The 242,500-nt window shown below is 48.8% G+C and overlaps 2 protein-coding genes across 5 annotated transcripts; one reads left to right on the plus strand and one right to left on the minus strand.

Moving 5' to 3' along the window:
- Window positions 1–10,172: 10,172 nt before the first annotated feature.
- pudp (pseudouridine 5'-phosphatase) lies at window positions 10,173–114,385 on the minus strand. Of its 3 annotated transcripts, none has more exons than XM_055664816.1 (4): window positions 114,231–114,385; window positions 100,122–100,340; window positions 94,121–94,350; window positions 10,173–10,549 (listed from the first exon to the last, which is right to left on the minus strand). In XM_055664816.1, the coding sequence occupies exons 1-4, from the start codon at window positions 114,304–114,306 to the stop codon at window positions 10,466–10,468; spliced, it is 609 nt and encodes a 202-aa protein (XP_055520791.1). In that variant the 5' UTR covers window positions 114,307–114,385; the 3' UTR covers window positions 10,173–10,465. The 3 variants fall into 3 exon arrangements, with proteins under 3 accessions (XP_055520791.1, XP_055520790.1, XP_055520792.1); XM_055664815.1 differs by lacking the exon at window positions 10,173–10,549 and adding an exon at window positions 55,552–56,081; XM_055664817.1 differs by lacking the exon at window positions 10,173–10,549 and adding an exon at window positions 64,568–64,816.
- Window positions 114,386–120,119: 5,734 nt separating this feature from the next.
- On the plus strand, window positions 120,120–166,788 carry sts (steroid sulfatase (microsomal), isozyme S). 2 transcript variants are annotated; one of them, XM_055664800.1, is made up of 10 exons: window positions 120,120–121,025; window positions 123,925–124,074; window positions 132,120–132,241; window positions 134,595–134,717; window positions 137,672–138,095; window positions 144,831–144,967; window positions 153,388–153,525; window positions 157,887–158,046; window positions 160,309–160,430; window positions 165,920–166,788. In XM_055664800.1, exons 2-10 carry the CDS (start codon window positions 123,929–123,931, stop codon window positions 166,321–166,323), a joined length of 1,776 nt encoding a protein of 591 aa, XP_055520775.1. In that variant the 5' UTR covers window positions 120,120–121,025; window positions 123,925–123,928; the 3' UTR covers window positions 166,324–166,788. The 2 variants fall into 2 exon arrangements, with proteins under 2 accessions (XP_055520775.1, XP_055520776.1); XM_055664801.1 differs by lacking the exon at window positions 120,120–121,025 and adding an exon at window positions 121,794–122,076.
- The last annotated feature ends 75,712 nt before the right edge of the window (window positions 166,789–242,500 follow it).

Consider the following 242,500-nt stretch of genomic DNA (forward strand, 5'->3'; position numbering starts at 1 on the left):
AGCCCGCCAGGACTCGCCCTGAGCTCGCTGACGTGAGGACGGTCCGGCTCGGGGCTGGAACGGGGCTTCCGTGAGGGCGGCCAGCACGAGGGAGGAACGGTGCTCCCGTCGGAGTGGCCGAGCTCGGGGAGGTACGGCGCTCCCAGCCCGAGGGAGGAGCGGCGCCCATGTCGGGGCGGCCTGGCGCGAGGCTGAGACGGTAACGGTACTTACGTGAGGGCGATCCGGCTCGGGGCTGGAACGGTGGTCGGGACGTTCTGGCGGCGGTGACCTGAGTCTGGGGTTCAGCCGAGGGCCAGCGGCTGCGTCTGCAGGACTGGTGGGCGGCAGCTTCGACCACCCCGGGCCGCGGTGATTGAGCCGCGGGACTGTTTTGACATCGCCCGGTGGGGTATCGCCTCAGCGCAGAGGGAGAAGAGGAGGGAAGAGACTGCAGACCTAAGACTTTTGCCTCCATCACAGTGAGGAGGTGCTGGGTGGACTCACTGTGGTGGATGTTAATATGTGTTTATTGTTGTTTTTTATTGTATTGTATGTATGACTGCAGGCACGAAATTTGGTTCAGACTTAGGTCTGAATGACAATAAAGGAAATCTGTAAAATTATCGGTTCATGAGTTGGACGGGGCGCCGGACTTTGAGCGCGATATCGCGCGGCCCGGGCCAAAACTCTCAGCTGGCCCGCCGGCTGGGCTTTGTGTACAGTCCAGCACCCGGGGCCAACTCATCATTCACCCAGACACGGCCCAGTCCTCTGGAGCTATTAGTCCTTTGTTTTAGTTCTATAGACACTGTGGTACGGTGGTGTAGCGGTAGAGTTGCTGCCTTACACCAAATGCAGCACCAGAGACCATGGTTTAATCCCGACCACGGGCGCTGTCTGTACGGAGTTTGCACGTTCTCCCCGTGACCCGCGTGGGTTTTCTCCGAGATCTTCAGTGTCCTCCCACACTCCAAACACATACAGGTTTGTAGGTTAATTGGCTGGGTCTAAATGTAAATTGTCCCTAGTGTGGGCTGGATAGTGAAATGCCCCTGTTCCACTTAGGAAACCTGAACGGAAACCTCTGGAGACTTTGTGCCCCACCCAAGTTTTCCGTGCGGTTCCCGGAGGTTTTTGTCAGTCTCCCTACCTGCTTCCACCACCTGCAACCTCCGGCAACCACCTGCAACCTCCGGGAACCGCACGGAAACCTTGGGTGGGGCACAAAATCTCCAGAGGTTGCCATTCATGTTTCCTAAGTGGGACAGGGGCATTAGTGTGTGAGGATCGCTGGTCGGCGTGGACTCTGTGGGCTGAAGGGCCTGTTTCCGCGCTGTATCTCTAAACTAAACTATACAGACAGTACTGTTTAGTGAGGCTGGCACGACAACTTGCTGTAGGGAACAGGAAAGGACAGTTACAATACGTTACAGTAAACCGCTTCTACCTTAAGTCTGTTTCAACCGAAAATCCAAGAGTCCACCAACTATTCTGCTTATTTCATAGAGCAAAGAACTGGACAGCACGGTGGTGCAGCGGTAGAGTGGCTGCCTCACAGTGAAGAGAACAAGGTTCGATCCTGACCACGGGTGCTGTCTGTACAGTGTTTGCACTGTGTCCACGCCGACCAGCGATCCCCGCGCACTAACAATATCCTACATGCACTAGGGGCAATTTACAATTTCACCAAGCCAATTAACTTATAATCAAGCTGATCTACATCGGTGAGACCAAGCGCAGGCTTGGCGATCGCTTCGCCCAACACCTCCGCTCGGTCCACAATAACCAACCTGATCTCCCGGTGGCTCAGCACTTCAACTCCCCCTCCCATTCCGTATCTGACCTCTCTGTCCTGGGCCTCCTCCATGGCCAGAGTGAGCACCACTGGAAACTAGAGGAGCAGCACCTCATATTCCGTTTGGGCAGCCTGCACCCCAGCGGTATGAACATTGACTTCTCCAATTTCAGGCAGTCCTTACTGTCTCCTCCCCTTCTCAGCTCTCCCTCAGCCCTCAGGCCCCACCTCTTCCTTTCTTCTTCCCGCCCCACCCTACATCAGTCCAGAGAAGGGTTTCGACCCGAAACGTTGCCCATTTCCTTCGCTCCATAGATGCTGCTGCACCCGCTGAGTTTCTCCAGCACTTTTGTCAACCTTCGATTTCCCAACATCTGCAGTTCCTTCTTAAATAATCTACAAACCTGTAAGTTTAGAGTGTGGGGGGGAACCAGAGCTCGCAGAGAAATTCTATCTTATAGAAACTTACAAAATTCTTAAGGGGTTGGACAAGCTAGATGCAGGAAGATTGCTCCCGATGTTGGGGAAGTCCAGGACAAGGGGTCACAGTTTAAGGATAAGGGGGAAATCCTTTAAAACTGAGGTGAGAAGAACTTTTTTCACACAAAGAGTGGTAATTCTCTGGAACTCTCTGCCGCAGAGGGTAGTTGAGGCCAGTTCATTGGCTATATTTAAGAGGGAGTTAGATGTGGCCCTTGTGGCTAAAGGGATCAGGGGGTATGGAGAGAAGGCAGGTACGGGATACTGAGTTGGATGATCAGCCATGATCATATTGAATGGCGGTGCAGGCTCGAAGGGCCAAATGGCCTACTCCTGCACCTAATTTCTATGTTTCTATGTTTCTAAAACCCACGCAGTCACAAGGAGAATGTACAAACTGTGTATGGACAAGCTCCCGTAGTCAGGATCGAACCCGGGTCTCTGGCACTGTGAGGCAGCAACTCTACCACTGCGCCACCGTGCTGCCCGATTAATAGGATAGACGCTACTACCTACATGCCATTGAAGTTCAGGCTGGGTATACTGAATACTTCACATTCTTGGTGGTTATTGTGGCGTTTGTAAGTAGTACTGTTTACATATCAGTTGTGCTGCTGCAAGGAAGAATTTCATTCTTCAGTTTTGGGACCTTTGACAATAAAACACTCTTTACAAGTTGACTCCTGTCAAAGAAGGAACTGCAGATGCTGGTTTAAACCGAAGACAGACGCAAAAAGCTGGAGTAATTCAGCGGGTCAGACAGCATCTCTGGAGAGAAGGGATGGGTGACGTTTGTGCAGAAGGGTCTCGACCCGAAACGTCACCCGTTCCTTCTCTCCAGAGATGCCGCCTGTCCCGCTGAGTTACTCCAGCGTTTTGCATCTGTCCTCCACGATCTAGCTCCGTCACCACCGTACCCGATCGATGGAGAGTTGACAGTGGATCGGACAGGAGGGTGAAGAACAGAATCAATAAAAGGGCCAAACCACTCGAGGCAAAAATTAACTTAATTAAATCAATTAAAGGGCGGCACAGAGGTAGAGTTGCTGCCTTACAGCGCCAGAGACCTGGGTTCAATCCTGACGACGGGCGCTGTCTGTACGGAGTTTGCACGTTCTCCCCGTGGGTTTTCTCCGAGATCTTCAGTTTCCTCCCGCACTCCAAAGACGAGCAGATTTGTAGGTTAATCGGCTTGGTCAATGTAAGAATCGTCCCTGGTGGATGTCGTTTAGTGTTGATGTGCAGCGATCGCTGGTCAGCACGGACTCGGTGGGCCGAAGGGCCTGTTTCCGCACTGTATCTCTAAACTAAACTGAAGAAGGATCCCAAACTGAAACATCGCCCATCCTTTTCCTCCGGAGATGCTGCCTGACCCGCTGAGTTACTCTAGCACTTTGTGTGTCTAACTTTTATATCAGCCAGCATCTCAAGTTCCTCGTTTCAACTAATAAAATCCTGGCCTGTCCAACCTTGGCCTACAGCTCAGAAGCCTCCCTATAGTTCTTTTTACTGTATGAATGAACAGGTTTATTGGCCAAGTATTCACATACAAGGAATTTGCCTTGGTGCTCCGCCCGCAAGTGACAACATGACATACAGTGACAGTTACGAATGACACATAAAACATTAAACATTAATAATAAAACATTATCGATTAAACATGCGAATTAAATAAAATACCACAACAAAAGGAGGCTACAGATTTTTGGTTATTGAGTAGAGCAACTACTCGTGGATAAAAGCTGTTTTTATGTCTGGCTGTGGCAGCTTTGACAGTCCGGAGTCGCCTTCCAGAGGGAAGTGATTCAAAGAGTTTGTGGCCAGGGTGAGAGGGGTCAGAGATGATCTTGCCCGCTCGCTTCCTGGCCCTTTGTATGGCTGTATGGTAATTCAAATCTCACTGTACCAAGGGTACATGTGACAATAAACGCAACTTGAACTTGAAATTCCGATAGATTGTTATTTTGCTCCAGATTCCAGCTTCTGCTGTGACTTGAGGCCCTACTGGATGAAGACGGTGTCTTGCCACAGTTTCCCACAGTATTCTCTGATGTACCAGTGAGGTGAATGGACACTGGTAATCAAGCTGGAACCCTCCTTCCCAAAGACAATGCTGGAGCAGAGAGTGGTGAAGCTGTGGAATTCTCTGCCACAGAAGGTAGTTGAGGCCAGTTCATTGGCTATATTTAAGATGGAGTTAGATGTGGCCCTAGTGGCTAAAGGGATTAGGGGGTATGGAGAGAAGGCAGGTACGGGATACTGAGTTGGATGATCAGCCATGATCATATTGAATGGCGGTGCAGGCTCGAAGGGCCGAATGGCCTCTACTCGTCCACCCATTTTCTATGTTTCTATGGATCGGACAGGTTGAGATGGATATAGGCCAAACACAGGCAGGTGGGACTAGTGTTTGGGCTGGAGGGCCTGTTTCCACGCTGTATCACTCTATAACTCTACAAACTTGGAGAACACAACAAATCTGGGAGATTACTCTTGGTCAGTGGAAGCCAGTCCAAGGGAACCAGTGCTATGTAACTCAGCGGTTCAGGCAGCATCTCTGGAGAGAAAGAACAGGTGACGTTTCAGGTCAAGACCCTTCTTCAGAGTGAGAGCCAGGTGAGAGGGATCCCAGAGACACGCACATAGAACAAATTACTGAAAGGTACGCAAAGAAATAGATCATAGAAACATAGAAAATGGAGTGTTAATTCCAAGGGTCGACATAAAATGCTGGAGTAACTCAGTGGGACAGGCAGCATCTCTGGAGAGAAAGAATGGGTGACGTTTCAGGGCGAGACCCTTCTTCAGACTGAGAGGGAAACGAGAGGTATGGAAGGGTCAGGTGTGAAAAGGAGAGATCAAAGGGGACTGAAGTTGAAGGAAAATGCAGATTAGATCGTTGTTAGCTTGGGGAAGGTGACAACGAGGTATGCAATGTAAAATTTAATCAGGAAGACAGTCGGACTGGTTGGAGAACTAGGAAGGGGGAGGGATGGAGAGCATGTACTCCAGCATTTGCGTCTATCCTCGATGTAAATCAGCATCTGCAGTTCATTCCCCTAGGAAACAAAAATGGAGAACTAAAGAACTAATAGACAACAGACAACAGGTGCAGGAGTAGAGGCCATTCGGCCCTTCGAGCCAGCACCGCCATTCAATGTGATCATGGCTGATCATCCCCAATCAGTACCCCGTTCCTGCCTTCTCCCCATATCCCCTGACTCTGCTATTTTTAAGAGCCCCATCTAACTCTCTCTTGAAAGGATCCAGTGAACCAGCCTCCACCGCCCTCTGAGGCAGAGAATTCCACAGACCATATAATAATTACAGCACGGAAACAGGCCATCTCGGCCCTTCTAGTCCGTGCCGAACACTTATTCTCCCCTAGTCCCATCTACCTGCACTCAGACCATAACCCTCCATTCCTTTCCCGTCCATATACCTATCCAATTTATTTTTAAATGATAAAATCGAACCTGCCTCCACCACTTCCACTGGAAGCCCATTCCACACCGCTACCACTCTCTGACTAAAGAAGTTCCCCCTCATGTTGCCCCTAAACTTCTGTCCCTTAATTCTCAAGTCATGTCCTCTTGTTTGAATCTTCCCTACTCTCAATGGGAAAAGCTTATCCACAGACTCACCACTCTCTGCGGGAAAAAGTGTTTCCTCATCTCCGTTTGAAATGGCTTACTCCTTATTTTTAAACTGTGGCCCCTGGGTCTGGACTCTCCCAACATCAGGAACATGTCTCCTGCCTCTAGTATCCAAACCCTTAATAATCTTATACGTTTCAATAAGATATCCTCTCATCCTTGTAAATTAAAGAACTAAACATGTATCAAGAAGGGTCTGGACCAGAAGCGTTTTCTCCACAGATGCTGCCTGACCCGCTGGGTTTCTCCAGCATTTTGGTGTGAACCAGCCTCTGCATTCCCTGCGTACACATGTTACAAATGCTAAGCCTGTCGCACAGCCAGGACCATCGCTTCGCCTGGTGCTGACGTCTTTCGCATTGTTGAGCACAAGAATTCAATTTTGCCAGGATTCTCCCAGAAGGATCAAGCCCTCTTGATTCCACTCTGCACTGCAAAATAAATACTGCATCATTCTCTCTGCCTGTGCTGATCAGCCTGGGAGAATGAGCGAGACCCAGGCTGTGTTCACTTAGCAAGAGATGAAAGATTTATACCACTCTCAGGAGCGCGGTCAGAGGCCTATAGAAGGGACGATTCTGCTGGATTTAGGTACGGAGAAGTCGTGGGAAGTTTCAGTCTGACATATAACCCTGACATCGGAAATACTACACAACAAGAGGAGCCCATACATCATGAATGAATGGATTAGTTTATTGGCCACGTATGTACACATACAAGGAATTTGCCTTGGTGCTCCGCTCCATTTTGTTGGTTCACATGTTTGATCAATGGAGTTTTATCATTAATGTTTTATTATTATTAGTGTTTTCTGAGTCATTCGTAACTGTCATTGTGTGCCATGTTGTTACTTGTGGGCGGAGCACCAAGGCAAATTCCTTGTATGTGAATACTTGGCCAATAAACTTACTTACAATGACCTACAGTAAACAATTAAGAATAAAACATAAAACACTAAACATTAATAATAAAACATTATTGATAAAATACCAGATCAAAGGGAGGCTACAGATTTTTGGCTGTTGAGTAGAGCAACTACTCGTGGATAAAAACTGTTTTTATGTCTGGCTGTGGCAGCTTTGACAGTCCGGAGTCGCCTTCCAGAGGGAAGTGATTCAAAGAGTTTGTGGCCAGGGTGAGAGGGGTCAGAGATGATCTTGCCCGCTCGCTTCCTGGCCCTTGCAGTGTACAGTTCGTCAATGGAGGGAAGGTTGCAGCCAATAGCCTTCTCTGCTGATCGGACGATTCACTGCAACCTTTTCTCCATTGGAAGGAAGTTGCAATGAAGCCGGCCATCCACAGCAGTCATCGGATCAATTATTTTGTGCGGCCACTCTGGAAATAAAGCAGCCAGCGGCTTAAAGAAGGGCGGGTTTTAATAATGGTATCAGGACAGGAATCAGGAGAGCTCCATAGACAAAGTCCAGTGTCCTCGAGTCGGGCAGAAGAGCCTGGCTCCATGCTGTAGAACTGTATGTGCAGGAAGGAGCTACAGATGCCGGTTTACACCGAAGACACTCAAAATGCTGGAGTCAAGGGCCTGTCCCACAAGCATGCGATTACATACGTCTAGCGCGACCCAACGTGGTCGCTTGAGCCGTACGGCCTCGCGGGGCCGGTCCCACTTCGATCGCCGGAGCCGTATGGAGTTGTGCGGAGCTGGTCCCGACATCGCGCGGGGCTCCGAAAAACTGACCGTGTTCAAAAATTCTGCGCGGCAACAGCCTGCCGGCCCGCAGCGGCATTGAGGCCGTACACAGCGTCTCGACGGGCGTGCGTCGCGTCTCGATACCGTACGCAGCGTCTTGACGGAGTAAGCCTAGCGCGAACATCCCGCGGACTTCGCTCGAACTTCACGTCAACTTATACAGGATCATTCAACCTCCGCGCGGCCCCCGCTTCCAGTTTGGTCACGCTCACCACGTGCAGTCGCACGCTGGTGGGACAGGCCCTTAACTCAGCGGGACAGGCAGCATCCCTGGAGAGAAGGAATGGGTAACGTTTTGGATCGAGACCCTTCTTCAGACTCTGAAACATAGAAACATCGAAAATAGGTGCAAGAGTAGACCATTCAGCCCTTCGAGCCTGCACCGCCATTCAATATGATCACGGCTGATCATTCAAAATCAGTACCCCGTTCCTGCTTTCTCCCCATATCTCCCGATTACATTTGCCCTAAGAGCTCTATCTAAAGGACCTGTCCCACTGTACAAGGTAACTCAAAAAGTCTCCAGAGTTTAAAAAAAAAAATCAAACTCGTGGTAAGTACGTAGAATGTACGCAGCAGCTACGTCGGAGCTCGTGGATATCTCGTAGCGGCTCGTAATGCTAACGGCAGGTACTCGGGAAATGCGGTAACTTGGGAAGTTTTTCAATGCGAAAAATGTCCACGAGAGCCGCGAGTACTTACGAACGGCCATTACCGTAAATCTCCGAGTTCGAATCAGGCGAAACATCGGGACAACTCTTGAATTACCTCGTAGAGTGGGACAGGCCATTAACTCTCTCTTAAAAACATCCAGTGAATTGGCCTCCACAGCCTTCTGCGGCAGAGAATTCCACAGATTCACCACCCTCTGACTAATTAAATTTCTCCTCATCTCCTTCCTAAAAGAGCGTCCTTTAATTCTGAGGTTGTGACCTCTCGTCTTACACTCTCCCACTAGTGGAAACATCCTCTCCACATCCACTCTATCCAGGCCTTTCACTACCCTGTATGTTTCAAAGAGGTCCCCCCTCATTCTTCTAAACTCCAGCGAGCACAGGCCCAGTGCCAGGACCTACTCATTCCAGGGTTCATTCTTGTAAACCTCCTCTGGGCCCTCTCCAGAGCCAGCACATCCTTCCTCAGATATTCATTACCTCTGCTCAAATCACAATGGATCCTTCCCTAGTTTAACCTTCACCCGATCTCTATAGAACAAAGTCAGTATCAAGCACTGAAGACATGGCGTGACACTGTGTGGGTTTTTGCCGGGAGCTCCAGTTTCCTCCCCTCACTCTAAAGACGTGCAGGTTTGTAGGTTAAGTCGTTTCCCTTTCCCATGGACTCTCAGTCTGAAGAAGGGTCTCGACCCGAAACATCATCTATTCCTCTTCTCCAGAGATGCTGCCTGACCCGCTGAGTTACCCCAGCATTTAATGTGTCTATCTCAGGGTTGTAGGTTATTTGACTTCGGTAAAATTGTAAATTGTCCCTACGGTGTGCAGGGTAGGGCTAATGCATGGGGTGATCACTGGTCAGCGTGGACTGTTTCCGCGCTGTATCGCTCAAGTCTAGACTCTAGTCTAAAGTCTAGACTCTAGTCTAGACTCTAAAATGAGCAACGTTTTTTTGTTTCCTCTGGGTATGTGAATACTCAGGAAATGACAATAAAGATATACAATACAATACATTAAAATGTAACTGAAAGACACTACATTTGGAAAATATTAGGCTAGTCTTGGAGGGAAAAACAGATCAATTTCTTTAGACATGGACACCCTTTACCGAATTCTGACAACAATAGCACGGTGCAACACTAATTTAAATTTAAATCCGATGGTGGGTGGGGTGAGGCGGGCGGGGAAGGTGGGGGGGATTCTCTTTTGTTCTTCAATCTAGAAACATAGACAATAGGTGCAGGAAGAGGCCACAGAAACCCATAATCTCTCTTCAGTTGACCTGTAGTGTGACATTGAAACAAAGACTGGCAGAGCTGGTAGAGCCCATGCCTCACAGCGCCAGAGACCAGGTTTCTGTCCTGACCTCGGTTGCTGCCCGTGAGGAGTTTGCACGTTCTCCTTGTGACCGGATGGGTTTCATAGAAACATAGAAATATAGGTGCAGGAGGAGGCCATTCGGCCCTTTGAGCCAGCACCGCCATTCATTGTGATCATGGCTGATCGGCCCCAATCAATAACCCGTGCCTGCCTTCTCCCCGTAACCCTTGACTCCACTAGCCCCTAGAGCTCTATCTAACTCTCTCTTAAATCCATCCAGTGACTTGGCCTCCACTGCCCTCTGTGGCAGGGAATTCCATAAATTCACAACTCTCTGGGTGAATTTATTTTTCCTCACCTCAGTCTTAAATGACCTCCCCTTTATTCTAAGACATATCTTTTCACTTTCTACTTTTTGTCTTTCGTGTTTTCTTTTTTCTTTTCTTTTTTCATTTTCATAATTGAGGTTACAAGGTTTAAAAATCAAGGGTATCATTTCCGATGCCGAATGTTTTATCTCCGTACAATTGCTTCCAATGAAAATAAAATAAATAAAGAACATGTAACTGAACAGTGCATTAGCGTTGTGTAATAAAGGATAGATGATCTGTCAGCCACAGATTACGTAGCACAAGAATAGAGTTACACGTTTGAAAGGCGAGATTGTTATTTTAGCTAATACAATCAGGCATTGTTATTCAACTCAGCCAGAGTGTTGGTGCATGGAACACGTGTCAGGGCATCGCACAGAAATTATATTTCGTATCAGCACAGAATTGAATTACTTACATGCAACATCCGACCTATTTTCTATCCCAATCCTAATGCCTGATCCTGATGGCACTGTACGTCAGGCAGTTGTGAAGCAATACTTGAATATATTTTTCAGCTCATTTGGATGACAAAAGGAACAACTCAGCGGGTCAGGCAGCATCTGTGGAGAACATGGATAGGTGACGTTTCACAGAGTGCTGGAGTAACTCAGCGGGTCAGGCAGCATCTGTGGAGAACATGGATAGGTGACGTTTCACAGAGTGCTGGAGTAACTCAGCGGGTCAGGCAGCATCTATGGAGATAAGGAAATAGGCAACGTTTCGGGCCGAAACCCGGAAGGGTTTCGGCCTGAAACGTTGCCTATTTCCATAAGGATTTCGGCCCCCGAAACGTTGCCTATTTCCTTCGCTCCATAGATGCTGCTGCACCATAACTCAGCGGGTCAGGCAGCATCTGTGGAGAACATGGATAGGTGACGTTTCACAGAGTGCTGGAGTAACTCAGAGGGTCAGGCAGCATCTATGGAGCTAAGGAAATAGGCAACGTTTCGGGCCGAAACCCAGAAGGGTTTCGGCCCGAAACGTTGCCTATTTCCATAAGGATTTCGACCCCGAAACGTTGCCCATTTCCTTCGCTCCATAGATGCTGCTGCACCATAATTCAGTGGGTCAGGCAGCATCTGCGGAGAACATGGATAGGTGACGTTTCACAGAGTGCTGGAGTAACTCAGCGGGTCAGGCAGCATCTGTGGAGAACATGGATAGGTGACGTTTGAGTTGGGACCCTTCCTGAAGGATCTCGACCCAAAACATCACCTATTCGTTTTCTCCAGAGATGCTGCCAGACCCGCTGAGTTACTCCAGCACTCTGTGTCCTTTTGTTCATTGACCAGCATTTGCAGTTACTCATGGAGCATTCCAGCTTGTATGTGTGGTTTAAACAGGACCATTTTGATTCCTGTGTTTGTACACACAGCACATTCAGAAAGTATTCAGACCCCTTCACTTTTTCCACATCTTGTTACGTTACAGCCTTATTCTAAAATGGATTAAATCCATTTTTTTAATCATCAATCTACACACAATACCCCATAATAAAAAAGCCAAAACAGGTTTAGAAATGTTTGCATAGTAATTAAAAATAAATAACAAATATCAGATTTACATAAGTATTCAGACCCTTTACTTAGTACCTTGTTGAGGCACCTTTGGCAGCAATTACAGCCTCAAGTCTTCTTGGGTATGACGCTACAAGCTTGGCACACCTGTATTTGGGTCATTTCTCCCATTCTTCTCTGCAGATCCTCTCAAGCTCTGTCGGGTTGGATGGGGAGCGTCGATCCACAGCTATTTTCAGGTTCCTCCAGAGATGTTCGATCGGGTTCAAGTCTGGGCTCCGGTTGGGCCACTCAAGGACATTTACAGACTTGTCACAAAGCCACTCCTGCGTTGTCTTGGCTGTGTGCTTAGGGTCGTTGTCCTGTTGGAAGGTGAACCTCCGCCCCAGTCTGAGATCCAGAACGTTCTGGAGCAGGTTTTCATCAAGGATCTCTCTGTACTTTGCTCCGTTCATCTTTCCCTCGATCCTGACTAGTCTCCCAGTTCCTGCCGCTGAAAAACATCCCCACAGCATGATGCTGCCACCACCATGCTTCACCGTAGGTATGGTATTGGCCAGGTGATGAGCGGTGCCTGGTTTCCTCCAGACGTGATGCTTGGCATTCAGGCCAAAGAGTTCAATCTTGGTTTCATCAGACCAGAGAATCTTGTTTCTCATGGTCTGAGAGTCCTTTAGGTGCCTTTTGGCAAACTCCAGGTGGGCTGTCATGTGCCTTTTACTGAGGAGTGGCTTCCATCTGGCCATTCTACCATAAAGGCCTGATTGGTGGAGTGTTGCAGATATAGTTGCCCTCCTGCAAAGTTCCCCCATCTCCACAGAGGAACTCTGGAGCTCTGTCAGAGTGACCATCAGGTTCTTGGTCACCTCACTGACCAAGGCCCTTCTCCCCCGAATGCTCAGTTTGTCCGGGCAGCCAGCTCAATGAAGAGTCCTGGTGGTTCCAAAGTTCTTCCATTTAGGAATGACGGAGGCCACTGTGCTCTTCGGGACCTGCAATGCTGCAGAAAATGTTTTATACCATGCCCCAGATCTGTCTCAACACAATCCTGTCTCAGAGGTCTACGGACAATTCCTTCATCTTCATGGCTTGGTTTTTGCTCTGACATGCACTGTCAACTGTGGGACCTTATAAAGACAGGTATGTGCCTTTCCAAATCATGTCCAATCAATTTAATTTACCACTGGTGGACTCCAATCAAGTTGTAGAAACATCTCAAGGATAATCAATAGAAACAGGATGCACCTAAACTCAACTTTGAGCATCATAGCAAAGGGTCTGAATAATTATGTAAATGTGATATTTCCGGTATTTCTTTTTAATTACTTTGCAAACATTCTAAAGACCTGTTTTTGCTTTTTTTATTCTGGGGTATTGTGTGTAGATTGATGATTAAAAAAATGAATTTAATCAATTTTAGAGAAAGGCTGTAACGTAACAAATTGGGGAAAAAGTGAATGGGTCTGGATATTTTCTGAATGCACTGTATGTGTGTGTACATATATATATACACACACACACACACCCACCCCGACACATATGTGTGTATATGGATAGGTGACGTTTCACAGAGTGCTGGAGTAACTCAGCGGGTCAGGCAGCATCTTTGGAGCTAAGGAAATAGGCAACGTTTCGGGCCGAAACCCGGAAGGGTTTCGGCCTGAAACGTTGCCTATTTCCATAAGGATTTCGGCCCCGAAACGTTGCCTATTTCCATAAGGAAACGTTGCCTATTTCGGCCCCGAAACGTTGCCTATTTCCTTCGCTCCATAGATGCTGCTGCACCATAACTCAGTGGGTCAGGCAGCATCTGCGGAGAACATGGATAGGTGACGTGTCACAGAGTGCAGGAGTAACTCACACCCACCCCGACACATATGTGTGTATATGTGTGTATGTATATATCGACCTATACAAAGACAGGAATCAACACAATCACATTTACATCAAATCACTCTGGTATTTTGTACTAAATATTTAATGCATTATTTCTCATTCTTATGCACCGGCATGATTCGCTGTCAATCATTTCGTAGTTGCAAACTGAACAGAAATCTAATCAAAATAGCTTAGAAGGTCAGCCGGATCCATTAAACATTAACTTCACCTGCTCTGCAATAATACAAACCTACAAATGAAAAAATACAAACTTTAACAAAAAAAAACATTCGACTTAATCGGATGGAAATAGAAGGCAGGATAGAGACTTAATGTTTCCACAAATGTCAAGGCAAATCAGCTATTGTTTAATTCATACCTTTTGCTAATAAAATTCAGTTTGTAACAACCGGTAAATTGGCTCCAAAGTTGCAATGAGCTTAAAGTCTGCCTCTATAATGTAACACTGTCTAAATGCCAATTCTTAACCCTGCTGTTTAAGAAAGAACTGCAGATGCTGGAAAACATAGAAACATAGAAATTAGGTGCAGGAGTAGGCCATTCGGCCCTTCGAGCATGCACCGCCATTCAATATGATCATGGCTGATCATCCAACTCAGTATCCCGTACCTGCCTTCTCTCCATACCCCCTAATCCCCTTAGCCACAAGGGCCACATCTAACTCCCTCTTAAATATAGCCAATGAACTGGCCTCAACTACCCTCTGTGGCAGAGAGTTCCAGAGATTCACCACTCTCTGTGTGAAAAAAGTTCTTCTCAAAGTTCGGTTTTAAAGGATTTCCCCCTTATCCTTAAGCTGTGACCCCTTGTCCTGGACTTCCCTAACATCGGGAACAATCTTCCTGCATCTAGCCTGTCCAACCCCTTAAGAATTTTGTAAGTTTCACGGTAAAATCGAAGGTAGACAAAATTGCTGGAGAAACTCAGCGGGTGAGGCAGCATCTATGGAGCGAAGGAATAGGTGACGTTTCGGGACGAGACCGAGACTGTCGGGTCTTGCACTAAACGCATTCACGTCATTCCCTATATTCTGTATCTGTACACCGTGGTTGACTCGATTGTAATCATGTATTGTCTTTCCGCTGACTGGTTAGCACACAACGAAGGCTTTTCACTGTACCTCGATACACGGGACATAAACTAAACTAGATCCTCTACTTTTCTAGAAGTCTGAAGAGATTCAACTTGTCACCGAATTCTCTCACCGGCTTCCATTGTAGAAAATATCAACAGACTATTAATAGACAATAGACAATAGGTGCAGGAGTAGGCCATTCGACCCTTCGAGCCAGCACCGCCATTCACGGTGATCATGGCTGATCATCCCCAATCAGTACCCCGTTCCTGCCTTCTCCCCATATCCTCTGACCCTCTTTAACTGCCACAGAAGGTAGTTGAGGCCAGTTCATTGGCTATATTTAAGAGGGAGTTAGATGTGGCCCTTGTGGCTAAAGGGATCAGGGGGTATGGAGAGAAGGCAGGAACGGGATACTGAGTTGGATGATCAGCCATGATCATATTGAATGGCGGTGCAGGCTCGAAGGGCCGAATGGCCTACTCCTGCACCTAATTTCTATGTTTCTATGTTTCTAAGAGTTCCATCCAACTCTCTCTTGAGAGCATCCAGAGAATCATCATCCACTGCCTGCTGAGGCAGAGAATTCCACAGATTTCACAACTCTCTGGGTGAAAACGTTTTTCCTCACCTCCGTTCTAAATGGCTTACCCCTTATTCTTAAACTGTGGCTGAGACTCTACAAACAGTTTGGATATACAGCTAGGAAACAGGCCCTTCGGCCCACTAATTACAAGGAGGATGTGCTAACTCCACATGGGTAGTGGCCCAAGGACATCATTGGTCCCAAGTTCATACGTGATGGGAGCAGAATTAGGCCATTCGGCCCATCAAATCTACTACACCATTCAATCACAGCTGATCTATCTTTCCCTCTCAACCCAATTTTTCTGGCTTCTCCCCATAACCACCGATACCTGTACTAATCAGGAATCTATCAATCTTCAGAAATCATTGCAAAAGGATTTGAGTATAGGAGCAGGGAGGTTCTACTGCAGTTGTACAGGGTCTTGGTGAGACCACACCTGGAGTATTGCGTACAGTTTTGGTCTCCAAATCTGAGGAAGGACATTATTGCCATAGAGGGAGTGCAGAGACGGTTCACCAGACTGATTCCTGGGATGTCAGGACTGTCTTATGAAGAAAGGCTGGATAGACTTGGTTTATATTCTCTAGAATTTAGAAGATTGAGAGGGGATCTTATAGAAACTTACAAAATTCTTAAGGGGTTGGACAGGCTAGATGCAGGAAGATTGTTCCCGATGTTAGGGAAGTTCAGGACAAGGGGTCACAGCTTAAGGATAAGGGGGAAATCCTTTAAAACCGAGATGAGAAGAACTTTTTTCACACAGAGAGTGGTGAATCTCTGGAACTCTCTGCCACAGAGGGTAGTTGAGGCCAGTTCATTGGCTATATTTAAGAGGGAGTTAGATGTGGCCCTTGTGGCTAAGGGGATCAGGGGGTATGGAGAGAAGGCAGGTACGGGATACTGAGTTGGATGATCAGCCATGATCATATTGAATGGCGGTGCAGGCTCGAAGGGCCGAATGGCCTACTCCTGCACCTAATTTTTATATTTCTACTTTCACCTTAAAAATATCCATCAATAGGCCTCCACAGCTTTCTGTGGCAATGAATCCCAGATTCACCACCCGCTGATTAAAGAAATTCATCCTCATCTCCTTTTTAAAGGTACATCCTTTTACTCTGAGGCTTGGCCTCTGGTCTTAGACTCTTGCACTAGTGGAAACAACCTCTCCACATCTACTGACTGATTCCTGGGATGTCAGGACTTTCATATGAAGAAAGACTGGATAGACTCGGCTTGTACTCACTAGAATTTAGAAGATTGAGGGGGGATCTTATAGAAACGTACAAAATTCTTAAGGGGTTGGACAGGCTAGATGCAGGAAGATTGTTTCCGATGTTGGGGAAGTCCAGAACAAGGGGTCACAGTTTAAGGATGAAGGGGAAAATCTTTTAGGACCGAGATGAGGAAAACATTTTTCACGCAGAGAGTGGTGAATCTCTGGAATTCTCTGCCACAGAAGGTAGTTGAGGCCAGTTCATTGGCTATATTTAAGAGGGAGTTAGATGTGGCCCTTGTGGCTAAGGGGATCAGGGGGGTATGGAGAGAAGGCAGGTACGGGATACTGAGTTGGATGATCAGCCATGATCATATTGAATGGCGGTGCAGGCTCGAAGGGCCGAATGGCCTACTCCTGCACCTATTGTCTATGTTTCTATGTTTTTACTCTATCCAGGCCTTTTACTATTCAGTAAGTTTCTATGAGATCTCCCCCTCATCCTTCTAAACTCCAGCGAGTGCAGGCCAAGTGTTGTCAAATGCTCATCACGCTAACCCAGTCATCCCTGGGGTATGATGAGTGTTTGACAGCACTGGGCCTCTACTCGCTGGAGTTTAGAAGGTTGAAGGTTGAAGGTTAGAAGGTAGGAGGTTGTAGATTTTCAAAGTCTACAGAGAGATTTAGGCCATTTGGAAGAGTGGGCTGAAAGATGGTAGATGGAGTTTAATGCTGATAAGTGTGAGGTGCTACATCTGGGCAGGACAAATCAAAATAGTAAATGGTAGCGAATTGAGGAATGCAGGTGAACAGAGGGATCTGGGAATAACTGTGCATAGTTCCCTGAAAGTGTAATCTCATGTAGATAGGGTGGTAAAGAAAGCTTTTGGTGTGCTGGCCTTTATAAATCAGAGCATTGAGTATAGAAGCTGGGATGTAATGTTAAAATTGTAGAAGGCATTGGTGAGGCCAAATCTGGAGTATGGTGTACAATTTTGGTCGCCCAATTATAGGAAGGATGTCAACAAAATAGAGAGAGTACAGAGGAGATTTACTAGAATGTTGCCTGGGTTTCAACAACTAAGTTACAGAGAAAGGTTAAACAAGTTAGGTCTTTATTCTTTGGAGCGCAGAAGGTTAAGGGGAGACTTGATAGAGGTCTTTAAAATGATGAGAGGGATAGACAGAGTTGACGTGGATAAGCTTTTCCCATTGAGAGTAGGGAAGATTTAAACAAGAGGACATGATTTAAGAATTAAGGGACAGAAGTTTAGGGGTAACATGAGGAGGAACTTCGTTACTCAGAGAGTGGTGGCTGTGTGGAATGAGCTTCCAGTGAAGGTGGTGGAGGCAGGTTCGTTTTTATCATTTAAAAATAAATTGGATAGGCATATGGACGGGAAAGGAATGGAGGGGATATGGTATGAGTGCAGGTAGATGGGACTAGGTGAGAGTAAGTGTTCGGCACGGACTTGAAGGGCAGAGATGGCCTGTTTTCATGCTGTAATTGTTATATGGTTATATGGAAAGGGGTCTTCATTGAAACTTACAGAATAATGAAGAGCATAGATAGAGTGGATGTAGAAAGGAGGTTTCCACTAGTGGGAGAGTCTAGGACCAGAGGTCACAGCCTCAGAATTAAAGGGCGCTCTTTTAGAAAGGTGGTGAGGAGGAACTTCTTTAGTCAGAGGGTGGTGAATCTGTGGAACTTATTGCCACAGAGGGCTGTGGAGGCCAAGTCAGTGGATATATTTAAGGCAGAGATAGACAAATTCTTGATTAGAACGGGTTTCGAGGGTTATGGGGAGAAGGCAGGAAAATTGGATTAGGAGGCAGAGATCAGCCATGATTGAATGATGGAATGGACTCGACGGGCCGAATGGCCTAATTCTCCTATAACTTGTGGATTTGTGAACTTGGGATCATTCTCATAAACCTCCTCAGGAACCTGTCGAAAGCCAACAAGTTCTACCTGTTGAGTCATTGCATCATCCGGAATGTTCCTGGCATTTGCTAATTTTAGTTCTATTCATAATCCATTTGGGTTTTTACTAGAACTCAGTAGCTTTAGGATCAGCAAGAGCAAGATTAGCTCCTTAATCCAGGATTTATTTAATTACCTGAATTTAAATTCTTCAACTGAGAATCGAACTCTGGATCGATAGCATACGTCGCTAAATACTGAACCAATTATTTAGTTTAGTTTAGAGATACAGCGCGGAAACAGGCCCTTCGGCCCACCGAGTCTGCACCGACCAGCGATCCCCACACACTAAAGGGCCTGTCCCACTTAGGCTATATTTAGGTGACTGCCGGCCAGTGTCATAGTTGTAGCAGGTCGCTGAAAAACCAGCAACTGGATCCCCCTTCGACATAAAATTTGAAATAGAATCGTTACTTTAACAACAACAAAAACTGAAGTCGTCACCAGCAACAACCTACGTTAACCTGGCGACAACTACGACAGCGCCTACATCAGGAGAAGTCACGCTACGCTCATTGGCGTCAAACTCACTGTCGCCGACTGTCTCCGAAAATGTTTCAACATGTTGAAAATCCAGCGGGGACCAGAAAGTTGCTACGATTCTTTGGGCGACTGAGGGGACGACTCACGGCCGTACAGGCAACACCCTGGTGACCATGTGGTGATAGCCTCATCATCTGTGGTCGCCTAAAAAGTCGCCTAAGTGGGACAGGCCCCTTAACCCTATCCTACACAACAGGCACATGCCGCGAATAATTACTCAGGGTAGGCAGTCAGTCGGCTCTTAAAAAATCTTAAACTGCACATGCGCGGATTGTTCTCCTCTCCGTAAGCTCTCTGTAAGTTATAAAGTCTTCAAAAGCCTTATCTCCTAATAAAGTACCGTATTTCCCGGCAATGTATTGTATTGTATTGTATTCAAATTTATTGTCATTGTCTCAATTTGAGATAGCGAAATGAATTTCCCTTACAGGCAGTATCATAAAAAAAATCACAAAAAAAATAATAAAAATAAATAATAAATAAATAATAAAACATATTAAAAATAAAATTGAAATTGAATTAAAAAATTTAAAAATTAAAAAAAAAAAAGCACAAACACAGAAAGTCCACGACACAACATAACATAAATGGCACCCAGGTGAGGATGGCACCATAGTCCAGCCAGCCTCCCCTCCGTGTTCATCCGTGGTCTGTGCCTTCCGAGCACCCGCAGTCGCCGCCCCGGGTGGCCCGATGTTCAGGCCCTCACGCCGGGCTGGTGGAACGCCGACGCCGAACCCCGACGGTGAACATCCTCCTCCTCAGCGGCCCGGACCTCCCGATCAGCCGCCTCCCGCTCCCGGAGTCTGCAGCTCCTGAGTCCACAGGTCGAGCTGGGCAGAGTCACAGGACCCCGCGCTGTCCATCAGCGCCGCCCGCGTTGGGAGCTCCGCAAACCGCAGCTCCATGATGTTGGTGCAGCAGGTCCAGCACCCCGGGCTCCAGACGGCGACCCCCGGTAAGGCATCGCCAGCCCCGCGATGTTCCAGCGCTGTCCCGCCAATGAAGACGCACCCCCATTTTGAGTTGCTACATTTTGAAAGAAGGCTGGCGGGACATAGAATTTCTGATGCTCAAAAAAATAAAAAAATTAAAATAAAGAAAGTAACAATTCAATCTGCCCACGGATTCCAAATCTCCTCCATTCTGAATGGCTGAATGGGTGGGGGGTGGAGGGTGATGGCAGGTGGGGAGACGGTGGGGAAAACGGGAGCACACCGGGACAAGTTAAATCAGTTGTCATCTTATTGAATGACATTATTTGTTCAAGGGACCAATTGGGGGGAGAGTTCCTTTCACAGCGTGTGGGGAGTCTGGCCAGGGGTAAAGTTACGGGGAGGGCAGGAGCGTTGAGAAGGAGGGGGTCGGGGATCATGCCAGCAACTCACTCACTCACCGCTGCCGCGGCGCTCCGGGCGCGGAGCCACAGCATTGTGACCAGGTAGGGACGTAGCTCGGGTGGTTGTGAGCGGCCGCCGGAACCTCAGCACCTTCTGCCGGCCAGCTCACCTCTGGCAGTGCTCTCCATCTGAACAGTGAGGGGACCGGCTCAAGGGCAAAGATCATAGAGCTGAGCGGGTCAGTGGGCGATGGATAATACCACAGCGGGCGGTGGAGCTTACTCCTGTGTCAGCGTGAACACGGGACCAATTGAGGTTACTCGCGCTGACACATGGAGTAAGCTCCACCGCCCGCTGTCCTGTTATCCATCGCCTGCTGACCCGCTCTTCTTGAGCTGGTTGCTGGCATGATCCCCGACCCCCTCCTTCTCAACGCTCCTGCCCTCCCCGCAACTTTACCCCTGTCCAGACTCCCCATACGCTGTGAAAGGAACTCTCCCCCCCCCAGCAGCACTGTATGTTACAGCCTCTTCCCATCAGCTGCTAGTTCTTGATGTTGCTGTACTGAGGGATAACCAAGTCTATCTTTCTTGGCATATAACCTAACCTTCGGCCTCCAAGACTCATGTACATTTTTGCGCCTTATTTCTGGCTTAAAAATAGCGTCTTCATTGCCGGGAAGTTGGGTATTTTAAAACATATAGCTCAAAGAAATGTACTCACCACATCATTTGCCCACAAACTCCATTCTTCTCTCTTTGTTTCTCAAGATACTCTTAAAATAATGAGAACCCATGTTTGAAAAACCCACCAAGAAACTTGCGCAGTACTGTGCAGTCCACGGTGCAAAGGCTGAGTTTCAGCTGCCATCAGCTCCCCTTGTCATTGCCGGCTTGAAGCAGCATCGACGGTGTGGGCTGCACAGACCTTCGCATATTACATGTACTGCGGATGAAAGGCCCGGAGAATTATGCCTACCTAACAATTCAATTTGTTAGGTAGGCATAATTCTCCGTGCCTTCAGGGCAACAACTCTACTGTTCTGCCAGCTGAGCCATTGCCACATCCCGAATGCTCCTGGCATTTTCTGATTTTGTTACATTGACGATACAGTTGAGTTTTTACAGCAACCCAGTAGCTTTAGGATAAGAAGAAGGAAGATTAGCTCCCTTAATCCCAGATTTATTTAACGACTCCCGTTTAAATTCCTCAACTGGGAATCAATCTCATATCCCTGGATCGATAGTCCAGGTCGCTAACGACTTATCCAACACTGGGTGACCACCTCACCAATCCCACTAGTCCCGTACTTCACAGGAGGCGTTCGAGTTCTGTCGCGGCCAAGAATTCTCCAGGCAAGGGAAGGTTTACGTTTATTATTGTCATGTGTACCATGGAACAACAGAGAAGCTTAGTTTTGCATGCTCGCCAATCAAATCAGATAACACTGTACATAGATGCAATAAACCAAACTCAAGTACAGTCGGTGGAGCAAAGGGGAAGATACAGAGTGCAGAATATAGTTCTCAGCATTGTACAATTTGATACCATACGATAGAACGTTATGTATCCCAGGACGGACATTGCTCTGCAAACCGTCATAAAACACAAGATGCATCAAACATGGAATCAAAGTGACGAGTGGAAAGGATTGGGGACGTGCAAAGATTGGGGGGAGGGTGAGAGGGGTGGGGGGGAGTGAGTCTAACCCACGGCAGAACAAGGAGGAGGAGCTTGATAGCCACAGGGAAGAAGGATCTCGGTGGCTCAGCGGTAGAGTTGCTGCGTTACAGCAAAACGCAGCGCCAGAGACCCAGGTTCGATCCTGACTACGGGTGCTGTCTGTACGGAGTTTGCACGTTCTCCCCATGACCTGCGTGGGTTTTCTCCGAGATCTTCGGTTTCCTCCCACACTCCAAAGCCGCGCAGGTTTGTAGGTTGATTGGCTTGGTAAATGTAAAATTGTCCAAGTTGGCGATATGCAGAGTACTGCCCTGCTGACTACAACATTCTGCAGGTTCAGAAGGTTGTGGCGTTTGGTGCTGCATCTTTGTGTAACCAGTGTGTTGCTGAAGGTGCTCCTCTGGTTGACCAGTGTGTCACGGAGGGGGGTGGAGCTGTATTGTCCAGGATGCTCTGCAGTTTGAGGAGCATCTCCCCCTCCGAGACCAACCTCTCATGAATCCAACTCCGACCCCAGGATGGAGCCAGCCTTCCTGATGAGTGAATCAGTGACTGCGTTTGATTGTAGCGTATCAGTGGGAACTTCACTCACCCCCTGCGGGAACTATACATCAGAAGATGCAAATCCAGGACCAACAAGATCATGAGAGACCCCTTCCACCCCAGCAACGGACTGTTCCAGCTGCTACGGTCAGGCAAACGCCTCCGTTGCCATGCTGTGAAAACGGAGAGGATGAGAAGGAGTTTCTTCCTAGAGGCAATTCGGACTGTAAACTCCTATCTCACCAGGGATTAACTTTACTGAACCAGGTATGTTTCTATGATTCTATGTTTCTATTGTGTGGTATCTTTTTTAAATTGCTGTTTTTTTTTTCTTTTTTCGTTTTTTTCCTCCCACAAATATGTAATATGTGAACATGTGATTCTGTTCCATTCTGATTTGTAGTTTGTTTTTTGCACAATCCGCGAGCATTGCCACTTTTCATTTCACTGCACATTCAATATGATCATGGCTGATCATCTAACTCAGTATCCTGTACCTGCCTTCTCTCATGGTGAATTAGGGGAGGGCACCTTTAAATGGTGAATTAGAGGAGGGCACCTTTAAATGGTGAATTAAGGGAGGGCACCTTTAAATGGTGAATTAGAGTAGGGCACCTTTAAATGGTGCAGTAGGGAAGGCATCTGTAAAGGTTGATTTAGGGGAGAGCACCTGTAAAGGAGCAATACGTAACAACTGTGTTGTTACAATCTACATAGCTATCTCATATCATTCTTTCCCCCCATTGATTTATTCTCACGAGCTACAGTGAAAAACTTTAGTAGCGTGCTAACCAGTTAGCAGAAAGACAAAACATGATCACAATTGAGCCAGCTACTGTAGATGGCTACATCCTGTATAACTAGGGCTAGATGGCTACAGACTGGATAGCTAGCTACATACACGGAAGGACATCCTTGTGATTGAGGCAGTGCAGCGTAGGTTCACCAGATTGATCCCTGGGATGGCGGGACTGTCATATGAGGAAAGATTGAAAAGACTAGGCTTGTATTCACTGGAGTTTAGAAGGATGAGGGGGGTTTATCTTATAGAAACATATAAAATTATAAAAGGACTGGACAAGCTAGATGCAGGAAAAATGTTCCCAATGTTGGGTGAGTCCAGAACCAGGGGCCACAGTCTTAGAATAAAGGGGAGGTCATTTAATACTGAGGTGAGGAAAAACTTTTTCACCCAGAGAGTTGTGAATTTGTGGAATTCCCTGCCACGGAGGGCAGTGGAGGCCAAGTCACTGGATGGATTTAAGAGAGAGTTAGATAGAGCTCTAGGGGCTAGTGGAGTCAAGGGATATGGGGAGAAGGCAGGCACGGGTTATTGATAGGGGACAATCAGCCATGATCACAATGAATGGCGGTGCTGGCTCGAAGGGCCGAATGGAGTCAAGATCGTTCCGTCAGCGGAGGCTCGAGGCGCACGACTGAGGAAGAAGGGAAGAGATTGAACTTTATTTTGCCTTCCATCACAGTGAGGAATGTGGAGGAGTCACTGTGGTGGATGATCATGTTAAAATGTGTTTTTGAGTGATCTGTTGCTTTTAATTGTATGACTGACCTGGCCAGTGAAATTCCTCGTATGTTGCAAAACATACTCTGTGAATAAAGAGTGATTCTGATTCTGATTAGTTTAGTTTAGTTTAGAGATACAGCGCGGAAACAGGCCCTTCGACCCACCGAGTCCACACCGACCAGCGATCCCCGCACACTAACACTAACTATCCCACACACACTAGGGACAATTTTTACATTTACGTAGCCAATTTATCTACAAACCTGCACGTCTTTAGAGTGTGGGAGGAAACCGGATGGTCCCAACCCCAGAAACGTCACCTATCCTTTTTCTGCAGAGATGCTGCCTGGCCCGCAGAGTTACTCCAGCACTTTGTGACTTTTTCCTCCCACTGTTAAAAGTATCAGACGGGTGTGTGAAATGTTAATTTGAATGAACTCAGCGTGGAAAGTAAAAAGTCCCACTGAGTAAGTGACAATGAAGGTGTTTCAGGAACAGTCTGAGTGCGAGTTCCTGTAGTTACTAAGTCGTTGGCAAGAACGGAGTCAGCAGCTCTTCCAGGTAGCAAGACAATCTGTGCTCGTGAGTGTGAAGGCCAACTCAAAGGTTAAGCATCTCCTGAATATGTATGTGTGACACATATAACCGGTGTCATCTTAGTCGACGTCGAAGCAAAACCCATAGAAAGGAACGCTGACGTCAATGCTTTTAGACGCACAGAGTCATTTACACAGAGTTAGGGGAGGACCAGAGGACACAGGTTCAAGGAGAAGGGGAAAAGATTTAATAGGAATCCGAGGGGTAACTTTTTCACACAGGGTGTATGGAACAAGCTGCCAGAGGAGGTAGTTGAGGCCAGTAAGATAACAATCCCATCATTTAATAAACAGTTGGACAGGTACATGGACAGGACGGGTTTGGAATGATATGGACCAAGCGTGGGGGCAGGTGGGACTAGGGTAGCTGGGTCATTCAATTCAATTCAAAGCACTTTATTCGTCCCCGAGGGGCAATTTAAAAGGGCGCATTACAGTAGCTTTTTAAAAGGGACACAATCAACAACATAAGCAGCACGCATACTGCACAATCAACCAGCACACTCATTTCACAGACACACTGCACAATCACACAACATACACCGCATATCAACATTCAACACATAGCAATAGTTTTTAAAGTGCTTCCTAAATGCTTCAATTAAAAAGTGCATATAGAAGGTTATTTCATTTCATATGTTCATGAGTCAGTGATCAGCATTAAAAAGCTGGACAGCCCTGGGGATGAAGGTTGCCTTCCTCCTCTGTGTCCGGCAACCCGGACAGCGGAGTCTGCGTCCTGAGGGGGGCCACTCAAACTCAGGAAACAGGATGTGAGAGGGGTCCTGAAGAATCCTGCGTGTTAACTTTACAGACTGTTGGTCGCATAGGGCAGTGAGAGTTCGGACGGGCTGCTCAATGATTTTTGAGCAGACCTTGACCACATTCAATAGGCGGTTTCTGTTTTGCAGGGTGATGGAGTGGAACCAGCTAGTGAAAGAGAAGGTTATTACATTTTCAATGAATGCGTAGTAGAATGTAGTGAGAATGTCTTTGTTAATCCCAAATGACTTCAGCTTCCTGAGTAGGTACTGTCTCTGATGGAACTTTTTAAGGATTTCCTCTATGTTAGAGGAAAACCTTAGCAGGTTGTCAAGGGTGTTCCCAGGTATTTGTATACCTCCACTATCTCCACTGGCTCCTGCTGGATGATAGTGGTGGCTGCCTCAGCCATCTGTCTCTGTTGGGGGGGAAAAGTCACAATCATGTCCTTGGTTTTGCTTATATTTAGCTCAAGACAAGACTTTTCACACCATACTATAAAGTCCTGCAGGGCTGAGCTGTGATGTTGTGTGACACTTCACCCACCTTTGCCTGTGTGTAAATGTAATGTAATTATGTGAAGCACTTTGGGATCAATGCAAGTTGACTAAAAATGTGCTATATAAATAAGATTATTATTATTATTATTATTATTATTATTGAAGCCTGTCAATACTGTCCGGTGTCCACTGTTTGATGTCCTTGATGACTTCCTCTGTTCTCTTTACCACATGTGTGTAGGCAGGAACGAGCAGGATGCTGCTGTGGTCAGCAGAGCCTATGGGAGGGAGGGAGACGGCTCTGTAGGCGTCTGGGACTGACCCATAGCATTTGTCCAGTGTTTCCCCTAGACGGGTGGTACAGTTGACATACTGGTAGAATCCTTCAAGTGACTTGTCAATTGAACAGTGATTGAAGTCACCCATGATGAATTTGGGGGCGTCCGGAGATATCAGTTCGAGTCTGTCGAGCATATTTCTTATATGTTCCGTAGCAGTGGATGCATTTGCTCTGGGGTGGATATAAACCAGAATGAAAAACAGTTGTGGGAATTCCCTGGGAATGTAGAAGGGACGCAGGGAGACAGCCAAGAGTTCAATGTCAGGGTTGCACAGTTCTTCTCTGACAACAACTGTTTTGCACCAGCGTGGATTGATGTAGAGGCAGACACCACCGCCATGGTGCTTGCCAGTCAGTTCAGTATCACGGTCTAACCTTACAGGAGACCCGAAGCCATCTATGTGCATGCTGTCACTGTTGTCACTCCCAGTCAGCCATGTTTCAGTGAAAGCAAGAATGGAAGCAGTCCGGTATTCATGCATGTGAAAAACATTAGCTTGCAGTTCATCAGTCTTGTTACACAATGAGCGCACATTAGCAAGGATCACTGAGGGAAGTGCACGGTGCTTACTTTCTCCTCGCCTAAGTCTTGCTTTAACTCCACCCTTCTTCTTCCTCCCCCGTCTCGTTACCTTCTTTCTATTGTTGTGCAGGGTGCCTGTCCGGTCGGTTGGGAGTTTACATTGTAGCTCCTCCGGCAACTTGTCTATGGCAGGGGCTTGGTGAGAGTGTAATTGCAGCTGAAGTAAAAAGTCCCTGCAGTAAGTAATCCGTTGGTTGTCCGGAAGAGTATATCCATATGATGCAGTGGGCAGATAATCCAAGACGAACAGTAGAAGCATAAGAGTCCATAGTGTCCATGTGAAGTCCATACTTTGGAGCAGTGAACGCAAGAAGCTAGCTGGCTAATTAACGTTAGCTGGTTGGTCCGGTGTGTGTGTGTGTGTGAGGTAGTGGCAGCGCCCGCACAAACACATCACGAAAGTACTAAACTATACGGCAGCAATTTACCGTCAATCGATACCCGGTGTACTTAAAACGAAACAAAACACTCACGCAACTCACGTAACGTAACGTAACGAAGAGACAAACATTCAAAGCTACCCCCTGCACCGACCGGTCGACCGCACGAGCAGTGACCCGGTGTGGCCGGTATGGGCGAGTTGGGCCGAAGGGCCCATTTCCACACTGTATCACTGTGATTCTGTCTCCATGTCAACATCAAGGTCAACGCAGCCACAGAAAAATACACAAAATACCCGATTAACGGAGTATTAGACCATTCACATCTCTCCCATTCTTATCTCACGCCTTATGTCTTTTCATCTCTGTCCAACCAAGTACCCCTCCTTCCTCCCCCCTTTCCCCAACCCCCCCCCCCCCCATTCCCCATCCCCCCTCCTCCTTTACCCAGGGTAGGGGAATCGAGAACCAGAGGCCATGGGGGTTAAGGTGAGGGGGGTTGGGGGGGGTGAATATAATAAGTAAGTAAGTAAGTTTATTGGCCAAGTATTCACATACAAGGAATTTGCCTTGGTGCTCCGCCCACAAGTAACAACATGACATACAGTGACAGTTACCAATGACTCAGAAAACACTAAAAATTAAGAACCTGAAGGATAACTTTTTTTACACAAAGGGGGGTGGGTAAATGGTAAATGGAATGAGCTGCTGGAGGAGGTAGTTGAGGTTGGTAAGATAACAATGTTTAAGAAACATTTGGACAGCTACACACATCGGCCAAACGCAGGCAGGTGGGATTAGTGTAGATAGGGCATGTTGGTTGGCATGGGCGATGTTGGGCCGAAGGGCCTGTTTCCCTGCTGAGTGACTATCACTTTATAACTCAGTGGGTCAAGCAGCATCTCTGGAGAACTCGGATAGATGACGTTTAGGGTCGGGACCCTTCTTCAGACCAATTGTAGTGGGGGAGGGGGGGGGGGGGGCGGGACAAATCCTGGCGAGTGTTAGATGGATTAAATTGTAAAGCCAGAGGAGGGAATGTGGGGATTTAGGGGGGAGGGAGGAGAGGAGACATGGGTGCAAAATCCAGGTGGGACACAGGGGCGAGGAGAACTTTGCAGAAGGGTCCCGACCCAAAACGTCAACTATTCCTTTTCTCCAGAGATGCTGCCTGACCCGTTGAGTTACTCCAGCTTTTGGTGTCTATTGTAGCCCCACCTACTGGTGCTCGTCAGCATCGAACCCTGCGGTCAGAAGCCGCGCGCACGTGACTCTGGGAGGGGTCGGGTTTTCGTGCAGTTTCTGGGCCCTGCCCTTCAGTCGTTGTGAGACCACCGGTGTGTTCTGAGACCAGAATTGGTGTCGTTCATCCGCTAAACTATCTTCATTGCAAACACAGCCAGGCAATAGACAATAGACAACAGACTATAGCCAATAGGTGCAGGCCTAGAGGCCATTCGGCCCTTCGAGCCAGCACCGCCATTCAATGCGATTATGGCTGATCATCCCCAATCAGTACCCCGTTCCTGCCTTCTCCCCATATCCCCTGACTGCTATCTTTAAGAGCCTATCTAGCTCTCTCTTGAAAGTATCCAGAGAACCGGCCTCCACCGCCCTCTGAGACAGAGAATTCCACAGACTCACCACTCTCTGTGAGAAAAAGGGTTACCTCGTCTCCGTTCTAAATGGCTTACTAGATGGAGATTTACTTTAGACTTTAGAGATACAGCATGGAAACAGGCCCTTCGGCCCACCGAGTCTGCACCGACCAGCGATCCCCGCACACCAACACTATCCTACACAGGAGAGATAGTTTCTCATTTTTGCTGAAGCCAATTAACCTACAAACCTGGACGTCTTTGGATCGTGGGAGGAAACCGGAGCACCCGGAGAAAACCCACGCAGGTCACGGGTAGGAGCACCCACAGTCGGGATCGAACCCGGGTCTCCGGCGTGGTGAGGCAGCAACTCTACCACTGTGCCTCCGTGCTGGCCTTTTGGAACAGCAGACAGCACTGTGTCTGACCCAGTATGCAGGATAATAGAGAATTAGAATACCCCATTCATCGGTGTTAAAATCCCAACCTTGCTGTCTGAGCGCTCAAAGAACTATAATGTAGATTTTATTTTCTGAAGGGTTTATAAAACGAGTCCAGGAATATGAATATAGAAAGGGGGTATTGCATCCAGTTTCATTATTCAAACACTCTTGGCAATGCTTGCCATAAATATTTGATGTGTAACTTATGATATGTTATACCTTATTAAGTTCTTCTGAATCTAAAAAACCCTCCTTGTGTAATATGAGTGAAAATTTCCATCAGAATGTCAGATTCATATTTAATTCCGGGCTCCCAGAGAAAGTGGAAGAAAAATGATTGGGACTCAGAGGATGAAATACGAATGATTGATAACAAACAAATTACAATCGGCAGAAGACTCTGAGCTCAATGCTATCCGTAGGATTTGAGGCAGTGCTCAAGGCTAGTGTTTCAGCTGCTCGGGTGGCTTGCAGTTGAGGCGTTAGATGAAGCAAAACATTTCCACAGCACCTCTTAGAAGAGAAATAAAAATTGAGAGTCACAGTGTGGAAACAGGTCCATCAGTCCAACTTGCCCACACCGACCAACATGTCCCATCTACACCAGTCCCACCTGCGTGCGTTTGGCCCATAATCCCTCTAAATATTTCTTAAACGTTACATTGGTACCTGCCTCAAATACCTCCTTCGACAGTGTGTTCAATACACGATACACAGCGGTAGAGTCGCTGCCTTACAGCAAATGCAGCGCCGGAGACCCGGGTACGATCCCGTCTAAGGGTACTGTCTGTACGGAGTTTGCACGTTCTCCCCGTGACCTGCGTGGGTTTTCTCCGAGATCTTCGGTTTCCTCCCACACTCCAAAGACGTACTGGTTAGTAGGTCAATTGACTTGGTATAAATGTGTCAAATGTGAACAGAAATTGTCCCTAATGTGTGTTGGATAGTGTTAACGTACGGGGTAATCGCAGGTCAGCGCGGACTCGGTGGGCCGAAGGGCCTGTTTCTCTAAACAAAACCTCCATGTACCTGTCTACGGTAAATGTTTCTTATACATTGTGATAGTCCCAGCCTCAACTACCTCCTTGGTCGACTCGTTCCACACACCCACCACCCTCCGTGTAAAAAAAGTTACCCCTCAGATTCCAATTATATCTTTCCCCCTTCACCTTAAACCCATGTCCTCTGGTTCCCTACCTCTGGGCAAAAGACTTGAGGCTACTTGAATTCCCCCTCTCTCCATCCTGCCCTCACCTAAGTTACACCAGCTTCTTGTTCTCACCTAGCGCACAGCTAACAACAACCTGTTTCTTTTATCATCGTTACTTTTTCCATATCTTTCATTCATTTGTTCTACATCACCGTCGATATCTCTCGTTTCCCTTTCAGTCTGAAGAAGGGACTTGAGTCAAGTCAAGAGTCAAGAGTCAACTTGACCCTGAACGTCGCCGATTGCTTCTCTCCGGAGATGCCGCCTGTCCCGCTGAGTTACTCCAGCCGGCATTTTGTGTCTACCTTTAGTTCTGGTCACTTTGACGTGTGTGGGAACTTGCTGTTTTAGAACTGGTTTTACTCCTTGCGATGTGAGAACGACTATGTGACTCACTTTAATTGGCAGCTAAATTATTCCGCGATATCTTGAGAGGTGACGTGAGAAGCAACATTAGGAATGAAACTCACTACTTGGAGCATAGTTGTGCAAGTATGCCAACGCCTAATGTGAGGTTATCCACTTTGGTAGCAAAAACAGGAAGGCAGATTACTATCTAAATGGCATCAAGTTCGGAGGTTTGTAGGTTAATAGGCTTGGTATAAATGTAAAATGTAAAATTATCCCAAGTGTGTGTAGTGTAGTGTTAGCGTGCGGGGATCGCTGGTCGATGTGGGCTCACGTCCAAAGCCTGAAGTCACCCGGAGAAAACCCATGTAGGTCACAGGAAGAACATACAAACTCCACACAGTCAATACCCATGGTCAGGATTGAGCCCGGGTCTCTGGCACTGTAGAGTCTCTGACACTGTACCACCATGCCGCCCTACTTGAATGAATGAATGAATTGGCCAAGTATTCACATACAAGGAATTTACCTTGGTGCTCCGCTCGCAAGTAACAACACGACAGACAGTAAACAATTAAGAATGACACATAAAACATTAAACATTAATAATAAAACATTATAGTTTAAACGTGTGAATGAAATAAAATACTACAGCAAAGGGAGGCTACAGATTTCTGGCTGTTGAGTAGAGCAACTACTCGTGGATAAAAACTGTTTTTATGTCTGGCTGTGGCAACTTTGACAGTCCGGAGTCGCCTTCCAGAGGGAAGTGATTCAAAGAGTTTGTGACCCGGGTGAGAGGGGTCAGAGATGATCTTGCCCACTCGCTTCCTGGCCCTTGCAGTATACAGTTCATCAATGGAGGGAAGGTTGCAGCCAATAACCTTCTCAGCTGATCGGACGATTCGCTGCAGCCTCCAGGTGTCGTGCTTGGTGGCTGAGCCAAACCAGACCATGATGGAGAAGGTGAGGACAGACTCTACGATGGCCGTGTAGAATTGGACCATCATCGCCTGTGGCTGATGGGTCCACTTCTATAGGACCATCATTTGGCACATGTGCCGAACATCTCTGCAAAGTTGTCTGGCACTTAACGAGATCGTAAAATAAATGTCACACCAACACAAGCCTTTGAAGTTAATAGTTTAAGAAACTATGCAGTGGCTTAAAATACCAGGACTTCAATTTGGAATGAGAGGTCATCGTTTGTTTACCCCATTATTAAGGGTCAGCAAACTCAATCAGATCCATTTTGCCGGCTTGATGGATCATCACGGGACTTGTCGGTAATTCCGTTAACCTCTGCTGTTCACCCCTGTGGAGCGTGCAGTTTGGTGTGTGGCTCCGATCATCCATCACTCCTTGTAGCGGGTGTGCTGTGGCACACTTGGTGTCGCACACTCATAGCTCATTGAGTCACTCGGTGTGATCATCAACCACCCCCCCTCATCCATCACTGTCGCCCGCTGACAACGTTCTTGCTGACACCGACGGCTGAGACAAAAAAGCTTATTAGCTGCACTTAAGTCGGGGCGTGTGAAAGCTCTCCCCTGGCACGGCTTAGCACCTCGCCCGCGATGGGGCTTGGCTTGGCTGGCTCACGAGGGCTCGGTTTTAATATCCCGACTGGTGTAACACGCTGTAGAAACGGGCAAAGCAAAGAGTGGTGGGTGTACGGAGCGAGCTGCCAGAGGAGGTAGTTGAGGCTGGGACTGTCCCAACGTTAGATGGGTACATGGATAGGACAGGTTTGGAGGGATACGCACCAAATGTGGGCAGGTGGGACTAGTGTAGCTGGGATATGTTGGCCGGTGTGGGAAAGTTGGGCCGAAGGGCCTGGTTCCACACTGTATCACTCTATGATTACAACTGCAGATGATTCAGATTCAGATTCAGATTCAATTTTAATTGTCATTGTCAGTGTACAGTACAGAGAGAACAAAATGCATTTAGCATCTCCCTTGAAGAGCGACATAGCAAACGATTTGAATAAATAATAATAAGTGTCCGGGGGGGGGGGGGGGGGGGGGGGGGTTGGTGATTGGCAGTCACCGAGGTACGTTGTTGAGTAGAGTGACAGCCGCCGGAAAGAAGCTGTTCCTCGACCTGCTGGTTCGGCAACGGAGAGACCTGTAGCGCCTCCCGGATGGTAGGAGGGTAAACAGTCCATGGTTGGGGTGAGAGTAGTCCTTGGCGATGCTGAGCGCCCTCCGCAGACAGCGCTTGCTTTGGACAGACTCAATGGAGGGGAGCGAGGAACCGGTGATGCGTTGGGCAATTTTCACCACCCTCTGCAATGCCTTCCAGATGCTGGTTTATACCAAAGATAGACACAAACTCCAGCACTTTGTACCTGAGGAAGTGTTTGTAGGGGCCCGAGGGGGGGGGGGGGGGGGGCAGCCGAAGACAATAGGGGATAGATAGACTAGATGTTTCCACTGGTGGGAGAGTCTAGGACCAGAGGTCACAGCCTCAGAATTAAAGGGTGCTCTTTTAGAAAGGAGGTGAGGAGGAACTTCTTTAGTCAGAGGGTGGTGAATCTGTGGAACTCATTGCCACAGACGGCTGTGGAGGCCAAGTCAGTGGATATATTTAATGCAGAGATAGACAAATTCTTGATTAGAACTGGCGTCAAGGGTTATGGGGAGATGGCGGGAAAATGGGATGAGGAGGCAGAGATCAGATGATTGAATGCTGGAGTGGACTTGATGGGCCGAATGGCCTAATTCTATTCCGATGACTTGTGAACCTGTGAGCCGGCTGGGGGCCGCTGAGAACAAAGAGGAGACCCAGCGGGGCTTGGTTCACCCCCGTGAGCAGAAGGTAAGTCTGGCTGATGAACTTTATGTCACTTTGTCGGAGCCAGTAACGTGACAACTCTTGTGTGCAGCCTCAGTGAGGTGTAATGCATGATTTTACTGGGTTGTACACAAAACAAAGCATTTCACTGTACCTAGCTACATGAGACAGTAACGTTGGGTTAGGTAAGGGGGAGGTACAGCGAGACCTGGGTGTCCTTGTACACCGGTCACTGAAAGTTGGCGTGCAGGTACAGCAGGCAGTGAAGAAAGCTAATGGCATGTTGGCCTTCATAACAAGACGATTTCAGTATAGGAGTAAAGAGGTTCTTCTGCAGTTGTATATGGCTCTGGTGAGACCACATCTGGAGTATTGTGTACAGTTTTGGTCTCCTCATTTGAGGAAGGACATTCTTGTGATTGAGGCAGTGCAGCGTAGGTTCACCAGATTGATCCCTGGGATGGCGGGACAGTCATATGAGGAAAGATTGAAAAGACTAGGCTTGTATTCACTGGAGTTTAGAGGGATGAGGGGTTATCTTATAGAAACATATAACATTACAAAAGGACTGGACCAGCTAGATGCAGGAAGAATGTTCCCAATGTTGGGCGAGTCCAGAACCAGGGGCCACAGTCTTAGAATAGAGGGGAGGTCATTTGAGGTGAGAAAAAACTTCACCCAGAGAGTTGTGAATTTGTGGAATTCCCTGCCACAGAGGGCAGTGGAGGCCAAGTCACTGGATGGATATAAGAGAGAGTTAGACAGAGCTCTAGGGGCTAGTGAAGTCGAGGGATATGGGGAGAAGGCAGGCACGGGTTATTGATTGGGGACGATCAGCCACAATCACAATGAATGGTGGTGCTGGCTCTAAGGGCCGAATGGCCTCCTCCTGCTCCTATTTTCTATGTTTCTACGTATCACCATCATCACGCTTTAGGGCGGCTTGGTGGCGCAGTGGTAGAGTTGTGCCCTACAGCGCCAGAGACCCGGGTTTGATCCCAACTACGGGTGCTGTCTGTACGGAGTTTGTACGTTCCCTCCCTGATCTGTGCGGGACCTCGGCTTTCTCCCACACTCCAAAGACATTCAGGTTTGTCCCTCATGTGTGTAGGGTTATGAGTCAAGAGGCAAGAGAGTTTTATTGCCATGTGTCCCAGATAGGGCAATGACATTCTTGCTTGCTGCAGCACAACACAATAATGCAGAGCAGGAGATAAAGGTTCAGTGTGTCTATACACCATAGACCATATATATACACAATAAATAAACAGATAAAATGCAATAATAATAATAGGCTGTTACTGTTCAGAGCTTATTTGATGTTGTGTTTAATAGCCTGATGGCTGTGGGGAAGAAGCTGTTCCTGAACCTGGATGTTACAGATTTCAGGCTCCTGTACCTTCTTCCCGATGGCAACGGAGAGATGAGTGTGTGGCCAGGATGGTGTGGGTCTCTGATGATGTTGGCAGCCTTTTTGAGGCAGCGACTGTGATAGATCCCTTCGATGGTGGGGAGGTCAAAGCCGGTGATGGACTGGGCAGTGGTCACAACTTTCTGCAATCCTTTCGGCTCCTGGACGTTCAAGTTGCCGAACCAAGCCACGATGCAGCCAGTCAGTATGCTCTCTACTGTGCACCTGTAGAAGTTAGAGGGAGGCCTCCTTGACATACTGTTAATACTTGACATAGTGTTTAGGTGCAGGGATCGCTGGTCGGTGTGGGCTCGGTGGGCCAAAGGGCCTGTTTCCATGCAATATCTCTAAACCAAATCGAAACTCAAAAACAAACTGCTGGAGTAACTCAGCGGGTCAGGCAGCATCTCTGGATTAAATATAGAAACATATAAAATAGGTGCAGGAGTAGGCCATTCGGCCCTTCGAGCCAGCACCGCCATTCAATATGATCACCCTATATCAATACCCCGTTCCTGCTTTCTCCCCATCTCCCTTGATTCCGTTAGCCAGGTGAGCTATATCTAACTCTCTCTTGAATACATCAGGAATAAAGGAATAGGTGGTGTTTTGGGTCGAGGGCCTTCTTCAGACTGAGAGTGAGGGGAGAGGGAGACTGGAGATATGGAAAGGTACAAAGAGGAATTGTATGAAAGGTATTCAAAGAACAAACCTGTACGTCTTTGGAGCCTGCAATTCTTTGTTCCTGCATTTTGTCGGCATCCTCTGTAACAACTCCTCAAGGTCTGGCTACTTTGAAGAAGTTTTTCTCCTCTCTCCGACAGTTCTACAACACTCTCTCTCACTGCTCCCCCTGTGATTCGTCCACCTCTCACCTCCAGCTCCTCACACCCCACTTCACCCCCTACTTTCAGTCTAAAGGGCCCCATATAGGGTTGCCAACGGTCCCGTATTAGCCGGGACATCCCGTATATTGGGCTAAATTGGTTTGTCCCGTACGGGACCGCCCTTGTCCCGTATTTGACCGCTACTACTCGGGTCGAGGGGACTGTCGGGTCGGAGCGCCGCGTCCGGCCCCCGCCTCACCCGTCCCGACGTAGTGCAGCCCATGGAGTGCAGCAGCAGCAGCAGCAGCAGCAGCAGCTCGCCCGTGGCCCCGTCGGTCGGTCGGCAGCCCGGCCAGCTGTCCGACCTTCGGACCTTCGCTTACCGCCGACACCACCACCACCCCTCCTTCTCACGGCCGATCATCGGTTCACGAGTTGGACGGGGCGCCGGACTTTGCGAGTGGCCCGGGCCAAAACTCCTCAGCTGGCCCGCCGGCTGGGCTTTGTGTACAGTCCAGCACCCGGGGCCAACTCATCATTCACCCAGACACGGCCCAGTCGGTCAACGAATTGCCGTCGGGAATTTGTCCCGTATTTTGAACTCTTGTCCCTTATTTGGGAGTGAGAACGTTGGCGACCCGATCCTGACCCAAAACGTTTTCTATCCTTTTTCTCCAGAGATGCTGCCTGACCTGCTGAGTTACTGGAGCGCTTTGTGTCCATCTATAATGTGTTTACAAGATAGGACAGGACAGCACAGGAATTGGCCCTTTGGCCCACATCGACGGTCACTCAAAACGAGTATGACTGTCCTCTCCTCACCATAGGGTCATCTATGCAACACGGCGTAGTTCTGTTTCGTGACGTGCAGCTCATTCCTACACGGATTTCCTCCAGGAGCGCCTGCCTGCCCAGTGCAATGTGCTCCCAGTTGCTCGATGTGATGTGGAATGTCTACAGGCTGTTCTTGATGTTGTCCTTGAAGCGTTTCTTTGTCCCGCCGGGGGCTCGCCGACCTTCCTTCAGTTGACAGTACAGGATCTGTTTAGGGAGACGTGTGTTGGACATTCAGGTGACATGGCCATCGTCACTGTGTAGAACATGATGCCAAGATCAACTCTTATCTGCCTTCACATGGTCCAGGCCCATGTGCTTAGCCAAAGAATTATTCCAGTTTCTTCTCAAAGACGTGCAGGTTTGTAGGTTAATGGAGGAGGTAGTTGAGGCAGGGACTATCATAACATCTGTGGACAGGTACAAGAATAGGAGTAGGCCATTCGGCCCTTCGAGCCAGCACCGCCATTCAATGTGTTATATGGGCCAAATGCAGGCAGGTGGGACTAGCGTAGAGGGGCAATGTTAGTCCGTGTGGGCAAGTTAGCACGGAGTTTCCTTGCTGTATGACTCTATAACAATGGTGGCGCCGCGGTAGAATTGCTGCCCGATAGCGCTTACGGCATCAGAGACCCGATTTTGATCCTGGCTCCGGGTGCTGTCTGTACGGAGTTTGCACGTTCTCCCCGTGATCTGCGTGGGTTTTCTCTGAGAACGTTGGTTTCCTCCCACACTCCAAAGACGTACAGGTTTGTAGGTTAATTGACGGTATAAATATAAATATCAGGTCAGGTGGGGTGGGGGGGGGGGGGGGGGGGGGTTGCCCCCCATTGCCACGGGTACCATGTAACCCCGTGCTACCCACTCCATGGTCGGATAGTCGGCGACTAAACCCGGTTTGCCAGGTGAGGAGGGGGCTGTGGACCCCCAGCAGGACCAAAAACAAGACCTGTCAAAGGGCGGATGAGCTTCTAGCGAGCCAACGGCCACCCACACTTCAGTAGAAGTTGCGATCACTGTCGTACACGGCATTGTAAGGAACGATGATAAAACACACACACACCAACATTCTGTACTTCCAGTGGCGGACGCCCGCAGGAACTGGAGGACAGAGACGTGTGGTGCGTCCGTCACCGTTCCCGTCGGAAACCAGCGCCACTGCGTCGCTAACGTTTTTAACGATGATGAATAAAAATAATTCCCTGTCTGTGAATCGCTGGTCGGCCTGTTTACGCCAAAGATCCTATATCAAGCAAGATAGACCACTCCTGCTAAATGCAATGGTGTAGTACGCAACGGAGCGGAACGTGGGCCTTTTTTTTAATCCATTTCAGGAACCCGACCCGCCCGACCCGCAGTGTAATCAACGTTGCGGGGGAACAGTTTGTGTTAATAAATTATAATTCTGAAAATGAGGAGAAGATTTTTACCAAATAACTTTTATTTTTAGGAGGATGTTTCCGTAATCGGCTTCCGTCTCCGCGCCAGTAACTTTGCTCCGCTACGGGATCTTTGGTGCGGAGACGGAAGCCGGTTACGGAAATGTGGCCGAAAATGACCCATGAATCTGCCCATGACCGTACTAGGTCTTGTTCGTCGAGTGGGCTGTCTTGCTCGCTGTAGGATCTTTGGTTTCCGCGCTGTATCTGCGAACTAAACTAGATGCTGCAGGAAGACGTACAATAGGCTGCAAGCAGAACACATGAGTGAAAAGCTTTACTAATCGGGTAGTGATCGTGTGAATGAGATGTTCAGATCATTCAGATCATGCCAATTAGCACTTTGGAAAAGCAAACTCGATTGATAAATGTTGAGATTGATGATTACGTTAGGAGCTCAGTCGGGGTCTGCTAATTGTAGCTGGGGGAAACAATGTAATGTTTCCTCAAACAAGGGCGCAGCGGTTGAGATGCTGCCTTACAGCGCTGGAGATCTGTGTTCCATCCCGACTATGGGTGCTGTGTCTGTATGTACGGAGTTTGTACGTTCTCCCCATGACCTGTGTGGGCTCTCTCCGAGATCTTCGCTCTCCTCCCCACACTCCAGAGATGTGGGTTAATTGGCTTGGTATAAAAATGTAAATTGTCCCTAGTGTGTGTAAGCTCTGTGACCATGTGAGGGGATCGCTGGTCGGTACAGACTGGGTGGGCCGAAGTCCACGCTGTATCTCTAAACTAAACTAAACCACTCAGCAATTGGTGACTGCGGTTGAAATCCATTAAATTCCAGGCGCAAAGATCCTCAGGAATAGAAGTGTTTAAGAGGGAACTGCAGATGCTGGAAAGTCGAAGGTAGACAAAAATGCTGGAGAAACTCAGCGGGTGCAGCAGCATTTATGGAGCTCCATGCAAAGAGTTGAACAATCTCCACTATAGGAAATAGGCAACGTTTCGGGCCGAAACCCTTCCGGGTTTCGGCCCGAAACGTTGCCTATTTCCTTCGCTCCATAGATGCTGCTGCACCCGCTAAGTTTCTCCAGCATTTTTGTGTACCTCAGGGAATAGAACATGGAGCTCAGAACGTTGAACAGTAAGGCCAAAAGGTCATAAAGAATAGGAATAGAATTAGGCCATTCGGCCCATCAAGTCTACTCCACCAGGGGTGCCAGGGCGATGGCTGCCCTGCGTTTTTTCATTCTTTTTGTTATTTTTTAGTGTGTTAAAAGTTTGTTTTAATGTTCTTCAGTTTGTTTTATGTGGGGGGGGAGGGGGGAGGGGGGAGGGGGAATCCTTTATTCAACCTCCTACATTGCCGGAGGTGTGATTAATTTTTCGGATCACATTCTCCGGGCTCTGCGGCATTCCTTCGATGGAGCTGGAAGCCGCCTCGGACTGTCGTGAGCCCCACCGCGGGGCGCGGACTTTAACATCAAGAGCTCGCACTCATCTTGCAGTATAATGTGGATAAATGTGAGGTTATCCATTTTGGTGGCAAAAACAGGAAAGCAGACTATTATCTAAATGGTGGCCGATTGGGAAAGGGGGAGATGCAGCGAGACCTGGGTGTCATGGTACACCAGTCATTGAAGGTAGGCATGCAGGTGCAGCAGGCAGTAAAAAAAGCGAATGGTATGTTAGCTTTCATTGCAAAAGGATTTGAGTATAGGAGCAGAGAGGTTCTACTGCAGTTGTACAGGGTCTTGGTGAGACCACACCTGGAGTATTGCGTACAGTTTTGGTCTCCAAATCTGAGGAAGGACATTATTGCCATAGAGGGAGTGCAGAGACGGTTCACCAGACTGATTCCTGGGATGTCAGGACTGTCTTATGAAGAAAGACTGGATAGACTTGGTTTATACTCTCTAGAATTTAGAAGATTGAGAGGGGATCTTATAGAAACTTACAAAATTCTTAAGGGGTTGGACAGGCTAGATGCAGGAAGATTGTTCCCGATGTTGGGGAAGTCCAGGACCAGGGGTCACAGCTTAAGGATAAAGGGGAAATCCTTTAAAACCGAGATGAGAAGAACTTTTTTCACACAGAGAGTGGTGAATCTCTGGAACTCTCTGCCACAGAGGGTAGTTGAGGCCAGTTCATTGGCTATATTTAAGAGGGAGTTAGATGTGGTCCTTGTGGCTAAGGGGATCAGGGGGTATGGAGAGAAGGCAGGGATGGGATACCGAGTTGGATGATCAGCCATGATCATATTGAATGGCGGTGCAGGCTCGAAGGGCCGAATGCCCTCTACTCCTGCACCTATTGTCTATGTTTCTATGTTTAAGAAGGAACTGCAGATGCTGGAAAATCAAAGGTACACAAAAATGCTGGAGAACTCAGCGGGTACAGCAGCATCTATGGAGCGAAGGAAATAGGCAACGTTTCGGGCCGAAACCCTTCCGGGTTTCGGCCCGAAACGTTGCCTATTTCCTATAGTGGAGATGGTTCAACTCTTTGGGATACTGAGTTGGATGATCAGCCATGATCATATTGAATGGCGGTGCAGGCTCGAAGGGCCGAATGGCCTACTCCTGCACCTAATTTCTATGTTTCTATGTCTATGTTTCATCGGGAGAGGTTAGTCGGGAAGCTCCAACGCCGCAGAAGGTTCGACCAGCCCCGACGCCAGGTTTGATCGCCCGGCGCGGGGGTGCTGACATCCCCTCGATGTGGGAGCTCATCGCCTGAACGCGGAGGGCACGAACGCCACCGGCTACGGGAGTCAAGATCGTCCCGTCAACAGAGGCTCGAGGCCCACGACTGAGGAAGAACTAAGGGAAGGACTTGAACTTTATTTTGCCTTCCATCACAAATTCCTCGGGGTACACATCTCAGAGGATCTGTCCTGGTCCCTCAACACCTCCAAGCTGATCAAAAAGGCACAGCAGCGCCTTTACTTCCTGAGGAGGCTCAAGAAAGCCCACCCGTCCCCCCAGATCTTGACCAACTTTTACCGCTGTACCATAGAGAGCATCCTGACCACCTGCTTCACGGTATGGTACAGCAGTTGCACCGTAGCGGACAGGAAGGCACTACAACGGGTGGTGAAAACCGCGCAGCACATCATCGGTGCCCCGCTCCCTGCCATGGATGCCCTCCACCGAAAACGGTGTCTGAGACGGGCTGGGAAGATCATCAAAGACCCCTCCCACCCCAACCATGGACAGTTTGCCCTCCTCCCATCAGGGAGGCGGTACAGGAGCCTCAGGTCACGTACTAGTAGGATGAGGAACAGCTTCTACAACTATACAATCACATTGCTGAACTCGGAGTCCCGCCGATAGATTTCTCTGGTCCCTCCGTCCCCATTGTTTAATTATTCTGTATTTCTATATTGCACTATACTACGGACTGACGCTAAACTGGATTTCGTTGTACCTATACTTGCATTTGTGCAATGACAATAAAGTTGAATTGAATTAAATTGAAAAGTGAAGAATGTGTGAATTGAAAAGTGAGGAATGTGGAGGAGTCACTGTGGTGGATGTTCACATTAAAATGTGTTTTGACTGATCTGTTACTTTTAATTGTATGACTGACCTGGCCAGTGAAATTCCTCGTATGTTGCAAAACATACTTGGTGAATAAAATCTGATTCTGATTCCATTCAACCATGGCTGATCTATTTCTCCCTCCTAACCACATTCTCCTGCCTTCTCCCTTTCACCTCTGACACCTGTTATAAGGACATCAGTAGAATTAGGCCATTCAGCCCATCAAGAACGGTACAGTGGTGCAGCTGGAAGGGCTGCTGCCTCCGAATGCCAAAGTCCCGGGTTCAATTCTGACTTCGGGTGCTGTCCGCGTCTGCGTTGAGTTTGCACGTTCTCCTTGTGACTGCGTGGGTTTCCTCCGGGTCCTCCGCATTCCTCCCACATCCCAAAGACGTGCGGGTTTGTAGGTTAATTGACTCTTTGGTAAAATGCGTAGAGTGATGGGGGAAAGGATTTAATAGGAACTCGAGGGGCACCATGTTTTTTACACAAAGGGCGGTGGGTGTATGGAACGAGCTGCCGGAGGAGGTAGTTGAGGCTGGGACTATCGCAACGTTTATGAAGCATTTACACGGGGAGGATGGAATCGGCGATGATGGTGGACACGACAGGTAAGGAGCGCGTCTGGTGGGAGAGGAGAGGAGAGGGAATTAGGGTCAGACCCACCGCTAGGGTCGCCAACGTTCCCGCTCCCAAATAAGGGACAAAAGGTCAAAATACGGGACAAATTCCCCACGGCAATTCGTTGACCGACTGGGCCGTGTCTGGGTGAATGATGAGTTGGCCCCGGGTGCTGGACTGTACACAAAGCCCAGCCGGCGGGCCAGCTGAGGAGTTTTGGCCCGGGCCGCGCAAAGTCCGGCGCCCCGTCCAACTCATGAACCGATAATCGGCCGTGAGAAGGAGGGGTGGTGGTGGTGTCGGCGGTAAGCGAAGGTCCGAAGGTCGGACAGCTGGCCGGGCTGCCGACCGACCGACGGGGCCACGGGCGAGGCGCTGCTGCTGCTGCTGCTGCTGCTGCTGCACTCCATGGGCTGCACTACGTCGGGACGGGTGAGGCGGGGGCCGGACGCGGCGCTCCGACCCGGACAGTCCCCTCGACCCGAGTAGTAGCGGTCAAATACGGGACAAGGGCGGTCCCGTACGGTACAAACCAATTTGGCCCAATATACGGGACCGTTGGCAACACTACCCACCACGCTCTCGAGGTATCGGCTGCGGGAGGCTCCCATCCCCCGGGGCACAAAGGTGGACGGGCGAGGAGAGGGACGTATGTTCACTGCTCGATCCATACGTCCAAGGAAGGCAACGGTTGGAGGCCCAACAGCAGCCTGGGGCTCGCCCGGAACGGGCACCGCTCATAAGGCACAGAGCTCGGACTGGAGTTCGTAAACGATGCCAAAACATACCGCCCATTGCATGCAGGCTCAGTGGATTATTTCTGTATGCTTTGCTAAGCGGGATTGTGTTTAGGTTTGGCAATACTCCACTGGACTGTAAGAAAATAATTTCCCTGGTGCATTTGCACATGTAACGGTAATGAACCACTGAACCATTGAAATGCTGTAGCGATCGTTGCACAAGGCAGATGCTTGGTAGACACAAGGAACTGCAGATGATGGAATCTTGAACAAAACACAAAGTGCTGGAGGAACTCACCGGATCAGGCAGAATCTGTGGAGGGAATGGACAGCCAACGTTTTGGTCAAAACCCTTCATCATTCCAAAGACCCAAAATATTGCCTATCCGCTCCTTTCACAGGTGCTGCCTGACCCACTGAGTTTCTCCAGCACTTTGTGTAATGTTCACAAGCATCAGTTTGCTGATTCTGGAATTGGATGGTATGGGGGTGCAGTTGGTAGAGTTACTGGCTCACAGTGCCACAGACCCCGTTTTGATCCTGATCCCAGATAATTTTTTTTCTGGTTTAGTTTAGAGCTAATAATAATAATATTAATAATAACAATAATAATAATAATAATATATTTTATTGACATTGCACATAGGTGCAACGAGATTTGAGTATGCAGCTTCCATCCGAGTCATAACTTAAACAACTAATAACATTTAGATACCCCAAGAAACATGATTTATAAAAATGAAGAACAGTAAAGCTAAAGTGTAAATATGTCTGTGCCGGGTCGATGTGCGTGAATACAGTTCATGGTGGGGGGCACTCAGCAGGGCCGGTTCAGAGCAGCGATAGCTCTGGGGATGAAGCTGTTCCTGAGTCTGGAGGTGCGGGCGTAGAAGGCCTTGTAACGCCTGCCGGAGGGTAGGAGTTCGAACAGACTATTACAAGGGTGTGTGGATGCTGACGGCCTTCCTGAGCCACCGTGTGTAGTAGATGCCCTCCAAGGCTGGTAGCTGTGTCAGGCTGGTAGCTGTGTCTAGGGGTAGCTGAGTCTAGGGCTCGTAGCTAAGTTTAGGGGTGAGGCATTTAGAACGGACACGAGGAAATACATTTTCTCACAGAGAGTGGTGAGTCTGTGGAATTCTCTGCCTCAGAGGGCGGTGGAGGCCGGTTTTCTGGATGCTTTCAAGAGAGAGCTAGATAGGGCTCTTAAAGATAGCGGAGTCAGGGAATATGGGGGAGAAGGCAGGAACGGGATACTGATTGGGGACGATCAGCCATGATCACATTGAATGGCAGTGCTACCTCGAAGGGCCGAATGGCCTACTCCTGCACCTATTGTCTATTGAGATACAGTGTGGAAACAGGCTCTTCGGCCCACCGAGTCCGTACCGACCAGCGATCCCCGCACACTTACACAGTCCTTCACACACTAGGGACAATATACAATTTTACCATAGCCAATGAACCCACAAACCTGTACGTCTTTGGAATACGGGAGGAAACCGGACCACCTGGAGAAAACCCACGCAGGTCACGGGGAGAAGGTACAAACTCCGTGTAGACTGGCACCCGTAGTCGGCATCGAAGCCGGGTCTCTGGCGCTGCCAAGCAGCAAGTCTACCGCTGCTCCACCGTGCCACCAATACTGTCGGATACTGTCAATGTTGGAGTTTGCACGATCTTCCTGTGACTGTGTGGGTTTCCTCTGCGTAATCCAGTTTCCTCCCACATCCCAAATACTGGCAGGTCTGTAGGTTGATTGGCCCAGGGAGTGGATGATGTGTCGGGACTTTGTGTCGAAAGTAGAATAACATGGAACCAGGGTAAACGGGTGAATGGTGCAAACTTGGCGGGCCAAAGGGCCTAATTTTCATACCACCAGCTATGCATTTGATTTCACAGTCAGAAACAAAGTAACGCACAACTCATACAAATTCAAAGTACTCAGCCAATTTCATGCTTGATATTCAAGTCCACCTGACCAGAATGCGCAGTTTGTGACGACTGCCATTGATTCATTGGAATGCAAAATCCACATCCGTCTGCATTAGATTACAAATGTTTTTACAGTCATATACACACAGTGGCGATAGAGGTGCTTTAGCCCAACCCATCCATGCCAACCAAGATGCCCCAGCTAAACTCATCTCAGTTGTCTGCAAGTGATCCTCAGTCTAAACTACCTATGTTTAAGAAGGAACTGCAGATGCTGGAAAAATTGAAGGTCGATATAAATGCTGGTGAAACTCAGCGAGAAACTCACTTTGAAGAAGGAAGGGTCTCAACCCGAAACATCACCTATTCCTTCGCTCCATAGATGCTGCCTCACCCGCTGAGTTTCTCCAGCATTTTTGTCTACCTGTAAACTACCTAAACCACCTTACAGGCTGTAGAGGCCAAGTGAATGGATATTTTTAAAGTAGCGATAGATAGATTCTTGATTAGTACGAGTGACAGGGGTTATGGGGAGAAGGCAGGAGAATGGGGTTTGGAGGGAGAGGTAGATCAGCCATGATTGAATGGCAGATTACTTCCCTGCTGTTGTATTCTAGCCCTCATGATATAAATGGCAGCATTGCGTTTGCCGACTTTATTACCGATTCGACTTCCAGGTTAACTTTTTGGGAATCCTGCACCTTTATTCCCGAGTCCCAAGAAAGAAAAAAAAGGCTTTCTGTTCAGCTACAGGAGGCAACCTGTGCAACTTCAGAAATGCAACATCCTCAGACACCAAATTGTTATTTCTGATCTGTGGGGATGGAGAATCAATGGCTTATACAGAACAGGCAACCCTGTCGTGTAGGAAGGAACTGCAGATGCTGGTTTAAACCGAAGACAGACACAAAATGCTGGAGTAACTCAGCGGGACAGGCAGCGTCTCTGGAGAGAAGGAAGAGGTGACGTTTCGGGTCGAGACCTTTCTTCGGACTGATCATCCGGAGATGCTGCCCGTCCCGCTGAGTTGCTCAAGCATTTTTGTGTCTGATTTAAGGGCCTGTCCCACTTACGCGACTTCCGGTAGGCGGCGCGACTCTGGTCAGCAGCGGCCTCTGCAGTCTGTCCGCGTTTTTATTATTTTCTGTCTGTGTTTTAATGTAGTTTTTGTTATTTTTTGTTGGGGTGTGTGTGTGGGGGGTGGGGGAGGGGGGTGGGAGGGGGGGGGAAACTTTTTAAATCTCTCCCTGCACTGGAGACCCGACCTTTTCTCGTCGGGTTTCCGTTGTCGTTGAGGCCGCAACGAGGAGCGGCCTCCAACAGGAAGAAGCCGGGGACTCTGGTGCTACTCACCGTCGCCGTCGCGGGGCTGGCCGAGTCCGGAACGGTTGGAGCGGAGGAGGAGCGCTGCTGCTGCTGCTGCTGCTGCTGCTGCTGCTGCTGCCGATGCCGCTGCTGAGTCGGAGGCTGCTACTGCGGGTCTGCGGACGGCGGCACCGGGAGCCCGCGGATCCCTGGAGGGAGACCGCTTTTCGGGGCTCCTGCAACGGCGAATTCTCCCGCCCGTGTTGCGGGGTTGAAGAGCTCCTGGAGCGGGGCCTCACTACACCGCCCCGCGCGGCTGGAATGGCCGCGGGACTTTGCGAGCGCACGCCGGGGGCTCCAACGCCAAGACCCGGTGTGCGACCTCGCACCACCCGGCGTGGCTTTAATGGCCGCAGGACAATCGCCATCGCCAGCCGGGGGCTTTGACTTTGACTGACATCGGGGGGGGGAGAGTGCAGTGGAGAGATAAGTTTTTTTTGGCCTTCCATCACAGCTATGTGATGGATGTTTATGTAAAATGTAATTATGTTGTGTCTGGGGTCTATTTGTGTGTAATGTATGGCTGCAGAAACGGCATTTCGTTTGGACCTCCAGGGTTCCAAATGACAATTAAATTGACTCTTGACTCTTGACTCTCTTGACTCTTGACTCTTGACTCTTTTCTGTGACTACCGGCACCTGTCATTGGTCTCCGAAAATTCAGCGGCGATCAGAAAGATGCTAAGACTGTTCGGGTAACTAGGAGATCTCTCACGCCCATACAGGCGACCCCTGGTGACGTGTCGCGGGGTGTCACTAGGGGACATGTCGCCAGGGGTCGCCTGTATGGTCGTGAGTAGTCACTTAAAGAGTCGTAGCGTCTCTTTCTGGTCGCCACTGAATTTTCGGCAACTTATGACGGGTGCCAACAATCGCCGAAAAGGTTGTGTAAGTGGGACAGGCCCTTGAGCTTTGGTTTTTCCTCATGTTTTGTCAGCTGACAATCACTTCGAATTGTTCATCACAGAAGGTGCAGAGGCCTGCCGAAAAGATAAGGAAATTGGAAGGCACACTGACGCCAGCCAACGTCCCAGGTTCAATCCCGATCTCGGGTGATGTCCGTGTGTGGTTGTTAGACGTTCTCCCTGGAACCTCCTGGACTTTCTCCAGGTGCTCGGGTCTCCTCCCACATCCCAAAGACGTGCGTGTTTGTAGGTTGACAAAAGTGCTGGAGAAACTCAGCGGGTGAGGCAGCATCTATGGAGCGAAGGAAATAGGCAATGTTTCGGGCCGAAACCCGGAAGGGTTTCGGCCCGAAACTTTGCCTATTTCCTATAGTGGAGATTGTTCAACTCTTTGCATGGAGCGAATGAAATAGGCAACGTTGCCTATTTCTTTCGTTCCATAGATGCTTCACTCCATAGATGCTGCCTCACCCACTGAGTTTCTCCAGCATTTTTGTCGACCTTCGATTTTCCAGCATCTGCAATTCCTTCTTAAACATGTTTGTAGGTTAATTGCCCCTAGTGTGTTGGGAGTGGATGAGAAAGTGGAATGATATAGAATTAGTGTGAACTGATGATCGATGGTCGGCGTGGATGCAGTGGGTCGAAGGGCCTGTTTTTTCGTGCTGTATCTTTCAATTAATCTTTTAAAAAACTGGGTAAAGGGTTTGAAAGTGGTGAACTGACTTTGATTCTTGTACCCCATGAGGCTTCTCGGATCTTGCTAAAACCTACAATCACCTAGCTTCTGAATTCACAATGTGGACTTAAGTGCTGGTATTACAATGAAGTAAAGTGCAGACTGATGTAAAATGGCCAGAGGATCCACAACCGAGTGTAATTTACTTCCTTCTGAGTGTAATTCATCAATGCCTGTTCTGATGAATAAATGTAAAAGGTGTTCACACATTGAGAGCCTGACTCTTTCCATCTTCAATATGTTAATGTGTACAGCATTTGTGAACGTGCCCGTAAATGAAATGTATGCCAGAGCTCTTCAGACACTAAACAATTTAAGCTTCAGGCGAAGTAAATCTTACTCCCAGCGTTTATTCAAGAATACATGGGACTCGCACACTACTTAGAACGCATTTAATAATTAGTGAAACAGTATCAAGAATTGATACACAATAGATATGACCACCACCGCCACAAATTGAGAGAAAATAATTAAAATATATTCTGAAGACATCTTATAACCTTCTTATGAATAAAATGATATTCATTTGTCACTGCCATTTGGCTGATACAAAGTCAATCATAACTCTAACAGTATCTAATTCGAACAAAGTCCGACATTTGCAAACCTTAAAAACATCCAAATGGTATTTTTCAAACCAGAACTAGATGTAATAGATGGAGATATTTTTGTGTGACTACCTGTGCTCCTCGAATTGAGGGTCTTTGGATTAGTGCGTTTCCAGCTCCAGGAAACTCCAGCGTGGGCTGAAGGGCCTGTTCCTGTGCTGGAGTTTTCTAATTGGAAACTAATTGGTGAAATTGGAAGCAGAGTTAAGCTCCTTCTACTCTAGCCCAGTGTATATCACACCCCTCATTCAGTAGTTTTACATTTCAATAACTAGTAAATATAAATGTTTCCATCAGTTATCATGATGAGCGTTTGATGACGCTGGGCCTGTACTCACTGCAGTTTAGAAGGACGAGGGGGGGGACCTCATTGAAACTTACCGAATGGTGAAAGGCCCAGACGGAATGGATGTGGAGAGGATGTTTCCACCAGTGGGAGAGTCTAGGACCAGAGGCCACAGCCTCGGAATAAAAGGAGGTACCTTTAAAAAAGAGACGAGGAGGAATTTCGTTAGCCCGAGGGCGGTGAATCTGTGGAATTCATTGCCACAGGCAGCTGTGGAGGCCAAGTTAGTGGATATTTTTATGGTGGAGATTCACAGATTCTTGATTAGTAAGAATGTCAAGGGATGTGGGGAGAAGGCAGGAGAATGGGGTTAGACATAGATCAGCCATGATTGAATGACGGAGTAGACTCGATGGCCCAAATGGCCTAAATCCACTCCGATGACCTACAAACGTATTCATAATAATGTGAGCGATGGAAATTGAATGATTTTATAGTTTAGCAGCATTGGGCAAATAAACAATAAAAGGTCCATATCTATTAGGAATTGGAATATAGAGCCCTGAGTGATGTGTGCTTGAGTGACCCATCTACATTGGAGAGTCTACGGGTAATCCCATATAGTGCATATATCCTCACAATCACTTGAATTATATACTTTGAGGTAATTTTTCACCCCTCCATCCGACATCACAGAACAACGACAGAACATCTGATGAAAGATAACACACTTGAAACATGAACAGTACTTCGGTGAGACAAGGAACTGCAGTTAGACACGAGGTGCTGGAGCAACTCAACGGGTCAGGCAGCATCCGTGGAGAAAAGGAGTTTTGAGTCCGTTTCCTTCTTCAGACTGACGGGGTGGAGGGACTGAATGTAGGAAGAGGACTGGCAACAGATGACCTCAGGAAGGGTGGAGCTCATAATGGTCCATTGCTGGCTGGTAACGAAGGGTTAACAGGGATGCGAACAGTGATCTAGAACTGATGGGACGACTAGGGTGGGGGGTAAATGAGGGAACGCAAGGGTTACTTGAAAATAAAGAAATCAATGTTCATACCGCCTGGTTGAACGCTGCTCAAGCGGAATGAGGTGCTGTTCCCTCCAATTTGCGCTGGGCCTCACTCTGACAGTGGAGGAGGCCCAGGACAGAAAGGAAGGGGAGTTGAAATGTTCGGCAACCGTGATATCGTGCAGGCCAAGTAGGGTCTCGACCCGAAATATCGCCTATTCCCTTTCTCCAAAGATGTTGCCTGAGGCACTGAGTTCCTCCAGCATTTTATGTATGGCTTCAGAATAAGCTAGAAAAAACCCCAAAAGACACAAAGTGCTGGAGTAACTGAGCGAGTCAGGCAGGCAGCGTCTCTGGTCATGGCTAGGTGACGTTTCGGGTCAGGACCCCTTCGTCAGAATTATTGTGGTGGCGGGGAAGGGGGGGGGGGGTTGTGGGGGAGAGAGACCAGGAAGAGAACTCAGTGGGTGGAATATGGAATGAGCTGCCAGAGGAGGTAGCTGAGGCAGAAACATTGAAAAGGCAACTGGACAGGTACTGAATGGGAAAGGTTTAGAGGGATATGGGCTAAATGCGGGCAGGTGGGGCTAGTGTAGATGGGGCACCTTGGTCGGCATGGGCAAGTTGGGCCGAAGGGCCTGTTTCCCCGCTCAATGACTCTGTGAAGTGGGGGGGGGGGGGGGGGGGGGGGGGGAAAGCCTGGCAAGTGATAGGTACTTCTCTTACCACAGAGGCTGCCTGACCAACTGAGAGTTTCCAGTGCTTTCAGTTTTTATTTCAGATTTTCAGCATCTGCAGTTTTTAATTAAATTTTACATTGGGTTGGGGATGAGCATCGAAGTCAAAGAGGGAATTATCATTAATATATCCATAGAAAACAGGCCACATAGCCATAATTATAGATTTAGACACAGAATGCTGGAGGGTAGGAAGGAACCGCAGATGCTGGTTTAAACCAAAGATAGACCCAAAATGCTGGAGGAACTCAGCGGGACATGCTGCCTCTATGGAGAGAAGGAATGGGTGATGTTTCGGGTCGAGACCCTTCTTCAGACTAGAGTCAGGGGAAAGGGAAAGGAAAGATATAGATGGTGAGGTAGAGAGATATAGAACAAATGAATGAAAGATATGCAAAGAGTAACGATGTTATAGGAAACAGGCCCCAGTCACTGTACATCCTCCCCACCATGAGGAAGATGCTTCACAGCTACTTGCAGAGTGCCCTCGGCTGACACACCGCATCAAAGTAGTCACGAACGCTAAAACACAAGTGCCTGAAACCTAAAATAAAAGCAGAAAGTGATGTAGACATTCAGCAAGTCAGGGCTACCGATGAAAGGTTATCGACCTGAATTATCTCTCTGCAGGGTTGCTGCCTAACCCGCTGAGTTCTCCAGCATTTGCTGTTTCTATAACATGTCACGAGGGAGCAGGAGGCTGGGGAGAGATGCCTGTGAGAAGAAAAACACACAGCCACTGATCGCAACCATTTAAAAAAAAAAAAATTCTGATCTCGGAATTCAGATCACAGGCTGAAACAATGCATTGGTGATTTGTACTGCCGCCTTGATAATTGCGAGCTGGTTGATGAGAACGCTGCACTATTTTACAATGTATCTGGCCTCCGCTGAGCATCGATTATTATTTGCTAACGAACGCCAACTGGGAGGTAATCAGCTGGAAAGTGACTCTTTCAATCCGATTTAAAAGGTATGAAGGATTGCGTGAGTTCTCACAGAAACGTAGCGAAATCAAACGGGGAATAAAGATGGAGGAGCAAGGGGGCAGCTTACGGCCCAGCGGTATGAACGTTGAGTTCACCAATTGCATTCCCTCCACCCCCCCCCTCCCCCAAACCATAGTCGTCCTAGTTCCATTGTTTAAGAAAGAACTGCAGATGCTGGAAAAATCGGTTGACGAAAATGCTGGAGAAACTCAGCGGGTGAGGCAGCATCTATGGAGCGAAGGAATAGGTGACGTTTCGTCCCGAAACGTCACCTATTCCTTCGCTCCACAGATGCTGCCTCATCCGCTGAGTTTCTCCGTCATTTTCTGTCTACCAGTTTCATTTTTCGCATCCATGCATCCCTTCATTATCATCCATCCCGTGTCAACAATGGACCATTGTGGGCTCCACCTTTCCTTGGTCATCTGTTGTTGCCGGCCCCGATTTGTTCTGGCCTTCTCCTACCCCCCCCCCTACAGTTCCACCACCTCTACTTTCAAGGGGCCTGTCCCACGGTAAGAGTTCATTCAAGAGCTCGCCCGAGTTTTTAAAAAAATCAAACTCGTGGTAAGCACGTAGAATGTACGTCAGAGCTCGGCGACGTCTCTCAGTAGCTCGTAACGCTAACGGCAGGTACTCGGGAAACGCGGTAAGCTCGTGAAGACCCGTGAAGATTTTTCAACGTTGAAACTCAGCGGGTGAGGCAGCATCTATGGAAGGAAGGAAATAGGCAACGTTGCCTATTTCCTTCGCTCCATGCAAAGAGTTGAACAATCTCCACTATAGGAAATAGGCAACGTTTCGGGCCGAAACCCTTCCGGGTTTCGGCCCAAAACGTTGCCTATTTCCTTCGCTCCACAGATGCTGCCTCATCCACTGAGTTTCTCCACCAATTTTTGTCTACATGTTGAAAAATGTCCACGAGAGCCCCGAGTGCCTACGAGCGGCTATTAACGTAATTCTCCGAGTTCGAATCAGGGGAAACTCGGGAGAGCTCTTGAATTAGCTCGTACAGTGGGACAGCCCCTTTAGTCTGAAGAAGGGTTCCGAACCAAAACGTCACCCGTTCCTTCTCTCCAGAGATGCTGCCTGACCCGCTGAGTTGCTTCAGGGGACAGTCGGCGTTTCGGCTCGAGACCCTCCGGACTACTAGCTCTCCACAGCTTAGGGTTTGACTGAGAACAGTACTTGACGCAGCGGAAAATTGTTGGATATCAATGGTGAAAGACACCGTTCTCATTCCACAAACAGAAGTAACTTAACAAAACACATGAATTTACACTGGTCAATGCACTGGATCTGAACTCTGAAATGGCGCATGGCAACCTAGTCTTGGTTATTCGTGAGTTCAAAGTTGGAGGAGACCGTGAATGGCAATCCGTAAAAAATAAACAACAGGGACCCTTGTACCAGAAAAAAACAAAAGTGACCCCTGTATCTGGGAAAAAACCAATAGGAATCCTTGTATCAGAAAAACCATTAAGGGCCTGTCCCACTTACACAACTTTTTTGGCGACTGCCGGCACCCGTCATAGGTCGTTGCAGGTCACCGAAAATGTTCCAACATGTTGAAAATCCAGCGGCGACCAGAACAAGGTACGACTCTTTGGGCGACTACTCACAACCATACAGGCTTCATCCTGCGACATGTCGCCAGGGTGTCGCTTGTATGGTCGTGAGAGGTCTCCTAGTCACTCAAAGAGTCGTAGTGTCTTGCTGATCGCCGCTGGATTTTCAACATGTTGAAAATTTTCAGTGACCTATGACGGGTGCCGGCAGTCGCCGAAAAAGTTGCGTAAGTGGGACAGGCCCTTTAGGAACCCTTGTGCCGAAAACCAATGGGACTCTTGTACCAACATAAAGTCCACTAGGGATCCTGGTATCAGCAAAGGAATAGTGGCCCCTCGTACCAGAGCAATACGGACCCTTGCATCAGCAAGTTCGATAGGGCCCTAGTACCAGAAAGCCAACAGGGATCTTTGTATCAGAAAACCAATAGATATCCATGTGCCACAGACACCAATACACAGAGAGAGGGTGGTAGGTTTTACATGTTAGGGTGGCAGGGAATCAGAACACAGGGGTCATAAGCTTAAGGTGAGAGGGGAAAGATTTAATAGGAACGGAGGAGCAACGTTTTTTACTCAGAGCATGGTGGGTGTATGGGACGAGCTGCCAGAAGAGGTAGTTGAGTCAGGTACAATCACAACGTTTAATACACATTTATGACAGGTACATTGGTAGGATAGGTGTAGAGGAAAATGGGCAGGTGGGACTAGTGTAGATGGGGCATGTAGGTCAGTGTGGGCAAGTTGGGCCAGACTCCATGGCTCTAATATATTGCGTCAATCCTTATATTTTGTGACTTAAACACAAAGCAGCTGATCGAATGGCCACAAGATCTCCCATTGATTCATCACCAATGTAAATTAAATCTGAAATTACGCATTCTTTTAGTTTACAGTCACAGCACCAGAGCTTCCTCTCCGTTTTGCAAGTTGAATTAAATGCTGAGATGTAAACCCAGACTGGGGTAAAGGTTTGGATGCCACTACGGAGAGGGTCCAGAGGAGACTTGATCCCAGGAACGATTGAATTAAAGTATGATGAGCATTGGACAGCGCTGTACTCGTTAATGAGATTAGAAGGATGAGGGGGGACCTCATTGAAAGTGTTACCGAATAGTGAAAGGCCTGAAAGGAGTGGATGTGGAGAGGGTGTTTCTACTCGTGGGAGAAACTAGGACCAGAGGCCGTTGCCTCAGGATAAAAAGACATTCCTTTCGAAAGATGAGAAGGAATTTCTTTGGTAAGAGGGTGGTGAATCGGTGCAATTCATTGCCACAGAAGGCTGCAGAGGCCGTCAATGAATATTATTTAAGGCGGAGTCCGATAGATTCGTGATTAGAATGGGTGTCTGTGGGGAGAAGGCAAGAGACTGGGGTTGAGAGGGAAAGATAGGTCAGCCATGATTGAATGGCGGAGCAGGCTTGATGGCCTAATTCTGCAACTAGAACTTAAGAACTTTTGGTGCAGAGGTCAGCTTGACTTTACCATGTTCAAGAAGGAACTGCAGATGCTGGAAAATCGAAGGTAGACAAAAATGCTGGAGAAACTCAGCGGGTGTAGCAGCATCAATGGAGCGAAGGAAATAGGCAACGTTGCCTATTTCCTTCGCTCCATGCAAAGAGTTGAACAATCTCCACTATAGGGTGATTTCACCAAATGTCAAATGAGCGTAGATCCCCCCTCACGTGACCGAAAATTTTAACTGGAGGACATATGTCACTTCGGTACATGTTAGTGAATGGGGAAACACGCACTTTCCCACCCGTTAAAAACATGGAAAACGGCCGATTTTTGAGCTGAATTTACTGTGCTAGTCGGGGTGACCGTGAAGCACAGCGACCTAAATTTTCAGGCAAAAAAAAAGATAGAAAGTAAGGTAATTACAAGAGGGAACTGAAGGTGAAAAACAGCGGAAGTGAACAGCGGACATTTGCCGTGGAGATTTAAAGATCCAAAATATTGGGAATTATCGCATTTACTCGCTGAATTTCATCAAAAGTAATGCATTATTAACTTACTTTTGATGAAATTCAGCGAGCAAACGCGATAATTCCCGATATGTTGGATCTTTAAATCTCCACGGCAAATGTCGGCTGTTCACTTCCGCTGTTTTCCACCTTCAGTTCCCTCTTGCAATTACCTTACTTTCTATCCTTTTTTTTGCCTGAAAATTTAGGTCGCTGTGCTTCACGGTCACCCCGACTAGCACAGTAAATTCAGCTAAAAAATCGGCCGTTTTCCATGTTTTTAACGGGTGGGAAAGTGCATGTTTCCCCATTCACTAACATGTACCGAAGTTACATATGTCCTCCAGTTAAAATTTTCGGTCACGTGAGGGGGGATCTACGCTCATTTGACATTTGGTGAAATCACCCTATAGGAAATAGGCAACGTTTCGGGCCGAAACCCTTCCGGGTTTCGGCCCGAAACGTTGCCTATTTCCTTCGCTCCATAGATGCTGCTGCACCCGCTGAGTTTCTCCAGCATTTCTATCTACCTTCGATTTTCCAGCATCTGCAGTTCCTTCTTAAACACGGTAAAGTCAAGCTGACCTCTGCACCAAAAGTTCTTAAGTTCTAGTTGCAGAATTAGGCCATCAAGCGTATTGCCCGAAACGTTGCCTATTTCCTATAGTGGAGATTGTTCAACTCTTTGCATGGAGCGAAGGAAATAGGCAACGTTGCCTATTTCCTTCGCTCCATAGATGCTGCTGCACCCGCTGAGTTTCTCCAGCATTTTTGTCTACCAGCTTGACTTTTACTGTCGGGGATCAGAATACTACACTGGTCGTCGGGTGTTGCAATTGTAAAAACGATTGGGAAGGATTGGATGAGAGGGGCACCAGCAGCACGGACGAATGGTCTTCCTCCCACGACCAAGGCCAGAGAACGAAGGACCAACCCACACACTCTGCGCCTGGAGACTGGCTGAGAGACTAATCATACGCAGGTAAACCAAACAATTCCGGCTTGAAGTCCTCCAGCGACTTGAGTACCAGGGTTGCCGACTTTGTGAGCTCCGGGTCCAGCTGGGGGTCTGGAACGTGGACCACCTGCATCCCCGCTGTCAACGCTGCAGTCACTCCATTCGGGGAATCTTCAAACACAAGGCACTGGGCGTGGAGAGAACAAAGCATTTTGTTGAGTAAACAACACACAGATTCACCTTCAATCCCCCAGCACACACACACGTATCACGGCTTTCCCCACACACAATCTTACAGACACTCATTCTTCTTGGGTTTTACCAACCTTCCATTGACTCCATTTACACCTCGCGCTGCCTCGGCAAGGCCAGCAGCATCATCCAGGACCAGTCGCACCCCGGCCACTCCCTCTTCACCCCATTAGGCAAAAAGTACAGAAATGTGAAAACACACACCTCCAGATTCAGGGACTGTTTCTTCCCAGCTGTTATCAGGCAACTGAACCATCCCGCCACAACCAGAGAGCAGTGCTGAACTACTATCTACCTTATGGGTGACCCTCGGACGATCCTTGATCGGACTTTGCTAGTTTTACCTTGCACTAAACGTTATTCCCTTATTCATGCATCTATACCCTGTCAATGGCTCAATTGTAATAATGTATATACAAAATGCTGTAGTAACTCAGCGTGACGGGCAGCATCTCTGGAGCGAAGGAATAGGCGACGTTTCAGGTCGAAACTGAAGGTCACTTTGTGGTGTTTAAGAGGCCTTTAGATGGGCACATGAGTGGAGGGATACAGAGTTTGACCAGCTTATCAAAAACTTGAGAGCATAGCTTTAAGGTGAAGGGGGCAAAGTTTAAAGGAAGTGCAGCGTAGGTTTACAAGGTTTATTCCCGGGATGGCGGGACTATCATATGCTAAGAGAATGGAGCGGCTGGACTTGTATACTCTGAAGTTTAGAAGGATAAGGGGAGATCTTATTGAAACATAAGGTTATTAAGCATTTGGACATTCTAGAGACAGGAAACATGTTCCCGATGTTGGGGGAGCCCAGAACCAGGGGTACACAGTTTAAGAATAAGGGGGTGAGCCATTTAGAACGGAGACGAAGAAACACTTTTTCTCACAGAGAGTTGTGAGTCTCACAGGGTGATGGAGGCCGGTTCTCTGGATACTTTCAGGAGAGAGCTGGATGGGGCTCCTAAAGATAGCGGAGTCAGGGGATATGGGGAGAAGGCAGGAACGGGGTACTGTTTGGGGATGATCAGCCATGATCACATTGATTGGCGGTGCTGGCTCGAAGGGCCGAATGGCCTCCTCATGCACCTATTGTCTATTGTCATTCTGATATTTTGTCTAATTCTCCTCCATGCCTGTTAATGGGGAGAATGAATGACAGTGGACGCCTGAATGACAGTGAATATCATAGCTAATTAACTAGCCTGATATAATACCTGATGGCAGTAGGAGACAGCAATCCTACAGTTTCCCACCCTCTCTTCATTTCCCTCTCTCTTTCCTGGAGTGGGGGGTGGGGGGGGGGGGTGTTTGGGCTAATTAAGCCCCCCTGATCTCCAACCCGGGCCCCAATAATCAGTTTCCAACCAAGCACATTTCTTTCCCACAGTGCACAATTACCGCACGATCAAATAAGTGACACTTGGCTTGCTTCGATGAAAGGATGAAATACAAATTGCTAGATGTAACACGGAGAAGAGAAAAAATACAAGATGAAGCAGATTTCTTTATGTTTTTTTCCTCCCGACTTTAAATGAAGAATGTCACCCCATCATCTTCCAGAAGTGAAGGGAGCTGATTAGTGTATTTTGATCTAAAAACAGGCACAATCCCATTCCTCTTTTATCAACATGTTTTGCACTGGCTCAGTAGAAATCCTGCTAGCGGCATTTCTATTAAGACTTCCCTCCTCTTCCTTGAAGCACGGCTGTATCGTCCCCCCCCCCCCCCCCCAGCCTTGACCTTGACCTTGAAGGCCTTGCGATTTTTGTTTTCTGTTACAAAATGCGTCTCAATTATAGGGTTTTTGCAGAGGCTAATATTTCTGTGACAGCAAGCAACCCCTTAGAAGGAGCCTTTTACCACGCACAAGACTGTCAGACTCCTTTAATGTTTTCAGAGCTTTGAACAATATCCACGTCAAAGAGAAGGAAAAGAAAAGCAGCCCTTGCCAACTGGCTTTGACGCTCAGTGCCTGCCTATCCACTCTGCAGAATTAAGTCGGACTCCCTTGAAATCCCTGTGTCCAGTGATGAAAGCTCTCTCTAAACGCTCGACTGTGATACGGCCCGACTTTTGCGGGTAAGCTTAAAAGCTGCACAAAATAGCATTAGCAGGCCCTTCAGAAACACTTTGTATCCAGACAGTGCACAGAAATGCACTTGACAAGCCTTGCAAAGACGAACCTAATTGACTTCCGTGATGTCACGGATCTTGTTTGCAACCAACCAATTATTACCCGAGCAAGATGCATAATGGAGGGACTTAGCTAATTCCCTGAAACTAGAGGCAATTAAAACTCTTCATTACCGAGGAAGCCAAGCTAATGACCCATAATCATTACATTTATTTGTTACAGCAAATATATATAGGCATCAAGGATGGTCTTTGTGCTTTGATTTTGACAATACTGTAAGATGTTAATACCTCTTCAGAATCGAGGGAAGGATGCGTGCCAACTTTGACGTGGAAGGGGAGGATCCCCTGTATCACACACACACACACACACAAACTGTCAATGTCATAGAGAGATCTGGCAGCTGCATATCAGATAATGCATCAAAGTTTTCCCTCAGCTTCAGCCTGTAAAGATAGGGACAAAATCAAGCTTGCATTCATCCGGGAGCCTCCTATTATGGATTTCAATCAAAGGGCATCCGTGTGACAAAGCTAAAATCTTCTTCCCAGTCACGTCCACCCCATTAATTATTCCAAGATGAAGAATTATGAATTCTGCCGCACAGAATATTGATCCTGGATTGTAGGATCCCCGTGCAAGGACAAACCCCACACTCGCTCTGTAATTCTCAGCTGTGAGAGCAACTCCGATTTAATGTTTAAGGAAGGAACTGCAGATGCTGGAAAAATCAAAGGCAGACAAAAGTGCTGGAGAAACTCAGCGGGTGCGGCAGCATCTATGGAGCGAAGGAAATAGGCAACGTTTCGGGCCGAAACCCGGAAGGGTTTCGGCCCGAAACGTTGCCTATTTCCTATAGTGGAGATGGTTCAACTCTTTGCATGGAGTGAAGGAAATAGGCAACGTTTCGGGCCGAAACCCTTCTTCAGACTGATTGACATTGTTTTGTCTGGAATGTTGGGGACCTGGTAGAAGTGCATAAAACTGTGTGAGGCGTAGATAGGGTAGACAGTCAGAACCTTTTCCCAGGAAGGGAAAAAGCAAATGCCGAGGGCAGAGTTACATTTAGTTTAGTTACATTTTAACATGAGTTACATTTACATTGCAGAAGAAAAGCTCTTCGGCCCATCGAGCCCCTGCTAACCAGCAATTACCATACACTAGCGCTATCCTACACTAAGGACAATTTATATATTTTTCCCCGAACCAATTAACCCTCAAACCCGTACATCTTTGGAGCATGGGTGGAAACAGATGCACCCGGGGAAAACCCACACGGTCAAACCTGTAGTTTGTCAGCAACAACAGTCAGGAACAAACCCGGGTCTCTGGCGCTGCAAGGCAGCAGCGGTCTTAAGCTGCCACTGTACCGCACCTAACATGATTCCATCTTTGCTCCTTACATGGTTCCACAGATAAGATGCAGCAGGGTTCTATTTCCAGTTGAAGTGACTCAGTGAAGGTGAGACGCCGCAGACACTGGATGTCATGAAGCAAAAACGTAAAATGTTGTAAACACCCAGGCCAGCCAGGTTGGGCAACACATTGGTGCAGCTGGTAGAGCTGCCACCTCACATTGCCCCTAACTCAGCTGTCGGTGTGTGGAGTTTCCACATTCTCCCTGTGACCTCGTGGGATTCCTCCGCCTGCTCTGGTTTCCTCCCGCGTCCCAAAGACATGCGGGATGTGGGTTTGTCAGTTAATTGCCCTCAAGGCGTGGGAAGTGGATGAGAAAGTTGGATATCATGTAATTAGTGTGAATGGGTGATCAATGAAGAAGGGTCTCGACCCAAAACGTCACCTATTCCTTCGCTCCATAGCAGGTGAGGCAGCATCTATGGAACGAAGGAAATAGGCAACGTTGCCTATTTCCTTCGCTCCATGCAAAGAGTTGAACAATCTCCACTATAGGAAATAGGCAACGTTTCGGGCCGAAACCCTTCCGGGTTTCGGCCCGAAACGTTGCCTATTTCCTTCGCTCCACAGATGCTGCCTCACCCGCTGAGTTTCTCCAATGATCAGTGTGCACTCAGTGGGCCGAAGGGCCTGATTCCATGCTGTATCTTTCAATCAATCATTCAAACATAGAACCAGTGTGAAGGGGTGATCAATGGTCGGCATGGACTCGGTGGGCCGAAGGGCCTGTTTCCATGCTGTTTCTCCAAACTAAACATCCACGGAAAGTGAAATAGCTGCCATGTCTGGGATCCTTCATCAGAACAAGAGGGGTAGTTAGGTTGTTGTGGAGGAGAACAGCCACGGTGGATTTTATGTATTGGTATCTTAAGGTCTCTTAATCTGGATCTATTTGAAGTGAAAAATCACAATACTATAGCTTAACGTCAAAATCCAATCACTGAGCAGCTGAGAAAAAAAGTTACTTTCATAGCTTTGGCAAGTTGAAAACCAGAGCAAATTGCTTGTGTGCTCGTAACATCCCTTTTAATACGGCGTAACTTTGATCATTCATCTTAATAGAAGACAACCGGTCCTAAACAGCTACTAAAACTGATTGCCGTCAGTTTCCACTCCTAATTCCCTACTTTCTCATAAGTCGGAAGCTAAATCTCAACTGCACTGAGAGGAAATTATACCTGACACAGGATACTGACATAACGAATATTTATGTTGGAGACGCGTGACACATGCAACTAAATTGCATTTCTGCCGGGTTATGCGGTGGTAAAACCACCACTCTAACTAAACTCCACGCCCTGTCCAGCCACAATTCACCGCATTTATTCCCCATCTCACTTCAGTGAGCTTACCCTGCCATTTAGTTAGTTACGTAGGATATTTATCCCTTAGTTGCCGCGCACTCTCTTTCCAATAAGCCACATCTTTCATTGCCACAGCTAGACGTCTGCTCACTCGTAATGTGTTTATCCCTCCATCGGGTGATTCACGGAGAGGAGCAAAGAGCATTTTTCTATGCCTGCCCAAAGTTGTTAGCAAGAGAGGCAGGGGGGCCATTTTGATGGTCGACCCTTAAATTGTCATGAAGGCGGTGGGTGAGCTGTCAGCTTCATCCGAACACTGGCATCGCTTCTTGCTGTTTGGGGAGAGGGTAACAGCCAGATGGATTGTAATGAATGGGGGGGGGGGATGGGAAATGACTGCGAACCAGGCTCATGTGGATGGGAGAGCTTTCAACCAAAGTGCACAGTGGCACAGCTTCGAAGCAAGACTGACCAGAGTTCTTGCTATTGAGAGAGTGCAGCGCAGGTTCACAAGGTTAATTCCTGAGATAGCGGGCCTGTCATATGCTGAGAGAATGGAGCGGCTGGGCTTGTACACTCTGGAGTTTAGAAGGATGAGAGGGCATCTTATTGAAACATATAAAACTATTAAGGGTTTGGACACGTTAGAAGCAGGAAACATTTTTCCAATATTGGGGGAGTCCAGAATTTAGGGGGCCACAGTTTAAGAATAAGGGGTAGGCCATTTAGAACGGAGATGAGGAAATACTTTTTTCACACAGAGAGTTGTGAGTCTGTGGAATTCTCTGCCTCAGAGGGCGGTGGAGGCCGGTTCTCTGGATACTTTCAAGAGAGGGTAGATAGGGCTCTTAAAGATAGTGGTCAGGGGATATGAAGAGAAGGCAGGAACGGGGTACTGATTGGGGATGATCAGCCATGATCACATTGAATGACAGTGCTGGCTCGAAGGGCCGAATGGCCTCTACTCCTGCATCTATTGTCTATTGTCTATTGTCAGTCCCGACCTCCAGTGCTGTCTGTGTGGGTGGAGTTTACACGTTCTCTCTGGGTGCTCTAATTTTAAAGAGATTCCACATGCAAACAGACCCTTCGGCCCATCAAGTCCACACCAACCATCAATCACCCTTTAGACATCAGAGGCACATCGCGTATACGGGCCCTTTGGCCCACCAAATCCGCGCCAACTAGCAATCACCCCGTACCATGTCACTGTCCAACACACTAGGGACAATTTACAATGTTGCCGAACCCAATTAACCTACAAACTAGTACGTCTATGGAGTGTGGGAGGAAACCGAGAGAAAACGCACGCGGTCACAGGGAGAACATACAAACTCCGTACAGACAGCACAGCACCCCGTAGTCAGGATTGAACCCGGGTCTCTGGCTCTATAAGGCAGCAACTCCACCCGCTGCACCACTCAGCCGTCGTGTTCAAACTAGCCCATCGCACCTTTGGATCCACTCCCTACACTCAGGGCCTGTTTTTCAGAGGCCAATTAACCTGCAAATCCGCACGTCTTTGAGATGTGGGAGGTGGAACTTAATTGTTCCTTTTCGGTACATATGGATAATAAAACACTCTTGACTCGTGGCTGCCTCGAAACCGGAGAAAACCCATGCAGTCACGGACAGAAGGTGCAAACTCCACACAGACAGCACCTGAGGTCAGGATCGAACCAGGGGTCTCTGGCACTTGTGGTGCATCGGCTCAAAACGGGACCCGACACAAAGCGTCACCCATCTTTTTTGTCCAGGGATGCTGCCTGACTCGCTGAGTTACTCCAGCACCTTGTGGCCATCTTCGGTATGAACCAGCGTCTGCAGTTCCTTGTTTCTATATTTTGTCACCTCTTTCCATGTCCTCCAGAGATGCTGCCTGACCCTCTGAGTTACTCCAGCTCTCTGTGAAACGTCACCTATCCATGTTCTCCACAGATGCTGCCTGACCCGCTGAGTTACTCCAGCACTCTGTGAAACGTCACCTATCCATGTTCTCCACAGATGCTGCCTGACCCGCTGAGTTACTCCAGCACTCTGTGAAACGTCACCTATCCATGTTCTCCACAGATGCTGCCTGACCCGCTGAGTTACTCCAGCACTCTGTGAAAAACGTCACCTATCCATGTTCTCCACAGATGCTGCCTGACCCACTGAGTTACTCCAGCACTCTGTGAAACGTCACCTATCCATGTTCTCCACAGATGCTGCCTGACCCACTGAGTTATGGTGCAGCAGCATCTATGGAGCTAAGGAAATAGGCAACATTTTTGGCCAAAACCCTTCTGGAAATAGGCAAAGTTTCGGGCCGAAACCCGGAAGGGTTTCGGCCCAAAACGTTACCTATTTCCTTAGCTCCATAGATGTTGCTGCACCCGCTGAGTTACTCCAGCACTCTGTGAAACGTCACATATCCATGTTCTCCACAGATGCTGCCTGACCCGCTGAGTTACTCCAGCACTTTGTGTCTTTTTGTGCATTAACCACCATCTGCAGTTCTTTGTTTCTACTGTTGATGAACACACTTGGTAGACACGGTACTGACCTCCCCACCGTCGAAGGGATCTATAAGAGGCACGGCCTCAAAATGGCAGCCAAAATCATCAACGTCCCACACCATCCTGGCCATGCTCTCATTCACTCCAGGTATCATCTCCTCTTCGGTATCAGTTCCCTGCGGCCCTTCAATTCTTTGATCTTTCAAAGATCTATCCAACTCCTCTTCAAAAGCTTTCTATGATCGAGCTCAGCGGTTCTTAACCTGGGGGTCGGGAGCCCCATGGGGGGGTCATTTGGGGGACACGAAGGGATCATAAATGTTCCCAATGTGGGGCGAGTCCAGAACCAGGGGCCACAGTCTTAGAATAAAGTGGAGGCCATTTAAAACTGAGGTGAGAAAAAATGTTTTCACCCAGAGAGTTGTGAATTTGTGGAATTCCGTGCCACAGAGGGTAGTGGAGGCCAAGTCACTGGATGGATTTAAGAGAGAGTTAGATATAGCTCTAGGGGCTAGTGGAATCAAGGGACATGGGGAGAAGGCAGGCATGGGTTATTGATTGGGGACGATCAGCCATGATCACAATGAATGGCGGCGCTGGCTAGAAGGGCCGAATGGCCTCCTCCTGTACCTATTTTCTATGTTTCTAAATAACATATCCATTTGTTGAGCCAATTTTTAGGAACCATACCACATACAGCATTTTGTTCACGTATGCCCGTACGTATGCCAAAAAGGTTAAGAACCACTTGTCTAGCTAATAATAATAATAATAATAATATATTTTATTGTCATTGTACATAAGTGCAACGAGATTTGGTATGCAGCTTCCATCCGATGTAAACTAATAAAATTTAGATACCCCGAGAAACATGATTTATAAAAAAACAACAGTAAAACAGTCTAAAGTGCTAATATGTCTGTGCCGGGTCGATGTGCGTGAATACAGTTCGTGGGGGTGGGGGTGGGGGGCACTCCGCAGGGCCGGTTCAGAGCAGCGATAGCTCTGGGGATGAAGCTGTTCCTGAGTCTGGAGGTGCGGGCGTAGAAAGCCTTGTAACGTCTTCCAGAAGGTAGGAGTTCGAACCGACCATTACAAGGGTGTGAGGAGTCTTTGTGGATGCTGACGGCCTTCCTGAGGCACCGTGTGTAGTAGATGCCCTCCAAGGCTGGCAGCTGTGTCCCAATTATCTTCTGCACCTTGTGGACGACAAGCTTCCAGGTACAGAATTCAAGAGATTCACCATCCAAGATCAGCTATGGTTGAAGGGCCAGACTAGACTTGACGGGCCGAGTGGCCTAATTCCGCTCCTGTCACCTATGAACTAATGCAGAAGAGGATGGCGAATGATGAAGGAGTCAAGCAGAGGGAGTCAGGGAGGAGATTCCAGAGCAGAGAGAAAAATGATGTCTTAAAAATGTATTAATGGAGAGGACAGAACCCCACAAATCGTCTCAAGAGTCAATAAAGATGTATGCTCCTAATGCCATTCACATGTATGAAAACGACATTCACTTTTGACAACAAAATGAATGCATTTCTTCCTGGTCAAAGATAGATACTTTGTGAGAGTGAATAGATATGTTACAAAGCTTTTTCATAAGTAAGATTACCGGCAATGTACCTGTCACCTTGTGAATTATAAGAACGTGACACCACAAAAGCTTCAGCAAGATAATAATCCTATGAATTATTTAAATATAGTTGCGCTCTCAGGAAATTTAATCCAAAATAAATGTAACACCGTTTCTTTACATGTGAGAGTTAAGAAGTAACCTCATGAGGCACCAATGTAAAAATAAAATCCACTTTATCCAATCTTTTCAACTTTAAATGAAAGAAAATGCATAGAAGTAATAAAACTGTATGTAAAAATGAAGCATTTTATTTCGCTCCCAGATGGAAAATGGCAGATGAATGGGTTTCTATGAATACTGATCTGACACAGACACCGAGATACAGTGAAATATTGAGAATGGAACGTCTCAAATAAAATAAGGGACAGACAGGCAGACCAGGGATTACAGACATCAACTTTGTTTTGAAGGAAAGATTAAGAATCGTGTGTCATGGTAAACACACAAATACACACAAATACACACACACACACACGCACACACGCACACACACACACGCACACGCACGCACACACACACGCACGCACACACTCACACACGCACGCACACACTCACACACGCATGCGCACACACACACGCACACACACACACACACACCCACACACACACACACACACCCACACGCACACACACACACACACATACACACACACACACACGCACACACACATACACACACACACACACACACGCACACACACACACACACACACACACACACACACGCGCACACACACACACACATGCACACACACACACACACACACACACACACACACACACACACACACACACACACACACACATACACGCACACACACCCACACACACACACACAAAGTTGTGGAGGAACTCAGCGCGTCAATAGACAATAGACAATAAACAATCGGTGCAGGAGTAGGCCATTCGGCCCTTCGAGCCAGCACCGCCATTCAATGTGATCATGGCTGATCATACACAATCAGTACCCCGTTCCTGCCTTCTCCCCATATCCCCTGACTCCGCTATCTTTAAGAGCCCTATCTAGCCCTCTCTTGAAAGCATCCAGAGAACCTGCCTCCACCGCCCTCTGAGGCAGAGAATTCCACAGACTCACCACTCTCTGTGGGAAAAAGTGTTTCCACGTCTCTGTTCTAAATGGCTTACCCCTTATTCTTAAACTGTGGCCCCTGGTTCTGGACTCCCCCAACATCGGGAACATCGGGTCAGGCAGCATCTGTACAAAACGTAACTCTCGACATACCTTGTCCATGTCTATTCCCTCCACAGATTTGGTTTATAAGTTTTCAAGATACGGCATGGAAACAGGCCCTTCAGCCCATCGAGGCTACGCTGGCCATAGATCACCAGTTCAAGTTAGATTCAAACAAAAAGCTGGAGTAAAGGGCCTGTCCCACTTTCACAACCTAATTCACAGTCTCTCATCGAGTTTGCCCTTGACACATATTCGCAGCATGGTCGTCACGAGGTCGCAGGAGGTCGTAGGTAGGTCGTGATGCTAGTCGTAGGTACTCGTGGCATCAAGTAGGTCGGGGCGTTTTTCTAGCCTGATGAAAAATGTCCACGAGTAAAAAAGGTCGTGAATTAGGTCGTGAAAGTGTCACAGGCCCTTAACTCAGCGGGACAGGCAGCATCTCTGGAGAGAAGGAATGGGTGACGTTTCGGGTCGAGACTCTTCTTCGCAGTCTGAAGAAGAGTCTTGACCCTGAAATGTCACCCGTTCCTTCTCTCCAGAGATGCTGCCTGTCCCGCTGAGTTACTCCAGCTTTTTGTGTCTATCTTCGGTTTAAACCAGCATCTGCAGTTCTTTCTTACACATTAGATTTATATTATCCCATTCCCTACAAGCTAAGGGGTAATTTTACAGAGGAACAATTAACCTATAAACCGGCATGTCTTTTCAGACAGTCGTGGAGTCAGAGTTTGGGCAGTGGGCAGGTGCTATAGACCTGCACTGGAAGGTAGATGCTCATGAAAGTCATGGAAAAGGCTCCAGGAGTAAACCTCAAGATAATCCTGTGTTGGAGCCCCTAAGGCAGTTTGTCGTTGTCTACAACCTCACTCTGGCAGCTCCTGCGATGGCGCTGGTGCCAAACTGTAACGGCCCGGCTGTTCCTTTGGATCGATCAGCGACGTGGAGAGGGGGGGACGTGCTGCATGGGCAACAGCCTGTCTGTCCTCCATATGATATCGATCGCCCAGGCTGGCATCCACCCGACCAGGATGCATCACCCACGGTCAGTCATGGCCTAGTACTATCATACAGTCATACAGTGTGGAAACAGCCCCTTCGGCCCAACCTGCCGATACTGGCCAACATGTCCCAGGTGCACTAGTCCCATCTGCCTGCATTTGGTCCATATCCCTCCAAACCTGTCCTATCTGTGTACCTGTCTAACTGCTTCTTAAACGTTGCGATAGTCACTCTACGCCAGGAGTCAGCATCCTACGGCCCCCGGGCCGAATGCGGCCCGTAACACAAAATCACCCGGCCTTTTCCCCCGTAATCAGCCGGCCTGCCGAGCGCCGAGCTCTGGCTGTACCACCTCACTGTGATGGAAGGCGGGAAAGAAAAGTTCAATCTCTTCCCGTCTTTGCTCCCCCACCGGTTTCCTCCCACACTCCAAAGACCTACAGGTTTGAAGGTTAATTGGCTTGGTAAATGTTAAAAAAAAAAATTGTCCCTCGTGGGTGTGTAGGATAGTGTTAATGTGCGGGGATTGCTGGTCGGCACAGACCCGGTGGGCCGAAGGGCCTGTTTGCGCGCTGTATCTCTAAACTAAACTAAACTAAACATTGTAGCGCACCAGTTCCATACAGAAAATTGGATAGTATCCTCGCTTACGGAAACACATCTCTTCCATAAGCTAGGGTACTGGCTGATTCACCTCCACTCTGTTGCGGACATTGGACTTTTATCTACAGAACTGCTCCTTATATTCCATTTGCTCTACCTATGGTACTTGAGTTTGACGGCTGTGTTGATGTTTAATATTTTCCTATCTGACTGCACGGCATGCAAGGCAAAGGCTCTCTTGTTGGAGGTGGTACCTCTGGCATTTTTTGTGACTTGAATACTTCTGGCCATGCAGATTTGGACTGCTTCAATTGTTTAAGAGTTGCAATTGGAATTGAACGTTTGTGCAATCAGAGAATATCGCCATTTCTGATTTTATTTTGAAAAAAAGGACATTGACAAAGTCAAATAATGGAATTCCCAGGCAGTGAAGGGAAGATAAGTGGGCAATTTTCCACGCTGTTGGGTAGATGCCAGTGTTGTAACTGGACTGGAACAGCTTGGGAGCACAGGTCTTCAATACAACAGGTAGGACGTTGTCTGGGCCCACAGCCGTTGCCATATTCAGTGCTCTCAACCATTTTGTGACACCACGCAGAGTGAATCAAATTGCCTGAGGGCTGTCTACTGTGACGGCGCGGATCTCAGATGGAAGCCAAGCTGGCAAATTGATTTGGCACTTCCAGCGGAGGTTCAGCCAAAGTGGTGGAGACTTGTTTCTGCATCAAGCTTCATTATTCTGCACGCTGGGGCCTTGGTTCGTGACACCGGTTTTATCCTCTCAATAATTATATTAATGCAAAAGATAATGCACCTTTTAAAAACATTTTAGGGAACGTAAACACCTGGAACATGTCACACAAATGGAAACCATTCGCCCACGCTGACCAAGATGCCCCATCTACCCTAGTCCCACCTGGCCCCATATGGCCCATATGCCTCTCAACCTTTATCCACATACCTGTCCAAAATCCAGTTTAAATGTTGTTCGAAGCATATTTGAAGCAGGATAATGGATATTTAAGAAACAGGTAAGTGTGATATGTGTTGATCTTCAGTTTTAGTTTTAGTTTTATAGATACGGCACGGAAACATGCCCATCGGCCCACCGGGTTCGAGCCGACCATTGATCGCCACACATTAACACTGTCCTACACCCACCAGGGACAATTTTTACATTTACAAAGCCAATTAACCTACAAACCTGTACGTCTTCGGAGCGTGGGAGGAAACCAAAGACCTAGTGAAGGTCATGGAGGAGAACGTACAAGCTCCGTACAGGCAGCACCCGTAGTCAGGATCGAACCCTGGTCTCCGGCGCTGCATTCGCTATAAGGCAGCAACTCTACCCGCTGCGCCACCGCAACCGTGGTCTTCTGGAAGAATGGGATCAAATAGGAACAGGTCTTACAAGGTTGTGAATACTTCAGCCTCTTGTCTGGCATTCGCATGCTGGTCCCGCTATAAATGAGGGTGGGGATATACTTGAAGCCTCCTCAAATTCTTGGGATGCAGTTGGACTGCAGGACTTCAATGTGATTGTGAGCTCTGTCCATTGTATGTAGTTGTTGCTCTTTCGCATGCATGTCGTAGAGTGATACAGTTTGGAAACAGGCCCTTCGACCCATCATACCCATACTGGCCAACAATGTCCCATATCCCATATCCCTTCAAACCTGTCTTATCCATGTACCTGTCCAACTGTTTCTTAAACGATGGGATAGTCCCAGCCTCAACTACCTCCTCTGGCAGCTCGTTCCATACACCCACCCTCTGTGTGAAAACGTTACTCCACAGATTCCTATTAAATCTTTTCCCTTTCACCTTGAACCTATGCCCTCTGGTCCTTGATTTCCCTACTCTGGGTAAAAGACTCTGTGCATCTACCCGATCTATTCCTCTCATGATTTTGTACACCTCTATTAGATCTCCCCTCATCCTCCTACGCTCCATGGAATAGAGACCCAGCCTACTCAACCTCTCCCTATAGCTCAAACCCTCTAGTCCTGGCAACATCCAAGTGGTCCTGTGTTGCAGCTTCTCGACACTGACACCTCATTGCCCAGTCTACCATGTGTTGGTCTCGGCCTGCCATCTGCATTCCTCACCATGGGCCCACCATCAGATGGATCTTGTTGCCTCAAAATACATCCAGCATTGTCAAAGAACCACACCACCCTGTGTAAGGAAGAACTGCAGATGCTGGTTTAAATCAAAGGTAGGCACAACGTGCTGGAGCAACTCAGCGGATGAGGCAGCATCTCTGGAGAGAAGGAATGGGCGACGTTTTGGGTCGAGACCCTTCTTCAGACTCACGTTTCGTGTCGAGACCCTTCTTCAGACATGTGAAGAAAGGTTTTGATCCGAAAAGTCGCCCATTCCTTTCCTCCAGTAATGCTGCCTCACCCGCTGAGTTACTCCAGCATTTTGTGTCTAACCTCACCACCCTGCCACATTCTCACTTCAATCTTGCCATTGGGACAAAGGTCCTAAGAGCCTGAAAACTCTGACGTCCAGGTTCAGAAACAGCTCCTCCTCAATAACAGCTTGGTTTATTATGGTCACGTGTACTGAGGTACAGTGAAAAGCTTTTTTCTGCCTGCTCTCCAGTCAAAACGACTGGATAACATGCAAACAAAAAGTCGTCATATAAAGGATAAAGAGTGTAGCATTTAGTGCAACCGTCAGGCTATTGAACACTACAAACACCAGGTTTACTCCAAACTGTTTAAGAAGGAACTGCAGATGCTGGAAAATCGTAGGTAGACAAAAGTGCTGGAGAAACTCAGCGGGTGCAGCAGCATCTATGGAGCGAAGGAAATAGGCAACGTTTCAGGCCGAAACCCTTCTTCAGACTGGAGGAATTTTGTAAGTTTCTATAAGATCCCCCCTCAATCTTCTAAATTCTAGCGAGTACAAACCGAGTCTATCCAGTCTTTCTTCATATGAAAGTCCTGACATCCCAGGAATCAGTCTGGTGAACCTTCTCTGTTCTATGGTAAGAATGTCTTTCCTCAGATTAAGGCAGCATCCTTGCCAAGGTGACTACCCCTTCATCGCATATTCCTGCTTAAGTTTCTTATGAGCCCTGAAAGGTACAGGATGCTGAGTGGGATGATCAGCCATGATCATATTGAATGGCGGTGCAGGCTCGAAGGGCCGAATGGCCTACTCCTGCACCTATTTTCTATGTTTCTATGAATCCACAACCTTCTGACTCAGAGAGCAGAGTGCTACTGACCGTCGAAAAACAACCATCTTGCTACAAATCAGGGAAGCCTCTTGCCAATAGTTTCTCCCCTCAGTGCCCATTCGCATCCTTGGTTAAGTACTGCCCTGTTGTCGAGCGGAGCTTTATCTCTCCTCCAGCATTAGCACTAAAATATTTATATTTTTACACAGAAAGTAAACTGATTTGTAGAATGATCCCAAAACAATAATAAAAATCATGGAATCTGAAGTGGTAAAAAATAAATTAACTTGTGTAGTAGCCGTCTTGTAGCAGCTGCCTTGTACACTGGCTTTTATTAAAAGTCGCCTCCAGTTGAACATTATTTCTTGAATTGTCAAGAATTTTCTTGGGGCTGTGCTAGTCTCTTCAAGTTGACCGTCTGGTTTTAGCGAGTTTTGCAGCTGGCCATGCATGCTTTTTTTTATGAGTTTAGAAGGAATGTAATAGTGGCATTTAAGATGATGAAAGGATTCAATAAGGGAGTTATCAGAGGAGCCATTTTCTGTGCCGAGGCATCATTAGGCGAGGACACTTTACAGGTAAGTCTGATATTAAGAAGCGCATTTTCACAGAGGGGTTGCTTGAATCTGTAAATCTCCGCACGTGAAAGTCGTTGGAGACAAATGAAATTCTCCGACTTGAAAAACTCGGAATGGCATAAAAGGTTCAGTTCAGTTTAGTTTATTGTCACGTGTAACAAGGTAGAGTGAAAAGCTTTTGTTGAGTGCTATTCAGCCAGCGGAACGACAATACATGATTACTGGAGCTAGGATGCTTAGGCACTAAAAAACTGAAACAGGCAGGCAAAAAGCATAATAAAATTACAAAAAAGGCACGAAAAAAGCATTTATTGACAAAAAAAGGCATGTTTTTCCATTACCAAAATATGCTTAAAAATGAGAATATAAAGGGTATACTTTATACTATATTAATATACACTATATAAAATAATATATACTATACTATATAATATATACCATATATACTAATATTAAATGACCAAAGTTGCCTGGTTGCACATAATTACTAGCATTTTTTTCAAATTATCTAGTGTTAAATTATGCCGCCTGTCAGAGAATATGATTCAGTTGTGAAAAACTTATTTCTACCTCAGCTGAGGTCACTGGTGCATATCCGTAACAAGCTACAGACTCTATATTCATGTCGATATCTTGTGCATTACAACTACCTTTGAGAACTTTAGCTATATTTTGTATTTCTTCAAGATCTTTGTTAGCTAAAATCACCCTCTCACATTTTCCTTGTATGGCTTTACCTACATCGCCAGGAACTTTACGAATATCGTCAGCTACTTTGTTGAAAACCTGCAAGTTATTCACTAATGTTTCGCTAGGTTTCTCAAGGGAAGTGGTAGCTTGTGGGAAGTTTGCAAAATTGGAAGCAATACATAGAGATACATTGGAAAATGGCGGCGCCCTGGTTGGCTGCGGCTGCATTGACTCTCGTTAGGGATTGCGATAAGTTTTCTAAGGTCCGGCTCCATAACTTGCAGTGGGCAGGCTGCAAGTTAACGTACGATCATGGGGCATTAACCATGCACATGAGGCATTTTTATGGACGCACCTAGCACTTTTTACTATTACCTGATTTTGGAGAGTCAAATGCAACGAAATTTCGTTCAAGGTGCACTGTGTCTAGGTGTATATCTGAATGACAATAAAGTTTTCATTCATTCATTCATCCATTCATTCATTTTGGTGAACACTGAACCAGCGGTCTGCGGCACGAACGAATGAAAGACCGATGGTGGCGTCCCCGGTTTCGCCCCGGTAGTGGAGATTTTCTTGTCATTTATACTATGTTAACACGTTAATAATCACAATAACATTAATGTGTTAACATAGAAAATGTCACTGTAATCACGGTACATCTAGAGACAATAGCACGACCTTTTAGCAAAACGGTAAAAAAAAAGGCTGATTTAGGCACTTGATCGTGAAAAAGGCATTATCTTGGTGAAATCCTCAAAAAAATCTGTGGCCTCCCTTTGTATTTTGTTGGTTCACATGCTTGATCAATGGTGTTTTATTATTAATGTTTTATTATTATTAATGTTTAGTGTTTTCTGAGTCATTTGTAACTGTCACTGTGTGTCATGTTGTTACTTGTGGGCGGAGCACCAAGGCAAATTTCTTGTATGTGAATACTTAGCTAATAAGTGGGCAGAAGGCAGGAGAATGGAGTTAGGAGGGAGAGATAAGTCAAGTCAAGTCAAGTCAAGTGTAAAATAATATGTGTGTTATGATTGTGTTTATAATTTGTTTGGATGTTTTGTTGTTCCGCGAGCATTGCCACTTTCATTTCACTGCACATCTCGTATGTGTATGTGACAAATAAACTTGACTTGACTTGACTTACTTACTTAAAAGGCGTGAAAAGGCACATGGCAAAAACCTGGCTCTAATTATTACAATCGAGCCATATACAGTGTCTAGATATCATATTTAAAAGTAAAACATTTTGCTGCAGGAGTAGAGATTGAAGAGTGTGGAGTGATTGTAATATGTGGTTGTAGATCTGCCTCTGTGGCCGGCACACAAAATGGTCGCCTGGGTAGGCCGCCATCTTGGAGGTGGAGTAGAATGGTTAGCACACAACAAATGCTTTTCACTGTACCTCGGCACAGGTGACAATAAACTAAACTCATAAACTAAACGCTGTCAGGAGGTGGAAACTGGAATCTTGAGCAAAACACCAAGTGCTGGAGGAAAACAGCAGGTCAGGCAGCATCTGTGGAGAGAAATGGGCAGGTGATGTTTCAGGTCAGGATGCATCTTCAGGTGTGGGGGGAGGGGGTGATGGGGAGAGGAGACAAAGATGGAAAAGAGAGGTGGGGACGGTATAAAGCTTGGCAACTGATTGACGGATGCAGGTGGAGGGAGGACTGATTGGCAGATTGATGGAATAAGTGGCAAAAGCTAGAAATTAAAAGGACACAAAAGGGTGTCAAATAAGGAGAGATTTAGGTTTATTATTATTGTCATGTGTACCGAGGTACTGTGAAAAGCTTCGCTTTGCATGCTTTCCAAATAGATCATCGTTGAGAACATTAGCGACGCAGTGGCGTTGGTTTCCTACAGGAACGGTGATGGACGCACCACACATCTCTGTCCTCCAGTTCCTGCCGACTTCCGCCGCTGGACGTACAGGATGTTGGTGCGTGTGCTTTATCTTCATTCCTTACAATGCCGTGTACGACAGTGATCGCAACTTCTACTGAAGTGTGGGTGGGCATTGACTCGCTAGTAGCTTCTTCTTGCGTATGGTGTGCACAGCCTAAAGTTGTAGGACAACTTGTTCTATTTGATCTTATTTGATTGTGCACGCCGGGTTGATTGCATTTGTCGAAACTGGGCAGACCATGTGAAGGTTGCAATCTCCCCCCCCCCCCCCCCCCCAGCTAGGAGCTCATCCACCCTTTGACAGGTCTTGTTTTTGGTCCTGCTGGGGGTCCACAGCCCCCTCCTCACCTGGCAAACCAGATGGGCAAGGCGGTTTAGTCACCGACTATCCAACCATGGAGCAGGTAGCACGAGGTTACATGGTACCCGTGGCGGGGGGGAACTCCCCCCGACCTGACCAAATAGATCAAATAATACTACACAAGAATCAAGTCAAACTCAAGTACAATTGGTAGAGCCAAGGACAGATACAGAGTACAAAATATAGTTCTCAGCATTGCAGTGCATCAGTTCCATAGAGGGGTGGAACATTGCAACCTCCACCTCCCTGTTCCATGTTTCGACAAATGCAATCAACCAGGGTGCACAATCAAATAGAACAAGTTGTCCCACAACTTTAGGCTGTGCACGCCATACGCAAGAAGAAGTTCCACAGACAAAGTCCAATGTCCTCAATGGGACTGAGGTGGATTAGACAGTACCCTAGCTCATCAAACTGTTCAGAAGCCTGATAACAGAGGGGAAGAAGCTGTTCCTGAGTCTGGCGGTGAATGCTTTAAGCTCCTGTCCCTTCTGCTGGATGGGAGCATGGAGGAGGAGGAATTACCAGTGTGGGCCAAATCTTTGATTATATTGGCTGCTTTCCCGAGGCAGTCAATGGGGGGGGAGCCTGGTTGTATGTGACGGACTGTGCTCCATCTATAACTCTCTGCAATTGAAGTCAACAGTGGCTTGGCGTGCGTTATTTTCAACTCCTATTTTTTTTCTCCCCAATGTCTATTCTCTTACTCAAATGAATGCTCAGCGATCCCTGCGGGAAAGGAGCATAGGCAAATTCCTCTGGTTTAACAGCCTTGGCCAACAAAGGAATTGCAGTGTCAACATTGCACCACTTGTTGTCATTATTGCACTGTATAATGCTGTGCTGCAGATTAGTGAACACAAACCACTCTGCACCAGACTGCCAGGACGTGCGCTTATGTTCACCGTGCATCAATCAAACCATGATTAGTAAGTTTAAGAAAGAACTGCAGATGCTGGTAAAATCGAAGGAAGCCACAAAATGCTGGAGCAACCCAGCGGGTGAGGCAGCATCCGTGGAGAGAAGGAATTGGCGACGTTTCGGGTCAAGACCTTTCTTTTGTAAGTTTCCGGCTTATACCAAAGTGGGTGGCATCGCAGATAGCAAAGATGGTTATCACAAACTACAGCAGGATCTTGATCAGCTGGGCCAGTGCGCTGAGGAATGGTTAATGGAGTTTAATGCAAATAAGTGTGAGATGTTGCGTTTTTGGACGTCAAGCAGGGCTGGGTCTTCACAGTGAATGATGGCAAGTGTAGAACAGAAGGATCTTGGAGTGTAGGTACATAGTTTCGGGGAGGTTGGGCATAGAAACATAGAAAATAGGTGCAGGAGGAGGCCATTCGGCCCTTCGGGCCAGCACCGCCATTCATTGTGATCATGGCTGATTGTCAATAACCCGTGCCTGCCTTCTCCCCATATAGATTTCCCCAGGCATATAGAAGTCCCCAGGCGAGGACTTTATTCCTTGGAGCCACAGGAGGATTAGGGGTGATCTTATAGAGGTGTATAAGATTAACAATAGACAATAGGTGCAGGAGTAGGCCTTTCGGCCCTTCGAGCCAGCATCACCATTCACTGTGATCGGACTGACTTTGAGCCCTGTCGCGGGGCGCGGACTTAACATCGGAGCTAATCCCTTACCTGCGATCGCTCCCACCACGGACTTTACCATCAAGCTCGCAGTCGGGAGAGGCTAGTCGGGAAGCTCCAACATTGCTGAAGGTTCGACCAGCCCAACGCGAAGTTTGATTGCCTGGCGCGGGGGTGCTGACATCCCCCCCTGATGTGGGAGCTCATCGCCTCGACGCAGAGGGCCCGAATGCCACCGGCTACGGGAGTCAAGATCATCCCGTCAACGGGGGCTCGAGGCCCACGACCGAGGAAGAACTAAGGGCTTGAACTTTATTTTGCCTTCCATCACAGAGAGGAATGTGGAGGAGTAACTGTGGTGGATGTTCATGTCAAAATGTGTTTTTGAGTGATCTGTTACTTTAATTGTATGACTGACCTGGCCAGTGAAATTCCTCGTATGTTGCAAAACATACTTGGCGAATAAAATGTGATTCTGATTCTGATTCTGATAACGACCAAATAAATTTTCCGCCAACACATTTTAATGCAAATATCAAGGCATCTCGTGTGATGTTCATTATTAATTATTCAGCAACACTGACAGGCTAGAACTACGAGAAATCACATCAGTTCTGGGAAGGGATGCAATGTGTGGAAAGGAAACTATTCTCATTGTTCCTCCCCAGCTGTTTTCTAAATGAACGCAACTTTTGAAGGAAAAATATTCAAGCAGACATGGAATTAAAATTTCATGTCCAGCCCATTATTTGTTACTTGAATCGTGGTACTAACACACTCCGTGATATTTGTTGCTCACGCTTTGATACACAATTTGTTCAATATTTTAGGAGAACTCGTAGTGGAACATCACACTTTGCTAATCACACTGACAGGCTACCCAATTTGCAGATCCGTTTCTTCTATGAAGTGCAAAAGAAATGTCAACAGTCCATCAGACACCTTGGCCAAATTGGCAATTCAAAAACAAAACGGAGGAATAGATTACACACTGGATCTTATCCGGTTCAAAGGTTCAAAGGTCTTTTACTGTCACGTGAGGTACAGTGATATGCGAATTACCATACAGCCATGCTAAAAAAAGCATTAAGATGCATAACTACATAAAAGTTAACGTAAACATCCACCACAGTGGATTCCCCACATTCCTCGCTCGGGATGGAAGGAAAAAAAGTCCTATCTTCTTCCTCTTTGTTTTCCCGCGGTCGGGGCAGGCAAACCATCTGTTGGGGCGATCGAAGCTCCCGTGTCGGGGCGATCGAAGCTCGCGCATTCCCGAAAGTCCTTCTAATCAGAGACTGCGGGCTCCACGATGCTCCTCGCAGTTTGAGGATAAGGGGGAAGTCTTTTGGGAGCGAGATGAGAAAAAAAAATTCACACAGAGAATGGTGAATCTGTGGAATTCTCCGCCACAGAGGGCGTTTGAGGCCACAGTTCATTGGCTATATTTAAGAGGGAGTTAGATGTGGCCCTTGTGGCTAAAGGGATCAGGGGGTATGGAGAGAAGGCAGGTACAGGATACTGAGTTGGATGATCAGCCACGATCATATTGAATGGCGGTGCAGGCTCGAAGGGCCGAATGGCCTACTCCTGCACCCATTTTCTATGTTTCTATGTTACAGTGTGCAGGCACCCACGGTTGGAGTTCCGAGGTCATTCCCTGGCAAAGGGATCGCTAGCTCCGCGATGGTAAGTCTGCAGGCAACCGCGATGAAGCTTTCGAACTCGGCCTCCAGCAAAGGCCGCCAACTCCTCGATGTTAGGCCGCAGTGAGGACGGATATACGGAAAATAATCGCTTCGCCGCGGAGGTAAGAGATTTTTTTAAAGTTTCCCTCAACTACCCACCCCCACCCCCACATAAAACAAACTAAAGAATACTAGAAACACATACTATTTAAACAACAACAAGCAAGGGACAGACAGACTGTTGGCGAGGCAGCCATTGCTGGTGCAACCGGGTTGGATGGTAAAACAAGTCATTTATTTCCCTGCTCCATTTGATGGCACAACATATTTCTGGGTATGGTTTCACAGTTTGCATCATCTTTGTATCCCCCAATGCTTGTTTATTTCCGAGTTCAAAACCAACCAGAACACCAGCCACGTTGGCGTAGATGGGTGGCACGGTGGCGCAGCGGTAGAGCTGCTGCCTCACAGTGCCGGTGACCCGGGTTCGATCCAGACTGCGGGCGCTTGTCCGCACAGAGTTTGTACGTTCTCCCCGTGACCTGCGTGGCTTTTCTCCGAAATCTTCAGTTTGCTCCCACGTACAGGTTTGCAGGTTAATTGACTTGGGATAAATGTAAAATTGTCCCTAGTGTGTGTAGGGTATTGTTAATGTGCAGGGATCGCTGGTCGGTGCGGACTTGGTGAAGTGAAGGGCCTTATTCTGTATGTATCTCTTAACTAAACTAACACAGCCCTTTTTCCAATACTTTGATAACTAAGTGATGACTCTTTCCATCACTCTGTATCATAAAGTTCCATCAATCGCCCTTCCAATTTCCTTATTTCTGGGCCAGCAGAGCCAAAGAGGTGTACAACTTACAAAAAGGCCATTTGGCCTCCAGTGTCATGCCTACCTGTTCTACTCCCATTCATAAGTGTGGTGCTGGCTTGAAGGGCCGAATGGCCTACTCCTGCACCTATTGACAGTAAGTGATAGGAGCAGAATTAGGCCATTCGGCCCATCAAGTTAACTCCACTATTCAAGCATGGCTGATCTATCTCTCCCTCCTAACTCCATTCTCCTGCCTTCTGCCCACAACCCCTGACACCCGTACTAATCAAGAATCTATCTATCTCTGCCTTAAATATATCTATGACTTGACCTCCACAGCCATCTGTGGTAAAGAATTCCACAGATTCACCACCCTCTGACTAAAGAAATTCCTCCTCATCACCTTGATTTCTGAGGTGTGCCCTCTGGTCCTAGACTCTCCCTCCAGTGGAAACATCCTCTCCACATCCACTCCATCCAGGCCTTTCACTGTTTGGTAAGTTTCAATGAGGTCTCCCCCTCATCTTTCTAAACTCCAGTGAGTACAGGCCCAGTGCTGTCAACCATAGTTCCAGATCCCTTTGTGCTCTGCTCATTCAACAACTTGCCCAGGTGTATCTACCATGTTGTTTCTGTTCCTAACTCCACCACCTCATCAGCGAGTCTGAAGATGAAGGGTCCTAACCCGTATCGTCACCTTGCCATGTTCTCCAGTGCTGTTGCCCGACCCGCTGAGTTACTTCTGCACTTTGTGTCGTTTTTAAATGGACAACCAGCCACTTGGGCAGGCAGGCAGAGCACAGCCCTGCACAGACGCACTTCAAAAAATCTCAAATGCTGACACGATGTTTGCGTTCGCCTCCCTTCAATTTAATCCTACGACTGGAGAATAATTAGGAACTTGAACGCCGAATAATTTCCCTGTGCCTGAGACAAGAATGCTGAGGCAACGAATAAAGCTGAAATGAATGCAGATTATTTGAATGTGTTAAGTTCCTGATTCAGTCTTGCACTCGTGGTGCATAACATTCAGCAACGGAATTATTGGGCAGCTACCTCTATAGATTGTTCAAGAAGGAACTGCAGATGCTGGAAAATCGAAGGTAGGCAAAAGTGCCATGGAGGAGGCCCAGGACAGAATTGGAGGAGCAGCACCTCATATTCCCACGGCTAGTGTCAGTACCACCGGAAATTGGAGGAGTAGAACCTCATATTTGGGCAGTCTGCACCCCAGCGGTATGAACATTGACTTCTCCAATTTCCGGTAGCCCTTCCGACCTCTCTGTCCCGGGCCTCCTCCATGGCCAGAGCGAACACCACCGGAAATTGGAGGAGCAACACCTCATATTCCGCTTGGGCAGTCTGCACCCTAGTGGCTTGAACATTGACTTCTCCAATTTCTGGTAGCCCTTGCTGTCTCCTCCCCTTCTTAGCTCTCCCTCAGCCCTCTATCTCCTCCTCTTCCTTTCTTCTTCCCGCCTCCCCCACCCAGCATCAGTCTGAAGAAGAGTTTTGGCCCGAAACGTTGCCTATTTCCTTCGCTCCATAGATGCTGCCGCACCCGCTGAGTTTCTCCAGCACTTTTGTCTACCTCTATAGATTTTATGGCCATGAGTAACTCTCACAGGCTGGAGAATAGCAGATTAAATGAGAATAAATAAGTTTGGTACGCCAATAGCTCCGATGAAGAACAATCAACCTTCTGTTTAAAAATCAAGGCCACTGCATCAAAATCTCTTTTCCCAAGGTTGTTCACTGCACTCTTTACAGTATACTAACTAATTTGCATCTTCTAAGAGCTTGCAGTATTGCACCCATCAATTTGCTAAACGTTTGGAACATTTTTGTATTCCTGAGCTTGAGGTGCCCATTCTATACAGCTCTCAGGGTCCCAACCAGAAAAGTTACTTATCCAAGTTCTCCAATGATGCTGCCTGGCACCTGCCTGCCTGTTGGCTGATGTGGGCAAGTTGGGCTCTGTGGCTTGTTTCCATGCTGTAAGATGCTAAGCTGAGTTATTCCAGCACTATACGGAATTTGCACATTCTCCCCGTGACCGTATGAAACATAGAAACTTAGAAAAAAGGTGCAGGAGGAGGCCATTCGGCCCTTCGAGCCAGCACTGCCATTCATTCATCCCCAATCAATAACCCGTGCCTGCCTTCTCCCCATACCCCTTGGCTCCACTAGCCTCAAGAGCTCTATCTAACTCTCTCTTAAATCCATCCAGTGACTTGGCCTCCACTGCCCTCTGTGGCAGGGAATCCCACAAATCTGCAACTCTCTGGGTGAAAAAGTTTTTTCTCACCTCAATCTTAAATGGCCTCCCCTTTATTCTAAGAGGGTTTTGTCTGGGTGGTTCAGTTTCCTCTCACATGCCCTCTGGTCCTAAACTCTCCATCTAGTGGAAACATCCTCTCCACATCCACTCCATGGCCTTGTAGGTTATTTGGCTTAGCTAAAATTGTAAAATTGACCCTAGTGCGAACGATATTGTTATCGACTTAGTGGGTCCAAGGGTCTGCTTCTGCACCGTATCTCTAAAGACTAAGATGTATCTTACCATCTACAAAGGGACCATCTTGTTAACGGTGAGCTTTGTGAATCCTGTATTATTCAGCTGGAATCTAACTGCTCACCAAACTGGTTTATACACCCAGAGAAGATAGACACAAAACACTGGAGTAAAGGGCCTGTCCCACTTTCACCACCTTTTTTGACTCGTGGACATTTGTCATCAGGCTAGAAAAACGCCCCGACCTACTTGATGCCACGAGTACCTACGACTAGCATCACAACCTACCTATGACCTCGTGACGACCATGCTGCGAGTACGAGTCAAGGGCAAACTCGGCAGAGGTCGTGAAAGTGGGACAGGCCATCAACTCAGCTGGTCAGGCAGCATCTCCGGAGAAAAGGGAAAGGTGACGTTTCGGGTTGGAACCCTTCTTCAGCTTTCTAAACTGGTGGAAAACCACAAATGACTAAGGCACAATTGCATTTATCGGCCACAATGACTGGTCGGTGTCACAGCTTGACGGATAGGACATGCTGAGACAGCATTGATCGATTGCCTGTCTCTACTGCAAATGATTGGAATCAGACAAAAGTTCTTCCTACATGTCAGTGAACCTGTCTTTCCCATTGAAGAGGTTGTGTACCATGGTTATAATATCATCTGTGGAATCAAAAAGAAAACAGCTACTGTGGTTTCCAAGACCAAAGCTCTTAGCTGTTTTCTACAGTTGATTGTTTTATAAATTCCATGTTATTTTCTGTTAATAATATGGATCTGAAGGAAAGCTACACCTGATAAAGAAAGCGTGCTAGTGGACACTACAGTGGAACCGCCGATGATTCCACATTGAACTCTTCAATTTCAGGTCACTGAGTTACTAACAACCCCCCTTCCTCTTCTCTTTGACTTGTCTTTGGGTTTGCACCCTTCCCTCTCCCTGTCCCTATCCTCCCAACTATATTCCTTCCTCAGGCTTCACAATTCGCACCCCTTATATCCTTATCTCCCACATTTTGTCCCATCAGCTCCGGCTAGGGTCGCCAACTTTCTCACTCCCAAATAAAGGACAAAAGGTCAAACTAAGGGACAAATTCCCCACGGCAATTCGTTGACCGACTGGGCCGTGTCTGGATGAATGATGAGTTGGCCCCGGGTGCTGGACTGTACGTACACAAAGCCCAGCCGGCGGGCCAGCTGAGGAGTTTTGGCCCGGGCCGCGCGCAAAGTCCGGCGCCCCGTCCAACTCGTGAACCGATGATCGGCCGTGAGAAGGAGGGGTGGTGGTGGTGTCGGCGGTAAGCGAAGGTCCGAAGGTCCGACAGCTGGCCGGGCTGCCGACCGACCGACGGGGCCACGGGCGAGGCGCTGCTGCTGCACTTTGTGTCAGATTAGTGTGACGTTTTTAGATTTAAAAAAAGATAATTATTAAATATAAATAGCAAGAATTTCCAATTAATTTACTAAATTCAGTATTTATTATTAAATTGTTATTATTTTAAGAATCGATGTTAGGTCGGCATAATTCTCTCGTGCCGTTCATCCACAGTACATGTAATACGCGTGATTATGTTCAATTCACGTGCCGTGGATGCTGCTTCAAGCCTTCACCTACAACGGGCAATAAAGGCAGCTGAAATGCTGCCCTTGCATCGTGGACTGCACGCAAGGTGCTGCGCATGCCCACAGGAGAGGAGACCAATCTGCCCATGCGTGTTTTTTTAAAGATTTTTTTTAAAAAGTCGACTGTCCACATCTGCGCATTTTACCATTTTCTGCACATGCGCAGTTTTACGGTTTTTAAAGGTCGACTGCCTGCCCAGTGCCTACCCGTAGTAATTACTCACGCCACGTGCCTGGTACGCATACAAGGAATTTGCCTTGGTGCTTTGCTCGCAAGTAACAAGATGGGGTTTACTGGGTTGTATGTAAAACAAAGCATAAACTCACTGTGCCTCGGTACAAAGTTTCATGCACATTAGGGACATTCCAAACAGGAACAGGTTCTACTCAATGTGTGGACAGATCCTACTTCGAACTGTCACCAACTGTGATTCGGTGCATCACTGGAGGTCTATATTATGCAAAACTGACCGCGTGCTGTTTGATTATGAGGGATAAGATCACAAGGCATTAATTTTACCGAACTATGCTCTCTGTCTCTCTCTCATCTCTGTGGCTCATAAACACAGCAGCCTACGATCGATACTTTTCCCCCAACATCAAGCACCCGGTCCCCGTCGAGGGAAGCTTTGGCTGGCTGATGACCTTTTGCCTTCTGGATATTCCTGCCAGCACATTGTTCTTTCCAGGCCACAGGAGCATGACTTTCCCACTTCTTGCCTCACATATGGAAATGCATTGGAAGGTAGGAGTGAAGAATTTAACAGGAGATATTGTAACACATGGCTGCTGAAAAGGGGCGGGGGGGGGGGGGGGGTGGGTGGTGTGTGTGTGTGTGTGTGTGTGTGTGTGTGTGTGTGTGTGTGTGTGTGTGTGTGTGTGTGTGTGTGTGTGTGTGTGTGTGTGTGTGTGTGTGTGTGTGTGTGTGTGTGTGTGTGTGTGCTTTTATGACTTTACAAGTGAGTCATCCACAGTGTACAGATAAAGGATAAAGGGTTATCGTTTAGTGCAAGATAAAGTCCAGTAAATCCGACTGAAGATAGTGTCTGAAGAAGGGTCTCGACCAGAATCCATACCCATACCTCAAGTCAAGTCGAGTCAAGTTTATTTGTCACATACACATACGAGATGTGCAGTGAAATGAAAGTGGCAATGCTCGCGGACTTTTGTGCAAAAGATAAACAACCAAACAACCAAACAAACTATAAACACAATCATAACACACATATTCTTTTACATAATAAATAATGGAAGGAAAAACGTTCAGTAGAGTTAGTCCCTGGTGAGATAGGCGTTTACAGTCCGAATGGCCTCTGGGAAGAAACTCCTTCTCAACCTCTCCGTTCTCACCGCATGGCAACGGAGGCGTTTGCCTGACCGTAGCAGCTGGAACAGTCCGTTGCAGGGGTGGAAGGGGTCTCCCATGATATTGTTGGCTCTGGAGTTACACCTCCTATTGTATAGTTCCTACAGGGGGGGGTGAGTGAAGTTCCCATAGTGCGTTCGGCCGAACGCACTACTCTCTGCAGAGCCTTCTTGTCCTTGGCAGAGCAATTCCCAAACCAGATGGTAATGTTCCCGGACAAGATGCTTTCCACCACCGCTGCGTAGAAGCACTGGAGGATCCTCGGAGACACTCTGAATTTCCTCAATTGCCTGAGGTGGTAAAGGCGCTGCCTTGCCTTACTCACGAGTGCTGAGGCGTGTGATGCCCATGTCATATCCTCGGAGATGTGGACTCCCAGATATTTAAAACAGTTCACCCTATCCACAGGATCCCCATTTATCCTCAATGGAGTGTACGTCCTCGGATGATGTGCCCTCCTAAAGTCCATGATCAGCTCCTTTGTTTTTTTGATGTTCAAGAGGAGGCTGTTATCCTGGCACCAGAGTGCTAGATCAGCCACCTCCTCCCGGTAGGCCTTCTCGTCGTTGTCTGAGATCAGGCCCACCACCACAGTGTCATCAGCAAACTTAATTATTGAATTGGAGCTGAACCTAGCCACACAGTCATGTGTGTACAGGGAGTACAATAGGGGGCTGAGGACACAACCCTGGGGCGATCCTGTGCTCAGGGTGAGGGACTTCGATGTATTCCCTCCCATCTTGACTACCTGGGGCCTGGCGGTGAGAAAGTCCAGGACCCAGGCACACAGGCACACAGCATCTCTACCTTTCAGCAGAGATGCTGCCTGCCCTGCTGAGTAACTATCTATCTTTGCACTAGACAACTCTGGCTTTGGCAGACCCAATGCAAATTGTCACGCGTTTATTCTGCTGAGACACGTTTTATTCTGCTGGGTCAGGTGTATAGTCACAGTTTTTTCTCCCAGGAGAGGTGAATGTAACACTAGAGGACAGAGATTTTTGTTTAGTTTATTGTCACGTGTACCGAGGTACAGTGAAAAGCCAGTGTTGCGTGCTAACCAGCCAGCAGAAACACAACACATGATTACAATCGACCCATCCACAGTGACTTCTTAGGCTGACCATGGGTGGCCCCAGGGTTGGAGGACGCCTGTGCGTGACTTTGTTTAACGTGGGGAGACTGGTGCACAGACAGACACCCCACGTGGGGTCCTTGACAGACCTGGGTCAGGATCCAGTGGCATGGAGTCCAAGACGACCGGAGACCCTTTTCTGCTGCAGCCTTCATCCGCCTTCCCAGCCGTTGTGACGTTAGCTCCACTAAGGTCAGCCATCGTCCTCTGCCTGTTCCACCGTTGAGGTCTTGGTTGGATTGCTCTTTGTCAGAGACCCTCCCCCTCGACCCCATGGGAAATCCAGGTTAGTCGGGAAGTGGTGGGGTAAATTGAATGGATGGCCGATAAATCCCCAGGGCCAGCTAGGCTGCATCCCAGAGTACTGACCTTACCGCCATGGTGGTGGCTACCAGGATGCATGGACCAGAATTCAAACTACTTTTGGTTACAAAGTTGAGTGCCGTGGTGAAACAGGTAACATGATCTGGGGAATCCGAGCAGGAGCGTAGCTCCAGACGGCATCGCTCACAGGGTCTCAGGTCACGCACAGGCATCCTCCATATAGGGAATAGAACCCTGGAGACACCTATGGTCAGCCATGATCGAAGGGGACCTAAGATCTCATCTAAACATAAATCTGTCTGTACATGGGAGGAATAGGCCACCTGACCCTTCGAGCCTGCTCTGTCATTCAATATGAATGTGACCGATCATGCAAATTTTGTCACTAGAGTAGACGGGACATGCTGGTCAGTGTCGGTGAGATGGGCTGAAGGGCCTGTTTCCACGCGGTAAGACTCTGGCGATGCACAATTTCAAGCTTTTTGCACCATCAACTCGTACACACATTGGTGCCACGTTTCCACCATCGGCCTTCAAAAGTAATTCAATGGCTGTGAAATACTTTGGGACAAAGTGATGCTGTGAAAGGTGCCGTGCAACTTCAAGCCCTCCTTTCATTCTCAGGTCATCCTGCCACCTTCAAAGCACTGTGTACATAACACTCTCAGAGCTCTCTGTTCCTGTACTTCATTCAAATGCGATCCATACAGTTTACATTGCCTTTCCTCGGCTCTCTCCACCAATATTAAATTGAGCACTTAACTACATTAAAATCCATCTGTCATAAGCACTTAAACCACTCCTGTGTTTATCCTCATTGTGTTTTATGTCATTGGCAAAACTTTGAAATTACGCCAAGGTCATTTAGGCACAATGACATGATTAGGTGCGCCTGGTGTCTCAACATAGCAATGCCGCACTAAATCCATCTTTCCTGCTACCTTGAGGAGATCTTGCAGTCGAGCAGTAAAATGTGGTATATAGGAATTGCAGATACTGATTTACAAAAGCACACAAAGTCGCCAAACACTTACTGCCTAATGGAACAGCTGGTTGCTAACTATTTTAGAGACACAAAATGCTGGAGTAAAGGGCCTGTTCCACTTGCACGACCTAATTCACAACCTTTTTTACTCGTGGGCAATTTTCATCAGGCTACATAAACGCCCCGACATACTTGATGCCACGAGTACCTACGACTAGCATCACGACCTGCTACGATCTACCTACGACCTCCTACGACCTTGGAACAACCATGCTGCGAGTACGAGGCAAGGGCAAACTCGGCAGAGGTCGTGAATTAGGTCGTGAGAGTGGGACAGGCCCTTATCTCAGTGAGACAGGCAGCATCTCTGGATACAAGGCACAGGTGACGTCACCCATGCCTTCTCTCCAGAGATGCTGCCTGTCCCGCTGAGTTACTCCAGTTTTTTTGGTCTATAGAACAGTACAGATCATGAACAGGCCCTTCGACCCACAATGTCTGTGCTGAACATGATGCCAAGATAAACCGGCACATCATAGGATCATGTGATGGGAGCAGTATTCCTCCAGCGCTGTGTGCTTTTCTTTCCCCATTTACCATCTCCCTCTGACTTCCTCCACCAACCAGTTTTAAAATCAGTCGGACAACTCACCCAGGGCCCAAGTGATATAAACTAACCCCAAATAACTATACGTTATGATAACCTTCTTGTGAAATACCTTCGAACACTTTGTTACTTTAAAAGGCTCCGCTTCTTCTTTCGTGTTCATCATCTATGTTTCAAATATTGGGCCAGGCTCTTCCACAGTGGACAACCTTCTCGTTTGCCACCACTGGATCTTCCAGGCAGCATCGTTCACCAAGAAGTGGGCATCTCAGTAGGTGTGGCATGGATTGTACAGATGTCCTGTGTCTGCTGCATCTGCAGAGCCCCATTTGCTCATGTTGGTCTTGCATCGGCCCATCCCTGTACGAATCCTATTGAGAGACATCCCAGGACTATTGAGGGCCTTCCAGTCACACCTGTGACCAGGTGGTAGCTGTTCCTTGGTTGGGATCGGCATCTTTATGTGGTGGTGGTTTTCACTGCGTTTCTTTTTCCCACAAGGCTAGTCTGGTTGCTTGCGGAGACGGTGACACTGGCTGGACTGTGCGAAGGAAACTCTTCCTCTTCCTCGACTTCAGCCGTTTTGGGGCTGGGTGATGGGAGTGAGTGTAATGGCGGGTGTCCCCAACTTGCCGGCTACGCTCAGTTCTACCGGCGACTGATCTGCGGATTCCTGGTGGAGCAATACCAGCCAAGACATGCAAGCTATTCACATCCGTTGGTTTTAGGCAGCCAGTGACGCATCTGCAGCTGTCATTAGCTCAGCACAGAAGAGTCTCGACCCGAAATGTTACCCATACCGTCTCTCCAGAGATGCTGCCTGTCCCGCTGAGTAACTCCAGCTTTTTGGGTCTGTCTTCGGTTTAAACCAGCATCTGCAGTTCCTTCCAACATATTTCCTATGTGTAATGTTTTACAAATTGTGGCCCAAATCCCACAAAAAAAAACAATATTCCTCTTTGAAGAAGTAAATAGCAGGACAGACAGTGGATGATGTTCTTTCCTACACCTATTGTAGCTCTGTGCTACTGCAATGAGTACTATTCAATTGCTTACAATCCAACCGGAAGAACAAAGAATTGTCCCATTTTTGGTAACCTCCAACAACAGCCCCCCACCCATCCTTTTTCTCCCACACACCTTCCTTATTTTTCTTTCCTCCCCCCCTCCTCCATGGTCTCCCACCTGAACTTTTCTCTGCTCCTCATCCACCTTCATTCCTTCCTCCAGCTTCACAATTCACAACTCTTCAATCTTTTTGTCTCACACCTTGCTGTTTTCTTCCTTTCCGGCCTCTGTCTGCTTTCCGCAAAGACCGCTCTCTCCATAACTCCCTGGTCAATTCTTCCCTTCCCACCTGCACCACCCCCTCCCCGGGCACTTTCCATTGCAACCGCAGGAGATGCTACACTTGTCGCTTTACCTCCCCCCTCGACTCCATTCAAGGACCCAAGCAGTCGTTCCAGGTGTGACAGAGGTTCACCTGCATCTCCTCCAACCTCATCTATTGCATCCGCTGCTCTAGATGTCAGCTGATCTACATCGGTGAGACCAAGCGCAGGCTTGGCGATCGTTTCGCCCAACACCTCCGCTCGGTCCACATTAACCAACCTGATCTCCCAGTGGCTCAGCACTTCAACTCCCCCTCCCATTCCGAATCAGACCTTTCTGTCCTGGGCCTCCTCCATGGCCAGAGTGAGCACCACCGGAAATTGTAGGAGCAGCACCTCATATTCCGCTTGGGCAGTCTGCACCCCAGCGGTATGAACATTGACTTCTCCAATTTCAGGTAGCCCTTGCTGTCTTCCTCCCTTCTCAGCTCTCCCTCAGCCCACTGGCTCCTCCTCTTCCTTTCTTCTCCCCCCCCCCCCCCCCCCCCCCCCCCCCACCACTACATCAGTCTGAAGAAGGGTTTCGGCCTGAAACGTTGCCCATTTCCTTTGCTCCATAGATGCTGCTGTACCTACTGAGTTTCTCCAGCACTTTTGTCCCCCCCGACTCAACAATCCTTCTGACGTCCTGATGGGTCACGACCCAAAACGTCACCTTTGCAAGTTCTCCAGAGATGTTGTCTGACCATTTTGAGTTACTCTAGCACAATGGGTCTTTGTTAAATTCGATCATTAATCAGCATTGACTTATCTTGCTTCGGTAAAAGAAACAAACCACAAGTCAGCGAGGAATCTAGATATTAAATTAAAAGGCATGAATTGCTGGAGTGACTCGACAGGTCAAGCAGCATCTGAAATGTCAGCGAGCCAGGCGGAGGCCGCACACAAACTGGAGGGACTGGGCAGTTTACAAACCAGTGGTATGAACATTGAGTTGTCCATGTTTAGGTCATTAACCTCAACACTGCCCTCCTTCCTTCCTCTCCCCCTCCCCCTCCCCACCCCCCACGTTGACTAGCACCCACTTCTTTCCTCCGCCTCTACCTACATTCCTCCACTTCTTTAATCCTTATGCCTTTGTCTTTTCACCTCTGCCCTTCATCCAACCATCTACTTATCAAACCCCCTCTTCACTTGTATCCACCTATCACTCATCAAGCTTTGCCCTGCCTTTCCTCTCCTCTAGATTTTTCTTCTTCCACCCCCAATACAACCAATCTGAAGGGTCCCAACACTAAACCTCACATAGAAACAAAGACAATAGGTGCAGGAGGAGGCCATTCGGCCCTTCGAGCCCTGCACCACCGTTCATTGTGATCATGGCTGATCATCCACAATCAGTAACCCGTTCCTGCCTTCACCCCATATCCCTTGATTCCGCCAGCCCCAAGAGCTCTATCTAACTCTCTTTTAAATTCATCCAGTGAATTGGCCTCCACTGCTTTGTATGGCAGAGAATTCCACAAATTCACAGCACTCAAAGTTTTTACTCATCTCAGTTTTAAATGGCCTCCCCTTCATTCTTGGACTGTGGCCCCCTGATTCTGGACTCCCCCAACATTGGGGATTTTATTTCCTGCATCTCATTTGCCCAGTCCTTTTATAATTAAATACGTTTCTATAAGATCCCCTCTCATCGTTCTAAATTCCAGTGAATACAAGCCCACTCTTTCCAATCTTTCTTCATCTGACAGTCCTGCCATCCTGGGGATTAACCTGGTGAACCTACGCTGCACTGTCTCAATAGCAAGGATGTCCTTCTGCAAATTAGGAGAGCAAAACTGCACACAATACTCCAGGTGTGGTCTCACCAGGGCCCTGTACAACTGCAAAAGGACCTCTTTGCTCCTATACTCAAATCCTTGCGTTACGAAGGCCAGCATGCCATTCATTAGCTTTCTTCACTGCCTGCTATACCTGCATGCTGTACCTGCATGCTTACTTTCAGTAAACACCATCCAGCATCTGCTGCTTCTTGTTTTTGCACAGGAATTACTTAGGAGAGGCACTAAAAATGTCATTGTCACCCTTTCCCCTGAAGATATTGACTCCTATGACAAGGAAAGCAAACAAAGGAGTAATTTATAAGCAAGCCAAATCAGGTGGAGCAAGCGCTGATGAAATCTCTGTGGTGGAAGACGTCTTTCTAACCCACGATAAACAGAGGCGGCAAAGTCATTACTGATCATTTATTGTCGTGGATTTATTCTAATTATAACAAGTAGATAATACTTTATCAGCATCAATTCAAGCAAAGCAAGATCACCCTTGCAAACTAGCGCATTGCTAACCATAATTCTACTTTATGACCCGCATTTATTTGGTGACAGCTTAACAGAGAAGCGTTCAGCTACATATTGCAGGGAAATATCGTGAATGCAAACTGGATCCATGTTAAACATCCGCAGAAACCAATCCCTTTATTGCCAAGGTGGACAAAAAATGCTGGAGAAACTCAGCTGGCGAGGCAGCAACGAACTCGACCCGAAACGTCGCCTATTCCTTCTCCCCATAGATGCTGCCTCGCCCGCTGAGTTTCTCCAGCATTTTTTCGTCTACCTTCGGTTTTTTTCCAGTGTCTGCAGTTCTTTCTTAAACCTTGATTGGCAAGCACTATTTTCCTTTGGGAACTGCGTGCTCTGCAGGATGACTGACCTGACGGATGGAATGAAATATTGTGCGTTCCAGTGAGCAGCAGAACATAGAACAGTACAGAAGGAACTGCAGGTGCCAGTTTAAACCGAAGATAGACGCTAAAAGCTGGAGTAACTCAGCGGGTCAGGCAGCATCTCTGGAGAGAAGGAATAGGTGACATTTCGGGTCGAGACCCTTCTTCAGATTGTCTATAGAAGAGCACAACACAGGAATTGGCCGTAATTCCTGATTCCATGAAAGGATTTGAAGGCACTTCAGGTCAATAGACTAGACCAGGGGTGGGGAACCTGCGGCCTTCTAGACTGCTAAGTGCGGCCTTTTGAATGAATCCAAATTTTGCAGAACAAATCTGGGGAGAAGGCAGGAACGGGGTACTGATTGTGGATGATCAACCATGATCACAGTGAACGGTGGTGAAGGGCCGAATGGTCTACTCCTGCACCTATTGTCTATTGGGACAATTTACACATACACCAAACCAATTAACTTACAAACCTGTATGTACCTGTATGTCTTTGGAGTGCGAGAGGAAACCGAAGATCTCGGAGAAAACCCACGCGGTCACAGGGAGAACGTACAAACTCCGTAGACAGCACCCGTAGTCGGGATCGAACCCGGGTCTGTGGTGCTGCAAGCGCTGTATGGCAAGAACTCTACCCCTGCGCTACCTTGGCCGCCCACTAGTGGGCATAACTCTCTAGTCATTGACCCTTGCCACTTTCATCTTAATGCTATGTACTCTAGTCTTTGACATTTGTCCCTCTCATCTTAAATCTATGCGCTCTACTCTTTGGACATTTGCTCCTCCCACCTTGAAGCTACACCCTGTAGTCATTGACATTTGCTCCCACCTTGAAGCTGGTCAGGCACAGTCGGATTCAGTGGGTGCAAGGGGTTGCATCTTTTAACTAATAGAAACTAAATTAAGAGCGGCAGCATCTCAAAAGACATTTGTTTTATGAGAAAGGCTTTCTACAGGAGTCAAGTCAAGTCAAGTCAAGTCAAGTTTATTTGTCACATACACATACGAGATGTGCAGTGAAATGAAAGTGGCAATGCTCGCGGACTTTTGTGCAAAAGACAAACAACAGAACAACCAAACAAATTATAAACACAATCATAACACACATATTCTTTTACATAATAAATAATAGAAGGAAAAACGTTCTGTAGAGTTAGTCCCTGGTGAGATAGGCATGTGATCAAGATGTGATAAGGACCCAAGTATTTGGACTTCTACAACCTTAGCCAGCCAATGCATTTCAACAGTCACACATAAGCCGGGATTCACCGCCTTGTCATCTACAGACCAACAACTGGTTCATGATCATTGTCCTTGCCTCCAGCGCCCACATGATAAACCATTGTTCTTTTTCTAAGATTACACACCACACACGTTGACAACCTTATCAAAGGGTGGTAGGTGCATGGAACGTGCTGCCAGAGGAGGTGGTCAAGGCTGGGACTATCCCATCGTTTAAGAAACAGTTGGTCAGTTAAGTGGATAGGACAGGTTTGGAGGGATATGGACCAAGCTAAGGCAAGTGGGACTAGTGTAGCTGGGACATTGTTGGCCAGTGTGGGCGAGTTGGGCCAAAGGGCCTGTTTCCACACTGTATCACTCAATGACTAAACAAGATCATCTGCTCCTTGATTTAGGAAAGACATTTTCTGGATTGATATATCCTAATATGGCCCTGTCCCACTGTACGAGTTCATTCAAGAGCCCTCCAGAGTTTTAAATTAAACCAGACTCGTGGTAAACACGTAGCATGAACGTAGCAGGTACGTCGGAGCTTGGGAACGTCTATTAGTGGCTCGTATCGCTAACGGCAGGTACTGGGGAAACACGGTAAGCTCGTGAAGAATTTTCAACATGTTGAAAAATGTCCACGAGAGCCCCGAGTACCGACGAGTGCCCATTACCATAAATCTCCGAGTTCAAATCAGGGCAAACTCGGGAGAACTCTTTGAATTAACTCGTACAGTGGGACATGGCTTTTAAACTTTTTCCTGAATTCACCTCATTCTTCCCCCCCCCCCCCCCCATCCATCTCCACTAACCCAGCCAACTCCCTCCTTTTTGCTTCTTTTGGGTGTGGGAGGAAACCGGAGCTCCCAGGGTAAACCCATCTTCGACTACCCCGCTGCCTGGACCCGAGAATGGCCATCTTGGCCATGCCCAGGAGCAGACCGACAGGGAGACTCCCGACCCTCTCCCTCTCCCCTCTGTACCCAGTCGAGCCAGCGCTGCCATTCAATATGATCATGGCTGATCATCCCCAATCAGTACCTGCCTTCTCTCCATATCCCCTGACTCCGCTATCTTTAAGAGCCCTGTCAAGCTCTCTCTTGAAAGTATCCAGAGAACCGGCCTCCACCGCCCTCTGAGGCAGAGAATTCCACAGACTCACAACTCTCTGTGAGAAAAAGTGTTTCCTTGTCCGTTCTAAATGGCTTACCCCTTATTCTTAAACTGTGGCCCCTGGTTCTGGACTCCCCCAACATCGGGAACATGTTTCCTGCCTCTAGTGTGTCCAAACCCTTAACAATCATATGTTTCAATAAGATTCCCTCTCATCCTTCTAAACTCCAGAGTGCACAAGTCCAGCCGCTCCATTCTCTCAGCATATGACAGTCCCGCCATCCCGGGAATTAACCTTGTAAACCTACGCTGCACTCCCTCAATAGCAAGAATGTCTTCAAGAAAGGTGAGACATACATTGATGTACAAAAGAACCAATGAAGAAAGGTTGTCTTACATCTGCAGGGCACACTGGTGGGTCAAATTCCTTCGCAGAGACCAAGAAGGTGTCGGGGTGCGGCTTGCTGTTCTTCACTTCGGGATGGTCGCCACGTACAATGTGGTGGAATAAGGTGAAGAACTCCTTGTGTCTGCTGGTCTTCAGTTCAAACATCTTCGTCAATGAGCTGGTGCCCACTGCTATAGGGACACAGTGCTTAATGAGGTGACACACTAACGTCTTGGCACCTGGGGGGGGGGGAAACAAACAAAGCACCATTAAATGGTTCTGAATTCACAGTGGCGCAGCAGTACTGCCTCACAGCATCAGAGACTTGTATTAGATCCTGACTGTGGCTGCTGTCTGTACAGGGTTTGCACGTTTGCAGGGAGGTTCTACTGCAGTTGTACAGAGTCTTGGTGAGACCACACCTGGAGTATTGCGTGCAGTTTTGGTCTCCAAATCTGAGGAAGGACATTATTGCCATAGAGGGAGTGCAGAGAAGGTTCGCCAGACTGATTCCTGGGATGTCAGGACTGTCTTATGAAGAAAGACTGGATAGACTTGGTTTATACTCTCTAGAATTTAGGAGATGGAGAGGGGATCTTATAGAAACTTACAAAATTCTTAAGGGGTTGGACAAGCTAGATGCAGGAAGATTGTTCCCGGTGTTGGGGAAGTCCAGGACAAGGGGTCACAGCTTAAGGATAAGGGGGAAATCCTTTAAAACCGAGATGAGGAGAACTTTTTTCACACAGAGAGTGATGAATCTCTGGAACTCTCTGCCACAGAGGGTAGTTGAGGCCAGTTCATTGGCTATATTTAAGAGGGAGTTAGATGTGGCCCTTGTGGCTAAGGGGATCAGAGGGTATGGAGAGAAGGCAGGTATGGGATACTGAGTTGGATGATCAGCCATGATCATATTGAATGGCGGTGCAGGCTCGAAGGGCCGAATGGCCTACTCCTGCACCTAATTTCTACGTTTCTCCCTGTGACCACATGGGTTTTCTCCGATAGTTTCCTCCTACATTCCAAAGACGTGCAGGTTTGTAGGTTCATTGCCTCCTGTATAGGGCCTGTCCCACTTACGCGACATGCATGGTCGTGAGCAGTTGCACAAAGAGTCGTACCCTTTTCTGGTCGCCGCTGGATTTTCAACATGTTGAACATTTTCGGCCACCTGCTGCAACTAATGGCGGGTGCCGGCAGTCGCCGAAAAGTGAGACAGGCCCTTAAATTGTCTCTAGTGTGTGGGATAGTGCTAGTGTACAGATGACCATTGGTCGGTGCGGACTCAGTGGACTGAAGGGCCTGTTTCCATGCTGTATCTCAAAACTGAACTAAACTAAATTCCAATTAGGCATTTCAGACAATGGATATAACAAAGTTCACGTTCCCAAGATATAGGAGTAGAATTAGGCCATTCGGCCCATTGAGTCTACTCCGCCATTCAATCATGGCTGATCTCGGCCTCCTAATCCCATTTTCCTGCCTTCTCCCCATAACCCTTGACACCCGTTCTAATCAAGAATTTGTCTCTTTATATCCACTGACTTGGCCTCCACAGGCCTCTGTGGCAATGAGTTCCACAGATTCACCACCCTCTGGTGTGGGAGATTGCAACCTTCACGTGGTCCACCCTGTTTCGACTAATGCAATCAACCCGACGTGCAGAAACAATTTGATCAAACAGAATAAGGACCTACAACTTTAGGCTGTGCACGCCATACGCAAGAAAAAGACTACCCTCTGACTAAAGAGGTTCCTCCTCGCTCCCTTTAATTCTGAGGTTATGACCTCTGGTCCGATACTTTCCCACCAGTGGAAACATCCTCTCCACATCCACTCTATCCAGGCCTTTCACTATTCTGTAAGTTTCAATGTGGTCCCCCCTCAACCTTCTAAACTCCAGCAAGTACAGGCCCAGCGCCATCAAACACTCATCATATGTTAACCCACTCATTCATGGAATCATCCTGGTAAACCTCCTCTGGACCGTCTCCAGAGCCAGCACGTCCTTCCTCAAAGCGCCTTTTATTGCAACTCTTTGCCTTCTGCCAACCTGCTATCCATGTTAGTATCTTCCCTGTAATACCATGGGCTCTCATCGTCGAGCAGCCTGACCGAGGGCCTTCTGTAAATCTGGGTAAACAACATCTACAACCTCCCCTCTGTCTGTCCTGCTATTAACTTCCTCAAAGAACTCCAGCAGATTTGTCAGGCAGGATCTTCCCTTCACAAAATCATGCTGACTTTGGGCCTATTTTATCGTAAACTTCTAAGTACTGCGTAACATCATCCTTTATTATAATTGACTCTAGAATCTTCCCAACCACCCAGAAGTCAGGCTAACCGGCCTATAGTTACCACTCTTCTGCTCTGCTCCCTTCTTGTTCAGCGAGGTGATACTCGCAACTTTCACATCTTCAGGAACCTCTCGTAACTCTAGTGATTCTTGAAATATCACAACTAATGCCTGCCTCCACAATCTCTGAGGTCACCTCCTTCAGAACCCTGGGGGTGCAGTCCATCCGGTCCAGGTGACTTCTCCACCCTCAGACCCTTCAGTGTTCCTCGCACCTTCTCCTTAGTAATGGCCACTCCACTAACTTCCACCCCCTGACTCTCTGGGATTGCAGGCACACTGCTGGTGTCTTCCACTGTGAAGACTGATGCAAAAAGGTTATTCAATTCCTCTGCCATTTCTTGCTTTCCCATCATCACTTCTCCTGCATCTTTCTCCAGCGGCCCAACGTCCACTCTTGTAGAAACTCATGCTACCCTCTTTTATGTTATTGGCTAGTTTATATTCGTACTTCATTTTTTCACTCCGTATTGTCCGTTTAGTTACCTTTTGCTGTTTTTTAAAAATCCTGGTCCTCTGGCTTCCCACTAATCTTTGCAATGTTATATGGTTTCTCTTTTGCTATTAGGTTGGCCTAGACCTCCCTTGTCAACCATGGTCATCTTATTCTTCCCCCTGGAATCTTTCTTGCCCTTTGGAATGAAATGATCCTGCACCTTCCGAATTATCCGCAGAAATTCCTGCCATTGCTGCTCTCCCGTCATCCCTACTAAAGCCCCTTTACAGTCATAGAAACATGGAAAATAGGTGCAAGAGTAGGCCATTCGGCCCTTCGAGCCTGCACCGCCATTCAATATGATCATGGCTGATCATCCAACTCAGTATCCTGTACCTGCCTTCTCTCCATACCCCCTGATCCCTTTAGCCACAAGGGCCAGATCTAACTCCCTTGTAAATATAGCCAAATGAACTGGCCTCAACTACCTTCTGTGGCAGAGAATTCCAGAGATTCACCACTCTCTGTGTGAAAAATGTTTTCCTCATCTCGGTCCTAAAAGATTTCCCCCTTATCCTTAAACTGTGACCCCTTGTTCTGGACTTCCCCAACATCGGGAACAATCTTCCTGCATCTAGCCTGTCCAACCCCTTATGAATAATAATGATAATAATACATTTTATTTATGGGCGCCTTTCAAGAGTCTCAAGGACACCGTACAAACATTTAGCAGGTAGAGGAAAAACATGTAAGGGGAATTAAACAAATAGTAGAGACATGACTAGTACACAAAGTAAAGACAGAATTCAATTCAAAACACAATATGAGGCAATTCATGCACAGATGAAAAGGGAGGGGGACGTGGGGCTAAGGATAGGCAGAGGTGAAGAGATGGGTCTTGAGGCGGGACTGGAAGATGGTGAGAGACACGGAATTGCGGATCAGTTGGGGGAGGGAGTTCCAGAGCCTGGGAGCTGCCCTGGAGAAGGCTCTGTCCCCAAAACTGCGGAGGTTGGACTTGTGGATGGAGAGGAGACCAGCTGATGTGGATCTGAGGGACCGTGAGGGTTGGTAGGGGGAGAGGAGGTCAGTGAGATATGGGGGGGCCAGATGGTGGAGGGCTTTGTAGGTGAGGACCAGGATTTTGTAGGTGATCCGGTGGGAGATGGGAAGCCAGTGAAGTTGTTTGAGGACTGGAGTGATGTGATGCCAGGATTTGGTGTGGGTGATGAGTCGGGCGGCTGCGTTCTGGACCAGTTGGAGTCGGTTGATGTTGGTGGAGCTGATGCCAAGGAGAAGTGAGTTGCAATAGTCCATGTTGTAAGTTTCTATAAGATCCCCCCTCAATCATCTAAATTCTAGCGAGTACAAGCCGAGTCTATCCAGTCTTTCTTCATATGAAAGTCCAGCCATCCCAGGAATCAGTCAATCTTAGCCAGCTCCTCCCTCATGCCTCAGTAGGCCCCTTTGCTTAGCTGCAGTACCGACAAATCCAATTTCACCTTCTCCCTTTCAAATTTATATTTCAAATGCTATATTTAAGAGGGAGTTAGATGTGGCCCTTGTGACCAAGGGGATCAGGGGGTATGGAGAGAAGGCAGGTACGGGATACTGAGTTGGATGATCAACCATGATCATATTGAATGGCGGTGCAGGCTCGAAGGGCCGAATGGCCTACTCCTGCACCTAATTTCTATGTTTCTATGTTTCTAAATTGTAGGTTCTAAATCTTATCATATTGTGGTCACTACCTTCTAGTGGTTCCTGTACCTCAGGTTCTCACAGTAAATGTGGTTCAATGCACAACAATCTGGTTCATTGTTCAAGAGTTAGATTTAGCTCTTAGGGCTAACGGAATCAAGGGATATGGGGGGAAAAGCCGGAACGGTGTACTGATTTCAGTGTGTATATATATTACACACTGAACTTTTTTTTTTCTCTCCCGTTGTGTACAATGTTTACACATTGTGTTGTGCTGCAGCAAGTAAGAATTACATTGTCCTTTCTGGGACACATGACAATAAAACACTCTTGACTCTTGATTTTGGATGTTCAGCCATGATCATATTGAATGACGGTGCTGGCTCGAAGGGCCGAATGGCCCACCCCTGCACCTATTTTCTATGTTTCTATGTAACCCTAAATCTAGAATTGCCTTATCCCTGGTAGGCTCCAGCAAAAGCTGTTCTCAGAAACTATCTCGGAGGCACTCAATGAATTCTCCATTCGGGTCCAGTGCCAGCCTGATTCTCCCAGCTTATTCAAATCTCCCGTGACTTTTCCTTGCCTACACGCTCATTTTATTTCCTGATGATGCAACATGTACCCTACATCCTGGCTACTGTTTGGGGGCCTGTACATAACTCCCATTAAAGTATTTTCACCCTTGCAGTCTTGACATGCAGCCGGGAAATAGGGTCTTTGCCCCTCCCCCCCATGCCAACCACAGATCACCCCATATGTTGTACCCTTAAACCTTCATTGGTGTATAGTGGATGGCTTGACTGTATTCATGACCCGCTGAGTTACTCCAGCATTTTGTGTCCATCTCTGGTGTAAAGCAGCATCTGCAGTTCCTTCCAACCCACTTGTATCGTTTGTGGAATTCCCTGCCACAGAGGGCAGTGGAGGCCAAGTCGCTGGATGTATTTAAGAGAGAGTTAGATAGAGCTCTAGGGGCTAGTGGTGTCAAGGGATATGGGGAGAAGGCAGAAACAGAGACGAGGAAATACCTTTTCTCACAGAGAATGGGGAGTCTGTGGAATTCTCTGCCTCAGAGGGCGATGGAGGCCAGTTCTCTGGATGCTTTCAAGAGAGAGCTAGATAGGGCTCTTAAAAATAGTGGAGTCAGGGGATATGGGGAGAAGGCAGGAACGGGGTACTGATTGTGGATGATCAGCCATGATCACATTGAATGGCGGTGCTGGTTCGAAGGGCAGAATGACCTACTCCTGCACCTATTGTCTATTGTTTAGTGCAAGATAGTCCTGTAAAGTGTGATTAGAGAAAGTTTGAGGTAGATGGTAGCTCAGGGCTGCTGGTTTACAGAAAGATGTCGGCTGACAGAAAGAAACACAAAGTGCTGGAGTAACTCAGTGGGTCAGGCAGCATCTGTGGAAGACATGGATAGCAGACGTTTTCCAACCCAAAACATCACCTGCAATGAGGTAGCATGATGGTTCATCCAATTATAAATGAGGCAATTGGCCGATAGTTACCTGGCATCAGCTCGGCGGTAGGAAACAGGTTGTTCTGCAAAACAGCAGCTTGTTTCGTCAACTCTTCGGGGGAGATGGGGAGCTCCAGCTTCTCGCAAATAACTGCCGCCCCGTCCAAGGCCCGCATTCCCATAATTAAGCCCTTCAAGTCCCAGGTAAATTTCTTGCCATAACGGGAGCAAACTTCGTCGAATGCTAAGGTGTACAGCCTCTCCGTGTCTGCAAGAGAAAAGCAGCATAAACGTCTGTTAGGCACAAGGAACTGCAGATGCTGTTTAGTTTAGTTCAGAGGTTACAGTCTGGTTACAGGCCCTTCGGCCCACCGAGTCCGCACCGCCCAACAATCACCTACCTGTATACTAGTTCCATGCTACACACTAGAGGCAGTTTACACAAGCCAATTAATAATAATAATAATACATTTTATTTGTATAGCGCTTTTCAAGGACTCAGTCGCTTTAAATGGTGAGTCAAGAACAAAACATAATAGAGCTGTAAGACAGAGATGCAAAGGGGAGGGGACATGGGACTAAGGGTATGCAGAGGTGGAGAGATGGGTCTTGAGGCGGGACTGGAAGATGGTGAGGGACTCAGAAGTTCGGATCAATTGTGGGAGGGAGTTCCAGAGCCTGGGAGCTGCCCTGGAGAAGGCTCTGTCTCCAAAAGTGCAAAGGTTGGATTTCAGAATGGAGAGGAGACCGGCTGAAATGGATCTGAGGGACCGTAAGGGTTGGTAGGGGGAGAGGAGGTCAGTGAGATATGGGGGGGCCAAGTGGTTGAGGGTTTTGTAGGTGAGGACCAGGATTTTGTAGATGATCCGGTGGGAAATGGGAAGCCAGTGAAGTTCTTTGAGGACTGGAGTGATGTGGTGCCAGGATTTGGTGTGGGTAATGAGTCCGGCTGCTGCGTTCTGGACCAGTTGGAGTCGGTTGATGATGCTGGAATTGATGCCAAAGAGAAGAGAGTTACAGTAGTCCAGTCGGGAGGAGATGAAGGCATGGATGAGTCTTTCAGCAGCGGGGGGGTGTGAGAGAGGGTCTGATTTTGGCAATGTTGCGGAGGTGAAAAAATGATGTTTTGACAACATGGCGGATGTGAGGCTCAAGGGAGAGGGTTGAGTCAAAGATCACGCCAAGGTTGCGGGCCTGAGGAGATGGGGAGACAGTGGTGCCGTCAATAGTGAGAGTGGGGTTGTTAATTTTGGTAAGTGTTGATTTGGAGTCAATGAGGAGAAATTCTCTTTTGGTACTGTTTAATTTAAGGAAGTTGAGTTGCATCCAAGATTTGATGGCTGACAGGCAGGAGTTGATATGGGAGAGAGGGGGGTGGTGGGGGGATTTGGTGCCGAGATAGATCTGGGTGTCATCAGCATAGCAATGGAAGTCCAGTTTGAGGTGACGGAGTATATGACCAAGGGGGTGGATGTAGATGATGAAGAGGAGGGAACCGAGAACAGAGCCTTGGGGAACGCCTTGAGTGACAGTGGCTGTAGCAGAGGTGTGGTTATGGAGAGAGATGAAGTGGGATCGGTTAGAAAGGTAGGAACGGAGCCAGCTGAGTGCAGAACCTTCAATGCCAAGGTCTTTAAGTCTGGTAATCAGGATGTTTTGGTTCATGGTATCGAAGGCCGCGCTCCAAACGCATGGATTCGGCATAGAAACATAGAAATTAGGTGCAGGAGTAGGCCATTCGGCCATTCACCACTCTCTGTGTGAAAAAAGTTCTTCTCATCTCGGTTTTAAAGGATTTCCCCCTTATCCTTAAGCTGTGACCCCTTGTCCTGGACTTCCCCAACATCGGGAACAATCTTCCTGCATCTAGCCTGTCCAACCCGTTAAGAATTTTGTAAGTTTCTATAAGATCCCCTCTCAATCTCCTAAATTCTAGAGAGTATAAACCAAGTCTATCCAGTCTTTCTTCATAAGATAGTCCTGACATCCCAGGAATCAGTCTGGTGAACCTTCTCTACACTATGGTATGTGGGAGGAAACTGGAGCACCCGGAGAAAACCCACGAGATCACAGAGAGAACTCTAAACTAAACACAACACACAAAGCCTGGAGATGGACATAAAAAGTTGGAATACCTCAACGGGACCGGCAGCATCTCTGGAGAGTTAGAACAGTCGAGGCCCTTCTTCAGACGTCTCGACCAAAAACGTCACCTGTTCTATCTCTCCAGAGATGCTGCCTGTCCCGCTGAGTTACTCCAGCTTTTCCTGCCTACCTTTGGTTTAAACCAGCATCTGGAATTTCTTCCTACACATAAAGCCTGGATACTGATTTGTGCCTCTTTTCCTACTTCGTCTGATGCAGAGACGGGAATGGGGGTTTCTGTAAGTTTAGGAATAGGCAAAGACTTTTATGGTGACATACACAGAGTGCTGGAGAAACTCAGCGGGTCAGGCAGCATCTGTAGAGAACATGGATAGGTGACGTTTCGGGTCAGGACCTTTCTTGAAGAATGTTGATGAGTGTGAAGAAGGGTCCCAACCTGAAACATCAACCATCCATGTTGGCCACAGACGCTGCCTGCCTGACTGAATTACTCCCGCACTTTGTATCTTTACTTTTGTAAACCAGCATCTCCACTCCCGGCCCCTGATCTTTGCACATCCCCAATCCTTTCCACTCTCATGAAGTCACTTTCATGTTTCATGTATTTTGTGTTTTTATGACTGTTGGCAGATCAATTTCTTCCTGGGATAAATAAAATTCTATCGCATCGCACATTGGTGCAGCAGTACAGCTGTTGCCTTACAGTACCAGAGTCTTGGGTTCACCCTTGACTACAGAGAACAGCACGGAAAGAGGCCCTTCAGACCACCGAGTCCACACACCGACCATCGATCACCCGTTCTCGCTACCTCTGTGTTATCTCACTTTCCCATTCACTGCCTTCAGACACGGGGGCAATTTATACAGAAGTCAATTAACCTACAAACCTTGGGACTAGGAAACCGGAGCTTCTGGAGATAACCCATGTCGTCACAGAGAGAATGGGCAACTTTCACACAGGCAGCAGCCGATGTCAGGATCAGACCCAGGTCCCTGATGCTATGAGGCAGCAGCACTACCAGCTGTGCCACTATATGGATGACTATTTAATGAATGTAAATGCAATGGATTTCTCTCAGCTTCTGCAACCCTCTTCTCTCAGCTTTGTGATTCCGTGAAACCACAGAATGGGAACAGAACAGCTATGATGCCAGAAAAGCCGAGCGGCATTGTTTGCGGTGAGACAGAGAATACAATGTTCTCCTTGGACAGGAGATACACACGAGGTAAAGTACAATGTTGTTTTCTGCCGGGTAGGTGTAGCTGGACAAGAGGCAGACTGTCTATTTAAGGGTATGGTGTGCAATAAAAGAATCAGAGGTCAACTTGCCACAGGGTAGAATAAAGGGGAGGACATTTAAGACTGAGATGAGAAAAAACTTTTTCACCCAGAGAGTTGTGAATTTATGGAATTCCCTGCCACAGAGGGCAGTGGAGGCCAAGTCACTGGATGGATTTAAGAGAGAGTTAGATAGAGCTCTAGGGGCTAGTGGAGTCAAGGGGTATGGGGAGAAAGCAGGCGCGGGTTATTGATAGGGGACGATCAGCCATGATCACAATGAATGGCGGTGCTGGCTCGAAGGGCCGAATGGCCTCCTCCTGCCTCTATTTTCTATGTTTCTAGGACAGAATATAGACAAAAATGCTGGAGTAACTTAGCGGGACAAGCAGCATCTCTGGAGAGAATGGGTGACGTTTTGGGTTGAGACCCTTCTTCAGACTCCGATCCGAAACATCACCCGTTCCTTCTCTCCAGAGATGCTGCCTGTCCCACTGAGTTACTCCAGCATTTTCCAACAATTTCTCCTCAAGTTACTCTATAACAGCAAATTAATTAGTCATTATTGTCCGTGGAATCTTTCTCTTTGCAAAATAGAAAATATATTAGCCCGCTTGTCCGTACATGCAAATAATTGATTTTGTATAAAACAACATTAATATAGGAATGTTTATCAGTGGAAAAATTCCTGAAGAGAACAGCAGTGTCCAAACCAAGTGGCAGAAATGTGCAGGAAGGAACTGCAGATGCTGGATGAAACCAAAGATAGACACAAAAAGCTTGAGTAACTCGTGTTCAAGAAGAAACTGCAGATGCTGGAAGATCGAAAGTACACAAAATTGCTGGAGAAACTCAGCGGGTGCAGCAGCATCTATGGAGCGAAGGAAATAGGCGACGTTTCGGGCCGAAACCCTTCTTCAGACAGATGGGGGGTGGGGGGAGAGAAGGAAGGAAAAGGGGAGGAGGAGCCCGAGGGCGGGCGGATAGGAGGGTGGGAGGAGACAGCTAGAGGGTTATGGAAGGGGAGGAGACAGCAAGGGCTAGCAAAATTGGGAGAATTCAATGTTAATGCCATCCGGACGCAAGGTCCCCAGGCGGAATACGAGGTGCTGTTCCTCCAATTTCCGCTGTTGCTCACTCTGGCAATGGAGGAAACCCAGGACAGAGAGGTCGGATTGGGAATGGGAGGGGGAGTTGAAGTGCTGAGCCACCGGGAGGTCAGGTTGGTTATTGCGGACTGGGCGGAGGTGAATACATCGGGGAGACTAAGCGTAGGTTGGGCGATCGTTTCGCCGAGGCTCCTCCTCCTCCCCTTTTCCTTCCTTCTCCCCCCCCACCCCCCATCAGTCTGAAGAAGGGTTTCGGCCCGAAACGTCACCTATTTCCTTCGCTCCATAGATGCTGCTGCACCCGCTGAGTTTCTCCAGCAATTTTGTGTAAGCTTGAGTAACTCGGTGGGGCAGGCAGCATCGCTGGGGAGAAGGAATGGGTGACCCTTCTTTAGACCGTCTGAAGAAGGGTCTTGACCCGCAATGTCACCCATTCCTTCTCTCCAGAAATGCTGCCTGTCCCGCTGAGTTACTCCAGCATTTTGTGTCTACTTTTGGCAGAAATATGTCCAAGCTCGTGGATGGGAGTAAGGTGGTGAGATGGGGGGGGGGGGGGGGGGGGGGGGGGACGACACAGGAGATGTTTCAGAAGGGATCAGGTGAGCTTGAGGTGACACAGATGGGGTGGGCATCACAGAGGATGCAGTTCGGGCGATGGAAGGGAATGTAGACACAAGGAACTGCAGGTGTTGGTTTACAAAAAAAAAAGGACACAACGTGCTGGAATAACTCAGCAGGTCAGGTAACGTCTCTCTAGAATGATCCGTGACGTATCATGTTGGGATCGTTTTTCATACTGACTATGAGAGGGGGGGGGGGGCGGTGGTGGTTGATGGAAGGTGGAAGTAAGCTAGAAGGGGTGGGGGGGGGGGGCAGGGCAAAGCCTAGCAAATGATCGGTGGATAGATTATGCCTACGTTGAACAGTTTCTCCTATCTCTGACGTTTAAGAATAAAGGGTGAGCCATTTAGGACGGAGATGAGGAAACACTTTTTCACACAGAGAGTTGTGAGTCTGTGGAATTCTCTGCCTCAGAGGGCGGTGGAGGCAGGTTCTCTGGATACTTTCAAGAGAGAGCTAGATAGGTCTCTTAAAGATAGCAGAGTTTACATCACATCAGGGGATATGGGGAGAACGGGATACTGATTGGGGATGATCAGCCATGAGCACACTGAATGGCGGTGCTGGCTCGAAGGACCGAATGGCCTACTCCTGCACCTATTGTCTATAGATTCGTTCTGCTGTACGACCATGTTCTGACCCGAACTCGCATCTCTTCTATCCTTCAGGCCCTTGTCCAACCATCTGTCTACCAGTCTCCCTCCCCTCCCACCTGGATTCACCTGAAGCCCGCCAGGCTTTGTGCTGCCCCTCCTCCACTCCGCTCTTCTCCTCCCCACCATCATCATCCTAAAGAAGGGACTTGATCCAAACCATAATTTATCCAGTGTTGGGTTTCGGCCCGAAACGTTGCCTATTTCCTTCGCTCCATGCAAAGAGTTGAACCATCTCCACTATAGGAAATAGGCAACGTTTCGGGCCGAAACCCTTCTGGGTTTCGGCCCGAAACGTTGCCTATTTCCTTCGCTCCATAGATGCTGCTGCACCCGCTGAGTTTCTCCAGCTTCTTTGTGTAACCCATAATTTCTCCATATTCTCCAGAGATGCTGCCTGACTGTTGAGTTACTCCAGCACTCTCAGGCAGAATGGGAAGGGAGAACAAAGCTGTTGATCAGCTGGGAGCTGCACATGGTGAGCAGACAGGACAGAGGAGAGAGATTGTGCTTTACAAAAAGAGGCAAAGTGCCAGAGTAACTCTGTGGCCGGGTAGCCGCCTGACCAGCTGAGTTACTCCGGCATCTTGTGTCTTTCTTCCTTGTATACTATGTTCATGCAACATAAGACTACATGCTCCCTATGCGCTGTAGTCACCTTCTGCACTTTACTTATTTATTTTACTTACTTATTATAGTTACTTCCCCCCCCCATTATTTATTTATTTGTTTTTAATGTTGTTTTTATAAACATGCCCGCCCATATTGTTTGTATTATACTCAAATGTTCTGTTTTGATATGTACATTTGGAAACATAATCTGCACCCATTTTGTGATGGCTCAATAAAATTTATATTAAAATTTTTATTTTTTAAATAAGACTACATGGCATACCTAGCTACAACTCTTTATCCTTTCCCCCACCTGATCCATCTGCCTTTTTAAAAAAATAACCTGCTCCCAACTATCATCCACCTAGCCGCTTCCTAATTCCACCTCACCCCTACCTTGCGTGAAGTTTTGGTCCCCTAAATTGAGGAAGGACATTCTTGCTATTGAGGGAGCACACCGTAGGTTTACAAGGTTAATTCCCAGGATGGCGGGACTGTCATACTGAGAGAATGGAGCGGCTGGGCTTGTACACTCTGGAGTTTAGAAGGATGAGAGAGGATCTTATTGAAACATATAAGATTATTAAGGGTTTGGACACGCTAGAGGCAGGAAACATGTTCCCAATGTTTGGGGAGTCCAGAACCAGGGGCCACAGTTTAAGAATAAGAGGTAAGCCATTTAGAACGGAGACGAGGAAACACTTTTTCACACAGAGGATTGTGTGTCTGTGGAATTCTCTGCCTCAGAAGGTGGTGGAGGCCGGTTCTCTGGATACTTTCAAGAGAGAGCTAGATAGGGCTCTTAAACATGGCAGAGTCAGGGGATATGGGGAGAAGGCAGGAACGGGGTACTGATTGGGGATGATCAGCCAGGATCACATTGAATAGCGGTGCTGGCTCGAAGGGCCGAATGGCCAACTCCTGCACCTATTGTCTATTGTATCATAAAAGATTCACACCATCATGGCCATGCGCTCATTTCATTCCTACCATCGGGAAGATGGAACAGGTCTGAAAACAGTGATCTCTATGTCCAGGACCAGCTTCTTCCCGTCAACCACCAGGCTCTTGAACACAGCAAAGACCAACCAAACTACAAACTCTCTCGGTTGCACTAGATACTTTGGTATTTTGTTTTGGAATAATATTGTGTTTTCTTTTATTTATTGAATTTTTTTTTAATCATGTTATCTATGAGTAGGCCTGATGAGGCCTAGATAGAATGGATCTGGAGAGGATGTTTCCACTAGTGGGAGAGTATGGGACCAGAGGTTATAGCCTCAGAATTAAAGGACATACCTTTAGAAAGATAAGAAGGGTTTTCATTAGTCAGAGGGTGGTGAATCTGTGGAATTCTGCCACAGACGCCTGTGGAGCCATTGAGTATTTCCAGGGGGGATATTGACAGATTCATGATTAATAAGGACGTCAAAGGTTACGAGTAGAAGGCAGGAGAATGTGGTTGAGGTGGAAATATAGATCAGCCATGATTGAATGGCAGAGTAGGTGATGTGCTGAGTGGCCTACTTCTGCTCCTATAACATTAACTCATGAACTTATGAGTACCACATTTACAAATCTAACGTGTAGGAAGGAACGGTAGATGCCGGTTGATTCCGCTGTGTGAGGATGTTTATGTTAAACTCTATCGTGTATGATGTTCTTTTTTTTTGTATGGCTGTATGGGAACTCAAAAATCTCACTGTACGAATTGGTGCATGTGACAATAAATGTAACTTGAACTTGGTTTACACTGAAGATAAGACACAAAATGCTGGAGTAACTCAGCGGGACAGGCAGTTTGGAGAGCAGGGGGTATCACTCGCTGAGTTACTCCATCATTTTGTGTCTATTTACAGACCTGTTAGGCTGCAAATAAGAACTTCATTGTTCTGTTTTTGGTAGACTCGACTCTTGGTTCCACCATCCCTCACCTCTCCTTGGCCCACCAAAGACCACTTGCACCCCTGTCTCACCCCTCGCCTCTTTATACTGGCTCTCTTTCCTCTCAGTCCTGATGTAGCTTCCTGACCTAACATTGTCTGAAGAAAATTTCGGGACCCAAAATGTCATCTGTCCATTACGTCCACAGATACTGCCTGACATGTTTGCTGTTCTTCCAGCACTTTGTTATAGACAATAGACAATCGACAATAGGTGCAGGAGTAGGCCATTCAGCCCTTGGAGCCAGCACCGCCATTTAATGTGATCATGGCAGATCATCAGTACCCCGTTCCTGCCTTCTCCCCATATCCCCTGACTCCGCTATTTTTAAGAGCCCTATCTAGCTCTCTCTTGAAAGAATCCAGAGAACCCGCCTCCACTGCCCTCTGAAGCAGAGAATTCCACAGACTCACAACTCTCTGAGAAAAAGTGTTTCCTCGTCTCTGCTCTAAATGGCCTACCCCTTATTTTTAAACCATGGCCCCTTGTTCTGGACTCCCCCAACATCGGGAACCTGTTTCCTGCCTCTAGCGTGTCCAAACCCTTAACAATCTTATGTTTAAATAATATACCCTCTCATCCTTCTGAACTCCAGAGTGTACAAGCCCAGCCGCTCCATTCTCTCAGCATATGACAGTCCCGCCATCCCGGGAATTAACCTTGTAAGCCTACGCTGTTCTCCCTCAATAGCAAGAATGTCCTTCCTCAAATTAGGGGACCAAAACTGCACACAATACTCCAGGTGTAGTCTCACTAGGGTTCTGTACAACTGCAGAAGGACCCCTTTGCTCCTATACTCGACTCCTCTTGTTAAATGTGCCATCATGCCATTCGCTTTCTTCACTGCCTTCTGTACCTGCATGCTCACTTTTTTTCTATTTTGTTTTTTATTTTTCTAGAATCCAACATCTGCAGTCTCTTCTTGCCTCTCCGCACTTTAATGTTACGTTTGAAGTTTCTCCAATACATTTTCTTTAGCAATAGTTAGCCGTCTTCATTTAAATACTTTGCTTCCTCATTTGTCCTTCCAAAATACATGACATCACATTTTCCCATATTGCACTTCCTCTGCAAACTTTCACCCACTCAATCAACCCAAAGTTCTGCAGGTTCTTTGCGTCCTGCTGTGTTCCTTTCTGTCCATCATTTACTAACCCACCTATCTTTGCATCATCAGTAAATCCTACTTTCAAAGCCTCAGTTCCTGCATTCATTAACCAGTTGAGCCCCAGTACTAATTCCTGTAGCTCCCCACAAGTTACAGGATGTCGTGCAGCAGTTTCCAAACCTAGTACACGCGTGAGTGAAAAAGGGGTGGGGGGGGGGGGGGGGGGGAAGAGAGTGAGCGGGGGAGAGAGCGAGCGGGGGAGGGAGAGAGCGAGCAGGGGGGGGGAGAGAGCGATCTAGGGGGGGAGCGAGTGAGGGGAATGGGAGGGGGAGAGATCTGGGATTGGGGTGAGGGAGGAGTTGGATGAGGAGGTAGTAGGGGCACGCGTTACGGAGAGAAGTGCAAAGGCGTGAGTCGGGGATGAGGATGGTCAACTGTCTGCTGGCGAGGGTGGGTTGGGATAGAGGGGTGAGAGGGATGGGTTGAGGGATGAGAGGGACAAAGTGAGATGTGTGAGGAGATACATACATACATAGACCACAGGTGCAGGAGTAGGCCCTTCGAGCCAGCACCGCCATTCAATATGATCATGGCTGATCATCCATAATCAGTATGCACACAAAAATGCTGGAGAAACTCAGCAGGTGAAGCAGCATCTAACGAGCGAAGGAAATAGGCAAGGTTTTGGGACGAAACCCTTCTTCAGGCCCATAATCAGTACCCTGTTCCTGCTTTTCCCCCCATAGCCTTGACTACGTTAGCCCTAAATCTAACTCTCTTTTGAATACATCCAGTGAATATCAGCCTCCACTGCCTTCTGAGGCAGAGAATGAGGGGAAGGGGTGAGCGGGAGAAATGTGTGATTGGGGTGAGTTGGATGAGGGGTGGTGGGGGACGGTTCAGCGAGAGATGAAATGAGAGGAGTGTGAGAGGGGGGAGTGGGTGAGGGGGAGAGTAAGTGAGGGAGAGAGTGAGTGAGAGGGGAGAGTGAGTGAGGGGGAGAGAGTGTGAGAGGGGGGGGTGAGAGTGAAGAGTGAGTGAGGGGGGAGAGTGAGAGTGAGGGGGAGAGAGTGAGTGAGGGGGGGAGAGTGAGTGGAGGGGGAGAGTGAGAGTGAGGGAGGAGAGTCAGTGAGAGTGAGTGAGGGGGGAGTGAGGTGAGGGAGAGAGAGTGTGAGGGGGAGAATGAGTGAGGGGAGAGAGTGAGTGAGGGGGAGAGAGTGAGTGAGGGGGAGAGAGAGTGAATGAGGGGGAGAGGGAGAGAGGAGGGGGGGAGAGGGGTGAGGGGGGGAGGGAGTGGGTGGGGGGAGGAGTGAGAGGGGGGGGGAGGGTGAGGAGGGAAAGAGAGTGAGAGGGGGAGAGTGAGTGAGGGAGGGGGTGAGAGTGAGGGAAAGAGAGGGAGAGGAGGGAGGGAGTGGGGGGGGGGGAGTGAGTGAGGGGGAGAGGAGAGTGAGTGAGGGGGAGAGTGAGTGAGGGGGAGAGGGAGAGAGTGGAGTGAGAGAGAGGGAGTGAGTGGGTGAGTGAGGGGAGGAGAGTGAGGGGGAGAGAGGGAGTGTGGGGGAGGTGAGGGGGAGAGAGGGAAAGAGTGAGGAGGAGGGAGGAGAGAGTGAGTGAGGGGGAGGGAGTGAGTGAAGGGGAGAGTGAGGAGGGGGAGTGGGGAGAGTGAGTGAGGGGGGAGTGAGTGAGGGGGGAGAGTGAGTGAGGAGGGGGGAGAGGGAGTGAGGGGGGGGGGAGAGGGAGGAGGAAAGAGAGTGACGGGGGAGAGAGTGAGTGAGGGGGAGGGGAGTGAAGGAGAGAGAGAGAGTGAGGGGGAGAATGAGAGTGAGGGGGAGAGAGAGAGAGTGAGGGGGGGAGTGGGTGAGAGAGAGAGGGAGAGAGAGAGGGGGTGGGAGAGAGGAGAGAGAGAGAGAGTGGGTGAGTTAGTGAGTGGGAGAGAGTGAGTGAGGGAGAGAGAGAGGTGAGGGGGAGAGGTGAGTGGGGGGGGAGGAGTGAGTGAGGGGGGGAGAGAGTGAGGAGGGGGGGGGGGTGAGGGGGAGGAGGGAGAGGAGTGAGGGGGGGAGGAGAGTGAGGGGGGGAGAGAGAGGGGAGGGTGAGAAGAGGAGGGAGTAAGTGAGAGAGTGAGTGAGGGGGGGGAGGAGAGTGAGGGGGGGGGAGAGGAGAGGGGGGGGAGAGTGTGAGGGAGGGGAGAGTGAGTGAGGGGGGGAGAGAGTAAGTGAGGGAGATAGTGAGTGAGGGGGGAGAGAGTGAGGGGGGGGAGAGAGTGAGGAGTGAGGGGAGGGGAGGGAGAGAGTGAGTGAGCGGCGGGGAGGGAGAGAGAGAGGGGGAGAGGAGAGAGTGAGGAGGGGGGGAGAGAGGGAGAGGGGGAGGGGGGAGGGAGAGTGAGGGGGAGAGTAAGCGAGGGAGATAGTGAGTGAGGGGGAAAGGTGAGGGAGAGGGGGGGAGAGTGAGTGAGGGGGAGAGTGAGTGAGGGGGGAGAGGGAGAGTGAGGGAGTGTGAGAGTGAGGGAGGGGAGAGTGAGTGAGGGAGGGGGGGGGAGAGAGAGAGTGGGGAGGGAGGGGAGTGAGGGAGGGAGTGAGTGGGGGAGAGAGGAGTGAGGGGGGAGAGTGAGTGAGGGGGGGGGGAGAGGGGAGTGAGGGGGGGAGTGAGAGGGGGGGGGAGAGTGAGTGAGGGGGAGAGTGAGTGAGGGGGAGAGTGAGGGGAGTGGGGGGGGAGTGAGGGGGGGGGGGGAGAGAGTGAGGGAGAGGAGGGGGAGAGGGGGGAGAGAGTGAGTGAGGGGGGGAGGGAGAGTGAGTGAGGGGGGAGGAGGGAGGAGAGGGAGGGAGAGGGAGTGAGGGGGAGGGGAGGGGGGAGGGAGAGAGGGGGGTGAGGGGGAGGAGAGAGAGAGAGAGAGGGGGAGAGAGAGTGAGAAGGGGGGAGAGAGTGAGGGAGGGGGAGGGGGGAGTGAGTGAGGGGGAGAGAGAGTGAGTGGAGGGGGAGAGAGTGAGTGAGGGGGAGAGGGAGTGAGTGAGGGAGGAGAGAGTGAGTGAGGGGAGAGAGTGAGTGAGGGGGGAGAGAGGAGGTGAGTGAGGGGGGAGAGAGGGAGTGAGGGGAGAGTGAGTGAGGGGGGGGGGGAGTGAGTGAGGGGGAGAGAGTGAGTGAGGGGGAGAGTGAGTGAGTGAGGGGAGAGAGTGAGTGAGGGGGGGAGGGGAGAGGTGAGTGAGGGGGAGGAGTGAGGGGGGGGGGGAGTGAGTGAGGGGGAGAGAGTGAGGGAGGGAGGAGAGAGTGAGGAGGGGGCGGGGGAGGGAGTGAGGGAGGGGGAGAGAGAGTGAGGGGGGAGAGTGCCAGTGAGGGGGAGGAGGAGGAGTGAGGGGGAGAGAGTGAGAGAGTGAGGAGAGTGAGGGGGGGGAGAGTGGTGAGAGGGGGGGGGGGAGTGAGTGAGGGGGGGGGAGAGAGTGAGGGGGGGGGGGGGAGTGAGGGGGAGAGGGTGAGAGGAGGGGGAGAGAGAGTGGGGGGGGGGGGAGTGAGTGAGGGGGGGAGAGTGAGGAGAGAGGGGAGAGTGAGGGAGGGGGAGAGAGTGAGGGGGGGGGGAGGGGAGTGGAGGGGGGGAGGAGAGTGAGGGGAGAGAGAGTGAGGGGGAGAGAGAGGAGAGGGGGAGAGTGAGTGAGGGGGGAGAGAGTGAGTGAGGGGGGAGAGGGGGAGAGAGAGTGGGGGAGGGAGTGAGGGGGGGAGAGAGTGAGGAGGGGGAGAGTGAGGAGGGGGGGAGAGAGTGAGGGGGGAGAGAGTGAGGAGGGGGGGGGTGAGTGAGGGGAGGGAGAGAGAGTGAGAGTGAGGGGAGTGAGTGAGTGAGTGAGGGGGGGAGTGAGTGAGTGAGGGGGGGGAGTGAGTGAGGGGGAGTGAGTAAGTGGGGGGGGAGAGAGAGTGAGTGAGGGGGGGGGGAGTGAGGGAGTGAGGGAGAGGGGTGAGGGGGAGGGGAGAGTGAGTGAGGGGGGAGTGAGTGAGTGAGGAGGGGGGGAGAGAGGGAGTGAGGGGGGGAGAGAGAGTGAGGGGGGAGAGAGAGGAGTGAGGGGGAGAGAGAGAGGGAGAGAGTGAGAGGGGGGAGAGAGGGAGAGGGAGAGAGTGTGATTGAGAGAGAGGGAGGGGAGGGAGAGAGAGAGTGAGGGGGGGAGAGAGAGTGGGGGAGAGGGAGAGAGTGAGTGAGTGAGGGGGAGAGAGTGAGTGAAGGGAAGAGAGTGAGGGGGGGGGAGTAAGTGAGGGAGAGAGTGAGTGAGGGAGGGAGAGAGTGAGTGGGGGGGGAGGGAGAGAGTGAGGGGGGAGGAGAGAGTAAGTGAGAGAGTGTGTGGGGGGGGGCAGAGAGTGGGGGGGGGGAGAGAGTGAGGGGGGGAGAGAGAGAGTGAGGAGGGGGGAGTGAGTGAGGGGGGGAGAGAGTGAGTGGGAGGAGAGTGAGTGAGGGGGAAGGGGGGGGGAGTGAGGGGGGGAGGAGTGAGAGAGGGGGGGCGGGAGTGAGAGAGTGAGTGAGGGGGGAGTGAGTGAGTGAGGGGGGGGAGAGAGTGAGGGGGGGAGGGAGAGAGAGGAGTGAGCGGGGGGGGGGGGAGAGTTGACGGTTTGAGGGTGAGATGAAGTGAGGTTCAGGCCGGTTCAGGCGGGGGATGGGCGGATTGATGGGCGGACGGACGGACGGACGGATGAATGGGCGGGGGGGGAGGCCGAGCCCAGGACGCGGGGAGCCCGGGTACCGCGCGCGGACTCTCACCCAGCAACAGGCCGTCAATGTGGAAGATGATGTGGGGGACGGGCCGGTAAGGTGAGCATCTCGCCGCCGCCGCCATGTTGCAGGCACTGTGAGTGACGGGCCGAGCAGCCGCAGCGCGGAGTGAAGTGAAGACTCCGGCCCCTCCCGAGCTCCACCGCAATGAATAGCGACCGGCAAATGTTTATTTTTGTTTGTTTTCAACCCTGGTGTGAAGGGAAGCATTGTTTGAGGGGGGGTGGGGGGGTTGGTGGGGGCCGGGGGTAGAGGGTGAGGAGGGGGGGGGGGGGGGGGGGGGGGGGGGGGGGGGGGGGGGGGGGGTTATGGTCGGCCATCTACGGGAGCAGCGGCAGTGGCGGGGAGACGGTTGTTGGGGGGCGGGACACCGCAGCCGTGAGTGGCAGGGCGCCCGGCCAATGACAGGGGGCAGATCACGGAGTGGGGGCGGGACACCGCAGCCGTGAGTGGCAGGGCGCCCGGCCAATGACAGGGGGCGGATCACGGAGTGGGGGCGGGACAACCCGGCAGGGGCGGGCTTTAGGCAATGAGTGACGTTGGGCAGAGCCAATGAGAGACTGGATTAGGGTGGGGCGTGTCACTCAGCAGTGAGTGACGGCGAGGCCAGCCAATGACAGGTTGAAGTCGGCTGGGGGCGGGTCTTTCTGCCTGATTGATATAGGGCCCGGCCAATGGCAGGATGGGGCGGGACCATAAGCGACGGGGCGGGACAACTGGGCGCTGAATGACAGGGAAACTGGCCAATAACAATACGGAGTATTGTGTGTGGAGGGAGCTAATAATAGTCATGTGTCCCTGATAGGACAATGAAATTCTTGCTTTGCTTCAGCACAACAGAACATAGTAGGCATTGACTACAGAACAGATCAGTGTGTCCATATACCATTGTATAAATATATACACACATGAATAAATAAACTGATAAAGTGCAAATAACAGACAGTGGTTATTCATAATCAGGGTTTTGTCCGAGCCAGGTTTAATAGCCTGATGGCTGTGGGGAAGTAGCTATTCCTGAACCTGGTTGTTGCAGTCTTCAGGCTCCTGAACCTTCTACCTGAAGGTAGCAGGGAGATGAGTGTGTGGCCGGGATGGTGTGGGTCTTTGATGATACTGCCAGCCTTTTTGAGGCAGCGACTGCGACAAATCCCCTCGATGGAAGGAAGGTCAGAGCCGATGATGGACTGGGCAATGTTTACTACTTTTTGTAGTCTTTTCCTCTCCAGGGCGCTCAAATTGCCGAATCAAGCCACGATGCAACCGGTCAGCATGCTCTCTACTGTGCACCTGTAGAGGTTAGAGAGAGTCTTCCTTGACAATCCGACTCTCCGTAATCTTCTCAGGAAGTAGAGGCGCTGATGCGCTTTTTTGATAATTGCGTTAGTGTTCTCGGACCAGGAAAGATCTTCAGAGATGTGCACGACCAGGAATTTGAAGTTCTTGACTCTTTCAACCATCGACCCATTGATATAAATGGGGCTCTGGGACCCCTCCTACTCCTTCCAAAGTCCACAATCAGTTCCTTGGTTTTGATGGTGTTGAGGGCCAGGTTATTGCGCTGGCACCATATGGACAGTTGCTCGATCTCTCTTCTGTACTCTGACTCATCCCCATCAGTGATACGCCCCACAATAGTGGTGTCGTCAGCGAACTTGATGATGGAGTTCGCACTGTGGTTCGCTACGCAGTCATGGGTATAGAGTGAGTACAGCAGGGGGCTGAGCACGCAGCCCTGAGGTGCTCCCGTGCTGATTGTTATCGAGGCTGACACATTTCCACCAATACGAACAGACTGTGGTCTGTGGACGAGGAAGTCGAGGATCCAGTTGCAGAGGGATGCACAGAGACCCAGTTCTGCGAGTTTGGTAACCAGTTTGGAGGGGATGATTGTGTTAAATGCCGAGCTGTACAGAATTCAATACAAAACACAATATGAGGCAATTCAAGCACTGATGAAAAGGGAGGGGGACATGGGGCTAAGGATAGGCAGAGGTGAAGAGATGGGTCTTGAGACGGGACTGGAAGATGGTGAGGGACACGGAATTGCGGATCAGTTGGGGGAGGGAGTTCCAGAGCCCTGGAGAAGGCTCTGTCCCCAAAACTGCGGAGGTTGGACTTGTGGATGGAGAGGAGACCGGCTGATGTGGATCTGAGGGACCGTGAGGGTTGGTAGGGGGAAGAGGAGGTCAGTGAGATATGGGGGGGGGGGCAGATGGTGGAGGGCTTTGTAGGTGAGGTAGACAAAAATTCTGGAGAAACTCAGCGGATGCAGCAACATCTCTGGAGCGAAGGAAATAGGCAACGTTTCGGGCCGAAGGGAGGGCCTGGATCAAGGAGTGACGAATCACAGCCAATGACTGGGAGGAGTGGGGGCGGGATGTTGAGAGGGACGCGAGAACGGGACATAGAAACATAGTTGGCCATTCGGCCCTTCAAGTTCAAGTTCAAGTGAGTTTATTGTCATGTGTCCCTGTATAGGACAATGAAATTCTTGCTTTGCTTCAGCACACAGAACATAGTAGGCATTGACTACAAAACAGGTCAGTGTGTCCATATACCATGATCTATTGCATCCGCTGCTCTAGATATCAGCAGATGTCAGCAGATCTAGATCGGTGAGACCAAGCGGAGGTTGGGCAATCGTTTCGCCGAACACGTCGGGAGACCAAGCTGACCTCCCGGTGGCTCAGCACTTACTCCCCCTCCCACTCCTCTCTATCATGGGTCTCCTCCATGGCCACAGCGAGCATCACCGGAAATTGGAGGAACAGCACCTTATATTCCGCTTGGGGAGTCTGCATCCTGGGGGCATGAACATCGAATTCTCCCAATTTTGTTGGTCCTTGCTATCTCCTCCCCTACCTCAGTCCCCCTGCTGTCTCCTCCCATCACCCAGCCTTTGGGCTCCTCCTCCTTTTTCCTTTCTTGTCCCCGCCCCCCCCGCGATCAGTCTGAAGAAGGGTTTCGGCCCGAAACGTTGCCTATTTCCTTCGCTCCATAGATGCTGCTGCACCCGCTGAGTTTCTCCAGCTTTTTTGTGTACCTACCATGATATAAATATATTCACACATGAATAAATAAACTGATGGAGTGCAAATAACAGAAAATGGTTATTAATAATCAGAGTTTTGTCCGAGCCAGGTTTAATAGCCTGATGGCTCTGGGGAAGTAGCTGTTCCTGAGCCTGGTCATTGCAGCCAGCACCGCCATTCAATGTTCCTGCATTCTCCCCATATCCCTTGATTCCTTTAGCCCTGAGCTAACTCTCTCTTGTAAACATCCTGAGAACCGGCCTCCACTGCCTTCTGAGGCGGAGAATTCCACAGATTCACAACTCTCTGCGTGAAAAAGTTTTTCCTCATCTCAGTCCTTATTTCTTCTTGGTTTCTTAAACTGTGCCACCTGGTTCTGGACTCCCCCAACATCGGGAACATGTTTCCTGCCTCTAGCGTGTAGAAACCCTTGAACATTTTATATGGTTCTTTTATAGCCCTCTCATCCTTTTCAATTCCTGGTCGGGGGCGGGGCCATGGTGCAGGGAGGGGCGGGGCCATGGGACAGGGAGGGGCGGGGCCATGGTGCAGGGAGGGGCGGGGCCATGGGACAGGGAGGGGCGGGGCCATGGGGCAGCGAGGGGCGGGGCCATGGGACAGGGAGGGGCGGGGCCATGGAGCAGGGAGGGGCGGGGCCATGGGGCAGGGAGGGGCGGGGCCATGGGGCAGCGATGGGCGGGGCCAGGGGACAGAGAGGGGCGGGGCCATGGGGCAGAGGGCGGGGGCCATGGGGCAGGGAGGGGCGGGGCCATGGGGCAGGGAGGGGCGGGGCCATTGGGCGGGGAGGGGCGGGGCCATGGGGCAGGGAGGGGCGGGGCCATGGGGCGGGGAGGGGCGGGGCCATGGGGCAGGGAGGGGCGGGGCCATGGGGCCGGGAGGGGCGGGGCCATGGGACAGGGAGGGGCGGGGCCATGGGACAGGGAGGGGCGGGGCCATGGGGGGCAGGGAGGGGGGGGGGGGCCATGGGGCCGGGAGGGGCGGGGCCATGGGGCCGGGAGGGGCGGGGCCATGGGGCAGGGAGGGGCGGGGCCATGGGACAGGGAGGGGCGGGGCCATGGGGCAGGGAGGGGCGGGACAGTGAGCGAAAGGGGGGGTGACCCTGGGAAGGGCGGGTCATATGCGGTGAAGGGGCGTGGCTCATAACGGGAGGGGCGGGGCCTACAGGCAGGGGGGGCGGGGGGGGAACTGGCGGGGCGATGTTCAGGGCAGGGGGCGGGGCCATAGGTCAGTGAGTGGCAGGAGGGGTTGGGGTTGGGAGGTTCGTTGCTTGAGGGCGGGGCCATGATGCAGGGAGGGGGGGCGGGATCTAGAGGCGGGGGCGGGGCCGTGACAGGGGTGGGCGGGGCCTAGAGGCGGGGCGGGGCCATGCGGCAGGGTAGGGGGGGTGGGGACTAGGTCAGTGAGTGGCAGGAGAGGGTGGGGGAGGGAGATTCGTTGCTTGAGGGCGGGGCCATGATGCAGGGAGGGGGGGGGATCTAGAGGAGGGGCGGGGCCTAGAGGCGGTGAGGGGCGGGGCCATGGGGCAGGGAGGGGGGGGGGCGGGATGGTAGCGGCGGGGCGGGGCCACAGCGCGGGTAGTGGGCGGGGGACTAGAGGCGGGGCGGGGCGGGGGGCTAGCGGCGGGGCGGGGCCATGGCGCGGGGAGTGGCGGGGACTAGCTCAGTGAGTGGCAGGAGGGGGGTGGGGGTGGTCGTTGCTCGGCGGCGGGGGCCATGGTTGGGGGCGGGGCGGGGGGGGAGGTGAGCGGGATGGGGCGGCCGGACGGTGGGGGCGAGTCCGCTGGCGGGGAGAGCGGCGGTGAGAGGGGAAGGCGGCCATGGGTAGGTATGTGTGGTTGGGGGGGGGGGTTTGTGACAGCTGTGCCAGTGGGGGGTAGGGGGTGGCTGTGGAAGGGGTGGGGCCTATTCCAGTGAGTGTGGGGGGGGGCTAGCTGTGCCACCTGTGGGGGCAGGCCAGGCCCAGGCCAGGCCAGGTATAAAGGTGTACCTCCCCGCCCCAAGGTGTGCACATCCAGGCTGCAGCTGGTTACAGGTGACATTCATCTCGTATTCGACTCCAATTCGTATATTATCATCTACTATGAGAGTTCTACTCTTACTCTGTCCTCCCCTCCCCTCCCCCCCCCCACCAACCTCCCCTCCCCCTCCCCCCTCCCCCTCCAAACCTCCCCCTATTCCAGTGAACCTGTGCCAGTGTGGGGCAACTCCCCCTCCCCAGGTATACAACCTCCCCCTCCCCTCCACATCCAGGCTCCAGCCTCCCCCTACCTTCCCCTCCAAACTCCCCCGTAAACCTCCCCCCTCCAACCTCCTTCTACTCTCCAACCCCCTCCCCCTCCCCTCCCCCCAACCTCCCCCTCCCCTCTCCCCCTCCCCTCCCCCTCCCCCTCCCCCTCCCCTCCCCCTCCCCCTCCCCCTCCCCCCTCCCCCTCCCCTCCCCTCCCCCTCCAACCTCCCCTCCACCTCCACCCTCAATGAAATGATTATTTGCAGCCCCAGGGACTCATCCAGTGACATGTGAAGCTGTCACCCCCGCTACTGGCTTTTGTATCATTTATGAAGGGGAGAACATCTAATTTATAAATTAGTTGTGTAGGAAGGAACTGCAGGTGCTAGTTTTCACCGAGGATGAACACAAAAAGCTGGAAAAACTCAGCGGGACAGGCAGCAACTCTGTAGAGAAGGAATGGGTGACATTTCAGGGTCGAGACCCTTCTCAGATTGATGTCAGGGGAGTGAGCGGGACAGAGATAGAATGTAGTCGGAGACAGTAAGACTAGTGGGAGGGGATGGAGAGGGAAAGCAAGGGCTATCAAGAAGAAGTAATGTTCATACCGCTGGGGTGTAAACCGCCCAAGCGAAATATGAAGTGCTGTGTGTACCTCCATGTTGCGCTGGGCCTCACTCTGACAATGGAGGAGGCCCAGGACAGAAAGATCAGGGTGGGAGTAAAAACGCTGAGCAGCCGGGAGATCACGTAGGTCTGCGCAGACCGAGCGGAGGTGTTCAGCGAAATGATCGCCGATGCTGCGCTTGGTCTCGCCGATATACAGGAGTCCACACCTGAAACAGCGGACTGGTACGAGGTTACCGGAGTGGCATCACGGATAGATAGAGTGGCCAAAAAGGTCCTTGGGACATTGGCCTTCATTGATCAGGGTATTGAGTATAGAAATTGGGACATTATGTTTCATTTGTACAAGATGTTGGTGAGGCTGCATTTGGAGTACTGTAGATAGACACAAAATGCTGGAACAACTCAGCGGGACAGGCAGCATCTCTGGGGAGAAGGAATGGGTGACGTTTCAGGTTGAGACCCTTCTTCAGACGCAGACTGGAGTACCGTGTTTTAGTCACCCTGCTGGAGAACGGATGTCATTAAGCTGGAAAGGATGCAGAGAAGGTTTAATAATAAGTTTAAGTTTATTGGCCAAGTATTCACATACAGTGAGTTTGCCTTGGTGCTTCGCCCGCAAGTGACAACATGACATACAATGACAGTTAGGAATGACACATAAAACATTAAACATTACAAGGATGTTGCCAGGACTCAAGGGTCTGTGCTATAGGGAAAGGTTGAGCAGGCTAGGACTTTATTCCTTGGAACGCAGGACACTATGGGGTGATCTTACAGAGGTGGAAAAATCGCGAGGGACCTCCAGAAAATAACCTAAAGCGAAACAATTTACCCCGACAGAAAATTATGAACCAGAGGACATAAATTTAAGGTGAGAGAGGAAAGATCGGATCCTGAGGAGCAACTTGTTCACTCAGAGGGTGATATGGAACCAGCTGCCAGATGAGCTAGTAGAGACATGCACAATAAGACGATTTAAAAGTCATTTATGCAAGTAGATGGATAGCAAGTGGATAGGGCTATGGGTCAAAAGTGAACAAATGAATGAATTATTGAATTATATTTTATTGTCACATGTGATGAGCAATCAACTACAGTTCGCATACCGCCACAACAGGTCAACGGAGGATGCAATTTCACTGGCTCTACTCCGCATTGGACCACTTGAACAATAAAAACACCTACGTCAGGCTGTTGTTTATAGACTACAGCTCGTCGTTTAATACTCGTTGCATCGTGGCCTGGTTCGGCAACTTGAACGTCCAGGAGCGGAAAAGACTACAAAACGTTGTGACCGCTGCCCAGTCCATCACCGGCTTTGACCTCCCCACCATCGAAGGGATCTATCATAGTCACTGCCTCAAAAAGGCAGCCAAAATCATCAAAGACCCACACCATCCTGGCCACACACTCATCTCACCATTACCATCAGAAACAAGATATAGGAGCCTGAAAACTGTAACGTCCAGGTTCAGGAACAGCTTCTTCCCTACAGCCATCAGGCAATTGAACACAATGAATAAGCTCTGAACTGCAAAAGACTATATTATTATTTGTTATTTGCACTATATTTGTTATTTATTGAACTTTTTCTTTCCCCACAACGCCCCCCCCCCCCCCCCCCCCCCCCCCCCCCCCGTTATGTACAATGTTTACATATCCACATATTGTGTTGTGCTGCAGCAAGTAACAATTTCATTGTCCCGTCCGGGACATATGACAATAAAACACTCTTGACTCTTGAGTCACAGTGATATTCTTTGTTTTGCGTACTCAAGGTTTGGCAGTCGGCACGGTGGCGCAGTGGTAGAGCTACTGCTTCGGTCGACCCCGACCAAGGGTGCTGTCTGTTTGGAGTTTGTACGTTCTCCCCATGACCTGTGTGGATCTTTGTTTTCATCCCACACTTCAAAGACGTACAGGTTTGTAGGTTAATTGGCTTTGGTATCAATGTAAAATAAAATTGTCCCTAATGTACGATGGGTAGTGATAATGTGCAGGGATCACTGGTCGACCCAGACTCAGTGGACCGAAGGGCCTGTTTTCACACTGTATCTCCAAAACAAAATAAAAGCGAAAACTAAAACAAGGTATGCAAAGAGTTGCCACAGAAAGGGCGTTGACAAAGGTACAAGTATGCCATTTTAACACAAACCATCTTCAACAGACACTAGATTAGATGGACTACACTTCTTCCCACCCTGCTTCCTGTAAGGACTCTTTCCCCATCTCCCAATTCCCCAGTCTACGCCGCATCTGCACCCAGGATGAGGTGTTCCAAACCAGGGCATCGGAGATGACCTCATTCTTTAGGGAACGGGAGTTCCACTCTTCGACTATAGATGAGGCTCTCACCAGTGTCACCTCTATATCCCGTAGCTCCGCTCTCACTCCCCATGCCCCCCACTCGTAACAAGGACAGAGTCCCCCTTGTCCTCGCCTTCCACCCTATCAGACATCACATACAACAGATAATCCTCCGACATCTCCAACGGGTTCCCACCACTGGCCACATCTTCTCATCCCCTCCCCTTTCGGCTTTCCGCAGAGACTGCTCCCTCCGTAACTCCCTAGTCAATTCCTCCCTTCCCACCCACCTGCACCTCCTCCAACCTCATCTATTGCATCCGCTGTTCTTGGTGTCAGCTGCTCTACATCGGTGAGACCAAGCGTAGGCTTGGCGATCGCTTCACCCAACTCCTCCTCTCAGTTCGTATTAACCAACCTGATCTCCCGGGGCTCTGCACTTCAACTTCCCCTCCCATTCCGAATCCGACCTTTCTGTCCTGGGCCTCCTCCATGGCCAAAGTGAGTCCCACCGCAAATTGGAGGAGCAGCACCTCATATTTTGCTTGGGTAGTTTACACCCCAATTTCAATTTCAGGTAGTCCTTGTTTTCTCCCTCCATCCTCTCCCCTTCCCAGCTCTCCCAGAGCCCACTGTCTCCGCCTCTTCCTTCTTTCCTCCACATTAGTCTGAAGAAGGGTCTCGAGCCGCAACATCACGTCTTCCTTCGCTCCATAGATGCTGCCTCACCCGCTGAGTTTCTCCAGCATTTTTGTCTACCCTAGATTAGATGAGGCATCTTGATTGGTATGGACGAGTTTGGCTAACGGGCCCATTTCCGGTCTGAATGACTCTACCTCTAACTGTGGTGTAAGAATGTGCACATGCAGCGATCTAAGATATTGGTAGCTGCACTACGGCCAGCCCCTTTGTAGAATAGCAAAATATAGCCCTGTGCATGAGTTAGTGGGAACTGATATAATAGATGTAGTTAAGCCAGAGAGGGTTCAGAAAACAATGATGCAGATGGTAGAGTTACTGTCTCACAGTGCCAGAGACCCTTATTCAATCCTGACTTCTTGCTGGCTGCGTGGAGTTTGCATGTTCTCCCTGCGACCCCGTGTAAATTGCCGCTAGTGTGTAGGGAGTGGATGAGAAAGTGGGATAAAGTGGAACTAGTGAAACGGGCCCTACAGTCCACGTCAACCATCGAACACTCATTCACACTAGTTCTATATAATCCCTCTGTACCTTCCTTCCACAGCCTATATACCAGGGGGTAATGTACAGAGGTCAATTAACCTACAAACCCGTACGTTTTGGGGATGTGGAAGGATACAGGAACTCATGCAGCCACGCTGAGAATGTACAAACTCCACACAGAGAGCACCTGCGGTCTGGATCAGACCAGGGGCACTTCTAATACAGAATTAACTTTCTATCAAGTAACCTTGCTAACTTTACTTTTATCATTTACATTTCAGCAACATGAATATCTTGGCAGTGTTTCTGCTCCTCCATTTGGCACAAACAATTCTCGGCCAAGGTGCAGATCAGCGGCCCAACTATGTAATTTTCATGGCCGATGATCTCGGTATTGGAGACCTAGGATGTTACGGAAACACAACTCTCAGGTTTGAAGATCACTGTGTGTGCACGTGTGTGTATGCGTGTGTAAGGGGTATTGGTAAAGCTTCACACAGCCCTTGTATGCATGAGGGATATTGGCAAGGACATAAAGTGCTTGGGTAACTCAGCGGATGTGGGCAGCATCCCTGGAGAACATGGATGGCCGATGTGTGTAGGAAGGAACTGCAGATCCTGGTTCACACCAAAGCAGGCACGTGCCGTCAGGGTAGACAAGGTAGGCACTGCCTACCCTGACGAAATAATAAAATGGTAATTATTAAATATAAATAGTAAAGGCATGGGAGAATAATGCCTACCTAAGAGATTGATCTATTAGGTAGGCATAATTCTCGGTGCCTTTCATCCGCAGTACATGTAACACGCGAAGGTCTGTGCAGCTGACGTGCCGTTGATGCTGCTTCAAGCCATCAATTTCCAGGGGACTGAAGGCAGCTGAAATTCTGCCTTTGCAGTAATGCACATGCACAGCGCAAGTTTCTTGGTGGGTTTTTCAAACGTGGATTGTCATTATCTTAAGAGTATCTTAAGAAACAAAGATAGAAGAAAGGAGTTTGTGTGCAAATGATGTGGTAAGTACTTTTCTTTGAGCTATATGTTTTTAAATACCGTATTTCCCGGTAATGAAGACGCTATTTTTTACCCAAAAATAAGACACAAAAATTTACATGTGTCTTGGAAGCCGAAGTTGGAAGGTTGTTAGTCAAGAAAGATAGACTTGGCTATCCCTCAGTACAGCAACATCAAGAACAAAGTTGTTTTATTGAGGGATAGCCAAGTCCAAGTGAGGAAAAAACATTTTTCACACACAGAGTGGTGAATCTCTGGAATTCTCTGCCACAGAAGGTAGCTGAGGCCAGTTCTTTGGCTATATTTAAGAGGGAGTTAGATGTGGCCCTTGTGGCTAAAGGGATCAGGGGGTATGGAGAGAAGGCAGGTACAGGATACTGAGTTGGATGATCATATTGAATGGCGATGCAGGCTCGAAGGGCCGAATGGCCTACTCCTGCACCTATTTTCTATGTCAATGTTTCTATCCCTCATTACTGGCAGCTGGTGGGAAGCGGCTGTAAAACGACAGCGCCGCTGGGGAGGTGAGAGTTCCTTTCACAGCGTGTGGGGTGTCTGGCCCGGGGTAAAGTTGCGGGGAGGGCAGGAGCGTTGAGAAGGAGGGGGTCTGGAATCATGCCAGCAACTCACTTGCCGCTATGCTCCAGGCACGGAGCCACCGCATTGTGGCCGGGGGGAGAAGTAGCTTGGGTGGCTGCGAGCGGCCGCTGGGACCACCTCAGCTCCTTCTGCCAGCCCCTGCTCACCTCTGGCAGTGCTCTCTGTCTGAAAACCTCTCACCTGCCGCTCGCCGGCCTCACTCATGTCAGCCGCTTCCTGCAAATCCTTAAATTCCGACAGTGCAATCAAGAGACCAATTGAGGTTCCTCGGCTGTCGGAATTTAAGGATTTGCGGGAAGCGGCTGACATGAGCGAAGCCGGTTAGCGGCAGGTGAGAGATGTTCAGACGGAGAGCACTGCCAGACAGAAGGCACTGAGGTGTCAGCCAGTTCTGCTGTCTGGTCCCGAGACCGCTCGCAGCCACCCGAGCTGCTTCCCTCCCCGGCCACAATGCGGTGGCTCTGTGTCTGGAGTGCCGCGGCAGCGGTGAGTGAGTTACTGGCATGATCGCCGACCTCCTCCTTCTCAATGCTCCTGCCCCCCCCCCCCACAACTTTACCCCGGGCCAGACTCCCCACACGTTGAACTCTCCCTTGAACAAATAATGTCATTCAATAAGATCACAACTGATTCAACTTGTCCCGGTGTGCTCCTGTTTTTCCCACCATGTCTCCACCTGCCGTCGCCCTCCATCCCCGCCCATTCAGTAATTCAGAATGAAGGAGATTTGGAAGCCATGGGCAAATTGCTTTCTTTATTTTTTTGAATGTGAGAAATTCTATGTCCCACCAGCCTTCTTTCAAGATTTAGCAACTCAAAATGGGGGTGCATCTTCGACGCGGGTGCGTTTACATTGCCAGGAAATACGGTACTTTATTAAGAGATTTGACTTTTGAAAACTTTATAAAAGTTGACTGACAGCTTCCGGAGTGAACAATGTCGCATGCGCGGTTTAAGATTTTTTAACAGCTGACTGACTGCCTACCCTGAGTAATTACTCACGGCACGTGCCTGCACTGAAGGTGGACACAAAATGCTGGGAGTAGCGAAACCGGCAGCATGTCTGGAGAAAAGGAATGGGTGATGTTTCGGGTCGAGACCCTTCTTCAGACAGAGAGTCAGAGGAGAGGGAGTCAAGAGATATGGAAGGGTCTCCATGGATGGGTGATGTTTTTCGGGTCCAACCGCTTCTTCAGTGCATCGTTTCTCGGTTTAACACCCCTACCTCTTTGGGTAGCGAATGAGGACACGCTTGTGTCGAATAATGACTTGGAATCTTCTCAGTTAGACTTGAAGCCACCGTCTGCTGTTGCAGTGGTATCAGTGCTGCAACCGAACCATAACTGGGGGCGGCACGCTGGTGTCTCACAGCACCAGTAATCGGGTCCGATCCTGATCCTGACTATGGATGCTGTCTGTACGGAGTTTGTATCTTCTCCCCATGACCAATGTGGGTTTTCTCCGCCGGTTTCCTCCCACGTTCCAAAGACGTACATGTTTGCAGGTTAATTCGCTTGGTAAAATTGTAAATTGTCCCTAGTGCAGCGTAGGTTGACGAGATTGATCCCTGGGATGGCGGGACTGTCATATGAGGAAAGATTGAAAAGACTAGGCTTGTATTCACTGGAGTTTAGAGGGATGAGGGGATATCTTTTAGAAACATATAAAATGATAAAAGGACTGGGCAAGCTAGATGCAGGAAAAATATTCCTAATGTTGGGCGAGTCCAGAACCAGGGGACTCGGCTTTAGAATAAAGGGGAGGTCATTTAAGACTGAGGTGAGAAAAAAATTTTCACCCAGAGATTTATGGAATTCCCTGCCACAGAGGGCCGTTGAGGCCAAGTCACTGGATGGATTTAAGAGCGAGTTAGATAGAATTCTAGGGGCTAGTGGGGTCAAGGGATATGGGGAGTAGGCAGGCACGTGTTACTGATTGGGGACGATCAGCCATGATCACAATGAATGGCGGTGCTGGCTCGAAGGGCCGAATGCCCTCCTCCTGCACCTATTGTCTATGTTTCTATGTCTATCCATGTCCCTACTGTGCGTAGGATCGTGTTAGTGTGCGGGGATCTCTTGTCGGTGCGGTCTCGGTGAGCCAAAAGACTTGTTTCCGTGATGTGTCTTGAAACTAATCTAAACTGTGGGTACCATTAGGTGGGATTATTCTGTGTCGATCAGATCTGAAAGTGCGGCGCAGCTGAAGGAGTGGGTGAGAAAATATGATAACATAGAATTAGTGTATACAGGAGATCGATGGTCGGCGTAAACTAGGCTTGCCAACTTTCTCACAAGGGACAAAAGGTCAAAATATGGGACAAGTTCCCAACGGCAATTCGTTGACCGACTCGGCCGTGGCTGAGTGCACATGAAGCCCAGTTGGCGGGCCAGCTAAGGAGTTTTGGCCCGTGCGCAAAGTCCAGCGCCCCGTCCCACTCATGAACCGATGATCGGCCGTGAGAAGGAGGGGTGGCGGTGGTGTCGGCGGTAAGCGAAGGCACGAAGGTCGGACAGCTGGCCAGGCTGCCGACTGACGGGCCACGGGCGAGGCGCTGCTGCTGCTGCTGCTGCTGCTGCACTCCATGGGCTGCACTACGTCGGGACGGGTGAGGCGGGGGCCGGACACGGCACTCTGACCCGACAGTCCCTTCGACCTGAGTAGTAGCGGTCAAATACAGGACAAGGGCGGTGCCCGTACGGGACAAACCAATTTAGCCCAATATACGGGATGTCCCGGCTAATACGGGACCGTTGGCAACCCTAGCGTAGACTCAGTAGGCCAAAGTGCCTGTTTCCATGCTGTGTGCATGTACTCCACCACGCATGCTTCCTGAAGTCAATAACTAACTCCTTCATCTTGCTGACGTTGTTAGAGATGGCCTTTACCTCTCTCTCATTAACGCTGAGGCTTTGGGGTTGGAAAGTATGATGGTCACACCCAATAGAACCTGTGCATGGTGATACTCAGAACGTCTAGAATTAGCCAGAGCAAAGCAAAAAGGACAAATATTTTTATTCATTTCTGGCATTTATTTTTTGGTTGTTCTACCTTGTAGCATATTTTATTGCACAAGATGCTGGAGTAACTCAGCGGGTGAGGCAACGTCTCTGGAGAGAAGGAATGGGCGACGTTTCAGGTCGAGACCCTTCTTCAGACTGAGTCACTCCAGCATTTTGTGTCGACCTTCGATTTAAACCAGCATCTGCAGTTCTTTCTTACATATTTTATTGCAACTATATTTGCATTACACTTCAAGATGAAAGTGTAGTCGTACTCAAGCTGCTGTAGAAATGTGGATAAACATGCAACATTGCTGATAGTGTCAGTGGGAGGAACTTAGTAAATTGGCATGAAAGCTATAATTTAGTCTGAGCCAACTGGTTTGGTCAGATTCTTAAGCCTCTGACTTTAACATGATTCTCCCGCTCGGTTCGCATTAACCAACCTGATCGCCCGGTGGCTCAGCGACATAGCTTCATAAGTGTCCGGGGGGGGTGGTGATTGGCCCCTCCCATTCCCAATCTGACCTTTCTGTCCTGGGCCTCCTCCCCCTCCCATTCCCAATCTGACCTCTCTGTCCTGGGCCTCCATGGCCAGAGTGAGGCCCACCGCAAATTGGAGGAGCAGCACCTCATATTCCGCTTGGGTGAGTTTACACCCTAGTGATATGAACATTGACTTCTCCAATTTCAGGTAGTCCCTGCTTTCTCCCTCCTTCCCCTCCACTCCCCAGCTCTCCCACAGCCCACTGTCTCTGCCTCTTCCTTTCTTCTTCCTGCCCCCCCTCCACCCCCACATCAGTCTGAAGAAGGGTCTCGACCCGAAACTTCACCTATACCTTCGCTCCATAGATGCTGCCTCACCCGCTGAGTTTCTCCAGCATTTTTGTCTACTTTCGATTTTTCCAGCATCTGCAGTTCTGTTTTCTGCTTTCCAAACCCCCACTCCCTTATCTCTTCTATGGCCGTTCCGTCACTCTACATCTCAAGATGCAACGAGACCTGGGTGTGCTTGTACATCAGTCACTGAAAGTAAGCATGCGGGTACAGCAGGCATGTGTAGAAAGCTAATGGCATGTTGGCCTTCAGTGCAAGAGGATTTGAGTTCAGGAGCAAGGGGGTCCTACTGCAGTTGTACAAGGCCCTGGTGAGACTGCACCTGGAGTATTGTGTGCAATTTTGGTCTCCTAATTTGAGGAAGGGCATTATTGCTATTGAGGGAGTGCAGCCTAGGTTCACCAGGTTAATTCCCGGGATGGCAGGACTGACATATGATGAAAGACTGGGCTTGTATTCACTGGAATTTAGAAGGATGAGAGGAGATCTTATAGAAACATATATAATTCTTAAAGGACTAGACAGGCAAGATGCAGGAAAAATGTTCCCGATGGCGAGGGAGTCCAGAACAGTTTAAGAATAATGGGTAGGCCATTTAGGACTGAGATGAGGAAAAACTTTTCCACTCAGAGAGGTGTGAATCTGTGGAATTCTCTGCCAAAGAAGGCAGTGGAGGCCAATTCACTGGATGTTTTCAAGAGAGAGGGCTCTTAGGGCTAAAGAAATCATGGGATATGGGTAAAAAGGAGGAACGGGGTACTGATTTTAGATGATCAACCATGACTATATTAAAGGATGGTGCTGACTCGAAGGGCCGAATTGCCTACTCCTGCTCCTGTTTTTCTATGTTTCTGTCCCCCACAAGGAAGGCCTTAAAGCGCTCCGTTTCTTCCTCGGCCCCAGAACCTGCCAATTTCCCTCTACCAACATTCTCCTCTGCCGAGCGGAGCTGGTCCTCACCCTTAACATGGTCTCTTTTGGCTCCTCCCATTTCCTCCAAATCAAAGGAGTAGCTAGGGGCTCTCGCATGGGGATACGTTGAACAATCCGTGTTCCAGGCGTACACTGGCCCTATCCCCGAACTCTTTATCTCCGTTACAATGACAACTGCATTGGTGCTGCCTCCGGGCACCCATGCAGAACGCATGGACTTCATTAACTTCACCACCAATTTCCATCCTGCACTCAAAATCAGTTGGACCATCTCCGACACCTCCCTTCCCTTTCTTGATCTCACCCCCTCCATCACAGATAGACTATCGACCGATGTATATTACAAAACTACTGACTCCCACAACAGTGTCGACTGCACTTCTTCCCGCCCTGCTTCCTGGAAAGACTCTATCCCCCTACTCCCAATTCCTCCGTCTACGCCGCATCTGCGTCCAAGATGAAGTGTTCCATACTAGGACATCCGAGATGTCCTCATTCTTTAGGCTATGGGAGTTCCCCTCTCCCATCATAAATGAGGCCCTCACACGTGTCTCTTCGGTACCCCACAGCTCCGCCCTTTCTCCCTCTCCCCCTAGTCACAACAGAGACAGACTCCCACTAGTCCTCGCCTTCCGCCCCATCAGCCATCGCATACAACACGTAATCCTTCGACGTTTTCGCCACCTCCAATGGGATTCCCACCATGTCGCATCTTCCCATCTCCACCCGTTTCCGCCTTCCGCATAGGCCGTTCCCTCCGCAACTCCCTGGTTAACTCATCCCTTCCCACCCAAACCACCTTCTCCCCAGGTACATTACCCTGCAACCACAGGAGATGCAACACCTGTCCCTATACCTCCTCCATCGACTCTGTCCAGGAATCCCGACAGTCCTTTCAGGTTAGGCAGAGGTTCACTTGCACCTCCTCCAACCTCATCTATTGTATCTGTTGTTCTAGATGTGGACTCCTATACATCAGCAAGACCAAACGCAGACTGGGCAATCGTTTCGCATAACACCTTTGCTCAGCCCGCCTGAACCTACCTGATCTCACGGTTGCTGGACACTTTAATTCCCTTCCCTTTCCCATTGATCTTTCTGTCCTAGGCTTCCTCCACTGTATATCTCTCGTTTTCCTTTCCCGTGACTGAAGAAGGGTCTCGACCTGAAAAGTCACCCATTCCTTCTCTCCAGAGATACTGCCTGTCCCGTTGAGTTACTCCAGCATCTTGTGTCCACCTTCGGTTTAAACCAGCATCTGCAGTTCCTTCCCACATATTTCCTATGTGTAATGTTTTACAAATTGTGACCCAAATCCCACAAAACAAAACAACAATATTCCTCTTTGAAGAAGTAAATAGCAGGACAGACAGTGGATGATGTTTCCCTAGATTTTCAGAAAGCCTTTGATGAGGTGCCACACGGGAGGCTGCTGAGGAAGATGAGAGCCCATACTATCAAATGGGCAGATACTAGCGTGGATAGTAGGTTGGCTGGATTGCAGAAGACAGAGTGGCAACAAAGGGGGCCTTTTCCGGTTGGCTGCAAGTGACTAACAGAGATCCGCAGAGGTCGATGCTGGGGTCACTGGTCTTCACGTTGTATATTAATAATTTGGATGAAGGGATTGAAGGTTTTGTGGCCAAATTTGCAGATGATACGAAAATAGGTGGAGGGGCAGGTAGTGTAGAGAAAGCAGGGACTCTGCAGAAAGACTTGGACAGGTTGGGAGAGTGCAGTCAAGTGGCTGATGGAATATAGTGTAGCAGAGTCGTGCGTTTTGATAGTAGGAATAAAGACGTAGACAGCACCTGTAGTCGGGATCAAACCCGGGTCTCAGACATTGTAAAGCAGCAACTCTACCGCTGCGCCACTGAGACGGCCTCTTGTTGAGCGGTGCAAAATTAAATTCAGCCATGATTAGAATGGGTGTCGAGGGCTATGGGGAGAAGGCAGGAAAATGGGATTAGGAGATAGATATCAACCATGATTCAATGATGGAGTAGACTCGATGGGCCGAATGGCCTAATTCTGTTTCTATATCTTATGAATTAGTGAATCTTCAACAGTACTTTCCTCTCCTGTTGCAGGACCCCTCATATTGACAGCCTGGCACATGATGGAGTGTTGTTGACCCAACACATTGCTGCTGCGTCACTCTGTACCCCGAGCAGAGCTGCCTTTCTGACGGGCAGATATCCAGTCAGGTCAGGTAAGTGCGTGTACCTGGGCCACACGTCTGGCGTTGGAGAGGCTCCAGAGGAGGTTTACGAGATGGAACCCGGCTGGGGATGCCTGGGTTAATGTATGATGTGCGTTTGACGGCACTGGGCCTGCACTTGCTGGAGTTTAGAAGGATGATGTGCACCTGTAGACGTTCGATAGAGTCCACCTTGACAAACCGACTCCGTAAGCTTCTCAAGTTGTAGAGGCGCTGACGTGCCTTTTTTATAATTGCATCAGTGTGCTGGAACCAGGAAAGATCTACGGAAATATGCACACACAGGAATTTGAAGTTTTTGACCCTTTGACCAGAGGGCACTGCCTCAGAATAAAAGGACGTACCTTTAGAAAGAAGATGAGGAGCAATTTCTTTAGTCAGAGGGTGGTAAATCGCCACATATTGTGATGGAAGCCAAGTCATTGGGAATTTCTAAAGCGGAAATTGATAGATTTTTGATTTGTAAGGGTGTCAAGGGTTATGGGGATGAAGGAGAGAATTGGGGTTGAGAGGGAAAGATAGATCAGACATGATTGAGTGGCTTATGAATGTGCAACTCGGGGTAATGCAGAATTTAAGGGACTCGGGGGAATTGCTGTCTGGTGGTGAACTGTTGGAAACATTGGGCCAATTAGTGTTTGTGTTATAGATACAACATGGAAACAGGCCCTTTGGCCCACTGAGTCCACGCTGCCCATCAACAACTTGTACACTAGTTTCTTATTATCCCACTTTCTATAGTCGCCATGGCATGGAAAGGCTAAGGACCATATATGGGTGCATGGGATTAATGGTAGAGTGTGCTGAATGGCCTGTTTCTGTATAGAAAGGAACTGCATCACTAGTGGTTTACACTAAAGACAAACACAATAAGCTGGAGTAACTCAGCGGGTCAGATAGAGCCTGGGCAGAGTAGATGTGGAGAGGATGTTTCCACTAGTGGGAGAGTCCAGGACCAGAGGTCACAGCCTCAGAATGAAAGGACGTTTCTTTAGGAAGGAGATGAGGAGGAATTTCTTTAGTGGAATTCATTGCCACAGATGGTTGCTGAGGCCGTCAATGCATATTTTGAAGGCAAAGATAGATAGGTTCTTGATTAGTACGGGCGTCAGGGGTTATGCGGTGAAGGCAGGAGAATGGGGTTAGGAGGGAGAGATAGATCAGCCATGATTGAATGGCGGAGTAGACTTAGAAACATAGAAATTAGGTGCAGGGTAGGCCATGCGGCCCTTCGAGCCTGACTCCATTCAATATGCTGTCATGGCTGATCATCCAACTCAGGCCAATTAGTGCCTTTGTCTCCATACCCTCTGATCCCCTTAGCAACAAGGGCCACATCTAACTCCCTCTTAAATATAGCCAATGAACTGGCCTCGACTACCCTCTGCGGCAGAGAGTTCCAGAGATTCACCGCTCTCTGTGTGAAAAAGGTTCTTCTCATCTCGGTTTTAAAGGATTTCCCCTTATCCTTAAGCTGGGACCCCTTGTCCTGGACTTCCCCAACATCGGGAGCAATCTTCCTGCATCTAGCCTGTCCAACCCCTTAAGAATTTTGTAAGTTTCTATAAGATCCCCTCTCAATCTCCTAAATTCTAGAGAGTATAAACCAAGTCTATCCAGTCTTTCTTCATAAGACAGTCCTGACATCCCAGGAATCAGTCTGGTGAACCTTCTCTGCACTCCCTCTATGGCAATAATGTCCTTCCTCAGATTTGGAGACCAAAACTGTACGCAATACTCCAGAGTGGTCTCACCAAGACCCTGTACAACTGCAGTAGAACCTCCCTGCTCCTATACTCAAATCCTTTTGCTATGAAAGCTAACATACCATTCGCTTTCTTCACTGCCTGCTGCACCTGCATGCCTACCTTCAATGACTGGTGTACCATGACACCCAGGTCTCGCTGCATCTCCCCTTTTCCTAGTCGGGCACCATTTAGATAATAGTCTGCTTTCCTGTTTTTGCCACCAAAATGGATAACCTCACATTTATCCACATTATACTGCATCTGCCAAACATTTGCCCACTCACCCAGCCTATCCAAGTCCCCTTGCAGTCTCCTAGCATCCTCCTCACAGCTAACACTGCCCCCCAGCTTGATGGGCCGAATAGCTTAATTCTGCTCCTATCACATGAACCTGTGGACAGGCCGCATCTCTGGAGAGAAGGAATGGGTGACATTTCGGATTGAGACTGAAGAAGGGTCACCCATTCCTTCTCTCCAGAGATGCTTGCTGCCTGTCCCGTTGAGTTACTGCAGCTTTTAGTGTGTTTTATCTTCCGCCTATTTCTGTGTTGTCCGGCTGCGTGATCTAAAGGAGAACGTTGTTCTCTCTTTTTCAGGGATGGCCTCCTTCAGCAGAATCGGTGTATTTCTCTTTACTGCTGGGTCAGGAGGACTCCCCACCAACGAGACCACCTTTGCCAAACTGTTGAAAGGACAAGGCTATTCCACTGCCTTGATTGGTAAGAGCGAGCAACCTTACCCTCTGATCCCTCGCCCTTTGATCTGCAACTCCTCTGGAGGGGAGGAAATAGGCAACGTTTCGGGCCGAAACGTTACCCTATTTCCTGCTGCACCCGCTGAGTTTCTCCAACATTTTTGTCTACCTTCGATTAGAAACATAGAAAATAGGTGCAGGAGTAGGCCATTCGGCCCTACGAGCCTGCACTGCCATTCAATATGATCATGGCTGATCATCCAACCAGTATCCTGTACCTGCCTTCTCTCCATACCCCCTGATCCCTTTAGCCACAAGGGCCACATCTAACTCCCTCTTAAATATAGCCAACGAACTGGCCACAACTACCTTCTGTGGCAGAGAGTTCCAGAGATTCACCACTATCTGTGTGAAAAATGTTTTCCCCATCTCGGTCCTAAAAGATTTCCCCTTTATCCTTAAACTGTGACCCCTTGTTCTGGACTTCCCCAACATCGGGAACAATCTTCCTGCATCTAGCCTGTCCAACCCCTTAAGAATTTTGTAAGTTTCTATAAGATCTCCCCTCAATCTTCTGAATTGAAGCGAGTACAAGCGGAGTCTATCCAGTCTTTCTTCATATGAAAGTCCTGACATCCCAGGAATCACTCTGGTGAACCTTCTCTGTACTCCCTCTATGGCAAGAATGTCTTTCCTCAGATTTGGAGACCAAAACTGTACGCAATACTCCAGGTGTGGTCTCACCAAGACCCTGTACAACTGCAGTAGAACCTCCCTATTCCTATACTCAAATCCGTTTGCTATGAATGCTAATATACCATTCGCTTTCTTCACTGCCTGCTGCACCTGCATGCCTACTTTTAATGACTGGTGTACCATGACACCCAGATCTCGTTGCATCTCCCCCTTTCATAATCGGCCTCCATTCAGATAATAGTCTACTTCTCCAGCATCTGCAGTTCCTTCTTAAACAAATCCACTTTGTCTTCTTTCTTTGCACACACTGACGTGTGTTCAGCCACACGCATGGAGTCATAAAGTATTGAAATAGGCCCTTCGGCCCAACCTGTCCGTGCCGACCACCTTGCCCCAGTCTAGTTTTAGTTTAGTTTAGAGATACAGCGCGGAAACAGGCCGTTCGGCCCACCGGGTCCACGCCGACCAGCGATCACTTCAACACTATCCTACACCCACTAGGGACAATTTTTTCCTTTACCAAGCCAATTAACCTACAAACCTGCGCGTCTTTAGAGTGTGGGAGGAAACCGAAGATCTCGGAGAAAACCCACGCAGGTCACAGGGAGAACGTACAAACTCTGTACCGACAGCGCCCGTAGTCGGGATTGAACCCTGTAAGGCAGTAACTCTACCGCTGCACCACCGTGACCGCCCTCCCATTTGCCCACATTTGTCCCTCTAAACCGTTCCTATCTATGTACCTGTCCAAGTGTCTTTTAGATAGACACAAAAAGCTGGAGTAACTCAACAGGTCAGCAGCATCTCTGGAGAGAAGGAATAGGTGACGTTTCGGGTCAAGAACCTGCTTCAGACAGGGTGAAACTGGGTCCAATCTAAAGAAGGGTTTCCACCCGAAACCTCACCTATTCCTTTTCTCCAGAGATTTTGCCTGACCAGCTGAGTTACTCCAGCATTTTGTGTTTATCTTCAGTCCAGCATCTGCGGTTCCTTGCTACACAAGTGTCTTTTAAGTGCTGTTATAGTCTGTACATCCATCTCTTCTGGCACCACGTTCCATATACCCACCGCACCAAATGTGTGAAAAAGTTGCCCTTCATTTCCATTAAATCTTTCCCCTCTCACCATAAACCTATGTCCTCTGGTTCCTGACTCCACTACAAGACTCTGTATTCACACTATCTCTCCCTCCCCCCCCACCCCCCTCATGGTTTTATTCACCTCATAAGATCACCCATCAGTCTCCTGCACTCCAGGGAATAAAGTTGAAGTCTGCCCGACCTCTCCCTATAGAAATCTCCCTCTCAATCTCTCTCCCCTTCCCCCTCTGCCCCATCTTCCCAAATCCTCCCCACCCCATCACCCTCCCCTCTCTCCCACTCCTCTGGAGAGACATGGATCATGTGCTGGCAGATAAGGTTAGTTTAACGCAACATCAGGTTCACCACGCAGGGACATTGTGGGCCGGGGGCTGTACTGTTGCGTGTTCCATGAAAATTAATGCTTCTCATTTGGAGATTTGGGCGGCACGGTGGCGCAGCGGTAGAGTCGCTGCCTCACAGCGCCAGAAACCCGGGCTCGATCCTGACTACGGGTGCTGCCTGCACAGAGTTTGTACCTTCTCCCCGTGACTGCATAGGGGTTTTCTGTGGGTGCTCCGATTTCCTCCCACATTCCAAAGACGTGCAGGTTAATTGGTTAATTGGCTTTTGTAAAATTGTAAAAATCATCTCTATAGTGTAGTGAAAAAGCTTCACTGTACCTCGGTACACGTGACAATAAACTAAATGGACTAACTAGTATGTTTAAGAAAGAACTGCAGATGCTGGAAAAATCGAAGGTAGACAAAAATGCTGGAGGAACTCAGCGGGTGAGGCAGCATCCATGGAGAGAAGGAATAGGCGATGTTTCGGGTCGAGACCCTTCTTCAGGCTGGGGTGCTTAAAAAGGAAGAAAGGAAGAGGCAGAGACAGTAGGCTTGTGGGAGAGCTGAGAAGGGGAGAGGAATGAGGGAGAAAGCAAGGGCTATCTGAAATTAGAGAGGTCAATGTTCATACCGCTGGGGTGTAAACTACCCAAGCGAAATACGAGGACTAACTAGTATAGTGTAATTGTACTGGGTGATTGCCGGTGGGCGCGGATCCGGTGGGCTGAAGGGCCTGTTTCCACGCTGTATCTCTGAAGTAAATCAAACAGCTCCCGGGGATAGAACAGGAGGTAGCCCAACGAGTGCCTGTGAATTCAGGGTCTTTGAGTTTGTACATCTGGTGATCTGCTTTACAGGGAAGTGGCACCTTGGTTTGAATTGTGAGGCCAGCGGTGACCACTGCCACCATCCAGCCAACCACGGCTTTGACTACTTCTACGGCCTGCCGCTGACCAACATGCGCAACTGCAAGCCCAACAGCGGCGACATCTTTGTGGCGGGGGCTCGGAGGGCCGTCCGCGCGGCGGTGCAGCTCGTCACCCTGGCGCTCTTCACCTTGCTGCTACTCGACTACCTGGCTCTCCTGACCGTCCCCTGGAGAGCTCTCGGCTTCGTCTTGCTGGCCGCCGCTCTGCTGATCGGCGCGGTCGTGCTCTTCCTGTCCCAGTTTCGCCAACTCAACTGCATCCTGATGCAGAATGACAAGATCATTCAGCAGCCCTTTACGTTTGACAGCCTGACGCAGAGACTGACCAACCAGGCCACGAGCTTCATGGAGCGGTAGGTGACCTGATTCCAATCACCTGTTTACTTGAAGGTATCCTTAGTGTATGACCGCCTCTCATTCCATCAGGCATCAGTTTAGTTCAGAGATGCAGCGCGGAAACACGCACTTCGGCACGCCCAGTCCATACCGACCAATGATCCCCGCACATTAACGCTATCCGACACACACTAGGGGCAATTTACATTTTACATTTATACCAAGACAATTAACCTACAAACCTGGATGTCTTTGGAGCGTGGGAGGACACCGAAGATCTCGGAGAAAACCCACGCAGGTCACGGGGAAGAACGTGCAAACTCCGTATAGACAGCACCCGTAGTTGGGATGGAACCCGGCTGCAAAGGCTGTAAGGCAGCAACTCTACCACCGTGCCACCCTTTACTCCAATGGTGTCAAAAGGCACTGCAGATGCTGGTTTACACTGAAGATAGACACAAAATGCTGGTGTAACTCAGCGGGATAGGCAGCATCTCTGGTGACATTTCGGGTCGAGACCCTTCTTCAGAGTTCATAAGTCACAGGAGCAGAACTAGGCCATTCGGCCCATTGCATCGACTGCCATTCAATAATGGTTGATCTAACTATCACGACTTGACATCCGTACTAATCAAGAATCTGTCAATCTTGACTGGGCCTCCACGGCCTTATGTGGCATTGAATTCCACAGATTCACCACCCTCTGACTAAAGAAATTCCTCCTCATCTCCTTAGTAATTGTACGTCCTTTTATTCTGAGGCTGTGCCCTCCAGTCCTAGACTCTCCCACTGGTGGAAACTTCTTCTCCACCTCCACTCTGTCCAGGCCTTTCACTGTTCGGTAAGTTTCACTGAGGTTCTCCCCCACCCCTCATCCTTCTAAACTCCAGCGAATAATTTATTAAAGCTTTATTTCAGACACAGGTCCATATACACATCAAACAGTACAAAGAATTACAAAGATACATTAAGAAATTGCATATTAGCCTAAAATATATACAAGCTATTGCACCAATGCCGTCTTAACCTAGAAGTGAATCTATAGCAGCTTTTCAGAGGGCTCACTAAGGCTTCAATTATGTGGTTCTCTGACTTGTCCAGGCGACACATAAAACTAAACATCAGCTGTCTTAAGAGTGCCTCACAGGTTGGCGCTCTAATCAACATTACAGTCCAAAGAAGGGCCCTGACCCAAAATATCACCTCCCCATGATCCCCAGAGATGTGACTTGACCCTTTGAGTTACTTTGTGTCTTGTGGATGTGAAGAAGATGTGGGTGAATCTAGAACTAGGAATTACCTAGGAATGATCGCTTCTCGGCCTTTTGGCTAAGATCAAGTGTAGTATCACCTTGGTATGTGGCGGCATCCGGTGGAGCGTAGAGCCAAGGCACGTGGGCACTAAGTGTCACTACCTGCTGAGGTGGAACTGCAGATGCTGGTTTAAACCGAAGATAGACACAAAAAGTTGGGAGTAACTCAGCGGAAAAGGCAGCATCTCTGGAGAGAAGGAATGGATGACGTTTCTGGTCGACACCCTTCTTCAGAGATCCGAAACTGCCCCGCTGAGTTACTCCAGCTTTTTGTGTCTATCTTCGGTTTAAACCAGCATCTGCAGTTCCTTCTTATTCTCAATCCTGGGAGCAAACTCAGCAAATTGGTTTCATTGCATCTTTGTGTTTATGGACCTCAACATTCTGTGACGTCTCAACTTCCCCAGGCTTTGTCGACACACCTTGGTTGCTATGTCTTACCTTCTTTCCCACACATCTCTGCTTTCATGTCTACATCAAACGGGTTCCAGTGGAGAAGGAGATGGATTAATGACCGCTGCCTTCATTTCCGGTCTCATTGCTATTTAAGTGATGTCGATTCAGAGACATTACTTCAGTGCAGCTGTCGGTTTGTTCCCTGTCAGTTCCTACTGATAATGGTCAGGGCCATTGTTGTAGTATGTGGCTTTGACACCTATTTACTTTGAAGCCTTAGCTCTCTGCTTATTTTGCTTTGTAGTCTCAGTATTTTCTTCCAAGCTGTAATAAGAAGCTTCTGCAGATAACAGAAAGCAATCTGTCATACCTAAGCATGATTTCTCCCTCTCTTTTTCTCTCTCTCTTTCACTCTTTCTCTTTCATTCTTTCTCTTTTTCTCTCTTTTTCTCTTTCTCTCTATCTTTCTTTCTGTTCCTCGCTCTCTCTCACTTTCACCCTTTCTCTTTCCTCTCTCTCTGTATCCATGTATCTGTCCAAGTGTCTTTTAAATGTGGTTACAGTACCTGCCACAACTACCCACCTGTTCCATATACCCAGAGCCCTCTGTGTGGGAAAAAAAGTTGGCCTCCTTGGTTCCTATTGAATCTTTCCCCTCTCAACCTATGTCCTCTAGTTCTTGATTCCCCTACTCTGGGTGAAAGACAGCATTCACCCTGTCCATTCCATTCATAATTTTACACGTCTTTAAAGTTTAACGGTATCATGTTCGACACACATGTATGTGCAGGGAATGGAGAGATGTGGATCATGTGTTCAAGAAGGAACTGCAGATGCTGGAAAATCGAAGGTAGACAAAAGTGCTGGAGAAACTCAGCGGGTGAGCCAGCATCTATGGAGCGAAGGAAATAGGCAATGTTTCGGGACAAAACTCTTCTTCAGACTGATGCAGGGTGGGGGGGTGGGAAGAAGAAAGGAAGAAGGGGAGCCAGAGGGCTGAGGGAGAGCTGAGAAGGGGAGGAGACAGCAAGGGGCTACTGGAAATTGGAGGATTCAAGTGTGCAGACTGCCCAAGCGGAATATGAGGTGTTGCTCCTCCAATTTCCAGTGGTGCTCACTTTGGCCATGGAGGAAGCCCAGGACAGAGAGGTCGGATTCGGAATGGGAGGGGGAGTTGAAGTGCTGAGCCACCGAGAGATCAGGTTGGTTATTGCGGACTGAGCGGAGGTATTCAGTGAAACCGGGAAGAGGTACAGGAGCATTAGCTGCAAAACCAGCAGGAAGCTCCTCAGCTTCTTCCCGCAGGCTATAAGACTGATAAACGGACTTACCCCCTGCCAAAGTATCGCGCACCAACCACCAACCTGGACACACTGCAGCAGCTGTCGATCGGAACGCCTGTTGATGTTTAGTAGGGAGTAGAGTGTTTAATTTAATTTGTTCATGATATATGTATTTTTATTTCTATTTATTTGTTGTTATTTGTACTGCACACTGAATGGACACTGGTTGAGCAACGTTTTTTTGTTTCCTCTGGGTATGTGAGTACTCAGGAAAATGACAATAAAGATATACTGATACTGAAACGATCGCCAAGCCTACGCTTGGTCTCACCGATGTAGATATAGATCATGTGCTGGCAGAGGAGATTAGTTTAACCCAACTCATGTTCACCACGCAGGGACATTGTGGGCCCGGGCGGGGGCTGTACTGTTGCGTGTTCCATGTAAATTAATGATTCTCATTTGGAGATTCGGGCGGCACGGTGGCGCGGCGGTAGAGTTGCTGCCTCACAGCGCCAGAGAGCCGGGCTCGATCCTGACTACGGGTGCTGCCTGCACGGTGTTTGTACCTTCTTCCCGTGACCGTATAGGGGTTTCCTCTGGGTGCCCCGATTCCCTCCCACATTCCAAAGACGTGCAGGTTAGTTGGTTAATTGGCTTCAGTAAAATTATAAAAATCATCCCTATAGTGTAGTGAAAAAGCTTCACTGTACCTCGGTACACGTGACAATAAACTAAACGGACTAACTAGTATGTTTAAGAAAGAACTGCAGATGCTGGAAAAATCGAAGGTAGACAAAAATGTTGGAGGAACTCAGCGGGTGAGGCAACATCTATGGAGAGAAGGAATAGGCAATGTTTTGGATCGAGACCCTTATTCAGACTGATGTCGGGGGGGAGGGGGGGTGTGCGGGGGGAAAAGGTGGAGACAGTAGGCTTGTGGGAGTGCTGGGAAGGGGGAGGGGAAGGAGGGAGAAAGCAAGGACTATCTGAAATTAGAGAAGTCAATGTTCATAAAATCACCCCTCATTAACCTGCATTCCAAGGAATAAAGTTCTAGCCCGCCCAACCTCTTCCAGTATCCCAGGCCCTCGAGTCCTGGCAACATCCTCATAAATCTTCTCTGCACTCTGTCCAGCTTAACAATATCCTTCCTGTAGCAGGGTGCCCAACATGAGCGCAGTACTACAAATGCAGCCTCAACAACGTGTTGTACAACTGTAATACATCTTTTTTTTTTATTATTAATTTCAAAATAGACTTTATTCAAGTAATAAATATATACAGTACAGGAACCAGTCAAAATACTAATCCGACTTTCTCGGAGGCTATACAAACATTCAATACTGTTTACACACATTACCCCAATTTTCACAATATTTCTCTCCCACCCGTGCCACTCATGTGGCCCCCTGGCGTGGAATTCCTTCCCTTATTTTCAGGGGCGTCTCCACCACACCGTGCCCCCCATGTCCAGCAGTGGAAGGACCCTAGACTGTGCTCATCCCACACCGAGCCTTGGCGTTGGCTGCAGCGAGCTTCAGTGCGTCCCTCAGCACGTACTCCTGCAGTCGGCAGCGGGCCAGTCGGCAACATTCCCCGACGGACATTTCACTCTGCTGGGTGGTCAACAATGCTCGGGCAGGCCAAAGGCCGTCTTTCACTGAGTTGATGACCTTCCAGCAGCACTCGATGTCAGTCTCTGAATGCGTCCCTGGGAACAGTTCGTAAATCACAGAGTCCTCTGTGATGGAGCTGTTCAGAGCATACCGTGACAGAGACCCTTGCAAACCTCTCCAGACTCTCTTTGCGAATCCACACTCTGCAAAGAGGTGGGCAACTGTCTCCTCTCCATAGCAGCTGTCCCAAGGGCAGCGTGCGCTGGTAGTGAGGTTCCGAAGGTGCAGGAAGGATGTGACTGGGAGGGCTCCCCTCACTGCCAGCCAAGCCAGGTCTTGGTGCTTGTTGGTGAGTTCTGGTGATGAGGCATTTTGCCAGGCAAGCTGGGCTGTCTGCTCTGGGAACCACATACAACTTTGCACGTTCTATACTCAATACCCTGCCTGATGAAGGCCAATGTACCAAAAGCCTTCTTGACCACCCTATCTACCAGTGATGCCACCTTTAGGAAACTATGATGTAAAAGGATTTTCTCCAGAGATGCTGCCTGACCCACTGAGTTACTCCAGCTTTTTGTGTCTATCTATGGTGTAAACCAGCATCTGCAACTCCTCCCTACACATGTACCCAAACTATATCCCTTTGCTTTACAACAGTTCCACAGGGTTCTCCCATTCACTGTGAAGGCCCTGCCCTGGTTTCATTCCGCATCCTCCCTCCTGTTCTACCCCTCGCACTTATCTGCATTAAGCTCCATTCGCAGTTGCATGCTGGCGTGGTGCATTAGTTGCTCAATATACTGGCATCAACATGGCACCTCACCAACCATCTCCAGCGGTTTGGGTAATGAATATGGAATGTATGCCTTTGCAGTCACGGTGGCGCAGAGGTAGAGTTGCTGTCTTACAGCAAATGCAGCGCCGGAGATCCGGGTTCGATCCCGACTACGGGCGCTTTCTGTACAGAGTTTGTACGTTCTCCCCGTGACCTGCGTGTGTTTTCTCCAAAATCTTTGGTTTCCTCCACATTCCAAAGATGTACAGGTTTGTAGATTAATTGGCCCGATAAATGTAAAAATTGTACAGTATAAAATTGTCCAACTTCCAGGTGGACTCTTCAGAAGGTACCAGGTGTAAGGTGTAGGAAGAAACTGCAGAAGATTGACACAAAATGCTGAGGTAACTCAGCGGGATAGGCAGCCTCTCTGGAGAGAAGGAACGGGTGACATTTTGGGTCTAGACTCTTCTTCAGACTGAGAGTCAGGGGAGAGGGAGTCTAGAGATATAGAGGGGTAATTAGTTTAGTTTATTGTCATGTGTACCGTGGTACAGTGAAAAGGTTTTGTTGCGTGCTATCAAATCAGCTGAAAGACAATAGATTATTAGATTATTACAATTGAGCCATTTATAGTGAATAGATATGTGATAAGGGAATAACTTTTAAGGCAAGATATGAAAACGACAGATCAAAGCAAACGATGATAGATAGATAGATAGATAGATATGCCATTTATTGTCACTATACATGTACAATGAGATTAAAAGCAGCTCGTACTCAGTGCATACATATAATTTAGTACACAAAACAAGAAACAGAAAACAAAAACAAAAGGGGGGGGGATAGGTGCACAATTCTGCGGTGCTATATACATATCTATGAAGGCAAAATGGTGAAGGATGAATAGGTAGTATTCTTAGGCAGATGTTTAAAGATTATATTAAATATTAAAAAATGTTTTTAAAAAATGTTAAAAATTACAGTTACAATACACATTACAGTTCCAAATTTCAGTACGTGGATAGAATAGATGGAAGTCCGGGTGTTGGGCTGTGAAGTCAGTGCATGTGTGAATTAAGAGTAGTTATGACTTTCGGAAAACAACTATTCCTGGGTCTATTTGTCCTAGATTTGATGCACCTATAGCGCCTTCCAGAGGGCAGCAGGTCGAACAGGAAATGTAGGAATGGGAAATGTAGAATGTAGATGAGGAAATGTAGGATGGCTCGTTGCTAGCTGAGGGGAAGGCGCTGCCTGTCCCGCTGAGTTATTCCAGCATTTTGTGTTGATCTTCCACGTACGCCTTTGCATTGTATCCTTACTCCCTTTGACAAGTGTTTTGTAATGTTCCCTTGCTCTGCAGGAATTTGGGCCGTCCGTTCCTGCTCTTCACATCCTACCTGCACGTCCACACGGCACTACATGCTTCTCAGGAGTTTTTGGGGAAAAGCAAACACGGTTTGTACGGTGACAGTGTGGAGGAGATGGACTGGAGTGTAGGTAGGTGTTCTGAGCCCTTCCACATGAGGCTTGTTTGCGCTGCATTGCTGAGAAATGATGTGGACATTTTATGCAAAGTTTTGCTTAATTTTAGCCTTGATATTTGACTAAAAGTGGATATTAAAATATTTAGTGGTACATGGAACAGCCTGCAGCACAAGAACAGGACCTTCAGAGTTCTAAGCCCAATGAAGTAGAAGTTCATCTATGATCTTTTTTAATGAGAAAAAACTTTTTCACCCAGAAAGTTGTGAAGGCTAACGAGGTTGATTCCCGGGATGGCGGGATTATCATATGTTGTAAGAATGGAGCGACTGGGCTTGTATAGACTGAAATTTAGAAGGATGAGAGAGGATCTTATTGAAACATATAAGATTATTAAGGGATTGGACACACAAGAGGCAGGAAACATGTTCCCGATGTTGGGGGTAGTACAGAACCAGGGGCCACAGTTTAAGAATAAGGGGTAGGCCATTTAGAACGGAGATGAGGAAATACTTTTTCACCCAGAGTTGTGAATCTGTGGAATTCTCTGCCTCAGAAGGCAGTGGAGGCCAATTCTCTGGATGTTTTCAAGAGAGAGTTAGATAGAGCTCTTCAGGATAGCGGAGTCAGGGGATATGGAGAGAAGGCAGGTACGGGGTACTGATTGTGGATGATCAGCCATGATCACAGTGAATGCGGTGCTGGCTCGAAGGGCCAAATGGCCTACTCCTGCACCTATTATCTATTGCGTATTATTAAATGATCTTATTTGGAGTATTGTGCGCAGTTCTGGTCGCCCCATTACCGGATGGACGTGGGGGCTGTGGGCAGGGTGCAGAAGAGTGTTGCCAAATGCTGACTTGATAAGAGAGTATTGACTACAAGGAGAGGTCAGACACTTGGATTGTTTTCTCCGAAATTAAGGGTTTCCGAAACCCTTCCGGGTTTCGGCCCGAAACGTTGCCTATTTCCTTCGCTCCACAGATGCTGCTGCACCCGCTGAGTTTCTCCAGCACTTTTGTCTACCTTCGATTTTCCAGCATCTGCACAGTTCCTTCTTGCACACAGAGTCTTCTGTATCCCTTTTATTCCTTTCTGCTCGGTACCTTTGGGAGATCCAGCCTGCAGAAGGCCGTTCCCTTCCTCCTCAAAGTTAGCCTTTGTATTGAAAGTTGTTAAATTGGTTCATGCCCCAGTGCCCGGACCTTGTGTTCCGATGAGCAAGAGAATCCGACTCTGCAGTCTACGTGGCTTCAAGACCTCTCCTTTTAATCAAAGTCCCTGAAGCTGCAAGGAATTGTATTTGAAGTTGTTTACCGAACAATTGGTTTGAACCAGCCACTTTGCACAAATAAGGCCTTCAAATCAATGTTTCTTAGAATCCCACGTAACAGTGAAATGCATCTCTGTTCAAGGTCTTCTTTAGGGCCTGTCCCACTTACGCGATGTTTTTCGCCGGCACCCATCATAGTCGCAGCAGGTCGCCAAACATTTTTTTTTTTAAATGTTATTAAAAGCATATACATATCGTAATCAAAACACAATTTGCTTATCAATTACATATCGTTAATAGCTGGGAACCTAGTTAATAGCTGGGAACCTAGCTATCAAAATAGCTGCTGGGGGCCTCGTTTAACGATTACATACTAACACAGCTTCTATTTGTTTATTTTTATTTTGTATATAGAAAGAAAGAAAAAAAAAAAGATGAAAAAACAGAATAAAGTACCAATAATACAGCTTTGGAGATACGTCCGTAGATTATAAAATGTAACTATTGATCTGATCCTGGATTCAAGTTTCAGTCGGGCTTCTGTGATGGACCAATGTACCCTTTCATAAAATCAATAAATGGAGACCATATTTTCAAAATGTTGAAAATCCAGCGGTGACCAGAACAAGGTACATGTTGACGCCTGTATGGTCGTGAGTGGTCGCCCAAAGAGTCGTACCTTTTTCTGGTCGCCACTGGATTTTCGACATGTTGAGAATTTTCGGCCACCTGCTGTGACTATGACGGGTGCCGGCAAGTCACTGAAAAAATTGCGTAAGTGGGACAGGCCCTTTACTTCTATTATTCATTAACGTGCAAACAAAATCAGATGAGAACAAGTTCAGATGGTTGTTACCCCAAAGGCCATAAGTGCTTGTTTATTTATTTTAGTTTAGAATGGCTTGGATAGAGTGGATGTGGAGAAGATGTTTCCACTAGTGGGAGAGTCTAGGACTAGAGGTCATTACTTCAGAATTAAAGGATGTTCTTTTAGGGAGATGAGGAGGAATTTCTTTAGTCAGAGGGTGGTGAAGCTGCGGAATTCTTTGCCTTGTGGAGGTCAAGTCAATGGATATTTTTAAGGCAGAGATAGATAGATTCTTGATTAGTTCGGATGTCGGGGGTTTATGGGCAGAAGGCAGGAGAATGGGGTTAGGAGGGAGAGATAGATCAGCCATGGTTGAATGGCGGTGCAGACATGATGGGCCGAATGGCCTAATTCTGCTCCTATCACATGATCTTATGAATCACAGTGCGGAAATAGGCCAGCTGAGTCTGCGCCGACCTGCGATCACCTGTACTTTAATACAATCCTACACACGAGAGACAATTTACAATCTTTACCGTAGCTAATTAACCTACAAACCTACACGGCTCTGGAATGTGGGAGGTCACAGGGCGAACATACAAACTCCATACGGACAACGCCCGTAGTCAGGATCGAACCCAAGTCTCTGGTGCTGTAAGGCATAGACATTACCACTGTGCCACCCTGGAAGCAGCTATAAATACTGCAACAAGCCAGTGCTGTTACAGGCTCCAGTGTTTAAGCGCCGATTAATCTACCCATGCTGCAGTTAATGCACAAAAACGATTGAACTTGCAGGAAAACTCCCGTCTTCCCCTTCACGTTCAATATAAATATGGCAATGCAAAGAATTATTCACTTGTTAAGGATTGGTGTAACTTGACTTTTTAAGCAGAGGTTGGACGGACTTGAATTGTTTTCTCTAAAACATCGTAGGCCGAGAGGAGATCTAACAGAAGTGCGTAACTTTATGAGAGGGATGTACATACATAGGGTGGACAGTCAGAGCGTTTTTCCCAGGGTGGAAATATCAAAGACTAGAGGGCGTAGCATTCAGGTGTTTTTTGGTGATTTTTATTTTAAGTGGAACAAGAGTGGATCGTCCCCAAAGTTTGCAAAAATGATTTTGCAACTGATGAATGAAGCTTTTGAGTGATGATTGATTGACTGAAAGATGCCGCATGGAAATGTTCCCTCCGGCCCATCAAGCCAACACCAACCATCGATCCACCCGTCCACACTAGTTCCATGTTATCCCACTTATGCAACCACTCCCTACGCACTAAGGGCAATTTTACAGAGGGCCAATTAACCCAGTGCTTCCACACCTCAAAAAAAAAAGAATAATTCCTGAAATAGAATTTCAAATGATCTGGAATTTGATGGTATTTCCCGGTCCGGGGAGCCTTCCCCAACTGAGCACGCACGGATACCTGGCCCACTGCGCGCACGCCCGCGCGGGGAGTCAGTGTCCCTACCGCGTCACCGGTGCCATTTTCAATTGTGACGCAGCTGACGGACCTCCCCCAACTGCGCGGGCGCGGACTGTCATAAATATACAGGCGCATACTTTTTTCCCGCAAATCATCCCGCGGGCCCGATGGCGTCTCCCCGCGCGGGCGTGCGCAGTGGGCCAGGATTCCGCGCGTGCGCAGTCGGGGAAGGCTTACCGGGCCAGGAAATTTCCCCAAATTTCCCCGAATTATTTCATTTCCCTAAAATTACCTGATGACAACCCGAATTTCCCGAATTTCAGGTAATTTCCTTCAAAATGGAAACACTGAATTAACCCACAAACCAGCATGTCTGCGCGGTGTGGGAGAAAAGTGGAGCACCCGAGGAAAACCCACGGGGAGAAGGTGCAAACACCACACAGGCAGTGCCCATGGTCAGGATCGAACCCGGGTCTCCTGCCGTATGAGGCAGCAACTCTACTGCTATGCTGCTGCACTGCCTGATGAAGCTGGCTACCAGTTAGGGGAGATTGAATGCACCTTTTAATGAGGTGCTGTTTACTTATTGAACAGGTTTGTTAATGCAGTCCATGCTGAGCTGTGTGAGCTCTGACCCGATGCTGTTGAGAGTTTATTAAGTATACGAGGGAATTGCAAGTTAAATGAGGTGGAACTATTGAGTAAATAAGCATGTCTGTCCTCGATGCACAGAATGTTTAATGTGTTCGGAGCATCAGTGTAGCAATTGAACTTAATAGAAATGGTCGGTTAACACTTTTTAAATGATTGTCTGTTTTTTAAGTATGCCTTTAATTTTCAAGAGACTGGGACTGAGCCCTGTATTGCATTGCATTACAATACATAATATAGCATTGATGGCCTCGCCTGCGATCTAGAGTGCGGTGGCACGGTGGCGCAGCGGCAGAGTTGCTGCCTCACTGCACTAGAGACCCGGGTTCGATCCTGACTACGGGTGCTGTCTGTACGGTGTTTGTTCGTTCTCCCCGTGTCCCGCGTGGGTTTTCTCCGGTTGCTCTGGTTTCCTCCCACACTCCAAAAATGTTTGTCAAAGGTTGATGATCGAAGGATCAAATGGTAGGGCGGCAAGTGAGTGTAGCTGGGTAATAGACAGTAATATGTAGACCTATTTTTGTGCTGTGTAACTCCATTTCATTCAATTGAATGTGCAGACTGTGTTGATTTGATGCTTTGTTTCAAAATAATATTTTTAGCATTTGTCGTCAAAGACCAATAAAGTTGCAAATCGCTCCCTCCTGAGGAGTAGAGGAGACGGGGGCGGCAAGGTGGCGCAGCGGTAGGGTTGCTGCCTTACAGCGCCAAAGGCCCGGGTTGGATCCTGATTACGGGCGCTGTCCGTGCGGAACTTGTACGTTCTCCCTGTTTCTGAGTTGGCTTTCCCCGGGAGCTCCAGTTTCCTCCCACACTCCAAAAGACGCACAGGCTTGTGGTGAAATTGGCTTCTAAAAATTGTGCAGGATAGAATTATTACACGGGTGAAAACAGGTCGGAGCGGGCCTGGTGGGCCGAAGGGCCCGTTTACATGCTGTGTAAACTCAACTCAAAAAACTAAACACAGGGAGGAGGTAGCGATTTAAAATAATTATGAGGAACAAAGACAGGAGATATATATTAGGACACTTCTCCTCATGACAGTGTTGGCAATGACCAGAGGACATTGTTTAACTCAGCAAATGGCCATTCCCTATTTGAGATTCCATGAGGGAATTAATCAGTGGTGGGCATCATCCACACCAGTTTGTCCCCCAATGCCAATCTGTGACAATGTGTATGTACAAGGATCCTTCTCCAGGCCACCTATCCGTGTTGTCCGGAGATGCTGCCTGACCCGTTGACTTGTTCCAGCACTAGAAGCTGAATGTCTTTTCTTGCCCATGCGCCTCGACGTCTCCCAGGAGGCCGCAGAGAAGCTGGGCGCCCGAGCCCGAGCCTAAGCCTTGCAGAGTCGCCGGAGACTCACGCCCGACGGAGCCTGGGTCGACCGAGCCCGTTGCTGGCCCCAGCGTCTGGAGGGGACACGGCAGCGATCGTGGAGCGGGTCTGTGCGGCGGCCAATGAGGGCGCCAGCCGGCGGTCGAGGACGGGCCACGTGGGAGCCGGAGGACGCGTCGCTGGGGAGGAAAGGGGGAGCTGGCGGGGGGGGGGGGGGGGGGGGGTGGGGGGTGGGGGTGGGACCTCCGTGAGGGGGAGGGGAGGAAGAACAATGGAAGACCCGGCTACGTCAGGAGGGGGGGGGAGGGGGAGAACAAAGGTGCGGGATACTTTGTAACTTTGTCAGTGCCCTTTATATGGTGATTATTTGCATACCTCTCGGGTATGCAAAACAAAGAATTTTACTGTGACTTGTCACATGTGACAATAAAGTATTCAATCCTCTTCCTGGCTCGGAGTAAAGACAAACCCAGTCACTCCACCCTGATGCAAACGTTCATACTGTGCATACCAGAAAGAGAATTGGAAGCCTAGTAATGGAGAGATATTTTACCATCTGCATTAGACACACGTATTTCTAGCTGGAATCCCTGGAGAATGGCAAAAGAGGAAATAGTACAATTATACCCTCACATCAAATCGCCAGGAATGCCCCTGAGGTGTGCAGAGAATGACAAGTTATTTTGAAATGCGGGTTGTTATACAAGTAAACCGAGGAGCCAAATTGTTCATCAGAACTATGTCTTAGGAGACTTGAACTCAGCTTTGTTCCAGCTAGCGAGAAGTGCATGACTCTTGCCTCCAAACAATAATGTAGACTACACAAAAGTGCTGGAGAAACTCAGCGGGTGCAGCAGTATCGATGGAGCGAAGGAAATAGGTGACGTTTCGGGCGAAAACCCTTCCCCAGTCTGAAGAAGGGTTTCGGCCCGAAACGTCGCCTATTTCCTTCGCTCCATCGATGCTGCTGCACCCGCTGAGTTTCTCCAGCATTTTTGTGTACCTTAGATCTTCCAGCATCTGCAGTTCCTTCTTGAACACAACAATGTAGACTACTTTGCTGCGGCCTGTTTACTTCCGTGCCCACAGTCGGGTTTTGTATCTGGAGCTGTAGTTGTTGGAAGTCATTTTCAGCTGGTAAATAGAATATGAACACTTGGCAAGATTGAATCGGATCATATCAGCTGCCTGTTTAGCGCTCCTGCCCAATGTTATACCTCACTGTAATCAGCAGGACAGGCGGCTAATCCAATCCCGTCATTTTTCACAAGGCTTTTAACATTAATCATTGGAGTTTGATTGAATCTTTTACTCATCGGACAGAACATACAACAATCCTGCTCGTTCTTAGTAATACGCCTTACTTGGAAAGCTACGTACAGTGTTGGTCATCATATTCAAGGAAGGATGAACATGCATTCGAGATAGAAATGAGAACATTAACTAGGTTGACTCCTTTCTTTTGTTCTTTTAAACGCCAGTCAAATATCCGCATGCTGGAGGTGTAGTTTTTAACTGACACTTTATAGATTTTAGAGATACACCATGGAAACAGGTAGATTCTCTCCGTGACTGTGTGGGTTTTCTCCAGGCACTCCAGACGTAGAAGCCCGTCTTTGGCCCACCGGGTCTGCGCCGACCAGCGATCACCAGGGGCAATTTAACAATTTTACCGAAGCCAATTAACCTACAAACTTGCACGTTCTTTGGGACGTGGGAGGAAACCGGAGCACCCGGAGATAACTCACGCGGTCACGGGAAGAACGTATAAATTCCGTAGTCACAATCGAGCGCGTGTCTCTGGCGATGTAAAGCAGCAACTCTGCCGCTGCACGACTGTGTCGCCCTCCATTCATGCTGCAACGTCATGGGTGCAGCTCCGGAAACCAAAGAGCAATGCAATTAGTCCGCTCCCTTGTCCCTGTGGTATAAACTAGTGCCTGCAGTTCCTATTTATTACATTAAGTCTAGACTGTGTGCTTGTCATGTGCAACAATATGATGTGAAAGGAAACAATGACATTCTGACTCATTGCAGCTTTACAGGCACAGCAAATGCAACAGCAGCAAAAATAAATAAATATCAGCCTGTAGAAACAAGGAACTGCAGATGCGTGTTCACCAAGGAAAGACACAGTATGCTGGAGTAACTCAGCGGGTCAGGCAGCATCCCTGGAGAATATACAGTCCCCTACCTGGTAGTACAGGTAGGGGATGGGTATGGAGGAGAGAGGGGGGTGGGGTGGGGCGAGGGAAAGAGGGTAGGTGAAGGGGGGGGGGGGGGGGGGGGGGGGGGGAGGAGTGCGGTTTTTACCTAAAGTTGGACAAATCAATGTTCGTGCTCATGCCATTGGGTTGTAAGGTACCCAAGCAGAATAAAGGTAAAAAACATAGAAACACCGTAAACTATATTGTATGGCCTGCCAACACAATATATGGAGAAAATATATAACAAATAAAAATGCAAGCAAATAATAGTGCCAATGCTAATGCAAAAAACCCCCAGTTTAAATGTCTTTTAAACATTCCGATCGTACCTGCCTGTCCAGCTTCCCATGATAGCTTGTTCCACATAACTACCACCTTCAGAATGAAATGGTTAAGATCAAAAGTGATAGGAGCAGAAGTAGGCCATTCGGCCCATCAAGTCTATTTTGCCAATCATGGTTCATCTATCTCCCTCCTAACTCCATTCTCCTGCCTTCTCCCCATAACCCCTGACACCCGTACTAATCAGGAATCTATCTATCTCTGCCTTGAAAATATCCATTGACTTGGCCTCCACAGCCCTCTGGCAAAGAATTCCACAGATCCACCGCCCTGTCTGACTAAAGAAATTCCTGCCCATCTCAGGTTGCCTCTCAGCTCCCTTTTAAATCTTTTCCTTCTCACCTCAAACCTATGCCCTCTTTGTGATTTTTTTTTTTAAGGAGAAATCCTGGCTTCATTGGAAAGGCTGAATCTGAGTCAGCGGACTCTGGTCTACTTCACTTCAGACCAAGGTGCCCACGTTGAAGAGATTTCTGACGAGGGTGAGATGCATGGAGGATGGAACGGCATCTACAAGGGTAAGTGGAGATTGCCGTGATAATCCGCAAATAATTCAACATCAATGTGTTTTTCTCCACCATGGATGGCTGCTTACCAAAGTACACATTGGACGTATCGAGTCTGCTTTTTGTTTGAGATACGGCACGGAAACAGGCCCTTTGGCCCACCAGGTCCGTGCCAATCAGCTATCACCCTGTACGCTAGTATTATCAGGAACAGTTTCTTTGCCGCTGTTATCAGGCCACTGAGTCATCCTACTACAACCAGAGAGCAGTGCTGAACTACCATCTACCTCATTGGTGACTCTCAGAGTGTCCTTGATCAGACTTAACCTTGCACTAAACGTTATTCCCTTATCATGTATCTATACACTGGAATAGCTCGATTGTAATCATGTTTCTGTTGACTGGATAGCACGCAACAAAAGCTTTTCACTGTACCTCGGTACACGGGATAATAAACTAAACTGAACGCTATCCTACACACTAGGGACAATTTACCATTTTACCAAACCTACAAACCTGTACATCTTTGGAGTGTGGGAGGAAACCGGAGCACCCGGAGAAAACCCACGGGGTCACAAGGAGAACGTACAAACTCCATACAGACAGCACCAGTAGTCAGGATCGAACCCTGGTCTCTGGCGCTGTATGGCAATATCCCTGTAATTTATGCATATGTGCTGTGCTCATTCTCGCACATGCTCAGTAAAGCAGTGACCTTTGACTTGGAAATCATTCCTGTTTTTGATTCCAACACGAGTGTGTGTGCAGCCATCTTACTCTGTACATTATGTACTAGTTAACTTATTTTATAAGCAGACAGATATTAAAACATGCTGTAAGGCAGCAACTCTACTGCTGCATCACTGTGCCACCCCAAATATAAGTTGCTTGAGTAACAAACTTAATTATAGTCTCATTCGAGATTAACCACTATGGCACATGGTATCTTTGGTGAAAAACTGGGGTAAATGCACTCCACTTAACCAAAAGGACCACTGTAAAAATAAGTGGGAGAGTCTAGGATCAGAGAGCACAGCCTCGGAATAAAAGGACACACTTTTACAATGGAGATGAGGAAGAATTTCTTCAGCCAGAGGGTGGTGAATCTGTGGAATTCATTGCCACCGATGGCTGTGGAGGCCAAGCGTTTGGGCATGTTTAAAGTGGAGATCGACAGGTATTTGATTCGTAAGGGTGCGAAAGGTAATGGCGAGAAGGCATGATCAAATGGCGAAACAGACCCGACAGGCCAATTGGGCCTAATTCTGCTCCTATATCATATGGTCATTGTTTGTTCCCCTCTGTTATTAAGCTTCTGAATGGTCCTTCCAAAGATAGGGTACAATCCCAATTCACCTCTACCCCAATGTGGACATTGGACGTTGTCCATGGAACTGATGTGTTATAATGCTGAGAATTACATCCTTTTTCTGTAGTGATGCATCCTGACCCGCTGAGTTAATTCAGCACTTTGTGTCTATCTTCGGTACATATGAGAGGAATAGATCGGTTAGATGCACAGAGTCTCTTGCCCAGAGTAGATGAATCGAGGACATGAGGACATCCAGTGAGTGGGTTTAAGGTGAAGGGGAAAAGATTTCATTGGGATCTGAGGTTTCTCACAAAACGTGGTGGGTGTATGGAACAAGCTGCCAGAGGAGGTAGTTGAGGCAAGGACTATCCCAATGTTTAAGAAACGGTTAGACAGGTATATGGATTGGACAGGTTTGGAGGGATATGGGCCATACGTGGGCAGGTGGGACTAGTATAGCTGGGACCTCTTGGCCGGTGTGGGCAAGATGGGCCGAAGGGCCTGTTCCCACACTGTATAACACTATGGCACTAATCCTGAAATAGTTTTTTACTTTCATGTGCAATATCACACCTTCCTGCTCCCAACAATTGTAGTTACTATCAGTGCTTTGCCTTCCAATGAGCACCATCTGCATCTACATTGTTTTCCTTCTAAACCTTCAATTTATTAATTAACAAGGCTCAAAACAAGACTCCAAATTAAGCCGGTCACGAAAGCATTTCTTGCCTAATTACTGTGTCTTCTATTTGTTTTAATAGAGTGTGTTAAACGCTTGCTGTGGCTTCAACATCTTTTCATTCTAAAAGGATAACTTTGGTACATATTTGTCAAGCTCATGTTTTATTCAAAGCTCTTTGCATTGCAGCCTCATCTAAGTAATTAATGATCACCCAACAAAACCGAGACGCAACGCTTCTTTTCATTTTTAAATGGAATGTACTGGAGCAGGGCAAATCTTTCTTGAACCCTCTCCAGAATGAAAGGCTGGCGAGTGCCTTCTGGAGTCTCCATAAACTGTCACGGCCCCTTTAACCTTGCGCTAATAACTGGATTACAGACATTTAGTGATCTGGCTCGGTGACACAGAGGTACAGGAATCTGCTTTGGAAAGACTTGGGATGGCGCATTCACACTGTGGTTTAATTCCACAGACCTGGGTTCCATCCCGACTGGTCAGTGATCGACGGCGCGGTGGCCCAACGGTAGAGTTGCTGCCTTGTGCCCCTGTCCCACTTAGCCGATTTTTTTTTTAGGCGACTACACACGACTAGGCTGTGCCACATGGTCGCCAGGATGTCGTCTGTGTGGTCATGGCTAGTCTCCTCAGTCGCCCAAAGAATCGTAGCGTTTTGCTAGTGGTCACCGCTGGATTTTGAAATGTTCAAAACTTTATCGGCAACAATGGGTTTGACGCCAATGAGCGTAGCTTGACTTCTCCTGATGTAGGCGCTGACGTAGTTGTCGCCAGGTTAACATAGGTTGTCCCCGGTGCCGATTTTAGTTTTTTTTATTGTTAAAGTAATGATTCTATTTCAAATTTTATGTCAAGGGGGGGTCCAGTCACCGTTTTTTCAGCGACCTGCTACGACTGTGACAATCGCCAGCAGTCACCTAAATATAGCCTAAGTGGGACAGGCCCCACTACAGCACCAGAGACCCAAGCTCATTCCTGACTGCGGGTGCTGATAGGGTACATTGGCCATCAACAGGCTACTAAGTATAGAAGTTGAGAAGTTATGCTGCAGTTGTACAAGATAAGGTGGCTCAGTGGCGTTGGGGCAGCACAGTGGCGCAGCGGTAGCGCTGCTGACTTGCAGCACCAGAGACCCGGGTTCAATCCTTACTACAAGTGCTGTTGGTACAGTGTTTGTATGATCTCCCTGTGACCGCATGGGTTTTCTCCAGAAGCTCCCGTTTCCTCCCACACTTTACAGACGTCTAGGTTTATAGGTTAAATAGCTTGTGTAATTTGTAAATTGTCCCAGGGAACGGGCCAATCATTGGTCAGCACGCAATCGATTGGCTGAAAGGCCTGTTTCCATGCTGTATCTCTAGTCCAGTCAAGTAAAGTCAGTTTTATTTCTATAGCACATTTAAAAAACAACTCTCGTTGACCAAAGTGCTTTACATTGGTGGAGGTACTAACGTTATACTACATTGGTTCATAGATTAAGTCCATACATAAATACATACATACTCTAAAGTATTAAAGTCTAACTTCCAAGTTCCTGGACATACACAGCTCTGACGATCTGTCGTGGACTGAGCGCATTGATGCAATCATAGAGAGAGTCCATCAATGTCTTTACATCCTTAGAAGATTGAGGAGATTCGGTGTGTCGACGAGTACTCTCTTGAACTTGTACAGGTATATGGTAGAGAGTGTATTGACTGGTTGTATCACGGCCTTGTTCAACAACTGAACGCCCGGGAACGAAGGAGATGTAGTTGTGGGAGCTCCGGAAAAACAGGTCACCAACCTGTGACCTGCGAGCTCCCGACGATGTCGTCCACTGGGCCCGCGGCCGAGCCCCGGATTCAGGTCGCCGCCGCCGGAACGCCGCCTCAGCCCCGAGTCGTGCCGCTGACACCGGAACGCCGCCACTGCTCCGAATTCTAAATAACCTCCACCTGCGTCAGAAGGAAGGACATTTCTCTTCCAAGATCCAGCATGGACCAGACGGGACGAATGACCTCCACCTGGGTCAGAAGGAAGGACACTTCTCCAAGATCCTGTCTAGGAATTTCAAAGGGGAGTTGAATGGTGCTTCCCACCCTCTTACCCACGCAGCATTCTGGTAAACCTCTCCTGCACCCTCTCCAAAGCCTCCACATCATGTTCACAAGTAATAGGAGCAGAATTAGGCCATTCGACCCATCACGTCTACTCCGCCATTCAATCATGGCTGGTCTCTCTCTCCCTCCTAACCCCATTCTCCTGCCTCCTCCCCATAGCCCCTGACACCCGTACTAATCAAATTAAACTGCTAATCACCGTACTAATCACCCCGTACATCCTTCCTGTAACGGGCCTGGCATTCCCTGTTTTTGTTTCAAGGAGGAAAAGCCACAAACTGGGAAGGTGGTATTCGGGTTCCAGGTCTCCTCCGATGGCCTGGAGTTCTGGCAGCGGGCAAGGAAATCCATGGGCCGACCAGTAACATGGACCTCTTCCCAACAATTGCCAAGCTGGCCGGAGCCACAATGCCAAGCGACCGGTAAGCGGCTGGGCTTCCAGAGGCAAGGGTTGCCAACATTGCATTTTAACCAAGGATAGACACAAAGTGCAGGCGTAACTCAGCGGGTCAGGCAGCATCTCGAGAGAAAAGGAATAGGTGGAAGGAACAGCAGATACTGATTTAAACCGAAGATAGACACAAAAAGCTGGAGTAACTCAGCTGGACATGGCTGCATGACAGGACAACACACAATCCTCCGAAATTTCCGCCACCTCCAACGGGATCCCACCGCTAGCCACATCTTCCCATCTCCACCCCTTTCCGCCTTCTGCAGAAACTGTTCCCTCCGCAACTCCCTGGTTAACTCATCCCTTCCCACCCAAACCACCCCCTCCCCAGGTACCTTCCCCCACAACCGCAGGAGATGCAACACCTGTCGCTACACCCCCTCCCTCGACTCTGTCCAGGGACCCCTTTCAGGTTAGGCAGAGGCTCACTTGCACATCCTCCAACCTCATCTACTGTATCCATTGTTCAAGATGTGGACTCTTATACATCAGCGAGACTCAATGAGACCAAACGCAGACTGGGCGATCGTTTCATGAAACACCTTCGCACGGCCCGCGATGAACCTACCTGATCTCCCGGTTGCTGGACATTTTAATTCTCCTTCAAATTCCTACACAGACCTCTCTGCCCTCGGCCTCCTCCGTTGTCAGAGTGAGGCTAAACGCAAATTGGAGGAACAGCATCTCATATTTCACTTGGGCAGCAGTGGTATGAATATTGATTTCTCTCCCTTCAGGTAGTCCCGGCATTCCCTCTCTCTCTATCCCTCCCCCACACAAGTCGCACCAGCTTCTAGTTCTCACCCAACAAACAGCTAACAATGGCCTGTTTCCTTGATCATCGTTACTTGTTTTGCATATCTTTCATTCATTGTTCTTTATATCTCCACATCACCATCTAGATCTCTCGTTTCCCTTATCCCAAACCAGTCTGAAGAAGGGTCTCGACCCGAAACGTCACCCATTCCTTCTCTCCACAGATGCTGCCTGTCCCACTGAGTTACTCCAGCCTTTTGTATCTAGCATCACTATAGAGGTGGAATGGGTAACAATAGACAATAGGTGCAGGAGTAGGCCATTCGGCCCTTCGAGCCAGCACCACCATTCAATGTGATCATGGCTGACTTTTGGGTCGGGACCCATCTTCAGACTGAGAGTCGAGGTGGTGGGTTGGGGTGGGGGGGGAGGGTAGTAGAAGTGAACTGGAGGAGCCAAAGGGTGGTGGGTGTATGGAACAAGATGCCAGAGGAGGTAGTTGCGGCTAGGACTATCTCAACATTTAAGAAACCGTCAGATACATGGATAGGAGGTGGTTTGGAGAGATATGGACCAAATGTGGGCAGGTGGGACTAGTGTAGATAGAACATGTCGGCCTGTGTGGGCAAGTTGGGCCAAAGGATGTATTTCCACGCTGTATAACTCTATGACTCTAAGAGGTCAGAACTAATCAGGGTATCCTAGCCTGTCCATCCTCTCCCTATAGCTCAGGCAACCAAGTCCAAGCCACATCCTCATTAAAAAGAGAGTATCATGAATGACATTTTATGTAAATTCTGAGCTGTGTTTAATTCATCATGGCAACGTGTTTGGCATGAGCATAGTTTGAACGTGCAGGCCTGTTCCTGTGCTATGCTGTTCTATGTTCTCCTAAGATAGACTCAAAATGCTTGAGTAACTCAGCAGGTCAGGCGGCGTCTTCGGAGAAAAGGAATAGGTGACGTTTCGGGTCGGAACCCTTCTCCAGACTCTCAACCCGAAACGTCACCTATTCCTTTTCTCCAGAGGTACTGCCTGACCCGCTGAGTTACTCCAGCAATTTGTGTCTTTCTTCAGGGTAAACCAGCATCTGCAGTTCCTTCCCACGCCTATGTTCACCTATCTTCCCTTTGCTCCACCCCTCCTCCCAGCTTTCTGCTCTCTCCAGAGACAACTCTCTCCTGACATAATCATCCCTCTCCAATGGCCCTTCATCATCCCCAGGGACTCTCTCATCCATAGTCAGAATGGAGAGACACAAAATGCTGGAGTAACTCAGCGGGAACAGGCTGCATCTCTGGAGAGAAGGAGTGAGTGATGTTTTGTGTCGAGACTCTTCTTCAGCCGAAGAGTCATGGGAGAGAGGTCGAGAGATATGGAAGGGTAAGGTGTGAAAAGGACAATGGTCTGTGGTTGGCCAACTGCTCTGCTTTAGTGACAGAAAACTGAAATCTGCCTTGATATTTCCGTCCCCAAGGATAATCGACGGTCGGGACTTGATGCCTTTGCTCCGAGATGAAGCACTGTGGTCAGAACACGAGTTTCTCTTCCATTACTGTAACGGCTACTTAAGTGCTGCTCGCTGGCATCCGAGGAACAGTAAGTTCTTTCCATTGTATTGGTCCCAGGTGCGTTTGTGTTGGCGCGGGCTCGGTTTGTGCATTGGAGACAAAGGAACTGCAGCTGCCTCAATCCTGAACAAAACACAAAGTGCTGGAGGCACACAGCGGGGTAAGAGTTTAAGATGTAGGTGTGATGTTTGTTCTCAGGAGACTAGCTGAGTAGTAGGGTGAGAAGTTGGGGGGGGGGGGGGGGGGGGGGATGCAAGGGTTACTTGAAATTAAAGAAATCAACGTTCATATCTCTGGAGATACAAAATGAATGAATGAATAGGTTTATTGGCCAAGTATTCACATACAAGGAATTTGCCTTGGTGCTCCTCCCACAAGTGACAACGTGACTTACAGTGACAGTTAAGAAATATACATGAAACACTAAATAATAATAAAACATTATCGATTAAACATGTGAATTAAATAAAATACCCCAGCAAAAGGAGGCTACAGATTTTTGGTTATTGAATAGGGCTACTACTCACGGAAAAAAGCTGGAGTAACTCAGCGGGACAGGCAGCATCTCTGGAGAGAAGGAATGGGTGACGCTTTGGGTCGAGACCCTTCTTCAAACTGGGAATTGGGAGAGAGTGAGTCTAAGAGATATGAAGGGCAGGGTGTGAAAACGACAGATCAAAGCAGAGGAAGTTTGTTCCCGATGATGGGGAAGTCCAGGACAAGGGGTCACAGCTTAAGGATAAGGGGGAAATCCTTTAAAACCGAGATGAGAAAAACTTTTTTCACACAGAGAGTGGTGAATCTCTGGAACTCTCTGCCACAGCGGGTAGTTGAGGCCAGTTCATTGGCTATATTTAAGAGGGAGTTAGATGTGGCCCTTGTGGCTAAAGGGATCAGGGGGTATGGAGAGAAGGCAGGTACAGGATACTGAGTTGGATGATCAGCCATGATCATATTGAATGGCGGTGCAGGTTCGAAGGGCCGAATGGCCTACTCCTGCACCTAATTTCTATGTTTCTATGATAAGGAAATGTAGGATGGTTTATTGTGAGCTGAGGGGAAGGTGACAAGGAGGCATGCAATCAGTAAAATTAATCAGAAGGACAGTGAAACTAGTCGGAGAACTAGGGTGGGGGAAGGATGGAGATCAAGGGTTACTTGAAATCAGATAAATCAATTTTCATACCGCTGTTGTAATCTGACCAAAGGAAATACGAGGTGTAGTTCCTCCAATTTGCATGTTCTCTCTGTCTCTGACAGTGGAGGAGGCCCAGGGCAGAATAGGGAAGGGAAGATGTTTGGCAATGGGAAGATGGCGTAGGCCAAGGCGGACTGAGCGTAGATGTTCAGCCAAATGATCGCCCATTCTACGCTTGGTTTCACCAGTATATGGGACCAGCATCTGCAGATCCTTTTTTGTCCAGCATTTTTGTCGGGCAGAGGTTCACTTGCACCTCCTCCAGTCTCATCTATTGCATCCGCTGCTCTAGGTGTCAGCTTCTCTACATCGATGAGACCAAGCACAGGTTTGGCGATCGCTTCGCCCAACACCTCCGCTCGGTTCACACTAACCAACCTGATCTCCCAGTGGCTCAGCACTTCAACTCTGCTGACTGGACTAATCCCTTTACTGCTATCCAAATGCCCCATTATTACCTCTTTAATAATTGAGTCCAGCATCTTTCCCACCACCGAAGTCAGGCTAACTGGTCTGTAATACCCCGTTTTCTCTCTCGCTCCTTTCTTGAAAAGTGGTATAACATTAGCTATCCTCCAATCCACAGGAACTGATCCTGAATCTATAGAACATTGGAAAATGATCAACAATGTGTCCACTATTTCTAGAGCCACCTCCCTGAGGACCCTGGGATGCAGACCATCAGGCCCAGGGGATTTATCATCCTTCAGTCCCATTAGCCTACCCAATACTATTTCTCGCCTAATAAAACATTATTTCAGTTCCTCTACCCCCTTAGATCCTATGACCTCCAGTACTTCTGGGAGATTGTTTGTGTCTTCCTTAGTGAAGACAGATCCGAAATACCTGTTCAACTCTTCTTCCATTTCCTTGTAGCCCATAATAATTTCCCCCGTGTCTGCCTTCAAGGGACCCACATTTGACTTTGCTACTCTTTTTCCCTTAACATATCTAAAGAGGCTATTACTGTCCTTTTTTACATTCCTGGCCAGCTTCCCCTCGTACTTCACCTTTTCAGCCCGTTTTGTTTCCTTCTGTTGTCCTATGAAAGTTTTCCAATCCTCTGGCTTCCGGCTACTCTTTATTGTGTTTAAGAGCTCTATCTAACTCTCTCTTGAAAGCATCCAGAGAATTGGCCTCCACTGCCTTCTGAGGCAGAGAATTCCACAGATTCACAACTCTCGGGGTGAAAATGTTTTTCCTCATCTCCGTTCTAAATGGCTTACCCCTTATACTTAAACTGTGGCCCCTGGGTTCTTGTCCCACCGAGGCACTTTGTGTCTATCTTGGGTGTAAACCAGCATCTGCAGTTCCTTCCTGCAGTATCTCCTGAGTGACAAGCTTATGTCACTTGACTTTATTATTAAAATGTGTAATGTGGTCCAGGGTGACACAGAAAATATGGAAATATGGTCTATCAATTTGGAAAGTTATAGATATATTACACAGAAATGCTATTCGAGAGGGTTGTTGGCGCAGTCACCAATCACACAGCTGCCGTACCGTAAATCTGTCAGGTGTATGAAATATTATCCTCCTGTAATTACTTTTGCATATTAAAGGAGTACATGACGTGGATGTGTTGGCCAGCCATGACTGCCACTCTCAGGTGCTGACACGTGCTAATGTTTGGTTTAGTTCAGAGATACAGCGTGGAAACAGGCCCTTCGGCCCACCGGGTCCACACCAAGCCAACCAGCGATCCCCACACATTACCACTATCTTATACGCACTGGGAACATTGATGCCAAGCCAATTAACCTGCAAACCTGTGCATCTTTGCGTGTGGGAGGTAAACTGAAGCTCTCGGAGAAAACCCACGCAGGTCACGAGGAGAACGTACAGACTCCGTACGGCCAGCACCCGTAGTCAGGATCAAATCAGTGTTTGTGGCGCTCTAAGGCAGCAACTCTACCGCTGCACCACCGTGCCACCCTCTAAGGGTTAGGGTTATGTAGTCAAAATGGGTGAAACACAGAAGGAACTTGGTGTGTAGGAAGGAACCGCAGATGCTGGTTTACACCGAAGATACGACACAAAATGCTGGAGTGGCTCAGCAGCACCTGCAGCATCTCTGGAGAGAAGGAATGGGTGACGTTTCGGGTCGAGACTCTTCTTCAGACTGAGAGTCAGGGGAGAGGGAGACATAGAGATATGGAAGGATATGGTGTGAAAACATTGATCAATGGGTACAATGATCAAGGCAATGTAGAATGGTACATTGTTAGCTATGGGGAAGGTGACAACGAGACATACAATAGACAAATAGATGCAGGAGTAGACCATTCGGCCCTTCAAACCTGCACCGCCATTCAATGTGATCATGGCTGATCATACTATCAGCGACATTTAATTAGGAGGAGAGTGGAACTATTCAGAGAATTAGGCCGGGGGTGGGATGGAGAGAGAGGGAAGGCGAGGGTTACTTGACGTTAGAGAAACTTCATCCTCCACTGTCACAGCAACACCATGAGCCGTCACAGAAGTCTGATGCTTTAGGACAACACGGTGGCTCTGCGAGTTGAGCCACTGCCTCACAGCGCCAGAGACCCAGGTTTGATCCTGACCTCGGGCGTTGTCTGTGTGTGTGTGTGTGTGTGTGGAGTTTGCACGTTACAACATTGAAACAGGCCTTTAGGCTGGCCTGCCTGCACTGACCAGCAATCGCCCACACGCTAGTTCTATCCTAGGCACGAGGAACAATTTACAGAAGCACATTGGCCTGCATACCTGCACGTCTTTGCAGTGTGGGAAGAAACCGGAGCACCCGGAGAAAACCCACGCGGTCACGGGGAGAACGTACAAACTCCATACAGGCAAGCACCCGGAGTCAGGATCCACACCGCACTAAATGGTGATGGTTGGTCGGCATGGACCCGGTGGGCCGAAGGGCATGTTTCCGCACTGTATCTCTAAAACTAAAGGGACCCTAGCATGAATGACGGTGAAACAACAATGGCAGGAATGTCTGGGAATGATATTCGGAAGATGCCGGATCTTTTCATTCCAAAGAGCAAGACGGATTCTAAAGGGAGAATGAGGTGACCACGGCTGTCAAGGGAAGTCAATGACAGCATAAAACTAAAAGAGAAGGCATATAACATTACAAAGATTAATCGGAAGCTGGTGGATTGGAATCTTGTAAAACACTACAGAAGGTAATTAAAAAGCCAAGACGGGCAGAAAAGATGAAATATGAAAGTAAGCTAGCCAAGGGGCATCCCTGTGGCGCACCTTACAGCGCCAGAGTCCCGGGCTCGATCCTGACCACGGGTGCTGCCTGTACGGAGTTTCTACCTTCTCCCTCTGTGTGTAGGTTTTCTCAGGGTGCTCCCGTTACCTCCCACACTCCAAAGACGTACAGCTTTGTAGCTGCAGTGGCTTAGGTAAAATTGGCAGTGGCTCAATGGAAAAAACCCGCAAAACAGGAACAGTGGCTAGAAATCGTGCAAGACATCTTTAATCTGGAGAAACTGATGTATTTCTTGAGTCAGGGAGAATTCATTTGAGAAGATCTGGGAAAAATGGACCGTTTATTTGAGCCATGACACCAACGAGCTTCCAGTGGAAGTGGTGGAGGCAGGTTCGATTTTATCATTTAAAAATAAATTGGATAGGTATATGGACGGGAAAGGAATAGAGGGTTATGGTCTGAGTGCAGGTAGATGGGACTAGGTGAGAATAAGTGTTCGGCATGGACCAGAAGGGCCGAGATGGCCTGTTTCCATGCTGTAAATGTTATATGGTTATAAATGCCGACCTAGATATGGGAAGATCAGCCCTGATCACAATGAATGGCGGTGCTGGCTTGAAGGGCCGAATGGCCTCCTCCTGCACCTATTTTCTATGTTTCTAAGATTGTGTTATATACAACTAGATGGTATGTTTGTGCAAATATTGAAATATCTCCAGATAACTAATCATTGTAATTGTGTTTTAATTTGGTAAGTTTAACCACGCGGTCTTATTCCATTTTAAAAAATTTATTTACCTCGTTTATTCCCTATTTATTTATTTTTTTAATTTTGATTATTGTTTTTCTTATTGTGTTTTATTTATGGTGATGGTGTTGCACTGTTTTGTATATATCTCTGTGGAAAATCAATAAATACTTGTGGAAAAAATAAATGAATAAATAAATAAATGGGTGGGATTGTGGCTTGACCCAAGTGTGCAGGATAGTGTTAACATACGGGGTGATCACCGGCCAGCGCGGACTCAGTGGGCCGAAGGGCCTGTTTCCGCACTGTGTCTCTCTGAAATCGGAAACTGTTATTTTAAGGCGTATTGAATAACCCGCCCCGTTTTGTCTCTCCCAGGCTCCGCAGTTTGGAAGGTCCATTTCTTCACCCCCAACTTCTACCCAGAAGGGTCGCAGGGTTGCTTCGACACGCATGTTTGTCTCTGCTACGGACGGGATGTCAGCCACCACAGCCCACCCCTCCTTTACGACCTGCTGGGAGACCCCGGGGAGACCCGACCACTGACCCCCGCCTCTGAACCCCGCCACCAGCGCATCTTGGAGGTGATCTCCTCCGCAGTGGAGGACCACCGGAGGACCCTGGGGCCAGTCCCCGATCAGCTGTCTGTGGGTAACCTGGTGTGGAAACCCTGGCTCCAGCCCTGCTGTAGTAGCTCCTGGCAGCTCTGCCACTGTGACCACCGGGAAGGGGGCAAGAGTACCCCGCGGGACGGGGATTCCCCATCCCAAACCCCAGCTTGACTTGCTCCGTGATCCATGCCACGGTTTGCGTGCTTCCCACGGGTGTTGAGCCTTGGCCTGCTGTGTCAACCCTCGCTTCCTCTGCCACCTCCTCCATTCCCTCCTCTCTTTCCACCACTTTCCATTCCCCCTCTCTCCTTCCTCCTTCTCTGACTCCCTCGCTTTCTTCCCCCTCTTCCTCCACACCTCCCTTCATTGACCATCCGACTCCCCTTCCTCCATCCCTCTCTTCATCTCTCTCTACATGCATCTCTCTCCGTCCTTCCCCTTTCTCCCCGTCCTTCCTCTCTCTTCATCCCCTCTTTCTCTCTGTACCCTCTTCTCCCTGCCCCCCCTTCTCACTGGCCGCCCTCTCTCTCACTGACCCCCCTCGCTCCCCCCTTTCTTTCTGTCCTCCCTTTCATTCCTCTCCTTCTCTCCACCCCTCCCCTCCTTCTCTTCACCCCTCCTTCTCTCTGCCCCGCCTTATCTCTCCGTTTTCCCCTTCTCTCCATTCCCCCCTCTCACTCTGTCCCCCCCTTTCTTTCTTGTCCCCCCGCTTTCTCTCTGCTCCGTCTTTCTGTTTCACCTCTTTTCTCCACCCCCTTCTCTATCCCTGCCCCCCCCCCCCCCCCCTCCGTCCCCCCTCACCATCCCTCTTTCTCATTCACACTTTTTGCATTGATAGAAACATAGAAATTAGGTGCAGGAGTAGGCCATTCGACCCTTCGAGCCTGCACCGCCATTCAATATGATCATGGCTGATCATCCAACTCAGTATCCTGTACCTGCCTTCTCTCCATACCCTCTGATCCCCTTAGCCACAAGGGCCACATCTAACTCCCTCTTAAATATAGCCAATGAACTGGCCTCGACTACCCTCTGTGGCAGAGAGTTCCCGAGATTCACCACTCTCTGTGTGAAAAAAGTTCTGACGAGTCACCCCTCCATTTCTCTTCTCTTTGCCATCCAACCTCTCCCATCCCCCTTCTCTATCTCCACCTGCCCTCCCCCGCCTATCCCCCTGACTGCCCCTCGGGTAAATTGTCCACTTAAACCTCCCCCCTATCTGGTAAACCTGCAGGTTGTTCGAAGAATTCAGCATAGGAAGTTTACCTCCATCTTGAATCCAGGATGCTCCACGAGGTGCTTGGCATCCTTGTCCCGGTTACCCATTGTTACGAAGTTTACGCCATACTAAGAGAAGAATCAACTAAAGGAAAGAGACGCAACTATCTTCCAGTGGCCTGTTCTGGATCCTAGTCATGTGGCACGGAAACAGGCCCTTTGGCCCATCTCGTCCAAGATGCCCCATCCAAGCTGGTCCTGTTTACCCGCAATTGGTCCTGCTGTGATAGTACCAGCGTCATCTACCTCCTCTGACAGCCCCTTCCATACAGCCATCCGGAGGCTAGTCATTATTGAGTATTTGCACAAACTGAAAGGATATTCCCAGCCTTGCACTCTATCTCCTCACTTGTCGCAGGATCTGTAAAACGGGCAGTAAACCATCTCGTTGACATTGTGATGATGAGCCAAAGTGGCACAGAACTTCATCTTGGAAGAATTGGACCATATAATTTACAAGAGAACTCTGTGAAACTCTGTCTGAAGAAGGGTCTCAACCCGAAACGTCACCTATTCCTTTTTCTCCAGAGGTGCTGTCTGACCCGCTGAGTTACTCTAATTTTTTGTGCCTATCTTCAGTTTAAACCAGCATCTGCAATTCCTTCCCACACGTTGATTTCGAAGCTGGGTTCAATAGGAAAAATCAGACAATAAAAATTACAATTGTATTAAGGAATAGCAAATTTAATTACCTTAAATGTCCCCAGAGGGTGTTTGACACCAACGAAGGAGGGGGAAATAATCGGTGATCCTAAAACTCAGTCATGCCAAGAAAGAAGCCAATAGACGCGTTTGACAAGCAAATGAATATTGATATACACTGCCCTTTCAAAATCCCCTACAATCATCAATTATTATTTTTTTCCTATTATAAGCCACGTCCATTGTGTTAATCAAAGTAAGAATTTTGAATATCATTTATGAGAGGAACTTTAAATTTTAAAAATAGCCTATCAAGGATATGAATGTCGTGTAATTTTGCAGAATGTCTGAATGTTGCAAAATGTGTGTTAGACTGTTATCTTTCTGTCAGTGGAGGAATTCAGAAGTGGAACTGTCTGCACCAGGAAAGGTAAATAAGATAAAACAAAAGGAGGATATGGATAAACAGCCTAGAACAGTACAGCACAGGTACGAGGCCCTTTGGCCCACAATATCTGTGCTGAACATAGAACAGTAGAGTACAGGAACAGGCCCTTCAGCCCACAATGTCTGTGACGAACATGATGCCGTTAACCTAATCTCCCCTGCCTGCACGTAATCCGTATCACTCCATTCCCTGCATATCCACGTGTCTATTTAAAAGCCTCTTAAACGCCACGATTGTATCTGCCTCCACCCGCAGCCCTATCAGAGCGTTCCAGGCACCCTCCTCCCTCTGTGTGAATCAACTTGCCCCTACACATCTCTAAATTTTGCCATTTTTACCTAAAGCTATGTCCTCTAGTCTTGATATTTCCGCCCTGTGACAAAAGTTCTGACTGTTTATGCCTCTCATCATTTATTTTAATACTTCCATCAGGTCACCCCACAACCTCCGATGTTTCAGAGAAATCAGTGTAAGTTTGTCCAACCTCTCCCTGTAGCATAACCCCTCTAAATCAGGCAGCATTCTGGCAAACCTCCTCTGCACACTCCACATTGTTCCTGTAATGTGGTTGACGTAATACTCCAAAGCTGTGCGGTCTAATCTTTGACATCTACGCCCTGGGAATAAGGTTCTGCCTGGCTAATTTTCTCTCAGCTCTCCTCTCAACCTCCGACGTTCCCAGAGAAAACAATCCACCATTGTCCAACCTCTCCTGGTGGCCCAGCGGCAGAGTTGCCGCCTTACAGCGAATGCAGCACCGGAGACCCGGGTTCGATCCTGACTACGGGTGCTGTCTGTACGGAGTTTGTACGTTCTCACTACCTGCGTGGGTTTTCTCCGAGACCTTTGGTTTCCTCCCCCAGATGTACAGGTAAGTAGGCTAATTGGCTTGAAAAAATGTAAAAATTGTCCCTCGCGGGTGTAGTGTTAGTGTGCGGAGATCGCTGGTCGGCGCGGACCCGGTGGGCCAAAGGGCCTGTTTCCGCGCTGTATCTCCAAACTAAACTAAACCCGCTAATCCAGACAGATTCATAATCTGGTACCGTGCTTAATTCCACAACACGTAGGATTACATAGAATATACATCCCAAGAGGTCGATGCCGGTGTTTCTGCTTCCTTCCGAGCTGCTTCTATCTCTCCTCATCCATAAGAGGCAGCACGGTGGCACAGCGGTAGAGTTGCTTCCCTGCAGCGCCAGTCACACCCGTGTTCAACCCAGACCACGGGTATGGAGTTTGTTTGTTCTCCCTGTGACCGCGTGGGATTTCTCCGGGTGCTCTGGTTTCCCCCTGCACTCCAAAGACGTGCATGTTTGTAGGTTAATTGGCTTCTGTGAATTGTCTCCAGGGGGGAAATTTCACCTACCCAGGGGGTAAATGTGTTGATTGTGGATTTGTACATATTTGTTCTCATTGACTGACTGTGTTTGGTTCTAGTATACCGGTATCTGTTCATCGTTAGTTGTTCATAAGTAAGTGAAATAACTTTGTCGGGTGCTATTAAAGTTGCATGGGGTAAACGGGATGAAGAAGGTTGGGAATTGTTATAGAGGTGTCCAAAATCATGAGAGGAATAGATCAGGTAGATGCACAGTCTTTTACCCAGAGGAAGGGAATCGAGGACCAGAGGACACGGGTTCAAGGTGAAGGGGATAAGATTTAATAGGAATCCGAGGGGTAACCTTTTCACACAGAGGATGGTGGGTGTATGGAACGAGCTGCCAGAGGAGGTAGTTGAGGCTGGGACTATCCCATTGTTTAAGAAACAGTTGGTATGTGGCTAGGACAGGTTTGTAGGGTTATGGACCAAGCACAGACAAGTGGGAGTAGTCTAGATGGGACATTGTTGGCCGGTGTGGGCGAGAAGGGCCGAAGGGCCTGTTTCCACACTGTGTCACTCTATGACTCTATAAGTCAGTGAAAATAAATAAAACAAGACCTCAGTGCAATATAATTAGAAAACAAGTCTATGGTAGTCCATAGTAGACCACCCTATGGTAGGTGGTCTCTAGTGTTCTATTGTCGAGGAAGGATTAGGGTGGTGCAGGTCAGTTCAAGACCTTGATGGTTGTAGGAAGTAGCCTAGGACTTCAGGCCTGTCTATCTCCTGCCCGAGGGTAGCAGTGAGAAGAGGGCACAGGCCGGGTGGTGGGGATCCTTGATGATCGATGCCATCTTCTTGAGGCAGCGCCTGGTGCAGTTGGTGACCAGGGCTGAGTACACCTCTCTCTGCAGCCTCTGGGAATTCCTGCACCAAATGGATCCAATTGATGCCAGCATCCATGGGCCTCACTGTAGCGCAGTGGTAGAGTTGCTGCCCTACGGCGCCAGAGACCCGGGTTGAATATGTACGGAGTTTCTACCTTCTCCCTGTGACCGCGTGAGTTTCCTCTGGGTGCCCTGGTTTCTTCCCACATCCCAAAGCAGGTTTGTAGCTTGACACAAAATGCTAGAGTAACTCAGTGGGACGGGCAACATCTCTGGAGAGAAGGAACGGGCGACGGTTCCTGTCGAGACCCTTCTGCAGACAGGTTTGTGGATTAATTGGCCTCTGTACATTACCGCTAGTGTGAAAGATGCAAAGCTGGGATAACAGGAGTACAAATGTAAGGGTGATCGATGGTCTCGTGGGCTGATGGACCATGCTGAGTTTCCACGCTGTATCTCTAAACAAAACTAAGCTTACTCTACCTTTTGTTCAAGAAGGAGCTGCAGAAGCTGGAAAAATCGAAGGTAGACAAAAATGCTGGAGAAACTCAGCGGGTGAGGCAGCATCTATGGAGCGAAGGAATAGGTGACGTTTCGGGCCGAAACCCTTCCTCAGCACCATTTGTTCTGTACCTTTTCATACCCCTAGCTTCCATCTCCCCTGACTCTCAGTCTGAAGAAGGGTCTCGGCCCGAAATGCCACCTATTCCTTTTCTCCAGAGACCTTTGTTATCCAGCATTTTGTTATCTATGAGCTAAACTGTGCCTCTTTGTACAGTAGTGGGACTACCACGCCGGCTTTATATGTGAATGGTGAGGCAAAGGCTTTGATACTCAGATGAAAAGTGAAGTTGACTTGGAATTAAACAGAGCAATGCTGGAGTAACTCAGCGGGACAGGCAGCATCTCTGGAGAGAAGGAATGGGTGACGTCTCTGATCGAGACCTTTTTTCGGACCTGTCCGTATCACTGTTCTAACTGGCATTCAAAAGCCAAAAGTTAATGTCACAGTAGGTCAGAGGCAATAGGTTTAGGTTTATTATTATTGTCATGTGTACCGAGGTACAGTGAAAAGCTTTGTTTTGCATGCCATTCAATCATATCCGATAATACTAGGCGTAAATACAATCAAGACAAACTCAAGCACAATACGCAGCACAGTGACACAGCTGGTAGAGCTGCTGCCTCACAGCGCCAGAGACCCGGGCTCGATCCTGAACTTGGGTGCTATCTGCGTGTGGAAATCGCACGTTCTCCCTGTGACCGCGTGGGTTTCCTCCAGGTGCTCATGTTTCCTCCCCATCCTAAAGACACGTGGGCTTGTAGGTTAATTGCCCCTAGTGTGTAGAACTAGTGTGAATTTGTGATTGATGGTTGGCATGGACTCAGTCGACCGAAGGACCTGTTTTCATGCTGTATCTCTGAAATTGAAACTATTCTTAAAAACTAGATGGAGCAAAGGGGAAGATACAGAGTGGAGAATATAGTTCTCAGCGTTGTGCGTGCTTTCAAGCTTCTGTGCCTTCTGAAGGTAAAGAGGAGGGACAAAAGCTACAAGGATCTGTAGATTTTGCAGCATGTCCGCTTGGATCTACTTGACTATCCGGCTGCCAAACACTTCAATTCCCCTTCCCATTCCCACACTGACCTTTCTGTCCTGGGCCTCCTCCACGGCCCGAATCAGGCCAAACACAAATTGGAGGAGTAGCACCTTCTATTATGCTTACGCAGCGTGCAACCCAGCGGTATGAACTTTGCTTTCTCTAACTTCAAGTAACCCTTTCTTTCCCTCTCCATCCCATCCCCACCCAAGTTGTACTAGAAACATAGAAAATAGGTGCAGGAGTAGGCCATTCGGCCCTTCGAGCCTGCACCATTCGCCATTCAATATGATCATGGCTGATCATCCAACTCAGTATCCCATCCCTGCCTTCTGTCCATACCCCCTGATCCCTTTAGCCACAAGGGCCACATCTAACCCCCTCTTAAATATAGCCAATGAACTGGCCTCAACTACCTTCTGTGCCAGAGAATTCCACCGATTCACCACTCTCTGTGTAACAAATGATTTTCTCATCTCGGTCTTAAAAGACTTCCCCCTTTATCCTTAAACTGTGACCCCTAGTTCTGGACTTCCCCAACATCGGGAATAATCTTCCTGCATCTAGCCTGTCCAACCCCTTAAGAATGTTGTAAGTTTCTATAAGATCCTCCCTCAATCTTCTCCAGCATTTTTATCTGTCTCCTTTATCTTTTTTGCATATCTTTCATTCATTTGTTCTACATCACCGTCTATATCTCTTGATTCCCTTGCCCCAGACTCGGTCTGAAGAAGGGTCTCGACCAGAAACGTCGCCTATTCCATTTCTCCATGTTGCCTGACCCGCTGAGTTACTCCAGGTTTTTGTGCCTACGGTTTAAACCAGCATCTGCAGTTCCATCCTGCAGCAGAAAGTTGCCTTCCTCTGTCTTTGATAAAGCATCTATTTATTGGTTTGAATCATCAACTATTTTTGACGTCTCAGAAATCTGTGAATGAGAGATACTGGGATATTATCAGCCTGCGTCATTACTTTTAATGGACTGTGCCTCAAACACCCACAGATTACTCAGTTCCTTTATCCCATTTAGACATTTAATTTTCCAGGAGTCTTAATTCTCCCAACAAAACGTGTTCGCTCACATTTATTCATCTTGAAGTTAATGCGTCAATTACAGACCTGTGGTGAAATCTCTTTAATGACTTCCCGAAATTTATCAGAATGCTTCCCGCCATTGTCAAAATTCCCCAATTAGCAGTCATTCACAGGTTTAGAATAACTTAATCAGAATCCAAACTGATTCCTTTATTTTAAAAGCAACCGATGCCTTATTTGTGGCAAAGAAGGGCGAGAGCAGAAAGAGATGCAAGAAACTGCAGATTCTGGAATTCTGAGCAAAGCACGAAATGCTGGAGTAACTCAGCGGGTCAGGCAGCATATAGGGCGATCACGGTGGCACAGTGGTAGAGTTGCTGCCTTACAGCAAAATGCAGCGCCAGAGACCCGGGTTCGATCCCGACTACGGGTGCTGTCTGTATGGCGTTTGTACGTTCTCCCCGTGACCTGCGTGGGTTTTTCTCCGAGATCTTCGATTCCCTCCCACACTCCAAAGACGTACAGGTTTGTAGGTTAATTGGCTTGGTTTAAAAAAAACATTTTAAGTAAAATTGTCCAAGCTCATAGAAACAGAAAATAGGTGCAGGGGGAGGCCATTCGGCCCTTCGAGCCTGCACCACCATTCAATATGATCATGGCTGATCATCCAACTCGGTATCCTGTACCTGCCTTCTCCATACCCCCTGATCCCTTTAGCCACAAGGGCCACATCTAACTCCCTCATAAATATAGCCAATGGACTGGCCTCAACTTTGAGCTTGTGTAATGTCCGTAGCGGGTACATAGGAGCTCGTGGATGTCCCGTAGCGGCTCGTACGAGTAACGATAGGTACCCGGGAGACCCGGTAAACTCGTGACGTTTTTTCAACACTGAAAAATGTCCACGAGTAAAAAAATACTTGTGATGAAAAAAATGGTTACTTTTTACTTGTACGAGCCGCTACATACATTACACGAGCTCGAATCAGGGGAGAACTCGGGAGATCACTTGAATTGTCTCGTACAGTGGGACAGGCCCTTAAGGCAGCATCTGTGGAAAGAGGGACAAAGGTTGCATCAGGTGAAAGATTCAGACAACGGGGTCTTTAACGTTGTCTTGTCTTCCACAGATGTTGCCTGACCTAGTTTTCTTCTTCTGTCACAGTTTAAGGATACACAGTTTAAGAGGGAAGTATTTTAGGACCGAGATGAGAAAATCATTTTTCACACAGAGAGTGGTGAATCTGTGGAATTCTCTGCCACAGAAGGTAGTTGAGGCCAGTTCATTGGCTATATTTAAGAGGGAGTTAGAGGAGGCCCTTGTGGCTAAAGGGATCAGGGGGTATGGAGAGAAGGCAGGGATGGGATACTGAGTTGGATGATCAGCCATGATCATATTGGATGGCGGTGCAGGCTCGAAGGGCCGAATGGCCTACTCCTGCACCTATTGTCTATGTTTCTGTTGTGTGTGTCTTTTAGACCTGCAGCTCCGTTGAGGCGAGCCAGGCCAACATGTCATCGTCCAGGTCAATCAGACCTTGTTCACCATTGGGTGGCCGGTGTTTGGGGCAACTGGTGACGATGTGCTCCACTGTCGGTGTTGGGTCCCCACACTGACAGGAGGCGCTCACTGTCCACGAGGCCCCACCTCTTCATCGCTACTCCATAGCGTCCGACGCCGGTCCTCAAGCGGTTGAGGGTTGTCCACTGCTTTCAGGGAAGGTCCTGGCCAGGGACGTCCATGGGGTCATTGATGTACTGGTGTAGCCTAGATGGTTCCGCTGACTTCCACTGGTCTCTCCATCTCGTCTTGGCCCAGGCGGCCTTGGAAGTGTCAGCCGGTGTTGTGCAGAGCAGCTCTTGGGCGTGCGTGGCAAAGGGGTGCCGTGACCTGAGGCACACTCATCGTGGTGTCTCTGTGACGATCTGATCTAGTTTTGTTCCCGGTGTTTTCTGTTTTAGCAATGTTTCAGGCTGTCGAACTACAGGAGTTGCACCATTTATTTTTATGGAGCCCAGTCTCATCCCTTCTCAGATATCTGAGTTGTGCATTATTTGTTAGTGTCGAAACTGTTTATAAGCATTAAGTATTCCCAAATTATTTCTGTTTTCTTGACAGCAGCCACTTTCTTGTTGAGTTTAGTTTATTGTCGCGTGTACTGAGGTACAGTGAAAAGCTTTTGTTGCGCGCCAAACCAGTCAGTGGAAAGACTATACATGATTACAATCGAGCCATCCACAGTGTACAGATACAGGGTAAAGGGAATAACATTTAGTGCAAGGTAAAGTCCAATCAAAGATTGTCCGAGGATGGTAGATGGTAGATCAGGACTGCACTGTAGTTGGTGATAGGAATGCTGTTCATTGACTACAGCTCGGCATTCAACACTATCATTCCCTCAAAACTCATCCCCAAGCTCCTTGCTCTTGGACTGGAGACCTCCATCTGAGGCTGGATATTTGACTTCCTGACGGGCAGGCCCCAGGTGGTGAGAATTGGCAGCCACACCTCTTCCTCACTGATCCTCAACACAGGCGCACCACAGGGCTGTGTGCTCGGTCCTCTCCTGTACTCCCTGTTCATGCACGGCTGTACCGCCAAGCACAGCTCCAACATAATCTTAAAGTTTGCTGACGACACGACCACCCTGGGCCTCATCACAGACAATAATGAGACGGCCTATAGAGAGGAGGTAAAGGCACTAAACAGCTGGTGCCAGGAAAATAATCTCTCAATGTCAGCAAAACTAAAGAGATGATCGTGGACTACAGGAGACAGCAGGGGAGTGGACACCTCCCCATCCACATCGGTGATGCTGAGGTTGAAAGGGTCAGCAGCTTCAAGTTCCTCGGTGTGCACATCACTGAGGACCTCTCCTGGACACTGCACACGGACACAGTAACCAAGAAAGCCCGCCAGCGGCTCTGTTCCTGAGAAGACTGAGGGAGTTCGGCATGAACGCCAGCATCCTCACAAACTTCTACAGTTGCACCATCGAGAGCCTGCTGACGGGCTGCATCACAGTCTGGTACGGGAACTGTTCTGCCGTTCCACAGCCGCAAATCACTACAGAGAGTGGAGAAGGCAGCACACAGCACATCACTGGCAACTGTCTCCTGGACATTCAGGACATTTGCCACTGGCGGTGCCTGCGGAAGGCACACAGCATCATCAAGGACCACAGCCACCCTGCGCACAGACTGTTCTGGTTACCGTCAGGCAGACGATATAGGAGCAGGGCTGCACGCACCACCAGACTGAAGAACAGTTTTTACTATCGTGCCATCAGGCTTCTGAACTCATAAACACATCATATATGTTGATTATTTTTATTTATTATTGTCTTTTACCCACCATTGTCACTTTTATCTTTTTTTTAATCTTATTTTTATCCTTGTAATATCATTGCTGAGGTGACCCGTTGTCTTGTCAAAAACATTTCATTGTACCGCTGACCCTGTGTTAACCTACCTAGGACAAATAAAACTGGACTGGACTGCACTAGGCTGGTTCAGTTGCCCGATAACAGTCGGGGAGAAACTATCCTTGAATCTGGACGTGTGCGTTTTCACACTTCTGTTCCTCTTGCCTGATGGGAGAGGGGAGAAGAGGCACAAAGTGATGTTAAAAGGAGAATTATGTTTTTCAATTCTTTAACAGGTGGCCATTTGGCCCATCAAGTCCATTCTGGATCTTACAGCCATCAATTCAGGTCCATTACACATCTCCCCCCCAGCCCCCACACACACATTTCCTGGTGACCCATTAGTTCACCGATGGGAGAATTTACAAACTCTCCACAGAGAGAGGACCAGAGGTCGGGATCAAAGCCAAGATCACCTGAGCTCGGAGGCAACTGTACCTGCCCCATTCTGACGGGCCAACTTCTTGTTATCTTCGGCAGGTACAGAATCAGAAATGCTCACCACCAGACTCGGGAACAGCTTCTTCCCCACTGTTATCAGTAGAGCCCGGATTTGGCCATATGTGCCTTTTCATGCCCTTTATGATGATTTAGAAACATAGAAAATAGGTGCAAGAGTAGGCCATTCGTCCCTTCGAGCCTGCACCGCCATTCAATATGATCATGGCTGATCATCCAACTCAGTATCCTGTACCTGCCTTCTCTCCATACCCCCTGATACCTTTACCCATAAGGGCCACATCTAACTCCCTCTTAAATATAGCCAATGAACTGGCCTCAACTACCTTCTGTGGCAGAGAATTCCACAGATTCACCACTCTCTGTGTGAAAAATGTTTTCCTCATCTCGGTCTTAAAAGATTTCCCCCTTATCCTTAAGCTGTGACCCCTTGTCCTGGACTTCCCCAACATCGGGAACAATCTTCCTGCATCTAGCCTGTCCACAACCCCTTAAGAATTTTGTAAGTTTCTATAAGATTTCACCAAGATAATGCCATTTTCGCCACCGAGTGCCTACATGTCTGAAGAAGGGTTTCGGCCCGAAACGTTGCCTATTTCCTTCAGGGTTTCGGCCCGAAACGTGACCTATTTCCTTCGCTCCATAGATGCTGCTGCACCCGCTGAGTTTCTCCAGCTTTTTTGTGTGTACCTCCAATAACATACATAAAGTGCTTCGGTTTTCCGTGGCATTATACTGAGGGATACTGAGTTGGATGATCAGCCATGATCATATTGAATGGCGGTGCAGGCTCGAAGGGCCGAATGACCTACTCCTGCACCTATTTTCTATGTTTCTATGTATTATGAACGTTCTCACAATTCCCTGTTTTCCCATTGGCATCGGGGTGAGCACAGGTACTGTGGGCCGAAGGGCCTGTTAATGTGCTGCAGTGTTCTGTTGCAGATTTCTGCCCTTTACTTTGTTGCGACAATGATGCTTAATGTTGTCAGACTTTGAATTATCAATATTTTAATTACAAAACTGGTGGGACTCATAAATCTGCCGTCAGTGAGCACCAAGATGCATTGAAACGTTCTTGAATTGAATCGATGTTTGCACATTAAATGTAAGTCTGTTTGTGTTTCATTTGAATGGTTGAGTGGATGAGTTAGTAATGCTGTGATGTTAAGGCTTGTATATTGACAATTCTCTCCCATTGTACATACATTCACACATAAAGCCCAGCTACTGAAGAGCTACTGCCGAACCAGGCATCCAGGAACGACTAACAGGCGGCTAGGCTGTCACCACATGGCCACTGGAGTGTGGCCTGTATGGTAGGGGCCACAGTTTAAGAATAAGGGGTAAGCCATTTAGAACGGAGACGAGGAAACACTTTTTCTCACAGAGAGTTGTGAGTCTGTGGAATTCTCTGCCTCAGAGGGCGGTGGAGGCCGGTTCTCTGAATACTTTCAAGAGAGAGCTAGATAGGGCTCTTAAAGATAGCAGAGTCAGGGGATATGGGGAGAAGGCAGGAACGGGTGGGTACTGATTGGGGATGATCAGCCGTGATCACATTGAATGGCGGTGCTGGCTCGAAGGGTCGAATGGCCTCTACTCCTGCTCCTGTTGTCTATTGTCTAACCTGACGCAGGTTGTCACCAGGATGACGTTGGTTGTTGCCGGTGCTGACGTCGGTGAAGTCCATTGGCGACTACCCACGTCAACCGGCGACAGGTAGCGGCGACTGAATTGTCTTCAGTTGTCGCCTACAGGGTGGTGCCTTGCCGCGGCTTGTGGCGGGTGGACGTAGGTTGTCGTAGGCGTGGTCGTAGGTGGGCGTCCGAATGGGTCGCCGGTTGTCGGTAGCTTGCCGTAGCTGGATGTGGACTCGGTGGTAGGTTGTTGTAGACATGGTCGTAGACATTTGCATAGTGGGGTCCAGTCGCGGATTTCCAGCGACCTGCTGCGACTATGACAGTCACCGGCAGTCACCAAATAAAATCGCCTAAGTGGGACAGGCCCTTAGGTAAATAAATGGCATGAAGGCTTGTAAATCTTGCAATTCTCATCCACATTTAGGGCGGCACGGTGGAGTTGCTGCCTTACAGCGCCAGACCCATATTCGATGCTGACTGCGGGTGCCGTCCACACACAGCTTGTACGTTCTCCCCGTGACCACGTGGGTTTTCTCCAGGCGCTCCGGTTTCCACCTGCATCCCAAATAACTTGCAAGTTTGTAGGTTAATTGGCTTTGGTAAAATTGTAAAATTGTTCCTAGTGTGCGTAGGATAGTGCTAGTGTACGGGGTGATTGCCAAACGGCGCGGACTCGGTGGGCCGAAGGGCCTGTTTCTGTGCCCCCGGCGCACTTGGAGAAAACCCACGCAGGTCACGGGGAGAATGTACAAACTCCCTACAGACAGCACCCGTAGTCCGGATCAAACCCGGGTCTCTGGTGCTGTGAGGCAGCAACTCTACCGCTGGGCCACTGTGCCGCCCATGTAGGGGATAATGTGTTTGCAAGAGGCAGGGTGGGAGGTGGTGAAGTTCAGATAAGGGTGGGAGACAGTGGGTCAAATACTTGGTGACATGGCGCAGCGGTGAGATGTTCAGGGAGAGATGAGGGGTAGCAGAGACATGTTGGATTGAATGGACTCTTCATGTGCTTTGCATCCTACAGTAACCTGCTCCCATTGCTACTTTCTTGGGCCCGTATCAGCCTGCCAAGTTCACCAAGGCCTGCTGGATCTCCAAGTTGGTAACCATTTAACTCCCCTTCCCATTCCCACATTGACCTTGTGTGTACGAAGGAACTGCAGATGCTGGTTTAAACCAAAGATGGACACAACATGTTTTAATAACTCAGCGGGACAGGCAGCATCTCTAGAGAGAAGGAATGGGCGAAGTTTCGGATTGAGACCCTTCTTCAGGCTGAAGGCCCGAAACATCACCCATTCCTTCTCTCCAGAGATGCTACCTGTCCTGCTGAGTTACTCCAGCATTTTGTGTGTACCCATATTGACCTTTCTGTCTTGGGCCTCCTCCATTGCCAGAGTGAGTCCAAACACAAACGGGAGGAACAACACCTTGTATGGTTCGATAGTTCTTCATTATTACACGTAGAGAGGAACAGTGAAATTCACATTTTTGCCTACACTTCATTAAATTGTCACTATGCATAAGCTCACCCCATCACCATGCCACCAAGTTATTGACCCACGGACTCCCACCCTTATCTGGACTTCACCTCCTCCCACCCTGCCTCAAAAAGGCTGGCAGCATCATCAAGGACCCACACCATCCTGGCCACACACTCATCTCTCCGTTGCCATCATGTAGAAGGTACAGGAGCCTGAAATCTGCAACATCCAGGTTCAGGAATAGCTACTTCCCCACAGCCATCAGACTATTAAACACAACTTTAAACAAACTGTCAACTAGAACAGCCTATTGCATTTTATCTGTTTATTTATGTGTGTGTATATATATTCTATGGTATATGGACACACTGATCTGTTCTGTATTTATTATGCCCACAATATTCTGTTGTGCTGCAGCAAGCAAGAATTTCATTGTCCTATCTGGGACACATGACATTAAACCCTCTTGACTCTTGACTTGACATAGTCACGTTAGGGCGGTCACGGTGGCGCAGCGGTAGAGTTGCTGCCATTCAGTGAATGCAGCGCCGGAGACCCGGGTTCGATCCCGACTACGGGCGCTGTCTGTACGGAGTTTGTACGTTCTCCCCGTGACCTGTGTGCGTTTTCTCCGAAATCTTCGGTTTCCTCCCACACTCCAAAGCCGTACAGGTTTGTAGGTTAATTGGCTTGGTAAATGTAAAAATTGCCCCTATTGTGTGTGTGTGTGTGTGTGTGTAGGATGCGTGGGGATCACTGGTCAGCGCGTACCCGGTGGGCCGAAGGGCCTGTTTCCGTGCTGGATCTCTAAACTAAACACAATCCCAGGTTAAGTACAAAGTGCATTGAAATAGCCGACTGAGACCATACACAAGAGGCCCCAGGTTTTGGTGCCATTTTCAAAGCCCAAGCTGCAGCTGGCCATGAAGGTCCAGACTGTTCCCAGTCTGAAGAAGGGTCTCGAGCCGAAACATCACCCATTTCTTCTCTCCAGAGATGCTGCCTGTCCCGCTGAGTTACTGCAGCATGTGTATAAAAGCCCGTTGCCCTGGCTGCGTGGCCTGCAGCCATTGCCTCCATCCGGCTCGTCCAGCGAACCGTCATCCCACCACCTTGAGGGTGCGGAGAGCAAGACCCCGGGTCCTCCTACCGTCCCCCTTCGTTCTTGCCTCCACAAGGATTCTTGCGCATACCCCTCGGGTAGGTCACAACCCAACAGCGTGAACATTGATTTTTAGATGAACACAAATCCTAGCTCCCCCAACCTCTTCCCTCTGACCTCCCCAGTCTCCACCCCCCCCCCCCCCCCCCCCCCTACCTTGACTCAGCATCTCCCTCCTCCTCCCCTTCCACCTACATTACTCCTCTCGTCATGGAGTCATACAGCACGGAAACAGGCCCTTCGGCCCAACTTGCCCATGCCGACATTTGGTGTTCCATCTACACTAGTCCCATTTGCCTGTATTTGGTCCATATCCCTCTAAATCTTTCCTGTTAAAATGTATTTTAAATGTCGTGATCGTATCTGCCTCAATAGACAATAGGAGTAGGCCATTCGGCCCTTTGAGCCAGCACCGCCATTCAATGTGATCATGGCTGATCGTCCACTATCAGTTCCTGCCTTCTCCCCATATCCCCTGACTCCACTATCTTTAAGACCCCTATCTAGCTCTCTCTTGAAAGTATCCAGAGAACCGGCCTCCACCGCCCTCTGAGGCAGAGAATTCCACAGACTCACAACTCTCTGTGTGAAAAAGTGTTTCCTCGTCTCCGTTCTAAATGGCTCACCCCTTATTCTTAAACTGTGGCCCCTGGTTCTGGACTCCCCCAACATCGGGAACATGTTTCCTGCTTCTAGCATGTCCAAACCCTTAACGATCTTATGAGATACACTCTCATCCTTCTAAACCCCAGAGTGTACAAGCCCAGCCGCTCCATTCTCTCAGCATATGACAGTCCCGCTTTAAGCTTTTGACTACCTCCTCTGGCAGCACATCCCATACACCCCGAGTTTAGTTTAGGAATACAGTGTGGAAACAGGCCCTTCGGCCCGCTGAGTTAGGCTTGACCCGAAGCATCACCCACCCATGTTCTCCAGAGACACTGAGTTATGCCACCATTTTGTGTGTTTTTTTATCAACAGTATAGCATGTGTTACGGAAGCGTTAGTTGGCATTCACACAGCTATACAAAATATATACTTGGAAACAAGGAACTGCAGATGCCGGTTTCTACCAAAGATCCCATGTAGATAGGGTGGTAAAGAAAGCTTTTGGTGTGCTGGCCTTTATAAATCAGAGAATTGAGTATAGAAGCTGGGATGTAATGTTAAAATTGTACAAGGCATTGGTGAGACCAAATCTGGAGTATGGTGTGTAATTTTGGTTGCCAAATTAAAGGAAAGATGTCAACAAAGTAGAGAGAGTACAGAGGAGATTTACTAGAATGTTGCCTGGATTTCAGCACCTAAGTTACAGAGAAAAGTTGAACAAGATAGGTCTTTATTCTTTGGAGCACAGAAGGTTAAGGGGGGACTTGATAGAGGTCTTTAAAATGATGAGAGGGATAGACAGAGTTGACGTGGATAAGCTTTTTCCCATTGAGAGTAGGGAAGATTTAAACAAGAGGACATGATTTTAGAATTAAGGGACAAAAATGTGGAATGAGCTTCCAGTGGAAGTGGTGGAGGCAGGTTCGATTTTATCATTTAAAAATAAATTGGATAGGTATATGGATGAGAAAGGAATGGAGGGTTATGGTCTGAGTGCAGAGAGATGGGACTAGGTGAGAATAAGTGTTCGGCACGGACTAGAAGGGCCGAGATGGCCTGTTTCCGTGCTGTAATTGTCATATGGTTATAGGCACAAAATACTAGAGTAACTCAGCGAGTCAGGCACCATCTCTGGAGAAAAAGGATGGGTGACGTCTCGGGTCGGAACCCTTCTCCAAACGGAGCCCGATCCCAAACGTCACCAATCTTATTTCTCCAGAGATGCTGCCTGACCCGCTGATTTACTCCAGCACTTTGTATCTATCGTTAAAACAAACCACCATTGTTGTGGCATCGTTCTATATTACGACTAATTTGATTTAGCTCACCCGCCAAAGTGTATTTTCTGTGGGGAGAGATAGTTGAAGGCAGCCAGCAAAAAAAGAATTGCCTACACGCAAGAAATATTGCATTGCAAGCTGTGAAGATGGCAACATGTCCCAGGGTAACATTATATGTACTCACACAACATTTCTCAGCTAAAGTTCCCTCGTAAAGCACTTGCTTATCAATTGAAATTGCAAATTAAAGTAATTTATCACAAAAGTTTGCAGTGTTAAAGTGTTGCTATTAATTCCTTTCAGAGCTTAGTTTTTTTTTGTGTTCTTTGTTTTTTTAACTGCAAGTAGTTTTCTCACGTTTCCACTGGGAAAACCCCAATAACCGGCCATTCTCCAGTACTTTGCCGAGGTGCCAGACCAGACCAGACCAGACCAGGTTCATTTGATAACCCTTGTGGAATTCTTTGCCACAGAAGGCAGTGGAGGCCAATTCACTGGATGTTTTCAAGAGAGTTAAGGGCCTGCCACTTACCGAGTTTTTCGGCAACTGCTGGCATAATTGTGACGTATCAGGTCACCGAAACATTCGTGACGTGTACGTGCGTTTTTTTTTTAAGTGTCTCAACGTTTTTTTTGTTGTCGCTGGATTTTGGAATGTTCAAAATCTTTTGGCGACACTGATATGACTTTGGCAGTCGCCGAAAATATCGCCAAGTGGGACAGGCCCTTTAGATAGAGCTCTAGCGGAATCAAGGGAGATGGAGAGAAGGCAGGTACAGGATACTGAGTTGGATGATCAGCCATGATCATATTGAATGGCGGTACAGGCTTGAAGGGCCGAACGGCCTTCTCCTGCACCTATTTTCTATGTTTCTACTCCCACTTAGAGTCATACCGTCAAAAAGTCATACACTATGAGAACAGGACCTTCAGCCCAACTTGTTCATGCCAACTAAAATGCCCCATCTAAGCTCAGCATCTAAGGGCAGCATGATGGCACAGTGGTGCAGTTGCTGACTTGTTGCACCAGAGACCCGGGTTCAATCCTGACTGCGGGTGCAGTCTCTACGGAGTTTGCACATTCTCCCCGCAACCTGCGTGGGTTTTCTCCGGGAGCTCCGGTTTCCTCCCACACTTCAATGATGTACTGGTTTTTGGGTTAATTGGCTTTGGTATAAATTGTAAATTGTCCCTAGTGTGTGGGATAGTATTAATGTGCGGGGATCACTGGTCGGCACGTACCCGGTGGGCCGAAGGGCCTGTTTCCATGCTGTATCTCTAAACTAAACTAAACTAAACCAAACTAAACGGTGACTCAGCGGTAGAGTTGCTGTCTCACAGCGCCAGAGACCCGGGTTCAATCCCAACTACGAGTGCTGTCTGTACGGAGTTTGCGTGTTTCTGTATCTCTCAACTAAACTAAACTAAAATTGAACTAAACCAAACTAACGCTAGTCCCATTTGACTGCATCTGGCCCTTGGATATCCAAACTTTTCCTGTCCATATACCTGCCCACACATATTTTAAATGCCTGTATTGTACCTGCCTCAACCACATCATCTGGCAGCTCGTTCCACACACCACCACACTCTGTCTGAAAAAGATGCCCCTCAGGTTCCTATTACATTTTTTGTCTTGCATCTTGGAATTTGAGAATTAAGGGACAAAAGTTTAGTGGTAACATGAGGGGGAATTTCTTTACTCAGAGAGTGGTGGGTGTGTGGAATGAGCTTCCAGTGGAAGTAGTGGAGGCAGGTTCGATTTCCTCATTTAAAAATAAATTGGATAGTTATGTGGACGGGAAAGGAATGGAAGGTTATGGTCTGAGTGCAGGTAGATGGGACTAGGGGAGAATATGTGTTCGGCACGGACTTGAAGGGCCGAGATGGCCTGTTTCCGTGGTGTAATTGTTATATGGTTAAACCCATGTTCACCAGAACATAGTATGTAGAATAGTACAGCACAGGATAGGGCCTTCAGCCCACAATGGTGGTGCTGAACATAAACTGAACTGTGCTAACCAAGATAAACTAATCTCCTCTGCCTGCTCATGATCCGTATCCCTCCATTCCCTGCACATCCAGTCCACCTATTACGGATGAGAAAGTGGGATAACATAGAACTAGTGTGTACAGGTGATTGATGATCCAGAAGCACTCGTTGGGCCGAAGGGCCTGTTTCCATGCTGTAGTTGAAAACTAAACTAAAGAATGTGGTGCAGACAAAATGTCATCATCATCATCGGCGGTCACTGGAAACGAGTCTGACTGTCCTCTCATGGAGGACGCCTGCCTGTGCGTGACTTTGTTTAACGATGGGAGACTGGTGCACAGACAGCCACCACATGGGCCTTGACAGATCTGGGTCAGGATCCAGTGGCATGGAGTCCAAGAGACGACCGGAGGCCCTTTTCTGCTGCAGCCTTCATCCGCCTTCCCAGCCGTTGTGACGTTAGCTCCACTAAGGTCAGCCATCGTCCTCCGCCTGTTCCACCGTTGAGGTCTTGGTTGGATTGGCTCTTTGTCAGAGACCTCCCCCTCGACCTTACCGCCATGGGTGGCCCTAAACTTTCTAGGATTTAATGAAAAGAAGACAGAGATGATATAGTTTGGTCCCAATGGCTGCCGTGAACCTCCCCCTGTTGACTTGGGTCCCCTGGCATGGTATGTGAAGCCGACAGTTTTAGGCCTGGGTTTCATGATGGACAGTGATTTTAAACTAGATAAACAAATAGGCGCAGTGGTTAAGTCCAGCTTCTTTCACCTAAGGAAGCTGGCAAAGGTGAAGCCCATTCTCGAGCGGCAGCATTTTGAAACAGTAATCCATGCCTTTATCACGTCTAAGCTGGATTACTGTAACGCACTCTATTTTGGAGTTACTCGATCTTCCCTGGCTCGTCTCCAGTTGGTTCAAAATGCTGCCGCTCGCCTTTTAACTGGAACTCGAAAGAGGGAGCACATAACGCCAATTCTGGCCTCCCTCCACTGGCTCCCAGTGCACTTTCGAGTTCATTTTAAAACTCTTTTATTTGTTTTTAAATCTTTAAATGGGCTCGCCCCGCCTTACCTCTCTGAGCTGCTTCATCCATACGCTCCTGCCCGGTGCCTCAGGTCAGCTGATCAGCTGCTCCTGGAGGTACCGAGGTCTAAGCGGAAGCTCAGAGGGGATAGAGCCTTCTCTGTTGCTGCTCCGGCACTCTGGAACACCCTGCCGTTGCACATCAGACAGGCCCCCCTCACTGTCCATCTTCAAAACCAATCTTAAAACACATTTATATTCCTTGGCTTTTGACCCTGTATGAGACTTTGCTCCTGTTTTAGTGTTTTTAATGGGTTTTTTAAATTGTTTTTACTCTCTCTTTTAAATTTTTTTATTGTTGTTTAATAATTTCTTGTCCATGATGAGTCATGTACAGCACTTTGTTCCAACAGTGGTTGTTTTTAAAGTGCTCTATAAATAAAGTTATTATTATTATTATTATTATTATGGGTGGCCCTACCAGGAGCGTAGCTCCAGACGGCATCGCTCTCAGGATCTCAGGTCCACACAAGCTTCTCCACCACGACAAGGTGACAATCCACGGAGAAGAGACAAAACTTAGAAATAAAAAAAACTGCAGGTGCTGGTTTGTACCAAAGATAGACGCAACATGCTGGAGTAACTCAGCGGGCCAAGGGAGTTTCTCCAGAGATGCTGCTTGACCCCAGCTCAGTTACTCCGGCGCTTTGAATCGAGGTGAAGTATGCGGTGGGTGAAGCCAGCCCGTTGCCAGGGATGGGGGAGCAAAGGGCCCAGCGGTCGACTAGTGGGGCCTCGAACTGCCGACTCCAAACTCAGGGCCCCATACACCGGCAATGACCAAGAACGAGGAGGGAAGTGGAACATGAGGTAGGAGGCGGAGGTCGCGGAGAACGGGGGGGGGGGGGGGGGGATGTAAGAAGGAATTGCAGATGGTGGTTTAAACTGAAAATAAACAGACACAAAAAGCTGGAGTAACTCAATAATAGACAATAGATGCAGGAGTAGGCCATTCAGCCCTTCGAGCCAGCACCGCCATTCATAGAAACATAGAAACATAGAAATTAGGTGCAGGAGTAGGCCATTCGGCCCTTCAAGCCATTCAATATGATCATGGCTGATCATCCAACTCAGTGTCCCGTACCTGCCTTCTCTCCATACCCCCTGATCCCTTTAGCCACAAGGGCCACATCTAACTCCCTCTTAAATATAGCCAATGAACTGGCCTCGACTACCCTCTGTTGCAGAGAGTTCCAGAGATTCACCACTCTCTGTGTGAAAAAAGTTCAATGTGACCATGGCTGATCATCCCCAACTCAGCGTCTGAGGAAGAATCGGGACCCGAAACATGACCCGTTCATTCTCTCCAGAGATGCCGCCTGTCCCAGTCCAGCTTTTTGTCTGTCTGTCTTCGAGGGAAAAGGGGGTCCGGGCAAGGGGGGTGGGAGGGGAAGCAAGAACAAGAGGGACCTGTGGCAGCACGTGATGCGGGGGGGACCATAGACAATAGACAATGAAGGGACCAGTCTCTTCACGATACACCTGACAGTAAAGTATATATATCTAACGTGGGCACACCTCCCATCATTCACATCCCTCCATTAAATCTCCACTGATTTCACAGCCTTGGCAAATGGCAGAAATATTGTCTAGCGACATTAACCTCAATCAGAGAAAGAGGAGGCGGGGTTATTAATCTGTCAACCTCGTTAGCCCGAGCGTTTAATTTTTCGACTGAGCCCCATCAGCTTAATGAGACGTGACCACATTATCCGAACTCACAATTCGTCAGCAAAGCCCGTTAGGAATAGCAAGGCGTCACACAAGATGTTCCCATCTCTTTACCAACCAGATGGGGATGAGTTTCCGTCATGGCAACTGCCCGCGTTAAACAGCTGTGGTTCGCTCAGGCTTTCTGCCAACGTAGGCCCGCAGATGTGGTGGGCACTGCCCGGTCCATCACTGGTACTGACCGCTCCACACCATGGAAGGGATCTACAGGAGGCACTGCCAATGGTTGTGGTGGAGACAATGTACCCATCAGTGGGAGAGTCTAGGACTAGAGGCCACAGCCTCAGAATTAAAGGACGCTCCTTTTAGGAAGGAGATGAGGAGGAATTTCTTTAGTTGGAGGGTGGTGAATCTGTGGAATTCTTTGCCATGGTTGGCTGTGGAGGCCACGTCAATGGATATTTTTAAGGCAGAGATAGATTCTTGATTAATACACGTGTCAGGGGTTATGGGGAGAAGGCAGGAGAATGGGGTTAGGAGGGAGAGATAGATCAGCCATGATTGAATGGTGGAGTAGATTTGAAGGGGTGAATGGCCTAATTCTGCTCCTATCACTTATAGAAGGTAGACACAAATGCTGGAGAAACTCAGCGGGTTAGACAGTATCTATGGAGCGAAGGAATAGGTGACGGAAGAAGGGACTCGACCCGAAACGTCACCTATTCCTTCGCTCCATAGATGCTGCTGCACCCGCTGAGTTTCTCCAGCATTGTTGTCTACCTTCAATTTTTTTCCAGCATCTGCAGTTCCTTCTTAAACTTATGTTCAGTTCAGTTTAGTTTACTGTCACGTGTGCCGAGGTACAGTGAAAAACTTTTATCGTGTGCTAACCAGCCAGCGGAAAGACAACACACAATTACAATTGATCCATTCGTAGTGTACAGATACATGCTAAGGGAATAATGTTTAGTGCAAGGTAAAGCCAGTAATGTCCAATCAAGGATAGTCCGAGGGTCACCAATGCTGGAAACTAGGAGTCAACAATCAGTGAATTCCAAATCTGGGACTACAAAACCTGAAGGTGCAGCGGAAAGATGGGAGACCCAAGACAATAATGAGTGTCCAAGCAATAAATCTATAATTTAACCAAACTGAGGGAGGCTGTTTGCCAAATTTATTGATTTGCCCAGCGCGCCGCTTGACTCGGGGGTGATTCGGTACAACGTGGAGTTGGCCGGGTCACCGCCAGGGAAGCGCTGCTCTATCTGGAAGCCGAGGGTCTGCTGCGGCTGTGGCAGGTACACAGAGAGAGGCCACTCGGCCCACGTGTTGCTGCTGCCTCACAGAGCCAGGGACACAGGTTTAGATCTTGACTCCGGGCGCTGTCTGTACGGAGTCTTTTTCTCCCCACTAGCGCCTTGTCTGATGTTGATCTCACCCTCGCTGCTGGACAAACTGAGCACCAGCACCGAGTGCTTGCTCCGCCACCTCTCTCGCAAGTTTATTTTGACAGTGGGTCTCCACAGGCCCACGGCTGAAGCCTCCGAAGCCTCACGTGTGTGTGTGTGTGTGTGTGCGTGTGTGTGTGCGTGTGTGCGTGTGTGCATGCGCGTGCGTGTGCGCATGTGTGTGTGTGTGTGCGCGTGTGTGTGCGTGTGTGCGCGTGTGTGTGTGCGTGTGTGCATGTGTGTGCGTGTATGCATGTGTGTGAGTGTATGCGGGTGTGTATATGCATGTGTGGTGTGTGTGCGCGCGTGTGTGCATGTGCGTGTGTGCGCGTGTGTGCGCGCGTGTGTGCATGTGCGTGTGTGCATGTGCGTGTGTGTGTGTGTGCGCGCATGCACGCGCGGCCTCCAGGAAATCGTGTCCCTCCATGTTTTGATAACGATTTCCGTGCCTGCGTTGATGGGATGATCTTGACTCCCGTAGCTGGTGGCGGGCCCTCCGCGTCGAGGCGATCTGTTCCTGCATCAGGGGGGATGTCAGCTCATGATGAAACCCCGCGCAAGGGATCGACTCCGATGTTAAGTCCACGCCCCGCGGTGGGGCACAAAGTTAGTTCGAGGAGGCCTCCAGCTCCATCGATGGTAGGCTGCAGAGCGACCAGAGAATGCAATCCGAAAATTAATCGCATCTCCGGCAAGGTAAGAAACTGACCCTTGACCTCCGACCCCAGACCCCTCTCCCCACACAAAACAAACCGGAGAACATTTACACAGACTTTTAACATAAACTAAAAAAAACGAAAAAAACATGCGGGAAAGTGGGAAAGTTTAAAGGAGATGTGCGGGGCATATTTTGCTACAGAGTGGCTGCAACTTGCTGCCTAGGGTGGTGGTGAAGGCAGGGACAATAGTAGCGTGTAAGAGGCTTTAGGAAAGGGCAAGGAGGGATCTGGATCAAGTGTAGACTGGGAGATTAGTTTATCTTGGTCGACACAAAAAGCTGGAGTAACTCAGCGGGACAGGCAGCATCTGTGGAGAGAAGGAATGGGTGACGTTTCGTGTCGAGACCCTTCCACAGACTAGTTAGGGATAAGGGAAACGAGAGATCTAGACGGTGATGTGGAGATATAAAGAACAATGAATGAAAGATACGCAAAAAAGTAACGATGATAAAGGAAACAGGCCATTGTTAGCTGTTTGTTGGGTGAGAACTAGAAGCTGGTGCGACTTGTGTGGGGGAGGGATAGCGCTGGTGCCAGCAGCCTCCACCTACAGCCCGGTATCTTTTTGTTTTTTTGTTTATTTAGTTATGTAAAAGTGTGTTTCTTTGTGTTTTTTTGGTGTTTTTATGTGGGGGAAGAGGGCACGGTTCGGGGGATACCGTACTTCAGCCGCTTCCTGGTGAGGACGCGACTATTATTCGAGTCGCGTCCTCCCCCCCCCCCCCCCCCCCCCACAGCGGCCTACCTACCTGGATTGGCGCGGCCTTTCCTGCCAGGATCGACCGGAGCTCCAGCAGCGGCGGGACAGCGCTGGAACATCGCGGGGCTGGTGATGCCTTACCGGGGGTCGCCGTTTGGAGCCCGGAGTGCTGGACCTGCTGCACCAACATCACGGAGCTGCGGTTTGCAGAGCTCCCAACGCGGGCGGCGCTGATGGACAGCGCGGGGTCCTGTGACTCTGCCCGGCTCGGCCTGTGGACTCAGGAGCGGCAGATTCCGGCTGCGGGAGGCGGCTGATCAGGAGGTCCGGGCCGCTGAGGAGGAGGATGCTCACCGTCGGGGTTCGGCGTCGGCGTTCCACCAGCCCGGCGTGAGGGCCTGAACATCGGGCCACCCGGGGCGGCGACTGCGGGTGCTCGGAAGGCCCCGACCACGGATGAACACGGAGGGGAGGCTGGCTGGACTATGGTGCCGTCCTCACCTGGGTGCCATTTATGTTATGTTGTGTCGTGGACTTCTGTATTTGTGCTTTTTTTTAAAATTTTTAATTCAATTTCAATTTTATTTTTAATATGTTTTATTATTTATTTATTATTTATTTTTATAATTTCTTTGTGATTTTTTTTAATGATACTGCCTGTAAGGGAAATTCATTTCGTTGTCTCAAATTGAGACAATGACAATAAATTGAATACAATACAATACAATACAATAGAGAGAGAGGGAATGCCGGGGCTACTTGAAGTGAGAGAAATCAATATTCATACCACTGGGGTGTAAACTGCCCACAAGCGAAATATGAGATGCTGTTCCTCCAATTTGTGTTTAGACTCACTCTGACACTCTGCATAACCTGAAAGAGATTCTCTTGCACCTCCTCCAACCTCATCTATTGTATCCGTTGTTCAAGATGTGGACGTCGGCAAGACCAAACGCAGACTGGGCGATCGTTTCGCTGAACAGCCCGCCTGAACCTATCTGATCTCCCGGTTGCTAAACACTTTAATTCTCCTTCCCATTCCCACACAGACCTTTATGCCCTTGGTATGTCACCTTGAGTTGTGAATCTGTGGAATTCTCTGTCACAGAAGGCAGTGGAGGCCAGTTCACTGGATGTATTCAAGAGGGAGTTAGATAAAGCTCTTGGGGCTAACGGAATCAGGGAATATGGGGGGGAAGGCAGGAACGGGATACTGATTGGGGATGATCAGCCATGATCACATTGAATGGCGGTGCTGGCTCGAAGGGCCGAATGGCCTACTCCTGCACCTATTTTCTATGTTTCAATGTCTCCTCCATTGTCAGAGTGAGGCTAATTGGAGGAACAGCATCTCATATTTCGCTTGGGCACCTGACAGCCCACTGGTATGAATTTGTACGGAGATGTTTCCGTAACCAGCTTCCGTCTCCGCACTAGTATCTTTGCTCCGCTACGGGATCTTTGGTGCGGAGACGGAAGCCGGTTACAGAAATGGGGCCGAAAATGACCCATGAATCTGCCCATGACCGTACTAGGTCTTTTTCGTCGAGTGGACTATCTTGCTCGCTGTAGGATCTTTGGTGCCGGCCACAGAAGCAGATCTACAACCACATATAACAATCGCTCCACAATCTTCAATCTCTACTCCTGCAGCAACATTTCTTACCTTAACCATGGTAACTCTTTGGTGACTATCCTTAATCGGACTTTGCTGGCTTTACCTTGCACTAAACGTTATTCCCTTATCATGTATCCATACACTGTAAAAGGCTCGATTGTAATCATGTGTTGTCTTTCCGCTGACTGGATAGCACGCAACAACAGCTTTCCACTGTAACCCGGTAAAGGGCGGCCATGGTGGTACAGCGGTAGCGTTACTGCCCTACAGTGAATGCAGAGCCGGAGACCTGGGTTCGATCCCGACTACGTGTGCTGTCTGTATGGACTTGGTACGTTCTCTCCGTGACCTGCGTGGGTTTTCGCCGAGATCTTCGGTTTCCTCCCACACTCCAAAGACGTGTAGGCTTGTAGGTTAATTGGCTTGGTGTAAGTGTAAATTGTCCCTAGTGGGTGTAGGATAGTGTTAGTGTGCGGGGATCGCTGGTCGACACGGACTCGGTGGGCCGAAGGGCCTGTTTCCGGTCCGTATCTCTAAACTAAACTAAACTAAACTAAACTAAACCAAGTGACAATAAACTAAACTGAACTGAACTGAATTTTGGGTTTTTTTTAGTCTAACTGAAGAAAAGTTAATTTTCCCACAGTCTTTGGGAAAGCAATCTCGTATGTTTCCAATGCAATGAATGTTATCTTATTGGTTGCATTGTAAATTCATCCATCATTCAGCCCAGAGGTAATGTACATTTGTACGATTCAATCACACTAGAAACTGGCTTGTACAGTAACGGCTGTACCTTACATTCTATTTCCAAAACTCAGTTAGCGGAACCTAATTCCAGAGATGGAGAGCAGGGAGTAGTCGCATATTTGTCAGGGGTGAGTTCTGAAAATACTTCATCGTTTTTTGCCCCCATCTTTTGAGAGGTTCAGTGGTTGATGAAACCAGGCGTCGTAAATGATAAGTCATGTCAGAGGAGCAGGATACTCTGCCTACTCCGCCATTCAATCGTGGCTGATCTATCTCTCCCTCCCAACCCCATTTGTCTGCCTTCTCCCCATAACCCCTGACACCCGCGCTAATCAAGAATCTAGCCATCTCTGTTTTAAATATATCCACTGTCTTGGCCTCCACAGCCGTCTGTGGCAATGAGTTCCACAGATTCACCACCCTCTGACAAAATAAATTCCGCCTCATCTGCTTCCTATAAGTACGTCCTTTAATTCTGAGGCTGTGGCCTCTAGTCCTAGACTCTCCCACTAGTGGAAACATCCTCTCCACATCCACTCTATCCAGACCTTTCACTATTCTGTAAGTTTCAATGAGGTTCCCCCTCATTCTTCTAAACTCCAGCGAGTACAGGCCCAGCGCCGACAAATGCTCATCATATGTTAACTCAATCATTCTTGTAAACCCCATCATGACTCTCTGCTGTTTAATAAATAATAAAAAATAAATAATAAAAAATACTTTATTGATCCCCTCAGGGAAATTCAGATGTCCAGAAACCCCCAACCAACAAACCCACTGATTTAAAACAAATGCAGGCAGAAAATACATAGAATACACTGTGGACACGACCTGAGAGCAATAAATACTTAAAAAGACCAATAATTAACAATTACAAATTAAAAATTGCAAGAATGCATCCCCCACAGACTAGCGGTCCGTATTATAAAATCTAATGGCTGCAGGAGTGAAGTATCTCCTGAACCGCTCCGTTCTACAGGGCAGGGAGAGGAGACGGTTGCTGTTCCGAGTGCTCTTTTGACTCTCCAGAATTACATGGAGGGGATGCCCGGGGTTTTTCAGGATGACCTGCACCTTGTGCCTCATACGCCTCTCAAGCACATCCATCCCAGAGTCTACTCTCCCCTCCAGCACTGAGCTAGCTCGTTTAACCAGTCTGTCCAGCTTCTTGTTGTTTTTAAATGATAAAAACGAACCTGCCTCCACCACCTTCACTGGAAGCTCATTCCACACAGCTACCACTCTCTGAGTAAAGAAGTTCCCCCTCATGTTACCCCTAAACTTCTATCCCTTAATTCTCAAGTCATGTCCCCTTGTTTGAATCTTCCCTACTCTCAGTGGGAAAAGCTTCTCCACGTCAACTCTGTCTATCCCTCTCATCATTTTAAAGACCTCTATCAAGTCCCCCCTTTATTCCCTAGGAATAAAGCCCTAACTTGTTCAACCTTTCTCTGTAACTTAGTTGCTGAAACCCAGGCAACATTCTAGTAAATCTCCTCTGTACTCTCTCTATTTTGTTGACATCCTATAATTAGGCGACCAAAATTGTACACCATACTCCAAAATTGGCCTCACCAATGCCTTGTACAATTTTAACATTACATCCCAGCTTCTATACTCAATCGGGGCCATTGTCCCTGCAGCTTGGTTGGTGTGGACTCAGGGGGCCGAGGATACAGTGCAGAATCTCTAAAGTAGAGTGTGGCATCTGAGATGCACGGAACCATCGACCGTAGCTGTATCAAACATCTGAGCCTATGACCTGCAGCAGGAAAACCTAATCTTCAAAACTTGCTCATATGTTACTGATCTCCAGATAAGGAATTATCTAAGAGACTCTCGATTCTGCTATGTTATTTAAATCACATCCCCTCACCGGCTTTTGAAAGGCTTAAGATAAACTTAAAAGCATCAGGCAACAGAATAAATTAAACGAATGTTGTGAAGTATTAATGTTTGCGAGGGAACTGCAGATGCTGGTTTACACACAAGAACACAAAGCGCTGGAGTAACTCAGCGGGTCAAGGGCATCCCTGGGGAACATGCAGAGGTGACGTTTTGGGTCGGGACTCTTCTTCAGACTCATGAAGGGTCCTGACCTCTGGATACTTTCAAGAGGGAGCTAGATAGGGCTCTTAAAGATAGCGGAGTCAGGTGATATGGGGAGAAGGCAGGAACGGGGTACTGATTGGGGATGATCAGCCATGATCACATTGAATGGCGGTGCTGGCTCGAAGGGCCGAATGGCCTACTCCTGCACCTATTGTCTATTGTCTATTGACCTGAAACATCATCTATCCATGTTCTCCAGAGATGCCGCCTTGACCCTCTGAGTCACTCCAGCACTCTGTGTCCTTTTATATGGAGAATATGTTGTCGGCATTCTGCTTGGGTAGTGTCCAACCCAATTCATCAATTTCCGGTAACCAACCTACCATCACCCTCCACGCTCCTTTCTTCTCCCCCTCTCTTCACCTGTGAATCACCTGAATGTTCACCCATTTTTCCCTTTCCCTCCCCCCACCTCCTTCCATCCATATTCCTTCCTCTGGCTTCACTTTTGATGTCTCCTGATCGCACCACAGTTTGTCTATACATCTCAGGTCCTTGTCCAACCATCTGTTAATCAATAACCTCTCACCTGTGCCAACCTTTCACTTGCTAGGCTTTGTCCCACGCCCACCTCCCTTCCAGCCATCTCCTCCCTGTTGCTCCTTGTCTGAAGAAGGGTCCCGACCTGATAGTCACCTAACCAGAGATGCTGCCTGGCCCGCTGAGTAACTCTGGCACTGTGTCTTTTGTTTTGTTCCAGATTCCAACTACAAGTCCACCACCACCCATTTTCCAGCTACTGCTAGTCCGGCACCTCCTTTAGTCTGGAAGAAATTACGAGACCGCACTTCAAATTCCCCCACCCCCCCCACCCCCTCTCCGGAAGTCGCCCCGAATATGTGTCGCCTTGGCCGGGTGAGGCGGGCGATCTCGACCTCATCGAGACTTCCGTGGCCGATCGGCGGGTGGAATTTGCCGGAGCCGGCAGATCCGTTACCATGCCCGACTACCGAGGCTGACTTTGCGGGCCGGTATCTCGGCCCATCGGCAGCTTAGGCGGACCGTTCTGGTACCATCAGGCTCCTCTCGGAGGCCGTGACCTCTGTCGGTCTGGCGAAACGGATAATCATAGAAACATAGAAAATAGGCGTAGGAGGAGGCCATTCGGCCCTTCGAGCCAGCACCGCCATTCATGGTGATCATGGCTGTTCGTCCCCTATCAATAACCTGTGCCTGCCCTTCTCCCCATATCCCTTGACTCCATTAGCCCCTAGAGCTCTATCTAACTCTCTCTTAAATCCATCCAGTGACTTGGCCTCCACTGCCCTCTGTGGCAGGGAGTTCCACAAATTCACAACTCTCTGGGTGAAATTTTTTTTTTCTCACCTCAGTCTTAAATGGCCTCCCCTTTATTCTAAGACTAAGAATAAAGGGGAGGTCATTTAAGATTGAGGTGAGAAAAAACTTTTTCCAGAAAGGCTCTGGAACCAAGGGTGTCGGAAAACTGGTGGTGGGCCTGTATTCCAACCAGATTCCAATTAGCTACTTATCAGGTTTCTGGACGGTCCCTGCATAAGTGAGGCAACTGTCCGATTCACCTCTGCCCCATTGACCTCAGTGGACTTTGTCTAAAGAACTGATGTACTACAATGCTGAGAACTATAAACTGCACTCTGTATCTTCCCCTTTGTTCTACCTATTATACTTGAGTTTAAAATAATTGTCTCTATGTATTGTTTATCTGATCTGTATGGATAAGGGCGGCACGGTGGCACAGCGGTAGATTTGCTGCCTCACAGCGCCAGGGACCCGGGTTCGATCCTGACCACGGGTGCTGTCTGTACGGAGTTTGTACGTTCTCCCCGTGACTTGCGCGGGTTTTTTCTGGCTGCTCCGGTTTCCTCCCCCATGCCAAGGATGTAAAAGTTTGTAGGTTAATTGGTTTCAGTAAGAATTGTAAATTGTCCCTAGTGTTTGCGTGGGGGATAGTGCTGGTACGCAGGGATCGCTGGTCAGTGCGGGCTCGGTGGGCCAAAGAGGCCTGTTTCCATGCTATATCTCTAAACTAAACTAAACTAAACCTAGCATGCAAAACAACACTTTTCGAAGATAGACACAGGAGGACTCTCTCTAACTTCTGCAGGTGCACAGTAGAGAGCATGCTGACCGGTTGCATCGTGGCTTGGTTCGGCAACTTGAGCGCCCTGGAGAGGAAAAGACTACAAAAAGTAGTAAACACTGCCCAGTCCATCATCGGCTCTGACCTCCCTTCCATCGAGGGGATTTATCGCAGTCGCTGCCTCAAAAAGGCTGGCAGTATCATCAAGGACCCACACCATCCTGGCCACACACTCATCTCCCCGCTACCTTCAGGTAGAAGGTACAGGAGCCTGAAGACTGCAACGTCCAGGTTCAGGAATAGCTACTTCCCCACAGCCATCGGGCTATTAAACCTGGCTCGGACAAAACTCTGATTAATAGCCCATTATCTGTTATTTGCACTTTATCAGTTTATTTATTCATATATTTATACAATGGTATATGGACACACTGATCTGTTCTGTATTCATGCCTACTCTATTCTAAGGTAGGCAAAAATGCTGGATAAACTCAGCGGGTACAGCAGCATCTATGGAGCGAAGGAAATAGGCAACGTTTCGGCCCGAAACCCTTCCGGGTTTCGGCCCGAAACGTTACCTATTTCCTTTGAGTTTCGGCCCGAAACGTTACCTATTTCCTTTGAGTTTCGGCCCGAAACGTTGCCTATTTCCTTTGAGTTTCGGCCCGAAACGTTGCCTATTTCCTTTGAGTTTCGGCCCGAAACGTTACCTATTTCCTTTGAGTTTCGGCCCGAAACGTTGCCTATTTCCTTTGAGTTTCAGCCCGAAACGTTGCCTATTTCCTTCGCTCCATAGATGCTGCTGCACCCGCTGAGTTTCTCCAGCATTTGTGTGTACCTTCGATCTTCCAGCATCTCCAGTTCCTTCTTGCCTACTATGTTCTGTTGTGCTGAAGCAAAGCAAGAATTTCATTGTCCTATCTGGGACACATGACAATAAACTCACTTGAATCTTGAATTCAATCCGGTGGGCGGCGCGACTCTTGTCAGCAGCGGCCTCTGCAGCCCATCCGCGTTTTATTATTTTCTGTCTGTGTTTTTTGTAGTTTTTGTTATTTTTTGTTGGGGTGTGTGTGTGGGGGGGGGGGGGGGTGGGGGGGGGGTGGGAGGAGGGGGAAACTTTTAAATCTCTCCCTGCATGGGAGACCCGACCTTTTCTTGTCGGGTCTCCGTTATCGTTGGGGCTGCAACGAGGAGCGGCCTCCAACAGGAAGAGACCGGGGACTCTGGTGCCGACGACTCACCGTCACCGTCGCGGGGCTGGCCGAGTCCGGAGCGGGTGGAGCGGTGGTGGAGCGCTGCTGCTGCTGCGGCCCGACCGGAGAGTCGGAGGCTTCAACTGCAGGTCTGTGGACGGCGGCACCGGGAGCCCGCGGGTCCCTGGAGGGAGACCGCTTTTCAGCGTTCCCGCAACGGCGACTTCTCCCGCCCGAGTTGCGGGGTCAAAGAGCTCCTGGAGCGGGGCCTAACATCACCGCCCCGCGCGGCTTGGAATGGCCGCGGGACTCTGCGAGCGCACGCTGGGGGCTCTAACACCAAGACCCGGTGTGCGACCTCGCACCACCCGGCGTGGCTTTAATGGCCACGGGACAATTGCCATCGCCAGCCGGGGGCTTTGACTTTGACTCTGACATCGGGGGGGGGGGGAGAGAGTGCAGTGGAGAGATAAGTTTTTTTGGCCTTCCATCACAGCGATGTGATGGATGTTTATGTAAATTATGTTGTGTCTTGGGTCTATTTGTTTGTAATGTATGGCTGCAGAAACGGCATTTCGTTTGGATCTCAAGGGGTCCAAATGACAATTAAATGTATCTTGTATCGTGTATCTTGAATCTCGAATGCTGGAGTAACTGAGCGGGCATGGCAGCGTCTCTGGAGAGAAGGAATGGGTGAAGGGATGGGAATGGTGGAGACCCGAAGCGTCACCCATTCCTTCTCTCCAGAGATGTTGCCCGTCGCGCTGTTACTCCAGCATCTTGCATCTATCTTCGGGTTAAACCGGCATCTACGTATCTTCCTATTCGCTGTGTCTCGGTGCACGTGTTAATAATAAACACTGAGCCCAACTCTAAACCGAAAAGCATTGACCAAAATTATACACAATATACTTTGAGACAAAACCTTGTTGACTTGAAGCAACATTTAATCCCAGTGTGGGATCCTGAATCAGTTAGAACTAATTATAAGGGAATTGAAAGGATAGATAATTAAAAATTTAAAAACTGAGTAAGATCATTCAAGCACAAAATCTGCATTAGTGCTCGGTGTGCTCATATACTCTGCAATATTTCTTACCACTAATCCTTTATTATATCAGTCTTTTGCAGTCTCTTGTAACAGATTATATCAGCGGTGGTGTTGTATAGTTTCAATTAACATTTCTGAATTGTGCTGCAGTGCGGATCTTCATTCGACAGACTGGGGAAGTCATAGGAGCAGGATTAGGCCATTCAGCCCATCGAGTCTACACTGCCATTCAATCATAGCTGATCTTCTTTCCCTCTCAACTCCCATTCTCCTGCCTTCTCCCCATAACACTACACAACGGAACGAATCAAGTACCTGTGGATCTCCACTTGTTGGATTCATGGGAGTTGGTCTCAGAGGGGAGGATGATACTTTATTAGCCAAGAATGTTTTGCAACATATGAGGACTTTCATTTGCCATACAAAGATACAGATACAGAGTTACAGAGATAGGTTGAATAAGTTGGGTCTTTATTCTCTGGAGCGCAGAAGGTTAAGGGGGGACTTGATAGAGGTCTTTAAAATGATGAGAGGGATAGACAGAGTTGATGTGGACAAGCTTTTCCCTTTGAGAATAGGGAAGATTCAAACAAGAGGACATGACTTCAGAATTAAGGGACAGAGTTTAGGGGTAACATGAGGGGGAACTTCTTTACTCAGAGAGTGGTAGCGGTGTGGAATGAGCTTCCAGTGGAAGTGATGGAGGCAGGTTCGTTGGTATCATTTAAAAATAAATTGGATAGGCATATGGATGAGAAGGGAATGGAGGGTTATGGTATGAGTGCAGGCAGGTGGGACTAAGGGAAAAAAGTTGTTCGGCACGGACTTGTAGGGCCGAGATGGCCTGTTTCCGTGCTGTAATTGTTATATGGTTATATGTTATATGGTTATACAGTCTTACAAATACAAAGCAACAGAACACAGAACACACATTGTAACATAAACATCCACCACAGTGACTCCTCCACATTCCTCACTGTGATGGAAGGCGAAAAAAAGTTCAAATCTCTTCCCTTTGCTCTCAAGCCCTCAAGTTCTCGGTTGACGGGACGATCTTGACTCCCGTAGCCGGTGGTGCTTGGGCCATCCGCATCAGGACGATCAACTCCTGCATCGAGGGGATGTCAGCTTCCCCGTGCCGGGCAATTGGACCCCGGGTCGGGGTTGGTTGAGCCTCTGTGTTGTTAGAGCTCCCCGACCCGGCCTCTCCCGAGACCGCGAGCTCACAATGCTAAAGTCCGCAGGCCGCGGTTGGAGCGTTGATCCCAGGCAAGAGATCGACTCCGATGTTACGTCCACGTCCCACGGAGGGGCACAAAGTCAGTCCGAGGAGGCCTCCAGCTCCATCGATGGTAGGCTGCAGAGCGAGCGGAGATACGACCCAGAAAACATTCGCATCTCCAGCAGGGTAAGAAACCGAAGTAAGTTTCCCCCCTCCCCCCGCATAAAACAAACCGGAGAACATTTACACAAACTTTTAACACACACTAAAAATTAAAAAAAGACGATAAAACAGACAGACTGTTGGCGGGGCTGCCAATCGTGTAGTGCCCCCTGGTGTACGGTGGAGCATCCTGGACAATACATCCCCACCCCCTCCATGACACACGGGTCAACCTGAGGAGCACCTTCAGCAACAGACTGGTTCCACCAAGATGCAGCACAGAACACCACAGGAGATCCTTCTTCCCTGTGGCTATCAAACTGTACAACTCCTCCCCCTTCTGTCGTGGGGTAGACTGACTCCCTCCACCCCCCCCCAATCTTTGCACATCCCCAATCCTTTCCACTCGTCACTTTAAGCTTCATGCTTCATGTATCTTGTTGTGTTTTTATGACTGTTGGCAGATCAATTTCCATCCTGGAATAAATAAAGTTCGGTCATATCATATCGCATTGTGCCGTATCGTAAAAATACCCATTGACTTGGCCTCCACAGTTGTCTGTGGCAATGAATCCCACAGATTTCACCACCCTCTGACTAAGGAAATTCCTCCTCATCTCCTTTATAAAGGTACGTCATTTTATCCTGAGGCTGTGCTCAGTGGTTCTAGACTCCCCCACCAGTGGAGACACTCACATCCACATTATACAGGCTTTTCATTATTTGGTAAGTTTCAATGAGGTCCCTCCCCCTCATCCTGCTAAACTCCAGCGAGTACAAGCCCAGTGCCGTCAAACGCTCAGGAGTCTCCCATGATCTTATTTGCTCTGGAGTTGCACCTCCTGATGTATAGTTCCTGCAGGGGGGGCGAGTGAAGTTCCCATAGTGCGTTCGGCCGAACGCACTACTCTCTGCAGAGCCTTCTTGTCCTGGGCAGAGCAGTTCCCAAACCAGATGGTAATATTTCCGGACAAGATGCTTTCCACCGCCGCTGCGTAGAAGCACTGGAGGATCCTCGGAGACACTCTGAATTTCCTCAATTGTCTGAGGTGGTAAAGGCGCTGCCTTGCCTTACTCACGAGTGCTGAGGTGTGTGATGCCCATGTCATACCCTCAGAGATGTGGACTCCCAGATATTTAAAACAGTTCACCCTATCCACAGGATCCCCATTTATCCTCAATGGAGTGTACGTCCTCGGATGATGTGCCCTCCTAAAGTCCATGATCAGCGATTCCCGAATGGTGCAGGTAGGGAGACTGACAAAAACCTCTGGGAACCTCCGGGAACCGCACGGAAACCTTGGGTGGGGCGCAAAGTCTCCAGAGGTTTCCGTTCAGGTTTCCTAAGTGGGACGGGCATTACAGCATTTGCAGCGTCGGAGACCCGGGTTCGATCCCGACAACGGGCGCTGTCTGTACGGAGTTTGCACGTTCTCCCCGTGGCCGTGTGGGTTTTCTCCGAGATCTTCAGTTTCCTCCCACATTCCAAAGACGGACAGGAATGTAGGTTAATTGGCTTGGTGTATGTGTAAATTGTCCCTAGTGGGTGTAGGATAGTGTTAACGTGCGGGGATCGCTGGTCGGTGCAGACTTGGTGGGCCGAAGGGCCTGTTTTCACGCTGTATCTCCAAAATAAAAAATCATTGGGTAGTTTTAAAGCTGATAGGTTCTTGATCAATATGTATCAGAACTGAACAAGGAGGAGGACACAAATGCAGGCTCAGACACAGGGCAGATCAGTCTTCAGAGTTTAATCGGTCCAAGTCGGTACACAGGTAAGCAAAACAGAGGCAACAGTACAATCTAGGAGCAGGCAAAAAACAGAGGTCGAAAAACAGGCAATGGTCGAGGTCACAAGATTTCTAGAGCTGGAACAAGGTGATACCAAGTAGCATACACAACGAACTGGCAATGAGAACTAAACCACAAAGGGCTTAAATACAGACTTAAATACAGACAGGGGATAATGAGACACAGGTGAAACACATCAGGGCGGGGCCAATAATCACATGAGGGTAAACGACCTGACGGGAAATGGGACCTGAAACAAGAGGAGATACGAGACACCAAAATAAAACAAGAATGCACACTCTAATACTAAAAAGACCTGACAGTATGGGCATCAAGGGTTTTGGGGAGAAGGCAGGAAAATGGGGTTGAGAAGGAAAAATAGATCAGCCATGATGGAATGGTACAATGCACTCAATGGGCTGAATGGTCTAATTCTGCTTTTGTGCCTTATGGCCCGTGGTCTAAGAAACACACTGAAGATGTCCTAGTCATCTGTTTTTATTTGTAATGGTTGAGGCACCAACTAAGACACTTGGTGGACCACCTTTCCTTTGACCAACCAATATTGCAAAGGGTTCTTTAATATGTATAGGGCGGCACTCCTCACCTCCATCGTGGTCTGGTTTGGCTCAGCCACCAAGCACGACATCCGGAGGCTGCAGCGAATCATCTGATCAGCTGAGAAGGTTATTGGCTGCAACCTTCCGTCCATTGATGAACTGTACACTGCAAGGGCCAGGAAGCGAGCGGGCAAGATCATCTCTGACCCCCCTCACCCTGGCCACAAACTCTTTGAATCACTTCCCTCTGGAAGGCGACTCCGGGCTGTCAAAGCTGCCACAGCCAGACATAAAAACAGTTTTTATCCACGAGTAGTTGCTCTACTCAACAGCCAAAAATCTGTAGCCACCTTTTGCTGTAGTATTTTATTTAATTCACATGTTTAATCAATAATGTTTTATTATTAATGTTCAATGTTTTATGTGCCATTCCTAGTTGTCACTGTATGTCATGTTGCCACTTGTGAGCGGAGCACCAAGGCAAATTCCTTGTATGTGGATACTTGGCCACTAAACTTATACATTCATTCATTCATGCATTCATTCATTCAAAAAGTGCAGAATGCAGTTTTGCATCGTTGTCACGTTACAGTTACAAGGAAAAAGTGCAGCATCCGCAATGAAGGTAGGTTGGAAGATGGGGACTACCTGAGGGCTACCTGACTAACAGAGGGCAGTTTCGTAATCTGAGAACTGGTGTTTTAAATCATGAGAGGACTAGATTGGGTGGACGCCCAGAGTCTCTTGACCGGAGTGGAGGAATCGAGAACCAGAGAGCATAGGTTTAAGGTGAGGGGGGGGGGGGACAGATTTAATAGGAACCTGAGGGGTAGCTTTTTCATGTAAAGGGCAGTGGGTGTATGGAACGGGCTGCTGGAGGGGGTGGTTGGGGCAGGGACGATCGCAACGTATAAGAAACATTTAGACAGGTACATGGATAGGACAGGTTTAGAGCGACATGGGCCAAACGCAGGCAGGTGGGACTAGTGTAGCTGGGACAAGTTGGTCGATGTGGGCAAGTTGGGCCGAATGGCCTGTTTCCACACTGTGTCAAAGTCAAAGTCAAAGTATCCTTTAATGTCATTCAGACCTTTCAGTCTGAACGAAATTTTGTTGCCTGCAGTCATACATGTAATAAAATAACAAAACACACAATAAACACAAATTTAACATCCACCACAGTGAGGTCACCAGGCACCTCCTCAAGTCTTAAAGCCTTTGTCTCTTCCCTCCTTGCTCTCCCTCTGCGTTGAGGCGATCCAGGCCTCCGATGTTGTGGCCCCACTGGGTGATGGTAAGTAAGTGCCGTGGCTCAACCGAGCTCCGGTAACGGGCCGGTTCAAACTCCGTGGCCCGGGGTGGTCGAAGCTGCTGAAGCTGCCGCCCTCCAGTCCAGCGGACAAAGCTGTGACTCTTTGACTCCAACAAATGAGAAGAAACTATTCCAGAGCCATGGAATAAAAACACTAAGGCTTCATGTTCAATGTTTTATAATGGTAATGACGAGTAGATTCTCGCCAGGAAGTTGATTTTGACTTGGTGCGGGCATCAAGGCATAGCTACCTCGGCGAATAAATAAATGTAAAGCCAGGTGGTGTACCAGCTTGTCTTAATTTACATTGGTCTTATGTTTAAAGTTCAAGCATTGTCAGAACAGGAGCCCCGCGGTGGAACAGGTGCTGGGCTACATCGCCAAATCCTTCCGTCCCAGATGAGTGGATAACAGTGCAATTCATCGGATGCAAAACGCTCCAAGATTCTGGCATTTGGACAAAGTGGGAGAGGGGATTACCGTCCACTGCGTGCTGTCATTAACTGAGTAAACACGGACACTGATATTCCTTCTTCTCCATGCTCGAAAGCACGCAGCACCCGACACACAAGTGTGGAGGCCGCTAACGCATATCTATAAGAGCAGGGAAAGATAGATTATTTGATTAATGTGCGTGTCAGGGGCTTATGGGGAGAAGGCAGGAGAATGGGGTGAGGAGGGAGAAATAGATCAGCCATGATTGAATGGCGGAGTAGACTTGATGGGCCGAATGGCCTAATTCCGCTCCCATCACTTATGACCATATGACATACGACTCATAGAACGTTGGACATAGAGCAGGCCATTCGGCCCACAATGTCTGTGCTGAACACGATGCCAAGACCATCTCTTACACACAATCCCCTGCACGTAATCCATACCCTGCATGGCCATATGCCGTTACACAAGTCTCTTCAACACCACGATTGTATCTACCTTCACCACCACCCCTGGCAGCGCGCTCCAGGCACCCACCACCCTCTGTGTACGAAGACTTGCCCCGCACAACTCCTTTAAACATTGCCCCTCTCACCTTAAAGTTCCTAGGTTCAGAAGTCGTCGGAGTCGAAGGAGGTCTTCTACATAGTTGAAGGAGGTCTTCAACATGTCATTTTTTCAAAATCTCCTAAACTCTTCAATTAGTCCCAGCCTGTCCAACCGTTCCCTATAGCTCAGGCCCTTCGAGTCCTGGCAACATATCTGGGGAGGCAAGAGGTGAACAGCCGTTACAATGAGGAAATCAATGAGAATTAAATGTAAGTCATTGTTTCGCCTTCCACAGAGGCTGCCTGACCTACTGGCTGCTTCCAGCACTTTACGTTTTCATTTCGCTTAAGGATGGAGGGGGCAGCAGCACAAAGTTTTTTACTAGAGATGAGTGAGTTTAGTTTGAGAAAAATATGATCTTGGCCTTAAAATCCCATCACCCCAACGACGGCACTGAGTCAGTTCAGTTTAGTTTAGTTTATTGTCACGTGTACCGAGGTACAGTGAAAAGCTTTTGTTGTGTGCTAACCAGTCAGTGGAAAGAAGCTAGTCTGAAGAATGGTTACGGCCCGAAAAAGTCACCAATTCCTTTTCTCTAGAGAGACCGCCGGCTGCTTTTCGGCGCGGACTCGATGGGCCGAAGGGCCTGTTTCGCACTGTATCAATGGTTAGTATGGACACAGGGGGCTGAAGGCCACAAAATGCTGGAGTAACTCAGCGGGACAGGCAGCTTCTCTGGTGAGAGGGAATGGGTGGAGAGGTTTCAGGTCGAGACCCTTCTTCAGACTGATGTAGAGAGGAGGAGAGAGAAGGTAGACAAAAATGCTGGAAAAACTCAGCGGGTAAGGCAGCATCTCTGGAGCTCAGAGAGAGGAGGAGAACTTCTGCAAAGTAGACATACCTTGAGGAGATTTCGCAGTGGAATGGACAAAATGTTTAAGAGAGGCTGTTTAACACTCTGTGATTCATATATAACTCCTATTATTAAAAAAGGGGGAAGGTTTGTGAAGGCAAGGACTGCTAGACCGGTCATCTTGACATCAGCAGTGGGAGATGTGGCGCAGTCTGTTATTAAGGACATGTTGCAGAGCACTTGGCAACTAATGATAGAGTCATGAAAATCGTGCCTGCTGAACCTGTGTGTGTTTTTCCGAAGGAACAAATAAAGGAGAGCATGTGGATGGCGGGTGCTCGGCCTCTTAAAAGTTTTTTGAAGAGCAGTCGGCACAAAATATCAATGCTGAACAATGTTAAAGCACATGGGTAGACAAAAATACTGGAGAAACTCGGGTGCGGCAGCATCTATGGAACGAAGGAAATAGGCAACGTTTCGGGCCGAAACCCTTCTTCAGCCTGATTAAGCACATGGAATTAGGAGTCTAAAGAAGGGTATTTGACCCGAAATGTCACTGGAGTTTAGAAGGATGAGAGGAAGATCTTATAGAAACATACTCGCTAGAATTTAGAAGATTGAGGGAGGATCTTATAGAAACTTACAACATTTTTAAGCGGTTGGACAGGCTAGATGCAGGAAGATTGTTCCCAATGTTGGGGAAGTCCAGAACAAGGGGTCACAGTTTAAGGATAAGGAGGAAGTCTTTTAGGACCGAGATGAAAAAAAAAAATTCCCACAGAGAGTGGTGAATCTGTGGAATTCTCTGCCACAGAAAGTAGTTGAGGCCACAGTTCATTGGCTATATTTAAGAGGGAGTTAGATGTGGCCCTTGTAGCTAAAGGGATCAGCGGGCATGGAGAGAAGACAGGTACAGGATACTGAGTTGGATGATCAGCCATGATCATATTGAATGGCGGTGCAGGCTCGAAGGGCCGAATGGCCTCTACTCCTGCACTTATTTTCTATGTTTCTATATAAAATTCTTACGGGATTGGACAGGCTAGATGCAGGAAAACATATTCCTGATGTTGGGGGGAGTCCAGAACCAAGGAGGGTGGGGGGGGGGGGGGGGGGGGTGTGGTCACACCGTTTAAGAATAAGGGGTAGGCCATTTAGGACTGAGAGGAGCAAAAACTCAACTCAACTACCTCTTGTGGCAGCATGTTCCATACACCCACTACCCTTTGTGTGAAATAGTTACCCCTCGGATGCCTATTAAATCTTTTCCCCTTCACCTTAAACCTCTGTCCTCTGGTCCTCGATTCCCCTACTATGGGCAAGAGATCCTGTGCTTCTACCCCATCTATTCCCTCTCATCAGAGCCGTGATAGATAGCACAGACATATCCCTTGATTCCGTTAGCCCTAACTCCCTTGATCCAATTCATCCAGTGAATTGGCCTCCACTTGTGTCTGTGGCGGAGAATTCCACTCAGATGAAGATTAAAGTCTTCAATGGTTTTGTATTTTAGTTTGTAGTTTGTAGATACAGCGCGGAAACAGGCCCCGGGGCCCACCGCATCCACGCCCACCAACGATCCCCGCATATTAGCACTACCCTACACACACTAGGAACAATATTCACAATTACCAAGCCAATTTTACCTACATACCTGCACTTCATAACAAGAGGAATCGAATATCGGAGCAAAGAGGTCCTTCTGGTGGTGGCTATTCCTGGAGGTCGAGGATGTCAGTCTACATTCCGTTGCTTACAGAAGGAAGACACCTGTGCGTGTGTGTGTTTAACGTGTACCTGATGTTGGGCTTCAAGAACCACACGGTCCTTCACAAATCAATCAACACATTCCAATGGCAAGGGAACCAAGGCGATTGGAGCTGATAGATCTGTTGCAGCCTTCATCCGCCTTCACCCCCGTGGAGTTCAAGATGACTTCATCCGCCTGGCCCGCCGTTGAGGTCTGGTAGGTTGTATCGTTCTTAGTCTGGACCCTCATCCTCGACCTTACCGCCATGGGTAGCTCTACCAAGAAGCTGGTGCTTCAGACAGCATCGCCCTCGGTATCATGCGGGCAAGCAAGCCTCTTCACCACGACAAGGAGACACTGCGACAGAGAGTGGTGAATCTGTGGAATTCTCTGCCACAGAAGGTAGTTGAGGCCACAGTTCATTGGCTATATTTAAGAGGGAGTTAGATGTGGCCCTTGTGGCTAAAGGGATCAGGGGGTATGGAGAGAAGGCAGGTACGGGATACTGAGTTGGATGATCAGCCATGATCATATTGAATGGTGGTGCAGGCTCGAAGGGCCGAATGGCCTACTCCTGCACCTATTGTCTATGTTTCTATGTTTCTGTAAAGAAGTCTCAACTAACACATTGTCTTAACTGTAGCTTTTATTAACTGTTCACATAATTGCTATACTAGCTGTACGTGGTCTGTCACCGGAGCTAGAGAGCGAGACACCAGGGAGGGAACATGCAATTATACACCTAATAAGGGGAGTGGTTAAGGGTGGTGAGGTCACTATGTTAAAGGCACATGCACTAGCCATCTACATCCTTCCTCTTGGAACAAAGCAATATAACAGTGACAGGGCGACCACGTCTCATGCGCTACAAGCAGGCATACAATGATTACAGAGCTAAACAAAATCCCCGTAGCGAACAGGCGGCTTGACCAGCCTGCCGGACCGGGTGCGAAGCTCGCCACCCCCTCCCCCTGCAGGAACAAGAGCAGCCGGGGCCGGGGCAGGCGAGCGAACCGGGGGGGATACAGGGGGAGATGCGGCAGGAGAAGACCCACCCGCCGGCGGGGTAGAGGGGGAACGAGGGCTGGGGGGCGGAGACGGTGGCGCAACCAACGGTGAAGGGAGGGATCTGGGCATCCGCGGAACGGCAGGAGCGGAATCAGACAAGGGAGGGGAGAAGGGAGCAGCAGGCGGAGGTCGGGGCTCGTTAACGAGCAGCAGATGTTGGCGGGAGCGGCGGTAGATGACCCCGTCGTGGTCAACCAGGTAAGACCGTGGTGAGCCGGCATCACCGACCACCGTGGCGAGCTTGTAGTGGCCAGAGGCAGTCTGCATCCGGACGATCTGGCCGGGAAACAGAGGCGGCAGGGGGCGGCAGGACTGGTCGTGGGAGCGCTTCTGCGAGTCGTGCTTGGCGGTGATACGCTCCTGGACCATGGCGGGTGGGAGAACAGAGGGGGCAAGGGCTTGCTGGGCAACAGGGAGGGGGGGGGCGAGTTCTTCGAGCCAGCAGGCGCTGTGCCGGCGAGCCCAGGGCAGGGTCGCGGGAGATGTTGCGGAGATTAAGTAGGGCCAGGTGGAAGTCCGACTTGGACAGCCGACAGTGCTCCAGCAAACCCTTAGCACTGCGGACGGCACGCTCCGCCAGGCCGTTGCTTTGCGGGTACTCAGGGCTGCTGGTAAAATGTTTAAAGTTCCACTGAGAAGCGAAATGCTGGAACTCGGCACTGGTGAACTGGCTGCCGTTGTCAGATTGGAGGCGAGCAGGGGAGCCAAACGTGGCAAAGTGGCGACGCAGCCTCCCGATGACAGCCGAGGAGGAAAGGGAGTGGAGTTGGTCGACCTCAAACCAGTTGGAATAGGAGTCGACGAGGACCAGGAAGTGTTTGCCACGCCACTCGAAAATGTCAGTAGCGACCGCCGTCCAGGGGAGATCAGGGGCAGGTTGTTGCAGCAGCGGCTGTCGTTGTTGATGTGGGGCCAGGCTGTTGCAAGAAGGGCAAGCAGAGACCCACTCCCGGATGTCGTTGGCCATGCTGGGCCAGTAGAACTGGCCCTGGGCGCTGGACAGAGTGGCCTCGGCCCCAGGATGACCGTTGTGGGCAGACTGAAAATAGGCAACCCTCAGTGACTCGGGCACTACGACCTTGTGCCCCTTAACCACCACGCCGTCGTGCAGGACGAGCTCATCGCGGACCAGGAAGTATGGGACTACACTGGCCGGCAGGCTGCAGAAAAATGATTTAGCTTTCTGCAGAAATTGCAGGTCTTCCCCAGGGCAGGGCACACGTTGAATTGATGGGTAGCAAAGTTGCAGTTGGGGCAGCGGCGGGCGACGCCGGACTTGGGTGGGGGTGGACCCTGTTGCCGCCGCGGGGCAACGTTTCTTGGGCGGCCGGTGGCAGAGGCTAAGTCGACATGAGTGTCCTCGGGTGGCAGGGTAGAGGCGACAGCTTCAGCCATGAGTGCAGCGTGTAGAGCCGCATCCAGAGAAAGTTCGGGCATTCTGAGAAGTTCTGCTCTCAGTTTGGTATCGCGGAGGCCGTATACAAGGATATCACGAGTCAGCTGCTCGGGGGTCAGGGCATCAAGGCGGCAGCGCCGAGCCAGGTGCCTCAACGCGGCGATGTAGTTAGTGACGGACTCGTCAGCGCTCTGCCAACGGCCAAACATTTTGAAACGCTCCAAAATAGAGTTGGTGGGAACATCACACAGGGCAGTGAACTTAGCAATGAGACATACCGGATCGAGGGCACTCTCACCAGCAGCATACACAAACGACTCGGACCGTTCCAGGGCGTCGGGACCGGCCAAGTTGAGGAGCAGAGATGCACGCGTCTCAGCGGTGGCAGCAGGGTGGGCGATGGTCACATAATGCTGAAAATCACGTCGGAAGACATCCCATCGATGGGCAATGTCCCCATCAAATACAAGCGGGTCGGGCTTGCGGCACGAGTTTGCCATGGCACAAGGGAAGGAAACAGGATAAGGGTACTGGGGTATAAAATAAAAGAAAACCGGCAAACAGGAGGCGCAGGGTCTCACAGCTGAGACACCATGTAAAGAAGTCTCAACAACACATTGTCTTAACTGTAGCTTTTATTAACTGTTCACATAATTGCTATACTAGCTGTACGTGGTCTGTCACCGGAGCTAGAGAGAGAGACACCAGGGAGGGAACATGCAATTATACACCTAATAAGGGGAGTGGTTAAGGGTGGTGAGGTCACTATGTTAAAGGCACATGCACTAGCCATCTACAGTTTCTAAGGTCAATGATCCAAAAATGGACAGGGTAGATTATGTGGGATATGGGGCGAAGCGCAGGCAGGTGGGACCAGTGTAGATGGGACACGTTGGTCGGTGTGGGCAAGTGGGCTGAAGGGCCTGTTTCCACGCTGCAAGTCTCCATGACTGTATGAGTGAAATGTGAAGCTAGAGGATAGGATATTGATGGAAGGGAACAGAGTGGTGGGGTGGGGGAGAAGAAAACAAACTTGCCTTTCAAGAGGCACTGGATAAATGTAATGGATAGGAAGTATCTTACCCCTAGCTAACAATGATCTACTCTACATTTTCCTTGACCTTCCACCCCTTTGATCTACTGTTTCACATCTTACCCTTCCATATCTCCACGTCTCCCGCTGCCCTGACTCTCAGTCTGAAGAAGGGTTCTCAACTCGAAACACCACCCATTCCTTCTCTCCAGAGATGCTGCCTGGCTCGCTGAGTTACTCCAGCGTTTTGTGTCAATCTTCCGTCTAAATAGACAATAGACAATAGGTGCAGGAGTAGGCCATTCGGCCCTTCGGCCCTTCGAACCAGCACCGCCATTCAATGTGATCATGGCTGATCATCCCCAATCAGTACCCCGTTCCTGCCTTCTCCCCATATCCCCTGACTCCGCTTCCTTTAAGAGCCCAATCTAACTGTCTCTTGAAAGCATCCAGAGAATCGGCCTCCACCGCCCTCTGAGGCAGAGAATTCCATGGATTCACAACTCTCTGGGTGAAAATGTTTTTCCTCATCTCCGTTCTAAATGGCCTAGCACTTATTCTTAAACTGTGGCCCCTGGTTCTGAACTCCCCCAACATCGGGATCCTGCCTCTAGCGTGTCCAATCCCTTAATAATCTTATATGTTTCAATAAGATGCCCTCTCATCCTTCTAAATGTAAGCTCTTAAGGTTCAAGGTGAAGGAGAAAAGATTTAGTGGGAATTTGAGGGGTAGCTTTTTCACACAGAGGGTGGTGGGTGTATGGAACAAGCTGCTAGAGGAGGTGGTTGAGGCTGGGACTATCCCTACGTTTAAGAAACAGTTAGACAGGTACATGGATAGGACAGGTTTGGAGGGATATGGACCAAACGCAGGCAGGTGGGACTAGTGCTGCTGGGACATGTTGGCCAGTGTGGGCAAGTTGGGCCGAAGGGCCTGTTTCCACACTGTATTACTCTATGCCTTTATATGTAACTCTGCAATGAATTGAAAGAGAAAAGGTTATTGTAACTTTGCTTCCTCTCTGCCTATCGTACAGTTTTCTGGTGTGTAAATATCGATTATGCACTGTATGTTTTTCACTCCTGGTCGATATTTAATTTTCCATCACCCTGAACAGTAAAAGATGATTCTTTATTGCAAGTGCAGCTTCAAGGGTACAAAAACTTCAATTGTCTGTCATTAAAGGAGGAAAGTGGTTTTTAAATATTTTAAGGAACAGGGCAGATTAATAACCAGTTTGACAAATAAGCAAAGGGATATACTTTGAGGGGTTGTAAATCACCAGCCTATTTCTCATTGAACGCAGGATAATGATTGTGTGAAATGAAGCTGCCTCTTTGTCGGGGAAACTGGTGCTAGGCTGTAAGAACCCAATGCAACTGGCTTGGATCAATGTGAACCGCAGATATCACAGCTTCCAAACAGCGGAAAAGACATTTCCAAAGGCAACTAAAGTTCCAGTGGCAAGCCAAGGCTTCAGAGACTGAGTGGGGGTGGGGAAAGATCAGAGTCTCATAGCCTCAAGAAGCTGTTAGAATTTCATTGTCCTCTCTGGGACACGACAATAAAACTCTCTCGACTCTTGAACCTGTAACAAAACAGCACAAGAACAGGCCATTCTCGAGTCTGAAGTCTCGACCCATTCCTTCTCTCCAGAGATGCTGCCCGTCCCGCTGAGTTACTCCGGCATTTTGTGTCTATCCTCGGTGTAAACCCAGCATCTGCAGTTCCTTCCAACAGGCCCTTCAGCCCGTAATATCTGTGCTAAGTCCATCTCTTATCAGCCTGCACATAATCAGTATCCCTCCATCCTTCTCTGCATATCCACTTGCTTATCCAGAAGTGCCACTAGTTTAGTTTAGTTAGGTTTTGTATTGTACTTCCGGTGGCGCTGGTGCCAGCAGCCTCCACCTACAGCTCGGTATCTTTATGTTTTTTTGTTTATTTAGTTATGTTAAAGTGTTTTTTTTGTGTTTTTTGGCGTTTTTATGTGGGGGAAGAGGGCACGGTGCGGGGGATACCGTCCTTCAGCCGCTTCCTGGTGAGGACGCGACTATTATTCGAGTCGCGTCCTCGCCCCCCCCCTCCCCCCACAGCGGCCTACCTGCCTGGATTGGCGCGGCCTTTCCTGCCGGGATTGACCGGAGCTCCAGCAGCGGCGGGACAGCGCTGGAATATCGCGGGGCTGGCGATGCCTTACCGGGGCTCGCCGTCTGGAGCCCGGAGTGCTGGACCTGCTGCACCGACATCCTGGAGCTGCGGTTGTGGAGCTCCCAACGCGGGCGGCGCTGACTAATCAACGCGGGGTCCTGTGACTCTGCCCAGCTTGGCCAGCGGACTCGGGAGCTGCAGTCTCCGGCAGCGGGAGGCGGCTGATCAGGAGGTCCGGGCCGCTGAGGAGGAGGATGTTCACCATCGGGGTTCGGCGTCGGCGTTCCACCGGCCCGGCGTGAGGGCCTGAACATCGGGCCACCCGGGGCAGCGACTGCGGGTGCTCGGAAGGCCCCGACCACGGATGAACACGGAGGGGAGGCTGGCTGGACTATGGTGCCTTCCTCACCTGGGTGCCATTTATGTTATGTTGTGTTGTGGACTTTCTGTGTTTGTGCTTTTTTTAAAATTCTATTTTATTTTTTTAATATGTTTTAATATTTATTATTTATTTATTTTTATGATACTGACTGTAAAGGGAAATTCATTTTGTTGTCTCTAATTGAGACAATGACAATAAATTTGAATACAATACAATACAATACAATTTTAATTAGAGATACAGCGTGGAAACAGGCCCTTCGGCCCACCGAGTCCATGCCAACCAACGATCCCCGCACACTAACACGATCCTACACACACTAGGGACAATTTACAATTTTTTCCCAATTAACCTACAAACCTATATGTCTTTTATTTAAATCAAAAATACTTCATCAAATATTAAAACATTATATACAATATAATAAAACAAACCAGAACCCACCACCATAACACAAGACACACAAATATACTAAATGGACAACTATACAACTATGTTACAATCCTTGTCAAGGATACATTCCACCCCCGCGGTGCCCAGCGGTCCCAGGAATTCCCCGTGGTGCCCGTGGACCGCGCGTAGTCCCTCTCTAACACCACCCAGGCACGGACGTAACCCCGGAAACGGGGCACGCAGCCGGCTCTTCCGCCTGGCGCCGAGACTCGCGGATGGCCAGCTTGGCCAGGCCCAGGCGAACCTATATGTCTTAGGGGTGTGGGGAAAAACCAGAACTCCCGGAGACAACCCACGCAGTCACGGGATGAAGGTACAACCTGATGCAACGTAGTTGACGAATAAGCAAGTGCATCTCAACTTGTAGGAAGGAGCTGCAGACGCTAGTTTATGCCAAAGATAGACACAAAGTGCTGGAGTAACTCAGCGGGTCAGGCAGCATCACTGGAGAACCAAGCCAAAACATCACCTGTCCGTTCCCTCCGCAGATGCTGCCTGACCACTGGGATCTTCCAGCACACGATTCCTGCATCCGCAGTTCTTTGCATCCCTGTCTTAAGCTCACAATTAGCCACACAACTAATAGCCCTGTCCCACGGTACGAGTTCATTCCAAGAGCTCTCCCGAGTTTAAAAAAAATCAAACTCGTGGTAAGCACGGAGAATGAACGTAGCGGGTACGTCGGAGCTCGGGGACGTCTCTTAGCGGCTCGTAATGCTAACGGCAGGTACTCGGGAAGACTCGCTAACGGCAGGTAAGCGCGGGAAGACTCGTGAAGATTTTTCAACATTCAACAAAGATTTTTCCACGAGAGCCCCGAGTACCGACGAGTGGTCATTACCGTAAATCTCCGCGTTCGAATCAGGGCAAACTCGGGAGAGCTCTTGGAGTGAACTCGTACCATGGGTAGGGCTGAGATGAGGAAAAAAGTTTTCACCCAGAGAGTTGTGAATTTGTGGAATTCTCCATCTCAGAGGGCAGTGGAGGCCAATTCATTGGATGCATTCAAAGGAGGATTAGATAGATAGAGCTCTTAGGGCTAGCGGAATGAAAGGGTATGGGGGGAAGGCAGGAACCGGGTACTGATTGGGGATGATCAACCATGATAACATTGAATGGCGTTGCTGGCTCGAAAGGCCGAATGGCCTACTCCTGAACCTCTGAAGAAGGGTTTCAGCCCGAAACGTTGCCTATTTCCTTCACTCCATAGATGCTGCTGCACCCGCTGAGTTTCTCCAGCATTTGTGTCTACCTTCGATTTTCCCGCATCTGCAGTTCCTTCCTAAACTACTCCTGCACCTATTGTCTATGTATCTATTTAGAACATGGATAGGTGACACGCCGGGTCAAGACCCTTCCTCAGATTCAGCCTGAAGAAGTACATCTATGCTTTGTTTTCCTCACCTGGTGGGATCGGCGTACTAAAGACTGTTTGCACAAAGATATTCATCGTTGGGCTAGGAAGAATTGTTTGTTCGGTACATAGAATGGTCCCAGGATATGAATACATGCCCTCAAAAGGATCTTAGAAATAAAGCAGACTGGAATTAATCTGACAGGCTGCAACTGTGCAACAATGCACACATCTAAATAATATCCTAGTTGATTTTACTTCACTTACAATATTAGCTTGATAAACAATATTGACTCAAAACGATACCATGGCGGTACAGTGGCGCAGCGGTAGAGTTTCTGCCTCACAGGTTCGATCCTGACTACGGCACTGTCTGTACGGAGTTTGCACGTTCCACCTGTGACCACGTGGGTTTTCTCCGGGTGCTCCGGTTTCCTCCCACACTCCAAAGACGTGCGGGTTTGTAGGTTAATTGGCTTCTGTAAATTGTTAAAAATCGTCCTGAGTGTGTGTAGGATAGTACGGGATGATCGCTGGTCGGCGCAGACTCGGTGGGCCAAACGGCCTGTGTCCGCGCTCTATCTCTTAAATGAATTAAACTGACTTGAAATGATATAAATTGAGGTAGAAAAGGCTAAGAGAAGACACAGGATATGCAGATGCTGGAACCTTGAGCAAAACACAAAGTGCTGGAAGATCTCAGCAGGTCAGGCAGCATCTGTGGAAGGAATGGACGGATGATGTGAAAGGTGTTTTTGTTGCGTGCTATCCAGTCAGTGAAAACATCATACATGATGTTGGGGGAGTCCAGAACCAGGGGCCACAGTTTAATAATAAATGGTAGACCACTTAGAATGGAGATGAGGAAAAACGTTTTCACCCAGAGAGTTGTGAATCTATGGAATTCTCTGCCTCAGAAGGCAGAGAAGTGGAGGCCAATTCTCTGGATGCTTTCAAGGGAGAGCAGATAGAGCTCTTAAAGATAGTGGAGTCAGGGGAGAAGGCAGGAACAGGGTACTGATTGGGGATGATCAGCCATGATCACAGTGAATGGTGGTGCTGGCTCGAAGGGCCGAATGGCCTACTCCCGCACCTATTGTCTATTGTCTATGATTACAATCAAGCCGTCTACACTGTACAGATAAAGGATACATTTTTAGTGCAAGATAAAGTTCAATAAAGTGCAATTAAAGATAGTCCGAGTGTCTCCAGTGTGGTAGATAGTAGCTCAGGACTGCTCTCTAGTTGGTGATAGGATGGTTCGGTTGCCTGATAACAGCTGGTAATATCACAAAAATTATTAGTGGGAATATCAGAAAGTTTGATTATTTTTTATTATTTATGAGCAAATATAAATTTCTGAAATTAGATTTTTTTTTAATCTAATAACACAGTGCTCTGCGTTAAATAGTTTCCAGGGATAATGAAAGATGGTCAAACCTCATCCCTATTTTTAGTTTAGTTTAGAGATGCAGTGTGAAAGCAGGCCCTTCGACCCATCGAGACCAGCCATCCCCGCATTTTAATACTGTCCCACACACTAGGGACAATTTACATTATACCAAGCCAATTAACCTACAAACCTGTACGTCCTTGGAGTGTGGTCCTTGGAGCGTGTTTGTTTAGTCAGAAGAAGGTGAATCTGTGGAATGCATTGCCATAGAAGGCTGTGGAGGCCAAATATAGAGTGATACAGTGTGGAAACAGGCCCTTCGGCCCAACCTGACCATACCAGCCAACATGTCCCAGCTACACTACTCCCACCTGCCACCATTGTGGTCCATATCCCTCCAAATCCGTTCTATCCATGTACCTGTTTAACTGCTTCTTAAATGTTGGGATAGTCCCAGCCTCAACTACCTCCTCTGGCAGCTCGTTCCGTACACCCACCGCCCTTTGTGTGGAAAAAAATGTTTTCAGAGAAAATGGATATTTTGAAGGCAGGGTAGATAGATTCTTGATTAGTGCGGGTGTCAGGGGTTATGGGGAGAATGTGTTTAAGAGGGAGAGATAGTTCAGCCATGATTGAATGGCAGAGTGGCCTTGATGGGCCGAATGACCTAATTCTGCTCCTGTCACTTATTAACATGAAATAATTGACAATAGGTCAATAGTCAATAGTCTATTTATTTGTCATTTGGACCCCTGGAGGTCCAAATGATTTGCCGTTTTTTTGCCGTGCAGGAGTAAGCCCGATGGGAGAGGGGAAAAGAGGGAGTGGCCGGGGTGCGACTCGTCCTCAATCACGCTGCTGGCCTTGTTTCTCTTCTGCATATCTCTCATTTTCCTGTCCCCCCTCTGTAGGCTCGCCAACGTTCCCGCTCCCAAATAAGGGACAAAAGATTAAAAATACGGGACAAATTCCCCACGGCAATTCGTTGACTGACTGGGCCGTGTCTGGGTGAATGATGAGTTGGCCCCGGGTGCTGGACTGTACACAAAGCCCAGCCGGCGGGCCAGCTGAGGAGTTTTGGCCCGGGCCGCACGATGTCGCGCGCAAAGTCCGGCGCCCCGTCCAACTCGTGAACCGATGATCGGCCGTGAGAAGGAGGGGTGGTGGTGGTGTGGTGTCGGCGGTAAGCGAAGGTCCGAGGGTCGGACAGCTGGCCGGGCTGCCGACCGACCGACGGGGCCACGGGCGAGGCGCTGCTGCTGCTGCTGCTGCTGCTGCTGCTCTCCATGGGCTGCACTACGTCGGGACGGGTGAGGCGGGGGCCGGACGCGGCACTCCGACCCGACAGTCCCCTCGACCCGAGTAGTAGCGGTCAAATACGGGACAAGGGCGGTCCCGTACGGAACAAACCAATTTAGCCCAATATACGGGATGTCCCGGCTAATACGGGACCGTTGGCAACCCTATCACTCCGACTCAGTCTTGTCCTCGGGAATAATGTTATGATATGATATGATAGCACTTGATTTATCCCAGGAGGGAGATTGATCTGCCAAGAATCATCAACAAACTCGAATATATATGAAACATGGAATTAAAGTGACAGGTGGAAGGATTGGGGACGTGCAAAGATTGGGGAGGTGGGGAGGGGAGAGTCGGCCTCAGGCTCAGTATACCCCACGACAGAAGGGGAGTAGTTATACAGTTTGAACTTAGTTTGCCCAGTTACCAGTGGGCAGGAGATAGACAATAGACAATAGACAATAGGTGCAGGAGTCGGCCATTCGGCCATTTGGCCCTTCGAGCCAGCACCACCATTCAATGTGACCACGGCTGATCATCCACAATCAGTACCCCGTTCCTGCCTTCTCCCCATATCCCCTGACTCCGCTATCTTTAAGAGCCCTATCTAGCTCTCTCTTGAAAGTATCAAGAACCGGCCTCCACCGCCCTCTGAGGCAGAGAATTCCACAGACTCACCACTCTCTGTGTGAAAAGGTGAAAAGAATACAGAAGCATGAAATCCCACACCACCAGGTTCAGTCTGAAGAAGGATCCCGACACGAAACGTCACCCATTCCTTCTCCCCAGAGATGCTGCCTGATCCGCAGGAAGCGAGCGGGCAAGATCATCTCTAACCCCTCTCACCCTGGCCACAAACTCTTTGAATCACTTCCCTCTGGAAGGCGACTCCGGACTGTCAAAGCTGCCACAGCCAGACATAAAAACAGTTTTTATCCACGAGTAGTTGCTCTACTCAACAGCCAAAAATCTGTAGCCTCCCTTAGATCTGGTATTTTGCCTGGGTCTGGGTGTCTGGGTCGTTCCGGGTCATTCTGTGATGGTCTCGGCTGCATCACACTCACAACTGTTAAGGCTGGTTTATTTTTACAAATTCAAGATTCATATCATTACTCAAATTCAAATTCCCATCTAGGGTGGTGGGAATTGTGTCTGAATCTATGGTCTAGACCAGTTTCATAACCTAGCCACTGCACCGTCACTCATGCTAACGAGCAGTCTAACGTTAGACAGAAAGACTTTGATCTTCTCACACAAGATGATATTTCTTCTGATCTAATTCCTGGATTACTTTAAATATAGAATAGAATAGAATAGAATGCAATTTATTGTGATTCAAACCTAGGTTTGAACGAAATTCTATTTCTAGTTTTTTACATTACAAAACAATCCAAGACCCACACTTAACACAGTTTATATAAACATCCATCACAGTGAGTCTCCAACATCTCCTCACTGTGATGGAAGGCAAAGTCTTTATCTCTTCCCTTTGTTCCCTCTCCCGTGGTCCAGCAGTCCAACTGCAGTGTCGAGACGAACTGGGGCTCCGATGTTAAAGCCCCCGGTGGGCGATGGTAAGTCCTGAGGCCGTTTAAGCCACGCGGGGCGATGTTAGGCCCCGGCTCCATGTCCTTAAACCCGCGATTCCAGCGGGAGAAGTTGCCGTTGCGGAGCTTGGAAAAGTGGTCTCCCACCAGGGACTTGGAGCTCCCGATGTTCCCGTCCACCGGGTCTGCAGCCGGTGCCTCTGAACTCCACAAGTCGGGTCGCAGCCGCACGCCACCACAGCTGTTCCCGCTCCGAAGTTGGCCAGCTCCGCGATGTCAGTTCCGCAGGCTCTGCAACTGGAGCCCCCAGGTTAGTCCCGGCCGCAGGTCTCCGCCGGCTCCACGATGTTAGGCCCAACGACATCCGAGATCCGACAGGGAATAGTCGGGTCCCCGCACAGGGAAGAGATTAACGGTTTCCCCCACAGCCCCCCCCCTCCCACCCCCCTCATATACACAGCTAAAAAAAAAATAATAAAAAACTCAAAGACTACATTTAACAAGACAAAAATACAAAAATTTATTTTTTTAATTAAGATTAAAAAATAATTATTAAAAAATAAAAAAAGACAGACGACTGTAGTCGAGCCGCTGCTGTTAGGCGCCGCCTCTGTACCAATATTTTACTCCTCCCACGTCCTGTTTTGGGTAAGATGGGCCAGATTTCAACAAGACCTCCTGAAGGCGAGACATTAGTATTTGCCCCTGCTAGACTGCGGGCATGGCAAACGCAGGCAGGCAGATTTATTCAATTTGATGAGGCCCCACAGAGAGAGAAAGGCAGCGCTGGGTAAATATTTAATGCCCAGGAATACGAAGCACATTGGAAGCAAAACGTACAGGTTATAAAAAACAAGGAGACGCTGTTCCCTTTAAAGTGATCAAATTAACCTGTATGTGTGGCTGTGTCTGTCTCTGTACACAGGTATGTATTTGTTTGTGTGTGTGTGTATCTGTGTCTGCATGTGTGTGTATCTGTGTCTGCATGTGTGTATGTGTGAGTGTGTGTGTGTGTGTGTGTGTGTGTGTGTGTGTGTGTGTGTGTGTGTGTGTGTGTGTGTGTGTGTGTGTGTGTGTGTGTGGGTGTGTGTGCGTGTGTGTGTGTGTGTGTGTGTGTGTGTGTGTGAGAACGTGTGGCTGTGTGTATGTATGCGTGCGTGAGTGTATCTGTGTTTGCATGTGTGTGCACCTGTGTGTTGCGTCTATGTGTGTTTGTGTATATCGGCGTCTGCATGTGTATGTGTGTGTGTGTGTCTATGTGAGTGTATGGTTGTGTGTGTGTGAGTGTGAATGTGTGTGTCTCTATTTGTCTGTGTGTATGTGTGTATTTGTGTGTGTGTGTCTCTAATAGGGGACATGAGAATTAAGGGACAGAAGTTTAGGGGTAACATGAGGGGGAACTTCTTTACTCAGAGAGTGGTGGCTGTGTGGAATGAGCTTCCAGTGAAGGTGGTGGAGGCAGGTTCATTTTTATCATTTAAAACTGAATTGGATAGTTATATGGACAAGAAAAGAATGGAGGGTTATGGTCTGAACGCAGGTGTATGGGACTAGGGGAGAATATGTGTTCGGCACGGACTAGAAGGGTCGAGATGGCCTGTTTCCGTGCTGTAATTGTTATATGGTTATATGGTTATAATAGAATGCCTTTTATTGTCATTCAAACAGCTTGGATTGAACAAAATTGCATTTTCTACACTTTAACAATTACAAAAAAAAACCCAAGACACACACTTAACACAATTTACACAAACATACATCACAGTGAATCTCCAACACCTCCTCACTGTGATGGAAGGCAAAGGTATTTTCTCTTCCCTTGTTCTTCTCCCACGGTCCAGCAGTCCAACTGCAGCGTTGAGGCGAACTGGGGCTCCCGATGTTAAAGTCCCCGGCGGGCGATGGCAAGTCCTGTAGCCATTTAACCCGCGCCGGGCGATGTTCGGCCCCGCTCCGTGTCCTTAAAGGCAACCGCGATTCCAGCGGGAAAACTTGCAGTTGCGGGAGCTACGAGGAGCGGTCTCCCCCCAGGGACCCGCGAGCTCCCGATGTTCCTGTCCACCGGGCCTGCGGCCGGAGCCTCTGAAGCTCCGAAGTCGGGTCACAGTCGCACGCCACCACAACTCTCCCCGCTCCGAAGTCGGGTCACAGTCCCGCGCCACCACAGCTCTCCCCACTCCGAAGTCGGCCAGCTCCACGATGGCGAGTCCACAGGCTCCGCGACTGGAGCCCTCAGGTTGGTTCCGGTTGGAGGCCGCTGCCAGCTCCACGATGTTAGGCCCAACGACACCGGAGACCCGACAGGGAAAAGTCAGGTCCCCGCACAGGGAAGGGATTAAACAGTTTCCCCAACCATCCCCCCCACCCCCCCCCCCCCCCCCACATATACATAGCTAAAAACTAATAAAAATTAGAATCAAATCGTGTGTGTGAGTATATGTGTGTGTGTGTGTACATACGTGTGAGGGTAAGTGTGAGTGTGTGTGTGTCTGTGTGTGTGTGTGTGTGTGTGAGTGTGTATGTGAGTGTATGTGAGTCTGTATGTGTGTGTGTGTGTGAGTGTATGTGTGTGTGTGTGTGTGTGTGTCTGTGTGTGTGTGACTGTGTGTGGGTGTGTGTGTGTGTGTGTGTGTGTGTGTGTGTCTGTGTGTGTGTGTGTGTGTCTGTGTGGGTGTGTGTGTGTGTGTGTGTGTGTGTGTGTGTGTGTGTGTGTGTGTGTGTGTGTGTGGGTGTGTGTGTGTGTGTGTGTGTGTGTGTGTGTGTGTGTGTGTGTGTGTGTGTGTGTGTGTGTGTGTGTGTGTGTGTGTGTGTGTGTGTATATATTGTGTGTGTGCGTGCGTGTGTGTGTGTGTGTGTGTGTGTGTGTGTGTGTGTCCATGGTGGGGGTGGTGCATGGCGATATGACAGGTTAACAAAGTCCTTTTCAAAAGGAAGTATGTTTAAGGAGCAGGAATGCAGGGAATAAATCCTCACGTGGCGTTCTGTGCTGCACTGTGTATCTGTAAACTAAACCTAGTTTATTTGTATCTCCAAACTAAAGGAAAGTAAACTTGCCAATGTTGGGATGATGCAACAGGCCAGTATAGAGGCTGGAGTCAGTGTAACACAGGCAGCCCTGAGGACTACATGGGTAGCAGAGTGCAGAGGTTAAGAAGAGATTTCAACACAAGAGATGTGAATGTTGAAATCAAGGACTGGGGTCAAGAGCAGACATCACAGAGGGCATGTCGGGTTCATGAATAAAGTCATGCAGCCGGTAGCAAGGCTGTACGGTGTTCAGAGTGTAGGCTGCGATGTCGAAGGGACCTTGAGACCAGAGGATCAGGGAACAATGTTGCCTAAGTCATATTATGTGTGGTGATGCTTTGTGCAGAAGATGTCAGCAGCTTTGGCATGTCTGTTTGCTTGTCTGTCTCAGATGTGTCCAGGGTTACAATGCAACCCAGTCAAGTGAAAGATTGTCAGGAAACACAAATTACTGCAACTGCTCTCCCCGTATAATCAACGCCAGAGAACCAGCTGTGAATAGTGCCCCTTGGACACAAGAAGCTGGAGTAACTCAGCGGGACAAGCGGCATTTGGAGTTTAGAAGGATGAGGGGGATCTTATAGAAACATATAACATTATAAAAATGCCGGACGAGCTAGATGCAGGAAAAATGTTCCCAATGTTGGGCGAGTCCAGAATCAGGGGCCACAGTCTTAGAATAAAGGGGAGGCCATTTAAAACTGAGGTGAGAAAAATCTTTTTCACCTAGAGAGTGAATTTGTGGAATTCCCTGCCACAGAGGGCAGTGGAGGCCAAATCACTGGATGGATTTAAGAGAGAGTTAGATAGAGTTCTAGGGGCTAGTGGAGTCAGGGGATATGGGAAGGAAGGCAGGCACGGGTTATTGATTGGGGACGATCAGCCATGATCACAATGAATGGCGGTGCTGGCTCAAAGGGCCGAATGGCCTCCTCCTGCACCTATTTTCTATGATTCTATGTTTCTATGTTTCTATCTCTGGAGAGAAGGAATGGGTGACGTTTCAGGTCGAGACCCTTCTTCAGACTAAGAGCCACAGGAAAGAGGAAACTAGAATTATAGACGGTGATGTAGAGAGATAAAGAACAATGAATGAAAGATATTGAATGCAAAGAAGGAACAGCAATAAAGTAACAGGCCATTGGTAGTTGTTTGTAGGGTGAAAATGAAAAGCTGGCACGACTTGTGTAGGGGAGGGATAGAGAGAGGAGGAATGCCGGGGCTCCCATGAAGTCAGGGAAATCAATCTTCATACCACTGGGCTGTAAGCTGCCCTAGTGAAATATTCAAATGCTGTTCCACCAATTTACATTGGAGTGTCCAAAGAGCCAACTAAGAATCTTGTGTGCGTGTATTGTCTTTCCGTTGACTGGTTGGGACACAACAAAAGCTTTTCACTCGGTACACGTGACACTATTTGTTCCGGGTTCCGGTGGGCGGCGCGACTCTCGTCAGCAGCGGCCTCTGCAGCCCGTCCGCGTTTTTATTATTTTTTGTCTATGTTTCTGTGTAGTTTTTGTTATTTTATGTTGGGGTGTGTGTGTGTGGGGGGAGGGGGTGGGGGTAACTTTTAAATCTCTCCCCGCACGGGAGACCCGACCTTTTCTTGTCGGGTCTCCGTTGTCGTTGGGGCTGCAACGAGGAGCGGCCTCCAACAGGAGAAGACCGGGGGCTCTGGTGCCGACGACTCACCTCACCGTCGCGGAGCTGGCCGAGTCCGGAGCGGGTGGAGCGGTGGTGGAGCGCTGCTGCCGCTGCTGCGGCCCGACCTCCGGAGATTCGGAGGCTGCAACTGCGGGTCTGGCGGACGGCGGCACCGGGAGCCCGCGGGTCCCTGGAGGGTGACTGCTTTTCAGGGCTCTCGCAACGGCGACTTCTCCCGCCCGAGTTGCGGGGTTGAAGAGCTCCTGGAGCGGGGCCTGACATTACCGCCCCGCGCGGCTTGGAATGGCCGCGGGACTCTGCGCGAGCGCACGCCGGGGGCTCTAACACCAAGACCCGGTGTGAGACCTCGCACCACCCGGCGTGGCTTTAATGGCCGCGGGACAATCGCCATCGCCAGCCGGGGGCTTCGACTTTGACTCTGACATCGGGGGGGGGGGGGGGGGGGGAGTGCAGTGGAGAGATAATTTTTTTGGCCTTCCATCACAGCTATGTGATGGATGTTTATGTAAATTATGTTGTGTCTTGGGTCTATTTGTTTGTAATGTATGGCTGCAGAAACGGCATTTCGTTTGGACCTCAAGGGGTCCAAATGACAATTAAATTGAATCTTGAATCTTGAATAAACTAAACTGATTCCCCAAAAGAGAGAATTCTGGAGACACAAACAAACTGCAGATGCTGGTTTACAAAAACAAAAAGACACAGAGTGCTGGAGTAACTCAGCGGGTCAGGCAGCATGTCTGGAGAACATGGATAGGTGATGTTTCGGGTAGGGACCCTTCTTCAAGAGTCAAGAGTATTTTATTGTCATATGTCCCAGATAGAACGATGACATTCTTAAGGGCCTGTCCCGCTTCCATGACCTAATTCACGACCTTCTTTACTCGTGGACATTTGTCATCAGGCTAGAAAAACGCCCTGACCTACTTGATGCCACGAGTGCCTACGACTAGTATCACGGCCTGCTACGACCTCCTACGACCTCCTCCGACCTCATGACGACCATGCTGCGAGTATAAGTCAAGGGCAAACTCGGCAGAGTTGGTCGTGAAAGTCGGACTGGGCCCTTTACTTACAGCAGCACAACAGAATATATAAATATACCACGTGTGGTTGTGGAGGCCAAGTCATTGGGTATATCTAAGGCGGAGATTGACGGATTCTTGATTAGTACGGGAGTCAGGGGTTATGGGGGGGAAGGCGGGAGAATGGGGCTGAGAGGGGAAAGTAGCTCAGCCACGATTGAATGGCGGAGTAGATTAGATGAGCTGAATGGCCTAATTCTGCTCCGATGACAAATGAACATGAAATCATACCATCCAAACCTTCAAATCTACACAGGGGTACAACAGGGCGGGCAAACGAGAAAAGAATCAGAACAGTCACGGTGGCGCAGCGGTAGAGTTGCTGCCTTACAGCGAATGCAGCGCCGGAGACCCGGGTTCGATCCCGACTACGGGTGCCGCCTGTACGGAGTTTGCACGTTCTCCCCGTGACCTGCGTGGATTTTCTCCGAGATCTTCGGTTTCCTCCCACACTCCAAAGACGTACAGGGTTTGTAAGTTAATTGACTTGGTAAATGTAAAATATAGTCCCTGGTGGGTGTAGGATGTGCGAGAATCGCAGGTCGGCGCGGACACGGTGGGCCGAAGGGCCTGTTTCAGCGCTGTATCTCTAAACTAAACTAAACCAAAGATTGCAGATGATAGTGTTTGAGCTACGGAGAAAGCTCAGATAACAATGGGCCCTAACGAGGCACACCAGGAGATCAGGAATGCATCCTTAGCGCATGAAAGGCCCGTCCAGTACTCTGATAACCGCGGGGAAGAAGAATCTGGTGGTGCGGGCTTTCAAGCTTCTCTATCTTCTGCCCGACGGGAGAGGGGAGAAGAGAGAATGACCTTGGCTGTGAATAGCCCATGATTATGTTGGCTGATTTTATGAGGCAACACCAAATATAGATGGAGTCAATGGTGAGGGGGGGGTGGGGGGGGGGGGGGGGGGGGGGGGGGGGGGGAGGTGAGAGATGTGGTGGGGGGGGGAGCTGGTGTGTGGGATGGATAGTTTGGTGAACAGATTTTAAACTTTAAAGGTAGACAAAAATGCTGGAGAAACTCAGCGGGTGAGGCAGCATCTCCAGAAGTTTCAGGTCGAGAGCCTTTAAACCTTTTACTGCCAGGGTGAGGTGTGAGGTGCAGTTTTTATCGGGTTGTACGCAAACTGCAGCTAGATAGACTTGACAATAAAGTACCGCTGAGCCCACAACTCTCAGCAATACCTGAAGTTAAGGCACAAACTTAAGCTGACTCAAAAGCTGCCTACCCCCCACACTGGATCCCTATCAGTTTGCCTACTGCAAGAACAGGAGTACGGAGGATGCCATCTCAACGGCACTTCACTCCGCCCTCTCCCACCTTGACAACAGAGACACTTATGTAAGAATGCTGTTCATCGATTACAGCTCAGCATTCAACACCATTATTCCATCAAAACTGATCACCAAACTCGGTAACCTGGGCATCGACCCCTCCCTCTGCAACTGGATACTGGACTTTCTAACCAACAGACCCCAGTCTGTGAGGTTAGACAAGCACACCTCTTCAACCCTCACCCTGAACACCGGCGTTCCTCAGGGCTGTGTGCTGAGCCCCCTCCTCTACTCCCTCTTCACCTATGACTGCACACCTGTACATGGTACTAACACCATCATCAAGTATGCAGATGATACAACGGTGATTGGCCTCATCAGCAGCAACGATGAGCTGGCCTACAGGGAGGAGGTCCAGCACTTAGCAGCATGGTGCGCTGACAACAACCTGGCCCTTAACTCCAAGAAGACCAAGGAGCTCATTGTAGACTTCAGGAAGTCCAGAGGCGGCACGCACACCCCCATCCACATTAACGGGACGGAGGTGGAACGTGTTTCTAGCTTCAGGTTCCTGGGAGTCAACATCTCCGATGACCTCTCTTGGACCCACAATACCTCTACTCTGATCAAGAAGGCTCATCAGCGTCTCTTCTTCCTGAGGAGACTGAAGAAGGTCCATCTGTCTCCTCAGATCCTGGTGAACTTCTACCGCTGCACCATCGAGAGCATCCTTACCAACTGCATCACAGTATGGTATGGCAACTGCTCTGTCTCCGACCGGAAGGCACTGCAGAGAGTGGTGAAAATTGCCCAACGCATCACCAGTTCCACGCTCCCCTCCATTGAGTCTGTCCAAAGCAAGCGTTGTCTGCGGAGGGCGCTCAGCATTGCCAAGGACTGCTCTCACCCCAACCATGGACTGTTTACCCTCCTACCATCCGGGAGGCGCTACAGGTCTCTCCGTTGCCGAACCAGCAGGTCGAGGAACAGCTTCTTCCCGGCGGCTGTCACTCTACTCAACAACGTACCTCGGTGACTGCCAATCACCACCCCCCCCCGGACACTTATTATTATTTATTCAAATCATTTGCTATGTCGCTCTTCCAGGGAGATGCTAAATGCATTTCGTTGTCTCTGTACTGTACACTGACAATGACAATTAAAATTGAATCTGAATCTGAAACAGCTGGAGTTAAGAGCCTGTCCCACTTACGCAACCTTTACAGGAGACTGCCGGCATCCGTCATAGGTCACCGAAAATGTTCAACATGTTGAAAATTCTTCGGCAACCAGAAAGACGTTACGACTCTTTGGAGACTTCTCACGACCATATGAGACCTGACACAACTGTACAGGCTGTATGGGCTTGAGAGGTCACCCGCGTCATGTTGCCAGGGGTCACCAGTATGGTCGTGAGAGGTCCCCGTAGAGGCGTAGCGTCTTGCTGGTCGCCGCTGAATTTTCAACATGTTGAAAATTTCAACGACCTGTCACGGGTGCCGTGCCGGCAGTCTCCTGTAGAGGTCTCGTAAGTGGAACAGGCCCTTAACTCAGCGGGACAGGCAGCATCTCTGGAGAAAAGGAATAGGTGATGTTTCGTTATCGAGACCCGTCTTCAGACTGAGAGTCGGGGGAAAGGGAAACAAACGATAGAGACGGTGATGTCGAGAGGTGTAGAACAAATGATATATGATGATAAAGGAAACAGGCCATTGTTAGCTGTGTGCTGGGTGAAAACGAGTTGCAGACTCAATGAGAAGTTTAAGAAGGAACTCATGTAGATAGGGTGGTAAAGAAAGCTTTTGGTGTGCTGGCCTTTATAAATCAGAGCATTGAGTATAGAAGCTGGGATGTAATGTTAAAATTGTACAAGGCATTGGTGAGGCCAATTCTGGAGTATGGTGTACAATTTTGGTCGCCCAATTATAGGAAGGATGTCAACAAAATAGAGAGAGTACAGAGGAGATTTACTAGAATGTTGCCTGGGTTTCAGCAACTAAGTTACAGAGAAAGGTTGAATAAGTTAGGTCTTTATTCTTTGGAGCGCAGAAGGTTAAGGGGGGACTTGATAGAGGTCTTTAAAATGATGAGAGGGATAGACAGAGTTGACGTGGATAAGCTTTTACCACTGAGAGTAGGGAAGATTCAAACAAGGGGACATGACTTGAGAATTAAGGGACTGAAGTTTAGGGGTAACATGAGGGGGAACTTCTTTACTCAGAGAGTGGTGGCTGTGTGGAATGAGCTTCCAGTGAAGGTGGTGGAGGCAGGTTCGTTTTTATCATTTAAAAATAAATTGGATAGTTATATGGACGGTAAGGGAATGGAAGGTTATGGTCTGAGTGCAGGTAGATGGAACTAGGGGAGAATATGTGTTCAGCACGGACTAGAAGGGTCGAGATGGCCTGTTTCCGTGCTGTAATTGTTATATGGTTATATGGTTATAACTGCAGATGCTGGAAAATCGAAGGGAGACAAAACTGCTGGAGAAACTCAGCGGGTGCAGCAGCATCTATGGAGCGAAGGAAATAGGCAACGTTTCGGGCCGAAACTCAAAGGAAATAGATAACGTTTCGGGCCGAAACCCGCAAGGGTTTCGGGCTGAAACGTTGCCTATTTCCTTCGCTCCATAGATGCTGCTGCATCCGCTGAGTTTCTCCAGCACTTTTGTCTACCTGAGACTCAATGAGACAGCAATACCTTATGGTCTTGGCCAGCTTGCTTTACCAAGGTGCCCATCCGAATATGATGGTCTCTACACTGCATCAGAAGAAGTTAGCGCGGCACGCTGGCGCAGCAGCAGAGTCGCGGCCTCATAGCACCAGAGACCCGGGTTCGATCCTGACTACGGCTGCTGTCTGTACAGAGTTTGCACGTTCTCCTTGTCACCTGCGTGGGTTTTCTCCAAGATCTCCGGTTTGCTCCCACACTCCAATGACGTACAGGTTTGTAGGTTAATTGGCTTCTGTAAATTGTAAATTGTCCCTAGTGTGTGTAGGATTGTGTTAGTGTACGGGGCGATCGCTGGTCGGCACGAACTCAGTGGGCTGAATGCTGTTTGCATTCTATAACATATAACCATATAACCATATAACAATTACAGCACGGAAACAGGCCATCTCGGCCCCACAAGTCCGTGCCGAACAACTTTTTTCCCTTAGTCCCACCTGCCTGCACTCATACCATAACCCTCCATTCCCTTCTCATCCATATGCCTATCCAATTTATTTTTAAATGATACCAACGAACCTGCCTCCACCACTTCCACTGGAAGCTCATTCCACACAGCTACCACTCTCTGAGTAAAGAAGTTCCCCCTCATATTACCCCTAAACTTCTGTCCCTTAATTCTGAAGTCATGTCCTCTTGTTTGAATCTTCCCTATTCTCAAAGGGAAAAGCTTGTCCACATCAACTCTGTCTATCCCTCTCATCATTTTAAAGACCTCTATCAAGTCCCCCCTTAACCTTCTGCGCTCCAGAGAATAAAGACCTAACTTATTCAACCTTTCTCTGTAACTTAGCTGTTGAAACCCAGGCAACATTCTAGTAAATCTCCTCTGTACTCTTTCTATTTTGTTTACATCCTTCCTATAATTTTGTATTTCTAAACTAAATTAAACTAAATCTTTCCTTTTCACCTCTGGTTCTCGATTCCCGTATCCTGGGTAAAAGACTCCCCTCATAACTTTCATAAGATCATCAGTGATAAGAGCAGAATTAGGCCATTCGGCCCATCAAGTCTACTCTGCCATCCAATCATGGCCGATCTATCTCTCCCTCCTAACCCCATTCTCCTGGCTTCTCCCCATAACATCTGACACCCGTACTAATCAAGAATCTATAGAAGGGTCTCGAGCCGAAACAAGGCCTATTCCTTTGCTCCATAAATGCTGCCTCACCCGCTGAGTTTCTCCAGCTTTTTTGTCTACCTAAGAATCTATCTGCACTATCTCTGCCTTATAAATATCCACTGTCTTGGCCTCCACAGCTTTCTGTGGCAAAGAATTCCACAGATTCACCAGTTTTATATACCTCTATAAGCTTATGTGCTAGGAGCAGAATTAGACCATTCGGCCCATCGTCCACTCTGCCATTCAATTGTGGCTGATCTATCTCTCCCTCTCAACCCCATTCTCCCCATAACCCCTGACACCCGCACTAATCAAGAATCTACCTATCCCCGCCTTTAAAATATCCATTTTCCCTGGAAACTTTTTTTTCCACACAAAGGGTGGTGGGTGTATGGAACGAGCTGCCAGAGGAGGTAGTTGAGGCTGGGACTATCCCAACATTTATGAATCAGTTAGGCAGGTAGAAGGGTTTCGGCCCGAAACGTCGCCTATTTCCTTCCCTCCATAGATGCTGCTGCACCCGCTGAGTTTCTCCAGCAATTTTGTGTACCATCGATCTTCCAGCATCTTCAGTTCCTTCTTGAACAGGTACATGGATACAATGGGTTTGGAGGGATATGGACCAAAATGCTGGCAGGTGGGACTAGTGTAGCTGGGAAGTTACACTATAAGTTTATAAGTGCTAGGAGCAGAATTAGGCCATTCGGCCCATTAAGTTTACTCCGCCATTCAATCATGGCTGATCTATCTTTCCCTCTCAACCCCATTCTCCTGCCTTCTCCCCATAACCTCTGACACCCGTACTAATCAAGAATCTAAGCCTTAAAAATATCCATCAGCTTGTCCCCACATTCTCCGGCGCTGTGACGAATACGGTCTAAACCTGCCCAACCTCTCCCTGTAGTAGCTCAGGGGCGGGGGGTGGGTGGGCCGGTGGGTGGGCCGGTGCGGGGGGTGGGTGGGCCGGTGTGGGGGGTGGGCCGGTGGAGGGGTGGGGTGGTGGGGGGGGGGGGGGGTGGTGGGGGGGGGTGGGCCGGTGGGGGGGAGGGGTGGGCCGGTGGAGGGGTGGGCCGGTGGAGGGGTGGGCCGGTGGGGGGGGTGGGTGGGCCGGTGGGGGGGAGGGGTGGGCCGGTGGAGGGGTGGGCCGGTGGAGGGGTGGGCCGGTGGGGGGGTGGGCCGGTGGGGGGGGTGGGCCGGTAGGGTGGGTGGGCCTGTGGTGTTTTCTACAGCGTATAACTAACTCTGTGATCCCACAGCCCCGTTTGGATGTAGAGGGACTGTCAGTCGCTTCAACGACTGCGGCGCGCTCTTGAATAATGGCGGCCGCTGGTGACGGCAAATGAGGAGGTTGTGATGTTACGCGCGACAAGGTTGTTTATCTTCACGGCCCAGCGTTCGGCTGGTCAGTTAACGAGGAGACTCCTTCAGCATCCAGAAACGCAGCAACACACATTCCCCTCACTTCATTACCACTCCCTGGGTGTGTTCTTACCCGCGCATTGACTAATTTATTGAGCAGCTGCAATATCGTCCCGGCAGTCAATATAAAACACGGTTTGATTAAGCAGGCCCTATTCAAATGGAGCTCGTAAATCTAGCTCGCCGCCTGGTTTCGGCTGCCGAGGAAGTATTCTTCAAAGACCGACTGCTCCCATTTGAAAGAGAAATGATACTCTGTTTCTGTGAAACATCGCTTGCTTAAAACGGCCGTACTTGATATCCCTATGAGATAATAGACAATAGATAATAGGTGCAGTAGTGGGCCATTCGGCCCTTCGAGCCAGCACCGCCATTCAATTCATCCACAATGTGATCATTCGTCTGCGCTGAGGCCTAATGGCGGAGCTGGCGGCCTCCAACCTGCGACCGACCCCGAGGCTCCGGAGGCAGAGTCAGCCAGGACTCACCAACGAGAGGCTGGCCGTCTTTGGGGCTAAGGCAGCGGTGGCCCGACTAGCTGGTGCGGCGTTCTGGCTTTCGGCGGCAGCCTGGAGCTGATGCAGCGGGGCTCGGATCTGAGACTGCGGGACTCGGAGCTGACGCTGTGGCGTTCCAGCTTTCGGCGGCGGCGACATCACCACGGATGTCCGCTGGACTGGACAGCAGGATCTCCGGCCTGGATCGATCACCTCAGTGCAGATGGAGAACAAGGAGGGAAGAGACGGAGACTAAAGACTTTGCCTCCATCACAGTGAGGATGTGCTTGGTGAACTCACTGTGGTGGATGTTTAATTTGTGTTTATTGTATGTTTTGTTATTATTGATTCTCTGTATGACTGCAGGCAACATAGTTTCGTTCAGACTGAAAGGTCTGAATGATAAAAAAGGATCTATCTATCTATCTATCTATCTATCCCCCGTTCCTGCCTTCTCCCCATATCCCCTGGCTCCGCTATCTTTAAGAGCCCTATCTAGCTCTCTCTTAAAAGTATCCAGAGAACCGGCCTCCACCGCCCTCCAAGGCAGGGAATTCCACAGACTCACAACTCTGTGTGAAAAAGTGTTTCCTCGTCTCCGTTCTGAATGACTTACCCCTTATTCTTAAACTGTGGCCCCTGGTTCTGGACTCTCCCAATATCGGGAATATGTTTCCTGCCTCTAGCGTGTCCAAACCCTTAATAATCTTATATGTTTCAATAAGATTCCCTCTCATCCTTCTAAACTCCAGAGTGTACAAGCCCAGCTGCTCCATTCTCTCAGCATATGACAGTCCCGCCATCCCGGGAATTAACCTTGTGAACCTACGCTGGGCTCCCTCAATTGCAAGAATGTCCTTCCTCAAATTAGGGGAGCAAAACTGCACACAATATTCCAGGTGTGGTCTCACTAGGGCTCTGTACAACTACATCTATTGCGTCCGCTGCTCTAGATGTCAGCAGATCTATATCGGTGAGACCAAGCGGAGGTTGGGCGATCGTTTCGCCGAACACCTCCGCTCGGTCCGCAATAACCAAGCTGACCTCCCGGTGGCTCAGCACTTCAACTCCCCCTCCCACTCCGTCTCCGACCTCTCTGTCCTGGGTCTCCTCCATGGCCACCGCGAGCAGCACCGGAAATTGGAGGAACAGCACCTCATATTCCGTTTGGGGAGTCTGCACCCCGGGGGCATGAACATCGAATTCTCCCAATTTTGTTAGTCCTTGCTGTCTCCTCCCCTTCCTCAGCCCCCCTGCTGTCTCCTCCCACCCCCCAGCCTTCGGGCTCCTTCTCCTTTTCCCTTTCTTGTCCCCACCCACCCCCACCCCCGATCAGTCTGAAGAAGGGTTTCGGCCCGAAACGTTGCCTATTTCCTTCGCTCCATAGATGCTGCTGCACCCGCTGAGTTTCTCCAGCATTTTGTGTAACCTACAGAAGGACCTATTTGCTCCTCTACTCAACTCCTCTTGTTATGAAGGCCAACAGGCCATGATGTAGCAACAGCAGAGGTGGAGAGGTGAAGCAGCGGGCAATGCTGCTCATACATAGGTTCCTCAGTCCGTAACTGATAGGAGCAGAATTAGGCCATTCGGCCCATTGAGTCTGCTCAGTTTCAGTTCAGTTTATCGCCAGGTGCGCCGAGGTGCGGTGAAAAGCTTTTGTCGCGAGCTAACCAGTCAGCGGGAAGACAACACATGATTACAATCGAGCCGTTTACAGACACATGATGAATGGGAATAACGTTTGCTGCTGCAGTTGTAGTGGAGGTTTGAAAGGGTGGAGCGATTGTAATGCATGATTGCTGATCCATTTCTGGGGCAAACTGGCCTGGCTTGAGCTCCATCATAAGATCATAAGACACAGGAGCAGAATTGGCCCACTCGGCCCATCGAGTCTGCTTCGCCATTCAATCAATGGCTGGTCTATTGTTCCCTCTCAAGCCCATTCCCCGTCACCCTGCTCCATTCCCCTCCTCTGCACGCTCATCTCCCATCCCCTTTTTATCCCCCCTCTTCCTGGCCCGTGATGTCCCTGGCCCTCGAGGAAGGGGCCGGTGGTGGAGGGTGGGCCGGCGTTGGTGCTGGACGTGTTACAGAGAACCAAGGGGTCCCGGGGGGGGGCACCGAGAGAACAAAGGGGGACCATTAGGGACTAAATGGAATACTTTGCCATCACCCTTTATGTGGCGTCTATTTGCATACCTTGGGAACACGAAACAAAGAATATCAACATGACTTGTCACATATGACAATAGTATATCATATAAAGTATCATTCATCCATCCATTCCACCAATATCCCTCCGTCCTCTCCTCATCTGATACCCTCTTGTCTCCTTTTCACCTCCAGCCCTTGTCCCTTACTCCACCCATCAGTAAAATCAAACCCACCTCACCTGTATTCACCTATCACTCGCCCGTCCCCAACCTCTCTCTTCCAACTTCTTTTCCCTCCCCCCTCCACCACCACCACCACCACCACCTTACTCCAACAGTCCGAAGAAGGGTCTCGACCCAAAACGTCGCCTGCCCATTCTCCGCACAGTGCTGCCTGACCCGCTAAATTCCTCCAGCACTCTGTGTCCTACTCCCATTACTGTTTGCACGGTGTATCTATCCGACTGTTCACTAGTTACTATCCAGGGGCTAATGTTATAGACAATAGACACTAGGTGCAGGAGGAGGCCATTCGGCCCTCCGAGCCAGCACCGCCATTCGATGTGATCATGGCTGATCTTCCACACTCAGTACCCCGTTCCTGCCTTCTACATACTGCTATAGGGTGGAATAAATCACTGGTATAATTGGCAGTTATAAATTGGTAGAGTGCCACTTGGGATAATTGCACTAGTTTGCTAATCTGTTTAAGCCACATGGAAAATTGTGAGTGGTTTTGAGTGATTTGCGAGAATGACCCCATGGATTATTGGGTTAATATATGAGGAGCGTTTGAAGGATTTGTGCTTGTACTCGCTAGCATTTAGAAAGATTGGGATGTTTCCAGTGGTGAGAGTCTAGGACCAGAGGGTGCAGACTGAGAATAAAAGGGACACGCCTTTAGAATGGAGATGAAGAGTTTCTTTGGCCAGAGGATGGTGAATCTGCGGACAGAAGTGGAAGCCAAGTCATAGTATTATTTTACTGGATTGTATGCCAATGCATGTTCTCCAGAGATGCTGCCTAACTCACCAAGTTATTCTAGCCCTTTGGCTTTTTTCAACTGTACAGCAGCCAGTTTTTATAAAGAACATCACAAATTATTCCTGTTTGTGGGGTGGGAAGAGAAAATGGTGCTGTGCCATACTTCAAATAAAAGTCCATTAGTTTATGTAAAGGAGTCTAGTCTGACGCACTGTAACCTTTACTAGAGTCTTTAATATAGCACATGGCACACACGTCCCAGTACTGGCTGCACCCAGCCTTCAGGCGTACCAGGACACAATGGGAGGAGGAGAAGGGAGGAGATCATAGTTATACTGATATGAGAGGGCGTGTTAATGGTGATGAGGTAGCTACATTATAGGTTGCATGCATAAACCATCTACATCCTTTCCCATACAATTTAAACAGAGTTATAAGAACAGCAGGTTGATTATACAGGACCTGCAAAACTAGGCAAAGTCTCCGTAGCGATCCGGAGGTTTGACAACCCGACCCAAGCGAGTGCGCACAGCACCCTCACCCTCCCCACCCGAAAGAAGAGAGGGCAGAACGGGAACAGGAGCAGGGGGGAAGGAGAAGGGCAGCGGGGACCCCGGCTGCAAGGGGGAACCGGCAGGAGCTGGAGAACCAGGAGAGAGGGAAGGGGAGGAATGGGCGGCAGGCGGAGAGAGGGGGAGACGCGCAGGAGGAGAGCGGAGACCGGGAACCGACCAAGGCAGGCGGAGGAGAATAAGGAGCAGCAGGAGGAGTTTTCGGCTCTCTGACCGCCAACAGGTGCTGACGGCTGCGCCGGTAGACAGTGCCCTCATAGTCCACTAAGTAGGAACGCGGCGAATCGTCGACCCCCACCACGGTAGCGAGCTTGGAGAAACCGGTAGACGTCTGCAACCGGACGACCTGGCCTGGCAGTAGTGGGGAGAGAGGACGGCTGGACTTGTCGTGCGAGCGCCGCTGGATTTCGTGCTTTTGAGCGATCCGCTGCTGGACGGCAGAAGGCTGCAGGACCCTGGGCACCAGAGTTTGCTGGGCAATCGGCATCGGGGGGCGAATAACGCGGGACATGAGCCGTTGGGCAGGCGATTTAATGGTTCAGTCCCTGGATATATTCCGAAGGTTCAGCAACCCCTGGTAGAAATCACCGTTAGAGAGATAGGACTGTTGAAGCAGGTGCTTTGCACTGCGCACAGCACGCTCAGCCAGGCCATTGCTCTGCGGGTACTCCGGACTGCTGGTGTAGTGATCGATGTTCCACTTTGTAGCGAAGGCTTTGAACTCAGCGCTAGTGAACTGGCGGCCGTTGTCAGTCTGTAGCCGGACAGGGGATCCAAACGTTGCGAAGTGGCGACGGAGCTTGCTGATGACCATCTCCGAGGTGATGGCGGGGAGAAGGTCCACCTCGAACCAGCTTGAGTAAGAATCCACCAAAACGAGGTACTGCTTTCCACGCCATTCAAAAATGTCGGCAGCCAGCGAGGACCATGGCATGTCAGGGGCAGGCTGTTGTACCAGCGGCTGATGCTGCTGATGCGGGGCAAGAGAGTTGCAGTCCGGGCAGGAGGCCACTCTGGCCTTGATGTACTTCGCCATGCCAGGCCAATAGTACTGTTCCTGGGCATGCGAGACAGTGGCGTCAGCCCCAGGATGCCCCATGTGGGCAGCATTGAAGTACAGGTTGTATAGTGAGGCAGGGACGACAACTTTGTGGCCCTTGATGATAATGCCATCGATGAGCACCAGCTCATCACGAACCAGGAAGAAGGGGTGAATGCTAGCAGGTAGAGAGGTGCGTCTGACAGGCCATCCACGCCTGATGACAGCGGCAAGCTGTTGGAGATCGGGGTCGTCGGCGGTATGCGCAGCCAGGCATTGGAGCTGCTTGGAAGGGACGAAATTCACGATCAGCACCTGTAGGTCATCCTGTTCGAAGGGGTGCTGGACACGTGAGGTCCGGGGGGCCCGGGACAGCGCATCAGCCACATGCATCTCGGTGCCCCTTTTGTAGACGATTTTAAAGTCAAAGCGCTGCAGCTGCAGCATCATCCGCTGCAGCCTTGCGGGAGCAACGTGGATAGGTTTGTTTAGGATCGTCACCAGAGGTTGGTGATCCGTCTCGACAGTGAAACTGTTGCCAAAAAGGAAGTCTCGAAACTTTGAGCAAGCGAACGCAACGGCCAGCAGCTCCTTCTCAATCTGCGCGTAGCGCTGCTCCGTGTCCGTCATGGTCCTAGAGGCATAGGAGACCGGCTGTAGAGAACCATCATCGTGCGGCTGCAGGCAAGCAGCACCCAGACCAAAACGTGGGGCTTCACACGTCACCACCACTGGACGCTGTAAATCAAAGAACCTCAGAGTGGGTGTGCTGATCAACCTTTTCTTCAGCAGGTCGAAAGCTTGCTGGTGGTGTGGGGACCAGGACCAGGCAATGTCTTTTTTAGTAAGCTGTCTCAGGGGTGCGCTCAGCTCGCTGAGGTCAGGAATGAACTTTCCCAGGTAGTTGAGCATGCCCAGGAAGCGCTGTAGACCGGCAATATCAGTGGGGGCAGGCAGTTCAGAGATGGCGTTCGTCTTTTGCGGGTCGGGCTTCAACCCTTTGGCCGTGAAAATGTGGCCAACGTACGGGACCTCAGGTACACGGAAATGACATTTGGACGGGTTCAGCTTGAGATTTACCTGCCTGGCGCGGTCCAGGATTCTACTGAGGTTGCAGTCATGCTCAGCCACATCTCTGCCGTAGACCAGAATGTCGTCCACAATAATCGCACAGGGCAGACCTGCAAACAGTTGCTCCATGGAGCGCTGGAATACCTCGCTGGCGGAGTTGATGCCGAACGGCATCCGCAAGAATTTAAACCTGCCGTAGGGTGTACCGAAGGTTGTTAAGTCAGAGGAGCGTTTGTCCAGGGGTATTTGCCAAAATGAACTCCTGGCGTCGAGGACGGAAAACACCATTGCTTGTCCGACTTGGGCGGCGACGTCTTCAACGGTCCGCATTGGGTAGTGGGGCCGCTTGATTGCCAAGTTCAAGTCCTTGGGGTTGATGCACATCCGTATCTCATCCTTTCCTTTCTTCATCGTGGCGACCATGGTGGAGACCCACTCGGTGGGCTCGCTGACTGACACCAGAACTCCCATATCGACCATGTCCTTTAGCATAGCCTCTACCTTGCCCTCGAATGACACTCTATGTGGCGGGCGAATGACAGGCATCACGGAGGGGTCAGTTGCAATCTTGTACACTAGCGGCAGCTTCCCCAGCTTGCCGTCAAAAAGGTCTGGATACTCGGATAGCGGATCCATCACAGCTTGAACCCCGTGAACTGTCCGGTCGAAAGACACCAGACCGAGATCCTGGCAGGTCTGGTTGCTCAGCAAGGTGACACAGTCGCAATCCAGAATAAAGAACGACAGGTCACAGGATGATTTCTGCAGCACACAGTGGAAAGTGGCCCTCCCCACAGGTGTTAGTTCCTCTCCCCCATAGGCACGCAAAACAGAGCGATCGGCAGTCAACAGCTCATTATTCCTTATCTTGTTGAACAATGATGTTGACATAACATTCACTTTTGCACCAGTATCCAGCTTCGCAGAGAATGACTTGTTATTCACCGTAATGAGCACAGAAGGATCAGGGAGGCTAGAGTGGCTGTGAAGGAAAGTGTAAACACTTGACTCTCCCATGGAATATTCGATCACAGAGTCGTGGGCAGTGTCTGTAGTAGACTGAGAGTCCATCTCACTATCAAGTTGCTGAAGGTTGTTTAGGATTTGCCTAGTAGCTGGTGGAACTTTCCCACGGGAACGGCATGCGGCAGCAAAATGATTTGATTTCTTACAGAAATTGCAGGATTTTCCGAAAGCCGGGCACGGAGACTGCACGGGGTGGGCATAGTTACAATTCAAACACTTAGGTGCCCGCGGGTCCCGAGATGGACGGGCGGGCCGCGGTGTAGGGCGGGAACTGTCCTGCAAACGTCGTGGCCCTGTAACACCAGTCAGATTGACAGCGCGGCTGTTAGATCCCCTCACCCCATGTGTAGGGGTTACCACCTCAGCGATGCGACACGCATGCATTGCCTGAGTCAGTGTCAGGTCAGGTCATTGCAGCAAATCAGCACGTAACTTCTGGTCTAACATGCCAGTAACTAGAATGTTCCTGGTGAGCTGGTCACACATATTTTCGAAACGGCACCGCTGAGCAAGATAGCGCAGGTCAGCGATGAAACACTCGACAGGTTCTTCTGGCTGTTGCTTCCGCGTGAAGAACCTGGACCGCTCCAATATGCGGTTGGAGGGCAGGTCGCAAATCTCGGCAAATTTACGCAAAAGACATACCGGGTCGGCGGCAGATTCAGCTGGCACGGCGATCTGGCCGTTGGCATCCAGGACCTCTGGATCATAAACGAAAGCTCGAGCTCTCTTCATGGCATCGGGACCTGCTAGATTAAGCAGGAGGGAGGCACGGACCGCAGCAGGGGCATTTCTGTGCGCAATATTGACGAAGTGAGTGTAGTCCATCACAAACGTATTCCATCGCTCCGCAATGTCCGCATCAAAGACAAGGGGAGAGGGTTTCCTGCACGAGGAGGCCATCAGAACTGATAGGGAATACCGGGCAAATATAAAATAAAACCGGTAAACGGGAGACGCGAGTCTAACTAACTATCTGACACCATGTAAAGGAGTCTAGTCTGACACACTGTAACCTTTACTAGAGTCTTTAATATAGCACATGGCACACACGTCCCAGTACTGGCTGCACCCAGCCTTCAGGCGTACCAGGACACAATGGGAGGAGGAGAAGGGCGGAGATCATAGTTATACTGATATGAGAGGGCGTGTTAATGGTGATGAGGTAGCTACATTATAGGTTGCATGCATAAACCATCTACAGTTTACAATGACATTTTCACCTGATGGCAATGAACTAGTCAAAACTTCATTGGCGAGTCAAGAACCAGGGGTCACAGTTTAAGAATAAGGGGTAGGCCATTTAGGACTGAGATGAGGAGAAACGTTTTCACCCAGAGAGTTGTGAATCTGGAATTCTCTGCCACAGAAGTGATTTATGTGATCACAGAAAATTTAGCTCTTATTAGGGCTAAGGGAATCAAGGGATATGGGTAAAAAACTGGAACAGGGTACTGATTTTGGATGATCAGCCATGATCATATTGAATGGCGGTGCTGGCTCGAAGGGCTGAGTGGCTGGCTCCTGCACCTTTTGTCTATGTTTTCTATGTTTCTCCCCATATCCCTTGATTCCTTTAACCCGAAGAGCTAAATCTAACTCTTACTTGAAAATAGATTCCTATTAAACAGGAATTCACCTTAAACCTATGTCCTCTGGTTCTCGATTGCTATCTTTAAGAGCCCTATCTAGCTCTCTCTTGAAAGCATCCAGAGAACCGGCCTCCACCGCCCTCTGAGGCACAGAATTCCTCAGACTCACCACTCTCTGTGAGAAAAAGTGTTTCCTCGTCTCCGTTCTAAATGGTTTACCCCTTAATCTTAAACTGTGGCTCCTGGTTCCGGACTCCCCCAACATCAGGAACATGTTTCCTGCCTCTAGCGTGTCCAAGCCCTTAACAATCTTATATGTTTCAATGAGATTCCCTCTCATCCTTCTAAAATGTTATAGGACTATGAGATAAAAATGCACCAAACCAGTGTGGGCAATTTAAATTTAGGAGCTCGACCCAGTTCCGGCAACCACAAGGACAAAAGGACAAAGGACATTTATTGTCACATACACCAATTGGTGTAGTGAAATTTGAGTTGCCATTTGCAGCACAGCAATAAAGGTAAAACATAGCATTAAAGAATTGAACATAAAACATAACAACATTTGCCCACAATGGTTCCCACTGTGAGGGAAGGCAGCAAAGTCCAGTCCTCTTCCTCTTGTTCATCCATGGTCGGGCCTATTGAGGCCTCCGCAGTCGCCATAACGGCGGCCCGGTTTTCAGGC

The sequence above is a fragment of the Leucoraja erinacea genome, chromosome 45, assembly GCF_028641065.1.
Source record: "Leucoraja erinacea ecotype New England chromosome 45, Leri_hhj_1, whole genome shotgun sequence".
In the NCBI taxonomy this organism is placed as follows: domain Eukaryota; kingdom Metazoa; phylum Chordata; class Chondrichthyes; order Rajiformes; family Rajidae; genus Leucoraja; species Leucoraja erinaceus.

What these genes read in the sequence shown, in the direction of transcription:
- pudp (XM_055664815.1), bottom strand. Translation starts at nt 114,306, where the DNA reads ATGGCGGCGGCGGCGAGATGCTCACCTTACCGGCCCGTCCCCCACATC. An exon ending in CATTGACGGCCTGTTGCTGG is followed by an intron (nt 100,341 to 114,230) that starts GTGAGAGTCCGC and finishes TTTCTCTTGCAG; the next exon opens with ACACGGAGAGGCTGTACACC. An exon ending in CACCAGTGTGCCCTGCAGAT is followed by an intron (nt 56,082 to 94,120) that starts GTAAGACAACCT and finishes CTCCACGCCCAG; the next exon opens with TGCCTTGTGTTTGAAGATTC.
- sts (XM_055664800.1), top strand. Translation starts at nt 123,929, where the DNA reads ATGAATATCTTGGCAGTGTTTCTGCTCCTCCATTTGGCACAAACAATT. An exon ending in CTATTCCACTGCCTTGATTG is followed by an intron (nt 134,718 to 137,671) that starts GTAAGAGCGAGC and finishes TCTGCTTTACAG; the next exon opens with GGAAGTGGCACCTTGGTTTG. An exon ending in GGAGATGGACTGGAGTGTAG is followed by an intron (nt 144,968 to 153,387) that starts GTAGGTGTTCTG and finishes TTTTTTTTTAAG; the next exon opens with GAGAAATCCTGGCTTCATTG.